Genomic DNA, 288,358 nt, shown 5'->3' on the forward strand with positions numbered 1-288,358 from the left:
AATATCCTGAGTTTGGAGAAAAAAAACACCACACACATTCATTGAAATTATATTATATAGGAAGCATAGAATGCAGGAGAATGCATCAAATTAAGTGACAGGCAGAGCATAACCCACAGTGTGTTTTTGTAGCAATGCGATACAGTAAACACGACTAGAAGGTCAGTCCCATTGAGTCAACATGTGATTTCAATCTTTGTCTTTTTACAGATTAAATGCAGCTGAGGCAAAGTGTAACATGAGGTTCAGATGCAGAAAAGATCTTACAAGAAGAAGGATAATATTTATTGCTGGCTCACCTTTTCAGAAACCCTATATTTGCAGAATAGAAGGTTTGGAAAGTCAGTTCTCTCCTGATAAAATGTGTTATTTCTAACTGTGGCATGCTTCTGAGTAGCCTCAGAAGACTGGACTTCATCTTTAGATGAATCTTACAGCAGTTTTGATGATGTCATTCAGAGAACCTCAGTTTGCAGTGGGAAATGGAGTTCTACAAAACTGGGGAGTCTAGGCTTCTTAAAGTCAGTGCATCAGCTGATTAGCTGATGTGAACAGTACTTTGATGCCCAAATGAGGAAAAAATATTAGTGTCAGAACTGATATAGCACAATACTTCAGGGTGTTTCATGCATCCAGTGAGCTCTGTCAAAGAATTAGGTTTGCAGAAAGTAGTAGGTATACCTTATTTCATGCATCATTTGCAATAACTGTTTTCTATGGTTACAGTTCTGTGTTTCTGCTGCACTAAAAATACCCCATGGGAGATAGGAGAGGTGCTAGAACAACCAGATGGTACTTGCTTATATTTATAACATCCTTATCTGGTGATAAACTATATGAAACATGATAAAAGATTAAGAAATGCTTGCAGTGTAGTAAGAAATAAAGGTTTGAAATTACTTTTTTTAAGGTCATATAGTAACCTTAGCTAATCCTTCAACTAAGACATTAAGCCGGACAATACTAGAAGCTGTTGCCTACAGTTTGCTGAATGCTGACCTCATGTAAATTAGATACGAGCTAGACTAAGACCCAGATTCTAGGTACGTTCACCCACATACATAACTGCTGGCACAAACACAGTTCCTTAATTACAAAAGTATAATGGTTTTCAGAATCAAGGTTTATTCAGGACTGTTTTCTCTACTACTTTGATTTAAGTACATACTTCACACTTCCTGAGATTTTTTCCTTCTATAATCTAGGAGATTTGCACACATACATCTCATTAAAAGACACAGTCTGCTCTTCAGGTTCACTTACGAAGAAAAATTAATACCAATGCCAGACCTGGCTGAAGGGATTCCAGAGTCTCATCTATTGCAGATAGACCTTTTGTTCCCAGTTAGCACCACTTCCCTTTGGGGAGGAAAGAACCAACTCCATGAACAGAGTTTTCTCTCAAAAACATAACAATACTTAGGATTTATCTGACTGAATGGGTAACACCTGTAATGCAAGTATTTACATCTGAGCTGGTTACCCTTTTAGAGTCAAGGGAGCTCTAGTCAACAGTCTAGGGAATGATTCAAGTCATCCAAAAGTAAAATAACCATACCCTAAAAGTGTCTTTTTCTATTTGCTCTAAAAAGAGCTCTGAACGACCAGCACAGTTAAGTGTCTACAATATTTTATTGTAAGGGGAATGACATGTCAAAAATCAAGTTTCCTATTCAGTATGCTAAACTTCTAGCTGCCGAAGTATATTGTACCTTTTTCTGCAAAGACCCATTAAGAAATCTGTCTCCCACAAAAACATTTGTTCTCTGTTACTGCGTTTAGACAAAGCAGACTATGTTATTAGGGTTGCTGCAATTCTCGAAAGCAACCCCGTATTTCCTGTCATAAATCCTCTCCAGTTTGTCAGCAAACTGTCTGCATTATGTGCATCACACCTGGGTAAAATCTTCTATCAGTGGCCAGACCAGGGTCAAACAGGGCAATTATACACCCTCCCAGCTCCTACCTGGAATTCCTCAGGCTATACATCTATTAATCAAATTATCCCTTTTGGTCTTTTCACCACTCTGGGAATGCAGGTTTAGATAACTTAATTAGCATCCCAAGTCTTTTTCAGAGTTACCGCATCTCAGGGTAGAGTCTCCGCTTGTGTAAACACATCCTGCATTTTTGTCCCTGTATATATAACTTTCAGTGAAGCTGTTCTGCTGTGCCTTACAGAAGCACTGTGAGACTGTGATGGGAGTGCTTCAGACCACTATACTGCTCAGCAAATAATGCCCTACCACCCTCCTCATTTCTACGTACTTTGTTTTCCTTTCATCTTCTGTAACTGTCTCCAACCTGGGACACTGCCATCTTACATCTGCTCCTTTTCTTCAACCCTTTCCTTAGACCCTACCAACTCTACCTCATCTCCCACACTCCTACTTTCATTCCAGCCATCATGCTTAACCCATTGCTGTTTTCATATGCAACACAAGAAAGCTAAAACTCCCCAACCTGAAGATACCTACCCCACTTCCCTGTCATGCTGCTGCCCCATTTCTTCTTTCACCTCCCATCTAATCCAGCAGACCATTTCCAAACAGCACCTGCGAGCTCTCTTCCCTCACCTCAAGATCAGAATTCAGCTTAAATTCAGCTCTTTGAGTACTTTACTGGAACAAGTCTCACCAAAATCCCCAGTGACCTGTTTCTGACCCAAGCTGAGCCAATATCCTCCTCAACCTCTTTGACATGACAGCTGTCCGTTATGTCAAAGGGCTTCTTTTTCCTTCACTTCCTTGATTACTACTGTTTTCTTGTGGCACATATGTCCTCTCATTCCCTTGGCACTCCTCATGTGTGCCTGCTTCCTCGCGCCCTCGCTGGCCTGAGGTGGCACCCTCCTTGGGGGCAGGAATCCTCCTTCCAGCCTGGCCGACCAGCACCTGGGAGGAGGATGGGGGATGCCAAGTATCCTTGCGATGCGGGTAGGAAGGAACTTGCTAAATTCGGTGAAGCCCCCTCATTCTTAAGGGCCTGAAGAAAGGTCTGGGAACGCCAGAAGAATAATAGCCCGTTGCTCCTAGACCCCCAGGGGCGGGCGCGAGGGGCCGAGGAGCAGGGAGGTGGGTTTCGGGTGACAGGAGGCCCCGCGGTGGCTGTCACCGCCCCCGCCGGGCGCCGCGGCGACCCTCCCGCCCGAGCGAGGCCCCCCGCGCGGCGCCAAGCCCCGGCGGCCGCGGCCGCAGGCGCGACCCGCCGCGCCCGGCACCGCGAAGGGGCCGCGGCGCCGCGACCCGCACCGCCCCCGGCCGCGGGCGCTGGGCGGCGGCGGCTCCGCCCCGCTGCGGGGCCGCGGCGCCGGCAGAGGCGGCTCCGCTCGCCGCTGTGACGCCGGCGGCGCTGGAACACCTGGCGGGGCGGCGGCAGCGGCGGCGCGGCCCTGCGCGGCGTTGGGGGCGGCGCGGCGCGGCGGCCCCGGCCTCCTCAGCCGCGGGCAAGGTGAGTGCGGGAAGGGGGCGCCGCGCCGGCGCCGGCGCCGCCGCCGCCGGGAGGGGAGGGCGGGTTCCGCCGCGGCCGGTGCCGGGCACCCGCGGGAGGGTGCTGCCCCCCCCCCTTCCCTGCCGGCTCGGGGGGAGGAGGCGGCCGGCGGCCGGGCCCGCGGCGCCGGTGCCCTCCGGGCTGGGGCGGACCTGCGGCGGGGTGAGGCACAAGATGGCACCTGCGCCTCCCTTTCGCCTTCGCTCCCCCCGCGTGCCGCCGTGCGGGCGTCTCGCCATGATGAGTGCACCGAGCCGTTCCTGCCTCCGCGCCGCACATCCTCCCTGGCCGTTTGCCCGCCGGGAGCGGGGACGGCGGGGAGGGAGACGTCCGCTTCTCCTCGGCGGTTTCCTGCCTCGCTGCCGGGCCCGGGGTTACGGTGCGCGTTGCTGGCCGCGGCGTGTGTCACCCTCCGGAGGGGCGGGCGGCCTGCGCTCCCCCGCGGGCGTCGGGGGCCGGCTGTGGGCTTTGGGCCTGGCAAAATGTGAGTCGCGGGCCGAGTGCTGAGGCACTTACAGCTAATGAGACCGGAATAGAAAAAAATTATGTATCTTCTTTTTAAAGCTTATCATTCGTGCAAGGTTAATCTCTCTAATCAGATTTCATCTGCATTCATCTAACTGGCACATTAATGTTTTTTGAACATATTCGTTTAAAAAAGAAGAAAAAAACATTACTTTCAAACATTATTTTTATGGCCAAGTCAGTTTTTAGTAAGCATAAAGAGCACTGTGCTGTTTAGTTAGTTGGTATCATTGCATATATGTTCAGGGCCAAACATATATAAATTGCCTGATCTGCACTCTCTTGGATAGTGCTGATAGTCTTAAGGTCCTGCGTGGACCCTCTTCAAGCAGTAATTCAGTTTTGCCTTAGTGGATCTAGTTCTAATCTACGAATGTGAAAAGGAAGTGATCTTGGGGTTCTGTGGACCCCCACAAACTTGTATTATATCAATATTTTTGATGCTTGATATTAGAGTAGTTCTTACTGTTTGGTTGCTCATCATACTGCCTCTCCGCACAAGCCTTGTTTTAAACCGAGTTGATAGTTTATTACCAAGAAGCACCCGTTATTCCCCCTTGTTTCCCTTGTTAAAACTTCCTCTTTCCTTCAGTTTCTGGATGGGAAAAGGATTTTATTTAATTGAGGTCTCAGAAGGCAACCCTGGTTCTTGTTCAGAGTACATTTCTTGGAAGTAAACTGCTTTCTTGCTTTTGTCTGGCAGGGCTGAGGCTGTCAGGAAAAAGATTTTCCTGTGTTTGTTTGTTCGATTTTCCAAAATGTTGCGCAGAGAAAATGGTAGGTTGGATTTTGCAGCCTGTAGTGCAGGCTGTGTTTTGTTATGACCTTTCATTTGATTTCTCTGTTAATTTACTCTTTCTCAACTTTGTCTATCCAGGGTTCCCAGGGAGTGGAAGTATCGCTCCATAGTGGTATCTGCCTGGCAGTGATCTAGGAGTTGCAGTTCTTAGTAGCATTTAGCATGAAGTCCATGAATATGTCATTTAGACGTTAGTGTTTTTATACTGCTCTTTGAGTAAGGTAGCCTTTAAACTAGTAAAGTTACACTGTTGTGTGGACAGTCCCTTCATGTGATATAAGTAACTTTAAAAGCTTTATCTTAATGCCACTGAATTTAACTTAAGGCGACAGAGATCTCCTGTATAGTAAACCGCTATAACCGGTATAACCAGTCAAGTTTTTCTCGTGGCAAGCTCTACTGGAAGATGATGTGGCAGTTAAAAGCTGCCAGACATTGGTCAAAATGAGTTTCCAAACTTTTTTTTACTGTTTAAGCTTCATGGATGAAATACTGTTATTTCCAGGAATGTTCAAACAATGATATTGTTGTGAGTTAGATGCTGGTAACTGGAACTCACTGCTTCTTAATTGAGAAATAAAGAAAATAAAGAAAAAAGAAAGAAAAAAAAGTGCTTTTCAGGTACAGGTGACTCTCCATTGTCATCATGGGAGATGAGATTATATACGTGAGTTGAAAGTGTGCAGGTTCAAGAAGATCAATTATGACCATATGGAAAGGAAGGTTTCTTGAATATCTTTCAAGATTTACAAGATTACATTGATGGGGCAGGGGAGGTATCACATAGTGCAAAGTAAAACTGCTACTGAACCCTATTACAGGGCTGTGTTTTTTTCCTTAGTAGAGTCTGAAGCTAACCTGTCTTATGCTCTCTTCTCAGTTATGCATACTTTACAGGGCTGAAAATTTGTTCTGATGAATTCCCAAGTAAACTTTTCTGGAAGAGTTAAATAATAGCCTCTTTTCACTCTTAAACTAGTGTTGAAAGCTGCTGGTATGAGTTGACAGGAAAACGTACCAATATCTTAGCTAAAACTAAAAGTTAGGAAATAGCCTCAAAGACTCTTTCTTCAAATATCTTCTGTAAGAGGGTTGCTCTGAAGTAGTTGGTTCTTCAAGATGTTTTGTCAGTGCTCAATCTTAAAATCACTCCAGAGACAAAATTATGCCACACGTTGAAGAAACATTATAAATACAAAAGCCTGGAAAGTGAAGAGTGCTAAACAAAGAACCAAGCAGCCAAGAACAGTAGAAACATTTGACCTTTTGCACGTCGATAGTAATAATAGCCTCACGGTAGTTTTTCCTGTGCTGTTGTTAGCCATGGCAAACCGAGGGGCATTTTGACCTGTTATGTAATCACTTACGTCAGCCTTGGGAACTGTCTGTTCTGAATCGTTCAAACAGTACACAGATCCATCTTGCAAGTAGCTTCCTAGGGGTAACCACTGCTGTGGGACTAGTTGGCTGGTGTGCCAGGATCCAAAAGCGGTAACACAAAGGTTGAGTGGATTATGCATCTATCGAGAACATACAGCCTGTGTTGATCATGCACGTGCACTCAAAGAGCAGTGAAAGAAGATCACCCTGTATTGTTGTTGCTGTGCATGCTAAAACTGTGTTGTTAATCAAATCTCTTATTTATGGGTGTAAAATGATCTCCTGAGGGGTTTTAGAGAAAGTTATTTTCCCTCGTTCCCTCCCCCTGCATTATTCCCCCTCAGGTATAATAATATTGCTTCTTGGCATCTGCGTGGATGAATAAGGGAGGAGGTACTCAGAATACTGGGAGTGTTGACTGTGCCAGGAAATAGGGTATCTAAATAAGGGAGCCATTAGTTTGAACTTACATAACTACATTTGTCCATATTTGTAATGGTATAAATGTGAAAAAGGGGTTTCTGTATTTTTGTACATGCACTTCTTTTCTCATAGGTTCTATAAAAGTGAAGATTTCCTAAGATTAAGACTCTAGAGTTAAGGGTAGAATATGTCACAAAAACTAACTTCTTACTATCTTTTATAATCTATGCACATCAGGTATTCCATATGGCATTTTCTTTAGTAGTATTTTGTTACTAAGTTTAAAAATAGGATTTTAAGTTAGAATAAATGTGTATTACAAAACAATTTGATAGTCAGTTCAGAGAAATTAAGTAGGCCTGCATTTATAATGAGATTAAATACTGGGTTACATATTTCCCTAGCACTGATGCTCATTTGCAGAGTGAAGATCTGCCACTTGCCTTATCTCCAAACTGTTATTCCTTTAAACACCTAAAATACCTCATCCTATCCGAAGGACGTTAGCTCAGTGTTCTTCATAAATATAAATGGAAACTATTAGTCAAGTGAAAGCTTTTACATGAGAACAGACTGATACTGTGTGCTGTTGTTATTTCACAATAAGCAGATAGAAAAATCAATATAATCTGAAAAAGCAATTTAAAATTAATTTTGTGTCTGCTTATGTATATATCTGTCTTTCTGCATATATGGTGAAGTTCTCCATGCAAGGTAACTTATCTAGAAGGGTCTATTGTTTGCTGGTTAATCTGCCAACTACGAGTCCACCAGCATTATTTGACATATTTTGTTCTGAGACTGCATGTACTATATTGTGACTACGTGTACCGTTCTTATCAATGCTTTTGAGATAAACCACTATTTCTAGAAATTTAACATTCTGCTATTTAAAAAGACTAAAACCCAGCTCCACGTTTCATCTCGGTACATGTCATGCTCTGGAAACAAAGAGATCAGCTAAGCCTGTGAGTTGAAGAATTGATGCTCTTTCTCAATTTTGTAATGCAAAGTTTTAAAGACTTTTTTTTTTTTTTTTTGAGGAATAGTACTGGTATGGGTTATATAGGAGAAAAATAGTGTTTAAATGTTGATATGGTACCAAATTTCCACTTCTTCATGTAGGCTGAAGCTTTTATCTCTAACGGTTTGGGTGCTGAAAACCAATGGAGTTCAGATGGATTTAGACTCTTAAGTTTCAAGCATAAGCAAGAAGTAACCTTATGATGTGCAAACTTGCTCTATGTTATCTGCGACTGATTAATTTGTACATATTGGAGCTGGGAATAGAAAAATGGAAGATTCTAAATGATAGCAAAAGAAACGGGGCCCTAGATATCATAAGAAACAAGGCCCTAGATATCATCCTCTGTTTAGACAACTTGAGGGAATTAACCAGGATAATTCTCAGTGTTAATTGTGTATTCTAAAATAATTATTCTACATTAGAGGCATAATAATTGTTTTTGGAATAAAATAACTCTTATAGTACTCTCTGCAGTAGCTACTAGTCATCTTCCCTGAGTAGACAGTATTAACTATGAGTTTAAAACTTAGTGAAACACTGATTGTTGTGTACTTAATGCCAGCAGTACTGCTCATATTGTTGGGTGTATTGTTTGCAGAGAGGTGCCTAGATAATGCTACAAAATGACAGAAAGAAGACCCAAAGCATCCAGGTTTCTTCATACCCTATGCATGATTTCTACTGGTGCAAGTCCTTAATCATACAATCTCAGTTATTTAATGCATCCACTTGTATTCCTGTGGTTTGTTCTCCACGCAATTTACTAGCCTGAAAAAGAAGGCAAAGGGAGTGTTATATTGGCTCAAACTACTTCCCTGTAAACAAATTCCAGTTTCACTCTGATTCTTCTGTTGTTTTGAGTTATTCATGCTTACATTTTTTTGTACATCTAGTTTTGATGTTAATACTTTTCTTTTGATCTTTAAAGGATCAAAACAAATTGTCTAGAATAAATGAAATTTTGCCAGTTGGGTCTCATAAATCTTGATAAAGAAAAGGAGAAAATGGAGAAAATCATATGTAAAAATGTTAATTCCAGAAGCAAATTGTCTAGAATAAATGAAATTTTGCCAGTTGGGTCTCATAAATCTTGATAAAGAAAAGGAGAAAATGGAGAAGATCATATGTAAAATATGTTAGTTCCAGAAGTACTTACAGTGAAAGAGAAAATTGGTTCCAGCGGCCTTCATGGGATACACCATGTGCCAAGTGCAATGTTGCTCAACATACTGTTGAATTTTTTTCCCCAAGTGATTCAACAGATCACCATGATAATTCTGTTCTGAGAGAACTGGTGTAGGGAAGTGTTCATACTACCTGATTTAGCCATGTAATTCAAGTGCTTGATTCAGAAACTTTCATTTCTGTGCACTCAAAGGAAAGTGGTAAGGTTCTAATTTAGGTGCTCTGAGTTGCTCTTTGGAGGCACTTTTGACTGTCTGTGGTAGGTGGCTTAGTATTGCGAGGTTCATATTGTAACTTAGGCACCACAATTAGATGGTTGGAGTCAAACAGCATGAATTTTTTCCATCCTCTGGTGTATGGATATAGCGAAAGGAGTTATTCTTCTGTATAATGGATGTTGTTTCCACTGTGCTTCCTCTGAGAATGTGTGAAACTTCTTTCTAGATGTCAACTTCTGAAGTCAGTTGAAAGAGTGATTCTGTTGATAGAAGTTCTCTCTTACAAGGTTGCGACATTTCTTTTCCTAAAAAGCTGTGGATAACTATAAGTTATGTGCTTCTTAGAAAAAAAGCAAGGTTATGGATCTGCCTGTGATAAAGGAATAGACAAAAAGTTGTAGTGAATGGAACTAACTGTGCTAACGCAACACTTGCACACCAGTTCTGCAGACTTCTTGAGCTGATGAACAAGTGCATCAGTGAGTTGTCTAACAGAATGAAACTACTTGCAGATTTAAAGCTGAGCATGGATGAATCTGCAGGATTAGAACATCAGTGATGTGTGGTAAGAGCTTTAAAGGGAGAATTAAATCTTGTCATTTGTCATAGTGATATAACTTTAGATATATGTTAGCTGAATTACAGAGGTAGCCTTTCATGTAGTTAGACTAGGCACTATACTATACTATATACTATACCCAAGCAGATTTGCTTCCCTTCAGAGTACTTTACATAAATGAAACTATCACTCTTACAGATAAACTCTTTGAAGTTCTCCCTGTATTTTATTACGTAGTACCACTCTATTATTCCTGTTAGAAGTTTCTTGTAAGGCTACTGGTTTTAATAAAACTTTTGTAAAGTGAAGCAACTACAATGCCTGATTCTGCCACATTTGTAGCCATAAGTTGGGGTTTTTTTTAAGGTGCAGAGAACTTGTTGGGATTTGAGGATCCTCAGAACGTATTAGCTGCCTTGAAAGAATGGTTAACTGAGAGGATACTGCTAGCTATCAATGAAAGTACAAACTCATCTCCTGTGTCTGTTTTCATGAACACATTAACTTATGGCATGTTGGATTCTGCTCTGCTTTTCACTCTGTTCTCTTTTGTTGTTTCTGGATGCATCCCAGAAGAATGTATTGTTTGATCTGCGGCCTTCCTATGTAGCTATGGTAGGTCATCTTTGGATGTTAAACTTGGTCTGTAGATCAGCATTTATGATGTGTAGATAAGCTCTGAAGATATTTCAGCTCATCTCTTGGTTCTAAGAAGTTGTAGTTGAGTCAATAGTTTGTTTTGGAAACAGTTAAAAAGATTTCTGTTTGCAGTCTTTGGTTGCTTCTTGTTTTTTTCTACAGGATCTGTTGGCTGAGCAATTAGTCTAAGTGCTGTATAATCCACGCTCAGCCAAGGGCAGATACCTGAATGAGAGGAGAAGTTTCTGGGTTTTTTTTGTTTTGGGGTTTTTTTTGGATCATATCCCTATAACCTAGAAAAGCATTAAGATCTGAATTTGCCTTACCACATCGGTCATATATACCAGAAAATAAAAAAATAATCTGAGTTATGTTAATATGCAGCATTGTTTGTTATCAATTTGGCTATTGGGGACAAGGCAATCATACTGACTTTTTCCTATGAATAATCTCCAGATACTAACTGGATAATGTTGTTCAGCTCTTGGGAAATCAGACAAGTTGTGCTGCAACAAACTATAATATAATAAGGCTAAAAAACAGAAGCAAGCAAGTACAAATGGAAGGTAAGCATAGGGAACAGTAGACTTCATGTCCCTCAAATCACCAAGATAGCAGTTGTGATAATTTTCCTGTTTGCAGAGAACAGCAGTGGTGTACTCATATGATCTTGGAGAGTATAAAGAATCAGAGGGTTTTACAGCCATGTGGAATAGAAATGCCATTCTCTAATAAGGTGTCGTTCATCATGTTTCCTTTCAGCAGCATGGTTACTAAAATATTCAATTGGTGATGCAGTATGCTAGAAGTGTGATGAAGTTGTGTGCATTCCAGCTATTTTGGCTACCCATAGAAATAACTTGTGGATTAATAGTCTACGCACCAGATAAATTGCATCAGATGCAGAGATGCGATAGCTGACCGTTTGCAGAGCCATCTTGGTTCCAGCACGTCGTGTTAGCACATCTTGTTAGCTCTGGCAGAGCACTGCCTGAATTCAGCTGTACTGTTTCTAACGCCAGACTGAGTCTAGAAACAGTTCAGCTGTATTTCACAGTGTCCAGGCCAATACGCTCTGCCAGACCTGATCTGGCTAAATGCAGTCCTCCTGTCTAGTATCTGTATGCAGACAGGAAGGTTTGTGAAATATGGTGCTAAAGTTTCTTGATGGCTCCACAGAGGGTCATCTAGGGATATTCAGAGTGTCAGCAGGGTTTATGAACACAGCCAGGTTCATATGGAATTGGATGTTTTGGCATTGTGATCTCATCTTCTAGTAAGGCTTGTTATGGATAGGGCCAGCTCAGGTTTGACACTGAAACTGAGGAAGCCATCTGTCTCAGAACTTGGGGAAGCACATGAAGAATTACTGGAGCAATGTGTGAACTTCTCTAGAAAGCCTCAGATCCACCACTTGGTATGCAGCAATAAGCATGGATCTGCATACAGTTAACTGTAGTCTAGTACTGTTTTCCCTATCATGCTCTGTAGCACCTATTAACTTCTGTCTCCCTTATCCAGAGTATCCCTACCTTTTGTTAGCCAAGATAAAGGCAGCCTGTCACAGAGATCAGCTGTGATTTTTCGGAGAAGGTGGACTCTAGTTAGTATCATGTGCCTCCATTGTAGTCAGGCTTGGCAAAGGACAACTATAGTTATTTCTGTTCAGGACATTCATCTCTCATTCTTCGAAAGCATAACAGAGTTCAAAAGCTAAAGTAGTCAAAGGTTGCACGCTCACTCTTTGGCCTCTTTCTGCAGCCTCAAGGCCTGCATTTCATGACTGTAGGGATTCTTTATGTCATATGGTTGTGAAGCGTTCCTTATAATTCCTTGTTACTTGCCTGGACTGTTTCCAATCCCTGTTTATTAGCGTCTCTCATTTGTAGCTAGAATTCTGTGACTCTGGCATTTCTTTGAAAAAACTTGCTGCTTTCAGCTATCCCAGCTGTTTTTAATAATTTCCTTTGTCACAGCTGAACCAATATCTTAATGCTCTCTGGTTTCTGGACTTGAACTAGACAGTAATAATACATGAAATTAGGAATCATTAAAAATGTGAATGAATTCCAGCCCCATCACAAGCTTTAAGATGACTGCAAAGACAATTTTTCATAGCTATACATGTAGCAACATCTGAAGAAGGAAAGCTCTCTTAATGTTGAAAGATGTTTTCAGGTATGAATGAAAATCAACAACATGACTAAAAGGTGAAAAAATTTTAGATAACACTTGGAAAGAAAACATTCTGTACTCTTTTGTGTAATCACAGTGGTCATGGTGCAATATCTTATACTGCTGTCCCTTTATTCCTTTGTTGTGGAAAGTTTTCTGCAGTAGAACAATGGTGTCGGCAAACTTTCTTCTTCTAATATCACCACGTGGTACAAATTTTCAGAATCAGGTAGGTTGGAAGGGACCCCTGGAGGTCACTTTTCCAACCTCCTGCTCAAAGCAGGTCCAGTTAGAGCAAACTGCTCAGGGCTGTATCCAGCTGAGTCTTAAGTATCTCCAAGGACAAAGATTCCACAACCTTGCTGGGCAGTTTGTTGCAGTGTTTGACCACCCTCATGGTGAAAATTTTTTTCCTTATTTTAAGTTAGAATTCCATGTGTTCCAGCTTGTGTCCATGGCCTCTTGCCCTTCCAGTGTGCACCTCTGACAGTAGTTTGACTCTGTTTTCTCTACATCCTTGCATTAGGTAGTTGTAGACAGCAATAAGACATGGGTCTATTAGTCTGGTTTTCTTACAAACCCAGTTCACTCAGCCTCTCTTTGTATGTTATGTTCTCCAGACGCTGCCTGTTGAACCCGCTCCAATATGCCAGTGTTTTGCTTGTACAGGGAGTCTAAAACTGGAGAGTACTCCAGATGTGGTCCTGCAAGTGCCTTTAAAGATACCATGGGAAACTCTGACAAAGGCCTTGCTAAAGTCAAGGCGTACAACATCCACTACTCTCCCCTCATCCACCAGAGCCAGTCATCTCATTGTAGAAGTTAATCCGGTTAGTCAGGCATGAATTCATGGTAAATCCCTTGGTAAATTCATGCTGCCTGTTCCCAGTCATCTTCTTGTCTTTCATGGGGATGGAAATGGCTTCTAGGAGGATTTTCTCTTTGATCTGTCCAGGAACTGAGGCAAGGCCGATAGGCCTGTAGTTCCCCAATCCTCTTTCTTGCCCTTTTGAAAATGGATATGATGTTTGCCTTTCTCCAGTCATCAGGCACCTCACCTAATTGCCATAACCTATCAAAGGTATGTCCAGATGACTTAAGTACTTCCTAACTTAATCTTCTTTACTGTGGGTAATGCTACATACCCACAGACTGGGGCTGGCAGAAGGCTCAGAGAGCTGGAAGGCCAGAGGGCTGACCTTCCAGTGAAAACCAAGGCAAAAGTGTACCTCTGCCATTTCCATGTTCTTTGTCATACAGTGAGCCTGTTTTCCTTAGCTTTCCTTTTGTTGCCTTTTGCATTCAGGCTGGTATCAACTCCAGTGCAGCTTTGGCTTTCCTAACTCCATCCCTGCCTGCTCAGACAATGCTTCTATATCCCTCCTGGGTAGCCTCTCCCTACCTCTGTCATCTTTGTACATCCATTTTGCATGAGGGTCGAGTCACAGATTCATCCATCCTGGCCTTCTGCCAGTGGTGCTCAAGCTTCTGCACATTGAAACGGGCTATTCATGTGTTTTGAAGAGGTTGTCCTTAAGATCAGCCAGCTGTCCTGAGCACCTTCTGAAAACCTCATTAGGGATATGACATATCTAGTGAAATAATATGTTCCTTAGAAAGAAAATCCTAACATTAAATCCTAAAAGTTGATATGTTTGCAGTTGAACTCAAATACAGACATTAGAATTCCTGTAACACACATCAGCTACATCCAGTTCAAGTAAATATTCCTACAGTACATTTTCCTCTACCTGTACCTCACTTTAATATCTACATTAATACATTTTTTCCATTTCAGTAGAGTTTAACTGTAATGCTTAAACATGAAATATAAATTAGTGTGTAGTACCGCAAATATTACACAAGTGTATCTACCTTGAAGCAAGTACTGTGTGAATGGAATTGACTTAGGGTGCCATTGAGATCAATGAGACCCAAGTCTGAACACAAATTTGTGGCCTAAGTTAAGACCAAAAAGAATGGAATGATTTTAGTGGAAATTTGGACTTTCCAGAGTGTTCTCAATCACTGAGAAATATGAAACTCAGTCAGGGACTTCTCTGGCATAATTGGTTTCTTTATGAAAGTTCCAGTTCCTTGAACAGCATCTGAAATGAATGGGATCCAGGGAATTGTTTTGATGGAAATTATAGATGAAATACCACAAGACCTGTCAACAGTCGTCTGATTCTTTTCTAGCAACCACTCTTCTGTTTACTCACTCCCAGTCCTTACCAAGCTGTCTTTGTAGACCCTCAATTCTCATTAGGAACCAAAAGCTCGGTCTGTATTGCTAAATAAAACTGGGTGAGGGATTGAGCTTGAGAACTGGACTGCTTTTGTTCATGCACTTTAATTGCTGCAAGCTCACTGGCATGATTTTTGTGTATAACAGCTGGAGCTCTCTGGGACCTGTCTCTCTCCTGACACGTTTTGGGTGATACCAAATGCCAGGAACTGCTTGCAGTAGACGGTATAGGCAAGGATCAACCCTGGTTCCCTTCCACCCTGTTCAGCCATCCCAGCAGGCCTTGCAGCCTCAAACACCCCACAGGCCTTCATGTCCCACAGCAGGGCAAGGAATACACACCCTCATTTTCATACTGTGAAAGCACTGTTCTAATGGCTGTGATACAGTCCTCACAGGCACTTTGAACTGGAAAAAAAAAAAAAAAACCCACAAAGAATATCTTATGGGTATAGGGGTACTATGTAGGACTTAGAGCTGAGTATAGCCAAGAAGATCCCACGGCCAAATATAAGGTTAGATGTTTGGGGAAAAAAGAATGTGAGCTATACTTGCAAAATGAGAATGCTGCTTCGCCGTGACCCTGACTTTTTTTTTTTTATTTATTTTTTTTAAGAGACACTGGTTTGCAGGAGAGTCAGGTGAACATGTACTGTATGTAAGGTCAGTGCCTTAGGTACCTGTTCCCTGGGTTGGTGATTACACTTTGTCCACGTAAATATGCATGTTATTTCATCTAGATAGGCTGTTATTTGCTTCCTGTCAAACCATAGTGTGCTGCTGAATAATCGAGTCATAGATGTGTATACAGGCCAAATCCTGTGTTCTTATCTCTTTCACACACACCCACAATTGAATTAAGGAGGACCAGCATTAAAACAGTGAAGTCGAGCATAGAAGCATTAGAAAATTCTGGAGTTAAGGTTGCCTGTGCCTTATGGCTCTAGAAGCTACAGCAAAGCAATGACTGATGCTATATGTGTTGTAGCAGATGCAGAATGGACAGCAATCGTAAGCATTTCTTTCTTCCTCTTTGTTCAGTATGTGGCTGTTGGCTTTATATTTAAACTCCACTGTGGAGACAGAGTTACCACTTTCCTCATGGTCTCTCCTGCAGTGCTTATCAGAGCAGAAAATTTTCATGAATTAGAATTTTTGTGAAGTGCTCAGCTCATCTTCCAGCATTGAGTTGCATTCTCATGCAGCTTGGCCAGGAAATTTCACAGGTACTGATAGCAAAGAAGTTAGAATCGGAAATATGGGATTTGGCTCCAGCCTCCAAGTGTATGCACTTCATGGTTGGGTATTCTCCATGGAAGTGCTCGGGTTTGATTCCCTTGTCCCACTTTCTCTAATCTGTCACAGTCCCTTTACCACTCTGGGGTTTGCCCTACTCTCTTGAAGCAGCTCCTTGGACATGTTTCCAGAGCCGTGTCTCCCCAGTGCAGCCCCCTTTCTCTCTGCCCCAGACTAGTGCTAAAGTTCACTTCTGGCACCATTAGCTTCCTAGCTGCTCATTCAATCAGTGTTTTCTCAGTCAGCTTTCTGTGTTAGCGCAGCCTGTTCCGTATGTTCCTTCTGTTCCTGGTCTTACCAAAGGCCATTTTCCCGAAGCACTGTCTGACCGGCTTCTCTTTTGTCTCTTCTGTGGTCATGTTGGAGTGCCTCTGTTTGTCTGCTAGCTGTATGCTGGAGAATAGAGTCCTCTCTGAAAGCAGCAAAAGAAAAGCCACGTGCTCATTTTTCATAAGGAGAGTCTGGCTTTGTTTGTAAACCTGGCCTGGGAAGGAGTGTGCTCAGTTGCCTCTGGAAAAGTGGTGTGCCTGCCATCTGGTCAGCACCAAGTATAGTGAGAGTCTTGAGTACCCAAATTGGAGATACAAGCTTAAAGTTTGAAGGCATATAAGTCATAATCCATCCTTGTGGACTCTGATATTCCTCTTAGAAAAATCACCTGGTGGTTAAATTTCCTATCTGGGCCCAAAACATGAGGTAGCTAGTATTTTTCAAAAAGGGATCAATGGGACATTTGACTTTCTTTGTGTTTGAGCTATGTTGTGGCTAAAATTTTGGCAAAAGATCAACTGAGGCAGACACCTAGCACTGAAAATTTTGCCTTGCCTAGTCAAAAGTTACTGAATTTATTCCAGCCAAAAATATGTTTTTTACTTAAAAAAAAAAAAAAAAAAAAAAAAAGCTTTAAGCAAATACAATAATAGGCAACACTTAAATGTGTTTGTCATGGGTTTAAATGAAAATTCTGTGTTATGTGAGGAAAGCATTTGGTCCTCAGGTTGATAAGTTTTGCCATAACGTGGTACGGAAGATGCTACAACATAGTAATTTCTATATGTGACAAGAGAGGGGTATTTTAGTATCTAACTTCAGAATTGCATTTTAAAGATGCTTGTTTTAACTGATAAATTTTTATTTTATTTAAGTGCCTGAAGAAAATACAGAAACATGGATGGTCATAAGTAGTAAGTACCTTGATCATTTTTCTTATTCTAAAGACCTAATAGTGTTAGGCATGTTGATTTATCGCTGCCTGGGTCTATCATGCATTATGTTCTGGCATCTAGTGTTTTTATGAAGTCACTGGTAGACATGCTGTTTAAAAAGAATAAAAATAAAAAATGAAAAACTGCCAAGTTATCATCAAAGAATGGATAAACAAGTGAATTGACTAGTTGGAAAATAGCATATGTTACCAATTTCCTGCTTAATGGAAAGAACTGTGTGAACTCTGTCTTATTTAAAAGGATTTATCCATGGTCTTCAACTTCAGAATAAAGCAGATTCTTCTTTTAGTTATGCTTTATTATATTTTTGATTGTTTAACAACACCTATATATATCCATGACTGCTTGACAAAACACCTATTTTAAAATTGACTAGTGTCTACCAGTAAAAATTGTTCACCGAATATTTTAGCAACATGATGATAAATCGTTCATCATCTTGAGGATAAACAGGAGTCGGGAATTTCCCCAAATGAAATTAGAAGTTGAATTTGTCTACTGTGATAGAGGATTATATTCCTCTTATTCCTCCAATTGGTTTATCAGTCTTTAATTCAAGAATCTGCATTAATCCCAGGATTGTTTTTGTGGCCTCGTATTAATAACTCATTTTTATTCCTTTCACCATGCCCCCAGAATTTCTAGTGACCTCCAGTGAGGTAGATTTTAAGGCTGGGTGACAGCAAATGAATTAAGGTGTTTTCTTCATTTGACCATTGAACTGAGATTTCAGTTATTTGCACAGCTGTAGCACAAGTTAAAAAGCACACAACTAGTTAAAAAGCTAATGTCTTCATACCACCTTGTGATTGTTTTTAGAGTAATGCTGTTTTTATTGGAGTTACACTCTGGTATATTCTGTTTTCTCATAACGCAGGGGGATCTAGCAGGGATGTAAATCTTGTTATTATTAGAAGTTGTAGATTCTGCCTTTTAAAGATGCAACAGATATTGGTTCAATATATGCTTCCCCTGACTTGATACGCTGTCCATTGTCAGAGTATGTGTAATGATTTGTGCAGAATTGTGCATTAAATGTGATGCCTTTTGAGTATTAGGTATTTTGTGTTGTAGCACAAACAAAAAAACCCTTTATTTTAATATTATTGAAGTTTATAAGTAAACTCCTTAGTAATAATTCTTAACATAAATTTGAAGGGGTGCATATATTTGCTTTTAAAGCTTGAGGAGAAGCCAAGTACTTTAAATGATACATGCATTTTAAATTGTTTGTCCTTGCTCATTTCCAGTTTAATTTCATATCATCTCTTTGGTGATTAAACCACTGTCTCCTGACTTACAAATTAAAAGTAACAAACACAAATAGCAGATCACTGTCAAACACACTTCCCGTGAGGTTAAACTTTGTCATTAGTGACTGCATAGAGCAGAGGTGCCACCCTTTCGGGGGAGTGGGTGCGCCAATGGCTGCTTGTTTCAGAATGGCCATAGCATTTCATGACTTAATGTATTTGCCATGCCTAAGGACTTCTCGGGGGAAGCATCTCTGAACTGTGTTGTGTGAACTGATCTAGTCAGCAGGATCTCACTAAGGCACCCCAGTTTGTAACCTCACAGATGGAGGGGGGAGGGTTTTATTATTTCTTAAATAAACTCTACCTCTTTAAATTTTCCTAGAATATTTATTACAGTAAGTTTCAGCAAACTTTTAAACATCTGCAGAATCACTGCAGCTTTTTATGTATGTACATAGAGGAAAGGGCATCTACTTTTACAGAAATCAGTAGTGAAATAACTCTTCCTAAAAGAGATCAATATTACATTGTAAAGCGATATTTCCTATGCTTTGTGTGGTTTAGATATTGTGGAATATGCAGATTCTGTTTAGATTACAATGTTTATTAGCTTTATTAGAGGGATGCCTGTCATCTCTCAATAGAAAGTACTTGTTGAAAAAAAATACCTTTTATGAACACATGATCATCATCTCAAACATCTACATAGTAAAAAAAAGGAGTGAGCTATCAATCTATCTTGCACATAGCAAGCTCAAAAGAGAGGGATTTTCTCCCTTTCCCTTTCCCTTTCCCTTTCCCTTTCCCTTTCCCTTTCCCTTTCCCTTTCCCTTTCCCTTTCCCTTTCCCTTTCCCTTTCCCTTTCCCTTTCCCTTTCCCTTTCCCTTTCCCTTTCCCTTTCCCTTTCCCTTTCCCTTTCCCCTTTTCATCTAATTCCATTCATAAAATGAACTTTGTGAAATCCTGACACTGCTGAAAATCGCATGAAAATTCCACTGTCTGTTTAAGCAAGTTCCTGTTAGTCTGCCATTCTATTAGTTAGATCTACTTATTCTTAATATTTTTTATGTATTTTAATCGCATGGGCTACAAATCATTCCATCATGTATTGGGAAGAATTATGTACAGTTGATTATTTGGCAATACTACATACCTACATGTTCAAGTGAAAAGCAGTTTATTATTATCCAAAGTGAGATGGGTAATACTTGTGGAAATATAGCACTAATTTTAATAGCTTTATTATTAATACGTTATGAGGAAATGCATGTTAGAATACATGTGTCTGCATGCAAATATTATATTCTTGATGGAAGCATATTAACTAGGCTTGTTAGAATTATTTTTTAAGTGTCCTGTTGAAATATTGTTATTTTTTTCTTAATGTTTTAGTGGTTATTCAAGGGAATTTTATGATCAATATGCTCAAAGCCAAGAAAAATCTGTGGTCAATAAAATGCAACAGAAATATTGGAAAACAAAACAAACACTTATAAAAGTCACAGGAAAAAAGGAAGATGAACATGTGGTGGCTTCAGATGCAGACCTGGATGCAAAACTTGAGGTTTGTAATGTCTACATAATGCATATTCTTCAATTGTTAATCTTAAAAATGTTTTCATTTCTGTCAAGTATCTATGATGTGTGTGTGTATATATGTGTGTGTGTATATATATATATATAAAAAATTTAGTAATATATATAGACACTGTCACCATTCTTTTGTCATTTTACTTTTACTATGCTTTCTAATTTGGGACAAAAGTACTTATGGGGAGTATACTGGCATTTTGTAACACACAAACAAACACACAGTCCCTCAGACTGTATGTATTTTGAGCCTAACATCTCTTATATCCCTTTTCAGGTTTTTGGGGCAATTTTTTTTGGGGGGGGGGGCAGTGAGGGGGGTAATTCTGACTTACCATCTTTTGTGCATCTATCAGTTTAAAACATATTATTTTCTTAAAAATAAAATTGTAATCTATGCTATATACAAATAACATTCTTTTATAAAATACCACTATGCAAAGAAAGATCAAGGTACATAGTGCACTCTGCTCTCTGAAGCTTGTGTGCGGATTAGTAGTTTTCAATGCGTTGTCCAAAGGCAGCTTCTGAAAATTTGTAGAAGGGTAACCAAAAAAAGAATCATACTGTGTGATAAATCCAGTCCTACTGTCAATATCCCCAACCCCACTGGAAAAAAGTATAAGGCTCTACAAACTGAAAAGCTTGAAAATCTTTGATCCAAAGCAAAAGATAGAAAATGGGCTTCCAAAGTATAATAACCAAGATAGTGTCTAGCTAAATTTTATCAGTATAATTTTGTTACATAAAGGTAAAAGTTTTACATTACCGTTTTTCTTGCAGTCCTAGAAGATTGTTGACTTACTCTTCTCAGTTTTATACACATTTTAACTGAAATCCAAGTAGTTGTTTGGCAACAAAAAAATCTTGTGGTCTAGCTGATAGTGATAACTTGCAACATGATGATTTCAGCTGTATGGTCTTTATGATTGGGTTTAAGTCATGCGTGTTGATGTAAAACAAGTTGGAGGAACAGAAACAATATTTTATAAACATATCCTTGAGTTCCTACCATGCTGTTTGTATTGCAGATTCATCAGTAAGGAGGCTTTGTTAGCTCAGGTGGGATTGAAAAAAGGGAAATATGTGTTTACCAGCTAGAAAAGGACAAACGTTTTCACTTGGACAACTTCTTCATTGCAAGTCATGCTCTCAGTTTAAAAGACAAGGTCCATGTAAATGTACAGGAAGTCAAGCAGATGCGAAGGATGACAGGTTCTGTGTCAGCAGTCCATTTTGTTTATATTTGTGTAGTGCTTGATATAGTGGAGTTTAGGTTTAAGTTATAGATAGGAGATTTTAGAGGAATTGCTATGAGTCTCTCTGCCTCTCTGTCTGTCTCTAGAAACAATCTCCAAAGATAGTCAAGACTGTTCAATTTTTTCTCTATTTCCTTTGAAAACAACTGCTTTATAAATTTGGTCAGAGAACTCCAGGGTAGAGTTGTGCCAGTAAAGAGTCCGGTTAAAATCAGTAACTTTCCATCTTGACATACCTATTTGCAAGTTTGTGACACTCTACTTTGTGGCATTAAAAATCTAGTATATGTATTGCCATTTAACACATTTCAGTGAAATTCTTGATAGACATTTTGATAGCTTTTTGTTCTGGTGGGGGTTGTTTGGAAACAGTTTTGTAAATGTCTTCATATATATCCAAAGATACCAGTAAAAAAAGGGGAAAAAAAGTAATTTGATTAACTATCAGCTGTTTTGAATAAATGTTTCTGTCTTTATTTACCTTTTGTAGGTTTTGATTGTTCTGTCTGTAGTTTGAGTGAACAATTTGATTGAAAGAAAAGCACAGTTGATAAGGGAAAAAACTTTTTTTCAAGCTGGAAAGGCTACTCATTGTTCAAGGAGGAAATAGTGGTCCCTAATAGTTTTTACAAAAAATTAAGACAAGCTCTTTCTTGTATTTTAATATTCAGTGTTTCTCACATACACTTACAGGGTTTTTTTGTGCCTGTATTCTGTTTCAATTTTAGCTGTTCCATTCGATTCAGAGAACGTGTATGGAGTTGCTGAAAGCAATTGAACTGTATCAAAAGAGGATTTGTTGTAAGTATAATCAACTACAGTAGCTAAGAGTAGGTCTATAATACGGAATCATCTAACTAGCAAAAAAATAAAAGTGAAAATGGGAAACTGCTACTGTTTCATCCTAGTTAAACTTAAAGATAACCTTCATTGCAAACAGTTTTAAAGGCAAACTTGCTTATATGCTTAAAGGTCTCCTACTTTTTCTTAAATTTTGTGTTTGGTATTATGCAGTGATAGGCAGAAAGACTTATGGAAAAAGGCTTGCTTTTTAAGGGTGTTTTTTTTTTTTTTCTCGTTACTTGCTTGGCCTGTCTAAATTAAAAAGTGCTTTGTCTTAGAAATTCTAACTGTTGTTTTTCATCAGGCCTGACTATGAAGAATATAGGGCTCATTATGAGTTTGGCTATTAAGTAATCCACACTGTTACAATGAATTTGATAAATGGCTGTAACAAGTGGACAGTCATTAGTGAGAAACAGAAATCTAATTTAGGAAGTTTCAAACAGGAGGTTGTATTAAATGAACTCCAGAGGTCTTCTCCAATAAGTATCTTTGAATTCTGTGCTGCTGTGATTTCTGGCCTGGAAAAGAGAATCAACTTTGCTGGAGACATCTTTTAATTTTTTGTTGTTGTTGTTGTTGAATGTCATCCATATTTTCTCTGTTTTCCTCCTCCAAAGAAGCAAATCGGAGATAATGTTTCAGAATATTGAAGTAAAATTAGAATACAATATAGTCCTGTGTATCAAGCACAAGAAGTGTTTCACACTAGTAGGTGAAATCTCTGATACAAAGATGTACACGCAGCATGTTCTACCAGAATATGCTATGGATCTGCATTGGATTTGACTGTCAAAATTTAGAAAAATGACAAGAGTACTTCAAAAGATCTTCTTTTATAATAGATACTATTCTCCCCCTTGAGAGAGGGAAGAAATGGATACTGTAAGAGACAGACAATTTGGAAGACTAATATAGGAGGCCATAATGAAATATTTATGTGAGAATGCAAGATCTTGACTAGCCAGGGTTCCAGTTTGGAAGTATCCAACATCTCAGTATATAAACACTTTTATTTTTCATCCTGTTCTTGTTTAAAAAACGCTTGGTTATAAGTAGAAATATTTCAGATATTTCAAGTAGAAATTCAAAAACAGTATTTGAAATGTGTAAATATTAGAATTCCATAATGATCCTGTAAAGTAATTTAAAAATAAATGGTGTTTAACATGAAGAATTAGATCCTTCATATAAAAAAATCACTCCTGTAGTTGAGCATGAAAAAAAGGAGAGCAAGAGAAATAAGCAAGTGAATGAGTTTTAGGTAGCTTAACTCAGAATTAGCTTCAGTGAAAGTATGCTAACTTAGATCAACTGAGGTAGTCCAGGTGCTACACAAAGAATAAAAAAAAAAATTAAAAATACTCTAATCAGGCCACCATTGGGCCCTTTATGTAATCAAACCAAGCTTATTCAACAAAGAAATAGCATGTTTCTCCTGTTGCCTTTCAGCACTGATGTAACTTTGTGTTTCTTGTTACAATACAGCAAACCTATCAACAGATGTCTCAAGTGAATCTGATTCTCTGTTTCATAAATGCAGGAATTCCATGAAATTATTTATTTTTGCTGTGCAGCTTGGATTTGGAGTTACTTATCCTATTTGGTGTTAGGCTAGTGTTAAACTGTTTGAGACCTGTTAAATCACGTTTGACCGCTCATTTATTTTTCATTAGTTCTATCTCAGGAAGAAAATGAATTGGGGAAATTTCTTCGATCACAGGGTTCTCAGGATAAAACAAGAGCAGGAAAAATGATGCAAGCCACAGGAAAGGCTCTCTGCTTTTCTTCTCAGCAAAGGTATATATGTCATCATTACTGTCTGATTTACAAAGTACAGGGGATAATGGTGGTTGATTCTCTGTTGCCATATTTCATGTTGCCATTCTAAGTGTATGAGGAACCAAATGATACAAAAATTATTATTGGCCAAAACTGCTGTAGCATTGGCAATACTATTGGCTTGCTCTGTGCGGTTTTGCCTGATCCTGCTTTTAGGCACATAGCCCTGCTATGCTATGCCCTGCAGTTCCCCCACCCACACTTGTGCAGCTCTCAAATTGCTGAGCTGCACAAGTGTTATTTGCATGGCCGCTCTAGCAGTGGGATTGTAAAGAAACTGATGGCAGCTCCCTATTTTCTGCTTGGTGACCTTCTCACTCTACAGAGAAATGCTAGAGCAGGCCTGCTATGGAGGTGTCTGGGTCCTGGGAGGCCAGGGAAATGGGTAAGAGAAAGCCGTCTTCTGGGCTGTGGAGTGTCATATCCCAAATGGACAGCGGAGAAGGAAGGAGTCTCAGTGCCATTTTTTGCTTTACCTTACACCATGAAGTCCCCCAGGAAAAGAGCCTAGATTCCCACTGAGCTCAGGTGGATTGGGTAGGAGCAACTCAGTAAAAGGTAAGAGGTAAGGAATGGAGAGGGACATGCATGCACATAAACACTTGCTTTTGCCCAGAGCCATTGAGATATCGCCGAACCTGTGTTCGAAGAGTTTAAAAGTAATGATACTTGATGGTATTAAGAGTATTATGATGCTTTTTTTTTCATAGTATTGGTACTGTGAAAGTCTGAAATTATTTGTCATTTGCAAGGGAAAATACTATTCCATCACATGAGAAATTATGAATCAAATTCTGTGCTCTTAATTATTGCTGTGAAATGTTCCAGCTTTAGCTTAGCAGTGCAGCTATTTGGCTCAAAATAAAACATCACATACTGAGCACTGAGCATTTCATATGTTTATCTTGGGCTAGAATTTGGTCATTAGCACACCCATTAAGAGCCGTGAGTGGGATCTTTGAAACACATGTAAGGCACCTTTGAGCAAAAGCCTTAACGATTTGCCTCTTAAAAAGCTTAACTGTTTATAGAAATCCCACTGTAAGACATGTCCACGTAAACTGAATTTTCCTTTGAATGGCTGGCTAGGTGCTTGTAGAATGTAAGAAAAAAATGTGTATTACACCCAAAAAAGCCACAATAAAAAGCTCACATTTAAATATCTTTTAATTGGTGCATTTTTTTTTCCACGCATCTTTTGAAATAAACTCACATAAAAAGAAAACCAGTTATTTGGCTTTCCTCTCTTCTTTTTCCTTCCATCTCTGAGCCATCCTCGTCTTAGACTCAGGACTATTCTTATTTGTCTTATCTGCCAATAGGTAGCTCAGTAGCTGGAAGTCAAGAAGACTTAATTTGCTGGCTATTTGGAGCTGAAATTAGAAATTCTATTATGCCTTGAAAGTCCTGAAGTAACAAATTAAACTAGCTTTACACCAGTGTTGAGCTAACTGAAACCATCCCAGTGAGGTGGCTGCTGGCTGCAAACAGGAAAACAAAAGCAGCAGGAGGAAACAGCAAAAGTTGGAGTAATTCTGTCTCGTTCTGAGAGCCCATTAGAAGCTGAAGTGATGGCGTAGGGAAGACAACAGTGTCCCCTACTGCTTCTCCAAAGTGCAGTGTCAGGAACAAACACTTAAGAAAATGCCTAAAACCTTCCAAAAGATAAATGTCCTTCAAAAGAATTGTTCGGATTCCTTAAAAAAAAAAAAATCAGATAATTATCAACTTGACAGATGACTTCTAAATTTACATGTACATTTGAAGATTAAAAGGCTAATGGAAGTGGTTTTTTTGAGGCTTAACATGACAATCCTGATGCATCTGTGGTATGTATCCAGTAATAAATTCTTAGGTATATTTTTAGAGTTGTTAAGTGCAACTTGAAAAAGGATTTTTAATAGCATACATGTAAGCAGTTTAGCTAACTACAATATATATACACATAAGGTTCCTTTTTCACTCATGTAAATGAAAGGAATAGTGAAAAATCACTACTAAAATGTGAAGGGTTGCATACCCAATATGCATGCAAAATTAACGTGTTCGTATGTGCCCTCAATGAAGTTGTAGAACTGTCTGAAAATATAGTAGCAATTCAGTGAATTCTTTTGACTGTGTGTGCTACTGTTTTTGCTCGCTAGCAGAGTGGCAGTAGCTATGTTATTTGTCTGCCTTTGTGGATTTTTATTTTTATTTTTTTTAACTTCTCCTTCCTTTCATTCTTTCATGCCTTCCCCTAGGTTAGCACTGCGCACTCCTTTGAGTAGATTATATCAGGAAGTGGAGACTTTCAGATATAGGGCCATCTCGGACACATGGCTGACAGTAAACCGAATGGAACAGTATCGGACTGAATACAGAGGAGCACTACTTTGGATGAAAGATGTGTCTCAGGAGCTGGATCCAGATCTTTTTAAGCAGATGGAAAAGTTCAGGAAGGTATGAAGTTTTCCATGGTTTGCTAGAAAGGATGCCTGATGAATGACAATGGAGCGTGATTTTGATTCTTCTGAGGAAGATGTAATTCAGCAGCACTAAGAATGCTATTTATCATAATTAATCTTTTCCATGTGACAGAACTCCAGTTAATCTGATATGGAATACAGTATCCTTCACAGAAGAGGGGGCGGTAAGGAAAGATATGGTAGGAAGAAATAGCATTTTTCAGTAGTTGATTCAACTTCAATTTACATTTTGATAATTTAAATAATAAATATTTTTAAAGAAGTTTATCTAATTTTAAATACTTATCTGTGGTGACTGAATGACTAATGGAAGAAGATATATCTGCTCTCAGCAGGGGACAAGAAAATTGATTTGTAACTAAAAAGTAAGTCCACACAGAATAACAGAAGTCTTCTGCTAAATCTCTGGATGGAGTTAAAGGCCAGCATTTTTTATATTGGCTACTGTAGGCTTTTTGGGGGGAGTTGTGGAGTTGGAATTTGCTTTAACATCCTTGTGCTTTTCACCATGACTCTTGGGCAACTAATAACACTAAAACTGTTAAGAATGCACTCTCCATAAATCATGTTCATTCAGTGTAACTCAGGTTCGCACTCCTCCCCTCCCAAAGGGCTTGCAAAAATCACAAGCCATAGTAGTCTGCAGATTTGCTACCAGGTGTGACTACAGAAGCTGTTTGGACTGATTCTGTCCCAGTTGGTTCAGGAATCCTGAGGAGGCCTTTGCATTTGTTAGTGCAGCTCTATAGCTGATTTTGTCAAAGACTGTAATGTTCACAGTTTGCTGTTTATAAATCCTGACTACTATGAGGAGTTAGGATTGTAGGTATAACATGGTGGCTTGTGCTTTGAGTAAATGCAATAAGAATTTTTACAGAAGCTATGTGATAACCTAAAGCAGAAACCTGATAACCAGAAGTTGTGTTAAAGTGTGTGCATGCATATGCATGCGTGTGTGGCCTTAATACAGGTAATGTACAAAAGAGAACCCCATTTCAATGGTGGCCTAAGCAGTCTTCTTTCTGTGACTGAAAGTATTTGGAGATGAAAAATACTTCAACTGTGATTTTAAAGACTCAAATAAACCATCCTGGTCGGGAAGAACTGGCATGTATCTAGACTATGCCATTATTTGTAAACTGAACCTGTGACAATAGCAATTAAGAAAGGGGTGGAACAGATAAAACTACAGCTAGTCATCTAATCTTTATTTAATGCTTCAGTACAGGATATTCATATACATCTCGTGGCACCAGACTTGTGTTTTATTATGCCTTGTGGGAAATGTTTATAGTGGCAAGTCCTTGCAGGTAAAATAATTGGTATGGTCTTGGCCTCAGCCGATTGCTTATGTGTAATGGTTGATTTATTAGAAAAACACTTTAAAAATGGAATGTTTAAACGAATAAAGCAGTACTGGTAACGGTCTTACAAAACTGATTTATAGCTTTCTTGCAAAACAAATGCTATGAAAGATATAAATTATATAAATGGCAAAGTAATTAAAATAATGTATGTTTTGTATGGTGAGCTGCCGTAGTTAAAAAGTTACTTATGAAATTTCAGCCATCTTAGGCTGCTGTGCTTCAAGGTCAGCAGAAAGAAGACTTTTCAAAAGCTCTCACAAAACTTTTAGCAGTATTTAGGAGAATTTCCCCTTTTTTATCATGTAAGCATTTTGAAATATTTTTAATCTGAAATAAGTTATGTTCTGAGGTAAAGAAGCAATGAATGAGTTAGATGCAAGCGGATTGTAAATTGTGTAACATTGCCTCAAATAGCTTTAAAAAAAGCCGTAGAGGGAGAAGGTCTTTGAACCTCTTCTTTTCTTTGACTAGTTGTCAACCGAAAACCTTTTAGATCCTTTGTAATGCAAAGGACAAAAAAGCTCTATATTTTGTAGCCAACAAAGTAAAGAAACGGTCTTGGTATCGACTTTCCTACATAACCCATCTGTACAACAGGTATGTCAAACTAGTCTGAAGGTATTAACAATTGCAGAAAATGAATTCTTTCTTTTTCATTTTGGAAAAACTTTACAAAAATAAAATCCTAAAGCATAACGTATTTGGATAGATGTTGCCAAACAAGACACAGTAGCTAGTTTTTAGTCCTTTATGAATGTGGTAGACAAACATAACTAGTGGTGGATACTGCATTTCTAAATAATTAAGAGATGAGTTATTTTTGTTGTCTTTTTGTTCTATTCTTGCTTGCAGATCTTAATTGTGCCATAGTGTGGCAGTGTTATGCTAGGTTTTCAAGGCTTATTTTGTATCTGTAACAACAATTTAAGGAGTCATGCTAGTTTTGTTTTGAGAAAGATATCATAATTACAGATGTTGAGTTTTTCCTTCTAAAACATGGCATCACCAAAGAAAAAGTGTTTGATCTGGAGCTGCATATCTAGTCATACACCAGCAAACATTTAATGAAGCTAAAAGAAAGCCTGACATAGCACTTGGGGGAAAATTGTTCTCTTCAGACTTCTAATTGTAAAAATTTTAAGTATTTACTTTACTTTACTAGACAGCTTTCTAATTTTCAAGCAAACAGTTCTGTTTTACTGATCTTTAATGCAACTTGTGCATTAGCAGTATTTATATCACTTGGTTATAGGAATGTTTTTCAGGTGTGTAGCCTTTTATAATCCTAAATATATCATTATGTATACAGATACAGAACTTGCTTTTGGAGACCAAAGTTAAATCAGTCCAGATGGGTTTTTCATACCTTCCCTCAAAGTAGCTCAGGCTAAAAGATCAATAGTTGAGTCAGTATTTTCAAAGCTGATAAAATCTGAGTTAAAACATAGGCATTTTTGTAGTTCTCTTTCAAAACAATGAGGTACTTGAGACAAGTTTCTACTGCTGCTTTCAAGGCATCAGTGTAAATATGTTAGATCTAACAGTATTGCCACTTTGAAAGTGGTACAGTGTTTTTCAGCAATAATCTGCAGAACAACCTTTTTATGTTGTTTCTTGAAGATATTCATAGGATTGTAGTTACTTGAGTCAAACCAAGGAAGCAGGTAAAGCATTTGCTTTTCCTCACGCAGTTCCATAATTGCTGAGTACCTCTATTTTTTTTTCCCTCCTATAAACAGATTATATGGATGCTTCAGTGCAGTTCTAGAGTACTGGTCTTCTGTCCCAAGTTCAGAGTTTAAAGTGCTGCTTGAGAGAATCTAAACAGTACCTTGGCAATGCTATGGTGTTTTAAAGAATTTGAATGAGTGAATACCTTTTTTCTCCCCAAATTTTTCACTACTGATCATGATTTTAAGGCTCTTAAATCCAGGCTGTTTTATCTGCTGGTGACTGTACACTCTAGCAGAAGCTTTGCTGTGGTGTTATAAAAGTACAGACCAAATAGCACAATTGCTGACGGCTCCCACCATGTCCTTCCCACAGTTCTGAAGAACAGGTAAGTTTTTTCCATGTGTTTTCTAGGACATGCCAATGTGCTATGCCACCAGGCAACAGCCTCCTGTGAGCACCAACAGAAACACAGAAGAGGCTCTGCTCTTCAATTTTACTTCATTAAGATGTCTCTGATGCTTATGCAGTGCAGTATAGACATTCTCATTGAACCTGGATGTTACAGTTTCTCCCTTAACTTAATTTTTCCAGCTCATTTTTTGCCTGTTATGCTGACCTTTAGGCTAACTGTAAGAAAAATTACATCTGTTGCATTGCAGGATGTATATCATGCTACACTTATAGAGCAAATTAATCCTTTCTGTATTTGTTTTTTGCTTCCATCTTTCTTCCACTCCTCTGCTTCCCCCTCATTCTGAGGTTTGAACTCTTGCCAGAGCAGCTTGGTGAATACCCAGAGTTGCCATACTGGGATCTCGCACTCAAGCTGAGCTGCAGTGGTATACTGGGAGCTGGGTATGTGGAGGGTTCAGCTCAGTTTCTCCCTCTTGTCCAGTCCTTTCTGTTTTACTAGAACCAGTTTTCAGGTGCTCTGCTTCTGTCCAAACCAAATGAAACTCAGATGGGCAGAAGAACAGATTGAAGCTGTATAAGAGTAAAGAAATAATGCATGGGCTAGGTTTGCAGTAAAGCTTTGTAACTTCCATGAGATTCATCTGCTTGGAATGCAGTGCAAGTCCTGCATCTCTATGGCATTCAGATGGTTCAGAATTTGTGAAACACCATATGTGTTGGATGGGATACAGTCTGGAAGAAGGCTGGTTCTTGACAGAATGCAATTGCAGTGGGGAACAGGTAGCATGGTTTGTTCTGGGCCTCTTTCTTTCGGAAGGTTAGAAAGGCCCAACCCCACAGTGCAGAAGCCTGAACTACTTCAGTATTGTTGAAGAAGTTGGATAGATCTTATTATGGAAGAGAAGCATCAAAATATTCCCAGTTACCCCAAAGATTCTCAACAGTTATAGGATCCTTAATATCTAGCTGTTACTTTGCATGCAGTTTTGAGAAGCTTAGAGGCTTGCCATTGAGTTGTCTGCCATTGAGTTTATCTCATAGTTTTTCCTAGTTGTAGGACTTTTTGTACTTGAAATTAATGCACTTAAAGGACATTTTAAAGATAAGTCTGGCAAGAGGAAGGAAAAGCAGTGGGAAAAAAAAAAAGATCAACAAGAAGCATTCATAATGATATAACAAGAGCTGAAACTTGTTTTTATAAACCTACTAAGTGTAGGGAGTAGCTGATCTATGCAAGTTCTCTGTTAAATGTCTTTTAAGAAAAAGTTAGAGCTTGTGTGGACAGTTGGGGAATAATGAGGTGCTAAATAAATCAGTTGATTAAAGGTCAGAAGGGAAACCTTGAGGTGTAGGTATTTAATATGAAGATCTTAGCAAGCATGGATAAGTTACATCTGCCACAGTCTTACAGAGAAGGCTTAGGAAGCCATGTGCCCCTCCTGCCTCTCTTGCCTATTAGCACTGCCTGGTATGAGTGCACTTTGTCTTATGTGATGATGGAGAGGCAGTACCATGTTATACTATCGCCTGCTACTCTCCTTTCACCCACCTATCCGTTAGCATCACAGCTGCAAACAGCCCTGCAAACCTGAAGGCACTGTTGAAATATGCTGGTGGATTTTTTTAATTGTCTGTTAAATTTGAAAATTCATGGACATCTGAGGAAATGCAAGAAGACTAGAGAGGGAGAAAAAACAAATACTATACTGATCTTTGAAATAAAAATAGGTGTGGCAGTCACCAGCCTTTTAAACCTAATTTCAGTTCCTGGTAAAATAATGAAAAAATCTGTAGGCATTTAGAGGTTAACAAAGTGAACAGTAGTAAACAACATAGGTTTATAAATAACATCACAGAATAGCATTGTTTTTTTAATTTATTTATTAAATTAGTAGAAAAAATGCACTAAATGTAGTAAATCTGGATTGTACAAAAGTGTTTGTTGCAGTTCCTTGTGAAAGATTACTGGAAAAATGAATTTATATTGGCTAGAATAATAAGTACTCTCAAGAATTTAGAAAACTGGCTATGGGACTCTAAACAAAGTTTGAGAGAATCACAGAAAATAAGGATGGAAAATACCTTCAAGATCAACTAAACTGTTTTTGTGCCAACACAAAATTGTGCATTTGTAATATATTTTCCGAGTGTTTTGGTACTTATAATAAATGTAATTCAGTTGAGAATGACTCTCTTAGAAGTTTTGTGGAGATTAGTGTTGTCCTAGTTTTATTAAAAAGCTCAACCAAAAAAAGTACTAATGCTAATTACATCTGCAGATGATATGAGGCAGGAAAGTTTTCTGGTTTTCCAAGCAGCAAAGTATACCAACATCTTAAAGAAAAATGTCTGTGGCCTTTGCAGTCACAGTGGTGTAATCAATACACTTTCAGCTGCCATAGTTACAAATAGCACTGTAAGTGATTCATGTGTACAGCCAGCTATGTTATTCACTGGTTACCAGCTTTGGTTTTAAAAAAATTGTTGTAGACATCAGTCATCTCCATTTCTCCTTAGGTAATACTTTCACATTAACTTTCAAGGTTAAGTTCATCTGGAAAATTTAAAGTGCCTTTGCCTTTAGGTGACAAATATGTAGGCCTTTGCATGTGTGAGAGCAGCCTAAGACTGGAAGATAGTTGTTTTGCTCTGGGGACATCAGGAAGACCTATGAGTAGCATTAGTAGACCACACATTAGATACGAGCTTTTTGTGGCACTATAATGTGAAAAATAATGCTGGCTTTCATAATACCTACCAGGAGTGTGAGATGACAAAAATCTATTACTTTCTATCCAATCTATCACAATCCATCTTTATCACTCTTGGTTCAAAATCTTCCCTTGAAACAAAAACAACAACAACAAAGCAAAAAGAAAACCCAGTCTGTTTGCTGATTTGGTTTACTGCTTCTCATTAAATTAATAGCTAAGGTTCCAGGAGACCCAATAATATTTGCTGCAAGTAGCTGTGTACTCTAGAATTAGTAATACAGTGTCTCTCTGTACTCAGAGACCCACATCCTCATGGAGCAATGTGACAATAGAGATAACTGGATACTGTTACAATATGATGATAAGCAACATTTACATCTGTCACTTGTTGTGACATGCCTGTGCTGCCAAGAGTATGTTGGGTTTCATTCTAATAGGCAATAGTACTAAGAACAACATTTCTTTTTAAAACATCATTGTTTTTTAATCTGGATATATGTGATTCTGGACGTGTTAAATCTGTGAGTCTATCTATAAGAATGATTTACCTGGAAACCATGGTACTGAAAAACAAAAATAAGTGCTCTTTGTAAGAAATCATAGTTTTTTGCTTTGTCATTATTGTCTCTCCTTGTAAAGGCAGATGGAGTTTCAGTGCTGAGAATATTGCCTCTGTGCAGTTTCTGCTGTAATGTTTTTCCCAGGTTCTCCAAAGTCAGATTCAGTAACATTAAGTGGAGAAACCAAACAATTCAAGACAGTTTACATACAAAATGCTCAAGCATTTTAAGACAAAATTATAAAAGATAGGCCTTTTTTGATAACATGACCTCAAGCAGAAATGTTCTCCACAATATAAACATTTTATAGTAGTATAACCTTAAATTACCATTTCGAGTACTATTTGTAAGAATCAGTGTAGACAGTAACATAAAATCAATAGTTTTCTGAAGCCATTTCATGTATATTAAATATCACTGATGATTGTTACTGGGTTAAAAGCAAAGTAACAATGTGCAATAGAGATGCCCTCTTAAAAGCATAATAAAAGGATGCTACTTAAAAGTAGAATCAAGCTTCATGGAACAGATTACATCATCTTAGGATGTACTGCTTGTAGAATATGCTTGCTTCCAGAGATTGTTGCTTGCCCTTGAGAGATTCCTCATCATCTCTTCAATTCTTTTTGAGAAAGAAGACTCTGAGTGATATCCAGCAAAAATGGCTGTAAAATAGAACAAAACTAAGTGCTAGGCTACAGATACAATATAGTTTTGAATGACCTTGTTTCTCATAATCTAGCTGAAATGCGAAAAAGGTAGACTAGGTTGAATTGTTTTGCAATTTCAGACTTAGGTTTATCTCAAGAAGAGGCAAACACATAATTCTAAAAATTGCTCATCATATAATTAATAGAACTTGTCCTGTTTCACCAGGATACAGCAAATAATCCAAAAATATGTAAGTAATTGATTTAAATGAATAGTAGTGCTAATAATTATTACATCAAATTTGGACTTGGTAGCCCTCGTATTAAAAAGGCACTCTCATATATGTTGTGACAAACTTCAGGTTCCAGCAGTTTTTGAGATCTAATTATAGAAATACATAACTATTAAATGTAATCTTCCGATTTAAAAAATGATTCAACCGAACACTGTTTTCACTTAATTATTCTACTGTATTCAGATCTTAAAATCAGAAAGAAATGGTGATTGCCTAATCAGTTTCTAGTGCTCACATGGAGACTGATTCTGCAAACCGGTCTGTGAGGGCAGGGCCCCTAACCCATGTGTATCATTTTGTGAATTCAGAGCCTAAATGAAGTGTGAAAATGTAAACAAAATAAGTTGTGAAAGGACAAATGAGATTTGGAAAATTTCCTCAGCCTTAACAATCTGAAAAGGCTAGGAGGAGAGCTAAAGAAATATTTTCAAAAAATAAATGAAATACAGATGTGACTAAACCAAGAGAATTCTGCAGGAGAGAAGAATAAACAGGAAGGGGAATACAGCTGTTGGGGAAAACATTGTTTACACAAGAGAACCAAGTTTTTCTATGGTCGCCACTGCCCAGGAATTCTTTCTTAGACTTTCCTAAAATGCCTAGGCACATTCATAATGTAGTCCATCTGCTTTTACTTCACAAGGCCTTTGCTGTTCAGTTATATACTACATAGGAGTTGAATAATTATGAAGGTACTATATTTGTTTTTTCTCTTTCACCTAATAAAACCAAATTAAAAATACAATTAAAAAAAAAAGTACCATTCTGACAAGAAAAAATATATGAGCTAACATGCCATTTCATCTCTGTTTTAGGGATATTCTACCTGAACCCTGTTTAGGTTTCAAATGTCTTGTTGTTTTTTCTATGATAGCACAATATGAAGTCTGAAGAGCACTAGAGAAAGATTTTTTTTTTTATGTGATATGTAAAATCTTTCTGAATTTTTATCTGGAAAAAAATATATATGTAATTATCATGAGGGAAATAGAGATGTACTTATTAATTCATTAAACACTAACCAGAAAACCCCGATTAGCCCTTATGTATTTATTTTTCTATTTAACAGCATAGTGAGTTCAAGTAATGTTATAGCTTAGGTGTGTTTATCATTGTCAAACTGGAGTAATAACAGTCCACAGGATTACATACAACAGATGCTGCGTTATCAGTGAATCTCAATTATTAGTGGAAATTATTTCATATTCTGTGCAGAAAGAGGTTTAAAAGAGTATAAAAACCTAAAACTCCAATATGGAAGTTCTGTTCATGCATTAGTACTGTGAACATTGTGGCTTTGTGCTTGGGAGACTCAGAGCACCTAGGGACTAAATATTATTTAAGGCAACTTGCTCATCCTGGTCATCTTCCTTCAGGTAGCTTCCTTGGAGTGTATGTGTTGCACTAATGCTGCTAGGATTTGCGGCATCTCTGGCAGTGGCCTTCCTCAGCACTTCCTACATCTACCCCTGTCAAGCATACAATCATTCTTCCCACTTGCAAAGAGGATCTTGCAGGCCAGCTTACTGTTCCCTGGCACTTTTGCTGGGGAAAATCTTACTGCACCTGAACTGGAGCTGTTCACATCCCTTTACCTAATTCCAGTTTATTCACTTCCTCCATCTCCCTGTCCAAAAGGGCTGCAGAGTCACATAACAAGCTCGCCTCTGCCCTGAAGAATTCAATTTGGATGCAAAGAGATGAAAAACTAAAATGACATTTTCTAACTGTGAGGACATTGTAGCTAAAGGATTCAAGATCTCCAAAAACTCTTCAGTAAATGAGCTAGAAACTGAACTGTGTAATTACTAGATAAGTAAAATCATGGGCATAGCAGAGATTGGTGTTGTGGTATGTTGGACTTTTCTCTACATGGTCCTTTCGGCTGGTCTTTCAGTGTTCGAATAGTACTAATTACCTGCCCCTCTTTGCGCTAACTGCCTAATTGCTTTCCCCTTGCCAGCAACCCCCTAGTGTGCCAACCACCCTTTGCTCTCAAATTGTCTGACATGATTAACGCAATAACAAACTCTGATAAACTCAGAGCAATTCTCAGCTAGCTCGCTTAATACTCGCTTAATTAGTATGAGTTTAGAGCTGAAGAAATTCTTGCATACCTGAAAGCTTATTTCTTTGCTTTTCCATCTATTTTGGTTGGCCTGCTTCTTGCTACAAATTTTTGTGCATACATGAACATTTACAACTATTTTTGGCATCTCCTAGACTTCATCATATTAATAAAATGTGGCTCTCTTAGTTTCAGCCTGTATCAAGTTATATGCATCTGTGCAAAGAACTGTTGGATTTTGTCAGCTCCCTCATAGTCATTTGAGGTGATGTTCTGAGATATCAGAAGCAAACTCTAACCTAAAAAGTGTGTATGTTCATGCACAAAAATGTGCACCTGTTTGCAGTTTAGAATAGTCTGGGTCGAAGCATGCTGTTGTGGTAATTGCTCACAATTGCAGACAGACAGACATGTGCTCATTATTAGAACTACATTCAGGGCTCCTAATGAAAATCTATCCCAAAACTTTGAAACAATGTTATAGATGAATGTTGCCTTGTTATTTGCAATTTAGCAGTCTCCTCCTGGTCAAAAGAGTAGAAGAATTATTGTTAATTATTTTGTTTGTATGTCATTGCTTCAAGGTCTGTATTAGCGTCAATTTTTTTTTCTTTCAAACTAGTATAGCACACATCCTGAGTTTGAGTAATACTGAAACTTGTGACAAACAGAAAGTTGAGGCATGTATCAAGGCTTCTTAAAGTAGAAAGAGCTGACCTTCTGTTAACAAAGTTAGAAGCTAATTGTTGCCTTCCTTTCTTTTAAATTATTTCATAATTGTTCCCTTTTTAAAATAATTTACATATTGATCAGAGCTGTAAATATGAATAAAACTACTATGAGAAATCTTTCCTTTGTAATTGCTCGAGGAAGTTATGTTCTGTATTGGCTGATGATCAAAGAATATTCAGAAGGTATAAGCTTTGAGAGGTAAAGCTGATTTTATACACAATTTATTCCTGTAAAGACCTGTCTTGGTCTGGAAATTATTCCTGTCACAGGTTTGACAAGGACTTGGCCTGGTAAAGTGAGAGATTTGAGTGAGGCTGTTTTTGCCAGATGAATTAAAATAAATGCCCTATGCAACAAACAAAAAGACTTCAAGTAAGGATGTGGGTGTATGAAATTGTAACAGGCCAAGAATTACAATAATGCAAAAGTTAAAGGCCCTCTACCAGTCATGTCAAAATGGGTATGTTCTGCCCAGTTAAGGCTGCGCATGTAGGTTTTGCTGCCTTGTGTAGTTGCCCTGGGTGTGTGCCTGTCTTGTAGCCTGTCCACAGTGCTGCTTTTTTAGTTTTTTTTTCCTATGTTATAATGCCTTTTTGTGTCACAAATACCAGATCACCAGGGCAAGTTGCATTCACCCACTGTGAGTGAGTTACAAGGAGACACTGCTAGTGTTCCAGCTCTCAGCTGAATCAGATATCTGACTGTATGACTTCTCCTTTGATCCAGTTCAAAGCCAGGAGAAAATATAACCCATTTTCCTGGGGAGATGTATGTCTGTATGGATATACTACTCTTCTGAAAGGTGGGGCCTAAATGTAGTTTAATTGGTGCAAAATTCTGTGTAAATATTTGCTATGCTTTGAGAATAGCATATTTGAGTTTAGCTTAAAAATGTATTTTTCCCAGCTTAAATTCAAGTAAACAACCCTTAATTTGAAATAAGTCATGTGTAAACAAGCTTAGCATCTGTTTAATTCACAATCATTTTTAAAACAGTTTAGTTAAGCTGTAGAAAGCTAACATATCTCCTTCTTTTCTGCAACAGAGAGCCTGAAGGCTTTTGAATCTTATAAGGTGGTGTGACTCAGTAACTTTTATTTTGCTTTGCCTGATTTCTAGTGTGTGACTATGTTATGATCTTATTTTTAATTAATTAATATGCTATGATTTTAATTTCAATAATGTCCTGCAGCTTCTTTTTGACAAACTAAAGAATGCTACTCTTGTTGCTTCCAGCTCCTTAAATTTAACAAAATTGCCTTTATTTTATAGTAAAAAATAGTTAGAGTTATAAAAAGCACCAACATCTCAGATTTGAGTTTTGTTTGCATCCTGTATTTGATAGAATTCTTTTTTTTTTCTTTTTAAGGTGGCATGTTGCATTATCTGTGCATTTTGCTGTGTATGTTTCATTGCAATGAACTGATTTGCTAATAGACCAATTGGATTCATATTCTAGAATTGTGCTGTGCTGCTCTGTTTGTGAAAGCTGTTGTGAGGCTTAAAGCTTGCAGATTTTGTTGTCTGTTCTTTGGCTGGTTGAACTTGCTGGATTGTGCTCAGAAATGTAACTTTGATCAGGGCTGCATCCAGCTGCTGCATAAATGGAAAGGGTTCTGCAGAGGCTGTGTTCTCACCAAATGACATGCTGTGTCTGCCTACACTGGGCCATGCTAGAGGGGCAGAAATCAGGGAGAAGGAATGTGTCGTCTTAATTCCTGATAATTCCTGACCAAAAAACTTGAGAGTTTTTCTGTGCTATTGGGCTGTACCTTTTAGTCTTTTTTTTTTCCTTCCTGTGAAGGGACTAGATTATTTTTTGATAATGGAGGAGAAAGTATATTCATATTGCTGCAGGGCAGTTGTTCAGAAGTTGGTATTTAGCACAGAGAACACGGTTACTTGGGACAGACAGTTTAAATGTCTCGGAGAAATTTGATTTGGCTATAATAAAATTTTCCTGCTGCGTTGTTTGCAAGATACACTTGAATCCAGATCTCAGCACTACCACAGTAGTAGGGAGGAAAAGATTTCAAATTCAAGTTGAACTATTAAACAGACAAGGAAAAGAACTCATTCTCTTGAGATGCCTTCAATTAGAGTGCCATGTTGATTGAATAAAAGGAAAACTTTTGGCATCTGAATTTAGAGTACCTATAATTGATGGACCTGGTCTGATTAAAATGTCTAACCCAGTAGTAGAGCTATTCTAGCAATATTTATTTCTAGCAGACTACTATTCCCCCCCTTCTTTATTTTTGAGAAAGTAATTTAGCTGTATGCATTTTTCCAGAGGATTCACATAGACAATAACGTGGTTCAGTGTACCACTCCCCTCTTAAATATCACGAGTAAAAATTTCACTCAGCAGATAACCCTCTAGGACTTGAACAGGAAGAGAGGGAGGCTGCCTGCATGCTTGGGCAATGGACGCTGGAAGCTAAGCTAGGCCTGTCCAGGTGGATTCTGTAGGTTTTGGCAATCTGTTTTCAAACTTCAGACCTCAAGTCTTAGTACATAAACAGACCTCTGCCTGTGAGTGTTCAAAATGTGAAAGTAAAATACCAAGATCTGGGATTCTCTCTGCACTGCAGTTACGATTTGTAGAAGTGTTGTAGCATCTGAAAATTGTGCATGCACCCCTCCCCATGAATGAATTTGTGTGAATGCAAAACTTGCATGCTCTCATACAGTTACAGTATATGGAGGTATTTTTACATGCTTTCTATTACTTAGGCATGTTTGGGCATAGGCAATGCTTGAATACACCCTGGCAATTGAAAATAAACCCTCTTATAAACTTCTGTAATTCAACTTGGTTTTGAATTTTGATAATGGAAAGTCTGCTATTACACAGGTATTACAGCAGTAAAAAAGAAATTGCTAGCTTTTTGAAAAACCTTATTTAATATGTCTGTGCTGCATTACATCACAGAACAGCTTTCAGCAGCACCATGAGAAGACACAGAGCCAGTCTGTGTCCAGCACTGCACCTTGCTCACACACCCTTCTTGACCTGGGAACATACCATGGGATTACCTTATTCTTAAGGGTGAATATGGTAATAGATATAAAATAAAAGAACCTCTAATCTGTCACCTGTCTTCGCTGGTGACCAGTGGTAGATACCCAGGGAGTTGCATAGGGCAAATATATGGTGAGATTTTCTTGCAATATTCTGAGCAGTGAAGGCATCATAACACTTAGGGAGTTCTTTTTTCCATAAAATTGTCCGGTTGCTTTTTGAACCAATGTAAAATCTGGCCCTCGCAACAGATCACTGTGTGATCAGAGAGTGCCCCAGCTAATGCGGGTGTTATGTGAGGATACACTGTCTTTTTGCATTGAGTTCAAACTGTTAGTTCTATAGGATGCCCTCTAGTTCTTGTGTTGGACAAGGCATGGTCTTTTCCGACTTTTACATGCATAGTCTGATGGACTTCTATCATACTCCTTAGTCATCTGTTTTCTAGGCTGAACAATCCTAATCTATCATTCTTTTTACAAAAGCTGTTTTACATCTGTGATCATATAATTTGTGCTTTCCTGCCTTTTTCTTCTTCCAGAGTAATACAGCTTTTCCCCCCCAATGCTAAGCCTGAGCTGATATGCTCTTGCAGATTCAAGCTGGCTATGGCTGGAGGAAAGATATGTATAGAAAAAAAATCTTCATGCCACTGTATAATATTCATGGCATCACCTGCATAATGTGTGCGGAGGTTCTAGTTTTTCTCCATCTCTAAGCAGACACAAGAGTTGGAAAAAGTACAGAGTGAAACAGCAGGAGTCAACACAGGGCCGGGAAGGAAGTTAGGAGGTGGAAAAAGGAACAGAGAAAAAGGAGTAAGATACATGTGTATGTGTTTGCATAAAGGAGAAAGGGAGAGCTACCTGGCAGGATTCAGTTTCTGTGATAGCTGTCATTGATTATATCAAGAAGATGGTACAAGCTCCTTTGCTTTTGAAGAAAAGGAAGAATATTCAAGCCAACTATAAATCTTACATCCTCACAGGGGTCAGAAAATTGCTCACATCTGCTGACTGTCAGTGGTTATGAAGTAAGCAGTAATGACCACGGCTTAGTCATTACTGTCAGGCTGAAGTTACATGGCATGTGAGCCAACAGACTCAAGGCAATAAAATTTTTACAAGCTGAATACTGAAAAACTTAAGAGGGAAGTTTGACATAAATGTAACACAAAGAGCAAATTTCATATCCCACTGAATAAAATCCACAAAGAAATAATGGTACATTTCCATGACCTGGCTGCTTTGTAAATATGATATTTTAAAAAAATCCGCTCTTGGGATTTAAAAATAGCAGTAACTATCTGAGAACGTACTCAGTAACATCTTTTGTTATCTTGAACTTTTATATTACTGTTAAAGGAAAAAAAATAAAGCAATGGTCACTGAGCGCTTTGCTTTTAATGTAACTTTGTCTTTGCCCCAGGTAGCTTACCACAAGAGAAAACACTGACAGCTGACCAGGTGACATGGATTTGAAAATGGGAAGGAAAAGGGTTGCATCTGACAAAGAATACTGAGAGGTTAAGAACACGGATATAAATTGAGACAAAGTTATATAGGCAGGAAAAAAGAAAAGCTCTTCAGTCAAAAAAGAGAACAGAGAATGGAAGTAGTAGCTTGTCTGGGATGTATTTGTATCCCCAGCACGATGGCAGTATGTCCAGTGATTGGAAATTTTAACAACAGGACAGCATGTTTGGAGTTCTGGGTTTTCCTGTGTATTTGGTTCTTTTCTCCTCTCAGGTGGCAGATTGCAAATCGCAGCTCTGCTGGTGTATATGCAAGGTTTCTGCAATAGTTTTTGTCAAGGCTTTCTGTAAAGAAGTATCTTAGCTGTCAGCCAGTGGCAGTAGTCTCTAGGAAACTGATACAGTCTGTGTCAGTATAGATAGCAGTCCACATCTCTAGTTTGAAAACTGGAGAGTATAGAAGAGGGCAAGAGGTAATTTGAGGACAATGGGAAATTACATAAGATGGGATGTTTCTAGGTCAATCTATCTTATTTATCAAAGAGAAGATGGAGAGTTGACTTGACCATGGTATGTGAGTTGCTGCAGAGAGAGAAAATACCAGATACTGAAAGGCGCTCTGCTCTACTCATCAGAGTTTATGAAGTCGTTGCTTGGAAGCTCATGCTAGATGAATTGAAATAGAAAAAAGGTGCACATTTTGAGGTTATCATTAACAGTGAAGGAAGTTGGTTATTTTATGGACTCTACTTAGGATTCATCACCCCTAACTTCAGACATCAGTGGTTGTAGATGTCTGCGCTTAATCTAGTCAGCAAAGACTCCCTTTATAGTCAGTGGAGAGAAACGGGCACTTTTACAGTGAGATGAATCAAACTGTAAAGTCGATTGTTTATGTTCATCAGATCTGCATCAACTAAAAGCGATCTCAGGGTAACAGTGTAGATGTCAACATCTGAGCTAGGCAGATGGAGTCTACCTGTGAGGTCTTTCTGGAAGTCATTATAGGAGTAATATTTTATGATGTAAATTTAATGATATGTTCTGGCCTTAAACTCTCTATCCAAGTGCATGGCCTCTACCTAGGAAGACTTTTCTAGAAAACCTACAGAGATCCCCAAAGCTGGTACAGGTATGAATGACCAAAGGGATAGGAATTCTGTTGAGTATAAGGAAAAAATTCTGGCAAAAATTGAGCCAAAACAGTGACTGCGATTTTAAAGACAGCTTTGGGCTCTGCAGTTTATCAGGACCTGTATTGAAAATCACAGAATCACAGAAAATAATGGCTCCTTTTTGGTGCTTCCTGGATTTTGAAAGTTTATTAATCACAAATATCTGGATGTTTTAAATGAAGTGCTTTTAATGTACCAAAAAAAGGTAAATGAAGTATAAATATGTTTTACTTGAAATAGTATCATAAAATTGCAATATTCTGTAAAAGTGTTGGGTTTAGTAAAAATAATGACAAATCTGAGGTACTTTAAAAACTGTGAAAACTTATTCCAACACAAATATGTTAAGCTTTCCTTATTTTACGATTACTTTGTTTTCCAGTTATAGAGGGTATTTAAAGTTGTGATTACTAATGGATTTAAAGTACTGAACATTATCATCCAACCTTAAGAGCTTTTCAGGTTGTTCTGTTCCATTTTGGAAGATGAAACTCTAATGATTAAAAAAAAAACAACCCACTATGTGTGTATAGTTTAGGTTCTGAGTGATGTAACTTTGCAAAGTTCCTTATATATAGCTTCCTAAAAAGCTCCTGAAAATTCTTCTTTTCAAATTATAATTTATTCAATGCCATGAGGCAGTGTGGTATGTTACAAGCAGAAGTAAGAGCTGCCAGAATATGATCAGTTTCTTGATTTAAAAAGAAATAAAAATAAAAATAAACAATTATTCTATAGCATAGTGTGCAGTGTACAGTAGAGAGACAGATGGACCAGAACACAAAAAGCCTTCTTTTATTTCTATTAATTTCATGGACCTTAGAAACTGCATTGCTTTATCAGGTGCATGCTGCACACTATTTCAGAGTTATTTGTTGTATCAAAGCTATCGTGTTGGTGTAAAGTGTCCATATGGAACTTAGTTCTGTCATATAATCCTTGTATAGTACACAAATATTCTCATGCTTATAGCGTCTTTATTATCCCTTGCTGAGAAGGATAGAAGGAGAATGGAGGGGGGAGTTTAAAGTCTCGTGGCCTTGCCCATGAGACCTGATATACGGTGTGCAAGAGCACCCCTCAAAGTCTGCAATTTTAGGTAGAAGAGTTCAGTCTTATCTTCACACCAGCCTGCACACTAGGTGTGTTTATATTTTTATTATAAATCAGTGTAACAAAAAACCCCCTTCAAACTGTCATAATTCTCACATCAGGAGCACAGCTGTAGGCTGAAGTTCACGTGAATGTGTTATATAGACACCCAGTGGCAGCCCTAATGCTGTTTAGCTGGTAGGGATCTCAATGGAAAAGTCTGTAGTAGACCTGAGTGTGTGTGTGCCCATTTGTATAATGCAGTGGGGCTTTTGGAGAACGATGCTCTAGAAATCAGGAGTCGTGTAGGCTATTCATTACCATAATTATGTTTACAGGATAGGGATATGTAATTGTTTTATATGGAAAAACAGAAGAAATGGCTGCTACCTTGTAAAGGACCTTGAGCTTTTTCCTACTTTCTGCATTTTGTGCTCAGCCTGAGCTGCCAAGTGCCCGTCTCTGCGATTTTGGAGATAGCCAGGAAAATCGCTGCTCGGGACTCCTGTGCAGGTGCGTGATACTCCCTGCCAGCGGGTTGTGGTGCTGGACCTGTGCTAGCATGGGTGTCATCCACGCTTAGCGCTAGAGGAAAAGCCCTTAGGCCTGTACTTACATATTCCATAACTCTGGGATAGGTCTGTAATTTATTCAGTGCTTTTTGGTGTCTAGTGCAATGGGACCCAGTTTCATTAAAACCCTTGATAACTGCCACAATGCAAATGTTAAATAATAATAATGAGCAATACCATTAAAATCAAAGGGAATACTCACATATTCAAATGAAAATGTGAATTATCATCAGAGGCTATTGTTCTTATGCATGAATTAAAATTATTACAGCTGTTATGTTTCACATTCTGATTACAGAGGTGGGTAAAAATCCTGTTTTTGAATAAATAATCTCATTTTGTGAGAAGGAAATCTAAGTGTAAGAATTATTCTAAGCTCATACAGTTCAAATACAGTAAGACTGTGAAAATAGCTGACATATGGCTGGTGTCAATGACAAAGTTTGCCTGAATAGCTGCTGCATTTGGGGGAATAACATTTCAATTATAGTGTCATGTTTTACTAGTTTGTTTTTCTCTAGACAGTTTTGTCATAGTATAAGCAGAGTAAAATACATGTTAAAATCATGGAGATTTCATTGTTCTGACTAGAAACAAAAATTATTGTGAACTAAAGGAAAAATAAAACTTTTACCAGCATGTGATGTAGACTTTATGATCGTTCTGTTTGTAGACAGTTAATGTTTCAGATCTAGTTTGACAGAGAAATGTGATTGTTCCGATGTCTAACCTGATCCCAGTAAATATGGTGAAATGCTGCTACTGTTACACGAATCCATATTAAGCTGCATTTCTTGATAGTCCATTATAGAATGGCATAATATTGCTTTTTTTTTCTTTTTTTTTTTTTTTTGCCATACTGCTGTAGTGACTGGGAATTTGAATCATGGGTAGCAGTTCCACTCTGCTAGTCCTGCATAGGAATAGGAAGATGATGACTGTCTGTACAGCAAACATAGCTGGAGTTTTTCTTCTCAACACAGGGAAATACTTATTTCAAATTTGTCTTCTCTGTTGTTCTTTTGGGGCAAAAAGGCAGATCATACTTTTGTTGCTTTCAAGAGTAAGAAAGGTAGACATGCAGTGGTAATTAAGTCCTTTGTATGAACTGCAACATGATTGCAAATTTGCTTAATCAAATTTAATAGGATGAGGGAGTCATCCTTTCAAGTCAAGGGAATAGTTGAGTCAAAATATAGCTGGCAAAATGCAGAACATACCAAAACATACTGGAATCAGGTTTAATACTCTGCAAGACTCTGGAAGTCCTTATGTTGCGCATGGAGCAGTTTAATTTCAGGCATCATTTTGTATAAAAAACACTATCTTTTCTGTTCTTAAACTAGCAGGCATCAATCTTGAATTAAAAAAAAAATCAGTGAATACTTGTATATGTCGGTGTAAAAGTGTAATGGGTGCTCCTTGTCATAACTCCATAGCTTTCGGGTGGTTATTACAGTTTTGCCCTGAGAATCTGGTTCCTTCTGCTTTCTGCAACATATGATAAACAGTTTGTCCTCCAAGTACAATCTACTCAGTTTGCATTTAAGTTTCATGTAGTCTTTCCGATGATTATCTTTGCCAGAAAGGTATTATACTTATTTAATGCAGAGATTTGTGCTGATTTCATCTGCTGGTAGAGTTTACCCAGAACCCCCAATAGGAAGGTTTGCTATATTCCAGGCATTTTTCCCCTCTTGATTTACTTAATCCCCTCCCACCCTATGCACACACTGTGCATGCTTTTTGGATCGAGTAAGTGAGAAGTTGGGTGACAAACTAAATGGGAAGCATCTGTTTCTGCTTCTGTGTTGAAAATGCTGAGACAAAAATATACTGTATATAAAATGAGTTAGTGCCATTTATCCCACCTAAGTTCATTTTGGAGGTGACACTTCACTAGCTGAATCGTCCCTGAAATTGAGCTACTACTGAAAATGAATTGTGCATTTTATGGTATACTAAAAGGAAGTAATAACACAGAAATATTAGAGAGGACATAAAAGTTCCTTGAAAATACATGATTAATCCATATTTTAGTTACTAAATGCACCAAACAGGTTTTTTGATTGATCCTGAACATTTCTTTGATGTTAGCACCCTTGAAGATTGGGACTTTTCTGTTTGCATATGGATTTAGGAACCTGTGTTTGCAAATGTTGACCCTTATAATCAAGCATACCAGAGTCTAACTTTCAAGCCCCCAGGACTTAGGATCTTAATGTTAATTTTTTGTCTTTTAAAACTATTTCAGTTTTATCTGGCTTCTTATATTTATTTAAGCTATCGATTTGATAACATACTGCTTTCCAAATTTGTGTTTTACTATGTGCTCTCTTTAAAGAATTCCATCCCTTAAATATAGTATTTTGATATTTGCATTTGGGGAATTAAAAGTAGTTTCTCCAGGTTGCTGCTAGGAAAAAGAAAAAGATTGAGAGCAGTAGCCTTTTTTTTTGTCAACTGTACCATGATGAGATTTTCTTGTACAGCATAAAATTCAAAGCTGTAGAGTGAAACTAGCAACTACTTTGCCCAGATGCTTAGGAACTGCCTTTTTCACTGTAAATTGTTTGTCACATTTGGATGGATGCAGTTTTCTAACAGCCAGTAGAATCCTAATGCTCTTTTGAGACCAGGATTTTGATGAAATTTTGTGTGTTCAGCTTTAATGAAGTTAAATATATGCATAAGAATTTGCAGGACTGAGGCCACAATGAGGTCCTTTTGTCTGTCGTGTCTTAAAGAGTAATTGCAGAGAAAGGAGAAGATTAGTATGTATTACATCAGCTTTTCCATGAGTAGAAAACCAAAGGTTCAGTCTGATAACTTGTGTGGTATTAAGTAGATTATGATTTGTAAGCATAAAGGTTTTAAACTTAATTCCTGAAGCTACAAGTAATCTTAAAAGATGTTTAATAATAATTTGAATTGAAAATGCATTTGTAGGCCCACATAAAAGGCAAAAGATCATGCTGATGTATTATGCAGTGTTTTTTTCTTGGCTGTCCTGCACTGCTGCTGTAAAATAGAGAGTACTGCTTAGCAAACGTTCAGTGTATCAAAATGCTGAATAACATCATTAATGTAATAGTTCTCATAGTATTGTCTCTTCCCTGATTGGCAAGAAAAATGTGAGGCATTTGGTAACATGACACTGCATTAAGTATTTTAATCCTCTGTATTGACATATCAAACATATAGGCTTGTATTCCACATTGGGTCAAGTGAATCATCTATTTCTCTTTATAAATATTCTAATTTTTAAAAGAGCCACTAATTGCATATTAAGATAAATGTTACATTGTTGTTTCATGCTAAATCTCTGTGAAGGCTGTATGCTAGAAGATCCTACCTTGCAGAAAATAAAATGATACATGCTACAAAGGGAAAAAAAGATCTTCTGTGGAAGTTTTCTAACTTTTCACTGAACTGGAAACTTTTACAGGTTTTTTGTTTTATGGATTTTTTTTTTCTTCTAATGAATTGGAGACATAAGGTACATTTGATAGAGCCAAATCCAGTCTGACACAGTATTTAGATTGCCCAGAGCTAATACTCTTTGTTCTCTTGGACTATAAGTATGCAAAGTCACAGTTGTTTTTTCTTTGTTTTCACAAAACCAGTGCTATCACATACTGCACAGGAAAGAGATTCTGATCTCAGAGGTACCATTTTAAAGTAAAGTATAGTTTTATACTTGAAGCAGTCCACTGACATCAGGTGAGTTTCTCTGGATATTCATGGCTATAACTGAGATTAGAATTTAGTCCTTCACATAGATATAATTGAGATCAGAATTTAGTCTTAAGTCTCTCTGGGTTTCTCAAAGCCCTGCAATATATCTTATTTAAATGCCTACCTGTTGTAGCAATTCTTGCTGGCAAAAGATGTCCGTAATCTCGTGTTTGGACTTCAATTAGAAGTTCCTTTTTTCACAGGCTTACAATTTGCTTTATAATTCTCCTTTTTAGACTTGAAATTCTAAATCCATGTTCTCAGACACCCAGAGCTAAAGCAAAAAAGGAATTTGAGGACCTGATGCAGGACACAGATGTGTTACCCAGTACTGCAATCCAAGGCTCCCCACTCCTTCTGCTACTGCTCACGTAACTCCTCTGTTGCTGCCTAATCTTGGAGGCACATAAGCTCTTTACCCGCCTGCCGTTTTGACTAGAAAATTCTGCGTGTGATCAGTATTCTCCTAGCACAAATAGCATGGTGCCTTGCTTGTGCTTCAGCCAGGCTGAGATCCATAAACTAAAAGAAGCTGTGTGAAGTCAAGGGATCCCAAAGTCAAGATCCCAAGCTAAGGGGCACTCTCAGAGCATGCCAGTGTAGTTCTGACTGGGTAAGGCTTTTCACAAAATATGGTCACTCTTTAGGGGAATATCTTGGCAGTTGTTGGTCCTTCCTTTTATATCGTAGCTTAGCATTCATAGTACTTGCCTAAGGAGTGGAAGTCACGGTTGCAATTTCCTCTTCCCTAAGGGAGTTCAAATCTGTCTCCACCTCACCAAAACGTATCCTACCTACCAAAGAATTCTTCCAGCTATGGAAACCCCTTTCCATGTGAAGCTCTTCCAATACGCAGCAACAATAGCACAAGTAGTCGCTAAGATACTGAAGTCTACTGGTTAGAGTACTGGATCAGGTTCGAAGAAATGTAGGATTTAGTTGTTATTACTGCCACTCAGGTTTTGTTAATTGATTGTTTGGTGTAAAATGTAGAGGTACCCTGAGAATAGGAACCGAAGTGCAAGACTTCTCCTCCTAGATGAATGCACTAACCACAACCTATTTTATAAAGGTAGAGTATCACTCATGTTTCTTATTTAAAAAAAAAAAAGGGGGGGGGCAAGTTTTTCTAGGCATGCTGTCTTTTTCCATGTTCAAAATCTAACTTGTGAGAATGCTGCATTTGTCAGCGCTTTTGAATTATGGTAATTCGTTCTTTACGGAGAACTCAGACCTATGACATGTGCCACTCTACTATATTACTTATGCACAGCTGATCTGATGAGTCCGGTGAAAAAGAGTCGCCATGCACTCAGCATCCCCAGACGTTCCCACAATTTGTGTGAGTTGGTCATCTGAAGAATTTGTGATGCAGATCTGTTGCTATTTTTCTGCCTGGTTGAAATTCACATACTCTATAAATGAGTTTGGGAAAACTAGGTTAAAAATATGATAACCCTACTGCTTTGGATTGCATTTTGAGGTATGTATCTGTCCTTATGGTACAGGGAGCACAAGTATTTACTGCACAGTTCTGGATTCACTTCTGAGGACCAGGGGCACACAAGTTTGTTGGATCTTGACTTACTTGATTGAGTCCGTGTATTTTGAACAAAATATGTGTATTTTCTCTTGAGTTAGGCCAATAAAGGAAATGTATTTAATTTGTATTCAATGATTTGCATTCAGTGGCTGGGTAGATGAGGGGAGAGCAGTGGATGTTGTCTACCTTGACTTCAGCAAGGCTTTTGACACTCTCTCCCATAACATCCTCATAGACAAGCTCAGGAAGTGTGGGTTAGATGAGTGGACAGTGAGGTGGATTGAGAACTGGCTGAATGGCAGAGCTCAGAGAGTTGTGATCAGTGGCACAGAGTCTAGTTGGAGGCCTGTAGCTAGCGGTGTCCCCCAGGGGTCAGTCCTGGGTCCAGTCTTGTTCAACTTCTTCATCAATGACCTGGATGAAGGGACAGAGTGCACCCTCAGCAAGTTTGCTGATGATACAAAACTGGGAAGAGTGGCGGATACACCAGAGGGCTGTGCTGCCATTCAGAGAGACCTGGACAGGCTGGAGAGGTGGGCGGAGAGGAACCTCCTGAAGTTCAACAAAGGCAAGTGCAGGGTCCTGCACGTAGGGAGGAATAACCCCATGCACCAGTACAGGTTGGGGGTTGACCTGCTGGAAAGCAGCTCTGCTGAGAAGGACCTGGGAGTGCTGGTGGACACCAAGTTAAGCACGAGCCAGCAATGTGCCCTTGTGGCCAAGGAGGCCAATGGTATCCTGGGGTGCATCAGGAAGAGTGTTGCCAGCAGGTCGAGGGAGGTGATTCTCCCCCTCTACTCAGCCCTGGTGAGGCCACATCTGGAGTACTGTGTCCAGTTCTGGGCTCCCCAGTGCAAGAGGGATGTGGCACTACTGGAGCAAGTCCAGCGAAGGGCTACAAAGATGATTAGGGGACTGGAGCATCTCTCTTATGAGGACAGGCTGAGAGAGCTGGGCCTGTTTAGCCTGGAGAAGAGAAGACTGTGAGGGGATCTTATCAATGTGTACAAGTATCTGAAGGGAGGGTGTCAAGAGGATGGAGCCAGACTCTTTTCAGTGGTGCCCAGTGACAGGACGCGAGGCAACGGGCACAAACTGAAACACAGACGCTTCCATCTGAACATGAGGAAAAACTTCTTGACTGTGAGGGTGACAGAGCACTGGCACAGGTTGCCCAGAGAGGTTGTGGAGTCTCCTTCTCTGGAGATATTCAAAACCTGCCTGAACATGATTCTGTGTAACATGCTCTAGGTGACCCTGCTTGAGCAGGGGGGTAGGACTAGATGATCTGCAAAGTCCTTTCCAACCTCAACCATTCTGTGATTCTGTGATTTTTTTTCACTGTGAAACTTTTTGGGGGGTAACTTTTTATTTTAACTGTGGAAGAATATAGGAAAATCATCAGATTTTGTGTTTTGATCATTTCCTATTTTCTTGGAAGAAAACTATGAAGAGCTGTATGCAGATTTTTCTGTTAATATAATATTTAGGATAGTATGTATATAAAGCTGTCATAAAAATGGGACATCCTGGACACAAAATGTCACATAACTTTCTACCCTGATATCTAACAATGAGAATACTAGTATTGTTGTCAAACATGTGGCTTGTTTAATAGACAGTGTCTTGTATATACCTAACAGGTGGTAAAAGAATAGTTTGAAAACTATAAATGTCTTTGAAACTGAAGCTGTTTGCCCATTTGTCCGTAAGAAAGGGAGCCTTCATATTTTTATTAAAATAGTAATAAATAAGAAAAGCACTCCATCTTATAAGAAAAACTTCAATGCGAGAACTTTTTGTAGCAGTTCAAAGTTATTGCAGTGCTGTACTGTGAACAAGAGCTGCAGATCGATGACTTTATAGTTTGTCAATGTAATTTCTTTCTTATGATAAGTACATGTAGATGTCTGTGTGTGCATGTATATTATGTAGTAAGCACAGTTCCAAATCTGTTGATCAGGCTTTAAACTGATATTTCTATAAAAAGACACCAAGATGAGTACATTGTCTAATTATTATCTTCTCAGTATATATTTAATACTTTACCCATCTTATGTAGGGGGGATAGAAAACAAAGTTTCTTCACTGAATATATTATAAGAATAGTAATGTAGAATATAGACGATAGTAAGAATTAGTACATTCTAGCCTGCCACATCTTGATTTCTGTGAGACTGATGCTATAATAAACTTATGTATAATTTTTTAAGTGAGTCTGTTCAGTTGTCTAATTTTCTTAAAGGTTTCTTAGTTTGCTTTTTGATGAAGTTGCGGTAGAAAAATGAGAATTTTTTTGTATTACTACATAAACAATTGTCCCTTTGTTTGAAGGTTCAAGCTCAAGTGCGGCATGCAAAACTCAGTTTTGACAAACTGAAGACTGATGTCTGCCAAAAAGTGGATCTTTTGGGAGCAAGCAGATGCAACCTCCTTTCTCATGTGTTAACAACATATCAGGTATCCAAAGAGAATGCTGACCTTCAAAAGAAAGATTTCCTGTTAATAAACGTTTTCAAAAAAGATTACTATGACAATATGCAGATATGACACAACTATTAATACAGCTAATAATGGAGGAGTGGGGTAAAACTTGCATTAAAAGCAGATTGGTGTTTAAGCTAACATTGTATTGAAATTTTACCTTCCCTTACAGACAACACTTCTTCATTTTTGGGAAAAAACCTCACACACCATGGCAGCTATCCATGAAAGTTTCAAAGGTTATCAGCCATATGAATTCACTATGTTAAAGGTAAGGAATATTCAGATATGTTTGTTTCTTTGGTGATTTAAAAAAAAAAAGGGACCATACAACTATGTAGAAAGCACACATTCGTATTTTGCGTGCTTGTCCAACAGTGGCTATTTTATCCCTGGTATTTTTTTTCATTGAAATATAGGTTGTCTGTCAAATGCACTTCCATCCTGTGGGATTAAAGACTGCATGTAGAGTGCAGTGATTAAGGACCTATTTCAGAAGATGTCATTATTCAAGGCTTCGTTTAAGTATATGTTTAAGTGCTCACTAGGATTGTGCTTGATTGGTCCTAAAGAATAGTAAAATCCAGCAGAATTAGGAATTTCTATTGCTTTCCAAAATCCCACAAAAGAATTAATACTATTTTGTTTTTGCATCTGTTTTTAAAACCTGCCCCTCTTTAAGAAGACCTTATCAGACTGAATATGAATACATAGACTCTCAGAGGTACCACACCCGTTTTGGAGTACTTGGACTTTCTACCCCTTAACTGCTCTGGAAAACATAGTTTTGCTTGACTAGTAGTATTTGGTGAATCTTCTATAAATTTTGAATATGGAATATGTGCAATATCTGACTGAACTCTATGAGTTCAGAGTTTAGCTGAGTATCTGAAAATAAGCACTCAGCACTGCGCCTGCATAAGAGTTTGCTTTGCCCATTGCAATTGGAGATTCGTTAAAGAAATGGGGAAACAGTGGAAAGGTGCATTAACTTTCCAGTTACCCCCAGATGTATTTGTCCTGTAGTTATTTTGTGCAGCCTAGTAACTATGTGATTGGCTGATTCTATTTGCATGGGAGGAAAATAGCATTTTAGTCTGGAGAAGGTCTTATGGCAGGGTTACCACCAGAAGAAAAGTGAAGAGTGAACAGCTTGTGGCAAAGTGCTGTTTGCTCAGAGAGACAACCCAGTTTGAAAATAATTGTAAATCATGGCCTCAGTCCATGAGATGTTTGCGTGTATTAAGTGTAGAAGAGGAAGTTGGGCTACGCTGTGCTATATAGCCTGTGGCTGCCCCAGAGCTCCTGGAAAATAAGCACCTGAAGGTATAGAATTTAATTCACTCCAGACTACCAAACTTGTCTGTACATGACTATGCTATATTTAAAGTTGTTTTCTAGAGTGTGGATTGAAAGGGAACGTTTGCTGAACTTTGAAGTGCACAAAAGCTTGTAGGGACTGTTATTCCTGCAGCTTGAAACATCAAAACAAAACAAATCAAACAAACAAAGAAATGTCAAGCTTCAGTCTCTCCTGACCAGAGTTAAAAATAAAGAGACTCTGTTGTGGGCAGCATTAAAACCTCATAAACTCTTCCAGCTTAACCACCCACTGAAGAATTTTGTCTTGCTGGAGAAGTCCTCATTAGTATGAAGTTAATATAATTCTAAGCTTCCTTCTGTCCTAGTCCGTATCACAGAAGACAGGGGTCCTAGCCAGAGTATATCTCCAGATTTCAGCAGCAGACAGTTTGGGCATATTTGATTACCCTGACATTTACCAGTAATTGCTTACAGGCTCCCCAGTTAAACTCCAAACCAGAAAGGCAAGTTTATTTCTCCACCATCACCTCCCATCGCAACAATGTCTAGTTCACAGTCCGAGTTCAGAATAGCCAGAGTCCTGTCCAGGAGGCTGGTACCAGGCAACTCAGCTGTCCTGCTCATAACTTTGTGATGTTTGAAGTTTTCTGAAGAATTTTTTCTCTATGCTTTAAAACAAACCAATTTCAGTCTAATTTGTGAGGACATCCTATACTTTTGCTGAATATATATTCTTTATTCTCTTGTATATCTAAAAAGTTGTTTATTTGAGCAAGACAAATGCTGTTTCAAAATTTATTGCAACATTTAGACATCTTGGAGGGAAACTTCTGTAGAAAATGCACCTGTTCTGGAGCATAAAGTACCCAATTTTACCCAATAAAGATGAGATGTCTGCTGTTCATTTTATGCATTCAAAATGTGCAATCAGAGTATATAATTGCTTAAAACATGCATGAAATCTTTAAATGTACCCATTTCTACATATTTAATCGGGTGTCATCTCTTTCAGAATATTTTTCCTTGTCTTAAATCTTAAAAGAGATCTTTTCTAAAAGAAAAGAGGCACATGTAATTTTATGTAGTTTTGAATCTGGTGCTTGCAAATCATCCTAGTCTTTGTTATGATTTCAAGTTATGATATTAAAGGCTTACTTTCACTCACAAGTGATCCTTCCAACTTAAACTAATCATGTATGTATGTAACATCAGACTTCTACTTTAAAACAAGAATTTAAGGAAACAGTGTTAATATTTCATTTAGATGTATATTGTCCTACTGAAAAATTAGAAGGTGCTATGCACTGGAAAATTACTATTTGTATTTTGAAGTATGAATATATTCATGTGCTAGGTTTACCTCAGAAAAGAGACTCTTAAATGCCTCTTGGGATTGTTTCTGGAAAGAAAACATTGTCTTTGGAGATGTTTGCCAAACTCCATTAATGAAAAGCAGCCTATTTGTTTTTTTTTCTGCTTCAGGGTATATGCTGAAAGTAGTATAATTGTGCTATTGCAACTGTATTCCTAACTGCTAGTTTTATGCTTGATGAAAGATGATTATTAATGTGCTAACAGCTCTATGTATTGTGATGTAGAAGTATCCTTTTCTGTAATATTAAAGATGATGGGCTGCTGTTCTGATAAAACTTAAAAGATTTCATTTTCTTGAAATTACTATGTACCAAATGAATTCAAATTTTTGTCAAGGGCTGCTTTCCAAGAATGATGCCTCTTTCTAATTTCTGTAACTGTTTATTTGCCAGAGTTACTTCATAAATTTTTTGTTACATTTTCTATATTTCTTTACTATAATGCCAAACTTCCTGAATAGTTCATATGGCCTAGAAATAATAATGGCTCTGGGTAAGGAAGTCAAAAGACCTGGATCTCTGTGCATCCATTTATCTGTATTTAAAATGGGACACTGCTGCTTAAATAGTTCGGAGAACTGTGTTTGGAAAGGTACTACAATATTACTATGTTCTGCTGACCTTTGCTGTAGTCTGGTACCTGTTCTCATTTCTGTTTGTTATTGACTTTACTCACCAGGCAAGATTGCATAGAATTTTATATCTCTGGGTTCTCTTCTACGTGAATCTCCATGAGGAAATTCCGAAGCCACCTGCTTTTCCTCTTCTCTTTCAGAGCCCCCCACATGAAACATACCCACATTTTTGTCTCCTCACTGGTGTTACGCTTCCCCATATGTTGTTATGACTTCCTGAGACATATCCCTGGCTCCTGGAGCTGCTGTCAGCTATCCTACTTTGATTCTTTCTCAGCAAAGAGGATGTACATAACTTATGCAAGGCACTTGTGGGGAAACTGGGCACATTGTCGATGTTCAGGTGATTTAACTGTAGAGGAAAGGCTTTGTGTGCAGTCCAGATGATCTTGGCTTGGCCTGACCCAGGTTTAGGTGAAAGGCTTTTTATAAGGGAGTAGCAGTCAGCATACCAGTAGTGCCTGATTTGGAATTTGAGTTAACTTTGCAGTGGAGGAACCCCTTGCTGGCTTGGATATTTAGTCTGAGTAATGGGTGCAAGCAAAGTACCATTGGGTACCTTTCAGCTGGAGAGACATAGACAAGATAGGCAGAGTGACTGCGAACTTGCTCTACTATTGTGTACATTCTTACCCTGATTTTTATAGCAAAAGAGAAATAACGAACCCAGGAGGAAGGCTTTCTCAACATGAATGGAGCCTACCTTTGGTCACATGTTTGTGTGGCTCTGCGCAAAGTCAGCGTGAGTTCACACAAGCACCCAGACAAATACTATGAAGTTAGGCATTTGTTTCTTCCAAACCAGTGAAGTCAATGAAGCTTCATACACCAAACCGAAGTGTGCTTGCTTCTGTCTGAATTCAAGCTATATATTTACAGCCTTTTTTAATATTTACATTCTCCAGATAATGAGATTTCTTCCCTTCTTCTAATATAGCCTGAAACAATTACAGAATGTCAGTGGGTTGAATTTCTATGCAGGTTGACGATCGTGATCACATTACTGTGGATTCGCATTGAGAAAACAGTTGATGATTATTTTGTAACATTCAGTTTTATTTCATACCCATTCTTTAGCCTTTCTATCTTTTAAAAAAGACCTATCGGTTTGTAGTGCGCATGGGGATGTGGGAGGGAGGGAGGCAGGAGATAGGAAAATAATTTCATTATTTGCTGGCAGAATTTGAGGGAATATTGTTAAAAATTGCAGCAATATTTTAATGCAATAATTGTTTAACTAATTGTTTTGACATTTAGACAATTTTCATCATAATCCCTGAAACTGAGGCTATCTTTCAGCCATATATTTATTTTTCTAATACAGGAAATAGTAACTCCCATTATTATCATGCTGTTTCCTTCCCAAGGTACTTGTGAATTCCATTTCTATATGCTGTTTCCGTGGTTTGATCACAGTCCTTTAAAAATGGATTTCCTGAAACACTCTGAACAGTAAAGGAAGCATCATAATATAGTATATTGAAGGAGGAGGAGGATTTCTTTCCTTTTTTTTTTTTTTGTGAAGATGCTGGAAATTTTACTTTTGATGATTTTCTTAAGCTTTTATAATTAGGCAGTAGTTAAAGTAGCTCTGTTTGTTATTCAGAACCATTACACCCCTTTTTCTTGGGGTGGGCTCTGTGCTGCTATACTTTGAGGCAGAGCACCACACGCTGCCAGAGCGTAACCTCCTGGGTCTTATACTATGTAGCCTGCTGCGAAGGTGTCCAAGATAGCTTGGGTGCCAGAAGTAGTACAGTCCCCTTAGTGCAAATCTCAGTTATCTTTCTCTGCACTGCATTCTTGTGCAAGTATAATATGTATTCTTATGTTTCTGAATGCTAATCCAGATCCTCTTGGACTCAATGGAATTATTCCCATTGATTTTAATAGTACAAAAAGTACAATTTAATCAATATCTTGTACAAATGTAGTAAAGGGGTAATATATTCATTCACAGGTAATCTCAGGTGACAAGTGTCCATTTCCAGAATTCAAGAAGTCCACTATAAGCAGTTCTGATTAGTGCTGTTACAGTGTTTTTTAAAAAAAAGTGGCAATCATAGAACAAGAAAATTTTCCTTGAGTCCTCTGTTTATTATTGCTGCTTATGTGATCCCTCATCCTTTGATGCACAGTGTCTGCAATGCTTCAGGTGCTTATGGCAAATTATTTTGTGGAATGGAAAGAAGAAATAACTTACTGAGAGGAAAAAAATCCAACTGTAGCATATGAAAAATCCATTAGTTTGGTTTCTAAAATACTGAAGTATACATTTCCTCATAGAGACAAATACTAAACTAAGCAGAAATCGGACTGTCCCTTCTAGTAACTATGTTCTGGTCAAAGGAACAGTGCAAATATGCACTACTAGATGAGTGGGAATATTTTTATCATAACAGATGGGCTGAGGGCTCTAACCTTTATTCAACAGATTAGACAGAAATAGTGGTGAAATTTTTTTGTTGTTTTGTTATTCTGATGACATATACTAGCATTTCATTAAAACTCTAGACACAAAAAAATATTTTTTTTCTATTCTTTGTGTTTTGCATAAAAGGTGGCTTACTCATTTTATATATTTTAGAGCTTTTTCTTTTTGGGGGAGGGAGGAGGTGAGGCTGTAAGAGTATCAGTCATAAATAAAATTGATTACAACTGGTTGGAACTCCTCGAGTGAAACATGGTTTTATTTTTCAGAAAGCTGAGTTGGACTTTGGAAAGAGGGAAATATTTTCACCTGCACAGCAAAACCATTGGATAGACCCAAATATTCACACGTAGTTAACATCTGCAATTATTTAAATACTATCTTCAGCTATTTAGTTTTTCATATAGAAATACTAATTAATGCATAACAGGTATAACTAGTAGTACATTTATCACTTATGTATTCTCAAACAGTCAATATATAATGCTTTGTGTGTTCACTTGTTAGTGTGTCAAATTCAGGATATGGGCAGCACCTTCCCATTACACTACAGGTGCGGTGCAAAGGTTCTGTAAATAATTGCGTCAGAAAAAAGAGAATAAAGATGCAGAGAGGAAAGAATAGATTGTAAAAATGAATCTCTCATCTTAAAGACAAGCCCCAAAAAGGGCAAAGAAACACACTTTTAGTGCCTGCCTTGCATATGGTATAGATGTTTTTTCTTAAAAACGTTGGGAGCAGAACATGAGTTTAGAAGTAGCCAAGATTTGCCTTCTTATATAAAGCGTATGAGCTTTGTGTTCCTGTGACTCAGCTGGAATGAGCATCTTCTAACATTTTTTGTTATTTTGCTTGTTTGATTCACAGGTGACTTTGACACAGCTCAGAAATATATTCTTGCTTAATTTACATAGGCTCTGTAGTGTTTGACCTTACATGCCCCACTTTGCTTCCCTGATTCTGTTGTGTTTTTTTCTTCTCATTTATGTATTGACTATGATCTAGAGCTTACAAGATCCTGTGAATAAACTAACATCAAGAGCAGAAAAGGAGGACCTGCAGATTGAGAGCACTAAATCAGTACAAGATCAGCAGAGTCAGTAAGTCACGTGTCCTGTATCTCAAAATAATACGTATTTTCATCTGCAGTCTGCTTTCTGGTTGTTAACCTTATTGAACATTTACAACTGGAAATACAGGCGCAACTAGTTTGAACACAGTAGCAAATAGTAAGCTTAATATGAGAATTCCTAAAAATGCTGTCATGTGTATGTGAGAACTACCAACCTTTATGGTGAAATTGAGTTTGAAGTCTCAATAAACCCTTATTTTAACTCTTTTTCATCTTTCCTAGTCTTCTCTCTATTTTTCAGCTTTTGCTTCATTTTTTTCCTTTAATAAAAGAAATGGTAAACAAATTCACAAGGGAGAAGATATAGGAGCATTGTATTTCTCTCTGCAGCAGCGTCTCCTTACACCTGGGAATTGGATATGGATTCCTGATTGCTTTGAGCAGCGATTAGTTTTTGTAATGTATACGGCATTGGTTAGTAATCCAATGAAGCAGTGGGTACTTAGTAAAAAGTACATCTAAGTGAGCTGATGCTATCAAGGTTTGAGTTACCTGTAGCTCTGAGGTGAGAGAGACTTATGAATGGGCTGCTGTAGGGAGAGGTGAACAGGAGAACGAGATGTGATCCTTCCCCTCTGCAACCATCAGGATTCAGTTGCGAGGAGATGCAACATTGATATAATCCTGCTGCCACCTGTTGTTTTGACTGTCCATGGTTAAGTGAAGCACCCAGCTAAGGATCAGTTGTCAAAAAGCAGAGAACAGCTTGACTGATAATTAGTGGATTTTGCCTGGCTATTTATAACAACGTTTTTAAGAGTTCTGTTTTCCAGTTCTTTTATTTGTTTAAATGCACATCCAGTGACCAAAAGCAGTTTATAAACTGGTCATGTTTTGGTGCTAAGCAGATTAGAAAGGACTCAGCCAGGTACTGTTTGGCAGGTGGTTGTTTTCACAACAGTTGCATGAATCTGCTGCTCCTCATGTGATGACAATAATGAATTTCATGAATAATTGTTTTCTCCAACATTGAAAAATAAAATTCTAGAATAGATGCATGACTTATGCAAGATGTGTGTGTTGGCAACTACCAACAAATGCTGGGGATGCAATGTCACAATTGTACTTGTTTTTATTTACGGTTTAACTTTTTCTTTCGTAAGACTGGGGAAAAAACATTTCCTTGACATATTTCTTCCTAAAACAACTATAAGCATATAAATTTAAAATTCCAGAAGAATTAAAGAAAGTAAAATAAAGCTTTTAAAACCTTCATGTGTTTTCCACCCACACTAAACATTGTACTAGAATGTGGCCTCAGTCTAATGGTGTGGGACAAAATTCACCTGACTTGGTTGATTTTTAGTTAGTTGCTTTTACAGAGTTAAAAAGACGAGTACAACCTCTTCTTGTCTGTAACAGTTATATCTCCTTCATGATATTTATACAAATAAAATCTGGAAAAGCAGAATACACTGGGTATTTTTTATCACAGATATTTAGTTTGATTAAAATGGGAGGTTGGTAGATTTTGACAGTTGGTCTTCAGTCTAATTTGTCTTTAACAGACCTTTGCCAATGAAAGAATAAAAATTATCAACCAACTAGCATATATGACAAGTTCAGGAGTCCATATGAATTACTATTTGTTGCTATTGATACAATTCTGCTATGATGTGATTGAGAAAGAGAAAAATGTATTATACCATAGCCTTAAATTGCATTCTCTTTTTTTTTTTTCCTTACCCTATCAAATTAAGGTTGATTTCATTAGATGAGGAGAGCCATACCAAGGAATCAAACTATTCAGGTATTAATTTATGTTATCATAAATTCTTAAATCCCGTAATATATGTTTTTCATTTTTTGTTTATTTAATATATGTTCAGCTTCAACAAGCAAATCCCTACAAATGTGTAAAACTTAAGGCCAGAAAGGTCTGTTAGAACATCCACTCTGATCTCTTATGTATTACACCCCACTACATTTCATCCTGTTACGCTCAGGTGGATCACATAGTTTGTCTGTCCAAAACGTAATTCTTAAGTTGGGCACACCTTCACGGAAGGGTTCTTGTGATTACAGATAGCAGGACATGGGAAGTTTGCTACTTAGCTTACTAGTTTATTCCAGTCATTAAACATGTATTCTGTTAAAGCCTGATGAATTCAGTGGAACTTCTGGCTAAAAGCTAGGCAAATTCATATTCAGCTGTCTTCAACTGCCTGAATGGGTAGTTATGACACAGTGACCAAGCCAGGCTCTACTTGCAAGTGTACAGTGAAAGGACAAGAAGTGATGGATACAAGTTGCAGGAAGGGAAGTTCTGATTAGGTATTGGGAGAAAAAGAATAGTTATGGTGAGGGTGGCAAAGCACTGGAACAAGTGCCCAGAGAGTCTGTGAAATCTCCATCCTTGGAGATTTTGAAGACCATCTCATGCCTTGACTAGGCATGTCCCTGAGCAACCTAATCTAATTTCATAGCTGGCTCTACTTTGAGAAGGGGCTTGGACCAGGTGACCTCCAGAGGTCCTTCCGACCTAAAGTGTGCCATGATTCTATAAGGTGTATTTCTGTACTAAATAAATGGAGAATCCTTTTAATATGTGGTGTTTTATCCTCCATGAAGGTACTTGCACGTTAAAATTAAGACTCCTCTCAGTCTTCATTACGAGAGACTAACCATATTGATGTCTGCGGGACATCTTCTCTAGTACATTATTTTTGAAAATTTTGTTCCTCTTCTGTTTCCAACATCCCTTTTAAAATATGAAAAATATAACTATATAAAACATTTTTGATGTTGGTCTTACCAGTAGTGTTTCTAGAAGGTAAAATCACATTCCTCTTTCTACTCATCATCTTCCCATTTGTATATCCAAGAATGACATCTCATTTTACTGCAGCATCAGGTTAGAAACTCCTATTTGAATTTGTTGTTTACAAAAACTCAGTTCCTTTTGGTCACAGCTTTCCAGGACTCATTCATCCATTCTGGAGCATGGCCTGTATTCTTTGTTCCTGAAGATATAACTTATGACTTCGTGGTATTAAAATTCTTTCAGCTGTGGCTATAAAAACTGAATGACCAGCCTGAATGACCACCTCTAACAGTCTGTTAGTTGTTTGCACATTTTTTCAACAGTGATTCTGTTTACTTCCAGATGACTGCTAAAGCCATTGAATAGTGATGGATATAACGCTAAATCTTGTAGATCTAAACTAGAAACACTTCCACTTCGCGGTCGTTTCTGCTAACGACTATTTTTTGACATCTGTTAGTTATGTTCCTAATCTATTCAATATGTTCATTATAGATATTATGCATGCTAACTCTTTAGCTGGAAGGCTATGCAATGCAAATTCAGTTATTTCTAAAAAGATATCTTTATCAATAAAGCTCATAGTTTATCAAAGGATGAAATTAGGTTTCTTTAGCTAGGTGTACTTTCCATAAAAACACTTTTTATTATAGCAGCATTTATTATACTCCTAGTTTTTACTGAATACCAATATGGGATTCAGTTAATGTTTAGCCTGGGGTAATGGTGAGCTGCCAGCCCATAGTTACCTGCAATTACTTGTGTCATTCTGTTAATTATTGTTGTTTGGGTCTTTTGTTTATAAGGAAACAACACTAAGACTTTCCCAGTGTTTTGAAGTTTCATTCATTTTGCAAAATTAACATCAGATCAGATGTCTGTTTGACCAGATCTTTTGGTAGATTTGGATACAAAATTAGACTTAAAATATTTTCTTAGCAGATGTTTTCTAGAATCTTTCTCAGATACTTATGGACTGTAAAATATTTCAGCATCGTCCATTAGTAAAAATACCTCATTCTGTCTTTCTCCATCTCCTCTGAAAGGAACTGAAGTATTTTGGAATACTTCTGCCTCCTCTGCTAAATGTTTCCATCTCCATATATTAGTGGGTCTGTGCCATGGCTAAGATTTTTTTTTTTTCTTAAAGTACTCTGTACCTCCTAAAGTAATGTGGCCATAGTGCTGATAGTGATGAAACTGTGTGTTGTCTTAGTTTTCCTCATGAACTACTGTTTCATAACTTCCAGTTGTATCATTTGCTCACTATTTTCCTCTAATATCATATGGATTTTTTTTTTAATTGGCTCCATCGTGTTTACCACTGAACTGAGGAAGGCTTTCAGCAAAAGTTGTACTTTTTTCATTACAGAATTGTGGCCATCCACATACCAGCTGTCATCAACTTTTCTTTCTATTTTTTTTCTTGCCAGTCAGTTTTGTTTTTTTCACTCTGCCTTTCGTGCATTGCCTTTTTGTGAAAGCATCGTTCGTATGTGTCCATCTGTGTATATATGTCTCTCTTATCTATATAGAATGTAATCAGAGTGTGATCATGGGTCCTTAAATAACCAGCTGATTCCAGTGCCGACTGCACATTTCTGTGCCATTGGTCTAGTCAAAAGCCTTGTTAAAACAGTATGATTCAAAGAGCAAACTGTTCTGTTTCACGTAGTTCTGAACACACCTTGAGGTTTTGCTTTAAACAATTTGACTTTCAATTTTTATTTCTCTTCAGAGAATTTTTTTCCCTTTCCAACCTCAAGCTTCAGGCTTTTAGCAAATCTGCGTTCTGGCAATACTGTGAAAGCCCCTTCGTTGGCCCTTAGAGCTACAGACTTGGTTGTGTAGAAGCTATGTCCCTTCAATGTTTAATGGGGAGGGAAAGGCATGTTCAGCAGGCAACTCATCCCTCATGCTTTACTGAATATCTTAAATGGAATTAATCAACTGTAGGAGGTGTCCCTCTCCTTGCCTATAGAGGGAATCTAGAGGATTATTTTGGCTACATGTCTAATTTAAGAAACTTCCTCAGCACTTAAAGAAGTTACAATTGGGAGGATATATTTTCACTTCTCATAAGCTTGTATCTGGAGATACTTTAGCCTGGAGAGGGGCTAGTGTGTCAGGCAGTGATTCAGAGGACAATCCCCCCTGTTTTTCAGAAACTTGACTCACGTAGAAATATTTATATCTTGGGTCTTTCATCCATTGTGACCAGGTGCATTTTAAACATGAATGCCAACAACTGTTGCATGTTGATCTTACAGTGACATTGTTTATGAACGTATTTCTGTGCCGAGTGCAATTTGACATGTGTATGCATCTTGATTACAGCTGGTGATGGCAAGGATGTCTTATCCACATTACAAGGAAATTTTAACCCCAAGCAGACCTCAGGTGAAGAGACTTAAGAAAACTATCTTTAAATGTATACATACTGATTAGCTAAAAAAATAGTGTACTACTAATCTTCCTTTGGTGCTTTTCTTTTTGCCATTAGGTGCCATAGATGACTTATTAGACCTGCAACCTGAAGAAAATGGTATGAGACATTTGTGCATATTTGTTTGATCTGCTTTTCAGTTAGAGGCACCAAATATAATTTTAATCTTAGGTGTTAATTGTTTTCCTAATCTGAAAAGTTGTTGTATTTCTGAATGAGGTTATTTAGTTACTGTACTTAAACAATGTTCAAGGAAACTCAGCTTCATATACATATACAGACACTATACCTGGTCTGGGGATGTAAAGTAAATCCTATTGGAGATGAAACATGTTGCAGCAGGCAATTCAGGACATTTGCCCCACTGAAGTATGCACCTTGCCCATTCTATAGATTTCACAGTCTTTTTTTGTTCTCTTCTTGTTGTATCACAATCCTTCACTTGGCAACTGCCAGTGACCACAAGATTTTATATCAGAAACAAATTATTTAGTCCTCTTAAAAACATACAAGAACTGGTGACTTCTTTCAGCCACATAGTTAATTAAATCTGCTGTTCTGTTTTCATTTACACATGAGAAAGCAATCTTTAATTCCAGGCTCTACTCCTATCCTTTTGCTTTTGTTAGAAAAGTGGCAGATCAAGGGGGTGTGCTGTTCTTTTCCAAAGTACTGTTTTACGATGTAACATCTACCATTCCCTGCATCCACATCTGAAGGGTCCAGCCAAAAGTTTTATAGTGAGTTTTCATATGGGGTAAGAATATTACCTATAGTTTCTTCATTTGCTCTTCACTCATTTAGCTCAGAAGAATGAGAGGTTTTTTTCTGTGGCAACTCAAAAAGCAAGCAAAGAACCAAAGAAAAAAATTCCTTTGTGCAGTTTAGTTAGTCAGACTAAGAGTATTAGTTGGGGTGATTAAGGCACTGCCTTAATGGTAGATAAGGAAGAGAGCGTTTGCAAACATCTTGACTTTCGATATGCCATGGGTAGTCTCTTGTGCTCTGAGCAAATTACATCTTCACTCATGAAGGCAGAAAGAGGGAAAGTTCCTCAGCTACATATGCAGAAGGCAGCCCTAATCTGTGAATAGATAAGGTAATGATGACTTTTTTTTCTGTGGTGTAATAGAAAAGGTCATTTTGAGTCTGATAGAGGCCCTTTTTCCCTGGTTTTCCCCTCATTCAGATGCATTCTTGGACCTTCTTAGTGCAGATAATGCATAACATTTTTGGACTTATTTTAGCCATGTCAATTAGAAGCCTAATTTGGGGGGGTTTTAGTGAAATAGTTAAAGCAGTACAAAAGCAAGTGTGGGGGCAACTACATCACATAAAGATTCTTATGTTAATGTTATATCAACTCTTTACCCTAATTTTACATACTAACTAGCTTTAGGCTAATAAAGATTGTGTAATTTTAGCTGTACTAGTATAGTTAGAGGTACACTTTCATGTGTTTTTCAGAAGGTAGTTCTTCTCCTGTGTTTCTGGTCCTGTATTGTAAATATTTTTAATTTCTCTTTCCACTTGTTTATTTTTTTAATACCAGCAAAACAAAGTGTGGTTGCAAAGGAATATGATAAGCACTGTTACAGGCTTGTTCAAACAGAAGAGAATATGGTGGCATGAATTTTTTTCAGTGCTATTTTGGGGGTTTGGGGTTTTTTGTGGACATTTATATGGCTAGTGGCAGTATGTGCAGGCAAAGAAAGGATTTTTACTGTGCCAACGGGCAGTGAAAAAAGAGAAACAGGAAAAGAAATGATAGAGCCTTTTTGGGGGAGGTAAGAAAGTGCATATCATTCTAGTAATCTAGCATAGATACCATATGAGATGAGTAATATCTTGATGAGCAGGGCTGGTTTCAAGATAACCTTTATTACAAACCAGAACTATATACCAAAATAAGAGTAGAACTTACTGCTGTTTACTTGAGGTAGCCACCATATGTACAACCTCCTCTGCCCTGTGTGCAGTGTCTCCGCAGGAAAACCAGAAAGACTGTTCAGACAAGAAGTGTGTCACTCCCGTGCTTTCTGGTGGTTATATGCAGTAGAGCAAGACCTAACTTATGATATAAAGCTACATGTTTTATTTTCTCCCTCAATAAAATTGAGACCACTGAAATGGGATACCCAGACGAAGCAGAGCTTTGCTCTGAGCTATGCTGCTGCAAAACTGTTGTTCCATTATAGTAAATGTAGTTTATGGCTGGGTGTAGTATTGGTAGTATGTTTTAACTGATCTGTTTTTAATGATGCCCTCCCCCTGCAACCTTCTGATTTCATGGAGGGGCCTACTGAAAGCAGTTTTGAGATGCTGTCACCCCATAGAGATTAGTTATTAAGTGCCTTTGAAATAGCAGATGTCTTTTCCTTACGAAAGGATTTACCCCTCTGCCCTGCCTGGTGAACAGTTAGAGAGTTGGAAGAACTTGTAGATACTTGGAGAATGTTAACAGTCTTTGCTGTTTCTCTGAAGTCAGGAAAGTGGACCAAAAATTCATGAAAACAAATTGTTTTCTATGGTATTTCGGTTATAGTCTAGTGGGAGTATCAGGAGAATAGACTTGTGCGTAATGTTTCTATTTTTTGGCCCTAACAAGGAATGCAGAGGTATATGGAAATGTAAATTAAAAAGAAGCTGAATCTCAGAGCTGACTTCAGTAGTGAATAAAAATCCTTATTTTATGTGTGTTGGTTTGTTCCTTAGTATGTGGGTGTGTATGTTGACTCATCATCCTATTTTAAAATACAGTTTTGCACTTTTTCCCTCTGACTCACTTTCAGCCATTTCATTATAAATTATTACAGCTAATAAAGAGAACTTACCTGAGAAGGCAGTTGCATTTAAATAATATGGCCTATTGCTCTGGTAGCAACCACTTTGCTACTATCAACCCTTTGTCCATTCTAAGGATCTTTGTATGCCCAAAAAGATTAAAAACATCTCTGCAAGTTGTACACAACCTGGAGAGCTCAGCTGATCTAGCAAAGCTTTGGAAAATAAAGTTGCTTCTGTGCCTTGCCACATGTTTGAAATGAGTGAAATTGAAATATACTGCTCTGGGTTTCAGTAAGGTGACATTATCAACCTTGTTAACCACCATTTTTGTCACTGGCATACTCCCACAGTGGAGCTCAAAATGTTTCTAGGTAAAATAACACTTGGGTTTTCATGATATTTCATTCTCAGAATACTTTGTAAGCTAGAGAAAAGGATCATGATCTTGGTTGCAAGTTTCATGTATTTTCTACAAATATTTAATGTTTCTAAAAAAGGCAAAAAAAATTGCTTTGAAGGTACAACTGCTCAAGCGATCTAACTGTCCAGTGCTAGATGGAAAACAGTGTCAGGAGAGTGAAAAGAAAAGTGGCCCCAGTTATTTCTCAGTAGCCTAGCAGCGCTCTGATTAAGTTAATGGCAATTTAACATTGATTTAACTGAGAGAAAAGTTACTCCAGCATCGAACAGTTTAGAAATCTCACTTTGTGTAGCATAAGTTATTCTTATGGGGAAATACCTGAGTAATTCAAGCACTGAGCAGAAAGCCATAAAGGTTATCTTAAATACGTTCTCATGAAATTCTAGAGTCATCCCCAGCTCCCATTTATTTTCAAACTGTACCAATCTGATTTTTTTTTTTTGAGAGGAAGGCAACAAGGCAACAACATAAAAGCAGTCTTCTGCTATGTTTTAAACATTAGACTGTGTAATGTTTCTGTGTGTTATTTAATAGATCTTTAAGTGTCCTTGCAGTATTTTTTAAAGGGAAAAATGAGTCTTAACAGAAGTGAGGTTATCTGAAGATAATTAGGGAATAATTTGTTGCATAAGCTACAAGCCCAGATGTCCAAAGGAGCTGGATCTAAAATAGCAAACAAATATTCAGCCAGATATATTCCAATCAGCGTTAACATACAAAGTCTAGATTGGGTATTTTAAAAATACTAGTTTTGTTCTTGGTTTGTTTGTTTTGAATGTTGATTTATCTTTACTCTCTGTTTTGTTTCTGAGACAGCTTCAAAGGATCAGTTTGTGAGGTCCTTGGAGTCTGAACCCAGTGATAAGGATGACATGGTATTACTGAATGAGATCCTCAATGCTTCCTCCTTGGATGAGGGGGAGTTCAGCAAAGAGTGGACAGCTGTCTTTGGACAGGTTGCGCTTGCTGACCTCCCTGTGAACTCTTCAGCTGGAGATGTGGAGAACACTTCATCATCTGTGGCAGGGACACCATCCGGCTATTTGCCCTCACAGCTCTTAGACCAAAACATGAATGACTTGCAGTCGTCTTTACATGGTGAGATCTCATCTTGTTCTGTTAGCAGAAGGCTAAGCATCGAGTTAGTTAGCATCTTGTTTCTGTTTTATGCTTTAGAGTATGGTTTTCTGCTACCTTGAAGTGTGGTGATAGCTTATATTGTGCCATAGCTGCAGAACCCCAGAAGCATTTTATTATTCAAGCAAGGTGTGGCCTGGAGAAATATATATTAAGCTGCATATTTGTTTTTCCAGCCCTGCTCCTTCAGTGTTTGTGAATGAAGTGCCCTAAAACCTGAAGTCAAAATTATCTTGAATATTTTTTCTTATCTTGCATATTTTCATTGAGTTTGTTGAAATGTTCTGTAGGCACTTGAGACATCTTTCTGTAGCAGGAAATATGTTTGACTGGGTTTTACTGTTTAAATCACAACTGCTGTGTCTGTCTATTAAGGGGGCAAAGAACACTGAACAATTTTCATCACCGCCTCTGTTCCCTCTAGAAACCCAAATATGTTTTCTGTATTTTGTCTGGGAATACTGTTTCTAAGCAGCTGAATGAAAATCAGCTGCATTCATTCACTGTCTTTTTTTGTGTGTCCCATACTGTTGCCTGCAGGCACATGGGATAAGGGAGAATGGGTGGTCTCATCTAGCAGCCATGCAGGTGAGTTTGTCTTGTAAGCTGGTTTCGTACAAATGCAGGTAGCAACCCTTACTCTCCCCTTCCTTCTGTGCAGTTCATTTTCTTGGTCTTTCCAAGCTGCTGTGGGGAAGCAAAAGGAAAGAGGGGGAAGGGGGAACTAGAGCAGAGCTTTCCTGCTGCTTCTTTGGCCTGTGCTGAGCAAGGGTAGGAGGCTGGTGGTAACCAGTCAGCAGCAGCCACCTTCATCCTCTCTGCCGTCTAGCAGCAGTCAGTCTGGATTTTTCCCTAGGACATTGCAAGCTAGAGGAAGAATTCACCTTCTGGGGCTTTGTTGTCCCACGGTCATTTTCCTGTCATTTGAGGAAGGGTGATGTAGGAGAGTCTAGCAAAATGGTTTCAGCCTGAAGACTGCTTCTTGGATCCCATGAAGCTGGTATAAACATATATGATATGGAATGACCTGTGCCATTTTGGCAAAAATTAAAAAAAAAACAATTTTACCTTGTAATTAATTCAGTCACCATCCTCACAAAGGTAAGATATTTGGGTCCACTGACATGAACACTTAGCTGGATGCTGGGGAGGTGACATTTGCAATGCTATGCAGTTTTAGATATATTTTTCTTATGATGAGGTGCATGCATATATGAGCATGACTGATAAAATGAAGAGAGACTGAAAAAGCATAGGGGTTGACACCATAAAATATGAACTAAAAAATCATGGAAGAGATTTAGTGATTGTGTTGTCAAATTAAAACAGTATGTAACCAGAAGCTGAGATAGTATCTATTGAAATTAAGAAAGGTGGTTTTCATTGTTTTTTTTTTTTTTCCATGACACAGAGGCATTAACAGATTTTAAACAAATTACTAAATATGGCAAAATAAATAGTATGGTGTTGACTTTTTTGAGAGTTTTTACTTGTTTTTAAATGTAAACTTATTTTTGAATGAAAAATATTTTTAAGATGTAAATGGTAAACAGGGCTGGATATCCTTTCTGAGAATGTTATCCCTTTCATTTGCAGGAGACACTGGTATTAGTATCTCAAAATTAAAACTCAAATATGTTGCATCAAAGGAACACTAGAAATGGAAAACCAGTTCTAGTCAGCAGGATATCCCAAATTCTTTTTGAATAAAAATATATAAATAGATATTGAAAAAGAAAAATGTGTTGATGTTTTCAAAGAGACTTCCAAGGCTTTGGTGGAAGATCATGATAAATTGATCTACTGACATTTATAAAGTAACAGCTAATCAGCTGAGTGACTGTATCTGATAATCAGCATGTTCCCAACTGACTCCAGTTGCCAAGTAAAATGCCCTATTTAAGCTAACCTTCAAGAATATTTTTTCTTTTCTAATTATTTGTTTCTTATTTTTGAATTGAAGGTAAAATTCTGTCCATCTTGTGTTTTGTGAAATCTCAATTTTAATCTTAAACTGCATTTCATTTCACAGGACTCCTTTTATACTTTGACCTTTGTCAATATATTTGGAAACAGAGGCTGCTTTTTAAACAAAATACCAACTGTAGAATAAATATATCTAGACATAAAAGCTGAAAATATTAAAATATGTGATTTACGGATGTTTTTACTGAGGACCTGTGATGCATATCCTACATTAGGCTGTATTTTTCTCCTAATTGCTAGAGTTGTTTAATAATTATACAGCGTGAGGTGCTATGCTAGAGCCTAGATGTTACATACTTCCTGTGTGAATTCAGCCTTAAGACCATAAAGATTCTTAAAACTCACATGCTTAACTTTAAGCATATTAACTTTTCTATTAACTTCGGTGGGATTACTTACTTATTTTACATTAAGCACACTCATAAATCTTTGGGGCTTTGTTTTCTCTCTGCCTCAGATCTTAATCTGTAAAACAGGCACAATGCTATGCAGGTTATAAACTGTTACAGTCAGGAATTCCCAACTCGGTTTTCTCTGGTTGAATTTATAGACAGGATCTAGCACAATGGGACTTTGAATTGCTATGGGACTGCCAGGTGCTGTTTTAAAATGTATATAAATATATGTGTGTGTCTGTGTGCATGTTTGTGTGTATATATATAAATATATATATATTTATACACACATACATATACATTAGAAGCAAAGCATGGTCTCAACAAATCCTTTATATTCCATTACACATAAAGCTTTGTAGTTTGGTTGTCTTTCTACTTTCTCATGGCGAGCATTAGCTTTCTTTTTCGTGTTTATGGCCCCATTTACTTATCCGTACCACTAAGGACTTCTCTTTACATTATCTACATAGGGGCTTATTTTAGTTGGTAAGAAAATGTGCAGCTTACTGATTGCATTTCTAAATTTAATTGTGGTAAGTGTTGTGAAGATGCTAGCTGAAAAGTAAGCTTCTTGGTTTCCTTGCTGTCTCGCTGATAATCTTTTGTCTAGTTGTGTAATGAAGCCATTCTGTGAATAGGCAAACCAGAACAGGCTAAGCCAACGGGTACTTTCAAACTGAGAGACTGCAATTTGTTTGTCAAAGACAAAGTTCTCTGTACCTTGCTGTGAGTGGGCACTAAAAATATGATACACAAAACTATTTTGTAAAAAAATCTGTGCCAGTCTTTCCTAAAAACTTGACAGAACCCTAAGTTCAAAAGCAGCATGTATTTTGTGGAACACTTTTGGTGGGACTTTTTTTGTTAGGTTCTTCTTTGTTTTTAAGTGGCACTTGAACTGCCTATGTTTTAATGAACAGAGAGCAGAGCACAGCATCTCTCATGGACATGCTGCTTACCAAATCTTAGTCTAGGGACAAAAAAGTTCCAAAAAAGAGTTAACTGCTCTGCAGGGTTTAGCTTTGTGGTCTGCCAGTCACATCAGTGTAAACTAACATCAGTGAATTCCCTAGGAGCCAATTCCTGATCTCACTGAAGTCAGTGGAACTTGCACAGAAAGTTTCCGGGCAACACTCCCATTCATTTCTACGAAATTAGAATTTGGCCTTGTTCACTTAACCCACTCAATTTATTCATTGCCATCCACTGACATATAAAATATTTTCTTTCAATAGACCTCCAGACATACAAAAGCCTTACAGTTTTCCATAGTTGTGTGCAATGTGCTCTGCAATTCTTCTCTTTTATAACACAGAGAAAATACCTAAAAAGATGTGTTGTTCTGAAGTGCCATACTTTTTATCATTTATAGTTCAAATTCTCTTAAACTCTTAAAAATCTCATTTTCAAGAGAAACAGACTGGTTCATAAGCCTTTGTCACCTTTGACTCAAACAAATATATGTGATCCCTCTGCATCCAAATTTTTGTGTGGCTTATGTGGCTGTTACAGTAGGTCTCAGGATGCAAGGTGCCAATAACTGACAGTAGTGTCAAAAGAGGAAATATTAAGGTGAGGAGGAAGAAGAGCAGAAAAAGGAGATGACAGCATGACTTTGTAGAAAAAGAGACTGAATAAGGAAATGCTAACTGTGCGTATGGATTAATATATCATATGTGATATTCCAGAATTAGATATACTAGATCCCTTAGATGGATGGATGATTGTCAAGTTCATACTTACAGAAGACATAATTGAATTACTGGGGGAAAAAAAGCTATCTACCTATAACTATAACGTAACTTTGGTGTTAGAAACATGACCTCTGTCCTCTAAATGTGATGTAACATAAGGATTTAAATATCTTAAACCAGTAATTTTAAGGACAAAAATTCTCCTTTTTGCCTAATATGTTTCCATGGTATGCCACCTCTAGTTCATCTTGCCAGCCTAGTTCATCTACCACTTGGCCTCATTAACTGTATTTATCATTACTCTCTTGTGGCTATGGAATGTGCATGTTAGAACAATAAATTGTGAGTACCCAGTTTCATTTTCTCCTGTGTAGTTACTCTCTCCCTGCTGAGAAGATCCTTACAAATGAAGGAAAAATGAAAAATATCCTATAAAACCTTAGTTTTAAGTTAACTTTAAGTCATACATGCTGAATTTCGTTCTTCAAAGTGCTTTGGACAGAAATGAATTTTTTTCAGAATTAATCATTTCAAAATTAATTAAAAAATCCGGGTTCTCTGCATATTTTTTCTGGATTTGTCAATGAAATGAAAGTCCTTGGAATTGTAAAAGGAAAGAAAGATAGAAGAAAAGTTTAGTATGTGTGAGATTTTTCAACCAAATGTGATATCCTTCTCCCAACTTCTGTGCTTGACTTGATTACTGCTCTGGCATTTGTGTAAGCAAGTGTTCCTGTGATTGGATAAGTGACAAGAAAATTCTTTTTTAGCTAGGTTAAAGTTTTGAGAAGTGTGCAGTTGCCTGAATCTGGGGATGGTGAAACGGATCAGCAGATAATCTCTTTTCAAGGATGTTGTTCGTCTGCAGAATCTACCTGCTAATTTCTTGTGTAAGAGGAAAGATACAATGGCTGTAAGCATAATGTAGGAAGGTTCTGCGCCATCAGCTGCTGGGAGCTTTGTCCTGCTAGATAAAGGGGTGTCAGAGTTCACAAAGTAATTACTACTTAACACTAATGCTCCTATGTTATTGAATTTTAGGATGGGCAGCTAACAGTGTCAGCCCTCCATCTATACCACAGCCAGCACAGAAACCAAACAGCCTGAATGTGAATGCTAACAAGACGCCCATGAAAGGTGATATATTCATATGTTTTTTCAGTTACTTTGCTTTTCCTATTTAGTTGTGAATCTTGTATCTTTCTGGTCTTCTCGGTTAATCCATCATAATAAAATATATTTTTATATTAGTTACACATCAAGAATCTTATGCTTACTAATGAATTACTCTGTTTCAGTGTTGGTTATGCATATGGTAAATGTATGTGTGTATGTGGCAGTGGGCTTTGTAGGCTTTAGTGCTGGTAGTATGTCAGGAGAGTAGTTTACTGTGTGATGAGGGAATTGAAACCACAGTTTCTTCTACTACTTCAATTTTGAGTCATAGCATCTTCATGCCCTTAGTCTTAGCTAAACACTGTTTGTTTTGAAGCTCTGGGAGGACATTGTAGCTAAAAAACATGCTACTGATTTGGTAGAAGAGCCCTAACTGCAAATCTCATTGACAACATACATCATTTCAGTAGTTATCTGTTTGAAACTTACTTCACTTGTTGCAACTGAGCTGAGAGTGCGTAGTCCTGCCATCTACTGAGACAAAGCCCCACTGATTTTGGCTATGGCTTTCTGGATAACTGAGCCCGGAAAATGTAGAATCCTTATCGCCAGCGTGTAGCCTATTCTGTGCATTCACAGTCAAACAGCCTACATTAAAGATCTTCAGTGCACAAGAAATGAATGATTATGTATTCCTTCCCTCACCTTCTGGGCTTAAAAGACTGACCTTTCTCTGCCCAGCAGAAGAGGATAGTTAAGAGGTTTTGGGAACTGTTTTGTAACGGAGTGAGACATCACAGCTATAATAAATGCACCGGAAGAAGGAGCAACATTCAGTTACTTTCAAATCTGTGTTTATGAAAGTGACAGATACTCTAGTTTTCCAGACACAAAGACAATAAAAGTCTTGCCATGCAGAGCCTTTTTTTTTTGTCCATAAATTCCTTGGTTCACAAGGAATGCTTTTGCTCAGCGCTGGAGCATTATCTCTCTCAAGTAGAAGACTGCATCATATTTCACTATCAATACAGTACATGTTAGCAGAGGATCACCAAAAAAAAAGGACAAGTGGTGATGCACGATCTTATAGCAGCCAAAGTCACCTCCTCTGTAACTTGAACATCTGCCCATTTGGAATGATAGGAGAAGGTAGGAACACCTGTGACGTCTATATATCATTATAGACATATAGATGCAATAGTCCAGTGGCAGTAGTCTAGCTAGGCTTAAAGAAACCACTGCTGATATTAGAAACCTTGCAAACTATTGCACAATGCAGGCCCTCACTTCTGTTAATAAAGATAATTGAAGAGTGAGCAAACACCTGGTTGTCAGTGCCACTGCCAGTAATCTGAATCACCTTGCTAGCCTTCAGCCCTTGTAGGATTGAGACTTCGTGCTCAGGTGACTGACTTCCTTCTGTTTTGTCAAAAGAAACATCTGCGCATATTCACTGTCTCTCTCATTTTGAGACCACTGATAACTGAAATACTCTTGTAGCTCCTTCAAGAAGATTCAGAGAGGAGAGAAAACAGTTTTGTTTTGACTTAGGTTTCTCCTTTCTCACCAACTTCTTTTGGACACCAAAGGCAAATACTACCTTGGAAAGGAAAGGTTCTTTTGGATGGTTCAGGACTACAGGGCATTCAAATAGCAATTTCTGGCTACTTGCCCCAGACTACAGACATGAAGTTGACCACAGATTCACATGTTTGTGAACTTCCAGTGTGTTTACTGCTAGTGCTTCTGACAAGGAGTGAAGCTGCTATCCCTGAAAGGCTCCATCTGGTACAACATGCAGCAGCTTGTTGATAGTCAGTACATGCTCTGTGAACTCATCACTATGATCCTTGCAGTAAAAGTAGAAATCAATCAAAAAGCACAACCTAGTACTAGAAGCTGTACCTGGGACTGGATTGGCAATCAAACATACCCTCTTTCTCCAGCCAAGGCCTTCCCGTTAAAACTTCATTCCAGAGGGGTAATGACATTGTATGGCAGTGCAGGAGGGTCATATACAGGGGGACAGAATGGTCACATGAACTGGATTTAGACTAAGGAATTCAGTCCTGTAAGAGACAAGATGTGGTTGAATCTAAAACTTGCTTCCATTACCTTTTACTTTTTGCGGGCATACAGGTGCGCACACAAGTAAAATACCTTTCACAAAACAAAGCAGTTTCTGCAAAAAGCTAGACACAGAGAGATTATTTCTATTTTTAAATAATTAAATTGTTCCTGTACTTATCATTGCAGGAGCCATATAAAATGCACAGGCAAACAGATGTGCAACATTCATTCTTACAAAAATTTCATATTCTGTTGAAGATAGTTTTTTAAAATGTAATTACGCATTCTGATTGTCTTGTCAGAGGTGCCTTAAATAATAAATTAAACAATACCATGGCATTTGTTTGACCTCAGTCAAATGTTCAGTCAGTTTTGTTTTAAAATAGCTGACAAGTAAATACTCCAAGTTTGTACTTTTCTTTTTTTTTTTCTCCAGATCCTGCAAAGAATCCTAAAGATTTGACTGCTTGGTTTAGTCTCTTTGCTGACCTTGACCCATTATCCAATCCTGATGCTGTTGGGAAAACTGATAAAGAACATGAATTGCTTAATGCATGAGTCAGCTGCCTATGGTAACTCACATTCTTCCATTCATCAACACTATTTTGGGGTTTAAAAAACTAAATGAAAATCAGTATGCTGTTGTGAAACTATAAAGTATGTGCCATGATAATAAAACTAAAGGAATGAATCCCCTTTTATATAGGTATAGTTATTGGCTCTTGTTTTGTATAAAGAATTCGCATTTATTTTCTATGTGGATTTACAAAAATGATGTTAAGAATTAGGGCAGATTTCTTGCCAAATTAAATTATTTCATGAAACAGTGTCTTTGCCTGAGGTGATGCGGAGCTAACGCTGGAGTGAAATACAAATTGCAAACCTATTTTTTTATAATGTTTCTTGAGTAAATCAAAAAAATTATGTAACTGAGGAGACTGCATGAGTCAAACATTTACCATGTATATAATATATATATTACTGCTGTGTTAAGATGTCAGCTAAATTTGTTTTGTTAGTACTCAGTGAAAAATCTGTGCTGGGGCTAATTATTGAAGAAATACATTTGGGTCTATGCAGTCATGGAAATTGTGCCCCTTCTGATTTAAATTATTAGACAAGCTGCACTACATAGAAGAAATGGCCAGAAGGCTTCTTTACTGAATTTTTCCATTGTACTGACAGAATTTGCACCTGTTTGCAGAAGTTTCTTGCAACTGATGATTACCATGCCTTTAAAACATACATATTTCTGTTTAGAGTATTTTTCATCAAATTTATTTCTGCAGCATGTGTTATGTTGAGCTTGTTGTGACATTAACTCTTTAATAAAATGATTTTGACAAAAAAGACCTTTTATCCCCACTGGAATGCTGGTGTGAGGTTGAACTGGTATGTACCAAGCATCTGAAGATAAAGTATATGACCAGTTTTTAAGCAGTACCTAATAATACATATCACTGACTCACACTGTTTCTGAATAGTAATACCGTAAGACAGTAATAGAGCTTAAACTCACTCGATGTCCCTTTGCTTCCCCGTTTACAGCAAAAGAAAATAAAAAAACACATCAGCAGCCTGTTAACATAACAAGTTCTGCAGATTTGTTTATGCATTGAATAAATTGCAAAGCAGGTATTATAAAATTTGGCCTTTTTTATTTAGCTGATTTCCTTTTATGTAGGTGCAGTTTTTCCACCACCAGTTCACTGTATCCTCAGTTAATTCTTGCCTCATAGTCAATTAGATAACTAAGTATCTGTATTAGAAACCTCAAAATAACTATATAAAAACAGAAGGTAACTGAACTGATCTGCTTCTCAAGCACATCAGAACATCATTTGAAGGCTGTACTGAGCAGAATTAATCTGCCTTTGATAGCTTTTTGTCCAACAAAGAACATACGTGCTATCTATCAGTGGAATGATGAGTTGGACTGACTGGAGTCCATATGGCTGGACCCTCTGCAAGTCTTAAACACCTCTTGCCAAAACTGTAGTGTTCAAAACCCTGCTTAAGGTGCCACATAGTTTGGAAATCTCAAGGTACTTCAGTTTTTGCCTGAGAAGTTCTTCAGATGCTTAACCGTCTCTTTTTATATATAAGGGGAAAGGACAGCCTGGTCTTCCCTGGGGGACCCAAGCTGGTCTCTAGCACTGAGGCCATTTGAACTTATGGTAATTAAGAAATGTAAGCTCATGTAGACATGGATGCCTAACTATATCTAAAGATAATACTTAATTCCTTCCCCAGTATTCCCTACTGTTTGGTACTGGCAGCTCCTTGCTCAATAAGCTCTTGTCTGTGAAGTCTTTCTGAGATGCACAACTTTGCTTGGGCATTAGGAGGGGACTCTGCACTTCTGAATTTGGGCTGCAATGTCTGGTAGTAAATAAGGCATCTACAAAGTGGATTAAACTGGGAAATAACTAGCATTTACACTTAGCTGCATTTATACTTACAAGTGCTAGTATGCACTCATAACACAGGATGTTTGTGTGAAATCATCTTCATCTCAAACTGTAATTATCTACACTGCCAGAACTGTTGGGAACTCAAGAGACAGACAGTCTGCTGGCATTTTCAGCCCAACTTGATCACCACTGAAATCATTGAACAGATTCTTGCAACTGTAAACAAGTCTGTAGTAGGTAAAGTTGCTCTAGATTATGTTTCTTTATAGTTATTAAAACACTTGTGGACAATTTGCTTTAGCATTTTTAGTAGCTAGAGCAGCTCTGATAAAAGCAAAGATGAGGCCATAGTGGCTTCAAAACAGCTAATCGACTGCTCTTTAAGGCTGAAATTTTTTTATGTTTGTTTCTTAGGTCACAGATTCTAGACTTCAAGATAGTAAAAAAAAAAAAAAAAAAAAGGAAGAAGAAAGAAAAAGGGCCTCCTGACTTGATTTGGCCAATTTAATCACAAGTTCAGCTAAAGATATGCGTTACTCTGAATCCTTATCATGCTTTTAGGTAGAAAAATAGCTGAATGGTCATCCCTATTACACAAGCATAACTGCAACTGCAGTTTTTTTCCTTTTCCCCCCCCAAAATTGCAATATCAATTAGTTCATATTATGCATTAATTTCCTCTAATATATGATTTTTTTAAATAAAGTTAGCTTTGAATTCTTAGCTTTTAGCCTATGCAATTTTTTCACACTTTTAAATTAAAAAAGAGCCAGAGGTATTTTAAATGTAATTATTTATATTAAAGAGAAGCAGTTGAAGTCCCTGTGTACAATGGATTATGATCATGAACGTTTTTTAAATTTAAAACTAGAGCAAGAAAGGTAACACTCTGCAAATAGGCATTTTTCAGGCAAAACCCTTAATTACAAAGTTACAAACAGTAATAGTTCACTACAAATAGTGAAGTCATGGCATGAGCTGAGCTACAAAGTAACTCAAAGCCAGCGTGCGGTTGTTATAGGATTTTCTATGATGTGCATACAGGCCCAGCAGCAACTGGGACAACAGGGTAGTTAATCATTCTGATAAAATTATAGATTGATTGTTTTGCACAGCATAACATTCGTCTTGATTTCATGTGCCTGATCATATGTGTGATTTCCAGTTGCATATTCTTATTTTGTAGTGGACTTTTTTAAAATAAAAATAGCTGCAGAACCCCTATAGCAAGAAAAAACAGTGGTAATTGATGAACTGTCTTTATCATGAAGTTTATTAAAGTTGATGTAATTGATTTTGGTGAGTCTGGGTTTCTACAAATCTAAGAACAGCTGCTTCAGGGGAATTGGAGTGTGCACCTTGGGAATTGAACCACTCATGGGGAAAACGGACCAGAAACTTTTTTTCTGACCTTCTTAAGTGATCAAGATTTACTTCAAATGTAGCAGAATACGACTCACTGTGTTCCCTTTTGCTTTTTCCATATCCAATTTTGCATGGGCTTGAAAGTGATGACTTTAGAAGTAAGACTGCTTTGCCAAAAGCAGCCACCTGCCTTTCTCCCCCAAAAACTTTTTTCTAAATGGGTGTCCTTTAAACAATAGGGGCAGATAATATTATTTTCAGGCCCAAAAAACAGTGTCCACCTAGCATATGGGTATGCAGGCCTCCTACTCACTCTGATATAGCTGCTAATGTAGCAATGGGTGCAGGTAGTCCATGTCTTCTTAGCCATCAAGCCCTTTTGTTGGTGACACAGACTGGTCTGAGATGAGGTAACTGGGCCTGGCTCAGTGCGGAGGGTGATGAATTTCAGCAGCAGCCAACCCGTTGCAAGCTTAAAACTGAGCAAATTATTGGCAGAGGGAGGTGTTTGAGGAGATGATTTCCTCTCTTATGAGGACAGGCTGAGAGAGCTGGGCCTGTTTAGCCTGGAGAAGAGAAGGCTGAGAGGAGATCTTATCAACGTGTACAAGTATCTGAAGGGAGGGTGTCGAGAGGATGGGACCAGACTCTTCAGTGGTGCCGAGTGACAGGACGTGAGGCAACGGGCACAAACTGAAACACAGACAGTTCCATCTGAACATGAGGAAAAACTTTTTCACTGTGAGGGTGACAGAGCACTGGCACAGGTTGCCCAGAGAGGTTGTGGAGTCTCCTTCTCTGAAGATATTCAAAACCCACCTGGATGCAATCCTGTACAACGTGCTCTAGGTGACCCTGCTTGAGCAGGGGTGTTGGACTAGATGATCTCCAGAGGTCCCTTCCAACCTCAGCGATTCTGTGATTCTGTGATGATGAAGAAGCTCTAGCACCCTCACTTGTTCCTCCATTGTCCATCTCACACCTTGCAAAGCCCTGACTCAGCCCAGCTTTGCAAGCAGAACACCAACAGGACTGGGAGGCCCCGTGTGCCAGCCTGGAGAGCAAGCAGCTCCACATGACAGAAAGCTGGCACCACCAAGGCCACAAGGTCACTGTGACCCAACAACCAGCAGCTGCCTGACCAGGTTTGCTCCACGTGGGAGTAGCAGCAGGCCTACAAACTGTGACAGTGCCAGGATCTGGACCTGGAGCGGCGCATGAGAGCGAAGGTGGATGTGAGAACACACAGGCTATGTAGCATGATGGGTTTTCTTGGGGCTGAGCATCAGGTGCTGCAGCAGGTGCTGGGAGATGCTGGATGAGCACTGCTGAGCTGTGGCTGGTGGTTGTACTGTCCGTGCTTGTTGCCAAGAGGAGCCTCTTCCCAAGTACATGGGGTGAGATAGCTCCAGGGCAAAGGAAAAATGAACCGGATATTTCTTTCTTCTCTCAGTGCACTTTCTCAAGTCCATTTCAAAGAGTAACACCAAGACACTGAGAAAGTGAGGGCCCAGCTGCCCTTCTGAGGTTCCTCCTTACTTTTTCAAGGTCCCTTCACCATCTTCCCAGCATGCAGTTGCTGCTTCCTCCAGCACCCATCTGTTTTGTCCTGCCCTGGGACAGGCCTGCAATGACCAGCGAGGCCCTGCTGTACTGCAGGCAAGCAGCGACCTCCTCCATAGGTAAGGACTGTTTGCAGGAGCTGAGCTTCCACCACAGTAAGCCAAAGACCTCCAAGGACCCAGCACCTTTCCAGGGTTTTAACACTACAGGTGTACAAGCTGAGCCCTCACTGCAGCCTAGGCACACTAGCGCATCTAGAGTTTACTGTAACCTCCCAAGTGTTTAGCCTGCTTTTACAGTTTATGCTCTTTGTAAATGCCTTATTTTTAAATAAGCTACCATATGGGAAGGCAGGAAGAAGATCAACCACTAAGCTTGCCAACAGCCAAATAGCAGAGGGTTTGCCTCTATTGAGAAGCAGAAATGCTGAAACAGTCTAGCACTGCATTGACAAACAGGATACAAATGAGCTGCTTCTCACTGTTGGGACTACCATCCTTGCTTTTTGCATTTGTTTAGAGTGCAGAGTCTAATTAAGATGCCCAATAGTGAGTGAGCCTAATAACACAGGCAAGGAACCAATGCTGTGTTTTGATTCCTGCACACACGTATATTCCAGACTCCCAGCAGCTACCGAAGGACACAGGAACAGAGCCTTACCGCTATTTAGTCCCTCTGACAACTAAATACTATTAAGAAATCTATGCCTCAGCCCTTCAGTAAAGGGTTTGCTATCTATCTGGCTTGGTTTCCTTACTGTTCTCTTGCTGGACAGTAACCAAGGGTACCATAGCCAAACAGGCCCTGCAGGTTCAGCAAGTTTTGACTTCAGTCACCATCAGCCCTCAATCTCCAAAGTGGACTGGCTTTGTAGTCAATCAGAACATTAACCAGGTGTTTATTAACAGTGTTCTCCTAAGCAGAAAATTGACTTTTCCACTCATTTACTAATTATAAACACATATAATGTTCCCCTTATGTAACACAAGGTATCTGCCTGCACAGGAAGCCCACCACGAAGCAATGAGATTGCCGTCTGCCAAGGAGCTGTGTACGAGTCCCATCAGGTGCATCATCTCTGACTCTGGTCTATGGTATCGAAAGCATGCTGTGCCTGACCTTGTAACTAACCTGAAGTGGAAAGGTGTGGAGTTTTGGCTGCTTAAAAAAAAAAAAAAAAAAAAAAAAAAAAAAAAAAGGGCCGGGGGGGGGGGGTGGGGAGCAGCATGCTGTGGCTTGGAGGTGAAAGTCTGGCTCATTTTACCAGCCAAATATTTGAGCTAGTTGCTTTTGGAATCATTATGGGGTAATGAATATACAAGAGGAAAAATAGCAGATAGATAAGCAATTTAAGAAGTGACTGCGGACCTACCTAAGCTAAGTAAGCTGAATTCTGCCAGCCTTCTCTTTAAATAAAAGTCTTTCCTCTAGCCCAGAAACCTAGTCTGTAGTGTGTTGCGTTTCTATTTTGGACTCCCATAGCTGTTATGGTAGTAGGAAAGGCTTTGGGACAGGTGCTGGAAGCCATGTTCTTCATGAACAGGCTGGAAAGAAAAAAAAAGAAAGAAAAAAGAAAAAAAAAAGCCCACTATGCAATGAAATCATCAGCAGTGTTTCCACCTAGGCAGGCAGAGAACAGCTGGCTACAGGAAACGAGCCTGCTGAATGTAGCAGCGCAGGATCAGAAATGGAAAAAACAAAACCCGAGACATTATTATTCCAAGTACTATCCTTAGAATAAACCCTTGGCACATGAAAAACAGAAATTAAATGACAGGCCATTAAACCAACTGCTTTGCTATCACAGCTGCTTCTTTTCCTGATCATCCCTACGTAGGTATCAGAGCTTCACCACACAAGAGTTTGACAACACAGGGCGATAGCCTGAGCGTGGCAGGGTTTTAGTTTAGTTTGGCTTGATTTTTCAAAATGCGACAGAGATTCTGAAGAGCAAGACAAGCCCTGGCAGGATTTTTGTGGTCTACAGCATCTTCAGCTTTCTGTGAGCTTGTCACTGGCCTTGGTGACCCCAGCCAGGACTGCAGCTGAGCCCAGGCCCCTTCACAGGGCACAGGTACATAAGCATCCTAACCCCCGCTAAATTTGGGTCACCACCCTCACACTACCAGCCCCATGGTGTCATACCAGGCCCTTTCCAACTGAAAGAAGAGGCCTGTAATGGCTCTGATTGATTTGGCTGAAAACTTGGCCAAAAAAAAAAAAAAAAAGTTTCAGCTGGTTCAGTGCTACAGGAGCACACGAGTGGCCGGGAAGCAGCAGCCACACAGCGCCGGGGTGCTGCAGCTCCTGCAGCTGGTAGCAGAGGCCCCGGGAGGGCCAGGATCAAGCGCTCACCCCTGCTCGTGGCCAAAGCACTGTCTAGGCTAGCACTGAGATTTTCACAGGCTTTAATGCTCTTCATTTAAGAAAACAATAATTACAAAAAGCCCTGATGATCGAGTGAACAAAACTCTCAGTCTGTTCGTCCTTAACCTTCCCTTTCTTCCCATGCTGAGTACTTAACAGCTTTTGCTTTCATTTTTAAAGGAAGTGATTCAATTCTCTTTGGAGGTAAAAGACCTCTTGGCTTCACTGACCTTTGCCTCTTAAGCTAGTTATTACTGCTGCGCTTTAAAGGCTAGAAAGACCTCAAAGAGTGTATGATGTCCAGCTCACGGCTTGCAATTTAAGCAGTGGGAACTTTGCCAAAACAACGAAAATGGGCAACAAGCTTAAAAAGCAAACACAGACCTTTAGGGAGAAAGGTTGCAGTAACTGCTTCAAGACCCCTCTCCCCCACCCCACCCACAAGTTTTAACAGCCCATTCTGTTAGCAAACATTAAGTGAAATTGGAAAAGAGTAAAAATCCATAATGGTTTATTTTCGTACTTACTTGAGATTTTGAGGAGCATTTTGCACTGTCCGGCCTAGGGTTAAAATGAACAGTACAGCTTGTTTGTAAGTTTTTTGGGTCATTCCCCCCCCCCTCCATAAACACATGAAGTATCTAATGGAGGGCTTGATTGATGCTGAAGTACATAATGTTGTTTTCTTTTATGGTTGTTAGAGAAAACAAAAAAAAAGGAAAGTGTTTTAAGGTATAGGAAAGTGCTTTTACGGCCCCAACGTAAGTCCTTGTGTTCTGTAACATTGCCAAAACAAAACAAGTTGCCTTCCGCGGTGAAGACTTAGTCCAATGTACACACCACCAGCATGGGGGGGGGGGGGGAGGGAGGGAGGGATCTTGATTAAGTTGCTTCAGTTGCTGCACCAGGGCCTATGAAAGCCCCATGACTCAGAGCCTGGACGGTTCCTGCACCCCGCTTGCTGCCAGCCTGAAGCAGTGACAGGGTGCTGCCTTCCTTAAGGCTGCAGGAGACCAGGTCAAATCCTCGATTTGCAACAAGCCCCAGGAAACCTATCATCTCCCACCCATAAGGGACGGCAGCCGGCAGGCGCACAGAAGGGGGATGGAAACTCTGGGGATGGTGTACGCCTGCTCAGCAACGGTGGTGACGTGCCACAGGCAGGGCTGCCCTCAGAGGCCTTGTCCTGAGGAGGAGGCCGCGCTGCAGGGCTGGGCTGCAGGGGAGCCCGGGGCCCCTTACGGAAGCTGGGCTGGCAGAGACGGGCAGTGCAGGAGGTACACACAGTGGGATGAGCTGCGTGCTGTGGGACAAGCTGCGTCAGCAAGCAAAGGAGCTTCAGAAGGAGGTCACAGACCAAGCGGCATCAAAAATGACAAAAAGGGGCTTGACCAGATCTTCTCTGAGACCCTGCAGCTATGAGAATGCACCCCCCCAACTGTACTGAAGGAGGGGCGGGTGGTGTCCATGTTATCGGCTTGGGAAATGGAGACTGTCATGGTGGCAGAGACTGGAAGTTGGTGACTTCTGGCACTTCGTGGCTCTTCCTGACTCTGGCACTTCTGTGACTTTATGGCTGTTGCCCCACCTGCAGATTTGCAACTACAGACAAGTCAGTACCCTGGTTGCAGGTGAGGGACTGGGAGCTCTGTCCTGCGAAGCACCCAAGCTAGCTGATCCTCCTCAAGGATCAAGGACTGCTAGGAAGAGATGGGATCCAATTGACCAAGTGGGGTAAAAGTATCTTTGCCAACAGGCTGGCCAACCTGGTGAGGAGCCCATCATTAGCCTAGGAATGACAGGGGAGGGAGATGATGACCCACAATCATCAAGTGAGAAAGTGGTGGAACAGGTTGGCAAGCAAAGGGTGCAGGGTGATGGGGACAAGACAAACCTCAGGATTAACAAAACAGGGCTAAAGGGGGCCCACCCCAGGTGTATGCACACAAATAAGGAAGTGCTGAGACAACAGCATTATGGGGAAGCTCTCAAACCTGTTCTGGGAAAGCAGCACAGCTGAGCACCTCTCTGCAGTGCCTGTATACTCATGCACATAGCCTGGGGAACAAACTAGAGGAATTAGAGGTCTACATGCAGTTGCAGAGTTATGATCTTGGGATCACAGAGATGTGGTGGGACAGCTCACATGGCTGCAGTGCTGTCATGGATGGATACAGGCTCTTTAGGAAGGACAGGCTGGGATGGCAAGAAGGGGCAGTTGTTCTTATGTGGGAGTGCGGCAGGAACACATGGAGCTCTGCCTAGGGATGGGTGATGAGCCAGCTGAGAGCTTACGGGTCAGGCTTAGTGCACATCCCAACATGGGTGACATCATGGTGGGTGTCTGCTACACTGTACTTACAAATAAAGAAGAACTAGTCAGGGATGTGAAGACGGGGGCAGCCTTGGCTGCAGTGACCATGAGATGGAGGAGTTCAAGATCCTGAGAAGAGGGAAAAAAGCAAAAAGCAGATCACAACCCTGCAGTTCAGGGGAGCAGACTTTGGCCTCTTCAGGGACGTGCTTGGAAGAATCCCATGGGATATGGCCCTGGAGAGAAGAGGGGTCTAAGAGCGTTGGTTGATTTTCGAGGATCATCTCATCCAAGCTCAAGTCCACCCCAATGAGCAGAAAATCGAGCAAAGGTGGCAGGAGGCCTGCATGGATGAACAAGGAGCTCCTGACAAAACTCAGAACTAGCACCATCTGGGTACTCTGTACTGGGCTTCTCTCCTCTCTACTGTTTTGCTTTTACAAATACTGCATTACTCCTAAAACTAAGGCCTGAAACCCAAATGTCCAGGGAGGCAGGCTCAGTAACTCTCTATCCCAGCATATATTTATTGTTTTCCATAAGACAGACTTGCAAATGTGCAGCCTAGAAAAATCAGTAGTTTGTAGTGAAATTGGTCACCTTCCTGAAAAATCAGAGAGCTGGACAGAAATTCACAGTGGGAACTGGAGCCCAGAGCTTCCATCCCTCAAGTGACTATCCTCCCTGCCACGTTATCACCAAAACGGTGTTACTTCCCTCAGCCTTTTGGGAGAAGGGACTTTAAAACAGGATCTCATCTGGTGATGTTAATATGGAGTAAAGCACCTAACTCACTCAGGAATTTCTTTATGAAAATTGCCACCTTGAAGCTTCTATGGTTTACTTCCAGTTTTAAATAAGGTGGGAGATTTACTATGATGTACCAAAATCCTAAACAAGATGATCTGGTGGCAGCACATTTTCTTTAGTATATTTTAGGCCATACAGTTTATTCTGTTGAATTAGTCATGTGCAGTCAATAGCAAAAATTTTAATGGAAATGTGCATAACTGGCAACTGACAAACAATCCTTCCTTTATCTACGTTAAAAAAATCACTGTTGTGCAACAGAACCTTTTTATGTTAATAACCAATAAAGGTGAACAGGTTTCCACTGCCATATATTACATGTAATTGCACATAACAATTAACTGCCTCATCACTGCATAATACTGGTTAACTTCAGAATTGCTAGGTCACTCGGCTTTAGTGTATCATCTCAATTTCAGGCACTTCTCCAGTAGCAGGTTAAACTCCAAAATTTTGAGTGACAGTTACTGACACAAAAAGATGTACTATTGATTTAGTCATAAAAGTCAAATTCCTCTTTCCGTTTCTATTGTTTCTTAACATTTACGTAAACCCCATAGAAGATCAGACAAGCTGCAACCACTAAGCTTGCACCCCACCTGAAGATATCCATTATCTCCAGATATTTGTATGACATTTATGACCTATGATTTATGATTCTGACAACTCTATTCAACAGTCCCTAAACCTGAAGGCACATAAATCTTTATGCACTTCAGTTTCCTGCAGTGCATTTCCACAAGCACCTGTGCCGCAGGGCACCCGTGCAGCTACCAAAGACCTCAGACTGCTGGGATGTGCCACACCAAAGCATTCACAGGATTTCCAAACAAGGTTTTTTCCTGCATGTCTAGTCTGTTGTCCAGTCGAGTAGGTACATTTTCTCATTTAGTGGATATGGTCATTTGCCACTTTCAAAAACAAACTATACTACAAAGATATATTCAACAGCCTAGCAGTTAGGATGCCACCAAAGAGACCCAGATTGGAGACTATAAATGGCTTAATTCAGAGAAAGAATGACACTTACCCATGTCTATTCCCCTTTGGAGAGTTAACGCATCCATGTCCTTCCCAGCCCAAAGTGCACCCTGCACAAATGCAACAGTGTACTGCAGAGACTGTTCTATAGCTTAGAGAAAGAAATATTCCTCAAGGGCATACATACAAGTCTGCCCTCCAAATCAGGTACAGACTTGGTCTAGGCCACCTTTGCACTCCTACAGCATAGGAGGTGAAATTCCTACTCCAACCATCTTTTCTTTTCAAGAGTTTACATATTCCCCTCCAGAACAGGGTCCAAACAGAAAGTCCTCCCTGGAAGGAAGCAGGTCTCTCAGGTACTAACCTCTCAGAGCGGCAAACCTTGCTCCTTGGCATTTTCCACTAGAATAGACAACACTCACATTCACCACTGTATCCAATTTCATTTCAAGAACAAGAACCCCTTGAATGAGGCAGCAGTTCTTAACACACACACCCACACACACCATACGCATCCATCCCAAATGAAACCATGCAATGAAAGTCTGTATTATGGACCCTCTCTGCATTCTCAGAAATCAAAATAAGGCTAAACCTGACACTTCCTATTTTTTCAGTGACTGATATTGCAGTGCTAAATGTTTTTCAGAGTTTTGGAAGGAGGAACAATGAATTAGAAGAGTCAATACAAAGGAATCACTAACGCAGAGTCAGATATTTGCTCTTCTGTTAAAAATTTAATAACTTAAGGCAACACCTTACTTTTTTCTTTTCTTTTTCACAAGTTCTTCCTTCCTGATGCAACATGCCCAAAGATATCACCAGTCTTACGGAAAGGAAAGCTGTTCTCCCTGAGAAACCTCTGCATCATAAAGACAGGGCGGGACTAGAAATTCTTATCTAAATAGAAGTCAGAAAGGAATAATTGTACCACTTAGACATTTGGCATGAAACTTTAATAGGGAGTCTAATTTCTTCCAGCTCTCTCCTCACTGATGAAGAACCTCTTTCCGCAAGTAACTCACAGAACCCCCTTTAGATCTCATCTCCTAATTCAGTAACCAAAGATATACACCTAGAATTAGTTAGCACAACTACTATTCCTAGCAGTCTGGATTTAGATACACTGTTTACTTACAGATTATTTGAGGAGCTAAAAGTAAAAATAAGGTTACAAGAAACAGGTTACCATGGGCATTACTAAACATGTTGCCCTGAGCAAACCCTACTTCCCAAAGAACAGCTGTACAAATCAAATGAACTGCAAAGTTTAACCACACATTTCACTATGCACATACACCCCCAAAAGTACAGAACTCATTTTTCTACAGGCACAGTTATAATTGTTCTTCATTAACAAGCTCTGTCTCTAATTCCAGAAAAAAAGTTTACACAACTTCCCATCTCCCAGGTCTTCAGCTCCTCTGCAACTGGGCTTCCAGACTACAGCTCAAGGCAGCCAATTTTAAAAACAGAACTTGTTAAAACCTAAGATAAAACTTCAAATTCTTCTTAAAAAGGGGCCATCTCTCTTCCCAGCTTGATCTGATTGCTATTCTTTCTTGTTGCCAATTGAATTAGCAATGTTATTTGCATATTTGCTCACTACCAGTAAGGTCTTTACTGAGGACATGCCCTACTTTCTTGATCAACATTTTCATACTAGCCCTACTTGAGTGATACATTATTTCTGTGACCCATTGCACTCTAAAAAGGCACCGCCTACTCTTGTTTCTTGTCATCTCTCCAAATTTATGGTGTTACTGAAGAGGTGACAAAAATCAAAACAACTAAAAAGCTATTCAACCACCTCTGCTTTACTGGATGCTTCACTCAAGTGTGATGCAAACCAAACATTTTCAGAAACCAGAAATTATCTTCAAAGAACTATTCCAGACAGCTAAAAAAGTGTTAATTAATTGCCTAGTTAAAAATATTACAGCATGCTAGTTTTTACTGATGCAAGTATGCTTCAAATAGTTAAAAAATACCTCTGTAAAGTCAGCTGAAATCTAGAAAACCCAACATAATCATGAGTTAGCAATGCCTATAAGATCATTGCAAATGTCTTCCCTAATCTACACAATAAAGGCATTTCAACTTTCACAAATTGATTCTTCTTCCTAAATCCTTTGTAAAATAATCTTATTTTAAAAATACCATGGCCTGAAAATCCATCTTTGCAAGTTGGCCCCAGTACCACACTAGCTTTACTGCTAAAATAAATCCAAATTATAAGTCTAATAATAAAATAGATCTGAAACAAAGCAAGTATGAATTTAGTTATCTTCACTTTCTAGCTATTTCAGTTTAGTATTCCACATCTGTTACACTTAAGTAGCTCATTACAAAATATTTCCTGTGTAGGTATTTACTAACTGGAATTAAATCACTCTTCAACTGTTAAGTTAAACACATTGAGCTCCTATAAAATTTTACTATATATTTTTTCCAGTACCTCACTCATTCCTATAGCTCTTCCCTGAACTTTCTCCAACATTTTACAATCTCCGTTGAACTAGATAATTTTCCAGGACTGGTTACACTAATGCCAAATAGAGGCAAGATATACATGTTTTAACTGCATGATGATGTTTGATCAAATGACTTTCTTTAGACAAGCACCACACTATGAACAGCTGTACATGTGCAGCCCATTAATGAATGTACTTTCTCAGTTTTCACTCACTTCTTCCTTGGATTTAGGTCCTGGAAACACATTGCAGGAAATATGGTCATTTTCTCCCAATTGTGTAGCTTCAAATTTCAGCTTGCACGGCTTCATCTTGCAAAGCAAACCAGGCTGTTTTACAACAGTGATTGATTTATACTTCTACTAATCTTTTGTCATCTTCAAGCTGCTTGGATTTTACTTTAGGTAACAGATTACAGTATCAATCCGTTATGATGGAGTAAGGCCAAGAGCTAGTCGGCAAAGTCTCAGTGGTCTTTGCTTGCAGCTGCTGTCTTGTCGGCCAATGTCTCTAATTCATTCAATTCTTTATGTTTATTTTGTATTATTTCAGGCTTAAGTTTAAATACTATGAGATATCAAGGCTCTACCCTTGGGCCAATATCTGGCCCTTGAGCTATTTTGTCAGGAAACCATAAATCATTTCCCTGACAGCACCCTGCTTCCTAAAACAAGCAGGTCACTATCTGTTCCCCACTAGCCTCCAGTGTACGTAGCCAAGAGCTCCCCTTACACTGCCCACTGAGGTCTCCGAGTCCACTTCCACAGCCATGAATTGCTGGATAATGCAACAGTCAAGTCAAGCAAAATTCTTAAGTCACAAAGCAGAGACATAAGGCACTTATTTCATTACAGCTCCACTCCTGGCACTTTTAATACTACTCATCTTGATGGCTTTGAGGAAGACGCGTGCAGTGAATTGCACTAAGGACAGAATTCAAGTGGAAGCTGCATGTTACAGCAACCAGAAACTAACGTGGCAAGTGCCTAGCTTCCCAGCAATGGTGAAAATTTGACCTGTGGTGCAAGTCGTATGACATCTCAGGATCAGCTACAGGCTCCTGTCAAAGTAATTCTTGGGAGAGAATCTATCCTTGTGTGGAAGGGCACTGAAACTGCTGCAGCCACATCCATTTTGAAGGACACCACAGTCACAAATCTTTTCCTAATAAGTCATGTAAGCTTATGATGAAATGACTGAAACCAAGACGTTTCTGACTTAAGTACACCAAGCACTTTCACAGCAGGGTAGGATACTACATCTTTGCAGCTCCAGACTTTCAGTATTTAACTTTCAGTTAATGTTTTCAACACAATCACAGGCAAAACTCTGTAATCTTTGGTGTGCTGAAAACTTAATTTTCCACTTAGTGATAATAAGCATTAAGCCATTCTTACTGATTATTGCAATATTGCTCTTCAGTAAACACTGACTTTGGAGGATTTACATGTATTTAAATATTCTTCTTCTTTCTTCCTCTTCCTCCCCTCTCTATCCGGAAAGAATTATTTTGCAAGTCAAATGACAATCATTTGACTCACACAAAACAACATGAAACCAAGACTGTCAGTAGATTTATACCACATCCTTTAGGGTTTTAGTTTAGTTTCACATAGTGAAACATCTAATGGCTTTCATAATTTTGAACAGATAATGCTGAAATTGGGCATACCACAAACACAGCAGTGGATATGCATTTTCCAATAATATTTAACTGATTTTTTTTCCTATTTTCTGAAGAGAGAAAAAACTCATTATGTGCAGAAATAATATGCTATTTTTAGCATGTTTTAGATTTTAGCTTGTTTAGCAATTTTTCCTCCCTAGAACATAGTGTTATGCAAAAATCGATTCATAAGAGATTATCTTAGCTTAGGAGACACAGCATACTAGTCAAAGATACGTGGTTAACATTATTCTAGATGTAAATTTGGAACAATATTAAACTTTAATCTCATTCTATGGTGTTTTATACACAGTTTCCAAAACAAATATATGAACCATTGCTTTTGTGTGCTCCCCCCCCCCCCACCACCATTTTTTTTTACTAATAATTTTTATTTAAATAAGACACAGGAACTTCTATACTGAAAAAAATACAAAACAAAAGCCACACTTTCCTCGTGTAAAGCAATATTGTGTGATAACTTGAATACTGTTCAGCACAGTGGCTAGAAATAACAGTACAACTATGTACAAAACTTTAAACAATATCTGACAAATTTCTACAGCTTGATGTAGAATACAATTGAGATAAACAACTGCTGGGAAATTTACATGGCAAAGCATTAGCTTTAACACATTTGGTTCAAAACCTTCAAACCTGCTAAGAACAAATGTGCAATATAATTAATATTTAGTTTCTCATGGAAAAATAAAAAGAACATGTCATGGCATTGCAAATATTGTACAGAGTTCATCACTGATCTAAAAACCACTCATTGTATCCCCTGGTAAGCTAACACCAGTAACTGAGACTACAATTTCTTATCTGGACACAACCAGAGCATAAAAAGGTCATCATACTGCAATGTTAATCTAGAAGGTAAAATATTAAAAGGAATTGATACTTACATCACAAGTACTTTCTCCCCTTTATCTTCAGTCTATAAAATATATAGTGTTTTCACCTAGGCCTGAGATTAGTAGGGTTAAAGATGGCTGCTGTGTTTCAAGAAGGTTTTTCACATGAAAATGGTTAGAGACAGACCTCTCCCTCCTTGTACATTTTCTGCAAGGGGAGTCAAAACCCAGTAACTTTTATAGGCTGCAAATTCCACCTTGTGAGACAGTTTCAGTGAAACTTCGTAATAAAGAGGAAACTATGCTTCTTCATCTCCAAAGCAAACACATATTTAGTGAGCAGTTATTGGCGGCTTACTCTAACCCCCCTCCAACCTCATCTTCAAAAGAAAAAAAAAATAATGGAGTGAGTTTAAATGCTCAGTAGCTGCAGGCTACTAATCTCCTCAATTCCTGGAAAAGGTGAACCTTATTCTCTTAGGAACAGACAGCATAAATGTAGTTCCACTGAGCTGAAAGCAATGGAGCAAGAACTTCAAGTTTATTTTGCCTCTGGGGTCCTCTTTGTATCACAGGAAATTATCTCTGAAAGCAATGCTCTTGTTGTTCCAGTACAATAGAAGACCACTACGAAACAGTTCTTGCCATGTACTATTTTGAGAAAGTGTCCAGCCTGCAAAATCAGGATTATTACCAGGATTTTTTTTATTCACATATAAGGAGGGGAGAAAAAAACACTTTTACACAGACAACTTAAGTAACTGAAAGTTATGGGAGAAACTTTGATTAAGTAACATGAACTTAAAACTATTGTTTTCCCCACCCCTCTTTAAAACACCCACTTGCTACTTTTGGACTTAAATCCACACACTATTACTCACTACATAAATAAAACGCTGCTCATCTAACACTGCTTAACAAAATCTGAAAGCCTATTTCCAACCAGCAAATGAATGAACATTTCCAAAAGAGAAACTAAACATTAATTTGACTTTTAGTCGGTAACAGTAGCATTTCACATCCTTAACTGCCAACAAAATCATGAGAGGAAATCCCCATCACCCCCTGTGAAACCTGAAAGAATTTCTGTAGTTGAACAAAAACATTCTTGTCTTTCAAAATCCTTTCACGCACAACATGGAATGTTTCTCATGTACAGCCTAGTACTGAACACTTTATTTGCAACAGTTTAACAGTCATTAACTGAGCAACACCTGAAACCTTTAAATGCCACATTTTACATATATCAAAATGACAGTAAATGCAACAGTTGTTTTACTTGTAAGCACATGACAAAGTGATATACATCACAGATTTGCTGGTTCTCCTCATGTTCACCCATGTCCAGGGTCATCATCCACCTGGATCTGAATGCACTTATTCCAAGAAAGTGGAATGTAATGAGGAAATATTAATGCATAAAATAAGGAAAGGCAAAAGAGTGATGTTCCCTCTTTAGCTTTGTAGCTGTAAAATATTTTATATCCCAATATGATATACATTCCAAGTTACCTGAGTTTACACTTCGAGAGAAGTACCTGAAGCTAGGCCATAGGGTGGGCACTGTGCAACTGTTGTGGCCTTTTTTTTTTTTTTTTTTTTTTTGCATTGTGTGTATTACAGAAGTTAGAAACATAAACACCTGGATCAATTGTAAACATAATCCTGAAGTACAGTATTTTCCATAGGACACAACACAGCAAGACATTTTCTATTCAGACAGGCAACTTTTTTTATATATATATATAGAGCTTATTTATACTGTAGAATTTGAAACAGAACACAGGACACAGTACTAATCTGGTCAAACATACTATGAAATGCATAGTCTCCACTTAAAATGCTTAATGATATAAGGATTCTGCAGGCATCACTGCTTTTTCACAAAAAAAAAAAAAAAGTTGAATATGAATTCTGTCCCTGCCAAGAACAGTGTTGAGATATTTTTTAGAATGCTGATAAGTATTCTGTTTTGTTCTGAAAGGTTGCCACCTCATGCAGATGTATCTGAACTATTATCTCCTCAGTCCTTGTTTCAGGGCAGAGGCCTGCTCCACCTTGGTCTAGATTAACACATAGCTCTGAGGAGAGGAATGCTCTTCAGTCTGAATTTCTTGCAAAAGCGACTGCTGCTGTTGGGATGGTTGTACTGAGACCTCTGTAGAGTCCATTGTGCTGGTGTCATCTGACAGAGATGAGAAAGAGACCCGAGTTGAAAGCTGCTCAACAGTCAGAGTGCTCAAAGCTGTGCTTTGACCAGAGTTTGGAGAGTTCTTCAGTGTCAGGTCTGAAGCAGGAAGTAGGGGGCCCAGAAGTTTTACAGGACAGAAAGCTGATCCGGTTGGGATGAAATTAACCTTGTTTTTGTCAGGACATGAAAAGAGAGGGGCTGAGACAGGCTGACGAGACCTACAACAAGAAGAAAAATTATATATCTGACCTCCCAGAAATGTTTTATACGTAATGAACTTTGTGGTTCTACAAGTTGCTAAAATGGGAATGACAAGGAATGGGATTAATTGGACAGAGGGGCAAACATCTTCCATATTGGTAGTCAGCTAACTGATCCACAGCATCAAAAATAGTACTGTCACAAAAATGACTTGATAATTACTGAATAAACATGCAACTTTCAGCAAAAAAAATCTGCAGTACATATGCACATGAAAAAACGCCACAGTAATTTAGAATGACACAAATTTTTCTTTAATAAAAACATTGCAGCAAAAACACAGGCATATTAAATTCCTTTGAGAAACTCCATGAAATAGACTTCTCCTTTCCCATATTCCGTAATTTGTCTGGAGGCTTCCTCCACAACCCAACTTTGCTCCTTCACCATCCAGCAGGCAATGAATGCTATTAGAGCAAGAAATGTCCCCTCCTTAATCCTTTCATACACAGGAGCTATGCATGCAACCTCGACAGCATGTGCTCAAATATTGCTGGTTCTAGGGAAAAAGACATGACGTCCAAGAGTTTAATTTCCAATCTCTTGCTCAGCAACAAAACTATTAAGCAAAGCCTATGCCATACTACCATCCACAATCACTTTACATAGGTTTCATTCCATTTTACATGTTTTATATGTATCAAAACATAACTTATGCTTGAAACTGATAAAGTTTGACAAGGACAGTTTTTGTTTTAAGCCATGAATATTTACAAAGTAAATAAAAAGGTTTATAAATGCTTAGGAAATTAAATGTACCTTATCTTTTCTGCTCGGATTTTTGTTGCCTTTTATAAATGCACAAAAAGAGTTCAATCATAAAAGACTCCATTTCCTCTTCAAACCAACGTGAACACTTCAACTTCTCTTCTGTACAAACTCTAAGAATAGTTTGCTCCTGAAAAACTCATCAGCTGGAATAGTTTATTCATCTGCAGTTGAATAGGCTCAGTAAAAAGGTTTACTGCTTTGCAGATACCAGCTGATATAAAAGGCATTACTTACGACATTTCCTCAAAGACCTTCACTCGCTCACATCCCTCTGGGGGCTCTCGTTTGAACATGTAGCTGTTGTTTGGTTTGGGAGATGAGGCATACTTGGGCAACGGTGAGCTACTCCCACTGTCTGAAAATTTAAAGCAGTTATATTACTAGAGATTGAGAGTGCTTTTTAATTAAATTTGATTTCCAAACAAAATGCCTTTTTCACAATTTAGCCACTATGCTGGTTTGCTTCTACCACAATGCTTCCTTTATTGTAGGCTATTTCTAACACCCTTGTATAGCACATTTCTTCAGAATAAAAGCTTCAGTGCAGCAGTAATCTATCATATAACAACACATAACAGGAGGATATTTTTATCCAGAGCACTGCAATTGGAATAAAGCAGAGCTGTAATCCTGGAAACAAGTTCTTTATTATGTATTTCAAAAAAACATAAATCAACAGGATAATATGCATAATACATGCAGAAGAATTATGAGTGGTAATGATAACATGCCTTCTCACTGTATAAACACAGTTATTGAAAATGTGCATATACAGCATATTGCTTATTTTAAAACATAATTCTTCACAGTAATATTGACCTCAGTCTCATAAATAGCTCAGAAGTTGAAGAAAAAAAAAAAAGAAGTTTGTAATACAAGTACTGGTATCTCATAATTACAACATCCTACCTTATTTGCTTCACAATTTAGCTGTTTTAGTATCCAAATAAAGACAACTTCCATTATTCAGTTCTCTCATCACTACTAACTATATGGTATATAGCTATTAAAAGTATTTTTGATAACCTCTAGCTGTCTGGATATATATTACAGGTGACTACCAGGCACACATGGAACTAAAGGCGTGAAGATCTAGGAGACAAAACAATAGGCAGATTTCTTTGTACTTTCTGGCAAAACACTAAGAGATACACTCAACTTTGGTAGTGTCAAAAGTGAAACATTTTGAAAACTTAAGACACTTGAAAGGGTTCACTTTAAATAAAAAATGAAACAAACTTCCCCTCATCTTGGCACCATGATAATCAATGCTTCAAGCAAATAAAGTAAGTATGAGATAATTACTCACAGAAATTTAGCTTTTGTAGTGGCTTCCACCTTTTCAAAAAGAAGTGCCTATTTAAGTCCAATATTAATGACTCCCTATTGTCTCTGCTCAGGCTTACAATTAAAATGAAACACCAAGTTTAAAGAGGATGCCAGCTTACAAATGCATCTAATTTGGAGAGGAATAACTGCTGTTGCTTTACTGCTTTTGAATCTTTATGCCAATTTGGAGTATCTTACCATTTTTAACTCAAATACCCTTCTTTATTTTGCTGCTGTTTGTGTGTGTCTTTCCAGCAACAGTGGAAAACCAACCAAAGCTTCAAGCATTATGATCTAGATTTGCTCAAGCAATCAAAGGTTCTTTTAAGAGCTTGCAAACAGTAACTACATAAGCACTTGTACAACCATGACTCAAATACTGAAGCTAATCATTAGAGGTTTTGATACATCAGTATTTCCTCTTAGATGACACTATCAACTCAAATGTCGCACTTCCCTTTGAAGATTTACTATGAAAGATATGAGAAAAATTGTTGAAGTGAACTTCAGTAGTGTATTGATTACTCTTCTCTTTCTTGCTGTATAGTGAACCCAGAACTTTTATGTACAGAATTTTAGGTGTTAACTGCACAAAGATAGAAGAAGCTTAGAGACAATATTAGATATTTATCAAGCTGAGAGCATGATGGTCCTTCTGGAATCTTTCCACTATTGGCCCACACAGCTCATTCCAAATATAAAAATCATTAACAGAGCCCAGACAGTTTGTTTCCTCCTTCTAATTTTTAAAATTGAAGATCCAAGTTTCTATTTAAAACCTCTGAGACACAAAATGTGCTACTGTTTGTTCTACCACATTAATGGAAAACTGTGGAAGTACATCCAAGGAAAGAATCAAACTAAATTCAAAGTTAAGTCAGTTTTTGGACGATTTAGAGTCTTGTCTAGCCAGGTCAGTGTTCAATCAAGTTCTTGGTTTACTTAGATCTGTCTGGTTGAAAATTTCTATAATAGGACAGTAGTTAAACAAGTCAAAAAAATTATGTAATATAATTTAATTGGATCCGTTTCCCCCTTTCTCTCCCCCTGCTTTTTAAAGCTAAGTTGTTAGCTTTTCATTTTGACCAAGCACACACTACACTGATATTTGAAAAATACATATGGTTATTCAGAGGCTTGCATGTATAAGCTTAGTATTACTCCTCCATTTAGAGCAGTGGGGCTAGAATGGAAGGATACTGGGAAAATATGTCACTATTTAAACTGTTAGGAAGCGCTATTTACTGTGTAAGCAGGTCTCCACTTGTGTGAGCACCCTGTAAGCTCTTAAGTGCCAAATTGCAATATTAAGAATCCTTAAAGACATTGCAAACAATCATTCTCAAACACGGCTATTAACACATTTGTTTACTTTCTGAGAGGCTGAAACACATGGTCTTTCATGTATCTTCCACTCTTCCACCAGCAGGGTATGCTCTGCTGGCATATTTCAGCAAGCTAATCAAATTTCATTAAGATGACAATGATTGAAGATTAACAGATGTAACCCTTAAAAGAATTTTGTTACCATAATCACATGGAAGACAATCATGGAATCTTATTGTACTACACAGAATTTCTAAACATAAATATTTAGAATTGATAAATTCTATTGTTTAGAAAGCATTTGAGATTGCAATTAAACACTAAACAACAGTATTTTAGCCAACAGATTTAATATCACAAATTTTAACTTGCATATATTATAACAACAGAAGAGGGGCTGAAAGACAACATGTAAAACAATTTTTTTTTTGAGTGACATAACTTAAAGGAAAAAAGAAACTTCGCCAATGAAACTTGAGATTTGTTTTGATAGATTCAAAAAGATTTTCCAGTTCAAAATGCTTTTGTCTCTGAAGACTGTTCAAAGACTTCATATACAATTTTCATTTTAAAAATTAGCAGTCAGATACTGGGAAGCTAAAAAGTATCTTCAGTCCAACAGATAACATCTCCATCAACAGGTTGCTTGTAACACCCTGCTAGCAACAGCAGGAATGCACAATGCTACAGAAAAGTACCTAAATCAAAATCCCTGAAAAACAGGTTACACTGTTTTTGTATGAGAAAATGAACTTAACCTGCTTATACCTGGGGATGCACTTGAACTTCACCTCTGTCACAATTATACTTATGCTAGGTAGGTAACACTCAAAATTACAGTTTAATGGACCAGAATGATGTAAAACAGATCTAGTGAAACTGGTAGCTTTAATGCAGCAAGGCAGTCACTTACCTTGCAATAGGCTGATATTTGAAAACAAAATCATAATACCAACTGCCATTAAAATATCTTATCTTCTGCCCCTCCCTCTCTGCTCCAGTCAATACTGTTTAGAATCACTACTCTGTTCAGAGCAGTATTATGATCCTTTTCTGAAATTTAGCTTTCACTTTCTTTTAAAAAATTCAATAGATTTAGCAGCTCCTTGCAGAAATGTAAAACAAACAGCTGATACAGTCCAAAGAGCAGCTGTGAGGGCCTCAGGCCAAAGCACAGCTTTGCACAAGAAATAAAAGATGCTTTAGAAATGTAAAGCAGTGATGTGTCTGTGCAGAGTGCTGGCTCCTCTCGCTGCTCATGTGTCTCAATCAAACTACTAACCTCCATTTCCTATTCAGAAACATGCTCAGGAGCATTCCAGTGGAGAGGAAAATAAAACTCAAACTTGAGAAAAAGTTGTAAGATATTTTCTTGCTTTTAAAATGTCTACATTTGGTTATCTGCAAAAATATTTTTTTCAAAAATTAACAGGCTTTACAGCAAACTCCTCACAACAGTTATATTCTAGCATCACAGAACTCTCAAAAAAGAACATGTGAAAAAACCTGAGTTTTGTTTTATAAAGCAATTAACATCAATAGACGTTAATAAGTTTTCTCTTTCAAAGCTTTCTACACCCTTGTAATTTCTTTCTATATCCCTCATTTATCTATAATTCAACTACTCTGACAGAGGGATAAAACATTCTTATTCAGAACAACCAGCTTATGTGATCATAATGATCTGAGAGTAAAAGGTGCCTTTCTGGCTACAGATGCACATTTACAACCTCTGAGCTAATAACTTCAGGTTTTGGAAAACTGCTACATGTTTTTCTAGTTTCTACCTTGTCCTTAAAGAACAGAGTTGTGATGATCAAACTTTTATTTTTCATAAACACAGTATTAAATATCTTAAGAGATACTTAAACTAATTTAAATAGCCAGCTTTGTAAAGTTAACATAAGTATATTTTTAACACTACCATCTATACTGCTACTAGTAAGCAGATTTTTGATACAGTGATAGCATTTAAGCCAGTTTTAAGACCCAAATCCACAAATTAAAATCTATTCCTTGTAAAGTTCAGTAATAAATTTTACTCCAAGTAGTGGTTTAAAAAGCCAAGACAGAAGATACGATCCTTGAAAAGCAATAAAAAGGTTAGCTGCAATATTCCCAATTCTGTCTTCACTTGCTACTGCCAATAAAATACCACTGAAAATTCCAGGTACTGTGACACTGAAATTAAGCACTAACTGCAAAAGGAATTATTTAATTTCTTTGCATTTCCTTACTTTTTAAGCATATATTTGTTATCAGAAGAGACATAAACAAATTTACCAGTCAGTTAAGAACTTCCCCATGTGCTAGCACTTAAGTGGATGTCTACACAGTGATTCAGTCTTGCAACAGGACACAATTCACATGCATTCTGTTAGTAAGAAAAGTAGGAGGGGAAAAGCTAAAATCCCTGTTATTTTTGGAGCATAGTTAACTATCATGTTGGGCTAAGTGTTTTACTTTTAAGTGGTTAATTTAATTTCCCTCTTCCTCCAAAGTTTTAGGATTTGGGTAGGTGACTTTTTTCCTTTTTTTTTTAAATATCTACTCACTTCCAAATCTAAAATAGGAAGGCAATACTTTTCAGAAACAAAAGAGAAGTTATTTCTCTTTCCCTGTTCCCCAATCTTATTCCCTTCAGATTACATGGAATTAAAATTACTTTAAGAATATATGATTAAGCAGAGTATTTTCACAGAAAAAAGTTCATATCTTAATCATGTTCTCAAAAAACTGTTTAGTCTGTTTAGTTTATTAGTAAATTATGCTAAATCAAAACCTTAGAAGTTCTCATTTCCTCTGTGAAATTTACTATTCTTAGCTTGCAATTTTCTCCCAAATTCTGCATCCCTCCAAACTAACATCCCCATTTCTAGTTGATACAAAGATTTAAGTCTAGCCAACCAGAAGCCCAAGAACCAATTAACTAGTAAGAATAGTTTTCCAAAAATCAGTCTTTTTACAGGTGTGGTTATATTTTTGTTCTACAAGCTTTACCTGCCAATTAACTCTTTTAATTGCTGAAACTCCAATTTACCTTCTGCAAAACTAAACTACTTTTTATGGACTTAGCAAAAATGCAGGATATTGATATATAAACACAAATTATTCAAAAATTGTGGTTTGTTATGCAACATTGCACAAAAAACTATTTCTCCATCAGATTGTTCAAACTCATATTTGAATTCCTCACCAAATAGCTTAAAGTGTAGTGTAAGAGTTGATTAGCAGAGTACTTTCAAATCAGTCCAAACAGTCATTTACTAATTCTCCATTTTGTTCAGCAGGTAACTCACCCATGATGAATACACATTCTACCACAAACCTCCTGGAAACCTTTTTTAAACATGAACATGTTACTGTCTCAATTCTTCACATTAGAATCTTCACAAATAGTTTTGCTGTGCTCCTCTGACGTATTTATGGAAGATGTTTGTGAAGTTTCACAAACAAGAGGGAAAAAGATATGTAAACAAACAAAACCAATTTTAAGATAAATCTTCAATCCCTCCACAACAGTCAAACCAAAACAAACAAAAACTGATGTAATGAGTAAAATGAAGGTAGTTGTAAAAGCAGGACATCACATGCCTCCCATAGGTAATGGTGGACCATTCTACTCTCACCTTTATCACGGTCATAGAGTAAATCTTCTGTTGAGCAAGGACTCCCATCCTGAGATTCAGGAGGGCAAAAGGGAGAGACACATGGTGAATGACTGCTGCAGCTGCTGCTGCGCTCTTGGACAGACGGAGTCTGAGTGTCAATGCTTCGTGTACTACTACTACGATAGTGAGCAGGTAATGGGGCCCTTCGACCATCAGGGATATCCAACGGCTGCAAGAGAAACAAGTTATTCAGATTACAGAGAAAAAAATCTAATTCCTATGCAATGTCGGCCCGTAGCACTCAAAACTGAAGAAGCAAGGCAAGGACTTAAGAATAGCAAACAAGCCATTTTTGAAAGAAAAACAGCTTTTATACAAGAAAATAATATGATGTACCATGGACACAATATATATTAATTCCACTGAATTTTGGGACAATGTGCAGATGGTCCAAGCCAACTGTAAATACAACTATATTATCTAATGCAAAGTTAATAACAGAATGTACTTCAACATTTATGTGCACTTGCTAGCATTATGTTGGTACATCATTACTCTGATACTGATAATCTCTAATTATACTTAGCGGTACAATTTTAATAAAGGTCACTGTTGTTATAAAGGAAAAACAACTACCCTGACAGAGATCACATTTGGATAAAAGGAAAAGAAATGTCAACTGCAATAGCATATTATTGCCATAATAACAAACTGAATTAAAATTACAAATGAAACTGTCCAAGTTTTGCTAGTAAGTCGTAAAGCTCTGGCACACCTCTGCATACCATCCTTCATCTCTTTAGGTGACCTTTGACAACACAGGAACTAAGTAGGAGATGCACAGCCTTATACAAGGTTCACAAGCTCTGACTTGAATCAAAGCCACTAAAAACTGCCTGCTTTTATACCAGTCTAGCTGGCAGTGGCCAGAGTGATCTTGCATCCATTCTGCAATATACTGCATAGACATGTTCACAGTAGTAGATTGGCACACTCTACTTACTTGTCCTTTCCCAGTGGAAAACCAGTTTTATCATAAAGACAGTGCTGTTTTAAACATAAAAAAAATCAAATGAGAATTATGGTTTTGCTTAAAAGTAAAGGGATAAAAATGTCTGCAAGATTTAAACATTAATTTTACCCTCACTTCAATAAGGATTGTATTAAAGCCCTGCAGAACTGATCAAATGTTCTACTACAAAACTTCACGTCTTTTTTCTTCTCACTTCAAATGCACACTTTTATTTCATTGTTTTGCTCCTCCCCATGCACTCCAAAATTATAACAGCCTGTTCAGAGCCTAAAATTCAACCCAGTACCCCTTTATGAGCAATAAGGACATGAAACGTATTGGCCAAAAATTGCATTCCCCCATTTTCAGCATTTGTCTATCCAGAAAACCACCAGATGTTATACAAAGAGGCAGATACAGTAGATCTGGAAGGTCCTCTCCTTCTTATGAGCCTTCCAGTTAATACTATTTCACATTTCAATTCAAAGCAAGGAAACACACTTAAAAGAACATTATAGTTGCTGTATCAAATGCTTGATAGTTTGGAAGCAGCTGTGTGGTCTGTTCCAACAGACCACGGTTCAATTCACATTACATGTGTGTTACAACATGACTACATGTTGCTATTCCCATTGCCCCCAACAGGCCATGACTCATTCAATGCACAAATTGACCTGAAGCACTACAGTATTTGTTACACAGACAGAAGAGAGGTGGAAAAAGAGACTGAGGAGGCAGAAAGGAAACAGACGGTTTCATAATTAACATAACCAAAAAACCCTGTCATGCAGAACTGCATTTTAGCCTTGTCTCTGCCACAAAGATTCTATGAGATGCCAAAAAGTTATCTGAACCAATGTTTTTCTTCTATGGTATCTTTTCCGGATGACCAGTCTATCTAGGACTGATTTGCAAAAGCCCTCAACGTTCACAGATGCAGAAGGAGACTATGGGAGCTGCACTTAAGACTCCTAAAATGGCATGCAATATCCTGAGCTACCTGAACATTATATATTATAGAAACCTGATGGATTTGTTTCTCCATCCATTAAGTGCAGATAATATCATTGTTCTTCTCACACAGGTGCGATAAAAGGCGAACAACATTTCAGAGGCACTCATATTGTATAGAAGCAAAAACCCACGAAGAAATTCAGACTTCTGACTTCAAAGCAAGGTTTAATAGTGAGCAGTAAGATGCACATCTAATGAGGAGAAAACAAAAATACTGAACAGCTGCTCATTAAGTGCACACACTATATTCTATGTAACAGGTAAAACAAGGATTCCAGAGAGGAAAAAGAATAGAACATGATCACATAGTTAAAGACTTCAGGATAACACAGATGTTCTTCCACACCTGGAGGAACAATGCAGTGTTATGTACTGAGCAAGCATATCCCAAATCACATACTTCAACTTTCACTGAATTAAAATTTCAGGTACAGAAAGTCATCCGTACTTTCAGACATGCCTCTAAACATACAAGTACAAAAAGCTAAATATTTATCTCTGTTTCCAAGTCAAGTAACATCTGATATGTAGAAAATGACTGCAAATATTTGATTACTGTGCTTCTGTAGTTACATTTCCCTACATATTGAATCCAAGTCTTGACCACAAGTCCAGAAAAACTCATGAAAACATCAACTAAAATTATATTCCACTTCTTAGTTTTTAAAGATTTAGGTATTAAACCCGATTAAAAAAAAACAAAACCTTTAGAAGTCACTTTCCATGAGCCATATCTAAACTCAACTTCAAAAACTGAAGTCCTTAGAATCCTAAAATATAAGAAACAGAATAATCAACTCAGTACAGCTGCTATTAGTTTTCATAACTCTCAATGCATGAAAAATGACTGGAAACTACTCCATTCTGTATACTTTTTTTGCAGAATGATCCAGTTGTGTACAAGCTTCATGGCAAATGCATTCTGACAGGATACCAGCCAACCCCTATAAGACAAAATGTTCCTGGATGTAGTTATATACCGTCCGTCCCCCCCCATCTCCCTGTAAAGGTATGGAAATAATCAATTTGACAGCAGCTTGCACTTCTCAATACAGTGTTGAGATTCACCAGATTCCTTTCAGTACCAATCTTTCTGCTGGGGAATGGGGGGGGGGGGGGGCGTGGAAATATCACCCCACAAATCATTGGGAATGCTACTAAGATATCATATACCCATGGCAGCCTCAAAAAATGATCTGTTTTTCACAAGTCTTAAATCTTTTTGACAGGCAACCTCTTGAGAGCGGAGCATTTGCTATTTTTTATTTTAAAATTATTCCCTAGACTTGAACACAAAGGCAGAGATGGGAAAGTGCTTTTGCCTTCTATGAAGTAATCAATGTGTTAGACAAGGTGCATGTGCAAAAACACATAATGTATCCTGAAGAGACTGTTCCTGGGAAAAAGCACTTGAAAAAATTAATTTTCAGATGAAGGATATGAAGATGTAAGGTAAAGATCTCCTGCGTCTATGCAAATTAGAAAAATAGTAATTTTGTTACAGGATTAAATTTTCTGATAGGGACACAAAAACGTTATCTCTTTCCAGAAGTGTTAGAAGTTAAACAAGAAATACAATCATTTTATTTTTATTGTGTGACAGTAAAAAACTGCTTCATTACTAATTACTCTTCTATATTTGAAGGAAGTATCAGCTATAGGAGACCTATAAATGTGTATGCATCCTAAGGCATGGCACTTCTCAGTAGTTTCATATCATTTTCCATAACTGGGAACATCTTCCCCCCACTCCCCACAAGAAGCTGACCATCCTATGGCACCAAAGTCTCCAGCATTTGTATTGTGGAGTCACTACGGGACTAAGAACAAAAGTCAAAGTCGAAACTTCACAAAAAGCTGATTCCCTTTTACAGTTTATAGTGGGAACGGACTACTACAGTTTCCTTGAAAACTAGTCAGCAAATTATAAAGCAGGAAGAAAAATATATCCGTGATCTTTTAATAAATGCATTAGAGGAGGAAATAAAGTTTATTAATAAACTGGAGGAGGAAGAAGCTATTATAAAGTGACTCAAAAATGCCACCTTTAACTCTGTTTTCATGAAAGAAAATGCAGAAAGCCTTCAGTTAATTAAGCAAGAGGGATGATCTGAAAAAATACATATACACGCATAGCTAACATGAAAAGAACGAAATATCTGGAATGTTTGACAACTTACAATTCAACTACTCTAAATTTATGATCAATTAGATTATTATAGGAATTAGCTAATGACATTACTGTATCATCAACTATCTTTGTGAAGCACACAAAAGTAACAAGACTAATCTCTATAACTATGTTTCTGTCAGTACACTTTCTATTTTTACTAAAAAAATTGTAAAAAACAAAGCCAGCAAAGTAGAAAGTTTCCAAAGAATTAACAGTACTAAGACAGAAAAGATATTCCAATGAATTTATTGGTCTTTTAAGAAATGGGATTGCAAAAATTCAAGTCAACAAAAGGGAAAATAGAAACTATGCAATAATACACCCTGAAAAACACCAACAGTCTAAAAATTAAATCAAATTGATTTGTATGTCTGAAGATTAAGCAAGAAAGTATGAAACTAGGAGGAAGTTTTACAGGTTACCAATTGAAACTGGAAGCTAAATTAAAAAAAAATTTTCTTCAAGTATTGTCCACAAAACTAAATCCACTTTAACCCAAACATTTATTTTCATCCAATATATTAGTCCAATTTAAAGATGATGAACAAAGAAACAGATCAGAGCCCCTTAAAAATATTCACGTTTACATTGAAAAAATATAGTGAGACTGATGGAAAAAAATCCAAGAGAAACAAGACTAAAATTTTAAAAATTAATTAAAATAAAATGCATTTTGTTTTATTCAGGAGAATAGAGGCCAAACGTGGTTAGTCAAAGGAAATGAAGAAGTCTGAAAGCTACTAACACATGCCTAAGTTTGATTAAAACATCAGGGAGTGAACTGCACCTAAAATGGTGAAAAGGATTATTACTTTTATTTTTAACAATTGTTACATTACCATTCCCAAAATCTTTCTATAACTTGCTGACAAATGAATATAGATTCACAGTAGGGCACAAAGTGCTTTACACAGCTGGATAGATGGATTGATATAAAAATTAAGGTTTAAACATGCATTGCTAAACTGGGAACCAAACTTAAAAACAGGTTACGAGAAACCAGCTGAAAACCTACATGCAAGACATACCAGTCTTATAAGCAAACATGTAAAATAATTTATCCTTACACATCACCCAAAGCAACCACTTTCGATTGCTCTTTTAAAACACTTCTTAAAAATACAGAATGTTACAACTAGAAAGAATAATGGCAGAAAAATGAAAGAAAAACAAATTGTTCCACTAGCAGTGAAACTAATGAAGTTTGGTTTCCTATGGTTTATCTTTTGTCCAGTAACTCCTAACCTTTAATGCAGTAAACCCAGCTTCCCCAGGCTAAAAATAAGCTGAACTACTTTATTAGGAAAAAGTTTACTGGCAATAAGATTTAGTAAATTACTCTTACTATGATCTGCCATAAGCAAGCTATGAGTAAGCTCAAAGACAGCAGTAACAGGAGTCTCCGTTCAGGTTGCGCTAGAACAGACTTCACAGAAATGGACAGTTATATAGCAGGAAACAAACCTCTGCCCACAAAGATGGGCTTGACTTCAAGGGCAATATCTAATTTATGACTTCTTTTGTGTCTGAAGACTCTCCCCAGCTAGATGTTTGGAGGAAGGGTTCCCTATTGCCTTGGTTGAGTAAACTGCTGAGCACCTCTGGCCCCAATCCAACAATGCACTTAAGTATGCGCTTAACTGTTTTGTTGGATCAGAGCCAGTACATTCACTAACTTATGAGACTGAGTTCTGCATCCAAAGTAATAAGCTGTTAAAACCCAAGGACAACATTTACAAAGACGATTTATCTGATAAATAAATGAAATGACCTCTAACCGTAAGAGATTACAACCCTAGCTACAGCAACATCAATGGTGGCACTGTAATTACATACCTTTTTATACTGTCTTTGGAGATGGTGCTACAAAGTTTACTGATTATGGGTTTTTTTTTTTTTTTTTTCCCTCCTCTATCAAAACACAGACCCCTTCTAAAGGGATGAGACAGACTTAGGAAAGCATACTTAGCATAAAACATTTACTATTGCAGTATTTCATTTTTAAGACCGCTTTGTCCACACAACTAAGTCTTTGGAGAAGGCAAGAATGTTCCAAAGCTTTTTAAGATAACTGCCATAATGAAGAACTGAAAATATCAGGTTTTGAAATCTTAAACCTCTGATTAAAGTTTTATAGTTTGATTTGTACATTGATTTGCTTCTACATGACCATTCACAAGATTAGGACCTATATTTTAGAGAAGATCGGAGAAAACAGGAGAGTAGCTTATCCCACAGCAAAAAATTTAATTGGTTATTTAGGAGACAGTGTCCATAAAACACATATTTCAAGTCTTAAGCATCATCTAAACACTCCAACATTTTTTGACAAAGTTTCGAATGCTCCAGTTCTCCCATATAAGCTAGATTCCCTAATTTGTCCATATTTCCCATATGGAGATCTCCCATGGCACATCAGAGTCTTCCATTTATGGAAGTAAAGATTAAAACCGGAAAGTATAGTATAACACAGGAAACCAAGTCTTGTCTAAAAAAAGAATATAAAAAATGAAGTAAATGAAGTCATCTCCCAATCTGTGATTACTTACTCCTGTAGCTTGAAGTATCTGAATTTTCAAGCATTTTCTTTTCTCAAGAAAAACATTCAAGTTTTCTACAGAAAGGACATTCTAAACAAAGCATGTTTGGCCAGAAGCCCTTTCTTTTTAAAAAAGGAAATGAAAACATCAGAAAAATTTTTTGAAACAGTCTTTTAAAGAAAATGATTTGTATTTTCAGCCATTAGGAAGTGTTTCACATGTTTATAGGCTACAGACAAAAAGCAACCATAAATACATTAATATTAACTTACCTTGGACACTTCTTCTTTTCCACTGTTCTCCTTAATGAACACTTTTTCCAGTTCAGGGCTTATTCCTTCTACATTACATGGCACACGTGAAACAGCTGATTTTGGCACTGAAATGTTTGACAGTGGCATAGGGACTGATCTAGAAATAGAAGCCTAGAAGGTAAAGAGTTACGTGGTTTAAAGCTGAAAAATGGAATGAGGTAAAAGTCTGAGATCCATACTAAACAACCTAAAAATGGTAAATTAAGAAACTTTGCATTAATTTTGCCAGCCAGAAGACCATCTTTATGTGTCAAGTTCCAATTAAAAAAAATGCTTGCATAAATCAAAAGTCACTAAAACAACCTCTATCTGTTAAACCCAAAAGAAGAGTTCTATACTAAAAGCATTCTACTACCTTAATTACCAAAAAATAGACAAATGTATATACTTTCCAGATGTACTGAATATAAAGCATGCAATGGTGGGGAGGGGGAGCACACACAGGGTACTGATTCTGATGGTTTAGCTGTGATCCAAAAGGCATTTCCAAACATTCCTAAAGCTTAACCACTCAACTCGAATATTCACTTAATGCACTTTTATTCTCCTTTGGTTGGCTTCAGCAAAGAAAAAATAAAGCATTCATTCTCAACCTCTAATTTCATTAGCTTGTAACATTTCAGAACTTTATGTCAAAAGTCCTAAAACAAACCATTTGGAGTATAAGAATCAAGCATGCAAATAAATGCAAGTATGATTCTCAGAAAAAAAACTGTCATAGCAGAGCTCTGCTACTGCCTGGAACCATTCACAATGAATGCATATGCATCTTGTGCTGTCAATCTCAAAAGTTTTATCCTGGCAGCACCTACATAGCATAGATGCATCTATGCTGATGCCATGAGTGGTGCTCACCTCCCAAAAATATTTTCCTCTTGTTCAGAGAATCACAGGATGCATAAGACGACAGAAGGCAAAATATACCTGTGGACATCCCTGAAGTTCCAATCACTACAGTAATCAGTATTTTTTTCCCCCTTTGAGTCCTTCCCAAGTGAACATGGCACCATGTGCATTCCACAGTGTGGAATTCCAAGGTGTGTGCCACTTGTATGCAGGCATTTCTCTGAATTTGAGAAAAACACTGCTTGCAGGATGGCTTCCTACAGCAGTGCCCGACTTGGAAACTTCATTGCCCTTGTTAAAGAACACCTTCTTGGAAAAATCAAAGCTGCACTAGCCATGACAGGGTGAGCCCCAGCCACTAAAGAATGCTACTTCAAAGCATATGTTAAGGGTCTTAGGTGGATTTCAGTCTGTTTCAAAGACTGTTTTTACTATTACTATAAATAGTGGCAAAGATACATGCAACAACTTGCTTTTTTGAGATGGAAAGCAAAACCCTTTTCTATATAGAATGCAGTGAATCTTTTGTTATAGAGGAGTAAGATTTTCAGGAAGAATATCAAAGAATAGGTGTGCTGGCTCAGGTAGAATTCCCCAGATGCCTTCATCACAAGTTTAGGTTTTATCCACAATGAGATTTTATCCAAACAGAAGAAAGAATATGAAGGATCTGCTATCACAGCTCAAGCTTTTCTCTTCTTTCCAAAACACAACCTATCTAAAAAGGCTGTCAAAAAATACAATGACAGAGCATACAGATTTTAGTAGTTCAAATCGTGGCCTATTAGTAACACAGGGAGCAAGTTAAGGATCCACTATAGGATATTTAATCAGGACACAAATGCCTGCATTGTCAGACGAGGAAAGATTAACTGCTTTCCACAAGTGGCTTAAGGTTCAAAGTCATTGACTGAACCTTGCCTGAGCTTTTGAACTAGTAATTGGGTTTCAATTCCACTGGCAGTTTGTAATTGTTGGAATAGACACCTTGTGGGGGATATTCCATCACACATTACTGAGAATCTACTTCATTTGACCAGGTAATTTATCCAAAGCTATTCTTCATACATGTCAGCATCTTCCTAGTGGGAAAGATGCAGGTATTCCTAGTGGGAAAGATGCAGGTATTATCAGAGGACAGGCAAACTCTTATAACTTTGTGATATGTGAAAAGGACCTGAAAACAAGAATTGTCTTAGCCAGGCTAGTGTTAAAAAAAAATCAGCTATATTAAGATCAGCCTAAACTTTTGCATCACTTTGAAAAATAAGTAGGTAATAAGAAAATAGAAAACAGAAGGTGTCACAGTAGGAGCTTGAGAGAAGTTAAGAGATTTTGATGTCCCATTCCTGATTCAGAGAGAGATGTCTCCTGATAGTGTCTGCCCAGGTATTCTGAAGGCTTGAGAACATTCAGTAGAAGATATGTCAAATGCATAGACTGACTGCTAGAAAGAAGTCATGTTACAACATTGCCCATTGACACAGAATATGAGAATGGTCATGAACATAATCTGGACGTACCATTTTGCATCCTAAAATCTCAGTCTTTCATCATGTCTAATTGAGTTTTTACACTGAGTGTTTGGAACAAGAACAGTCTGGTGAGGATGGCAATTTTTCCATTCAATATGATGGAAACGCTCAACAAATACTGTAACACAGCAATGTTGCTTCAGCTCAAGTAAGCCACTGCTACCACAGAGAGCTATGTGAAGGCTCTCAGCCTAGAGGACGGGATCTTCTATTAACAATGATTCTGGACTACCATAACAATCAATAGATACATCCTAGGCAAAACCATGATGAAAAGGATTTGCGTACTGAAGTGTGAGAGATGCTAACAAGCTCTCTAATTCTAGTGATTGGGTTGCTGTGGCAAGTATTGTCTTGATTTCAGCTGAGTTTGAATTTGAGATGAATCAATCACCCTCTTTAGGAAGTAAACAGTTTTCCTTGATGTTATGTGGAAATTGCCTCTAAGGCCAGTAAGTCAAAGTTGGCCAGTAAGGCAGGTATCAGAAAGATTCCAGAAATGGAACAAGAAAATGAGGTCTTCTCCCAAATCACTGGTGATATCAGTGTTGCTCTCTTTATCTGACCAATCGATGGAAAGGTGAATTACAAGTCTGTCTGTAACAAGCCAGTTAGTTCCAGAAAGGCAGAAAACTGATTTCTGTAATCTTAATATTACAAAGATCTTTTAACAGGTCCCATTCAAAGTTCTGCTTGATGTTCAAAGACTGATCATTTGTTGGGCTGCCAATCCAGATTGCTTACCCTCAGTAATTTTTTCTTTTTTAACAGCTCAGGTGAAATTCGGTGGCAAAATAAGCAACTAACTTCCACAGGAGCAGAAACTTTTGAAAGTGCTACCACAAAAATCAGTCTTCAAAGCAAGTACATATTCCAGGAAACAGTCTTATCTGGCCATGCTCAGAGTTTTTACAGCATCTTAATATATTTTTGTTGCTATCCTGCTGCAACCCTTCTTTCTTTCATTATATGATGACCATCAGATAAAATTCAGTGTAGCTGCAACGGTATCAGGTTGTTAAGCATTTCAATATAACACATAAAAACATAAGAAAAAAAAAACAGAAGAAAGGTGGGAAGAAACATCAGGCTATTCGCTTAGCACTGATAAGAAAAGAGGCTGTTAATATAAACAGCTATCTACTTACCTGAGTCTGACTGACTGCTATATGGTTGCCATGGAGAGGTGACTGACGTTCTTTCTCTTTACTGTGACGACTGCTGTGCTTACTGCGCTGAAGCTGCTGCCTCAGTTTGGCAATCTGCTGGAAAAAAGTTCAGGTGAAGTAATAACAAGTTATGAAATCGATAACTGCTCATATCTTTCCTTATAAAGTAAATCACAGACATTTTAAGTCCTCTTTAGAGGATTTTACAAGCACACTGGATTGTTTCCCCTTGAAGCATGAGCATTAAACCTTCTGTCCGCTTATTAGATTCTTTTTCCAAAGTATCTGCCCTATTTGCCAACCTGAATATGACAGCAGGCATAGTTTAATTACTAAACTTCCTCATTTACACACCACCATCGTAATAACAGATGCAAACAAAACTAGTCCTCCTGACAACTTGCAGGAATTTTTGGCCTGGGGACCGTGAACCCTACAGTTTAATTTCTTTGATCTTAAACAGAACTAATGTTGTCCAGTGATAATCCATCAAAAAAGCAAAGGAGCCTTCACAAACAACTGGCAATCAATATGCATTGCTCTATCTTGGAGAACTTGTTTTATACATTTAATAGCATTTCCCTGCAGGCTGAATTATCACAGATTCCTTCAGGCAGACAAAATTATCTTTTCTGCTGTCTGCTGCAAAGATGTCTAATCAAAAGATACATATTTTAAAGGTCAAATGCAACTACAGCCATTATCCCTTTCACCTGATCCTTAACAGAAGCCAAAGAACTTCATTCAGGATACCTCCACTTGTTTATTTCTCCTCAATAATTTCTACATGAAAGAGAGCATTTACCTCTATAAGCCTTTTCTGAGAAGTTTAGGCTGCATGCAAATTTACACTACAAGTATGGACACTTCCTTAAGACTGTATAGATTTTTCTTTTGTGCTCAGGCCTCACTCTCCTTCATGCTCAGCACACTGTAAGGCAGAGCATGCATGGCTCCATTTCATTTTTAACTCAGCTGTAGATGTAATTAAAGACCTGAAGGTCAATGAGGGAGAAGTGAATCACATGGAATTCATATTTCAAAGAACTTCATCAAACGGAAAGTAATCTCTCTTTCTGAGTGATGGCCTAAAAGTACATTCATTCAGTGGTTAACTCCAAGTAGATAAATATATCACTAATGCCCCTGCAAAGTAACTGCGTGGTAGAAAATCACTCCATATCACTCTTCACAGTTCACAGATGACAGTGCTTGGTGAAAAGGTTTGGATGGAGCTTAGCTCCAGGCTGTGGACTTTTCTTGGTGATGTTTCTGTTATTACTCACAGAAAAGGGATCCACCTTAGTGGCTTCATATCAAGTCTTGCCACAGCTTGTTATCCATATTCAAAGAGTTGCTACTCAGAAATGGTTGAATCCTTTGGATCTGTCAACAATGGACAAACAGTTTAGATCTCCAGAAGAGCCTGAGTGTACAATAGATCAAGATAGAGTCCTCTTGTGACTGAGTATCTAAGTATCTAACTCTGAAGAGCCATATTTAAAGAACTGTGAGACTATCTCTTGATTAAAGATGCAACTCGGACACCATGTTGGAAGAAAATCTGAAGGAATCTGAATAGATACCTTATCTGTGGAAAAAAAAAAAAAAAATTGTCCAGAAACTTCCCCATTTACCCTGCAAAAGTAATGGCAATTAGGAAACCCAGTTCCATAGAAGGATGAAGAAGAAAGTAGAACTAGATTAAAAAAGAGAATGTGAAAGTATACATACATCTACCAGGATTTAAATATAAAATATTGGAGAAGGGGAGAATAGGGAAAACACCTTTATCTTCCCCTTTAAAAACAGAGCAAGAGAAAAATAAGGCCCAAACCAGAAGACAGCGGTGGACTGAAATGGATGCTACATGAATCTTTGCTGCTAATTAGAAAGCAAGGACACTAGATAGGGAGAGTGCTGTATGTAAATCTTTCATTTCTGCTGCATTTCCTTGATGCTGTGCACTTCTTCCTATTTAAAAAGTTAACTATCCTATTTTTTATTCAAATGAAATCTAGTTTTCTGAGTATACCTCAGGAGCATGCTATAGAAAAGGTCTATATAAATCCACCCCAAAGCTCTGACTCAGTCCTGTTGCAAACAGCTTGCAAACCTTTAAAAGAACATAGCCTCTCACTGTAAAATTTGAACAGTGAAAGCATTAAATGGTAAAAAAAGAAATGGTAAAAATTTGTTTTGCCCATTCTCTTCCACATATAGACAAACTCTAAGAAAGCAACTATTTCTAAGAGGAAGAAGGTAGCTGTGCTAGCTTCCTAGAAAGTTTATCTTCACCGTCTTCCTAAGCAGCAGAGACATACAACCAGAGCATCAAACATCAACCAAAATAAGCTGTTGACACATAAAAGGTACACTGATTCTGACAAAGCAGATCTAATTTGTGTAGTAAGGAAGGAGACTGAAACGAGTGCCTTTATGGCACCTTTTTACCTGTTTTTTCAAAGAAAAAGCAGATCCTCTCTCTTAGGCACTCAACTGATGCAACTAATACAAGTTAGGGAACTTGCTGTATAAAGCAATCAGTCAGTGCCAAGTGACTGGTACCACAAAGAACAGGTACTTGAAGATTTAATTACTACTGGGGTGTAGATACACTTTGACAGTGAACTCCATTCAGGGCGGAAGACAGTGCCAGAGGGCACTAGAAGTAGGAAAAACACTCAAGTCCGCCCATTCTGAGATTTGCGATGACCAATAAGGTGTCATCAGTGCCAAGCTGTAAACTAGCTTGAAGGGTCAACAGGATTTGAAAGGCTGGTTCTAAAGTCAAAGAAGAGGAAACACTGCTACAGTTTTCATTGTGTTTTTCGTCAAGTGACCTAGTGCCAATCTACACACTTTCTCCAGCACTAATTTGTGATCATAAAGTCTTACCTATGTCAAATGGAAGCAGAAAGAATGTAGATCAGATATTTCTTTGTGGCACTTCTTACAAGAGTGACCCCTTTATAGCTCTACGCTGCAAGTTTTCACCTGTCTAAACAAGAGTGCCAAACAATACACCCAAGATGAGGCCTATTCGTGACGGCCTCAGGTTCCCAGATCTGGCAAGACCTTTGTGATATTCTTGAGCAGATAGTTCTGCAACTTAAGTAACCAGTCACTTTTTGTTCTAGGGTTTAACTGAACATTTAACAATGAACACATCCCTCTCTAAGACAGTAAGGCTGCATTGCATATGGATTGGAAGATGGAATCTAGCCCTCAAGCTGTACAGCAGTACAGAGATTTTAGTGAGGTAGATTAGGCAGAAAGGAAACAATGTGTTGTGCATCTTTAAAAGAGAGGAAAGAGAGAGGAAAGAGAGAGGAAAGAGAGAGGAAAGAGAGAGGAAAGAGAGAGGAAAGAGAGAGGAAAGAGAGAGGAAAGAGAGAGGAAAGAGAGAGGAAAGAGAGAGGAAAGAGAGAGGAAAGAGAGAGGAAAGAGAGAGGAAAGAGAGAGGAAAGAGAGAGGAAAGAGAGAGGAAAGAGAGAGGAAAGAGAGAGGAAAGAGAGAGGAAAGAGAGAGGAAAGAGAGAGGAAAGAGAGAGGAAAGAGAGAGGAAAGAGAGAGGAAAGAGAGAGGAAAGAGAGAGGAAAGAGAGAGGAAAGAGAGAGGAAAGAGAGAGGAAAGAGAGAGGAAAGAGAGAGGAAAGAGAGAGGAAAGAGAGAGGAAAGAGAGAGGAAAGAGAGAGGAAAGAGAGAGGAAAGAGAGAGGAAAGAGAGAGGAAAGAGAGAGGAAAGAGAGAGGAAAGAAAAAAGTAGCAATGAAACACTCCAGCTCAATGGGGCAGCTAAGAAGAAAGGGAAGGGTTCGGGACACCATTTCCCTTACATGTCCATGCACTGAGCATGAAGGTGACTGAAGCATATACAATCATCATAAAAACACACATGGAAATCATCACTTGAAGAAAGACCTAGTGTTTATTCTTCAAAGTATCCAATTGCTAAAGACATTAAACCTTTAGCCTTGCACAAATGTGCACTTAAAACCATTGTCTCGTTTTATGGATCTAATATACTAATTCTAATGTTCTCCCTGTCTACCTAGCTCGAGGAAGAGCAGAAAATTCTCATTATACCATACAGGTTCTCACGTAATGTGCCTTAAGATAAGATTTAGAGGATATACCTGAAAAAATATTTTTCAAAGAAAAATCAAATTGGGGCTTTTATTATGTTGAATTGAAAATGCAGAACACCAACAAAAAGGGACTACATGCCGAAAATAAAGAATTCCTGCAAATGATTTTTGTGATGGTTATAAAATCTGTCCTAGCCAAAAAAAAAAAAAAATCCAAATATCCTTGCCCTTTTATGAGTCATAGTTCCCATCACAGACGTCAGACTACTGACAGGTGAGCAGCCCTTTTTCTGAACTCTTATTTTTAAATACCTGAGTTTCCTACCGTTAAAGGAATTAAAGCAATTTGAACGTTACTTCCACTATTCAGATACATCGATTTAAAATATGTTGCTACTTTAAGAGCTGTAAAGATATAAGTCAATAAATTTCAAATTAGATTTTTTAATTTAAATTGTGCAAGTGCTCTCATGTGATTGTATCTGGGCAAAATTAAAAAAAAAACATTTGTGCTCATCTTATATCAGGGAGGAACCTAAGAATTAAGAAAGTTTTCAACCTTTCCTCTTCCTGTGACTATTCCCTGCAATATTCTTGACGTATCTGAAAGACACTTTCTCGACACACTTGAAAGTTGTTTATATAGAAAACAAGAAAAATGCAAAGATCAATGCATCGTAACACTAATAAACAGATCTACATCAGCTCTTTTCAGGACACAAACTTGTAGTTGGGCCTTGATTACACATTTGATTATAAGATGACAATGCATGCTGAACTAAATCAAAGATTATTAAACAAATAAGAAAAAACTATAAATATATTTTCTGCTAGCTGAATATTTTTATAGCTGGAAGTGCACTTGAAATAAATATTAATTTCATATATACCAGTTGTAATATGCATGTAATCTAATATAACTAATGGCACACAGCTGAGAAATGAACAAATTAGGTTGGTCCTCTATAGCATTGGAATAAACTGAGTATCCTGATAATTCTACATTTGCAGAGATCCAGATATGGGCTGCCAGTATGAAGCAACATGTCACATGTCACTGTTCCTGACCAAATCCTGACCAGCTAATAGACTGCATTTCAACAAATCCAGCATACATAACAAAGTAATTTCCTATTGATGAATAAGCCACAAACTCATCATGAACAGAGAGCTCTCTCTCATTAAACTTATTCATGAACAATTGGTGACTAAACAAGTAAACCAGCCGGTGAAAGAGTCAAACAAGCCTTAGATTCATACCTCTAAACAAAAGTACTGTTACCTATGTTACTCATAACAAACACAGTTGCCTAGTAGGGCTGATGCTTTTATTTCCATTGCTTAAACTCTTGCTTTCAGTTACCTAGAGCTTTGTCAAATTTTCACTAGTCTTCCATGCTACATTCAGCTCTCCTATCCTCTCCCCATCAGAGATTTCAGCGGAAGTATTAGAGCTATTTTAAAAATGAGATTCAAATGAGGGGAAAAAAAAAATAATAATTTCATCCATGCTAAAAAACATTATCATAGCTGTCTCATTGAGAAGCTCTACTGCCCCATGCTTTGGAAGAAAGGCCCTTACATTTCTCTGTGGGTAGGCCCTTCATGCTGGAAATGTGCCTGTCTGTTCCCTTGGAAAAAACATCACATTTGGCAAAGTTTTTGGGGAAAAAAAAAAATCTCAGTTTACACGTGTTCAGGAGAGATGCTTGGGACTGGTAGCTACATTTGCTAGTAATCCTGTCCTTACTGCACTTACAGTTTGAACAGAACTGACCCAGAGAATTTCTCTTTCCAGAAACCGAGAGTACTGTGACACAAAGAAACTGAGTGCACAGATATCGCTGGTATTGAACAGACTCTTAATGCCCACCATGCATGCATTAAGTAGTTTGGTGGAGGAAGTAGATAGACGAATGTTGGAAAACAGAAAGAATGAGCATCATACCCAGATAGGGAACAGCTGGACAGAGAGGCTGGAACCAGGACTTAGAGGTGAGGGAACGGAAACAGAAAGGGATAAAATGGAAGCCATAGGATGCGGAGACAGAACAGACAAGTAGCCGGGAAGTAGCTAAGCAAGAACTCAGGCAGAGGAAGACAGACTAGAACTGACTGGATAATGCACACAGAATGACACTGGGACTATGAGGCTGTGGAACTAAACAAAATTAATACAGGCTGGGCAAGAAAACTGGGATGAGAAGCTGGAGATAGGGAAAGGAAAACAGAAGGAGGAAAAGAACTAGGGGACAAGGGGAAAAGAAAGGGGACAAGGACAAGTTTTAGAGAGAACAACTCTTGCAACATTTGAATAGAAACAATTCCCTTCCACACACCCCAATTTTTACCATTACTCTGTTCTGTCAGAAAGGAACCAGGAAACCAATGGCTACATGATTTCTTATCTTTCTCTTGTGAACAGTTCATGAAGAGGACAACAGCCTAGTACAGTGGATCACTGTAAACTCAAATGGCAGAGACTTGCTTATACACTGAAGGTTTCACTATCACTGACAGTCACTGTCATGGGGTGAAGAAAAGCTGTTTGCTGCAGAATTTGATAGGGAACCGCCAGATGATGAAAGATGGTCTGTTAGTAAAAGCAAGTCAGTGTTATCCTGGAAATACAGAATCTATTCCTGCCTCTGCTAGAGTTCCTTTGTGCTGGTATGTAATGTTTAAGCAAGATTTTTCAGACACAAAGCTTCTCTGGGCACTTAACTTGTAACTCTGACTTTTTGTTTGCGGCTGTAAATGAAGTCAGGTAGGTGTTCTGAAGGCCCTTGCACCAATAAATCAGTTAAGATGGGTTTCATAATGGGCACTCAGTGAGACATGAGTATGCAACACTGATCTCTCTTTGCGCCAGGTCCTTGTGTTTAAAAGCTATTGCCACCACTGGAATGCAAGATTATTCCATATTTCGTCAAATCAAATTTTAAAATTCTCAAGTAATTAAGCTTAGATCACTCCTTTTGACAACTATTCTTCCTATCAACAATTGTCAGGAATAAGACTCTATTTACTGCCAGTAACAAGGTCTCCTTAGAGACCTATAAATTTCTCCTCATTTTTGAATGCCATATAAAACAGGAAGTCAGGAGACAGAACACAAAAGGCTCAAACTATCAGCCCTACCTTATGACAACATGCTGCAAGATTCATTTCCTAAAGAGAAAGGTGTAGTTCTAGAAGAGAAGCTGACACCCTCCTGACAGGGACATGAGACTGACTGCAAGCCAATTATTTGGCACTGTACAGAGAAGGAGTTACATGAACTCTAGACAGAAAGTGGCTTACTGGGGCCTAAAATTGAAATAGTGTAAATTCATTTGAGCTGGAGACCATTTTACTATAATTAATTTCTCATAATACAAATCCACTTGATTTTTGATGGGTTCTTTCTAGCTGCTATTGTGGTAATAACAAAATGCATATTATCAAACAGCATTTCAAGTAATCACATCATTACTGTATCAAAGATACTTACCCTCCTATTTCATGTATGAAACTGATCTCCTCTCAATCTTCAGACCTAAACTTGACTGAAATTTCTAACCAAGAATTTGCTAACATACTGGCACGTGCTTTGCCTCTTTCAGCAGAGCAGTGTTAAAGAACAGAAAGCTAGCTAAGGTAACAGTGAATAAAAAAATCAGTAAGCAGCAACAAGCTGGTTCTTCAGCACTCGCTCCAGCCACTCCTTTACAGCCAATAGCATGTAGTAGGAAGGGAGGAAATCCAACAGGCATAAAATAACAACCAGTCATGAAACAACTCTTACGTTGGAGGTAAAACCCCTTTCAAAAGCAACAGAGGGGAGGGAAAGGGTGCAGTTTCCTGGACTCCAGATAGGGATTAAAAGATGTCTTGGGCATATTAAGACTTGAAGGGCTCCACTGTGTAAAACTTCTCACCTCTTTTAGTTGATCAGCACTTCCCCATGATGCTGAACGTTGATGTGATCTCTTTTCTGCTCCCTCTTCAGCCCAACAGGTAGGCGTCTAGAGAAAAAAGGAAAATACATTACACTGAATTCTATATGTAAGAAAAATTTTGGCACAAATTATTGGATTTTATCTTTCTGCAGTGTCACAGTCCAGACATTACATATAAATAATATATTTCAGAATCTGATACACAGCAGTAATATTCTCTCTTTCTCTATGTATATATATACAGAATATTATAGATAATTCTATAGTTTAAGGCTTTGTAAACTTGCATTTACAAAGGATGAGGACTATAAGCATTATTGAAGAAGAAATTAGATGCCTGACAGTCACTAAAAAAATTCCTTATGTGGCTGCTCCCATTTCCACTTCAGCATCCATTTCTAGTTTTTATCCAATACAGTTCAGAAAACCAGAAGATTAAAAAAGTATAAATAAACAAACTCAAAAGCTAGAATTCACCTCTCCTGTGTTCCTTAATCATTGGGCCATACAATCAATTCCTTCTTGCTTACTCTGCCTCAATACACCTTTCATTGTTTTTGGCACTGATCTAAGTAATCAGAACAGTGAAGAGCAGCCCTTTTTCAGCTTTGTCTGTAAGCCCAGAAGTTATAGAACTGTCCTTGGATGTAGGAGCTATAGAAGTAAATTCCAAAGACTGAGAAGGGTCTAGAAACCACATCTCCCACTTCCTGAGTTAATTACCCACAAGGCTGTTACAAAAATCATGGGTATCCACCAGTGTTTTTAAAGAAGAGTCTTTGACTATCAGGGGACAATGGGGACATCTAACACCCAAAGTTTGGGGTAGGAACCACGTAAAATTCAGGGCTGCAGGCACACTTATAAATCCATGAAAGAAGTCCAATTTTTTCAACAGTTCCTAGTGTTATTATCTGAACCTTTCACAGTAATACTGGTTGCAAGAAATAACTGAAAACTGTTAGAATTTTGCAAAAAAGTTTTTCAGGGTATAGGATCAGTGAAACATCAGGAGTCTATTCATAGTATCTCTCCAAGGCAGATGGGACCCCACCCCAGAAGGTCGGATAGGATCCAGGATCCACTTCTCCGCAGGTTTTCTTTGCCTTTAGTATACACCTTCTCTAGGCATGGAAACCCTATTTCGTCACACTTTTTCCACCCTGCTTCCTTTCTACGATCTAGGAAGTTGTAGAGCACCCACACATATGGCTGATGCTATTCTGCTCAGAAAGGAGTCCTCCATGGCATCAGCTTGGAGAACAAAACAGAAAATTATAACTCCTCAACCCCATTGCTCTGGGAAGGGAGACGGAGGCAGAAGCTCACTGGGACTAGGACATTCAAAGCAAGGATGCGACAGACCAGTCCCAATACCATCAAGCACTGAATTTTAGCTTCAGATCATAGGCTACACCTTCAGAATCGCAGCACTATCGTATTATTATACGGCCTACAGCCTGGCACAACCTTGGAAGTGCTGGTACTTAATGTGCTAAGCCCCTTTGCGTACACAGGCCTAAGTATCCTGTTCCTATTTTCTGCCAGCCCTGTGCTTTCCACACTATTTCTTTTCTTTCCCTTATTTTTACGCCACTCAATAGTTCCACCAAAGGCTCAGTAAATTGTGTGGGCGATTAGAAAACAGAATGAAAACCATTATGAAAATGGAAAAATAAGTTTTTGTTGCACGTTTCCAGGGAAGAAAAAAAGTCTTTATAAAAGTTAGAGTTCTGTGCATTTACTATATGACTCTCTGTGTGGGTCAGGGTGAGAGGTCAGAAGATGATGTGGCTTAAAAAAGAGTGAAAAGTTAACGCAGCTATTTAAAAATTACCATGAAAATATGTGAGTCACTCAGCCAGACAATCCACAACTCTTTTCACTCAAAGCAGAGCCTCAGTGCCATGCACATTCTACATGTGTGTACTTATACTTGCTCTTCATTTTAATGGAGCCACTTTTTAAATAATCACTTGTTCTTGAAGACTGGCTACTTACTGTCTCCCTGAAATTTCTAAATGAAAGAGATATTTTCTTGCCTTTTAATGTTTTTAAAATATCACCATTATTTAAGTGGCTTGCAGGTTTTTAGAGAACTAGATAACAATGGAAAAAATAAGAACATTGCTCCCTTTTTAAAATCATAAGCTTTCATGACTCATTGTAATTTACTTGATAATTTAAATTATTTTCTTAAAATAGTTCATTATATCCCCAAGTACAGCTTTAACCATATCCTCATATTATAAAAACAGGAAAACATCAATGCAAAGGAAATTCTCTGAAAAATTATTTTCCTGAGAGTGTTTTCTGAACACTCTATTGCTCTGTGGTTCGACAAACAACTCCAGGACAAAGTAGAAACAGGTATTTCACGCGTTTAAATATTTTCCTGCAGTCCAGGAGGAAGTACCAGGGATCACTACAGGCTAATAGCCTTTTCAGTTGCAGCTTAATAAACAGAGAAGAAATGACACTTAGTATCTTTTTAGATAGCTAAAACACTGGCTTTAGTCTATGTGAGTTTCTCAGTGAAAAGAAGCAAACTTAAACAAAACCCCCTATGTATAAAGTGAGGGGTTGCCTGCCTTTTTTTAAACACATTCATCCAGATAACAAGGACTAAAACAACAAACTAATAGCAACATTCGGAAGAACTTCATCAAAAACACTGGCGACTTTTAGTAACAAAGAGGTGGGAAAACATATATTGCAGCTGATTGAATCAGAAATCAAAGTAACAAACACAAAACACACCAATTCACTTAATATTAGATTTTGTACCTTCTCAAGTACGCTTTGACACTTTCTTCCACTCAAATTCTATTCCTTGAGACAACAATTGCCTGTAGGTGCTCTCAGTGTCTGGTAAATTGAGCCATGTCGCAATCTTTCCAAAATATACACGAGTATTTTTATACAGGAGGCAGACTATTTGTGCCCCTCAAATTTATTTATAGTATTAATGCATAAATACTGCGTGATTCTCCTAGCACAATACTGAAGTCAAGCAAAGTTGTATTAATGAGCTATTTCCATTGTGCCAGGAAAAAAAAAGAAAAAAAAAATACAACATAGGCAGCTGCTAGAATATTATAGCAAGCCAACCTCTCCTTCAAGACCCACAAATTGCTGCTTCTAATACACTGTAACTGAGGTTATATGAAAATGTCTTGGCTGTACCCCCAAATCCTTGTATTAAAACAAAAGTTAAAAAAAAAAAGTTACATTTAAACAGAAATTCTGCTTGCTGATGTATTAGCACATCACACATCTCACTTCAATGTTGCATTTTACATCACAAATAAAAGGGGAGTACAGCACCTTCAATATGCTACATTTCATGAAAGTTGTTTTCCCATATGTATTTACAGCTTCTACAAAACATGCTTATTCATGGAAGCCTTCATTTGAAGCTGCTGCAAATGTTCTTCTCATGTATTAAGCATATTAAAAAACAGAATAAAAGTAAAGAAATGTAACTCAAAACTGAAGACACTGAAGATAAATTTCTGAATCACAATAAACCAAACCAAGGTTACTGCACTTCAGGTCAGAAACACAGTAACAGAGGTCACAGATACTGTCTGTGATATCTCTGAGCTGAAACAAGTTTAATGTACCACTTAATATGAACTAAAATTTATTTTTCATACAGGTCTGTATCCAGAAAAAGTTTTAAAACATTTTAGGATGGGAACCTTGAAAACATTAAGTATTTATAATGCTAGTATTTGTAATGTATGCTTCAGCTTCAAGAGGTGGAGGATTGCTGACATTTTGAAGGTAAGGGTCCAAGGTTGCAGTCTCAGTTGACACAATGCTTATACAAGCATGCGCATGGGATAGGGCGCACCAAGAACTCCACATCTGGTTGCTCTTCTCAATCTTAATGTAAACTACAATTATCATTGTTCTAACTCACCCAACCTTGCAGAGATTAGCATTTCTTCCAAAGTGTTTGGTAATTCTGCCTTGCTTTTCCACCCGTATCAGGGATATACACCTACATGCTTTCCACTTCATTTAGATTAGAATGACTGCATAAAGTACCAACCTACCTAAACTTAAAATAAGACTGAATTACTCTAAATATCTCACATTTTATTACCAGCCTTCACTCGACTTACTATGTCTAGCTTGCACTCCAGATGAACTACATATGGAGCATGGGTGCAAAGTTAAGAATAGAGGTCTAGTTTCTATAGGGGAGGTGGTAATGTTTTTGAAGAACTTTCATATTCAGAATAAAGCAACAACAGTACTGGAGGAAGACACAGTCTGATGAATATTTCTTCAGATGTTTCTAAAGCAATCAAAGGCCCTCTAGAAGTCTGGCAGAAAGAAATGGCCTAAAGAGATAGAAATCAATTTGATCATAGGTGCTAACTCCTCTTAAACAACAGAGAGGCTAAGACAACAGTTAGAATGATACTTATACAATATGTCTTCTTCCTTGTCCCTCCTAAAGAATGTCATGAAAATGAACATATGAAAACAATGACAACTAAAGTACCAGTAAAAAGAGCTTCACATAATTGAGCCTCCTGGTTTATGATGTCAATTTTTAAGCAACAGAATTTTTACCCAAAAGAAAACAAAGCATTACTCAGGTGACTAATGATAAGTAACTACATTAAAGCCTGGACCCACACGAAAGAAAAGCAAACACACTTTTCCATGTACTTTAGCCAGGCATTCCAGTTTAATAATCTGTATTATCCTTTAGATTACCGTGTTGTTCAATAAAAATTCTGAAATTCATTTTGCAAACTTTCCTCATCTCCATTTGCATAATGCATCACTGCCATATACAATAAAAAAGGCATATCCAAATATACTGGAATCAGGTTAAAAAAAAACACAGTCAGTTTTAAGGGGGAAAAATTCACTGAATCATATTCCACACAGTCATTTGTTATTTTCTTTGCATTATTTAGACTGAGATAAATTAGATCAATTTTAAGTGGCAATATCTTTGCTATGACATTACTAATGTATGTTATCCCTAATATTTCCTTTTTTAAATTTTCTAAAAATATATTTTTAATGATTTAGCTACTGCCAAATAATTACATTAATAAACTATGACAATTATCCAAATGTTTCCTGAAGAGGTTAGGCATAATCATTTCAATATAGTTCATCAGACTAGGAAGGAGGAAATTCTTACATGTATAACATGAAGGAGAAGTGTACAGAATTGCTCCACCAAGTGCTGCCAGCCCAGAGAGAAGCAATACAAAAGGAAGCTTTATTGAGTTTTAAATAGCCTTAATGAAAAGTTGAAACTTTACTGAAAAGGGGAGGGAAGTAGGCCAGTGGAGGAGTTTGGGAAGGGCACGACATATCATATATCAACATGTAGAATAGTTTAAGATAATAGTAAGTTTCTTTGCATTTCTGAAATATTTAAAACAGTGCTAGATAAAACAATACATCTTTGATTATCCAATACATGCTGCTGCTTAAAGACCAGCCAGTTGTATGCATCTATACATACACACACACATATATGCATGAAGAATTCTGCGCTACTTGAAATTATATAAATGTCACAATCCATAGTGCCACGGTATATTTTTTCCAAAAGCAAACAGTTAACAGACTCTTTCCTCTATAATGTTTTCATCTGAAACACTTAAGGTGCGTAACAGACACCGCAGCAATATGAACTACAGTAACTGTTCTCCCAGATGCAATAGATTTTTTTAAATATATTTCCCCTATTCAAATAATAAGATACTATTGAAAACTTTTTTTTTAATACTAGTTTTATTTCAAACTCACTTTATCTTTAGAAATAGTACTGTTTAAAAAAAAAAAAGAAACATTTTATTCATGAGCACCATATAGGTTCAGAGAACTTAAGCAGGAAACAAATGAACACTGAATAAAACTCATTAAGGGTTTATCTGATCACAGTGAAGACCAAAACCTGACCATTTTTTTTATGCAAGAAGAATTCTAAGGAACTTGGACTGGCCATAATCACTGCCTTCATGAAACTGCACAAGCTCTGGATTTTTAGTTAATGTTTGATTGGGGAAAATAAGTAAAGGACCCTTGAAAGAGAAATAATTGTTCAATCTACAATGTAAGTTATACTGAAAAGTATTCATCATGAGTTTAGTTGTAGTAAAAAAAGAATACATTTAGTTATTCTCCAATGAAACATTCTTAAATAAAAGTCTGGTTTTACTGGTTTTTATCTTGTCTTTATTGATTTTGTTATCACTCCACTAAACTACTGTTATTATTCTCAGCTACTGAATATATATCAACTTCCATGAGCTAAACCACTGCTTAGTCAAGAAACATGAAGTAGTGGAAGTATTGCTACTCAGGTGAACAGTAAGGTTTCAAATTAACTTAATTTGCCATACAGGGATCTTATCAAGGATTTAGAACTCATCCTTAGTTCTTGAAACTAGAAATACTTCAAACTATACAGAGCTCAAAAAACCTCATAGCTTTTCTCATTTAATTTACATTTTAATATATTCAATATTCAGAGAGAAATACACAGCAACTAAAACATAACTCAGTCAATATTTTATGATTAACCCCACAAGTGAACATTTTATTCATAAAAACCTGAAAGTTGCTGTGGCAGTCACTGTGCTTGCTACATTTTATAAATATATTCATATGCTCCTGATTAGTTAAGATAAACATTTTTCAGTGCAACTTAGAAACTGCCAATGTTTGAGAGATTTATACATAATTTTAATAAAAAGACAGCCAATATAATTCCTTGTTAGAAGATATCCACACAAATCAAAACTAGGAAACTTCCTCACCCTTATTAATTTGAAATAATCATCCACCTTGTCAGGACGACAGTACTGCCTTTCCTCTCTGTTAAGACTTTTCACTTGATCATACTGAAAAGGTAAAACTTCACTCCCCCGCCACCCTCCCCTCCAGGGAGCTTTGTTTCCAAAAGAGGCAAAGGGTGGCAGCCAACAGGTCAAATAACCTAAACACTTATTTGAGCTCACTAGGAAAGCAATTTTACTGCCAAATGCTTGCAGCTCAAATATTTGTAGAACAAGTTTGTTTCTCTTTTCTGTAACTAGTGAAAAGGTTTGTTTGTGAATGTTTAAATATTCTAAACATTCTATTCATAAGGCTATTTGCCAAGTTTGATATGGATACACATTTTATGACACAGGTTAAGAAATAGAGTAACTACAAAGGATGCTACAGAAAATCTCCTGAATGGAAATTATGGTTTCAAAACAAAGACTTCCATCCTACTTGTAGGCATAGTACTGTCATGTGAAGGCATCTTGGAAGTAAATCTAGGATTAACAGCTTTTAATGTGCATGTTTCTTAATAGACAAGCTGACTGCTTATTCTTCTTTGCTAAAACTGTCTGGATGGTTTCAAAATGAATGAGTAGGATATCAAGACAGCATTTCCTTAAAGGGCTCCACCAGAATTTCCTGTAAAACCTACAAGTTTGTTTGAACAATTTTAACTGATTCCCAAATTCATTAAGCAGGGTTTCTGGATCACACCAAAACTAACACACACATACCAGTAATAGCTCTTTATAATGTACAAATGCAAAAGCCTTTACATAATTCAGACAGACCTTTTTTCATTTCTAAGCTTTCTACCCTTATCCTTCCCCTGACCAGAAGACTTTTTTGCATCACCTTTACAGCACACTTTGAAGTGACTTGCAAAATTATTTATACATTCTAACTCATCCTGAGAAATTCAGTATTGGACAAAGTCTAAAACCTAGTATCAATTTTAAGACCTGTTCCACTTGCTGTAAGCAGTGGTTGCAGAATGGGTGACGAGTAAGTTGCAAATGAGTGGAAACAGAAAATTAATCAAAAACTATTTTATCTATAAGTCAAACTATGATAGAAGAGAATCCTTGCTATTTTAAAGATAACATATTCATTGTGACAACATAAGCTTCCATTAAAAAAAAAAAAAGAATTCTTAATGGCACAATAAAGTTATAAGCATGATGTAGGATGATGAAGGTATCATTTTTCTTTGCAGGACACCCATGATAACAATGGACCAGAATCATGGCGTAAGAGGTAGGAAACTGATGTAACAACTGTCCCCACATGATCCTGAGATTAAAAATATAACCTAAGGTAGATAGTCTCTTCTATTTCTCAGTTATGGTTCAGAATACTGAAACTCAAATGTCTTATTTCATACCCAAATTACACCACCAAAAATGAAGAATTTGACTTCTCTGCTAATAATTTGGGGGTTTTTTGGAAATATGTATTTTTGACTTGTCTGACAGTGATCTTCCTGGACAACAAATTCCAGTGTGGGGAATCAGGCTAGAAAGAATGTTCATCTTTCTAGCTAAAGAGAGCTGGAGCACTACAAATGCCACTGTAGTCTACCTGCCAGAGGTTGCTACTAAGGACAGAACCCCAGGGAGGATCTGGGGGAATCTTGCCATAAATAATTTCAATCGTCTTCCCTTCACAGATGGTGGAAGGCTCTTGTTCTGATGTCTGGCTTCAAGAGGCAACTCCTCCACGGAGCATTTTCTTTTGCCCTTCTGGCTACTAAACAGCAGAAGGAACATGAAGACAACGCCATATAATTAGTCCTAGGTTCCTCTTTTTGAATTCTCTCCAATGACAACCCTGTCAATTCTTCACAACAGCCCCTCTTCTTCTCTTCTCCTGCACATGCACAAACACACTCTTGAGACGCATTGATTTATAAATATGATTTAGTAAAGTCTTTAGTTTGTCAGCCACTACTATCATGGAGTTATTAATATTTTTAATATCACTTAGCACAATTTTGCATATAGCAACTTCGAAATAAACCAGATATGAGGCTGAGGTTTTAACCTGCTTATTTAGCCACAACATAAGAGCTGCTCACACACAGAATGTAATTTTTAACAATTATTTTCTAAAAGCAGAAGATTATTAATTATCAGTTTCATAGCATGTTACTGAATTGATACTATCAGATTAAGAAAATATTATTGTACTCTACTTTTTAGGTCTTTATGTTTATAATAAAATTAAGAGAATTCACATTTCTTTGGAATTAAGAGCTAAGATTCTGGACCAGAAGTTAAAATATTATCAGAAAGACATCAATTATATCGAACACCTCTGTTGTGTTGTTTCACAGCTTTTACCTGAGTAGATTTATCTTTCATACATGAAGGGTAGTGTACATGGGGATCACGTGGCCACTGTCCTGTGAGGTAAGGTCCTGTTATTGTGTCCAAAGAAGAAGTTCGCCTTATGGTACCAGAAGTTCTGATTTGCTGGGATTTTGGCCTGTCCACTGTAGAAAACCAGAACAAAATCAACAAAAAAAAAAGTCAGGCTAGATTCGATGTGAAATGTTAAAAGCCAGTTATGATACAATTGCAAGAACATATCAGACATCTTTGTCTAAATGTTAAGCTGAAAAGTAAGAATGCTCTTACATCAAACAGAAGTCAGACAAAGGAGAAAAATACAGGAAGTAAAACTTAAAAGTTACAAAAAACAATAATGCTTAATTGCTCAAATCTGCAAATAATATATTGCTTAAGTAGCCTGGTTAAGTCATTAACAAAAAACATCAAGCAAATTTAAATGCAGTGCTGGTGCAACTCAGAAAAGCCACATATATTGAAATATAAAATATAACATAGTATTAATAGAAGATTATTTATATAAAAAAAGCTTGTTTAGCTTTATAAATATTAAGAAATAAAACACAACAAAAATTATGGTTCGTAAGCAAATCCATTTCAAACATCTTGCTCTTGTGTATTTCATTCCACATCATTTACAATATCACAATACAGGCTTTAACAAGCTGAAAGTGTGCGATGGTGTATCTCTCTCTGGCATAGCTCAGGTCAAGCCAGCTTTTGTATTTGTCTTCAATCCTCACAGTATCTGCAATCTTTGACTCCTCCTTTTACTTCTCTCCTCATATAACTAGATCATTAAACATATTTTCTACATTTCATTTGGAAAACAGAAAGTAGGGTGATTCATGAGATTGTTCTTTCCCACATAAGAGATTTACCACGTGCTCTCTGAATCATTTTACTTTCTTTGTCCTTTAGGCTAAATTACTTCATATATTCATTTTCTACACTTTACATAAGCTAACCTCAGCCCTACATTACAGCTACTATCCTGCTCACCTTTACTAAAGAGGTTTGCAAGTGAGATTACTTTCAAAATAGTCACATCCTATGCACTGATCCGTTCCACCAAAACCCTATACACTGTTCAAAACTTGAGAACAGACCTGCTAGTACACTTTCGAGGACAAAAAAAGACCAAGGACTTCCAAATGCATTATTTCTTTACATATATGTAATACACAGCAAAGATCTATCAGGAATTTTTTAAACATATAAGCAGTTAAGTATGTTCTAAAAAGACTGAAAAAAGAAAAAAAATTAAACAGGTTAGAGACCACACAATCTGGCCAATGTCCAAAGATGTGAAAATAAGGACTACGCAAAATTTACCTTTGCAAACTTTACATTTATGAGGTCTTACTGCAAAAGCCAAGAAAACACAAGCCCAGGAGACAAATAAAATATATATGTCCAGAGAATGAAATAAGGTCTTTGTCTTGCTCTACACCCAGAAGACAGACATGAGCAAATCTAACATTAAGAACTCACATATTTCCATTACAAAGAGAACGGAAACAAACACCATCAAAAGCTCTTACATATACATTTTTGTATAGTAACCTGGAAGTTGACTGCTGGACAATTTTTCAAACACTAAACCTAGGAGAGGAAAGTTCAAGATGGAGTCTCGTATGTGCCCACTACTTTTCAGTACTTCTTTGAACCACAGGAAATGCAAACTGAGGACACTATTTCTCGACTGCATAAACCAATCTGCGTTAGCACTAACGTAACGCCATCCCTGTTCCACTGGCGTCCGTGTTGCTTCCATCTACTTTGCGCAGGTGCTGGCAAGTGTCTGATCCCCTGGTGAGGTGATTCACCAAGTTAAACAAAGAAAACTAAAACCTACCAAAAAAGTCATAAATATGCAGTTTCCACTATTACAGGCACGGCAGGCACAACATAAGGGGCAGAAACAACCACAGGGCAGTAGGAGGAATGACAGGACTGCAGCAGCGGTGACTTAACTCAGTAATAGTTTAGGCCCTCTCACATTTTTATGATATTTCCTTAGACCATGAAAAATAAAGGAGTAGGAATCTGTGAACATGCAATTTGAAGAAATTTCTGTGAGTTAGCATTTGACAAACTGTCTCATACAGTAATGATCCTAAGCATGAGTGTAGGCAGTGGAGAGCAGAGTAGAACAGGCCACCGCTGGCTCAGATCAGCTTCAAATGTTGTGGAACCATGAAGCAACTTCAGACCCTTTCCAAACATTAAGATTGTTCCCCGAATATATTTCTTAATGTTGCTTTTCTCACCTGCCTTATTATAAGTCTGGGTTTTTGCTACTCTCTGACCTACTACAGAACTTTCACTTCCCTCCAAAATTCTATTACCAATGGGATTTTGATGCTACTATTATGAATTTTTTCCTACTCCCAATCATTTTCTCATGATGGACACCACATGTTCCAGTTTTGTTGCAGAAGCAAAAAAAAAGTGCAACTACTACCTTCCAATATCTTAAGTACTTCTGAATGCTGAAGCCTGTTGGATAGCTTCAGGAATTGTTGAAAGACTTCAGCAATATTCAGAAATTGCTAAAATTACAGATTTATTTTCCCCAAGTTTCAGATTATACCACATCTGACAGAATTCAGAGTGCATGAATGGATTTTACTGCAGTGGAAAGAAGTCGGAACAATTCTGTTTTCAGTGATGTGTGACATCTCACAAGGAGTTCAATTATATCTCCAGAACAAGTAATCTTAGGAACACTGCATTTAAGAAGCATAATGTTACAGGAAAAAGTTAGCTATAAATTACAAAAGCAAGACTTATGCTAGTAGGAAGGCAAAATACCTCATGCATTATTTAAAATATGCCACAAGTTTTCTTAATGATATGTATTTGGGGGCTGTTGATAGACATTTCTAATTACAAAATGATTTTACATGAAATGACACAAGGGCCCACCTGAATGCTACAGCTGGTGAAATTCAGAGTGATCCTACCTCCCAGCAGGAATCAACTAAAATAACTACATGAAATTATGGTTCTGCACATTGTACTGGCAGCCAAAAAAATTCTAGTTACACCATGTAGACTGACTGAAAAAGGTTTCCATTTCTCTTCCAGCAAAAGGTAATTTGGTAACAGACTAACACAACAGTTCTGAAAAAGGGTGTGGGACACCAATAAAACCATCTGCTACAGCTTTAAGATGAAGAGATTGCCTCCCCACCCAACACGGAGGCAGCTAAACTGGACACAGTCTCAAAGCCATGTTCGCAGTCCATTTTGGCTTAAATAATGCTTTCTGCTATCCAGGCAATGAGGAAAGTTACCTGCAGCAGATGCACAAGATTGACAGCTAGCATTGGTACCTTCATAAAACTGCTTCAGCTAAATCCACCAGAGCTCATCTGTCAACACCTTTTCTTCCCATGTCTCTTTCAGTAGTTAGCAGAGGCAGTTCAAATTTGGCCAGTCACGTCCTTGGATTAATATATCCAGCTTTAAAAGACTAAAATTATCCTAAGAACTTCTCAGATGACACAGATTCCTCTAAGGCTGAGATAACTGAAAAACGTGAAATAAAAATAAATTCCTTCTTCCTTAAAACTAGCAGTATTATATTGTCATGTCATTACTGATGTCAGCTAACTGCTACACGCTCTTGCCAAAAGACTAAAAAACATTCTTGCAGTAGTATCTTGATCTTTTCTTGAAAGTTCATCTATAGCTTAAATGACTTTACACAAGACAGCCAAGTTGGGACACCAAGAAATACCAGTACAATACTCCAAAATATAGGTGCAACAGTTTCACAATATGTGTTTTTCTTCAGTTCAATTACTGCTTCTCTACAGAACCTTCTGGTTCACCTTTTCAGAACTACTGCTGAAATGAGTCCTAAGCTTAAGTCTTCTTCGGTCCTAAAGAATTTCAGATTTTACCTAGGAAGTCAAGACTAATTTTGAAAGAATTTTGTCCAAATCTACTCACAATGGGAGGACAACAAGACTCTTGAGATGACTCACTTTGATGGATATTCTTGTTTGCTCAGACTCCTTTCAAAAGCCTGAAATTCAGGGTTCAACTGTTCAGGCTAGAAGGAGACTAGAAATCACAAGCAATATGACGGAATATCTATCAAGTATTTCTGGGACATTCCTACTAGAGACCACAATAAATTTACAACAGTCTACGATACCAATGACTCAGAAGTGGCTGTATGTTAATTCTTTTAAAATAATGAAGGAAGTGGAAATGCAGCATGGGAACAGAAACAGTAACCTAGCACTAATAAGCCGAATATTATGGAATGGTGACCCACAGCAGTTACTGAGAATGATGGCCCAATGCTTAGATCATGGTTACCACAGCAGCAGCTGTTGATGACTGCCAGATACATTTCTAGTCAAAATTCCCTCTTCCTTTATATCTTCCGCAAACATGAAAATGGATACATCTACTATGGCTTACTTAAGACAACAATTCAATGAGTACTACAAAAGTAGACTTTCAGAGAGAGGAGGAAGAACAGTCTCTGTAAAAAGCGTCTGGACTTTTTTTTTGGGGGGGGGGGGTGAGTATTTACTGACACTGTACTGATTCCTGAATGTATGTTTGTTTGGTCTTTTTGATTGGCCTTTCCTTGTCTAATCATTAGATAGATGGGTAAATCAGTGCATGTCCCATCTCAAAATTTGTCTCTATGACATTGAGATGGAAAAGATTGAAAAATAGAGATTTAGAGGCCGCTCAAAAAATATTTCAGTTTTCATTCTCAAAAAGACTATGGCAATTCTCTCTTGTAACCGGAGCCAAAAAATCTCTCAAGAAAAGGATTAATAGGGGATTTAGGGTCCCTTGAAGTTTTACTCCACAGGATAGATCCACTGGCTCAGAAGACACTTCCCAGTTGCCAGCAACTGACAGGCTTGATTCTGACCCAAGCTGCAAACTAGCTAAACTACTACATTAACAGTTCTGAGTGTTGCAGCACAACAAAGAACATACTGTTTGCCACATACTGTTCATACAAAATAACCAAAAATGGGAATTTAAATAGCAACTTTAAAAAAACAATGAAACACCACTGAAAATATAAAAATGATTTTTAGGCTATTGCAGTCTTTCATAATTTAAAATTAAAATAATTTCTTTAATTGCTCAAAACAATGCAGAATATTAGATTTTTCAAACGTAAAATGTCATACTGGGTTTTGCTACTGAAAGGACATTTCTACAAGGATATAAGGGAAAGTCATTTCAAGTTAGCTTTAGATACATCACCAACAATACCGTATGTTCAGCTCTGTAAAATGTCTGTCTTCATTATGTGCACCACATTGTTTTTGATTCAGTTTTATCAATTTCAGAAACTATTCTAAAGTTTCTATTTTTAAAAACTGAGACAGAAGATGACCCAAAATGAAAGAGGATGACATTCTGAAGTATACTACTACTTTAAATAGACTGAAAAAATTCACTCCAACTTCTTCTCATCATTTGTAACATTGAACTGACCAAAAAAACCAGGCACAGAACAGCATCATAATCTGACCAAGGCCAGATGAAAGAATTAACCCCCAACAAACCAATTGGACAACCAGCAAGCAGTCCACAGGCCTCCAGTCCCATACCTGCTGTGTAAAGCAACCCAATAGTTAGAGCAGCTAGTTGATAAAGGAGTGGGTGCATGTAAGAAAGGTGAGTTGGGGCAGATGTACAAGAGGAGAGGGCCTCAGATATCCAGGTCTGTGATCGATATGCTTTCTAAAGCAAGGATTCTTTGGTGGGGGAGTGGGTAGCCTGCTCTTTCAAAGGAAAGCAGTAGACAAAGACTCTCAGTAAGGGTCTGGGGAATCAATTATATTATTTTTTACAGCCATGATTTAGGCACCCAGACTGGGACGAGGTGTTCTGGTAAGTCTTTGAATCCAACAGGTAGGTCAAGGCATTTCGTTCAGTCAGGAGGTTTTGTACATCTTCAAAGATGCACAACTCCTTCCATGTACCTGTACAAGAAGAGACAGTGCTCCGAGCTAGGGTTTAGATTCTACCACACCTGGAGAAAAAGGCAGGTATGAATAAATCTGCAGGCACATAAATTTCATAGGATCTGCAGCCCCTGACTAAAAATTGTGGTTGTCTATGCACCTGTGCTGCAACATGGTCTCTGCCTCATGTCCCAACTACAGTGCAAGTGTTACTGTGCGCCTCTTTCAGAAGTCTAACTCTGACCACAGCAAAACTCCCCTGCTTAAAATCAGCACTATCTTTACAGATCAGGAATAAAAAGAAAGCTCTAATCTCAGTAAGAAAAGTAAACAAACTATAAGGAAAAAAGTTTCAGCCTTCTAAAGGTAAGTTATTCTCTAACAAAGATTATACCCGACATGTATAGGACTTGTATACAAAAGGCTAAGCATTTAAGATCACAAAAGCCTGCCCTGTTCAACAGATGTACCCTACACATTCTCACTCTAACAGCATGCTCCAAGGTAGAGCAAACACTAATTTCAAACCTTTCAGACTTTTATGTATTTCAGATTTTTAAAATATTTTTCTTTGTAAGGTTATCACTTCAGATTTAAATATCCTCTGTGAAGACCCAAACTTAGTGTTATTTAATAAAACCAAGTATCTCAAATATGTTCCTGCTTTAAAAGGTTCTAAGAGAATTGACTGGAGCTCAGTAGACGAGCACTCTGGAAACAGAGCATACCAAAACTCAAAACCAACTCTTAACTACTGTAGACTCCTGCAGGTACACAGAGAGGATTTTCCTCATTTTAGTGCATTAACCCAGTTCAGTTCAACGATAAATCTATCCAATATTGAGAAATAAACTGGGAATCAAAGAGAGTACTACAACTTTTTTTCTTCTACCAGTATATTTATAATTAAAATCTTGAAGCAAATTATAAATACATGCGACTGATTCAGTAACTACAAATAATACCACCTTTGTTTAACAAACTGGATGACTCAAAGGATTCTTTTGTTATAATGATAATACTTACAATTTAGCTTACTAAAAAAAGGTTTTAGAAAGTGAGGTTGGTTGTTGGTTTTTTTTTGTTTGTTTTGTTTTTGTTTTTTTTTTTACATCTTTAACCAAATTCCTGTCTCCATCTAAATGCAGCTGGACATAATTCTGAATAAAAAAGTTAAAAAATTAGAAGGCACGATTCACCATTTTCACTCTTAGAATTCAGAGAGAACTGTAATCAGTGCATGGTAGGCTGTGCCACGTGATCAGAAAGGATCAGAGAGAGACAGCACTCTCCTAGCTCCAGCTAACTACACCAACCAGAAATAATTTTTCTTCTGAAAAACAGAAATGTAAAAGATTAAAACTGACTGCTTAAATCAGGCTGCCCAACTTTGTTGATTAAATAAATTACCTTTTCATTATCAACTAAGTCATAAAACACAGGACTAGAAACAACTTTGTAAATCAGGAGCCCAGTTCTCAACTATCACTGACAAAACACATTTAATCACTTAAAATCATATTACAAATTTAGTCTTAAAGCACCTGGCTCTTTTGTCCCCACAATTTCTACTAGAAGAATGTTCCAGAAAGCTTTTTCCAATGGTTTCAGGCCTTCTTCTAATTTTCCCCTTAAACATTTACACTGCCAAGCCAATCCATCACTCAGCCCAGATTTTTTATCATCATGGTTAAACTTCTACTCCTGCAGTGCTTCTCCAAATCTGCTCGGGTTTGAGGTCACCTTTCCTAAAGCACGGAGCACCAAACCTGCGTGCAGCACCACAGGCGACGTCTCAGCAGGCCCCCGCGCAGCTGGTTTCGCATTTCTACGCGACCTGACCTACGGCCAGCACGTCTTCAGTCACACCGCACCAGCAGTGTCCGGCTCCTGGGATCACCCACTCCACCCTCCATCGCTTTCAAACGGCAGCCTCCCACTCAGAAGGACAGATCTTCTGCTCAGGCACAACCTCCAATATACAAACCTCCATTTTAAACTTTTAAAGCTCACTCTATTTGAATAGGTCCTGCAACTCTTGCAACATGATCTTCCTGTGTACTAATTAAACCTCTTAGAACTCATCACCAGTTTCATCAGCCTAATCTTAAAATTTGCCTAGGCAGATAAGATCTACTTCCTGTCTAGAAAATCAGTTCTCTTAGCAAAACTACCAGGGTAGCATGTCACAATCTGCAAAGCCCATTTTGCACTACAACATCTCTCACTGCCTTCCACCATCCTGCAGAATATCTTCCTCAGGTTTCCCGTATAGCTGAAGTTAGACCCATAGATCTCTATGTTGTAGAACTAGACCCCACATTTTTTATATTTTAAAAACACAAGCACCGTATCTGCTTGTCCCAGATACCTATAACCAAAGGGTATCACCTCCTATTCAAAAAATTGCTTTAGAAAGTTGCCAGTAGACAGGAATTTCTGAGTAGATTCTTCTAGAATTCTGCAATAGAGACTACTTAATCTGACTTCATTAAAACCTGCAAACTGCATCTACCACAGCTGGGGTAATTTCTCATTTCAAATCATCATCTCCCCCAAGCATTCATTTTCTTTATACCTTCCCAGGTTAAAAATTACCGCTCTCATTGCAAACTGATCACCTTCACTCTGTACTGGTAAGGATGCAGCACAGAACAAATATTTGTGCCATCTCCTTTGAGATTTTTACTACTACTCCTTGCAGTCAATTTGGGAATCAAAAATTCCACCAAGTCAGCCCTGAATCATTCCTAATCTCTCTTTTTCTCGCTAGAGAGCGGCTACAACTATTTTTTCCTTATTTTTCTACTTGCATGTTTCTGTTGTTGGTCTTAAAGTTTGCAAAGTCCAAGTGTTGTTGGGTTTTAAAAATTGTATCTTAAACCAAGAATTGTTGATTGACAACATGGCTTTCTTCTCTCAATTCTTCCTGCTGTCTCTTGCAGGCTCTGATTATTCCTAGTAGACTTTTTGAGATGAATGTTCACACAATCTGATCAGATCCTTTAAGTTCTTCCTCATGGTTGAAAGATTCCAACAGTCTTAACATTTTTGATTAAATCAGATTCCATATTCAAATCAAAGCAACTCTGTTTAGCCAAATATATCAAACTATTTTATTCTGAAATCTGAAACTTTATTCCAGGCTTATGTATCATTTAAGACTTACTCACTATATAGGATTTTTTGTTTTGCTGTATACGCATGTAAAATTGCATATATTTAAAGCAGGCCTAGCTGTAGAAAACATTTCTTAAGATTTGTGGTAAATACAGTGCCAACACACCCATTTCCTCTATTTTTCCCACATTTTGAGTTTTCAGATTCAGTAAATCCTGTCTTCAATATGGCCAAACTAGGTTTCTACTATAATTCTTCTTGCCATCACAAGATGTCCCCACATCCTCCAGCTTCATATGAAAAGTAACACACCACTAAATAAAGTCATGAGACTCCAAACACTCATCTTAATAAAACAATTTCTTCTTTGGAAGTAATAAGGGTAGATGTATATAACAATTTTACAATATTAGTATTTTATTATTACTGCATACTTCAATACACAATTTGATTCGAAAGTATGAGTCTTTCTGTTTATACAATAACATCCAAAGATTATTCGGATCTTCTAGTTTGACAGCCTCCTGAGTTGGATATTTATCTCCTGTCATTTCACATCGGAAGATTACTGACACTTCTTTGTGTGGTTGCATGGATATTTCTCAAATACACATTACTTTTGAGCATGCATGAGTTGATTACATTTTTGCCCATGAGAAATTTTTGTCTTCCAGATTAGAAGCTTTTCTTTTTCTCCTTGAGAAGAACATCAAGGATTTCAAATATATTTTGTGGTTTCCTTGTTGGGGAAGAAAGTGACACTGCAAAGATAATTATGCAAGACAGGCTATCAGGTACGATGAAGAAGCCATTAAAGGTGAAGCACTACAGAAAACAGAGAAAGGATGTGCAAAAGTATTTGACTATCAACTGCCACAATTAAGCAGGGACAATTATCATTTAACTATGAAAATTTTAAGACCTTGAACTGAAATTTACTTCTGTGAAGACAGCTTCTACTTTAAACTGGCGGCTTCCCAACTACTGTGTAAACCTAAGTCTTATTCTGCATTCTTCAGCAGTTAGCTGATATTTTTGGAGTCACACTGTTCAAAGTCTGTTCTGGGATACTCGGCATAAATCTGGGTTTAATTTTTAGTGAATAAATCCACTCTCCATTACTTAAAGAAAATTAAGCTATCCTATATAACACAAAGATTTTGAATAATACATGACATACCGGATATAGAAGCGTAACACCTAACTACATAAAATCAACACTGCATAGCCACTTGGGTTTTTGCAATGTACTTCCCAGTACTGCAGACTCCAGAAAGACTGATTAGCTGACATGCAGCACTGAATTTAAGCTGACTCCATGTGTGAGAACTGCATTCACCAGACCCTCGCAGAGCACAGACTGCGCCACACAGATACCTGCAATAGTCATCAGCACCTTCTGGTCCTGCTGGCCTAATGAGCTCTGCTACAATGCATGAAAGGAGGTACTGAGACCAAGTAAAATATCTGCAGGGATCCACAGATATCATAGAGCCACTTGTTGGCACCACTATGCTATATGTGTCAGTGGCCTGAGTTCCAGGAACATGTTGCAGTGTATTTAAGGTTTATACAGCAATAGTTCTGATCTGGCAGGGATTATTAAATCAAGCTCTGTATTGCATGAAAACAACTGTATTGTCATCTCTGGAAGCCGTATATTCAGGAACTTGAGCATTTATACCTGCACTTACACAACCCACTCCCAGGAACCCAATGGTTGATTGTATGTCATACTTTGGAGAAGTGGGGTTTGTATTTATGGGCTAATTTCTGCAAACTAGATTAACAGCATTAGCTAGTGACCAAGTACAGAAAAAACAGAATTTGTTTTCTAATAAGAATATACATTATTTCCAAATCACATTTTGGTTTCCAAATGCTGTTACATGTCTACAGAAATTATTAAAGTTTTGAATTTTGTGGTACTGCAGCCTAAATATCTACATTAAAACACTTTTTTTAAACACTTGATGATTAGAAAATAAGTGTACACATACTGGTAATCCAACTAGCCAAAGTATTTATACAAGAACTCCAGGAGAGGCAGCGTACACCCAAACACCAGAGAGTAAAAAGCAGATGATGCAACAACACCCATTTTGCCATATAAGCACTCTGCTGCCCTATGCAACTGTCTACATTGCATATGCCTACAGTCATCTCTATCCTCAGCTGAATAAGCAAAAGCAAACTGTACTCCAGGCACTCCAAATCCCGTATAACACAGAAAGCCCATATTGGACTTCCTTGCCACTTGGAATATCACCAAGTTCCATAACCACAATAAATACTAATGCTTTTTGTTCACCTGTAGAAGAACTGGATGGCCAAACACAACTTGATAAAGCCAAAAAAATTCTGCATCTTATTATTTTGAAAAGGCCTTGGTACACTGTTCACAGACTAAGGCAAGAATATTTTCAGCAGTTTACAACCTAATGTTTAGTGTTAATAGAAAACATTTCCAGAAGACAGACTTATAGTTACTAATCAAATTATAATTTACATGGCTACAGAAATACATTCAAGTCTGTAGTACGAATGCCAGTGATCTTACAATGATCAGCTAGATGCAAGTGTTAATTCCCAAAATTCAGAAATGTGTCTATGATTATAATCTCCTGGATTAATGACTGGTGGTCAGAGTGTGGGAAAGGAGGATGAAGCTAACCTTGTTCAAACAGGTGCTTACACAGTTCAAGGAATAAGACACTTGAAGAAATACATTCTAAAACGGAATCATAATGGAAGCATAATGGAAGTGGAAAAAGAATATTCTTCAGTGGATTTTAGATAATTAGAAAACCATGACAAAACTGCTATCATACTGTTCTTACTCAGCATTCTTATGAGCAAAATATAAGACACAGTTTTCCTAAAGAGGAAACAAAATATGTAGTATGGGTAAGACTAGTTTCAGGTTGTGCAAAACAAATGGCATATACGAACAAGTGTTGTTAGTCATTCATTTGTGTTTGATTCAGAGAATAAAGGTCCATTTCAAACAGCTACATCTCAGTTTAGCAATAGCAGTGAAAGTTAAATCCTTATGAGCAACAACTGTACCACTGTTTATTGCTAGGGCACATGTAACAGTAAATAAGAAGGTCTAACCAAGACAGTATTTAGATAAAATCTTACATTAAAGTTTCAAAATGTAACTCGTAACATTTTCTGACTTACTAGGAAGTCTATATTGTCTCCAGAGCAGTCATATCTAACATGTAAAGTTAGTTAAAAGATTCACTACTCTGAAAAATGAAAACTTTCTGTTCACAAACATCTTCTATTGATCCAAGATCAACTCGTTAGGCTAATCCCTGTTAACAAATCACTTGTGCAGGAAACTGTTATTGCTTGAGTGAAGCCACCCACACCACCTGTTTTCTTCCAGCTAAAGAAAGCCAATCAGTTTGCAAGAGGGTGATAGCCAATATTTTGGTGGGATACAAGAGCAGAGGATGAAATGCAGATACCCAAGGAGCAGGGAAAGAAGGAAAGAGGAAGGAGCAGAATCAGGCTGAAGATGCTATTAAAAGGCTGGACACAACATGCTGAGGAAATGGTACAGTCCCGCTCAGCCTCGCTAGGTTTTCCTTCCCAGAGACAGACTTGTAGTAGGTACATGCTCTCTTCTGTCTTAGCAGGGGCTGAAGACACAGGCTGAGCAGAGCTGCCACGTGTCTCCAGACAATTTGAGGGGACTGCACGTGGGAACAGTTCTGGTCACGAGTCCACATTCATATAGCTGGGAGATAAAGAAAGGCTTCCAGAGAGGGCATGTATCTTGGTTCCTACCGTGGATGAGTATTTCCATGGATGAGATCCTAGCTTCAGAAAAAGTAAGAGTGGCAGAAACTGGGTCCCTGTTTAAAAGGGTATAATATTACACTCTGTATTGTGATACTTTGTGTGATATCCATACTGCAGAAGATTCAAATTGTGATCCTTTTCAGCACTTATAATTTATTTCCAAGCTTCAGGATGATTTCTGAATTGAAAATAGTCATCACATGAATCAGTGATGGAAAACTTGGGAGTCAAATCAGGAGAAATGAATAAAGCATAATTGAAGAACAATCTAGTTTTTTGGAAGAAGTGAATTCACATTTAGAATTTGAAAGCGATTATTAAGCACAGACATTCATTTTCCTTCACTGCAATCTCCAAGTGTCTTCATTTTGCGGTTGCCTACATCTTCAAGATGGTTGCACAAAGGAAAAGGAGGTAACCTTAGGCTGACAAAACTGCTGTTGATATAGCCCTTCTAAGGGTGAGAGATACAGACTATTTTACTTGCCTGAAAATGCCTTAAGCCATTGTTTATATGGTTAACATAGGAGGCTGGAGAGGAAAAAAAGGGGGAGAGGGGACTCAGTGTATTTAAATATTAAAGTAAGACGATGATCATTAACACACTTAACTATCTCAATTCTGCAGCAGAATTGTCCAGTTCATGTATCTTTACCACAGGGGCCTTTTTTTCCATCAGTAAGAGATACATTTCAAAAAATGCTAGTCAATGTGTTAAACTGTACTATATTAACAACTTTTGTTGAACATATGCTAAATCCATGGAGAATTAAACTATTGTGTCAAGTGTTGGCAACACATTTCTCTACTGAAGATATTGCCAACTGATTTAAATGGAAACTTTCATTTTCCACTGCGAAGGAAAACGATTACCTTCTTCAGATGAACAGTTACTCAGCTGATGAAGTACCATAAAAAGAGTCTCTCAAATATTCACTTAAACTGAAACATTGACGAGCATATACTTTATTCATGTTAGGTTTCTCATTGTTACAGCTGTTCCTTTCAAGTCCAGGTTGAACTGAAATTTGGGAGTTACTGCCACCAGTCATTGATATCTACCATTTTTTCCCATGATGTTATCTAGAATAGTAGCATAAGCCATATTTTAAAAACAGCTAGCTTTTCATTGTTAAGTTTAGCAATACAGCAAAGTCCAACATCTCCTTATGTATCAGTCTGTCTTGGCAAACACTAACTTTTTTGTAAGCTTCCACATGACACATCCCTCTTGATCTATCTTTCCTGTATGTTAAGACACAGCTTCCATTCCCTCCTCAAAACTTGGGAAAGAAAACAACAAAAAAGGAAACCATGAATTTCAGAAACCAAATTTCAGTTTTAGCCACTGTTTTTCTATGCATCGATGTTGACAAGTAACTTCAGTTTTGCCATATGTAAAACAGTAATATTTGCTTACTTCCAAAGAATAGGAATCAAAGATTAGGTAGTCATTTAAAAAGAGACATATATACATACACTTTATTTGATGCTATTTCTTAAGATTGTTTTTTCCATGAGGCAGGGAAAGGAGTACCTTCTTAATAGCTTTATGCCTTGCTACAATATCCTGCAAGTTCAATGGGAAAAGTACCTTTCCGTATTTCTTTCCTGTCGTTCCTTTAACAACTGAAAGCTTAATTAATTCATCTTATGAAAAAATTTAGTAATGATACCTAATAAGCTATTTGTCCTAAAAGTGATCATATCAGAACATATAACTAACAAGTCTTCATCTTCTAGAGACTGCTTTGAATTTAGCCAGTGTCTTTTATTTAACCATATTATATTTAACCATACTATATTCCAACAAAAGCTATTTTGGGAAGAGAGGGACAAAGCTGGAGCAAAACTGTTTTGGCTATACAATTATGGGAATACTGCTATTATTCAGGCATCAGGAAATAGGAAGTGTCATAAAAATTACTTCCTTACCTTACTTTCCTTTATTTCTAACAAAAGATCAAGAAGATCTCTGGTATAAATGCTTATGATGCCAAAATATTGGATGGCTTTAATCCAGGATATTAAAATAGTTCCGGCTTTTGAAGTCTGAATTTTGATTTTTAAATACTGATATTCCTTACAAGTCTAGAGATCAGCTATGTTGTCTGTCCTACTCTACTCCTCACACTACTAGTCTTTTATCTACTAGCCTTACAACAAATAAACATCTTATTACTCAGAACCAGGTTATGCAGTTGTTTTGCATCTTTTGTAATTGCCTTCTCTTATTAATTTTGGCAACACTCCAGTAGTTATTTTGGGAAGGAAAAGATATTGGGAACCCCTAACAGCCAAATTGATTACAATATTTTTCAAGTGTCCTTAAAACTAACCTTTGCCTCCAAAATTTTCTATAGAAAAAAGTTCATTATAAACTATACATATGGAAGTTAGAAAAAATATGAAGCATAGTATTAACTAGTACCACTGTAGTTAACATAAAACAAATAAAAGCATTTGATGAAAGCAATTTTGAGCTTGAATCATATATAAATATTGATAGAAATCATTTACAGTTTTCTTGTACACAAGCATACCATGGGAAAAAAAAATAAACCGGAAACCCATTTTCTTACATTTATACAAGATACTTTACATAGTAACAGAAACTGCTGATTTTATCCCTGTAAAAAGCAACTCTGCTTTTTTTTTTGTAAAACGTAAGTGTTCACAAGTAACATGTTTTGTTTGATCAGTTCAAGGGTTTTTTTGCCCATTTTATTGAAATGTCCTTTGTCACAAACCATGCTGCTTCACATTCTGTCAGTGTTACATTTATGCTATCAGAGGTGTACTCATACTCCCTCTAAGAAAACCATGCATCATTGTATTCAACAAGACACTTATTTCATTGCCAACTCTCTAAAACATAAATATAGGCTATAAAAATCTATCTATTAATGAGGAACAAACATGCTAATAAAGAGGAATGGAATACACTCACACATTCCAAGTTTATTCTGCAGTATCAGAAGTTCCCCCCCTCTTTTTTCCTACTTTTTAGCATCTTGAAATGATTCATGGTTTCTCATCCATTCAGTATCAATACTGACCATATAAATACTGACATCAGTTGTTTCCTATGAAGTACAAATCCTCAAATTTGCTTAAAGCAATGTGTCGACAAATACTTGAAATCTCAGTTTTAAAAACATAGTATTTTGCTGTAGAACAAAAATGTTTATGGCCTTATAGAAAGAAGGGAGGGAAAAAAAAGATGACGACAGGAGGGAAAAAACAGGGCATGCTGCTTTCATTCATGTAGTAGTGATGTCAGTGTCTGCAATGGTAGCTGCTTTGACCTGTAGGGGCTCAAAGCTAAAGTGGTTTCACAGAATCTGGTTTAGAAAAAGAACTGCTGGCAAATCACTGAAATATTCCCAGCAAAATAGTTTAGTAGGATACCCGATTCAAAGAATCTATACTGGAAAAAGGCTGAAAGGAGGTGAGGAAGGGGCAGGTGTCTTAAGAAGAGAAAAACATCTATTCAGAGTCATAAGCAGTTTCCAGCACTGGCATATTCATGAAACAATCTAAGTCAGACTGCAGAGCCAAAGACAAACAGATCCCTTGCACTGGTAAGAAAAACAACAGGATTATACCTAGAGTGTAAGCTTTCATTTTACAGCAGTGCGAAATGTTTTAAAAAACTGACAAAAACTTAATCAAGTAGCTTCCCCAAGACTTGTATACCGATAACAACTATAAATAGCTAGAGTAGCACATTGTTTAAGAAGCTGCAGCAAGATGGTCCACGTTTGAAAATAGAACATTTTTCAAGTCCTCCATTATTACTGCAGCAGTCCTCCAGTTCACCAATCAATTTTCTATATACTATTACTGCCAGATATGCTACAAACATCATTTCTAGTAGCCACACATCACGTATCAAAATGCTGAGAACAATCAAGGAAACAAAGACAAAATCCTGCCCCGTGGCACCCAACTATACTCCAAATTGTGTAAAATAGCTCTAGGTTTTGGGGTGGGCTTTTTTTTTTTTTTAACCTTTTAATTTACAAGACTACAGAAATAGGGTATCTTATTGCCCTAGCCTGCTAGAAAATGGTGCCTGTATTTCTGCAAAATAGAGCTGTTGACGTGTGCGATTGTGGTCATTATTAGGGCGATCACGTTGTTTTCATTCATTCATTCAGGATTTGCTCGAGGATGTCAGTTTCTGCAGCTGGCCTGACCTGGAGGAGGGGGAAACAAATTCCTCACCGTGCATACAGATTACCGGGTGGATTTCTTGATGGACCATTTATGATTTTATACATTGCACTCATTAAACTAAATCAAGCTGTGTCTGTTGCTAACGTGGTTCACCATGAGACAAGCTCAAACAAGTTTAATGATGGAAAAGTTATTTAGTACTAATTTATAGTCTGATTTATTAAGGCTAAAATAGCCCACAGATGAAGAACACTAAAACCACTTTCTAAAATTAAAGTTGCCCCCTCAAACAAAAAATTCATATGCAATAATGAAATACTTCACAGCTTTGCAGTGTTTTTCTTTGCTTGCAGATAACTGCCCACACTCCTTCCTTGTCAATACACCTTAAGCATAGATCTTTATATACTGCACCACCACAATGTTTTGCACCAGATTCCCAGAATTAAATAATTTACAGTATTCGTCATCAGCTTCAATGTTAGCACTATTCATATGCACTGAATTTTTTTGTTTTGCCTAGTTCCCCATTAGCATTTTCAAAAGGTTAAGGAAAGAAAAAATGGAAAATCTACATTAAATATTTAACGCAATGGGAAAATATGATCTTTAAAATTGTAAATATACCTTGAATGAAGCAAAACTACTGCAGACTAATTCCATTTTAAAGGATGCAAAAACTTCTGCATAAATACGAGATCTTTTTTGGAACGAAGTTAAAAAATATCTCTGTTCAGATTATAATAGATCAGATTTGATAATCTGCATAAGGACAAATACTATACAAGGTAAATTAACTCCATGCGTAACTGGCAGTGATATCTTGCTCATTTGCAGCATGCTGTCCATGTCCTAGGACCATTCTGATTACGCAGATTTGCTGAAGCTACAAATACTACAGATTGCAAGGATTTACTACACATTTAACAAAACTGAAGGGTGGGAGGATAGGGAGAAGGTTAACAGATTCCATTGCTACAAAATATGCTGGCAACCAACGCAGACCACAATTTGCCACAGAAATGAAACACACTAAGACTTAAGGAGGGGACAGAACAAGCGAGGATTATTGAACCACATAAAACGTTCCCAGAAAGAGATGTGTGATACCTGATAGCTACAGCAAGATAACATAAAAAGTGCATTTAGTCTGATTCATTCAACTGCTAAAGTGATGGGGGAGGAAGGGGGGGGAAATAAGATGGCCACTGCCACTTTAACACATTCAATAATTTAACAGACAACCTGATGCAGGTTAAGTTAAACTTACTAAGAGTCACTTTTACATTTTAAACTTCACAGGCCTATTTTGGCTACAGGTTTTTGTTTTGATTTTTTGCAGTCCTAAGGATTCAATATTAAATATCTCAAGTAGGCAGACTGTGTCATTTGTTTTTGAGCATCTCAATATGGGGATTTCCTTTTTGTTTTGGTGTTTGTGTTTGAAAACATTACATAATTTTAACCCAAGATGTTAAAAAAAAGAAAAAATGCAAGTCCTTAAGAAACCAAACCCTGCAAAGGAGAAGAGCATTGAAGGTTTGGTTTTAACGTGCATTTAAGAACTCAGTTATGATACCTCAGACACAAGTCTAACTCGTTAATAATATGCACAAGAATAATTACACCTCTAGTCAGGGAAGCGGGTTAATTTTGGCCTCGTGCCTCACTCCCAGCCACCCACCTCCAGCGCGTGTGCGCTGGCAGAAGAAGCGGGACCCCCGCGACCGCGACGGGCCGCGACGGGCCGGCAGGGCGCAGGGGAGGCACTTCCCCCCCCCCAGGCCCCGTCCCGGAGCCGGCGGGGGAAGCGGTGTTCTTCCCAAGCCCGATCCCTCCTCGGAGGGGGGGTGACAGCTAAGGGCCCGGCGCTGCTCCAGAGGGGAGGCGGGGGCCAGGCGCTGCCCTCGCCGGCACGGCACGGCACCTGCCCCGCTCCCTCGGGGCGTCGCGGGCTCGCCGTCGCCCTCAGCCCCCGCGCCGGGGCCCCGGGGGGCGGGGGGGCAGCGGGGCCCGACCCCCGCGGCGGGGCGGGGAGGGGGCCGGTGCGTTACCTCGGTACACCGGGGAGCTGGGGCTCCGTCTCTCAGGTGAGCTGCTCCTCCTGCTGCCGCCGCCGCTGTCGGGCGAGCGCCGCTGCCGGCCCTTCACCCTGCCCGGCTCCGCCGCGCCGCCTCCCGCCGCCAGCGGCGGCGTCGCGCTGGGCGGCGGCGGGCTGCCGCCGCGACCCCCGCCGCCCCCCGGCCCGGTGTTGCTGCCCACCGAGGCGGAGGGGGAGCGGGTCGGGCTGTGCTGGTTGCCGCGCAGGAGCTGGTAGGGGACGGTCGCCCGGATGGGCTGGAGCAGCCGGCTGGTCCCCGCCGCGCCGCCCCCGGCCCCGTTGCCGGGGCCCCCGGCCGCGGCGCTGCCGGCGGTGGGGGATCCGGCGGCGCCGCGCCGCATCCTCTGCGGCGGGGGCTGGTGGTGGGAAGGGGGGGTCTGCGAGGAGCTGGACGAGGAGGACATGGCGGGGACGCGCAGCACCGGCGGGTCACTCGCTCCGGCGGGGGACCCGAGCGCTGCCCCCGGCGCCCCGCATGCACCAGCCGGGGAGGGGGGGGGAAGGGGGCGGGGCAGGACGGGACGAGCGCTGCACGGCCCGAGGGAGTCTCCGCGCCGCCTGCCCAGCTGCCCCCGGCGCTTCCTATCGGCGACGGCGGCTGCTCCCACGCCAGGCTCTGGCCATCGCTGCCCGCCCCAGCGCAGCGTCGCGGGCACCGGGGGCGCTCCCGAGCCCCGCAGCCGCTCACATCGTACAGCGCTGCCGGCTCAGTGCGATCGGCGGCGGGGAGAGACGAGCGCGTACGAAGTCGGAGGGGGTGGGATGGGGAGGGAGGCGTCCGCGGCCAGCTCCTGCCCGCGCCAGCGCCCGGGAGCCGCCGCCAGCACTACCCGCTCCCTGCACCGCCCTGCCTCCGAATGGCAACGCGCAGCCCCGGCGCCCGGCCGCGGCGGGCAGGGGGCGGCAGGCGAGCGCGCCCATTGGCCGCCGTGGCCGCGCCAGGTCAGGCCCCATTGCCCGGCGACGCCGTCGCTCTACTCTTCCAGCCAATGAGAGGGCGGGGCCGCCCGGCGGGGGGCGGGGGCCGCGGCGGGGTAGGCGGGCAGGGGGAAGTGGGATGTGGCAGCCACGAGAGGGAGGGAGGGAGTGGGAGGAGGCGGCTGGGCTCTCTTGCAGTAAGGACGGGCATGGCTGCTGCCGGTGTGCCCGCGTGCTGTCGGCCTCTGGCGGCGGGCGGCGGGAGGGAGGGACGTGTAGAGGAGAGGAGCGGAGCCTTCCGACGGGCGGCGCCCTGCCGGGCCCTGTGGAGAGGCGCCTGGCGCGGCGCAGGGCTCCGAGCTTTCTGTCAGGGTAGCGGCGGTTTCCCCCGACAAAGCTGCTCTGTCGCCGCCGTTCAGCGCGGCGGCGTGTGCAGAGGGCAAAGATGGCCTCCTCTGCCGGTAACCGGCCCGTGGCTGGCCGCGTGCGCGCTGCCGGGGCCCCCCGGCGCGGGGCTGCTGCGGGAAGGGCTGGAGAGGCGGACGGGGCTCCGCGGTGCGCTGCTGCGCTGGGGTCGCCCGCAGCACGGGAACGGCGCTGGCGGTCTGCAGGGATGTAAATACGTGGTGAAAAACAGTCCCAGAGGCCGCCTATTCAGTAGGATACAGAGACACACTCAGTTCAGCGTTGCCCTGTCTGCTTTAAGATGCTGTCTTTAATTTTAACGGCAGATTCTGTGCGCCGAGTCCTGTGCTACCCATAATCCCGGAGGAGTTGCTCTACCCCTCCCCACTTCCTCCACTCCCAGGCAGGGAAGGCTCCGAAGCAAATCCTAAGTTATCTGCAACGAACTTTATTCACATCAACCAGATGTGACTATCAAGCCTTTATGATACTTCTTTTGGTCTTGCTAGAAGATCAAGATATATTCAAATTCTAATTAAATGTATCATAATTTCATGCAAATTTATATAAAGTTTTTTGTAATGTACATCAGAAAACACTTTTCAGAGAGTATCAAGAGGAAAATAAAAAGTTTTACAGTGATATTAAGGAAAGTACTTTTATTCTAGGAGAAAGAGCTCCCACTAGATAAATGGATAATACAAGACAATGGGACAGAAAGAAAAGATTAAGATGAGTAGTTTAATGGCTAGGAAGATAAATGGCTATAAGATCAGAGAGATAAGATGAGTTGAGTCCATCAAGAGAGCAGTGTTTATGTTGGATTTGATGTGAATAAGTTGTTAATGGAGGTGAAAGAAAAATGGAGCGAGACTTGCTTCTTGGAACAAGCCAGCTCAGTCTGATGGCCTCTCAGATTTAAAGTACAGGCTTAAAAAAAAAAAAGGAAAGAAAAAAAAAAAGAATATAGATAGAAATAGAATGGCTGGTGTTTAACAAGCTGTATTCTACTATATCTTTACGTGATACAGTCTTAGATTCCATCAGTAATCAAGTAATAGTGTCACAATAAACCATATCCCTTGTACTCTTTTCAATTATATAATGAACACTCATAGTTCTCTTGTACTACGCTTCAGGTTACTACACTTACTCTACACTTGCAAAGCTGTCCATACCTATCTTTATCCTCTGGTAGCCCAGGGACCAGCTGATAGACCCAATGAGAAGCTGTATTGTAGGAAAATGCATCTATTCATGGGCTGTTAATGAGACTTTGTTTGTACTAGCATCATGTGATGCAGTCACCACGGTTATGTTACAGAAAGGGTAGGAATAATACACCTCACATCCACATGAAAGTATACTCAGGCAACAAAGCCACTTGTATAAATTAATTTTAAGAACAGTCAGCAACCATATGTTTTTCCATTAGTCCAGTCTTCTGCTAACATGAGACAAATTTGCTAGTATAACTGTGGCATAGAGATTTTCCCCCCTACGATTTTGCACTGTGCTTAATCACTGCTTATGAAGTCTATCATCTACTTTATTTTTTCTGCTTCACTGCACTGGAATCAAAATGGCTGGAAAGCCTTCACCTGTAGAAGTCGTCTGCATACACTAAAATCAGTACTATTTTAAATAGTAAGCACATTTTTCTAGATCTGTAACTTCATCAGATTACACTGCTGATACGGTAATGTCTTATTTTAGAGCAAAAATGATTTAGGGTCAGCTGAGCTGAGGTGCATCTTTGTTTGACTAGGACAATAGCTAATATGTTGCAGCTATTGCAGAGTACAGAGTTACACAAGATTAAAGTAACAGTGAACTAGTATAGCTCTTCTGAATTTAGCTGTTTAGACACTATTCTACCTTCCCCACAGATAAAAGTCCATCACACTCATCAAAGCAAGAAAGATTTGAATAGGAAAAATAGATGCATAAAGACAAGGTAATCCATGATACAAAAAACCCCCCCCAACAACACTGAAAACAAAAACAAACCCATCAACAGTAGGTCATAGCATATTAAAATAGCAATAGCAATTTCTCCTTTCTAAAGAAATTGAGGACTATGCTGTAACCTTACAGTCCAAAGCGAATGAGCACATAGCCTGCATAGCCTTAAAGCAAGCTATAAAAATATCACCCACTGCAGGGGGGGGACTTTTCCAGTCAGATGGTTACCAGACATATCAACAGTTATATATCGTAGACTTCACTCCCCCCAAAAGTGTGGGGCTTCACACTCCCCCCCCTCAAAGAAAAGACTTTCAATACTTTCCTAGCTAGGATTAGAGTCCACAGTATAACAGCACTGCACCATGCACCCAGGAGACATAGTCACATCTAGTTCAGAAGAGATGAAGAAAGTATTCTTCCTTAAAGTGGCATGCCCACTGCTGATTTGTTTCATTCAAGTTTTTGGTCTAGGTTTCAGAGTACTTCTGTTAGGGAATACCATTGATCTCTAACTAGGAGAAGATGTAACAGGGAAAGTGAAGCAAAAACTGAGCTCATATCACACACAATCTTCACATCTCTCAAATGCCCATGTTTGCCTTAAATACCTTGAGACGGCTTTTCAAAAGCCACATAAGTGTTTCTTGCTTCTCATTTCCATTTTAAGAAACTACCCTGAAAATCATGTCAGATCACATGTCCTTAAGGAGAGCTCACTGGAGGTAATGGGAGTTTGATTTCTGAAACATAAAGCCTTTGGGGAGACATATGGGCATTCTTAGCATAATTTCTGGCATGGATAGGCACCCTGAAAGCAGTGAAATTATGTATTACAGCAAGAGTGTGGAAGAAAGGGATAAACTCAAGGAGCAAGGCACATATGGAGCAGAGCTACACACATCTATCCCACTATTATTGATTACTAATGGGTTCATTTCTCTGGGGCCGAAACAAGTTTACTGGATTGTCATGAGCTGTGGAAACCAAGTAGGTTTAGGCAGTCACTGGACAGAGTGCAATCCTAATCCATGCTAGTTAATTCCTACTAGAAGGTTTTAGAGAGCAAAAACTCTTCAAGTCTGGACAGATCTTTTGTTTCGAGGCACTTACACTGGGAGCAGAGTCTTGATGCCCAGATATCTACTTGCTGGTTTCATTATTTTAAAGTTTCTTCATCTCCCTCTGCCTCCACTTTCTTTGCTACTCTTTGCCCACTCCACTGAGAACCAAGTTTCTTCTAACCTTCTCAAAGATTTTCACATAGTGCCTAACACAAAGCAGTGATAAAAGGGGGTACATTTTTACCTTTACTTATCTTCTGATCCATTCCTTGTATTTCACTTATTTGTAATGAGTTTAGAATTGAGAAAATTACATTTGAGCTGAGAGAAATAGCAAGATGAAGTATTTAGGTCCAAACAAAATTCTGGAAGAAACAATCAGATAACATTAGCTGCAGCAGAAGACTAGAACGACCCAAGGTGCAGCTCTTAAATGATAAAATTTGGTCAAGATACGCTTGTCAGCCTTTAGTTACAGAATATATAGTCAGGAATGAGAGCGCAATCTATAGTTAGGGCTCCAGTGTAAAATCTGACAAAGGTACAGAAATGTGTGTTTACTGTTTAAAATAGTAGTGATATTAGTGTGTGCAGACTACTTCTACGGGTGATTGCTTTCCAGCCATTTTGATTCAGATGCAGTGAAGTAGAAAAAATAATGTTGTTCTTTGCAGTGAAGCACACTCCATCTCCTTGCAACTCCAAAATGTTAAATCGCACAGATATGATCCCCTCAGATCAGCTGATGACTCTCTCTAGGTTTCTTGGGACTTACTTTGCAATTATGCCTCTGAGTTCTCCAGGGCTGCTGATATGAAGTCATTATCAGTAGTAAAAATAGTAGTACTATTTTTTGTTGACACTCAGCAGAGAAGAGGTTGGAGTTGAGGAGTTTGGGTGAAATGCAGAGGAGTGAGAAATAGGACCGGACAGAAGTAAGAAGAATGAAGTAGAGCAGGAGTGAAAATGGGACAGGTAGATGCTAACAAAACCAAACTTCTGCTTCCACATTCTGTCTACTTAGAAAACTTCCACCTCTTGATGAATTTCAAGTCTCTTGCACATGTTATCTTCCAACAGCAAAAGGAAACCCACTGCTGAAGGCAAGTCTCTCTCTCACACTGCAGGAGTAGAGTCATGCATTCTAGCAGACCAACAGCAGAAACTGCTGGCGATGCCGTTGATGACCCAGTTTAGGGACCAAACGTGGTCAAGTGATAGATTTCTTTTCCTTATGTCTTTGTTTTCCTGCAAATGGGAAAAAGGCATTAAGAAAAAGCACTAAAAGAAGGTTAGATCTATAGAGTCAAACAGCATTTGTAATGAGTCAAATTAGTATTCATGATCACCCACAAATTAGCATATTTCAGAATTAAGTTTACCATGGAATTTCACCAGGCAGGCATTACAGTACTGTCTTTTTAGTCAAATGCTGCTTGTTATCCTATTTCTGTCAATGCACAAGGTGGATTGTAGCTTTGAATAAGGATTGTATAACAAGCAAGCCAGGAAACTACAGAAGAGGAACCCTAAGATTTCCCTTAAGAAATTTGAATATCATTTTGAATAACTGTCTTTTTTCCTGTCTGCCACAAGCTTTTTTTGATATTGGATAACTCAGTTAAACCAAAACTTGCCCATTAACCATTACTTTTGTTATAATAAAATTTTATCTCATCTGGAATCAAACCTGCTGCTACATCCTCTTCTCATCTTCTTCAGGAAAATAGGCCAACCACTTGGGACTTTTGAGTTATGTATTCCCTAAGCATTTTGGTTTAACATAAAGGCAACCATTTAACTCACAGCTAGAATCATCAATCCTTTTCTCCAAGCTCCTAATTCCTCTAAAAGTTTTTGTTTCTATCCATAGGTACTGGTAATTCCATTCAAAACTTTCCCTTAGCTAACAAGTCAAACATGTTGAACCTTACCCCATGAAAAGCTGAGTTTTCTCTAGCCTGCAGTCCTGCTGTAGGTTACTTACTATTCCTTGTGGTCACTTGACTCAAACACCATCTCCATCCCCTTTCTCCAGTTGGTTATCTGGGAAAAAATCTAATTTGGCACAGTGGGGACTAAGAAGGTGTAGGAGGGGAGTAGTTCACAGGAGTAGCTGAGGGGTTTTGCAGGTTTTGGGGGTTTTTTTCCATTTGCTGAGCATTCAGTATGAGGACACTTGAGGCCAAATTTGCAGGAGAGCTGAACACCAAAGTGAAGCTGTTGGCAATGTGCATTAAACTAACAAAACAGTATAAAATGCTAAGTATTCTGATAAACTGAGGTGTTAAAAATTAATGGACACTTCTGGCATTTTTACCTTAATTTCTCTTGCCAGGTTCTTGTCTGTAAAATGACAATAATAATAGCTAAATAATGCAATAATTCATGTTGCAAAACACCCATGTGCTACATCATAGAAACACCTGAGAGGAGGCAAATTACGTTTCCAGTGTAGCTTAGATACTCTGTGTTAAGTGTGTACTGGAATAGTACTTTGAATGGAAAAGATAAAAAGAAACAAGTAAACACCAGTAGCAATTTCAGTGTGTTTATATTGCTGTTTATATTTATGACTAATCATACCAAATATAATAAGTGATAGAAAAGCTACCATTTCATGTGAGCTATAACCTTTCTAAGAATGTTAAGAAAACACAAATGTGCTGTATAGTACTTTGATTTATGTGGCATTTTACTTTTAAATGAGCAGTTTCCCCTTAACAAGGTAGATTTGAAGCCATTATGATCTGTCAAATCAGTTATAAGTGTCTGATAGTATGGCCCTAACACCTGTCCATTAAGATTTCTTGATTTGGTTTATATCTGATTTTTATTGTTCTTTTTGAACTGCATTAAACATGCAAGCCCCTAACACAACCATGCCCTAGATGTTGGGTTTGTATGTTGTTAATAAGCATACATTTTGACAGTGCTGATTTAAAAGGCAAATCTGAGGTTCTGGGGACACTTATCTCCATTTTAGAGAGTCCTTCTCTGGATTCCTTCTACCTCTCTACTTATCCTACTTTACATTTTCTCACAAATGAAGCCTTGTTCACTACCATCTTTTCTCCTAGGCGCGACAAACAGCACAGAACTTTCTTTAGAGCTTGTCATCACCACTCCTTTCCCAGCCAAATGGGATGCTATCGAGTGACATGAGGTACTCCATAACCACTACCAGGAGACAAACATGCTGTTTCTGCATGTTCAAAGCATGAGAGTATTCTCCTGACAAAGGGTTATTGTAGCATGGTAGGAAGAGTAAAAATAAAATGTATTGAAGAGACACATTTTTTAAAGAATTTTAGGTTTTGCTAGTCCATAAGCTATGTACTCTTAGTAAGTATATTCCATTTTGAGAAGTTCTGTGCATACAAGTTATAGGGCTACAACACAGAGTCACAGTACTGAGAAGTGCTGGAAGTAATTACTATTTCCAGTCAGGTAATATATTTGCCCATGGAACAAATATTTGCTTGTAAATGTGGTCTGTTGGTGTGACAGCTATGAAACAGGCTGTAACAATTAGCCTAATGCTAATTTACATACAATAAAAGTGCATTTACATAACACTAAGGAACAAACCTGTAAAAATAAGAAAGTGTGCAGTTAGCTTAAAAGTGTAACATCGAGGTGGCATAGTATTTAAGTGAAATATATGATGCATTTGTGTTTTAACTGCATGTTTCCCTGGGTTTGTGGGTTCATGTCACAGCCTTAAATGCATTTAAAAGCAGGTTTGGGGATGCAAATTTCCTTTGTAGCCTTTACATCTCAAACTGAAATAGACTGAAAAACTTAGACGTCATTAAAAGGGAGACAAAGGGAAGGGAACTGCTAGGAAGTTTCAGCAGCTGGGATAATCTCCCAAGGGGAGAGGTGGAAACCTGATTCCATGAGTCATTTAATACCAAATAAACAAATCACTGGAGAATAAATTGTAAGGCATGATTTTTTTTTTTTTTATTCATTGACTGAGGGAGGGCTAATTGAGTTAATAGAGCTTTTCCTTTTTAAAATACTGTAGTAGTAGAAAACATGCACAATGTTATGGACTATAGTCTTTTCCCAATTATTTCCCATGAAAATTATTCATTGTCATGTTGGTTCTTGCTGTAAAGATAATATAGTAAACATATGAGTAACTTCGTCCTGTGCACTGTGACCTAAAACTTTATTTGCAAGAAAAGATAGGACCCTCAAGAGGTGCTGAAATTCAGGATCCTTTTAGAAAGTGGTTTCCACCGGTGTAGTGTCAGTGTTTTCTGAGCATTTCAATATAATTCGGTAAGAAAGTCCACAGGCCCAGCTATCTCAGGTCCTGCTATTAAATACTATGCATTAGTGACAAGGCTCTGAGGAAGGCAGCTGAGAAGTTGTGTGTGCTGGCACAATGTGCTTTTGGTCTCCAGTGGAATCCAGTAGACAGATAGAAAGAAACAAATAATCCCTTTGCATAAGAACAATAGTAACATGTCTGTAATCAACCATAATTATGAAATCACTACCAGTCAGAGCTGTTATAGTCTTGCCTGTAATCAAGAACAACATTACTGCAATATTTACTACTCTTGAGAGTAATCTGAGAGTTATGGCTCCTTGGAAAGAAAAGTGTTACTTGGCAAATCTATATGCGTTATTTGCCCAGAAAGAAAACTCTGTCTTTCAGAGATCAGGACAGATCCAATGAAGTTCATCTTCTGGATGTTTTCTTCAGATTCTTCATAGTCTTAAATGACAAAACCCCCACACATTACTTTAAGAAATTATTTCCAAGCTTGTCATGTGCAAATTTGAACTGGCCAGCCAGGTAAATATGGGCACACTTAATTTCCCTTATGCTTGAGATATAACTAGAGCATTGTATCTCCACTACTGGTGGAGATATAACTACCACATTCAGACAAACAGCTGAAATCAGTGTCACCGTGCAGAAATTTAATTTCTTGATTTAATTTTTAATTATTATAAGTCCAGGATGAAAAAAAAAAAAGCAGTCTTTTTCTCCACTTGAAGAAATGTCTCAAGTGAAAGTCCTTCTACATTACTGAGTTATGGCTTTGGCTCTTTCAGCAAACAGTGTATCATCTCTGTTGTGTGAGAGGGAACTTTAAACAGAAAATGTATTTAGAAAAAGAATATGTGAGATAACTCATCATAGAAAGTATAGAAATGGGGAGTAAGAAGTGCAGTTGATCATGTAAGGATAGAAGGTAGAATCTGTATCTCTTAATTTTGGAAAGGAGAAAGGACAAAGAGTATTTTTTGTGACTTCTTAGCTCACAAAGGGACAGAAGACAAGTCTGAATCCAAAAGAAAGCAATGGAAGAAGAAAAAGCTTGTTACCTTTAAAAAAAAAAAGTTACCTCAAAAAGCTTGGAAGCCAATTAATAAACCACTACAAAGCTCCCCAGAGAAATTGGATGTTTTGTTCAGAGAGTTATATAGATGATCTGTAAAGCTGATTTGGAGGGCACAAAGGCTGACACAGACAACTCCCCAAACCAAGCCTCTGAGGTTACAGGAGTCAGCTCCTCAGTTTGTGTCTATGGGGGCAGTTCTGCCAAATCCTTCTTGGATACAGAAGCTTTATCAGTAGGAAGGATCTAGACTGCCCTGCAATGCTAAGCCTCCCAGTGCTGTCCTCAGACTTCAGGAAGGGCTCAATTCTCATTCCAAAAGCATATAATGTCACCCTGTGCCTCCAGGTCAGCTGAGTGGTTGCTAGATCCAGCAGTCTTCTGCTTTTTGCTCTTTCTTTCTCTCTCTCTCTTTCTCTCTTTCACAAACAATTTATCTTGGTATTACCTTCTTTTACCATTTACTTATAAGACATGCAAAAGGTGAACCAATGCCCCAAGGCAAGGTGGGCCGTGTAAATGGATCTCCAACTAGAATGTCAGCAGACTAATAGGTAGCTGGGCATTTCCTGGTGCTAGGATGGCTGCTGGCCCTGATTAGCATCTTACACTGACAAGTTTTGTCTGAAAACAGAATCTGATGGAGTCTTCCAGAAACTGAATCAGCTTTGCTAAGTTTGGTGTTTTAAGACTTTGGTACCAGCCACAGCCTGAGACACACAAAGCTTGGGTGCCCAAGTCAGGGCAACCAGGCACTTCCACTCCTTTACTTGAATGGTTCTTAAAGATGGATGTTGTCTGTTCTGTCACTTGAAGGATGCAGGACCCTCATCTAAGGATGAAATTAGGTAGCTGATCCCACAGGTCTACTGAAGCCTGCGAGTCTTATTTTGTGTGGGAAGGACAGGCACATCAGACATCAGACAGGAGAATGGTGATCCCCTAAACACACTGAACTGTGCTTATTTATGGATCATAACCCAGAAACAGGGAAAGATATAAACTATTTTATGTATATTTGGATTTTTTTTTTTGGTCTTAGAGGTCCACAAAGCAATAATGGAGTTGCCAATGAAATTTAATATATAAAACAGTGGAAAAAATTAGGAGGACAAAACTCAAGATTAAACAAATAACTACTGCATGACAATAAACAAGTGAGCTTGATTTTTTAAAACTGGATACATTTCTGTACAGAAGCCCCTTTTCTCACTGCTGGCTGCATAAAGGAAGGAACAGAGGCAGCTGCAATCACCTCAGCTTCAGAGGTGTGCCTCTGAATAGTCAGTCCTGCAAGAAAACACCTGGACAGGCTTAACGAACATTATTTTCTAGAATGTTCCCCAAGCTCTTCCAGTAGAGAAATATACCTTATAAGTGCGAACATAAAGAGATAATTTTCAAAGAGCACATGGTTTGATTTATAAAAGCTTTCTTTAAGGGCAGAATTAATTATATATCATACAAATTTATTACATATTCTGTTTATACAATTATAAAACATTATGGTTAATTAGTTGTGGTACAGACTCCTGAAGCAGAATATGGTTAAAGAATAAACAAAATGTTCAGTCAGCTGCAACAGTGGTTAACAACTTACGCTTTCATATCACCTTTCATACTGAATTCTCCTGAAGTGATTTATAAATTATGCAACTCAGTGGATTTGGGTTGCTGGTTTTGTAAAAGACTAGAACTCACTGAATCTGAAATGACCTGGGATTCTTACACCTTTAAGAAATTAAATTCAAAATATTCCCCAGCCTTTTTTAATTGAACTGTTTTTCCTGTTTACTATCATAGCAGCTCAGTGACTGAGTGATTAATCATGATCCTATTATGTCTGGTATTGTACGTACACAGAACATAAGTACTTCTCCATCCCCCTTTCCTCTAATACATACTGACTGGCAGCAGTGAAAATCTCTATCTGTCTGTATTTGTGTTCCAGCATAAACAATAGCTGTTCTAAAAATATGGGTGAAATCCTCATCGTGAAAAGATTTTAATTGGATTGGACTGTGTGATATTGCATTTGTTTGGTTTTCACACTACATTTTTACACCATTTTAATGCAATGAAATGAGCTGACATGACACACGTTAATGCCTCAAACTATTTGACATGTTTGGATTTTATTCCTCTTTTCCCATTACATTATTAAAAGAGAGGTAGCACTGACTCTTATTGTTATGTATATGCTGCTACAGGTGTCCAGGGAGGTTATATGTTTTTGGAGATCTCACCAATGTCATGAGGCTAGAGCTAAAAAAAAGTACTGCCATTTTTTGTGTCCTGGAGTATTGTACTGTTTGCTACACACACACACACACACACACACACACACACACACACAAAGCAGTTCTTAATATGAAAGCACTTATAATATATATAGGACAAACTGAAGTAACAAACAAGAGGAAAGAGGGAAAAAGAATGAAGTTATATGAGAATATGTATTTAGTATAAACTAGATATATATATTCTGCCAGATATACCACACAATGCATTTATAGGGCTACAAATAAACTGAAAAGAGCATTCCCCATTGAAAATGTCCCAGTATATCAATATCAATTCTCAGCTTCCTGAATACATCATGAGAGAAGTGAGTTTTGAGATAGCTTTGAAAGAAGGCTGAGTAGTGTTTTTACAGTCTATTTTGGGAATGATGTTTTATACAAGAAGGCCTGAAAGAAGTGTATGAAAGCACTTTCGAGAGAAGTAGATACATGGCCAATTGAAAATGGCATAATCAGCTCTGAACAAAGAGCTGCACAGTAAGACAGACGATAAGATTATAAATGAGTGTCCAATGGACACTACTAATTTGTGTTCAAAATGGCAGTAAAGGGGAATGCCAGGAAAGGATACAAAGGAATGCTGATAAATCATAGCAGCAATTCAGGAGGCTGATCTTGACTTCAACATTTTAGGCTCAAGGGGAACCAGATGTGTGTAATGAAAGTGGAGGAATCTCACTGTAGATATGACAGTTGAAACGAGGCAATCACAAGAAATCACCTAAGAAAACACACTAAGAGAATAGAAAGAGGTAAAAATCGAACCTGGTGAGATCTCTGTTGAAAGAGAAAGCTAGGGTGGGGATCTGCTACTGAAAGAAAAGTTAAGGAATTGGCAGTGATTTGAAAAAGAAACTAGGAAAAGACAGAGAGACTAGAGTCAAGACAAGATTTCAGAGTCAGAGTATGATCAGTAATGTCACCAGCAGTGGAGATGGAAGAAGTCCTGAGATTTGGTCACATAGTTAATAGTGACCTCAGAACAACCGAGTGGAATATATACACCAGAAACTAAAGAAGACTTGGGCAGAGATAGAGTAGGCAGAAAGTCATCCGAGGTAATTGTTTCAGGCAGTGCATTATTTTATTTTGGAAATTATGGTCAAGAGGAAGACTAAGCAGCAATGGGAGAGCAAAAAGAGGTTAAATGTAGGATTTTTGAAAATATGGATGAGACAGATATCCTTATATGTATGTTAGGGTAGCCATGAAGAGTTAAGAAAAATAATAAGATGAAAAAAAGCAAACAGAAAATTATATGATTACTGGGAAAAGAGGAGAGAGTAGAAGAAAAACTGATAAGAATTGCCAGGATAAGTGATTAGGAGAGAGAGGAAAAAGTGGGAGAGCAGATGAAAGCAAAAAGAATATGAATTTGTTGATCAGATCTTTTGATAAGAACTGCTAACATCAATGAGAAGAAGGCAGAGGGGTAAAGGTGATTTTAGGAGGGAATTAATGGTAACTTTACCATATATTTTTAGATTATAAAAATGGAGACATCATTACTTAATTCAATGTGACAAATATGTAAAAAGTGAAAAATTTTTACAACCTCATGTTTTAAGTGTAAATAATATTAAGATCCTCAGTCATATAGGATAGTAAAGTAAAGTTTAAACATTATCAAGGATTTGTGTGGGAAAGTCGTAGTAAGCAACTGTGGAAGAGCTGATTTTTGTCTTCAGCTACGCAGGAAAAATGTGTTTGCATGAAAACAAGATGATTTTTCAAAGATATTACTCCCTAGTATATATAAACATTTGAGTTACCACAAGGAGATCAAATACTTATGGAAGTTTTATTCCTATATTTAATGCAAGTTGAGGTCCACTTTTGTTATTGTTTTGCCAGCTCCCAGGCATTTCCCTGCTTCCTCACTGGCAGCATAATGAGCAACACATCACTGGTGATGGACAAAATTCTACCACTGGAAAAGCAGCGTGTTCGTCTGGTGTTTAAAAGTCATTTGTATATCTGGTTCTTCCATACCTATAAAATAAGCTTCTTGCTGCTTAATTTTAGCAGTGATGGTATCAGACACATGGTGGGTAGAAAAGATTTAGTAGCTCAGCTTGTCCATCCTATAGTCCTAAAAGCTGGAATATTTCATCCAGTAGAGGTTTAAGTTAGCAAGTTAAATCAGCTTCTTGCTTTCAAGTGGTAAACTTTCCAAATTAGAGTTTCCATTTATGACTTCCCATCTAACAGTTTACTAAATTTAAATTTCAGTATTTTATCGTCTTTTTCCATATATACAAGTATGGTAACACTAAAATGTGCCACTTTATTATATGCACATGAAGAATTTTAATTGGTATTAGTTTTGTAGAAAAATTCAACAATTTGAATAACTGTACAAGATTCTTGCATATAAGCCACTACTTAAGGAATAAGTATAAAGTTTATGAGAACAAAGATCACATTGATTTACCTTTTGCAACATCATTTTAAGTAATTTATTTAGAAGCTCTAATACATGCTAGCATAATCAGTTTGATCCTTTGATCCAAGCATCAGAATGCACTGAACTGGTGTCGCTGTGACATCTGAGTGCAATGTTAATATATGTATCTCAGTTTTAAAAGTTTGTAATAAGTAGGCCTTCTGTATTTGCATACTGGCTTCATTAAGTTTGTTAGCAGTCCGGCTTTTCTGAGCATTTCTTTCTGCTCAGAGAATCCCTGCTCTGCACAGATCTAGCATAGCACTCAGTAGCACAGCTGCATTTCTCAGCCAGCATAGGCTCTTATAGTCACTGGCAGTTAAAACAGCTCTACTGCCAAGAAAACACAAAATCACTTTGCACCCCTCCTTCTACTCTAGCACAGCACCTAGTCCATCCAGACAAAGAAGAATCTTCTTTCTGCATCCTGGGTTAATTCTCTGTTAAATATACATGGAGGGATAGGAATGCATACCAAAGAGCAGGTAAATTCCAGCAATTAAGAAAAGGTGAATTCTGAAACTTTGTCTTTGTTGCTGAGTCTTCTGTATTTCCCATATACCATTAGTGAAGTCTAAGTTTGGCAATGATGCAGGGAAATGGTCCCCTTACACAAATGGTTTTTAAAGCTTTTTGTAAAAACGTTTGTGAATCAGTATTTCTTATCAAAGAAGAGAAAAGAGGCAGAGGTGAAGAAAGGAGTATTTAGCTCTGAAATCAGAGAGATTTTAGGTAACAATAGCATTTTAGGACTAAACTATGAAGATACCTATATTTCAAGCAGTTTCCACCTGTCCCTAATTATAGTAGTGCTTCATTGTAGTGCTTCATTCCCCCCCAGCAACTTTACACACTAGATACAGAAGTACTGAGCTGAAACCACATATAAACTTTAACATGTTCAGAAAAGAAGCATACATTAAAAATACAGAACAAGTTGTTATAAGACATTTAGATTTGTCTTGAAACCACCATTTCCTTTCAGGAATTGCAGTGCACTCCTGCGCATACAATGGCAACTCTGAAAAACAACATCCTCCAACATTCCAGCTTTTCTAGGCATGCTTTAATTAAAGGGATTCTGCAGTACAAGGAAACCTGAATATTTAGAAGTAAAACATTTATTATAAAAGTACACTGTTATGAATCCATATATATTCAGAGAGAGAAAAGGGAATGCTTATAGTAATGCTAGTAGTTCACATGAATTTACAAGGGCAAATCATGCTTAACCAACCTGACAGCCTTCTACAGTGAGATGACTGTCTCGGTCAATGAGGGGAGAGCAGTGGCTGTTGTTTGACTTGACTTTAGGAAGGCTTTCGACACTGTCTCCCGTAACATCCTCATAGATAAGCTGATGAAGTACAGATAAGATAGATAAGTGGTCAGTGAGGTGGATTGAAAACTGGCTGAACTGCTGGGTTTAGAGGGTGGTGATCAGTGGCACGAAGTCCATCTGGAGGCCAGTCACTAGTGGTGTCCCCCAGCGGTCAACACTGGGGCCAACACTGTTTAACCTCTATTAATGACCTGGATGATGGGACCAAATGCACCCTCAGCAAGAATCTCAAGTGATTCCAGAACTGGGAAGAGTGGCTGATACACCAGAGGCTAGTGCTGCCATTCAGAGGGACCTTGACAGGCTGGAGAGAATCACTAATCTTTTAACAATCTCATGCAGAATAGCAGTTATGAAAAAATCCTTGACACTATCAGCAAGAGATCCATTCTCCTGGCCTCATTCCTGTGCCACATTTCCTGGAATGCAGTCTCAGTCTAGACATACAACACTTTACAACTACTTTTAGCTATGTCAATGTTTATATTTTGAATGGGTATATCGATGCACAAAAAGAATAGCAAAAGGATACCATGATTTTGGGCAGCCTCTTCTCTTTTCACTAAAACATGCCCATAAGTAGATTCCATGCTGAAAATTGTTTTATCAGCCCAGTGAATATGTAATACTACAGAATTTTAGTCTCTTAACTATTCCAATTGACATGGAAGGTAAATGACATTATGCACATATTTATTTGCTTAAAACATACAAGTCATACATGGGTTGACATGTCTGGAGCCACAGCTGCAAGCTGTAAACAACACTCACTCCATAGAAACTGTCGAGGTTGTGTTCAAAGAACTATTTTAAGAGGCAAAAGCTTTCTCTCCTAATTTGAGAAAGTAAAAACAAAACTCACTTTGCCTAGCTTGTTCAGATCAGGATGAAAATTTTCTAACCACTGTCTTATGAAGTCGTATCTCCCTTTTTTTCCCCTTATATAGATTGGATAGATCATAAATATAGAATGTATAAATTGTAGGATATAAAAATAATCTATGAAATAACGTGCTGTGAGTGAAAAGAAGAGAATTCATTCTGGTTTGGATTACATCAGAGCAATCTCATTAGTTTTTGTGGAATAACACAATGGAACTAAAAGACTAGCATGATCCATGTTTTTAGGAAATATGTCAGTGGCGCTAGACATGCTATGTGCTCTTTGCACAGCACATACACACATGCACAGCCATGGTACTGTTCACTACTCAACTGCATAGAGGACTAACAGGGAGAGCAAGTGCTTGGGCCTGAGATCTTCTCAGCAGGGGAAGTGGTTCCTCCCTCACCAGACAAAGAACTGTCTGATATGGCATGTAAAGGAGCATACTGCAACTGAAAGGCAATGTGGCAAAGTCCCCATCTGTAGAAAGAGTAGGGAGCTAGAAAAGATTCATCACAGTCGCATAGTTCATCCAGCACTTCTTTCTGAAGTAATGCCAACATGCCACCTTTTGTAATGGGAGTGAACCACCAAAATTGTTATCTACCCGTCTGATGGGAGCTTGTACATAGATAAGAACAGCTGCATGTCACCTGTTATCAAGAACGTGGTTGCTGGCCAAGGGACCTGTATTACTCCCTTCTGTTTTTAAGTTTTAATTTTCATCCACCATGGAAAGATAAAATTAATTCCAGTTTAGCTTGAAATTCCTGCCTGCACAGGTGTGCTGTGAGAATGCCATTGTGATGTTCAATTTAAAGCTGGCTGAATGTTTTAGTTGACTATGGTAATTATCAGAACTATTGGTTTCAGTCCCCCCCTCCCACTTTAATTTGGATCAGATTTGCCAGATAGTTTCAGCTGACTTTTTTCCTAGATAAATAAAGCTAGAGGATGAAAAGGAAATGATATTGCCTTTTGATGCAATACCTGGTGCTCAAACTATGCAGAACATAAGAGATGTGTATTTAAGACATGTCCTCTTCATGAGATTATTTGAATTCAAGATTTTAATTTCCTACCTATACGAAACCTCTAATTATCATGTTATTAGTTTTTCCTGGGTGGGGTCCTCAGTCCCTCCTCTTGATACTATTCTACTTTGTATATGTAATTAAATACTGCCCAGAGCAGGGAATCCAGCTGTCCCACTCCCTGGATGTGTGCTCTAAGCAGCAGGGTGGAGCAGCACCTCTGGAAGTTGGGCAGGGAAAGGTTCGGAGAACCCCAAGGTCATCCTAAACATGCCCAGCTGCAGACTCTTCTGCCCTCCTCAGCTGGGGAAAGGAGGCAGGAGCCAGTGTCCCTTCTTCTCTGCCTCTGTTCTTTACATCCCTTTGTTCCTTCAACAGAGAAAAAAATTGTGAGGGCCAGAAGTAATAAGTTTGTGATTTATAGGGGTAGGTCTTCTCTCCTACTGACCTAATATTTATTATGCATCTTATGTGAAAGTGGGATGGAACAGTTAAAACAGGAGAGACTGAGGGAGATTCACCTCTGAACATCCTGTCTCCTGAGGTTAGAGGATTCCTCCAAATTCGCTTGATTTCTCCTTGGACTGGGAGGGGACCTTAATCCAGATTCCTGCATCTTACTGAATAAAACAGCCTGACCATGCAGCTGTTTGTTAGAGGGAGAGCTCACTACTCCAAACCTTTGTGAATTCAGCGCTTTGATTCCTCTTCTTTTATTACAAGCATGCCTAAATAAAACATCTAGTTTTCTGTCAAATGGAATGACTTACTCAAACTGAGACTTTTTCAGTTTTCCTTTTCATCAAGGAAAAAAAAATATTTTGGCTCAGTCTAAACAACTTTTATTTGTTGTTAATTTTGTCAGTTTGGCAACCAATCAAAAAAATCACTTGCACAGCACTAGTTCCACTGTTATCACTCAATGATTTCTATAAATATAGCAAATAATGTGCCTGACACAAAAGTACACCTATAACATCTTTGTTATCTACAATTTTTAAATTCCCATCCCAGTTACACCTATGCCACTCCTTTGTTTTCAGTGGCATTGTACAGGATTAACTGAAGAAGGAACCGTGTCTTCAAAGTTAATTAAAATGTTGTTGATGAAGACCGAGAAGGAATACTTAGAAGTTATAGGCGAAGAGATTTAGATACTCAACACGGGGCAGTAGTGCCCAGGCTTTCAGGCTCCTTATCTAAGGAAGAGAAATGCTTCTGGGTTTTCGCAGTTGTGAAACAACAAGCTAAAGTCAACATGAGGTATAGCTACTTAGGCTTCCCTCAGAGGCTTCTATTTTCTCCTTTCTCTGGAGGCCCTGTCTTCTCAGTCTGGTGCTGTCACATCTTTAATAAAATCAATAATCTTCCTCTGGCTTAGCAGCTTCATGAATTCTGATTAAGCTTTATGCCAATGGCTGCATATTAAGAATAATAGGCAAGAAGAAGACTTTAGTGTCTCAATCTATGAGGCATTATATTTTTTTCTTTAGGCAAACTGCTATTGATTTGATTTTTTTTCCCAGTGTGGCCTCTGTAAATAAAGTGTTAGTACACAGTACGCTTACTGTACCACTTCTCATACCTACAGACCAACTGTTTCTGATGAAGACCTACTTTAACTGTTCTATGACTACGAATGTGTTTAATTAAAGGCTCATACGGTAAGCCTTTGGTGAGAAAGTTTCATGTGCTCACAAGAATTAGTATAATAAGAAATCACAATGGTAGCATAAGAAGTGAAAAATCAGAGCGAGCTCTAGCACTGCATTTCAACAAAACATCAACATGGAAGCATCCCCATAACATTAAAATTCAATTAAGTATTTTGGGGGAAAAGACTAGCACTGAAAGAAGAAGTGTCTGACTACAGGAAGTTATGTTGACAAAATTTCATAAAGTGGAAATTGGAAACTCATACTCTAAAGCTCTGTTCTATTAACAGTTTGATGTCCAAATAGGTAATGTGCAATTTATGAGAATTCTCTAATGTGATCCAGACTTGGATCCTGTTCTACTTGCCTAAGAATTTGTTATTCTTATTTAGAAAGCAGTGATTTGAAGACCAAACTACTCTCTCTGATTTCTTAAGCCTTTTTAAAATCATTTTTTATATATATTGCTCATGGTAATTTTCTATGGGCTCCGCTTTGCAGCTCCCTATTTTCAGTCCTCTCGGGCTCATTTCTTTGCTACTGTTTTCTTTTTGGAGACAGGGACGAGTTTAGGGGAATTAGATGTTTGTGTGGGGGGATGATGTTAGCAATGCAATCGTGCAGAAGCATAGATAGACTTTTAATTATTGCTTCACTGTTTTCTATGAATGTGTCATGTACATGCAGTTCTAGGCTGACTTCTATTTTCATCTTTTGAGATTTGATTTATCAAAAACATACATAAGTCCTCTTTTCATATGATGAATGTTTTGTTTTCTACAGTCTTGTATATACTTTTTGTTTTAGTAAGTAAGTAAGTTTCTTTGTTGCTTATTGTCCTCTTGTGACTGCAACAGTAGGTAAGCATCTTTGTTTAACAGCTTTTATTTTTTCTGTATTGAAACCCTTTTATTTCCGGTATTTTTTCTGAAATGGGTTGTGTGGAAAAACATTCCCTAAAACTTCTTTGTATATCTCATTTTTATTTTTTAATGATGTCTCCTATTAGTTAGGAATATCCATTCCATTGGAAACCCTCAAGAGATATGATAGAAGCCAAAAGTAGCATATTTGGAAGTCGGCCTACAGTGAAACAGGAAAAAATTATCAACATGCTTTCTTTTATGAAGGAATCTATGGCCCAGAAGGACTTAAAAAATAGAAAGGGAGGAAAGAAGCAGCCGAGTATGATAATATTGACAAGGCTAATAAGCAGATTATAGTTTGAAAATATGCAGAAATCCAAGGAGGAGGAGCAGTAAGTGAGCTCTTTGGTAGCTGCCATGGTAAAGGTGACCCTGCCCTTCAGAGCAGTTACCTCTGCAGTGAGATTGGTAAGCAGATATCCAGAACCTCAGGGAATATCTTGCAGCAGGATAAATATTCCACAAAGATGAAGCTCGGGGAAATTGAATCCAGAAACAGGGAAACGAAAATTAAATGGTCTGATAGGGGAAAGTGAATGAATAATCACAGACACTAAGACAGAGATCCTTTTTAAAGTTATTTCAGGATGCAGATGTTTTTGAGGGACCTTCCTCCACGATTACCAATTTGCATTTTAAAGCAGTTAGATATCTTGGACTCAAGATATCTAGGCATGGGCTAACCAGCTTCAGGTTAGTTCAAAGGTGACACAGAAGGGTATTCAAAACATGTTTTATAAAAAAGTAAACTTCTCTGCAGTTTACTTTAAATCTTTTCTTTAGCATTGTTGTTTTTTTGTTGTTCCAAGAATCATTTGAGATTAGTATAACTGAAAGAATGAGGGGGGAGGGAACCTCAGTTTTTTGGTGCTTAATATTATATGTGTAGGTATTCTTTTCTTTTGTTTGTTTTTAATAAAAACACTCGAATTGATTGTCTGGATCTTTCATACAGCAACAAGGAAGAAAAAATGTTTAAAAAATTAACTGTACAAGCCTGAGTACCTACCACTACCTTAAAATCACTTTAGAACACAGTGGATTTCAAGCTGACGGTATTATAGAACCCAATATGACAACAGGCAACTAATGCCAAAAACATCTGTAACTATACTATGGACTAAAATCAGGACTTAAATCTGATTACCACACCAGTACCTTCAGTGTCCTGTTACTGGCAAACAGTATCTGGTGTTGCAGCATCACATTGTTTTTTCTTCACCAGTTCCATACATACAGAAAAAAACAGCTTTGCCAGTTATGCAATGGAGTGAAATAAAGGAAATTTCCTTCTTTGTTTGGAACGATTCATATATTTCCAGCCTAATCTAATTTGCACTGCATTATATGTGCCACAAGGTTTAATTACATAGGAGCCAAGATGAAACTGGAGGAGCCCAGTAACCGTGGAGATTAGTGATCAATAATATAATACTACTTGTTTGTAAATTATCCATAGCCCATATATCCTTTTGTAAAAGGCAAATAAGCAAGTGAGATCCAGGCAGCATGTTCAATTTATTATTATTATTGACTATCTTCCCATTAATAATGTTATTTTCAGATTGTTCAATACAATATGGATCAGTCAAGATGATTGTCTTTTGAGTAGCTCTTCAACATAGAAGCAATATAAAGGAGTGACAGTAAAGATACATCTGAGTGAGGTACGGTGAAAAATGCTTCCTTTTTTTGACCAAAACTCATCATGAGTACTGCTATGATGTGTTATGTCCCAGTGTGATTAGGAAAACATGAAAAAGCATGTGCACCATACACAAAACACAATTCACCTTCCTAATTCCTTTTCCAGTAAAAAAAGTCTTTATCGTGAAGCTCACTAAAAGTGGCAACCATAATTTGAATACTATTTCAGATAATGATTATGAAAAATCTGGAGGAGGTTTTAAATCTTATAGTTGCTTTTCCTATTGGGTAGATTTAAGAAAAATTCTGACTAAGCATTGTTTATCTTCCTCCTTACTTTTAAAGAAACTACTAATCAGTTCTGCTGAGAATATTTTCCCTTGAAAACTGATAGTCATCAAAATTTAAACTGCTCACATGCTTTACTATTTTGGCAACTATTTGGAAGGGAAAAAGTCTTTTCATTAATGTTAATTTCAACATTTTTAAGATTTCTAGTTGGTTTTCAGAATTACATTTCTAAAAATGGATATTATAATGTCAAAAATCTTTTCCACATTTTTTACGATTGTAAGTAATGTAAACTCAACAACGACCTGTTTTTTATTTCACTCCATGATGGATTTGTTTCCTCTTATTTGGGGATAATAATGATAATATAATAATTTTAAAAATCTTCCATAGAATATGGAATCTGTTTCCCCACCAATTATACATAACAAAGCATAGGGAATTAAAAGCCCTTTCAGAATAATTCATAGGAGTATTTTAGTATATCCAGAGAGTGAATGGAAGTAGGAAGGGAACTGGATGATATATATATATAAATATAGTTATCTATTTATCTGTTTTGAAAGGATTAGAGTTAACTGATTATGACAAACCCCACTTTTGTAATAACTACATAGTAATTGGGTAATTGCCATAACAAATCCCTCTTTCATGATTTCAAAAGAACATTCAGGATCTCTTAGGTTTGACTCTATGCTTGAAGAGTTCTTGCAGTGAAGTCCTGTGTAAATACAACGGCTGCCTGCCGGTCAGGATAGCCTTCTGGTTTGGATCAGAAGCATGTTTCTGAAGTCAATCTCCTGACCATTCTTCCACTTACTGTGCAAACTGGATTGCTGTTGAATGAAGCTAGACCAGAAGATACGCTCCAGAGTCCAGTGGGCATTCAGCCCATAGGACAAGACTATGGTAGTCTAAATACCCCCTATCTATACATTCACCTAGAAATGCTTCTAAGGGTGAATGTTAGGCCCTCAGCCTCAGATTTTTTGCTCTACAGATCCACTCCCATTGGGCTGCTGTACTTGCTAGTGTAGTGCTGTGGTTATGGACAAAGAGCTGTGTTAATGCTCTGGATAGATCAGTTTAACAGAGTGAATGGGGCTTAGGATTTTCTCAAAACCTCCTGTCTGTGACCACCCTGCGCGAATTTCAAACAGAGCTCCTCCATTATTCACTACTTGTGCAAAATCCTGTAGAAGACCTCCTCAGCTGGTTAAGAAACTGTGTTTCGTCATATCAACCCTAAAATATCTTACCAATTGCCCTGGTAAGTGGCAGATTGATTTTAAGCTGGCTCTGCTGACATCTAAAGTGCCTAATGGAGTTGGTCCTAGCTATTTGTGGAGTTTCCTTCTCGAGCCTCCTGCTGAGGAGCAGTACTTTAACACCATGCAGAGATTTCACTGTTACGCTGGAGGTACTGAGGGAGTTGCAGTGTTGCTATGGTGAACCCAAGCATGTAGAACTTGTTTGCCCATGACATCAGGCTTAGTTCATCCTTCACTCTAAGCAACACCTGGAAACATTTGTTTTTCAATGTTTTTTTTATTTTGACTATGAACAGACTGTACTTGAATGATATCCCTCTGATTGTTTTTCTTAAAACCTTCTGTTCATTATACTCAGCCTCTAAATTTAAAACACATACCCCTCTACCTGAAATGGAAGGAAAAGGCAAGGATTTAAATCTGAGAGTCAAGAACACTGACCCTCATGAAAGCAGTTGGACTGCTGCTGATCATGGATATAAACTGTCTGTGTCCACTTGGGATGCAGGATGCTGAGTCCTGCAGCCCTGGCTTTCTGGTGTTCCAGATGGGTATCTACTGAAATGCACCATAACTTCTCCTCTGCCTACACACATTTTTTCCAGTGAAGGTAACACAGGGAAAAAAATACCAGATGCTGAGGCCTCATCTTGATGTGCACCCAAGACACAGCACGGGTGTGTATCTGAACCAGGAAGTTAGTGTTTCTGACCTCTGAATTAGATATATAATTACTAGCAACTGGGAGGTAGGAGTCACTGTCCATGAGGAGCAGGGTTCATGTCCAGCTGGGAACCAGGAGCAACTACCAGTCACAGAAGCTAAATTTTGCCTTCAGAAGAAACAAAAACTCCTGGCTCCCAATTGATCTTCTTGCTTCTACTGAGATCAGTGATCATCCTCTCTCCAGGAGCAGTAGGGGAACCCAGTGAGGGGCTGGCTCAAGTCTGTGTCAGTTAGACAGGCAATTAGCTGAATGGTGGTATCCTACAAAGCACAACGCCTAAGGAAACCTGTAGTATGAGCTACTTTGCTGAGTTTCTGGAAGTATTCCAGATCCAGACTATTCCCCCCAAAAGCACTGAAATTCTCCTACTTAGCTTTGCGACCTTAATGTTCTTTTAGATTAAAAATTACATGTCTTTAATTGTCTTGATTTAAACACACACACACACAAACACACACACACACACAAAACACACAAGCCCAAGACAAAGTGAACCCATCTTCTGCCCTGAATTCCCTTACATTGGCTCAAACTGCCACCCCACCTGACTTATCAACAGCACTGGAATTCAACTTCCTCATCAGACTGGTAGTTGAAACCATCACTAAAAAGGCACAAAGACCTTTACCAGTGAATTTCTCAGATATTTGCTAAGAGCAGAGAAAAGGTGAGACAGAGTTGCCTAAAAATAGACATGAGATGCTATTGTAGGGTAAGTTCTGTTGACTGGAACACACAAGACGCACACAGAATCCTTGGCAGGCATTAAATACATAAATAGCACATTTTTAAAAAGCATGGAAGTCAGCCACATTTTAATGCTTTCTCCCTGCCCATTTTTAATTCCACTTCAAAAAGAGGTCACTAGAATTGCTTTTCCCCAAGCCTCATTCTTGGAAATATCTAATGTAGAACTGAATTGGAAGTGATCCCCTACCAGGAGGGATCACTGTTCTTGACCAGATTCTGCAACTTATTTCATTTGATTATTTTCTCCTCATTTAGCACTTAAAATCAATCACTAGGGCAGGGAAGGAGATGGGGATTGAAGGGAAGACAATAATCAAAGTAATAAACAACTCAGTTCCTGATAGAGAATGTATGCTTCTATAAATGATAAGTAAAAGATAATCATGTATTTTTTGTGTTTGTGAAGTCAAGTATTTTCATATAAAATCAGTATTAACATTTTAAAAAAGCTTTAGAAGCATACTACCAGGTTTTGTAATTAAACTGAGAAAACATTCTACATTGGATATGTGAATTTAATCTCTTCAGTTAAATATAAAAAATGTAAATACTTAGAATAACCTGATTGATTCCAACTGCAATTTTCTATAATAAGAAATTATGAGGATAGAGTGTAATTCTCAAGGCAAATGTTTCATGTGAAACCAACAAAGATTCAGATGTAGAAACTGCAACTTCATCTATGTACATAACAACTTCACATAAGTTACAACTGGGAAAGTTCTGAAGTACTGTTTTTTTAATGGGCATTAACAAAACAAAATCTTTTATTCCTTCACTCAGAATAGCTAGTAACTATGTTATTAACAGCAGATATGGCAAAACAACACATAATTCCAGCCAGTAGAGTCATGTGAAGCATCTGACATCTGAATTAAAGGAAAATGTAAGAAAATTCTTCTGGGAAAACTTAAGACCAATCTTTCTTACACAACACATCTTTCTGTGAATAATAATTTATATATATATATATATATATATATATCTGAGGTTATGACACACTTATGCTATCCAAATTCTTTTTACACTAATTTTCCTATAAACTTTAGAACAAATCCTGTTCTCGGTTATGACAATGTATATTATAACAACTTTGCTGAAACTTGAGTTTGTGCAAAAATAGCTTTTCCCTTTTGAATTGCTTTTTTATGTGTGCACAAAATATCTTTCTACGCTGCGGACAAGATGTAGGCCCCCACTGGCAACTGAGCTTCATGAAAGTTATGTAAACTCACAAGGCCATTTTCTCACACATTTGAAGAAAGACGCAGGCCAAAAAACACCAGTTGGTTTCTTTTGCTGACCTATTATTAAGCAGTATATTATGAATTCCAAATAAATTCATTTCAGGAAGTGGTCATTATAAATTAACTTCCTCCCCATCTCTCTACTTTGAAATGTTGTTCACTTCATAACTAAAGCTGCGCATACAGAATGAAGTTTTATTTTTAGCTGACTTTTCCTTAGATGCTGCATATTCTGATTTCCCCCTCTTCCCTCTATGGCTGGCAGCAGACCAGATTTTTCATTACATTTGGAGCAAAAAAACAGCCTACTGAACCTTTCCCAGACCACATTTTCAAGGCTTAAACACTCTGAACAAATCAAAATACTTATTTAAAAGTAAATGAATTCCCATTTCTAATACAGCCTTCCACTATTAATGACAGGTCTGATCTCTGCAGAAATAATTCATCTGGGGAGAAGAGGAACAAAAAGGCTGAGATAAATTCAGCCTAGCTTCAAGCACTTAGCTGGAGCCAACTCGGTTAGTAACTGTCATATTTGGCTCCCTTCATAGTCGGACAAAGGAAGAGAGGACAAGCCAGAGGGTAATTTTGATTTTAAAGTTGGCTGAAGAGCTTCTCTTTCCCTCCTCTCCTGAGAGTAGAAGGAAACTAGGACAACTGGGGTTCTAATTAAGCGTAGAAGTATGAAGTAAACAGAGAAGAGATTCTTATCTGAGAATTTCCCCTCTTGGACTTTCTGGCCTGGACTGAGCCAGCATACCATGAGGCACTTAAGCAAGGCACCTAAAAGTTCAGGTTGGATGTATCGGGGACAAAAGGTTCAAGAGAGGAAATTCTCAGATAAGAATCTTCCCCCTTCTCTGTTTACTCCATATTTCATCATCTTAATAATGTAATAAACACTGTAGAAGAGGCTTCTCTAGGTCAGAGGAGTTTAAGATCAATAGATATATACAGGGGAAAAGGTAAACAGAGTAAGTGTTGCCAAGTTACAATGTTCTCAAGAACATTCCTGTTCAGATATTACAAAACAGATTCTCAATATCTTAAAAAGCATGAGCAGTGCCAAGCTACAACCTCATGGGTTTTTTTCTGTCAAAAGCATAGGATATTCTCATTTCTGATGTTGGCAGTGCCCTGTGTTAAATCTCATTGTGTGGGATACCTTCTCTAGTCTTCCAGTGCTCTGGCAATTCCTACTTTGATCCAGTTTGCTAATAGTTTTGCAAGGTTTTCTGTTCTGATAGCAGTTTTGGAATAGTCTTAAGAGGTGGTGGACTACTCGGTTGGATACTGACAAATTACTGGATCATGATTCCCAGAGTATAGTGATATATCAGAAGTGAATTGTATTTCAAACGCGAGCTTTTTCAGCATTACCTTCACAGTTTTTCTTTGGGAAGGCACACTATCAGTTTGTGCACAAGCCATAGTGAGTCTTTGAAGCAAGATGATGCAGTAGATCCCAGAGAGGCCTTGTTCAGTTAATTGTAATTTGTCTAAAAACACAATAAGCTATTTGCATATTTCCAAGTAAGTGTTTATTCTTTACTTGAATTACCTCATCTGTTTACAGAGGGTGTGCTAGCTGGATTTTTTCCCTCCTAAATAACAATTATTTTTCTTTTGGAGAAAATAATCTTTGTATGGTTGTATGGCTCGCTGCTGCAGCAGACACCCTACAACACCTTTTCTACAACATGCTGCGAAGAAGAGGATTTACAACTCCACCTGACACCATAAAATTATTTTTTTAATTGCTATGTGCATATTCTTCTGAATAGGCAGATTATTGCATTGCTACAGGAGATCCTCACAGAGTAAAAGTCTTATCTGACTCCTTTTTGATGTCTAAGGTAAACAGATCAGTCTTGGGATGACCTCCTCTTCTAGGAGGTAGCCTCTAGTACCTTGAACTAAATCTCTTATTTTGGTTGAAACAGGGCGAAATGGCTCAGGCAATCTGCTAAGAGTGGAGGACCACCAAAAGGTGATGTTGCTTAGTTTGATGTTTTTAAAGGTATGCTGTTTTCCAAGAAGACAGAGTAGGACTGCAACACCGCTTTGCTCATTTATAACAATTGTGTCAGGTATCTGTCATTACCTGGCTAGTTCTGTAGGAGACAGGAATGTAAGTCAGTCAAGACATTCTGCTGTGCTTTTACCCCCAGGATGTTGATGTGAAACATCCTTTTCTTTAAGGACTGTCACCCCTGAGATGCCTATCTGCCAGGATGTACCCCATCACAGAAGGAAAGTATCTGTCAGGACCCAACTGGATGGAGGAGCGCATTCCCCAAGAGGCCTTGGACTGACATTTCTCAAACAGGGCACAGCTTTCTTCTGAAGGAGGGACAGTCACTGGAGGTGGTGGGGAAGAGGGTTTGTTTGAGAAGGGTAAAGACTGTAATCGGACTTACAGGTCTTAAATGTGAATGTGAACAGTTTTGGATAAAACCTATCATCTTGGAAAATGATTTTATTCCTAAAGAATCTCTCAGATTTGCACAGACCAGCAGCTAAAACAGTTTGTCATACAAAAAGTAGGGAGATAACCACAATGTGAATAGAGATAATTTCACCAGAAAGTCTTTAAAAAACAAAAACACATCAGCCAGCTTTGTTCATTTACTCTAGTAATTTTTACAGCTGTCCTAAAATTTAAACCTTGTCTTTAATTTAAAATAATAAGATTCAAGATGAGCTTTTAATATTGGTTTCTACTGTAAAACATTTTAAAGTTCTATAGCAAAAAACTTTATTTCCATTTTTCGTATTCAACAGCATCTTATTTGATGCCATTTAAAAATCTGATGGCAACTTTTAGCTTTGAAACAGTTATTTTGTTAACTTCATTGTTGAGTGGATGAATCTACTGCACAGTACATGTAATAAACATGTAAAAAGCAACTATTAAATCCCTCTATTAATACACTATCCTTTGCCAATACGCCTTCTTCCCACCTTTTGCCTGTCCCCAAATGTCATTTAAACTAAATCAAAGTATAGAGAATTTTAACACTATATGTCAAATTTTAGCTATAACTAAACTACTGAAACTGATATATTATATCTGCAAATACTGTAATGCTACCTGAATTAAAATTTGGCAATTCTCTCTGAGGTAAATTTAATGCATATGACCTATTGCATCCTATCAAGTAGAGGGAGAGGTGTAAATGTTATTTATTTGAGAGATAACTGAAGGAGAGTTAACCAAACTACAAAAGACATAAAAGTCAAACAAGTAACGAAAAGATCCTTTGAATCAGTTATTAAGTTAAATATTAAATCTTTGACAGAAGTCCTATCTACACATGTAACAGGCAAAAATCACATTTACAGAAATCTAAAAATGTCTTGAAGAGCAGAATAAGCCAAACAGATGCACCAGTAGTTTCTAAAAACAGCTGAAAAAGGAAATTACAGCACAGTCCCCAAAACATCACACATTTTCTTAAGGAAAACAGACAAATTGCAGATCTCTTCATAAAAAGGGTGACACAGTGGTCAGACTAACGTCACAAAGTCTTTTTCAGTTCTAACAAGTATCAGTTTCTTTAAATAAGAAAACCATCTTCTCACCATGATGGTCCTTTTTACCTGAGTCCTTGTTTTATGAGCCCATCTGCTTCACACCTTGTTTCCAGTGTGATTTAGATGGATGCTCAAAGCTGACCTTTCACAACGGTTACACGAACATTTGGATACAAGTGGCTACTCCAGCCATAATGGTGATATCCACAAACAGTTGCATGAGGGATGTTTATAATTGAGGCTCATCTTTTTTTTGTTTGCATGTGAGCAGTTTCTTTTATGTTCTGTCATTGAAGTGCATGTGTTGACTGACTTAAGAGGACAGCCTTGTAAATGAGATCTTTGATCTCAAGAGTTTATTTTATCTCTGCAGCAAGGAAAACTGAATTGAATTGGCTGGCAGAACTAAGCCCTCTCTCTTCTCTATTCTACAGCTGCTACATCCTTCTGAGGTCATCACAGCTTCACATCCACTGCTAGATACTCTGTTTTGCCACAGAATTAAAAAAGGCTTCTCCAAGGTCTCTGCATAGCCTGCATTACAATGCTGAAAGCTTTACAACTTTAACCATTCAGTGTGCTCAGCTTGTTTTGTTTCTGTAGAAGGACAAACCACTGAGCTGTTATAGAGCAATATCTAGGTCTCCTCAAACTACCCCAATATCTCATCAGAAAGTTAACTTTAATAGAATATTCACTGTGGGGTTTTTGGTAAAACTGTCTAGAAAGGCTACAGTATGGAAGGCTGCAGATTGGAAAGAAATATCTGCTCTGAGATCTTGAAAGAAGTGTGTGACTGATCATTACTCTCCCACTATTTACATTAATGTACAGAGGCATTAGCATTAGGACCTACAGGCGTAATAATGGCCAATTAGGCCTTAACACCTTTGTACTATCTACTCCATGTACACAAAAAAGACACTGTAGGGGACAATACCAATTTACTTCCTAAGCTGGATCACCAAAACAATAGTGTCATCATATGCTAACCAACTGCACTTCATTTAGCTTCTATATTTTCATTACAGCCAATGCTTGCTACTACAGAAATGAAAACAGTCTTGCTTATTAGTATCACGTAGTATGAAGAAAAACCTCACGCATCTGTATGTAGAACCTAAGACCTCTGCTCCAGAACTAGACAGACAGCAAGATACTATGCCTAGAAGATCAAATTTACTTTTTACACTGTTGGCATCTGAAAATGATAAAATTCTGAATTGTAAAAAATCTAAGTCTCATTTTATGGGCAGTAATAACAGACTGGCAACACAAAGGGAACAAGATAGTGACTTTTCTCCCCTTACAATAAATATAAATGCTTACATTTCTTTTGGGTGGTTTTGATTCAGACAGAAGGAAGGCTAACAAGTCTCTATGCAAACAGATCTCTCTTGCAGAGTGAAGCCTAGGTCTCTGCTGAGAACAGACTTGCCACTGTGAAAGATGCTGAAAGGAAAAAGATACTTCTCTAGAAGAGTCAAACAAAGGATGTATGAATCTAATTCTTAACCCCCCCCCCCCAAAAAAAAAAAAAACCCACCTCCATAGTCTCAATGGAGGATATAGGAAGGTTTATAGTTTTCCTTAGTTTAAGGAATTCAACATATTGATGGGAAGAAATCAAGCCTAATGTACCTATTTCTGACTTCGCAAGCTCATTACAGAATGTCAAGCTTAATGCTCATGAACAGATGCAGCACAGCAGCAGGGCGGAACATACCCAGCTTGGCTTATTACTGCACTAAAAGGGAATCTACCTTAGGATTTTAAGGAGTTATTCTCAGAGTTCTGCCTCTTTGTTGCTATAACAGACACTCTCTGGCTTTGAAATTAAATCTGGTTAATCTGGAATTGCCTTGTCATCAGTAGAACAGTTGCAGTTACCTAAGAAGGGAAGGACTTATCCCCTATTAGCTGCAGTTCTGGTTCCTCTCCATACTCACTAGACTGAGAAGAGAAAACCAAAAGCAAGATGAATTATCATATCATAACAAAAGGGTGGTGGTGAGGAAGAAAGCAGTTTCTCATGGAAGTTTTATGCTGTTGTTCCAAATAACTCACTCATCTTGCACTGAAGGCTGGTTTACTTCTGTTGTGAACATAACAGTTTCTCCAGCTAACAGTGGTGTATTATTTTAAGTTACTGTAATTACTGTGGTGAATATGCTCTGTGCCTTTTTCCTTTATTTGCTCTAGGGTCAAAACCTCTCATCTGTGACTACACAAGGGTACGTTTGCCAGCTGCAGTACTGCAGTATCAAGGTTTGGATCATGCTTTACAGAAAACATCAGCAACTGGATCTGTAATAGTCTCCTTGACTGACCTCCAATACAGTATTGTCTGGTTCTATTTTTGAATTTATCTCCAGGGAATCATCTGTAGGGACTAGTTCATGATCAGCCTTCTGCTGGGCTGTTCTGGATGCAATTATTCTTTGATTTACCTTTGAACAAGTGGGCTTAGCTCTCCTTTTTCTACTTTTAAAATTAGACTTTTCCAGAGACCTGCATTTACAACTTTTTCAGAGGAAATAAGAAGTGTCTTGTTATGTTTGATTTATTAGGAAGTTCCATAAGCAAGCTATCACACAAAGCAGCGCACATCTCCTGCAAGTGAAATTTGGAGAATTGCAAATGAAACTCAAAATCTCCTGCAAAACAGTGTAACTCTATCTAAATAAACTTTAAGAGTGAACGCCTAGTATTATGTGCAGTAATGGCAGTAACAAAGCTCCCATTTACAGCACTTCAGTGGCACAGGTTTATACCTTGGTCTTCCATTATTAATTCTGGAGTTGACAACCTCTCTTAATTTTGACGTTACTGATATCAGCCATGAAATATCTTTCAGTTCTATCTAAACAATCCATATACGTATGCATAACAGACATAGCTAACAGTTCTGTTCAAGGTCTCATTCTTATATATGGAATTTGCAGAAAGGACAGCCATGGTGTTTTGATATCAATATTGATTATATTTTAATAGCTTCTAAATGGATTTTTTTGAATTAATTATATTCCTTCATCAGTGGTCAAATGTTTGAGTGACAATATATAGAGCCATTCAATATTTCTTGACAATGACAGATATACATATATTCCAATATTCATACATCTATGCAATAATCACTTAGCATATGATGTTAAACATGCCTTACACAAGTGATATGCATTTTTATATGAATTAAGACTGTTTGAAATCTTTAATTTTCTCAAGATTTTGTGTCATCTTCATGTTAGTAGTGGGCAAATGCTAATATCCATAAATGTTAATAGTTTAGAACAGTTTAGCTGTATTTTTTCTTATCCCAGTGAGAAGAAACTCACCGCTGCTATTTGGATAGCATTAAATTTCAATCCACTTCTTATGGACGATGTTAAGCAAGGGAGGGGTTTGAGCCTCAAGGCTTGCTAAAGAGAGGGCAATGAGGAGACATATTACTAGTACTCTTGCCACATGTAAATTTTACCATTTATGGAATACATTTAAGAATGCTGGCCAAATGTCTAACCTACTGTTGGTATTTCTTATCATGGATGAATACAACCCCCACACCCCTACGTCTCTTCTTTTCTTGTGAAAGGACAGCGTATTGGTTTGTGAATATAACTGCAGGATTCTGACAAGATAGAATTATTTAGATAAAGTATCTAACATTAATCAAAAATGAATGCCAAAAATCTATATACCAAGTCAGTTAGCAAGGAAAAAACAAGTATTGTGAGTGTGCTGGCTCTTCAACAGTGTTTTGAGGTTCTGCTTCTAGACGAGCCGGGCTGGAGAAACACTCCAGATGTGAAATGAAAAACAATTTGAATGGAAGCATGCTACTTTCAAAATGGTTAATGTGTAAAGGTTAAACATAATCATGAAGATTAAATTTAGTGCTTCAGAGAAGTGTTAACTAAAAAACTCAGCACACAGAATCAGGTTTAAACAACTTGGTAAAGTCCTAAGAAGTCTGAGTACTTCCCAGTTCACTACAGTATTATCCTCAGAACAGTGTCATGAATAACAGCTAAACCACTGCAAGACACAGACATAGTACACAGTGCACATCAGATGAAAATGTGATATATTTGATTAACAGGACTCTGATTTTTAAACAACACAGAAAAAATTCCCAAATAAAAATGAGTTCAAGCTCCCACAAAATCTGAACGGTCAAAGCTATAATAAACAATATCGGTGAAGCTGAGTAATAACCCACACATAAAAAATAACTCAATACTGTTTTATCACTTTTTATTTGAGTGCAGCACAGATATTTCCCTGAAACAACTAGTTCCAAACATTTATGAACATAATCGACAAAAATACACTAACAAATTTACTTAAATACATACATTAAAAAAAATCTGAAACAAGAATATTTAACAACCTAAGACATATTCACAATGTAACTTCTCCATCGTTTACAGTATTTATCTTAAGTACCTTAAGAGGACACATGTTTGAAAATATATATATTTTAAGCTATCATAGATCATAGAAAATATATGAAAATATCCACTAACATTTGGCACAATATAAATATTCTACACCAAGAGAAAACAAGTGTAATCTTTTGTGCGACACAGATCATTATTCAAACAAATCATGATGTTACATCAGTGAGCTGTTGCTCATGCAACAACAACTCAGGTTCTAGTTGGAAAAAACATTACATACTCAAAGCCTGTGAGCAGGCACCACAGTGGTCTGTGAGAATGCATGTTTAGGTACTTAGCCATTTAATTTAGCTGGATAAGAAACAATGTAATGTTTTCCTGTTGTTAAACATTGCCATCTGTATCTCTGGCACACAAATTAAAAAAAGAAGGGTGTGACCATTAAAAGTACATGTCCTGAGATTTCCTTCTTTAGGGGGCAAAGAGGTTAAAATGGAAAAGCTGATCTGTGTATAAATCAGGAACACATGTGGTAATGAGAACAAACAGCAACCACCAGGCAGCCAGAAAGGGTTTCCTAAGACAACAGGAGAGGCACAAAATGAGACACGCAAAACACCTACTGGAAAGGAGTGCAACAACTAATTTTCACTTTGAAATTGGTAAGTCTAATCAATTACAATCAATTCATAACTATGTAAGTATGCATAATTAAGTCTGGGTTTTAAAACTCAGTTTGACTGGAAAGACATCTGTCCAGTAGTATGAAGCAGCATTACTTTAGCACTAATACTGGGCTTCTGTCTGTAGAAGCTCAAAGATAATCTTAAACATGCATGACTGGATCTGTATCTTTAGTATCAGAGTAAAATAACTAATAATGCAGAAGTGCATTGGCTTCATCCTGAAGTTATGAAATGTTTGAGTCTACAGCCTACCTACTGGAAGTGGTACCAACAGCAAGTCTTATACTCAGGCTGAAACAAAACTCTGCTTGATTTCTTTGGAGATAAACATAGTACTTAACAGAGTAAGTTACATTTCAGTTAAAACTAAGAAATACAACACAGTACTGAATAACAACCCTTTTGATTTAATGCATCTGATATACCAGTGGCAGGCCCCCAAAATATTAAGATGTTAAAAATACATCTTTATATTCACATTAAGACTTGCCTTGACACAGACAGAAAAATTAAAGAAAACATTACGGATCAGAAAGGACTGAATTTTCAAGTGTAAAGTCATACCAAAATCTTGATAAATTATCATTGATGTCGTGGGTGAGCAATCGGTCAGGAACGTCATTATGGGCACCCTGTACTGCTAACACATGTGGTGCTAGGGCAAAGGGTATGTCACTCAGAAGATCTGACATGAAAGGGCTGCTTTCCAAATTTGGACTCCTTTCATTTCCCACCTCTGCACTTGATATGGTCAACTGCGATCGGTGCCCTGTATTTATCTAAAGAGAACAGAAGAACAATAATTTAGACACTACAAATCAGGCAGCCTAGACTTTCTACTTGAAATCATCAAGATCTATTAATACATAAAAATAAAATTAAAACATCAATTTCAGTCTTTGGTTCAGGTAGATTTAAAATGGAAGTTCTTAACACATCCTGATATAATTCTTCAGGTTAAATTTAGTCAAGACTGAAAACAACAACTGATTTTTTTTTGAATGATGAGTGGAGTTTCTCAACCTGATGTTACCAGGCATGTATGAAACAGAGAGTGGGTGGGACTTTGTGACAATAACTCCATCTTGTTTATGGGAAACTACTCCATATAATTCCTTTCAAAAACTGATGAAGTTCCATCTTAAATGTAGAGTTGTTCCCACTACCCCATTTCTGAAGTTGTTCTACGAGTACATGGCTTTTATAATTAAAAAAAAAAAAATTCCTATCCTAGTTCCTTCAAAGTATTACTAATATTTATTTCCAACTAGAAACAGATTGCTTGACTGGCTGGTGAGATCTGTTGTATGGTGATATATGCATTGCCAAACATGCACTTTTATAGATTATTAGAATAGCTCAGTTACCAAAACCACTGCCTCCCCTAAAAAGCACACATTCCCCCCCCCAAAAAAAAGAAAACAATAAAATAAAAAGAACTGCCATGCAGAGGAAGTCAATATAAATCATGGAAAATGTCAGTAGATAGGATGCTGGACCCAAAAGACTTGAAAGTTTTGATACTGACCTACCAGTAGTATCATCTTAAGATTTTACCTAAAACTTCTACAATTTTAACAAGCAAAGAAAAGACCGACTCTTCGGTCTCTTCCTCTAGAAAGCAGACCTAAATTATTTCACTATGTATAGCTAGGAAAATGCTATGTAAACCAATAATTCTCACATCATGTCTATAAGTAAGGTGATTGTTGTATGAATTTCTATTTTATCTAAGCACAAACACAGAAACATTCAGCCACTTGTTCAAAAGTGCTTAACAAATCATGTGGGAGCCAAGAACATAATAAAGGAATTTCTGATCTGCCATCTGGCCTTATTCCTTTCAACCTGACATACTCAGTTAGCATGCATCCAGAAAAAAACCAAACTTACTCTGTTATCAGGAAAGGGAAAGCACCGAAAGCTTTAAATGCTAATTTGCTGTTCAGCTGATCATAGGAGTTAAATGGCTTTTGTTTCAAGGAGGTCCCTTCTATTCTATGAGTCTGGGGGAATTACGTTGCTCAAGATCTGACCTTCTTGATTTGAATGTTACAGATGATGGTTGTTACAGGGAATCTGAGTTTCTGGCTGTTTGACAAAAGGGCAAGGGGGGGAGAGAGGGATTCATGTTTGTTTTCTAGCCTGGGGGGTATGTAACACCGCTAAGCATTTAGCAAGGTAAAGGGGGCTCCATCTCCTCCTCATAGGAAGGACTGGATTTGACTTGAATGCAACCTGAGAACTACAGTCATTCCTTACACCTAAATCCACCATTTCATCTCGTAAAAAAGGACAGGCAAACATTAAACCTTCTGTTGAAGTGTCAACAATTCAACAGATAATCCTGCCAATTTAAGTCTGTTCAGAGTCGGTGTTTTCCTTAGCCAAACTGAGGAAGCTCACTTCTCCAGAAGCTATTGGGAGAGAGGGGGTTAGTGGTGATGCACCACCTGAAATGGACCCTCTTGGGTCTTGGAAGGTTTTCTTTATAATCACGATGACTAGAAATAGAAAGCTTATGATAAACTTTCCCAAATCCAAGGCCATGCTGTAACAAGATAATAATGGCAAATTTCCTAAGATTAAGAAGTTTTATTAAAAGGAATGGCTGCTAGATGTAATTAGTGAACTTACTAGTTATGATCCAACACAAAAGATGAGCAAATGATCTCCAGAGGAGGCAAGCTATCAAAGCAGCTTCCCGCTCAGCTGCTGGGATTCACTTCCTAGTATAAATATTACTTGTTTTTTTCCCTCTTTCAGATCACCTTCTGGTAAATAGTTGCAAAACACTATTTTTTAAGTACCAAGAAGGAAAGAGCAGTCTCAGCTTTGTCTGTTTCTCTAGGCCACCTCAGAGCCTTCCGGAGACAGAGAGGGTACGTGGCTGGGTTCCTCGTGTTTCAGTGGTGTTCTGCACCCAACCTCTCAGCTACTACAGTACTGACATGTCTGTACTACGTAATTCCTCTAGCTGCAGTTTAGGTGTTTCCTCTCACTCTTCATTGCCTCTAGCTTTCCTTTTTTCAATTCCCTATTCTTAGGAGCAGCTAGAGCACTTCGCTATAGCCAACAGCAAAGGCAAGAGTTGATAAAGAAGATTTCTTTTAGCTTTCCTCACTGATTCTGTAACTTTAGAGGGTGGGGAACCTAGGAAAGCTAGCAGAGAATAGGAAGAGAGCCTGCACAGCTTTCCTACTGCGGCTTTTCAAGCTCTAAGTGAAAAAACCCACAGGCAATAGCACTGTAAGTCTTTAAGTTCAGGAAAAAAAAACAGAACCTCTTGTGTTTGTCAGTACTCCGTTCAAACTGGCACAGTTATCGTCAGGTCAAAGATCAGCAACTCTCACTTTAAAAGCGATCTTAGATTCTGTAGCAGCTAATTGCTAACACTTTACAAGGAAAACTTCCTTCTTGTCATGGGCAAATAGGCTCAAGGTGTGCATTTTAACAAACTTCAGAACCATACTTCTGCTACAGACAAATTCCCTTGCTAAGAACACTGCTAAATGCAAAGAACACCTATTTAACAATATTCATTAAAAAAGAAAAGCAACTGAATACTTCAAACATGTACTGAATTTCGTAGCATCTGTAAATTTAAAAACTTCCCTTTAATTCTACTCTGCACAAATTTGTTACATTCCCTCTCAAAAGAAATACCTGTAGAGCATTTATGGAGGTGCTGCTATTTGCTTATATTACATCAGTCCCATATTCTGAAGAGAACTGAGCCAGAAAGCCCCAAATGAAAAACAGGAAAAGTTTACATCTAGGAATCAGTTAAACAAGATCTTCAAAGAACCTTCTTCCTCCCCCCACTCCTACATTCCAGGGAAAAATGATCCCTCGCTTGCTGTCCTATTCCCATAGCTCAGATGATAATCAGAACCCCTAGAATCTAATGTTTATTTTGTTTGGCAGATTATACTTTTAAGAACACCTGTTTATATCCTAATTGTCCCAGAAGCTGGATGAACTCCATTTACAATGCCAATTAGACTATCATATGGCAAAACTAACTTCAAACAGAAAAAAATCCGAGAGAACACAAGGGGTCTTCTTTTCTCCTCCCAAAGCCTTACATTTGTTAGAAGGGTACCAAATGGGCAGCACTGGAAATTAAACTATTGCTGCACAATGTAGATACTGTCTATTGGCAATGACAGAGCAAGAACAAGCTTCCCTTACTCTAGTCCCACTCCATCTTTCAATGCAAGAGTGCAGTAAGGAAGGGTGAATTAAATTAGAAATCTCTTAAACTCCATGTTACCATCCTCAGTCTTCAGTTTCCACTCACTACATACTCTTTGTGAGGTTCTTCAATATTCTGTAAATGCTGATACCATTTAAATAGTCAAAACAATATTGTAAATAAACTCTGAAATAGCTGGGAGCAATATGGTATGAATAACTCAGGAAAAAAAAAAAGTCAGGTCAGCATTAAAAAATGCCATAATCTAATCTCTGATCCAATCGTCTGTGGGTCTCAGTTTACCCATCTCCTCATGAGAAGATCTTGGTTCCAGTATCACAAGACGAGCTTACAGCAGAAATGAGAAAATGACTCAAGGTTTTCTATTTCAATTTTGCACACAAACCACTACTGTCTCTCCCATGAAAATGGGTATTTTCCACTATCTTAAAATTCTCACATTCACTCGGTTATTTTTAGCAAGTCACACCCTATGTTATTTTATTGGGCTGACTTCTCCCCAAATTATACAATGTGAAAATTCATAACTTGGGGAGGAATATTCTTTAATGCACTATGCCAAACCCAAGCATGGCAGAAGGAAGACTAGCCACAATCAGCCTGGTCAAACCTCCTTGATTCCATGCTGCTCACGCAAGCACTGCTTAATGATGCAAGGGGCAGCAGTAGGGTATGTGGCAGAGAAGAAACAGGCAAAGCTGACTCTTCCGACACATACTCCCCTTTTAAAACCAAGCACAACTCCAGGGTGCAGTAGGTGTGGTGGCAACGGACAGTGTATGCAACAGAGTGAAGACGAGTCACTGGAAAATTCTGTTACAGCTTAACTTCTTGAATACTGTGGAGCTCATCCATGATTTCCAAACACTCTTATAAAGATGTTCAGAAAACAGTCTCATGTGCAAGGCCTTATCAAGATAGATATATTTTTGTGCCTCCATAAAGGCATCCTTTAAGTGGGTTTAGACATATTTCACTCATATGCTAGCAAATTCCACATCAGTGAAAGGAACCTGATGAAGCCACCCCGATTTTTTTATACTGTGTGTAGTAATGTAACTAAGAACTGGACACTCTTGCAGAGAACATCAAAAGCCCGTCAATGCTAAAATCACCCAAACTGGTTACAGTGCAAATACCAGGACAAAGCTATGTTATACAAAGTCAAGGTTATGAAATAGCTTATGTTTTCATGCATGCACTCTTCAAGCATATGTAGAACTGCAAGTTCTAGAGAATTTGATATCCCACATTAGTCACACTGGTTTCTATTTAAATGTCTAACTTATTTATCCAGAATACAATCTATTTGGAGCATATTCTCTGGACATTAGCTAAACAAAGCAGTGCCAAATGCTATGACACACAATCCTGCTATGAGAAGTATTAATCAAATGCATTTAGAATATCATCAAACAATTTACACTTCACCAAACACCAGGGAATCCAAAAATCAAATTTACAAAAGGTAAGGTACTCAGAATTAATTCAAATAAGCAAGGTGTTTTCTTCATTGTTGGTTTGGAATCCAAATGAACAGGGATAAAAGAAACAGTATAAAAATATATATGACAGCTGGCCAACAGATAATAATTGTGCTCTGATAGCAAAAGTGAGTTATATGTTATTTCAAAATTAGCAAAACATAAAAGTTATCCTTTAAAGTAAATTCATTCGTTTTGCTCTTATACCGTTATTTTTTATGTTCCTCAGCTGCCTTTAAAAAAAACATCTAATTTGCTGCATCTGTGTGCTAACCTCAGTGTACCAAGAGTCTTGTAAGAAAGAAAAAATGCATAGTTTACAGTGTACTAAGACAGAAACTGTGTTTACAGTGCTCTGAAGAAGAATCAAAGATCAGTGCTAGCATTATCATCATCATCCAAATTACTGAACAAGGTTTTCTAGCAAAAAGTCATTCATTTTATGAAATTTATACTCTTTGTAAAAGAGGATTTTTTTTTCCCAGAAGCAGACCCATTTTCCTTAAAAAGTTAGCCTTAAGAAACAGACAGATGTACAATATTCCAGAGTATTTAGTAGATACCCAGTGGCATCATAATTATGACAAAGACAGAGACCTACAACACTACTGGTGATATAGAAATATTATCTTTAATTCAGGCAATTTTGTGGTATTACAGCAAATAGTGTATCATAATCTATCTTAGAATTTACATAGCATTATGCAGTTATTTCTGAAGTACCTAGAGATGAAAACTATTTTAGGGGATTATTCTTCCAATTGTGGTTGAATTGATGCTTTTAAGGTATTCATCAGGCTTGTTTTAGAAAACCTGTAGGAATTCCACAGTATGCACCACCATTGGTGATAATGAATCACTTTTCAAATACAAAAAATAATGGCAAAGAGGAGCAGAGGGGAAAAGAAAAATTACTTGCAAGGCTCTCTAAATATTTAGCAATTTATATTCAGAAGTTTAAGCTAGGAGAAAATGATCAGTAAAGCCTTGCTGATATGACATGATAGTTTCTAAATGTCACCAAAAAATATCCCAAGCCAAATCCCCCCCCCCCAAAAAAAACCCCCCACCCCACATCCAACAAGCCAGTACATGACCTATAACTTTACAGAATCGTAAGAGAAGAAACACACTAGGACAAGTAAAATACAGATGTCCTTGAGGTGGTTCAGAAACAAATTCACATGAGTCATGAGAGCTGCTATTCTTTGGAGGCTCACTTAAAAGTTTAGTCAGCATCCCCTCCAGGGATTCAAGAAAATAAAAGTTGTTTCTACTGGAGAACAGAGCTGGGTGGAAGAAAAAGTGCAGGAGACCTTGCAGGAGCTGTCGTACAAGAATGGCTTCCAGTCAGTTATGTCTTGCTTAACAGAAATGCAGTAATGTAATTGCAATACTAGCCTAAGAGCTGACTGGTTTCGCCAGGGGTTGCAAGGGGGAAGGCTTCCCCCCGGAAAGCTGCAGGCTAAGACTGGGTCCTTGGGGCGGCTTTTGCAAGCATCAATGGCTGCCAATGGGAAGCAGCTTTCCCATTTGTCCGGGGCTCTTGTTTCTCAACCTTTTGTGACTCATTCTGTAATACAGCAGTGGTTTGTCCTTCTTAAACAACTACTGGTACCTGTACAAATCTCATATTATTAGTATACAGTATGCTTTTTTTTGCCATTTATCAATATTGTTATTCAGAGTAAAATGGAACCAGTTTTTAAAATAAGCATTTATTATATTTTTACTGATCTGTGACACACATTGTAGGTATTTTTCATTTTCCTATGAAAGCTTTTTAAAATACCCTTTTCAGCTGTTTTTTTAAAGGCTCCACCAGAATCAAGGTGAGGTTAACACTGCTGAAATCCTAAAGAATAAAATTCTAAAGAAACAGTTAAAAGTACATCTGACATGCTACAGTTTTTCTTTATGATAGGAAAGCTCCCCATAGAGTATCGTGGCATGCAAAGAACATTAGGGTAATCTTTGCTAAACCAGACTTTCAGTAAAATGATGTACATTTGTACACCTTTATTGGTATTAAAGTAACCACAAAAATGTAGTTTTTCAGAACATTTTCTCTAATGTAGGGGAAAAAAATTGTATTTTAAATGCAAAATGAACTTTCTGGATTTAATACATGCTCCTCGCCCTCTCAAACTGCTAAAACTGTTAATCTATGTTGGGGGGGAATTGCGAGGTTGCCATTTGAACTCTGGATACTCTAAATGTTCCATGGTTAAAGTGTGTTAGTTTAATTATCCTAGCAAATACTAAAGATGCCTGTGAGTTTTATGTACTAAACACTTCTAAAATGCAATTCTACCTTGAAAAGTATTTTTAAGTAACACAAAAGATTGCATATCTAGTGCCTAAAACTAATCTCATTTGTTCCTCCTAGTTTAAAAATAATAATAATAATAATAAATTTCTTCTAACAACATTGCAAACAACCTGGAATGAAATTCAGATCCTTCTGGTTTTATTCAATCCCCTAGAATAAATATTGGGCACAGACAAAATTTGGAGGAGGTTGGTAATAAATTTAAAGGCATATATTGCACTTAATATAACTGAAATTCTATAATGATATTTTTATTCATGACATTGAATAATGTTCAAAGAGAGAGAACCATAACACCTCAAACTTGAGCATCTATAATAAGAAATTACCTAACTGTGAACAGAGATGAGATGCAACACAAAGGACTGTAGTACTAAGAGCAAGTAGCAATAAGAAAGCCAAAAAAGGATTCTAAATCATTATTAAAGATTCTAAGACTTAAGTTCCCACTATAATAAAAATAACATTTCTGTCATAGGAATTTAGACTACATAAGCTTTTAAGTTGAGTATTTTCAGATTTCAGTACAATGGAAAAAACACCAAATTGTACAAACCAATAATGCAGAAGCTCAAAGATTTAAAAATAGTAATTGAGTAAAAGGCAATTTTACTCTTAGTGCTGCCATAGATTTGGAGCTCTATTGCTCAGCGTAGAAAAATACTAAACAAAAAAAAAAAAGACCAACTGTTGTGTTGATAATGATGAAGAATTTGAAATAGCAGATACAAACAAACATACATAATCCCAATCTCACCATTAAGCCCTAAGCAAGTGAGGTAGGGCCCTAACTTCTTTAACAGAAAAGATCTGCCTGGAGCCAGCGATATTCCAGCGCACAAATGGTTTTGCTGCCAATTTCAAATGTCCTTTCAGGAGAATTGCAACTCAGTTTTGCCTGGGAGCTGCACAATACTGTATCATGGATTCCTTCTGTAGTAGATGTTTTCAGGAGAAAATAATTTTTTGAACGATTGCATGTATATTGGAATCCAAACTTGAATCTCTTATCTGTCCTTCTAACCCAACCAATTCTAGCATTTGTGAATCTGATCATTTCAGATCTGGATCAGCATTCATGCACCCTCAGTAGCAGGGTTCCTGTGTCTGCTCCATCCTTGTGCCTCTCTGGAAGCCCCTGGGCTTAGGGCACTAAGCTAACAGTTGAATTTTGGACAACTCTCTCCTTCTACAGCATGAATACTGTGGTAAGAATTATCTTAGAAGAAAAAGAGAGATGTGGGTTCAGTGAGGAACAGTTTATCTAGTTCCCCTGTTCCTTGAGGGTACTACGCAACTTATTCAGAGCAAAAAATTTTATACAGCATAACAAGCAACATGAACAATATTCAACAAGTTGCGTTTGTGCCAATGCCAGGAAGCGTTACTAAATAGGCCAGATCATTCTCTTATCTTCATTTTGCTGTAGCAGGTATGCTGAAAGATTAAAAAGTTCAGACAATTACTATGCTAAGTAAGGTACAAGCCAGAAGAACACTACATGAAAATATATGCAACTTTAGTCATCCAGCAGTGCATTCAAAAGTCCAAAATTGCAAGTGAAGGACAAGTCAGTATATTACAGAATGAATACAGATGGATTTGTTCTGCAGCTTCAGTGTCATCCAGAAGCACAAAATACTCAATGTTGTTGTGCTGATGCCTTTACACCTGATGTAAATACAAAACTTCAGATATTAACAATTAAAATTCAGTTATCTTTTGAAGCAACTTTGAACTGTGAATGAGTTATCTGTATGCAGTTCAGATAACTGGAATGTAAATGTTATATATTCCCCTAGAAAATACTCTTTTAATAGGGCTAGAAGCAGGGAAGAAAGGTTATACTTCAACTTTTCAAGGTATCCAGAGAACACACTATGAACTGAATTTTCTATAAAACGTTGATTGTACATTTAAATAAACAGTATTTAAATCATACATTGAGCAGCTTCATTTGGTCAATGCAGTCACTGTCCAACATGATTTGAGTTTCTCTAAGTATACTGCTTCAAGCAAAGAAATATTCTGAAGACTTTTTGGGAAGGCTGAAGTCCTCCTCCTGCAGGGGAAGTGTTTAGACGAAATGATTGCCTGCCTCCAAGTCTCTACTTTCTGCTCCTAACCTCTGCAATTGTAGAAGCTTCTACAGCACGAAAAAGATGACAGCTTCTCTGAGATGCATTTTCTCATTATTCTACGAAATGTATGAAAATCCTAGGACCTGAATGAGAAAGGAAGCTGTTTTTCACAAAAAAGTCAATACAATTTTCAGCAATTGTACCAAGAGGGAAAAGCTGCCTAAATCAGAAGTTAAAATGATTTTATTGTTTTGAGAAGAAAAACTAATCTCTCCTTGAGTAATCCAGGTAGTCAGCAACATCCATGAAATCTCTCCCTAGAATATGAGTATCAAACAGCGAGAGAAAAAACAGACACATGGATAACTGTTTCCATCTACAGCAAGAGGAGGGGGGGGGGGAAAAATATTTTGGATTTGGTCCTCTGAAAATGCTAATAAATTAGAGCGATTATAGAAAAGAATTACTAGTCTAACCCAAGAGGAAGCTTCCTCCAGTGCTATCTGTGAGCAGTGCTCTCAGTCTGTAAGCTACCACTAAAATAAGTCTCCGAGGAGAGAGTCACCACGCCGGCTCGCAAAGGAGAAGGAGAGAAGCAGCAGCTCGTCTCTCCACCCTAGGCCAGGTGCCCTCGGCGGGCTGCCGGCTCGGCTCTTTCGGGCCGACCCTTTGCTAGCACAAGTCCATGGAGTGGACACAGTTACCACACCAAAACTACCTCCCTGCAGGCCCATCTCATTTCACTGGTGGGCAGTGCCTTTGCTATTTCAAAGCAAAGCACGCCACCGTCTCGAAAGCAGCATCCACACGAGAGGCTAATGGCAGCCACAGCCCACTCGAAAACGGGATGCCAAGGAGCGCGTTGACAGTTATGGCAGCATTAGCTCATCGCTGCTTTCTGAAGTTTTGTTAGGTGACCAAACCAACCCCCAGATCTTCCTAACAGCATTTCTCATCAGTCTTAAAGAATATAAATGGATTCTCAGGCAGATATGTGAATAAGAGTTGCTGCACTCAGTGCTTTATTCTGAGTTTTTTCCTCTGCTGCCTAAAATCCAAGCATGTGATAAGACTAGCAATATGTCCTATTTACAAGTTTAAAATATTCCAGTGCTGAAAAAGTGAATTAGGCGAGTATCTCCTAAGGCAACTTTCTACCTGCTCTCCCCATAGAGATTCAAGTCAATAATAGAAAAAATTTACAGTAATATGGAAATTTAAGTTCCTCCATAGACTCTGTGTAGCTGGAGTACTTACCAATAGCACCTCAAGCAGCCACCAGAAGCTTCACTCTACACCCGTTAACAATAAAGGCTGTGGTGTTCACAGCCTCTACTACTAAGACTTTTGAGCCAGAGGAATAAAAGTAGGATGACGTTTAAAGCAGTAAAGGACCAATAAATAAATAAAATAAAGAAACAAATATTGGTTGTCTCTTTCAATTATGGTCATTTCTTGCAGCCTATTGGTTCTCTATGGAAGGCACATCAGTGGACCACGGTGAAAAGGAACGCAGGCGATTTTAAGAATTTATGGGGTTTTTTTGTTTTTTTTTAATCAGTCAGGTTAACTAATAACATTACAATACTATAAGAATATTCCTAAAATTTGAAATAATATGGAAATAAAAGAACTTTGAAAACAAAGAACTTCCATTTTATCTTGATGCATTTAAAAAAAGTGCTTTAGAACAAAATTTGACAATGTGCTATCCAATACACAGACGTAAAGTCTGATAGAGTTGAGTGATGGTGAAGTTTGGGCGTTTTAAAGAAGAAATTGCAGCAGCACATTATGGTGAAAGGATCAAACCACACTGAAGGAAAGCATGGAAAAACATATTCCCAGTTTATTAATACTAGAATTTTGGACTGAAAAGAGGCACTTTTCATGTATTTTTTCCTTTTTGTTAAAACAGACTGAGCATTGCTGGGTTGTTCCCCCCCCTCCCCCCCCTTCTCTTTACTGTGGCAGTAAAACTAGATTAAAGACATTGGTGTAATTATTAAGAGTAATTATTAATAAGCTGCACTGTACTACAGTCTTTCAGCCACCATTTGGCACTAATGCATCACATTGTAAATATCAGTGTACCATCAGGCTATATCAGCACACAGTCTGATCAGGTGATGTATGATTTACATTGTATTTTAGATCAATTTTAATATTTTGAAAGCCCAGAAAGGTTACTGCCACAGGCAGGATGACTGACCGGCCAATTGGCTGATGGCAGGAATGTGACCCAGCATTACCGGCTTTCAGTCTGACTGCACGTGTTTGGGCAGGAGACACCGCATAATCAGTATTTTTTCTGGGGATTAAGTCAGTCAGAAGATTCCAAAATTACAGAAAGGCTAAAGAATGTGAGTGGGAAGATCTGGGCACCTAATCTGAATGTATCTTACTACAAATAACCATCCGATGTAACTGAATGAGTACACAATTAAGCTGCGCATATAGTAAGCTTCTGCCTAAACTAAGTAGCAACTTATACATGGTACCTTGGTCAGTATTTGCAGTCTTTGTTCCTTCACTAAGCCTAGTCCTCAAAATGAAGAGGCTACCAATCAGGCCAATTTTACTATTTTATGAACTTTTTACATGCACATATATACATAGTTAATTGTTTAATAATTTTTAATTAAACAATGAAAACATATCATGTTTGTGTGCTATTTTCCCCTAAAAAGTGGTTGTGGTGTCTTCTGTTGCTCAAACCTGGCCATTCGTGCGGGCAGGTCACAGAACCGGCTCACAACTCCACACACATGACTAGTGACTGAAGGGATGCTCCCCTGCCTTCACCGGTGCGTTCCCTCCATTTGCAGGTATTTTCTCACCAGACAGAACATGCAGACCCCTTCCTAAAACAGACTGTTAAGCTTCCTCAGTTCTTGTCACCATGAAATCACATCACAAGGTAAACAAAGGAACTAAGTTATAACTGACAGAAGTTCACATTTGCAAAGGCCTAGAGAAAAATGATTTATAAGAGAGCACTGCATTACTTTTTTGACAGTGAGCTGTTTTCCAAGTTCAGGGAGGAAGCTGGTGATGACCACATTAATTCAGATTTCTCAATTTCCACTCTTTCTATTGATATCTATGCTATTGACATCACATTCTTGACATTACTTAGCATTCTTGCTTGCTAAGTATCTGAAGCAAGCCCAACTGCATGTCATGTTACACAGATAAGGACTCTAACTACTTGTGTTAGAAGGAAAAAACCCTACAAGATGGTATTCCTACAAGTCATCGCCAGGTCTTACTGGTTGACCCTAGGTCAACAGATTGCACAAATCAGAGTTTATAAAATCTTGGTTTTGAGGCCATAGTAACTTATCCTTTGTGACTTGCAGAACCATACTTTCTTATAGATGATCATGTTGCTTAAATTTTACATATATGTATATGTCCATGCATATATACACACACACACACATATACATTATATATAAGATATTTATGTATCATGTGTAGATACACACCAACTTGCGCAGCTGTTGAGAGGAGACAGAAGTCCATTGGTCCAAAAGTTTTGGAGGTCTTTCTAGTATGAAGATACCTCTTAAATAATTTGACCAATTATCAAATAGATAGTAAAATAAACATTGCAATGCAATTAAGCTTTATAAAGTAAATATGCTATTGCAGTGGGACAGTTGATTCTTTAGACGACTGATCTATTTACCTTCTTTCTCAGTAAGGGCACAGTCATATACTGTGATCTCCTTATCATATGGCAGTCCTACGTTGTAGGCACTCTTGATCTGCAGCTGCATAGTAAATGCAGCTCCCCCAATGAACTGCCACCTATTTACTGCACATGCAGACTATGGAGGGAGCTAAGAAAGATATTGCCCATTGCAGCTGCCAACACTGAAAACTGTTCATCTTTCCTTAAGGGTAACATTAAAACTTCACTTCCTATAGCACAATAGTTAAGTAAAACATTAGATCTTTTTTCTGAAGGTACCAGCAGTCAGAGAAAAGCACAGGCTTGATGACCTGCTGCAGACAGTCTTATTCCAGTCCCTTCTAAGAGCGGATAATTTCATTAAGTGATTATTGCTTACATGTCCAATTAAGCAGAAAGAAAGTGTGGACCCATTCTTTATGGGCTTTATAGGCGAAAAAGTACTCAGAGTTAATATGACATATGACGAGCAATTAATCTAACCAGGCCATAACTAGAATTCTAGCTTGTGATAGCTTTTTTAAAAGCCATCTAAGCAGTAACATTTTCTATAAACACTAGAATTTGTCAAAATGGAACAAACTAATCACAATCATTCTCCAATAATCTTGAAATATCAATCACCTTCTCTAAAGCAGGTATATGGAATTTGCAATGATGCTGTACATCTAGCTCAAAACATCCTTCTCAAATTATTAAATACAGAAGCTTCTGAATGATAAACTAAGAGTTGGGTGGCTGAACAAAGACATGATCAGCAATATCTCTTTTTCCAATAACTTGTAAAAATATCTTAGACAGTCAACTACAGTAAGAATTAGGCAATAATAGGTCTGGAAGAACTAGTTAATAATAATAAATTTAAAAAAGGAAAAAAACAGAAAAGAAAGATAACTTTAGCATTGCCCATGCCCTGTAATTATATCAGATGATTACAAAGTGATCTGCTCAAAAGGATATTTTAGAAGTCTATCAGCTTCAGCAATAAATGCTAATTCCTCTGAAAGAGTAAAAAGTACATTATTAAATTCATTTTTTCACTTTAAAGCTTTATAAACACAGCTGCCATTATCTTTTCCTTGATGTTTTATCTCTCATGATATTTCTCTCTTCCCAATTGACTGATAAGGTCCCAAACCTGATGCCTAAGAAACTACTGTTTACATCTATTCAGAATCATGAAATAGAGCTTTGAAAAGGATCAATTTAATGAGGATATTATCTATATACTCTGATATAAAAATGTTTAATTGGATAAATCCTAATTTAATTGGATACTGGCCCAAAATGGTGCAAGCTAGTATCTATGTGCAGAAAACTATAGATAATTTTACGTTTACTTCACGAAGCATGAAACATTTTATTTGCTACATTCTCAGTCTGTAGTATCAAATCAGCCAACGAAAGTTCACAAGAACTACAGCAAAACCATTGCAATTCAAGAAAAAACCTATGTCTTATGATGATAAGTATCACAGTAAGGTATATAACTAAGAATGACTGTAACAACAACACATAAATTAGATAATTATGGATTAAACAATCCCTTGGGGGATTCTATCTTGCCCTAGAAAATGTATAACAAGCTCCTGGAATACAAGGCAGTAGAGATTAAGTATTTGAGGGAGAAAGAGGACTATGAAGGAAAAAAACAGAAGAAACAGTAAGAGAGAAATACTAATTTACAGTCTCAATATGGGTCCCATTTTTTGTAGTTTTTTTTTTTTTTTTTTTTTTAAATACACTTACTGGTATTGCAGTTTCTGCCCAAATCTGCTGACATTTGTTGGCTAAAGGATGCATGTCAGATTATCAAGAAGGGCAATAGCAAAAGAAACACAAACTGCTTCATAAGGCGACAATAGGGGAATACAAAACACCGCAGTTATCGCAAATGTAATTTTTTTGTTTATTGCATCTATTTAATAATCCCAGGTGTCCTGAACACCAGATATACAATAATCTCTATAAATCCTAATTCACAGCCCTACCATCTGTCAAAAATATTTTTTATGTCTCCTAATATATATCCTACACAATTGCTCTCACAGTAGGACAAAAATACATGGGTTGCACTAATTTGCGTTACCAATGGAATAATTCATTGTCAAAAAAAACCTCCAAAACCCCCCCCAAAAAACTCCAAACAACCCAACACTACCAAATTAGTGTTTTTCTAGCACTTTTTATACATCAAAACTAACCTTCCGTTCTGTTAGTTTCTATAATCTTACATTCCCGGTGAAATTAGATAAAGACTGAATTATCTGGAAATTGTACTATAATAATGGAAAACCCAAAAGCATGAAAAAATAAAACCATATATCTCTTTCTACTATAATGGTGTTACAATTAAAATTAGAAGCCTTCTGTTTCATAGTCACAAAGAGACTAATTTAAGTTCTCAGTCCTGCAGAGCACTTAGCATTTTGGCCCCAATCCAGAAAAGCACTTAAACGTATGTATAACTTCTAGTTCATCAGCCTGAAGCAACTTCAGTGGAATCGTACATGCTTGATTAGGTCCACAGCAGTCATTACCCTACCAGCCAACACAGCATCTCCCTCGGACTAACTTCTCACAGGGAGATGACCCTCCCAAAGCTGTGTCTGTACTCACTGGAAATACAGTGACTACTCCATGTGGGATTGTCCAAAGAAGGAGCTGCTTCTTCCACTCTGCAGAAGAAGCCCAAACATTTAGACTAAAGATGGCCTTTCGGAACAGCCTTCTTCGAACTAATTTTCTACATACCTGAGTTTCCTTTAACAGCATCACATACAGTATCAGAACTTCTTAAAATAATGAAGGCTGTAGGCACTGTAATTGTTATGAGAGAAGCTGTTAAAGGTTGCTAGTTACAGCAAGATGCTTTTGTTATAAACTTTTATTTGTCCATTAGCTTACATAAATTAAGCAAGATTACACAGAAGTGTGCACTTGAGAGTTTAATAATTACACTCAAACCAAATCCAATAGTACCTAAGTAAATGGGAAACTCCAAAGAGGACTCAAGTTACTAAAAATCTTTCAGAAGATACCTTCTTTGTCTTCAAAAAAAAACAACCCCAAAACAAACTCAACCTCATTTCCTTTCCGAATACGGAAGAGACCTATGAACAAAGTATTAGCAACTTTATTCTTCTTTAAATCACATTCCAAAAAATCACTTTCCACATCCCACAAAGTCTACATCTGTTAAGTTGTAAAATAGGTCATATTTAAAAATAAAAGCAGGTTTTCGGCAAGTGACAAGATGCAGTTAAATAACTAACCACTTTTCTGTTCAACTATGCATGACAAATAGCTAACACTACTTGTAGTCTAGCAAAAATCTTTTCACATACTCTAGTATGTGTTTGAAGTATTCTCATATTAATGGTAACAAGTCTATTATTTCAAAGTGTTCTCTGTCTCAATGACATATTCAACATATAACATAATGCTTTTCCAGTTTTACTAAATTGATTTTTCTCCCATAAATTTATAAAAACAGATATACTCATCACTGAAATCATTTCATTTCTATGATCCTCAGTCACTCTATTTAATTTGAGAACCCTTTCTGAGTAAATGTCAAGTTCAAACAGCCAAATCCAGACACCGGAATTTATAACTTAGATACTACCAAATGCTGAATCTGCAGTATCGTAATTTAGTTGATATTGTCACAAACAGCTTCATATAAGTACTTTTGTGATATTTAAGTCTTTCAATATAAAGATTAAAATAAAAGATTTACTTTCACTGTCATGTCTACTGTTATATTTGGAAAACTTTGCTTCATTTCTCTTACTTATAAAACACTTAAAATCTATAAGATTACACAAGTTCCTATTTTACTGAAACTTCAAAGAATTGAACGTATCTCTGACACTACAGTAATTGAGAGCTCACAATACCTAGAGAGAACAGTGCATTACGGGGAACTTTATCGCTGTGCAGGAGGTCACCACAATATCAATGCCTTACGTACAGTCTCAAAACTGCAGGACTTCAGTTGCAAAGAACCCTGCTCCTATTTGCGTGGATCCAAAAGTCAGACCAGAATTTTCCTATTAACTGTAACCAATTCATAGTTTCACATTATCATAAAGTAAACCATTCATTAGCTATGATAAATTAAAGATTTCTGTATCAGACACAGTTTTTAATTTAAAATAAAAAAAAGAGACTATATAGCACCTCCCCACATGTTGACCATTCTTAGAAGAGCAACATTTTCATACACACCTCTACTATACCACAGGACTTTGCAGTAATAAATATGAAAATGGCATGAAAGAGAGAGAAAAAGAGAGACAGGGAGTTCCAAGGACAGATATGAAAAGGAGTGGGGAGAAAAAAGATTGAGTTAAGAAAATCCCAAAATACCACCCCCCCCACCCAAGAACACAAAAATTCAAGCAAAATGTTTCACAGTTATCTTGCAAATATCTAAAACTAAATGGCAATGGAAAGCAGGCTCATATGCATTGCAAAAGCATTTTCACAGGAGGCAGAGAAGATAGTATGTGTACACCATATGCAGAAATATTCTGGAAAGCCCCTTTTGGTATGCATGGGTTAAATATTAAATAAACCAGATGAAGAAAAAGGAATCCAGATACTGAAACAGAAACAAAAGCAAACACACAATAAAAGCATTCTATTACACTCACACATTTACAACATGTTATTTATAATGATAGCTGAGGAAATAAATTACTTATGTAAATATTTGACATTTTCCATCACTATTCACCACACTAACGCTTGTATGCAATTCATTAACATTCTGGCTATAGTTTCATGCTTCCATATCTCAAGTATAAAAATAAGATCCTCAGCAATACTACAACAGCCCAGCCCTGTTACAATTTCTTTTTCAAATCTAATACTGGTGGCCTTAGTAGTATTGCCATCTAGTTACTAGTAATGTTTCTTTTATGATGGACGATAGGAAGGCTGAGTAGGCACTTAGTCTGTGGAATTTGCTGAAACCCTCTCCTGCAGAAGATTCATGCTTCTCAAACCAGCTGCTGTGAATTTTCATCTTGCATGCATAAAGAAAAAGTCTCCTACCTGCGGAGGTTTACTGTACATCGGTCTGGTCTCTGGAAACAATGTTTCGTCCTTTGACTCTCTACTTTGATCATCAACTGTGTCACCTAGCAAAGAAGAAAAAAAAAAGCTTTTAAATCTCTGAAATATTTTATAGTTTATAAGGGATAGGAAAAACTTGAGTCTTCCTAAAACCAAATTATACTGTTCTCCATGAAAGGGAGAATTCCACTGCTACATTTATATTTCACAATTTTTAACACAAGGAAACAGACAAGAAAAGTGGTCTGCAAAACCAGAAAATAAATCTGACGAAGGGAAAGGGGGAAAGGGGGAAAGGGGGAAAGGGGGAAAGGGGGAAAGGGGGAAAGGGGGAAAGGGGGAAAGGGGGAAAGGGGGAAAGGGGGAAAGGGGGAAAGGGGGAAAGGAAAGGAAAAGCAGGCCCCTATTTTTGTAGTGTTAGGACTATCAAATTCTAATAATGGCAAGGTATCAGACAAAGAAGAAATAGCAGCATGAGTGTCTGGTGTGAAGGCTATACCAGGTGTACATATCAGTCATGTCCCAACCCCGTGTCAAGTTAGGAGCAAATGCACGCCACTGCTCTGTCTTCACTTGCAACCTAGTTTCCATTCAGGCTATATCTGTGCATGAAGTCTGAAAGAGAGGGGCAGCATACTCAAAGAAATGCCCTGGGTTTGATCACTGAGGGACAATGACTACTATGCAGTAAACTCACCCCATTGCACAGACTTACATATCTCTACCCTGGATCTTACTGATGAGACATGATTCAGTTCATCCCAAAAGTTGCAACTGGCACCAATCTGAGAAGGGCAGACATCTGATTTTAGAGACTGAAAGTACCTTAACAATTCTAACAAAAGGTAAAACAAAATGTAGTATTTATTTCTCAGATATTTTAAAAAACAAATATCCACCTAGCCTGTCTTCTCTAATGTTATCTGTGGGAGGCTGTACAAGAGACTGTAAAGATTTGGTGGATTATCTCATGCTGTTAGTGCTACTCAACAAGTAGTCTATAAGAGAAGACATCTTAGAAAGATGAAAAAGATTTAGTCACATAATTGTGGTTTTATTTCGATTCGAACTGATACTCCTCTCTGAAATGGATTGTTTTATAAGTCTGTATTCTTAAAAAAAAGTCCTACAGCAACAATTCTAAATGAAAAGTTCAAGTTAGTATAGTTTAATTCCTTTGCTAAGCCTGTGTTTTTGACTTGCTGTTCCATTTTCTCCAGAAGGCTTAGTGAGAATCAGTGCACCTGGCAGACTCAGTCAGAAACAGCCCATACCCAGTTAGGTCTGGAAGCCCATGACACCCAAGCAAAGCATCTTTCCAGAAGGACTAGTGTGTCAGGCCTCTTCAATACAATGTAATATTTGGTAAAGTTCCTTATGAAGATAAGCAGTAATATTTAGTCATCAGATATGCTTTTTATGTACTCTAGTATTCCTAACAGTGTATTTGGAACATCATCAGTAAATTAGCTTTGTTATTGATCATTAATGCCTATTAATGCCATTAATGCCTAAGCTTGTCAAGATCTTTTTTGATGTTGAAAAATGCTTCTCAGTAAACTATTAATTCTCTATATAAATTAGTCCAAAGTACTTGTATTCATATCACCCCCCCCCCAAAAAAAAGGTGGAAAGACAACAAAGGAGACGCAGAGTCAGTTCACCTTCAATTCCTCCCCACAATACTGTGAAAAACAAAATTTGTAAGCACCTAGAAGGCAATGATATAGAAGACAAGATCAGTACCAGCCACGAAAATAAATTATATTAAACCATTAGTTCACCTTTGCAATGAAGTAAGGAGATCTGCAAAGAAAAATGATTAGAAGTCTTGAAAACAACCTACAATGAAAGATTGCAAAAATTTTGGAAGGCATGAAAACAGTTAGCAGATATACGAAGAAGTCTCTTTTTGGGATACACATTTGGTGTGGATGAGAAGAAGTGCAAACGAGTTTAAACTGTAGCAAATTTAGGCTAGGTTAGGATCAATTTTTCCAGAAGTAAGGCTGATTCAGATTAAGCATTTAAATAAACTATTTAAGGAAGGAGTGGAATCTCCATCTCTAAATGATTTTAGAGGTGGGTTGAAGAAACATCTCTCATGAATGGTTTAGTTAATCCTGTCAAGACAAGGAGGATGAATGATCTCCCTCCTAGTCTTATATTCTTTGAAAGATGCAGGAGGAAAAAACTCCACAGCACAGCCCTCCCTGAGATCAGGATTTGACAAGAGACCTTATGCTGGCTTCAAGGAGACTTGGGAAGATGGAGGTAGACTGCAGCTAGCTGGACGAAGGCTAAGCAAGTGTCTAAGGGAAGGGGCGGGTAGTCAGCAAAGGGATAGCTAATTGAAATCAGTGAGATGGCTCATATTGGGCAGAATTGGGTGTACGCATAAACACACTGAAAGAGTTACACTGGAGACTTAAGAAATATTAACACATATGAACCAACTTTTTTCCTCATTTTCTTTACAAACCCTCCTGAGCAAACACTTGGAAATTTTTATACGCATCAAACAAAACACCTAATTCATATGTGTTAGTGCTATCCAGAACATACTTTTTTCCTATGATTCGTTTTTCTTAAGATGAAAAGAAGTCTTTGTTTGAAATCAGGACGAAAAAAGAAGGTCAAAAATGTAAAAACATTCAGAGGAAAAGAATAATAAAAACAGCTCATTTGGAGAGAAATGAAACATTTTTTGACTTAGAACTTTGACATCCAACTCCCAAATGTCGTAAGTTCTTAAGGAAGCCAAAACGTAGTAATATCTATAGTGTTTCACAATTCTAATTGATTTTGCAAGCTTAATGTGGATGTCTTCTTTGCTCAAAAAAAAAAAAAAAAAAATCTGAAAACCCCTACATCCCCCTCCCAAAAATTTCAGTTTTATGGTACTACGATGATAAGCCATGAATCTTTTTAGAGACTTACTATTTGAGTTAGTGAAGTTAAAGCAGCTAAAGCCAAGTGCACACTTCTCTGAGACATCCACTAGGATAGAACAGTTTATGAGAAACAGGCATTTTCTGCGTACTTCTTTGGTTCCTATCTCAAATACCCAAACAAATTAATCTTCCTTATTTCTAGAAAGCCAAGTAATCAGTGTTTCACATCATCTCCCCAATCCCAGTCTCTCCCATCTCCACCAGCTGCCAGCCTTACCAAACTTGCCATAACCAGGCTATCTTGTTTCACCGCCCCCGATTTTTTTTGCTTAGCTGGCCTTGGTTTCCCACTGATCTCAGTTTTAATCTCTTCCTTCCACAGGAAGTCATAGTTTCTCTTCCCAATTCAGTCTCAGCCCCTTGGGCTGTTCTTGCCGATCTGGCATTTCCTCTTCTCCACGGGAACCCTGCAGCCTCCTCTTCCAGTCTACCTAGCCGTTAGGAAGGCAGATGAAGCAACACATTGCATAGACAGGCACCCCACCAGAGCACAGGGCTCGGGGAGCACGAACTACATGGGGCCTTTTGAGCACCTTATACGTTCTGATTTGTAGTTCAGTTATTCCAACAGAATTCTTCAATTTAAGTCCCTACTGAAATACCTTTTAAAAAATTGGCAACCTTTTCTTTGAACACAGGCAAAAATATTTCTGCCTTGTTCTCAGAAAAAGTTGATCTCTTTTGACTGAAAAAAAAAAAACCAACCCACAAATCCTATACAATCCTGATGCAGGTAAGTATATAAGGATAATTTTGCTAAACAAGACAACTGAAATCTGGCTCTGAAAAGCCATGAACTCGTGACCTTAGTAGGCAGCACCTTCCTCCCCCCCCCCCCAAAAAAAAAAGCCTTTCATAAGAATTCAACTGCAAATAAGTTCACAGATAAGGCCAGAAGGGACCACTGTAATAATCTACTCTAACTTCCTGTATAAATACAGGCCATATCATTTCCTGAATTAATTTATTCGAACTAGAGCAAGTTTAAAGCTGTATTTTAATTAAGAGATAACAGGCAAAATGATCCATTTTACAAGACAATGAGATTCTGGCTTGGTTTAAGAGCATTATGCAAAGTTTTAGTCATGAATCTCCTATTAAAAATATGGAAGTCATATCTAAAATGTAGTATGCTATTTAGAGAATACAGGAATTAGAAAAAAAGGGATACATGGGACAAATTCTATGCAATGTTGTTTAAATATTAGCAGCATAACCTGCGACATGCAGGATATCACCAAGAGAATTTTCAGGAAAAAAATATATATATTCCCTTACTTATCAATGGAATACATTTTCAAGTTTGAAAAGAGAGCAGTAGACATATTTGTCCAATTTTCTGCTGCACCCACATTTCAAATCCTCAATTTTGGGAGGCTGATTTTAAGTCATATTAAGCCCTTCCCAGGTCCAAATGAGTGATGTTAAATTCAAAGGTCAAACATACATTTTTCCTTTGACTGAGCTGGTGCTGGATTTGTAGCAACATTCTCTGAGTTCCACTGGTACCTTCTTTTTCCAAGAACTCCAAATAGTTGTTGCTCAGGAAAAAAAAAAAAAAAAATCTATTCCAGTCTTCAGCATGTACTTGACTCCTTAGATCTCAGCAAGGAGGTTTTTGTCTTCCTCAAGAATCAGCATGTAGCTGCCTATCTAGATCTCAGTGAACTCTTGTATAGAAAAGCTCAACCACAAGTTTGGCTTCTACTCAACAAGGAAGTGGGGTTCTATTTATACTCTTTCCTCTTCCAGCATTTTGTTATCCTCAAGCTTATAGTCTCTTGTTCAACAGATAGCATTTCAGTACCTACATTACTTGTAAAAGTCTATCCAACCCTCAGCTGAAAAAAAATACTGTAAATATATTTTAGAGCCTTTTATAACTTAAAAACTATCATTTGTCCTAGTCTGTGCAAGCATCCTGTGAGAAAGTAAAGCATATACAACACAGCTAGCAGTAACTAGCTGCCAAACACATAAATTTCTAAATGTCACCTAAAACTTCAAAATAGGGACAGTTATTTTCCATTATGCTTTAGGCAACTGCCTAACTTTGTTGCCATCACTACCTATGACAACCTACTGTTGCTGTAGTACTACCTTTAATACTATGTCCTACACAGAGATGGTTCAAACAAATTTTTTCTGGCTTCTATTTGGAAGCAAAAAGACAAACAGTTTTGAGAGAAGATTAGTAGGATCTGAAAACAAGAGAAGCTGGCTCTATGGAAGCGTAAAGGTTTTATTGCACTTTCTTGCCCCTCTTCTCTCTTACTCATAAATCTTCCCTTCTCTGCCTGTGATGAGGAAGGAAGATAAGCCAGACCCACCAATATTAGGTCATCCTGCTCCAAAAAGAAACTAACAGAACTTCAAACTTCAGTCCATTAACAGTAGCAATGCTTTCAGTCTAGAGATATATTTTAAAAAATTACTATAATTCCCTTTCCCCTCTGAATATCTGATGCATAGGATTCCCTACAATCTCACTTTTCTGAATCCTGCTCTTCTCTCAGCCTCTTTCAGCTTTTCAGCATGGAGGAAATATGTTTCTGCTCAGTCCCCCCAGCCCTGCTGGTTTCACCAACTGCCAGGGTCTCACAGCTGCCATTTCCTTCCAGCCCCATTAGAAACCTTTTGTTAAGAAGTTCTTTCCCTCTCTTCCTTTTCTTCCTTCTTCTTTTCTTCTTTCTTAGCACACCACTCACTGATTCACCTGAATCAATTAAATCACTGGCCAGATGTTGTCCTCTTCGATGGGAGAGATAAGACCTTGACAGATGGTTCTTCTCTCTTCTTAAAGTGGGACTACCATTTTTATAGTATTAGTAGTGCGCTAGCTACACATTAATCCTCATCAGCTTCTGTGTACATGTGGCCAAGACATAATAGACTTATAAGAATATGTACAGTTGGCAAAACAATGAAGTCATCCTAGTTTCAGGTCACCCCATCCTGGTTTCATATTAAAGCTTTTCATATCAACAGCAGTTTCATTTCAACAAGCTAATAATATCTCCTAAAAATCCAATACATCAGCAAAAAGGTTCCACACAGCTGCAACTTTCAGCAAAACAAGAGTTTAAGAGTTTATGCTGCATAAGGGTGAATGACAAGGAAGTCTTTGTCAGTCCATCCTAAGGCATAAGTCTGTGTTAGTCTAAGCAGGCCCATGGCAAGGCTTTGGCAGCATTATATTAAGTTTCAATAGTGTTTTTATAGCTGGGTATAAAGAGGTCCTACAAATATACCCTTGATCAAGAGTAAAATTTAAGAAGCATCTTCTCTCATTATCCTGATGAACCATGAGAAAATTTGTATGAACCTCGTAGCTGCAAGTGAAAACTCTGAATGACTGACTTTCAACTTGTTGAAAGGGAGGGGGGAAACTGCAACAAGGTAAACATTATCCTGAATGTTTTTGCATTTACAGACATGAAGCAATATGTACACTGCCCAATCCTTTCATTTTTTTGTCAAGCGTGACTATTTAAGAGGAATAGCAAGTCCAAGCACTGCACACACCACTGAAGATTATGGGAGCGGTACTTCAAAATGCCAACCAGCAACATACTGGTAACACATCCTTCCCTAGCTGACCTGAATGTAGTCTCCAGTTTCCTAAACAACTCTATTAGATGACATGTATGCTTGTCAGAACAGGCTATCAAGATCATAGCAAAACTACAGATTCATTAAACTCCCCTACACTTTTTTTTTCCAGGCTAAAACTCTTGGGAAGATAGCAATAGTAAAATATTATGAGAGGATTAAGACTCCTGTAGAGTTTCAGCACCTCAGATATAGTCACTATTAAGTTTGCAAAAAACTTTTTATTTTTGTCAGTCTGCAAGCTGCGTTTTTTATTTCTATGCTTTTTGTATTTCAAGGACTTGAGTTCTTTTAAAGCTTTCCTAGATCTTAAAATACAAGATGCTTAGAATTCAAATTCAGCCTCATCCCCAACCACTTTACTGAGGCTAAATCATCCTTGCTCCCTCCATTTACATGGCTTTCTCTTAGGAGGTGGCTGACTCCTTCAGAAAACTGTGAAGGGATAAAAGCCAAAAGATTCATAACAAAATCTTGGTTGGAAGGAATCCCTGGAGGCCACCTACTCCAACCTCTGGTTCAGTGCTGGGCTAACTCCAAAGCTAAATTATGTTGCTCAGGTCCTTGTCCAGCTGAATTTTAAGTTTCCAAAGACTGAGATTCCACGTGCTCTCTCAGCTCTCAGTTAAATCTATCCCTCTTCAAATGCAATACAGTTTCTTCTAGGTCCACAGTCTCATCCAAAGAAAGCTTGAGAATTCATTCATCAATGAGCCAATACGTCAGTTTCCCCTAAGACAAAGTTTTGTTTTGCTTTGTTTTTACATCATGATGCTTCCATGTAAAGCAAAACGAAATGCTGAGGATCAGTTCCATTCTGTTTTACTGGTGCAGTACTTCCATGCAAGCACATTCCACTCCATGATATATTAACCTTTCTAGGTAGCTCACCAAAATGTTGCATATCCTCCTCATTGCATATCTTTCAGCAAATCTCAGTTTTCCATTTGATGTTTGGAATCCCATTCTAGAGTTCATTACCCTAGATGCCAACACACCTTTGTTATCTTGTTTTAGTACTAGAATAAGCAGGTGGTGTGATTTATTGAGCTACTCAATACATCTTCAGTGCTAAAGCAACTAACATACTATAGATCCCAGTAAGGGCTTAGGACATGTTCAACCATTTCTTAAGACAGAAGCCAAAAAGATCAGCCACGCAACAGAAGCCTATGTCCTCTGACCGAACAATCATGTGCTTTCCTGGGCATGTGTGCCCATGCCTCAGGGAGAACCTCAAAATTATTCATTACTCTTCCTTTGTTAAACTTGCATTGTTCTACGGATAAGCTCCCAGCATATCTATTATTTGTTAACCTTTTTCACTTAGGTTGTCCCTAAAAAAATCTGCAAAACTGCCTGGAAGGCACACATTAGATGCCATAGGCCAGCCTCCACATGCATTAAGTTGCAGTTCTTGACATTCCTAGAGAACCTTTAATTCTTCCTGCCATTTACCTCATCTGTCAATAAGCCTCTCCTCTTCACATCAAAACAAATGCAAGCCTTCCAAGCTCAGCTAGCCTAACTGAATCATACTTTACTGAGGAAGTAAGCCACCTAATCTTATAAAAAAATTTCACTTTAAAAGGAAATTACTTCTTTCTTTAGATTTATTGTTTAGATAGCCACCGAGTGCTAGCTTATTGTCATGGTCATCTAAACCAGCTCAATCATCCCACAGAATAACTACATTGGTTTGACGTTAAGGTAGAAACAAGAAGTTCTTTACATTCTTAGACGTTTGGAGAAGTTTAGTATTAAATTACATCATCTCCTTCCTTTCCACGTCACCCTCAGATCTGCTTCCTGGGTAGTGAAAGATGTCTACACTTAGCATAATCCAACTGTGTTATAAGATTGGTCTGGTATGCAGCAAGTACAAAAGAAGCAGCTGTTTGAAAGCAAGGTTTTCTTCCATGGTTGCAGCCTGTACAGGGTCCTTACTGCTTTTCCAAGGGAGGAGAAGAAGGCAACAACAATATTATTTGCCTTCATTGGTTCTATTACTATTGCTTGACTCCATGTTCTTTACCTTTGATGAGGATATGACCTTCTTGAACTTCACAATCCCTCCTGCATTTTCTTACTTTTCTTGGAAGGATGATATGAAGTTCAATCTCAAAATAATAAAAGTCCTTAGCTCTTTAGGTCCTGAGGAGTGACAAAAGGCTATGAGGCAATATCGGTAAAACCAACAAATTTAAAAAAGTTAGTTGAAAATAATAGTATACACCTTATACAGTACTGCTGGTGAACAACCTGCTGTTAAACATCTACATTTTAACAATTTCTTCTCAATAGTTCAACTAACATAAAATCCACCTAAGATTACAAGCTGAAGTGTTGTTCAAAAGGTAAATATTTATTGTTACACTCAACTTGGCACTATGAGGTTAAGATTCCTGACGGATAGGGAGGAGAAGTCTTGCATCCCTGTCCCTCCTGTTGTTTCTGTGGTGTGGTTTCCAAAGGCAATCCTAGCCAGAATGAAAACAGCACATCACATGGTTTGATGAGGACAGAAGAGCATTTTTCTAGCACTTAAAAATCTGCAATTTGTTCAGATTGCTAATAGTCTCTTGGTTACACCAAGTAACCTGCATATTGCTAGGTCCAGCATGCATTAGAATGATTTGCCTGTCCAAAATGGGGGTGTTGATAGCCTGAGGTTTGCATATGAAAGTTGCTACATAAATGCAAATTATGTTAGACAACCAATATAGCAAATTTAAGCTGGTTTCCCAAGGAATTAGATTTGCATGACCAGTCTTCTACCCCTGATAACACAGGAAAACACTGTCAAATATGGTTGAAACTGGCACAAAGACAGAAAACTAGGTGATTTTTATAGAATCTGTAACTAGATAGTGAGAAGAGACCAAAAGTCATGCCCTTACTGATAGAAAAACCCATTGCTCTCCATTCTTTTTGGTCTTCAGGCAAGACATTCAGCAAATATTGCTGTGGTTGACCACCAGGAATGATGGGGAGGGAGGGATGAGAAGCAAAAGTCACTAGAAAAATGCAGGGAAATAGCTAGGTTTATCATAGAGAGGTAGAATGAATAGAATATACCTCCTTAAGGAACTGAGCTTCATCATTTCTTTCATTCCAGAGAAGGCTGTGTTTTACTCTGTCTTGATAGCACCTTAGATACATTTAAACAAAAAGCAATTTTCACATAATGAAGGAGAGGGAAAAAAACCACAGAAAAATCAGTAAATCAGTCAGTCTACCTGTATTAGGACCACTCACATTTTTGTCCCACTAACTGCTGTGGGAGTTTTGCACTATGATAAGCAGGTGATCATAAACAGCCTCAATCCATTAATTAGCCTTCATGTATGAACAGTTACATACAACATTCATGTAAATTATTAGGATTTTTTTTTGTTGTTACATCTTCTAGAAACTTTGAAAGCACCAGAAAACTAAATTAATACTTTATGGGAGAAGAAAAAATACATAGGACAGAACACTCATTTAAAGTAACTTTTTATGCTACATAATTGTAACAAATCTTCTCCAAAGTAATCACCACCTCCTACTTAAAGAGCTAGCATCCTCTCAGAGGCACAGTAGTCCCTACACAACTCTACAACAGACTTTGGTGGAATTAATTTAAAACACAAATACGCAACACACTAAGTTATATAGACATACTGATATACAGTTTCTGTGTGTCTGTGTGACATACAGGGATCGATATACCCGGTGCAGAAACTTAAGTCAGAATATCTAAGCTTCCATTGACACACTTTGGCAAGGTTTACAATGTTCTGGCTCCAAAAGTTCACCTCCCCTCATTTTTCTAAAGGATTCTCTAGAAGGCAGCCTGAGTGCTGCAATCCTATGTCACTGTGACAATTTATATAATGTCAAACCTGAGTGAAAACCTTATGTTACATCCGCTGCTGCTTTTGCATTTCAGACATATGCTTGTAGAATATTTATAAACCCTGTATTTCCTAAAAAAAAAAAAAAAAAAAAAAACCTGTTTGGTTTGTGTGTACAAACAAGTACAAGTTTGTAAACAGACCTAAAATTGTTACACAGAAGCTCTGAATATAAAAAAAAGAAGAAAACTGAAAATACCTACATCCAAAATGAATTTTAACAAATCATTCAACAAAACAAACAACAAATCTCTGCCCCCAAGACCCCTTTAAATATTGGTTTTTCTTCATGCTGTTAATTTCATTCTATTACTATCATGTTTTGATGGGCCTCAAACTTGGGAAGGGGAAGTGAAAAGAAACAAACACCACCATTCCCCCCCCCCCCCAAAAAAAAAGGGTTAAGAAATAGCCAGTCTCCCCACAGAAGAAAACATAAATCCATTTAACATGTCCTCAGAAATGGCAAAAAACAGCACAGTGGCTAATCTTCGGATCAGACTTCTCTCATGAATAACCAGCTCCACACAGATGATTAAAGGACTACATAATTACATTTATTTATTTATTTTTTAAGGCACACAGGTCAACAGCGTGGATTAACTAGGATTAAAGCGTTACTTTCCGATTACTTTTGTGCTTTAAGCTGGTTTAGTATATCTAGGAACTTTATTTTAAAGCCAGCTTTGTAAAAGAAACTACACCATGGAACTTCTTGTTTACTTTTGACTTGTATGTAAACAATATGGAAATGTTCGTTTTAAAGTATGATCAGTAGATTGCTTGATTTTAGAGACAATGAGATACTAGAATAAAATGTTAACAGATTTTTAGTATTTCTGAATTCAATACTTCAAAACCTTTCTAAGCCTTGTTTGGACTTTCAATTGCATTTTCACATTACACAAATACAGTAGTATGGTTTTGTTAGGAAAAATTTTAAAGTATCAGGACTAAAAGTATCAACAGACCTCTTTAAAATCATACAAAGAGGAGGGCAGAAATTATTTGGGGGAGGGGGGGAGGGAAGGGACAAATAAGGGCAAATACAAATTCCTGACAGAGAGAGAAGTTTAGTGTATAAAGGCTAAAAAAAAATAAAAATAAAAAATATCCATTTACAAGGATACAAGCATAGAATCAAAAATTCTACTTTTTAATAACGAACATAGTATGTTTTCAGTTGCCTCTTTCAATAAAATGTCAAAACATTTGCATGTACACAAAAAGGTCATATTGACACTGCCTACAAAACAAAGAGAAACAATCAAACCAAAACAGAGCCTATGCCGTATTTGAATAACTCATTAAAAAAAAATTTCTGCCAGAAATTTGTACCATATTCTTATCATATACAGAAGAAATGAAGAACGGCTTCAGCTGTCTATAATTTTTGTTACCAACTGCTAAAACTGTGGTACTGATTGTATTTATGCTAAATTATGCCTACACTGTAGAAATATACATCAATCCCTTCCCTAACCTCTGCACAGAAATGGTAGGTTTTTTAAATGGCATTTTCTAACTGAAAGCAAAACATTCAAATTTGTTCCAAAAAAAACAAAAGAAGGGGAGAAAAGGGAAAACCAAAAACCTGCGTAGGCTCATGTCAGCTTCAGGAGCACAAAGGAGGCCGGGCAGTTTGCAGAAAGAGCACTGCTGGTTTCCTGACCAGGCAACCCCAGAGGCCTTTGGGAACTGCCTGGGTGAGCTGCAGTGGGCTTTTTAAACACTGCAGCCAGGGTTTCCAGGGAACTTCGGGCTTATGGGCACCCACAGTACAGGGCAACATGTCAGGTAGGTTAACAGAGGCTATCAGAAAAGAGAGAAACTTCTAAGAGAAACTTCCTAAAGTTCAAGGATGAAGGACCACTGGAGAGCCTCTGTCTCAGGCTTTGGAGCATCCAAGATTGAAAGCCTTTGTAATTCTGGCGTGCTCAAATTCCCCAAAATCCAGCGGGCAGACTGTCACAGAGCGCAGGGTACGCAATTTTCCAGGTCCTGTGGCTTCTTACCTACTTGCTCAATGTCAAGCTCCCAGGCAACTACACCCTGCATGTGTAATTCTTTTGCAGAATAATTTCATGCAATAACGTGATTAGAGTAGAATAAGTATCTATTTCAAAACACAACATACCGAAAACAGTCAAAGCCGCCCTATAAAAACAAGCTACATACATCTGATAATTTCCTTCTGGCTATTAGTTGAAGAACTGCCATTCTGTCTGTAGTGTGAACACTATTACCTAAGGGCAAGTTTTCACAACACAGCTGAGTCAATCTAACAGTTTGGTGCTGCCAAAAGGAGCCGTCCTGCTTCTCCCCACAATGCCCTGCAGCACCAGTGGTCCTGTTATTAAAAAAAAGAAAAAGAAAAAACACACAAACAAACAAAAAACAGCACTCACTTTTTGCCATGTTAGTTTTCTGCTGGTTTAGTGAGCTAAGTCAGGGATGTCAAGTAAGTACCAGAGCTGGCCCAAGGGGGAAAGTAATCACGCTTTCAGGAGGAAGGAGAAGCAGAATCACCCTTTTGATGGCAGAGAGGCTCAGTGGTCTTATGAAAGCATATCTTGTCACAGCAGTCTTACTTTTCATTGTGAAAAACCAGAAAACAGTATTTCAGAACTAAAAATAGGCTCCACTCTCCCGTGGACGTTATACAAACCAACATGGAAAATTTCAAAGATATGTTAACATTCATTTCAAAATAACACGATAAAATTCTTAAACATAACATTATAATAAAGTGTTTGGGTTTTTTGATAAGAAATGCTCCTTTTTACAGAACAAGTTGCTGCTACCAGTAGGCTGTAGAAAACTTGAGATTAATATATATTTTTAGTTTTCCTCCTTTTCATCAGGAATTGGTGAACAGAACAGCTAGTTTTCTGTCCTTTTCTTTCTGCTGATGAGAAACTTAGCTTTTACTTTGGCAGCCCCAGGGAATCAGACAAGTGAACACCCACCACACAAAGCTGAATTGCTGTGCTCAAAGAGCCATCTCTGAGAGCAAACAACATTAGTCTGGATGACAGCTCTCTCAGGACTTCCATAAATTGCCTTCACAAATCACTATGGGCAAAGTGTTTTTACAAAAAAATCTAAAGTTTTTCTTGAACAATGCAAAGAATCCATCCAAGTATTTAATTTCTTGCAGGTGTGAATATCAGTGAATACCAGTAAAAATGTAGGTAAGATTATGCAATTCCATAAATTCTGTTTAGGATACACCCAAATGGACCCTGAAGATCATGCATTTTGCTAGGATGAGACCCAAACCAGTCATATTCACATTCTTTCCCATTTCTTGCCATATTCCTCACCATCTTCATTTTGAACTCATTACCCAGTTAGACAAAGAAAAGCCAAAACACAGACCAACAATACCACTCCACTGTCTTCCTACAAAACAAACCAACCCATGCACAAAGGTCTGTGTTACCAGATACCTATTTGACTGGTTGAAAATTGGCAGCTGAAATTCTAGGTCACAAAGACCTGAACTCTCGGGTCTGATAGGGAGCCATTACAGCAGATTAATGATCTTCACAAAGCAAGACAGATTTCAGTTTCCATGATGCAGTTTCTACTTTTCATGTGCTCAACTCAGGAACATGTCCTGTATTTGCAACGTGAAATTTTCATGTTGTAACCTGCCCCCAATCCTGTGTGTAACCTGATGTGCAGTGAACACTAGCAGGAAGAAAATCCAGGGTCATGAGCACAAAACGACACTCCCTTTTTCTCCAAAGGACACAGCCTCTATCCAGAAGGCTACTGATTTCATATTCTCTTCTAAGAGGTGAGGAACGCAGACTTAGTGCCTGGATGTCTACAAATGCAAGCACAGCAGAAAGACATATACTATACATGACCGCGGTTGGACCAGCTCAATGCTGCCAAAATGGGTGGTCCCTTCCTCCCTCCTGCTCTGAGATGTTTGCTTGTGCCACTTACCTTGTCCAGTTCCTTGTCTGAGGCTAGTCCAATTCCTCAGGGCGTCAGTTCTGCTTTCTAACCCAGAAGGTTTTTGCTGGCTAAATTTTCTGCCAGCTTAGTAAGTAGACCGGGTTCACTAACAGATACCTTAATATTACTCTTTGATGAGACATTAAAAGGCTACATAGCATCTCACTGATACCTTAAGGATGTGTTTCCATTCCCTCTTCTCATTTCCTCCACACTCTGTCTTCACTCTTACCTTTCCTGGCTCCATCACTCAACCCCTTTGTGCCAGTTCACCTTACTAGAACAGCACAACACTAATCCGTAAGAAAAAGATAGTTCACAAAATTACAGAAAATTAAACTGCAAGACTAGAGTCTGCAGCTGGGTGAGAAAACTGGACCTCCCACAGGGGGCCAAAAGATCAGCTCAGCTATGTATGGAACTAGCCTAAGAAGGGGTGATTTTCTAAACAGAGCATCTATTTCTACGTGCAATATGATCAGTCGTCTTTAATTTTTGCCTGGAGTAAAGGTGACATTCCGTGAGACCAAGTGAGCTTATCTAATCGCTCACTGCCAGTAAGAAGGGAAATTCTTGTTCTCTTATGACCCTGCCATTGCAGTGACTCTGATGAACATCAGACTTTCCGCTTATTAACCCAGCAGAAAACTACCCACTTTTTTTTCTAGGAGTTGAACTGGTTCACAAAGAAGTCCAACAAATACCAGAGCTGAAGCAAAGGAAGATCACTGAAGTGGAGGGCAGTAGCACCTTTGCCTCTGGGTGGCAGCAAGCTGATAAAATCAGATTATCCGCTCTCAAAACCACCACTGGCCGAACAAATCTTAGCTGAATGAGTTCAGACATAGGAGAAGACAACACACAGGATTTTATCTTTCAGATATCCCACACCAGTTAACTTTAAATCTTCTGTGGTTAAAAAAATTCCTTTGCTAAGACTATGTGCTTTACTGTCTTGCCCCAAAGGGATTAATTAGGAACCAAGGCCTCAAAACCAGCTGATCTCAAACTGTCTAAGCAATTGGGAAGTTAGAAGATTGTGCCTGTTTTGAGTTTGTTAAAATGCAGTAAATTAGCCCCCAAGTAATATGGGGGAATATGACAGCACAGAAAACTTGGGGGATAGCTTACTGGGAAAGGGAAACAAGGCTCCCCATGTAGTTGGTGTTAACAGGCTTCTCCAGAAGGTGATCAGAAAGCACCTAAGTTAAACACTGGCTTTGCATGCAGAGAAGTGTCTTTCCCTCCAGTGATGAAATTGAAAACATTGCTCCCAGATGAAGGCATCTGCAGTCAAACCCTCCTACAAGCGATCTAGTTCATGATCTCCGTACCATTCTACAACATAAAGTGTAGACCTCGCCTAACCAGCCATTCTGAAAGGCTGCAACCAGGAGAAAGGCTCTGCCATAATGAGAACAGTGTCAGATGAGGGAACTGAACACGCGAACTTGCTTCTAGAGAGCCATGGCTAGAAACAGGTCCCAGGCACCAAGGAGATCTGGGAGGAAGGAAATGCTTCAGAGTCCAAGAGACTCCCACCTCCTCCCAGTTACCTGAGGTTCCTTCCAAATTGCAGTGACCCTGCATGTGTTTTCCATCTTTTAGGCATCAGTGCAGGCAAAACAACCCCTACAGTGAAGGAATGAGCTAGGAGCAGGGATTGTTGCCTTAATGGGAAGATCCAAGACAGAAGCACCAGAGGACAGGAGTATAAGCTTCAGCTGGACTTAAGTGTATATCTTGAAAAAAGGTGTAAGAGAGGGATTGTGAGCTTGCCTTGCTTGAGTTTGCTTTAAAAAAAAATAAAAAGGCTGGTAAAAAGTAACTAACCTGCTAAAGTGTCCTGAACCATGATTGCCTTCTCCCCATCTGCTGATTTAATCAGCTTATAGTTGTAGTTGCAGACAAAAGTAACGAAAATACAATAAGTCTTAAAATTAGTGTCTCTTTATTACTGTCCCAGAATCATAAATTAAAAGGTCAGGACAGACCAAAGAAACATTACCATCATATTAATACCTGATCCAATTTTTTCAAAACTTTGTCACAGGAGACCTGGGATTTAAGAAAGGTGCTCTCAGTTGCACAGACCCTGCAAGTATTTGCACAGACACGCAAATAATGACTTTCATCGTCTCACTTCTAATGCATGGGTGTCAACTGAGTATATCCAACGCAAGAATCCCCAGCAGCACATTAGAGAATGGAGTTCAGAAAACAACCTGCCCACCTTTCAATCCACCACATGTGAGCTTAAAATATCCCAGCACTACCAACACTCAGTGTTCCCAGGGGTCCAGTAGGAAAACAAGATTATTTTCTTATCTGAACCCACATGGCATGGATATATTTACCTGCATAAACCTGAGACCAGGCTGTTCTCATCTGAAGTCTGTATTACCTTCCAACCTCCCAGCTTGCTCCCCACAAAACAGTGTCATTTGTGATAACTCACAATCAGTGCTAAGTGAACCAGAAACGAGAGAATGGCAGGGATCCAGCTGACTCATTAATACCAGTGTAACGGATTAACCCTTCTACATTGTCTCCCCCCCAATTAGTCAGCATCAAAGAGGTTTGGGACTCCACATATCAGAAACATAAAATGGGACAAAGTGTTTGAAAACAAAGGAAAACATCTAGGAGCAACATAATATTCTGCCACAAGGCCTGCTATCTTCAGGGGCCCCTTTATGTAGTTGGGAACAGTGTTTTAAGATGTTAAGCAAAATGTTGTGTAAAAGAGAGCAAGAGAAAAGAATGGCTGGTCTGGAAAGAGTGAAACGTTCTGATCTGTATAATTAACCGTGGGTACAGAACAAACTTGTCAGAGGTATGAAGAATGTATAGTTCAGCATGAAACACACAACTAGCAACTCCAAGTTCAAAATAGTTATTAACTGTGACTACAAAATCACTATAAAATGTTAAAATTCAACTTTTTGTTTTTTTAAACATATGGGCAGCACTTTCTGATTTGTGATGCGAAACAAGATATTTTTGGTTTAGTCAAACACTGCTATTTAGAAAAATCCCTTCTAAAACAAACTGTCAGTCTGAGGTTTTACATTATACTAGATGGAACACTTATTTCCCCATATTTACTAACTTTTAAAAGTTATTATAAATGTGTAACTGCCATAACTGCCACTAAAGATTAATGATTGCTCTCAAAGCCTCTGGGAGCCTTCTATTCTATTTGATAAAACATGATGATCTTTATTTGTTAAAACAAGCATATGTATAAAAGTATGACGTATACCTTGCCACTCAGATAAACAACATATCCCAGACAATTTAAGAAATGAAAGAGACCTCAACTGTATTTGTAATAATATTTTTGGAAGACTGGAGCATTTCTCATTACAATGTTATGCACACACACATTTTCACCTAAACCTGGATTACTGCATGGCATATAACTTGCATGCTAATATTAAAGACTTAAATCCTGTTTTATGCAATACATATAAAACACCTCTACAAACAAAATGTTTCATCATGTACATGGCAGTAGTAAATTCTTGTTCATATATTTTTATAAAAACTTCTCATCTTTTTAAAAATTCAGCCACAGTTTAGAGAATATTCTGCTTTTAAAGACATCCATTCGGCATTTATATTTGCTTCACATAGTCTGTCTCAATTATACTACAGCTGTCTCACAGGGCATAGCTGGCCATCTCCATCATGAACAACCACCACAGACTCTGAAGTTCTTGATTAAAACGCAAATGGTTTTGTGAGCCAAGCTAAAACTACCGCAGCTGCTCCATTTCACAAACCAAGCACCATTCAGCTGGGAAGAATGGCACCGACTCTGAATTGTTCTTCTGAAAGTTTTCACAATAAAAGCAAACCACACTACTTCCAAATTTTCAAAGACATGACATTAAAAAAAAAAAAAGGCTCCACTATTCTGGAAACAAGTGTTTTCTTTTTACTCCGAGCTTTTGATTTTTACGTCAGTGTTCCTCTATGAATAAAAAAACAAAACCAAAAACAACCCCTCCCCCAAGTATACACACATGCAGGTTCCTCTAGATACTTTTAAAGAGTATTTACAACAAGTCTGCAGATGAATTAAATGGGAACTACAATCCCTAACTTTAAAAATCAAGTTCCTGGTCATCAGCTGATCGCTACTGAAGCTGTTAAGTATCATATTCAGTCACGGGATAACTCATGGAAGACGTCACAATTAATATTATTGGCATGCAGTCACAGAGTAACGCAAAAACCTGTAAACTCCTTCATCAAGACAAAATACCAATCAACTCCTGATCACCTGCTCTCCAAGCCAATACTTGCCTACTCCAAAATATATGAAATAAAACAATCTCACTATAGTCAAAGTGCAGCAAATCAAGTCATAACATGTAATTCGGAAGAAAACCATGTTTAGTACAACTTGCAATGCAAAACTTTTGTATGTATTGCCTCATTTTTTAGGTAATGGCAACAAAATAGCAAGTGTTTGTAATAATAGAAAACACAAGACACCCAAAAAGAACTCGCAAAATGCTGAAATAGATTTTTTTCTACTCCGTTGAAATTATATTCACTAAAATATCAGAACTAATATTGTTATGTAGGTTTCCTACAAAATCCTAATATCACTTTCTTGATGGTCTGGCTAGCATGTGTCCAGGAAAGACTTTACAGCTAAGTTTACTTTTATACTTCAAAAATAGTGAATGGTTAGTCAGATTTTTCTTTTTTAGTTATTTGGCTGCAAGAAATTTATTTGTGGTCTTAGCCAGAAATAAGTGGTACATACCTGAAAACACTCTCCATTTCATTCAAATGAAAAAATTCAGGAATCCTCCTTAAGCTAATGTCAACTGATGCAAAAATGAGAACCAATTCCTTCCAGGCATTAAATTTGCTCAGTTCCCAGTCATGAGAAAGAGAGCTGAGTTCTGTTAAGGCATTTTCTTTAAATTCCTTCTCTAGCACTTTTTTTTTTTTTTTTAAACATTCATCCCTACTGTATTCGAGCTAGATTAGAAACAACAGGTTAAGTACAGAATAGAGATTATACAATGCTTCAGAATATTACCTTTTCAGCATAGAAAATCAGATTAAAACCCACCAAACTTAGTGTATCTTGCTTTTCATTTTATCTTTAGAAGTTGGAAAAGGTTTGATTTTGTGTTCTCAATTAATGAGGATTGTTTTTAGGTTATATACACCACTGCTGTGTTTTAAAATGATTAGAAGCAAATTTTACATTCTTGTTGCTAACTGAGGATAACACACTTAACAACCATTTGATATCTTTGGTGTAGTTTTAAAAATCTCAGTATTTTAAGAACACAGTGGTAGATGGATTTGGCTTTACATGTCAGTGCAGTCCATATGAAAAGGTTAACTCACTTTTTAAATTGTTTTTAAATATTTTTAAATCTCTGTTGTATACAGAAAAGACACTGTGAAAGATGTAGAGAAAGTGAAGTTTATCTGCAAACAACTTGTAATTTTAGATTTCAATGGAAAGACAGCTTTCATTCTGAAAACCTTATATCCCATTGTACAGAATTTTTGTTGTTGGTAATGGTGGGTTTTTTTGACAAGTTCTGAGCCTAGGAGAAGTAAGGCTTTGCAATGGTCTTACCACAGCTCCTGTCACAAAGTTCTATTGTTAAAAAGGAAAAGAAAAAGAAAAAAAGAAAAAAAAGAAAAGTCTTTCAGGCAGTTAAATTCAGGACAAATTTTGAATTTCCTGAAGCAAAACTACTAGTTTCATTTTAGAAAGTTATGCTTTAGTAACTGTCAAACAGTATTTTTCACTTTAATAAAATTATATACAAAATAGCAATAAGTATTCAAAATTCAAAAATGCCCTATGGAGGCCATGAGAACGGGCAAAGAAAGGACTTCGAATTTGGAATTCACCCCCAGAATCCATGAATCCTACAGATTCAGTGTTGTGGTGTTTCCCAGCCTTCACTGATCCAAAGGTAACTGGATTAGCAAAAACCACATTGCTGCCACATCATACTTTCCTTTTTCTTGCCACTCTGGAAATAAGGCCAAAGGCCTTATTTCTACCTTTTTGATATCTTGGGACAATTAACTGAAGCCTGGGTATTGCTGCAATACTTTTAATTTTCAATGTAATTCGTTCCGTGCAATAGAATACAAATCCATTTCCAGCAAAAGCTGTCCCCTCCAGAATTTTTGTTTTGTTTTAAGTTGAATAATCCTACTGGAAAACTAAAATATGAATAATCAGATGGGATGGATATTTATCCCTAATATTTTCTCAATACAGAAGCTCCCACCTGATTTCAGAGTTTCCCTCATATGTAGCAAATAGGCAGGATTATACATCTGTACTCCGTACTACCAGCATTCAAGCTGAATGCAGTGTGACAGCAAGTGCTGACAAAGACAAGCACTGTGCCTGGTATTACACTGACATGGATTATTCCCATCCATTAGTATCATGAGGATAGATGGAAAGACACGACTTACAAAGAAAGGAAAAGAAAAAAGACTATAAATTTAATCACAAGCTAGTTTGCTACTGGACAACATAAAGGCATGACGTCATGTCAATAATATTTGGGACTTTTCATAAAAGTGCAATTTAGCCTTACACTTGTTGCTAGACATTTACATAAATAATAGCCCCTTGCTGTATTTACACCGTATATAATATTATCACTCCCTAACTGGCTTCGTCTGGTTAACAAGACAGGAACATTTGAAAAAAATGACAGTACTAGATGATAAATGATAATAAATTATTTCCCTGTAGAAAAATGGTAATCAGACATGATGAAAAGTGTAATTCCTTAGAAACTACTCTATAAAGACATTCTATTTAGGCAGAAAAGCTGGAAGGTTATTTCAAGTATTTACATTTTTTTAGTCACAATTTGTTAAAATTCCACACTACAATTTCTAAAGACCTTTGTGTAAATGACAGACCTCTTCCAGCAAAGCCTTTGAATTTAATGTTGTATGAATGTATTATATGAAATGGAAGGCCTGGGTTTTTTGTTTATATAACAAAAAGAGTGTTTATTTTAAATTGAAAGTGCTGTATCACTTGTTATTTTTACTACTTTTTCTTTACAAGGAGAAGTATATATCCATTGATTTTCCTTTAAATTTTCTATCACAGATTTGGTTTTGCACTCGGATCAAACCACTCTCACTTGAAGTCATAGTAGCCACTTTCCTTCAGACAACCTGCCTCGCCATAGCCCTTCCTCGGTGCCTTTCTCTTCAATTTACACACGGCTGCAGCTCTACACATGCTAGTCTTGTTCCACTGTTCTGATGCTTCCTGTAATGACCATTCTTGTTCATTAGAGAGCACTGCAAGAAGATAGGAAGAAAAAAAGAGAAATTTATCATTTTCCTAGTGTGCTGTTCTATGAGCCCCTTGCAGAATCCTGGCAATGGCAAGTTCTCCTGTGCTTTCTCCACATCTCCTCATTCTTAGGATAAGAAGATTCAGAATTCCCTGGTGTAAGTTTCTACTTCCTCTAATATGAAAGTGGTTTTGAAATTCTGGTACTTGAAGAATTATATGCATTTATCTATAAATCATCATCATATGTCAAGAGATACAGTGTTTAAAATTTTCCCCAAGATTAAAATTAAGAAAACCAACTCAACCCACATTCAACGCAATGCAGACAACCCCCCACCTTTCAGCCTGGTCTTCTCAGATGACCAAGCAACTCATTTCAAGCAAATTAGACAAGAACAGAAGTCTCAAAAATAATTCCATTTTCACGGGTTTCATGAAGAAGGCAGCTGGGCAGATTGAGAATTTAACCCTCTGACTATAGAAAAACCTTCAGCCAGATCTTGCAATAAATCATGAGGCAAATCCATAGGAGTCAAGACTTTATTAACTCCAAGCCTCCCCAAAACGCCAGCATACTACTCCTTTTCCATTTTTTTATTTTTGGCTTTTTAGGATAAGTGACATATAAGGGGGAGAGAGGGGAGGAGGGAATGACAGGACCTACCTATTGAACCTGTATTTTTAGTTTCTTCGGAAAATCATTACTCATTGTACTAGATCTCCTAATGGCTACTTGAAAAACTTTTCCACATTTTTCAAAGGACCCCTGCCTCCTCCTGTCCCTTGCAGTGTTTCTACAGAGACCAAGTTCCTTCTTTGCTAGCCGTTCCCCTGTTTCAGAGCTTGCCTTTCAATCACTGATGGGCCTAGGCCTTGGATAAGCAGGAAAATATCTCACCTGAACTCAAAGATAGGGGGGGAAAACACTATTACAAGTTTTTAATTAAGAAACCATTTGACATCTATCATATGTCATCATTTTTACTCACTAGGAATTATTCTTATGGCAACTGAATATTTCTCAATGGGGAGAATGAAAAACATAAGAGAAGAGTCTAATCTTTAATAACCTAATAAATGTTTTATCAAGAACATTATCCATTCTGGAGGTTCTGAATTAAAATAAATGCAGAATCATCATTAGGATGCAAATTAAAGAAACTTGTTTTAACCATAACAGAGTATTATGAAACCACTTCTGTAGTTTTTACTTTTGATAATACTTTCCAATTCACTCAGATGTAAGACCTGCTACTACAGCAATATGAGTCACAGAAATCAGGTGACATTCCTTAAAGGCTCAAAAGAAAGCTAGTAAGGAGCATTTAAATTAAGGTCAAAAATCAAAGTAAGCTTCAAAAAAAGTCTTGAGGTCAGCATTCACGAACATATATTCTTCACAAAAAGCTGCTTCAAATGGAAGCTAAACTCGCTTAGACATTTAGAAAAGTAAAATAAAAACTAAGCAGGAACAATACACTTTCAAGAACACCAAAATGCACGATGCAAATAGAGCAGTCATTGTGTTAGTCATTTGGCAGATCTGAAAGTTTGTACTGGGTATCACAAGGCTACAAAGTACCTTTTCTGAAATCCCAGCTATTTAAGTTTGACAGGGATTTGGTGACAAAGTACAAGGCACAACCTGCAAACACCAGATGTTAAATCGGAAATAAGCAGACCTAACAGTATTACAAGTGGCAGGAGGGAGTGTTTGGATTCAATTCCCACTTTGATAAAATACCCTGGCAGTAATGAAGTAAACTGGATACTATCATGACCTTTGTTAGAAAGTTAATCTTAATAAATGTTTTAAAGAAGCTAGATACATCTTCACTTACCATGAAAAGCAGAAATTTTTCAAGCACCTTCCTCCCATGTACTATTATTATATTTTAAAGTTGAGTTTTGACTGAAATAATCCAGGATTAAGACCATTCAAATCACATGAACCCTTTGTTCTCAGCCATCTGCACTTCCGTTAATTTAAAAATGACAGTACTGATATTTGAAAGACTATAATAACATCAGATTCAAAAGCCAAAAAATTTTCCATTATTAAAAAACCTTATGAACGTCTTTTAGGTGTGGATAACTGAAAGAAAGGAGTAATTTCAAGGCATAATAGATTAGTTTCAATACTACTAAAGTTTAGTACAGACTAAAGTTAGCAATAAATGGGTATGTATGGCAAAACAACAGCAGTTGCTTTTTACTGCAGTGAAACATTTTCCATCTTGCACAATTTGTATCCTCTCACTCCCTTAATATTTTTTATCTACTACCAGTGATAGCAACATTCAAGACATGGGGGAGCAACCTAGAACAGCTTGGTAGAGAGTCAGAGAAGGACGTGTTTTATAGCTTGCTTTTTAAATTATTAATGATAAAGTGATACAGTTTTTATTTTTTTCCACACATCATGTGCTGACTTACTGGCAAAAGTTTGTTCTGAGAAGGTAAATAAGTTTAGAAAGACACAGTGTGAGCAGCAAGCTAAGGAGCTGGAAGACAAGACCAAGAGGCAGAACTCTGACATAGAGAGGCAGAAGAAAAACGCACAGTCACTGCACAGCACAGCTTGCCAGTGAAGGCATCAGCCTGTGTTGTGAGAGGCAATGCCCTGCACAAGTTTCTACTTTCAAATTTTACCAAGATACTTATCATCTAGTTTGTACAGTGATCTGCTTTCTCCAGTGTTGGACTGGAGGCCAAGTGGCTTCTTGCACACACTCATTCATACTTCTCACTAAACCTGCACTTTTTCAAAGAATTAGCAAGGGCTGATTTTACCATTCAAACATTTCAGAGATAACAGAAGTGAAATAACTAGTGTACAGAAGCAGCAAATTACTGGCTGCAAGCTTCTATTTAACTATTAAAACATTTGTTCAGTGATCAGTTTATGTTTTAAATATCTTAAGTCTAATGAAGCATTGGAAACATGAAATTACTGGTTATGAGAAGGTTAAGTGTTTAAAAATTATTTATTTACGGTACAGCAGAAAAATTTACCATATATGTTGCTGCTGGGGCCCATTTAGAAGTTAAAGGAAAATGGGAATCAACATTTGGGAAGGCCATATTCCTTGGGACTATGAGACACTCCTCACAACATCAATTGGCTTCTCTTGATGGCGATATTTGTCTTTAAGGGATATTGTTAGCAGAAAAAAAACATTATCCCTTTTTCAGTATTTTCTGTCTCATTTTGCTCTCTAATGAAGCGAACATCTCTGCATTTTTATCTCCCTGTTATGCCACTTCCTTTTTACAGTCTCATTACCACTCTCCATATTTGCTTAAGTACTTGTTCAACAGCAGCAGAGTATCTTTGCATTTTTACTGCAACTCTAAGTGCATGACCTCCGAGCTGTATCTCAAGTTTATTTTACAAAGTATTTATCTGAAATAACATGATTTTGCTTCTTATAAATTATGTAGCATGCAGTCATTCCCAATTTGTAATTTTAAGAGAGAGAAGCAACCTAAGTGCTCACTGCCACTTAAAAGAGTTGGTCCTTCACACTGTCTCTGCTGTTCATCTGAAGCCTTGGGGAGATGATTCAGTTTATTAAGCAGGCAGGAAACCCCAAAGAGTGTGTGTGTGTGGGGGGGGGAACTTGTTTTTCACCAGCTTAGTGAACTGAATCAAATCACTAAGAAATCAGGCAAGTGCCTGGGCTGACTCAAGGAGCAGGGGAGAACAGGCCAGCCCCTTTTGGGGACAGCAATCTGTTAAATTAACTCATCAGTCCTGTCTGTCTGCACCTTAAGTGGAAGTCTCTTGGACAAAACCCCACAAGATTGCTCTCCGTTATTCATAAATTACCCTTCCTCTTTTTCTCATACAGCAGGACGGTTTAAGGATGGTGCTTGAAGCTAGTAGGCTCTGCCTCAGAAATGGGGTGTATGTGAATACTCGTGGACAGTTTATTGCACATCAACTGAAAACCAGCAATTCATTAAGCTCTAAAATTTTATCACTAATCACACACATAATGCAATATTGTTTACGACACAAGGTTTTAATATGCAAATATACCAATCAAAAAGCACCCTGTCTTTGGTACTGGAAGTCAGCCATTTTATATTCAATATTTGTGATAAGATTTTCAGAGGCATATATGAAGGGTTCTTTTGAAAGTCTTTCTCTTGGTTTGAAATTATCCAAAAGTAGAATGTTTCTTGAAACTTCTGTACAACAGAAGCAGCTGGCATTTTAAAGTGGCAAAGGCACAGTAGTACCCTCATAGAGAAATAATTACTAGAGCTCTGCTGAAAATAAGCTAGGGGGGGAAAAAAAAAAAAAATCACTTTATGCATGTCCATACAATCTAAATAACTATTTTTAATTGCAATCTGGGATTTAATACAAAATGTCATATTGTGCATACCCTAAGTTTCATTTGCATTAGAGTCCATAGTTCCTCAAGATATCAGAACATGCTCAACCTCTTATTGCCAAGTGTTTGGGGACAATCAGTTTCCACAATGTTCCCACTGCTCACAAGCACTCAAAGCACTTCTAGAGTGGACAAATGTCTTTAACACTGCAGAAGAAAAAATCCTACGCAAGACAATAAAGTTACATTAACTGTTGGACAAGATCTGTAGCACATATCTGACTGTAGTACCTCTAGATCAACAATATCACACTCTATGTATGAGTAATTCATTAATCACAACAACCTAGCCCAACAATCATTTGTGTGGCTGCGTTGGCCCACAAGCAGATATAAAAAGCGTTAAAAAAACTGCAACTCAAAAACATACCTATTTTACTTTTTTGTGCCCAGAGAAGGATCATTTCACTTCATTTCCAACAAGAACATATTCTTGTTGGTGACATTGCTCTGTGGGTAAAAGACTCAAGTCCTTCCCCCCAATCCCTGCCCCATTCCCTTCCTATCCACTGTTTCTGGAAACAATTTAGATTAGCCTTCATCTCTTTATTTTAAATGTGGCTTGGTATTTTATTTTTTTTTGCTGGATAGGGGCAGAGAAGAGGGAAGGATTTGTTTTTGTTATTTTGAAATAACCAGAGGAATAATACCAAGTTACATATGCTGTATAACAGGACTTTTAAAATGGTAATTGAATAGGGTAAAAAGCATCACCATCAATACCTGCAGTATCGTTAACAAACTTAGCGCATCTATTAAAACTCTACTGAACTTCTATATAGCATCAGTGTTCCTCAAAATAACCTCATTACAAAGAATTGCCAAGCAGATCCCCACATGCTGCAGGGAACTAAATCCAAAGTGATACCTTTCCCAACAGACCTTACATGCGATCTTTGGAAAAGCTGCAGAGAAGCCAGAAAGTCTAGATAACAGAATGTCTCCAGATAACGTTATTTCTTCCCTTAATTGTGTTACCCTTAAAATGTATCTTGTATCCTCTCATGGGGTTTGATCCTGGACCCATGAAAAGTAATTAATTGTGATGACGCAAGATCAAACCAGCTATAGGAGTAGCAAGGTCTTACTGCCAAAAGAAGCTTGACACAAATATCCACATGAGCCAATACAACGAATTCAATGAAGTTACCTATAATGGAAGCCTACACTGTCTACATAGTCACTGGAGCTTTTGGAGGGCAAGTCAATGTATTTCAGTAAAAATGCTAAATGCATTATACTAAGATTAGACATTATTACAAGCATCAGGGCTCTTGATTTGTTTACTCCTGCCTTTTCTCTGCATCTAACACAATGCTGCTTTGCCTCCCTGTTTATACAGCTTAGATCACTGCCATTATTCTGGTACTGAGGAAAAGGAAGGGAAGAAACATTAATCATATCCTTACTAGTTAACTTTGAACTCTGAATTTTTTGCAGTTAGTTTGAATAATGACAGCTATACCTAGATGAGCAAGTCTGTAATTGTATCATCCATGTTATCTATCACAAGATAAACACGTAGTTGTGTTTTATAAGTGAAAGATTGCTTTATACAAAAATTCATATGCTTTTTAAACAAAAATGAAGATCTGTGAATTATTAGAACATATGAAGACAGGTTCCTTTGCAAAGAAATATGAACTCCGTCATTTCTGTTTGTTCTTTTTAATACTTCATGACTTGTACCTATTAATTGTCTCAGTTCTGTGATCTTTTCTATAGTCTTTCTGCTGTGGAGACAGATGATGTTTCTTTGTTAAATGCTTTGCTGTTTCCCGTTGTGAGAAGTTAATTGACTGTTACTATTCAAGTCCTAACAAATAGCATTTCTACTGTCCTTTGCTAATTATGCTGTGCCTGCGTTTTATATAACATTTCACACTACATTTGTTTTTCTACTTTATATTTTAGGGCAGCTTATTTGTAAGAATGTGCATTTATGTTCATACTATCTTAACCTAACAGACCAGATCTGATTGCTTTTTAAACGTATGCGAATAATTGGCTTGGAAACAACACACACACACAAGTACTGCATATTAGCATGAAGCAAGAAAAGTTAAACTGGGCTGGCACTTTAAATAAGCACAACTTGCCATGTTAAGTGCCTGTTTTGCTTTGGGCCCAGTAATAATACAATTGATCCATTTGCAGATAAGAACTGAAAAGTCTGCTTATCTCATTGAAAAACAAGCCTAACCTGCCAAAGAGCGCAAATACTAGATTGTCAAATGTAAAATGGCCGGTGTCGAGAAAAAGTAAAGGGGGAAATATCAGCAGTGACATCTCAGGATTACCAAATGCACTCTCAAACAACTAACTTCACTTTGCTGAAAAAGTAAAGGATCTTTCTACTTCTTTTATTACAGTTAAAGCAAATGAATTTAAAAGAAAGTATATACTAGTATATACTGCTAAAGGATTAAGAAATAAAACTAAATTTTTTATTTTTTATTTTTTTTTAGACAAAAAGTGTTATTTAAGATTAGCTTCTTAACAAAATGCTAGAACAAAAAGAGAAAGGCTAAAAAGTATAGATGGGCCAGATAGGGGAGGAAAGATAACACATACATCATTCCCTTTTCTTAAGGATAGACTAAGAACCAGCAACAATTTTGACTAGATGAAAAAATTGCTTGAAAAATGTATCAAAGCTCTAGAATTGTATATAGCCTAATTGGAGGTAAGACATATTTTCGATTATTACTGCGTATCTTTTATTCTGGGATTTTTGATTATGTTTTCCCTGATTTGGCATGGAGAAAAAAAGCTGGACATGAAAGCCTAGAATCTCAGCATCTCAAGTACAGCTTACAAAAGAATTTGGTAGCTACCAGAATAAAATACACCTGCCATCTAGAAGTTCAGATAAATAAGGACTTTCAAAAATAATTATAGAGGTGGTTTGTTGTAGTTAGGAAGGTCTAAGAACTCAGGCAGGACAAAGTTTCTGGGCAAAGGCATTATCTTTTCTTAGACCAACTAGACTGGACAGAAAATTAGGCTTTGGGTTACAGAACACTTCAAGCCTAAAACCAGAAGCAATAGCTTTGAAAATGAGATATGAGTGCAAAGTGACTGTTCAGAGTTGACTACAGCTTTTAATGTAGATGTCCTATGTTTTATTTTAACTGATAGATACCAAAACTATGGCCTCAGAGAAGATCTTGGTTTTATAGCAATTCGAAATCCCTATCCTCTAACTAACCTCTCTTTCCCCTAAAAAAGTGAGGTCATATCACCTCTCCTCCCACCCCGACTAACACTTCCTTTGCTTTCCAAAGCACCACCTATCTTTTCTTCTGAGGACGGTTAAATTTACCTAAATTTTGAGCAGTTGCCTTGAATTCTATCTAGCTGAGATATAGCAGCAACTTTCATTTTCATACCTAAAGAAGAGTTTGTATTTCCAAAAGCAAGTCTAGTTTTTCTAGCTATATACATGGTTAATAAGAGCTACTACTTCTGCTTATGAAACTTATCCTTCCTAAAGGCATTTTACCAATCAAACATATAAAATATGTAAAATAAAACCCAAAGTGAATTAAAAACTAATTTTAAAGGACAAACTCTATGCTAGTTAGAGAGATCAGGTTACCTCAGTTTTGACTGTTCAACATTTCCTTTGAAAAGTAGAGGAGAAATACAGAAGCTTTCAATATAACATGCAAGTATGTTTTCATATACTGTGGTTTAGTGAGAGAAAATCTGAACTAAAAATTCAAAGACTAATCTGCTTTTGAAACACATGGCAAATTCAATTAAATTTCTGCAATTTTAAGTTCAAAGACATTAGAGCGAATAATCCATAACATAAGGGCAAGACCATTTTTAAGCACAGAAAGTGAAGTATAGTCACATTTTAAATATTTAGATTTTAAAATAACCTGTTGGCATTAATTAGAGCTGTTAATATGATGTATATGGACAAACAGTTAACACAGTGTAATCATGCCTTAACTTCTGCATTTCCTGAGTTTGGCTCTCAGTTCCATAAGTGACACCATCTGGCCAAACCTCAAGTACAGTCTCATACGTTATCACACTAAGGATATCTGACAACAGTTGGAGTAGTTCAAGCAGTTCCTCTCCCCAGCTGTTGGTCCCCAACCCTACAAAAAAGCCAGCAGAAGAGACTATACTGATGCTCTTTCTCTCTTTTCAAAGCAAAATCTTAGGCATATTTGCCCTAGAACATCCTGTGATGTACTTAAATTTTGACTTTGAGAAAAATTAGTTAAAATTAATGCTATTAGTAGAGTTTTCTGTACTCTAAAAGGTAGTAATAGACTTAATATAATGGCTGATTAGAAAAAACCTTAACAGGTAACAATTCGATCCTAAAAGCCAGTGTTCCAATTTCAAGCACGTGCTAGTCTGGAGCATGATACTCCAAAGCCAGCGCAGTGGACAAGTCTCTCAAACTGCACAACTTCTGCTGAGAAGAGTTTGGCTGACAAAACTGGTTTTAATTCTGATGACTGTCAGCTCATTGCATCAGCTAATACAGTAACTCTATAATAAAAAAGTCTCTATGTAAAGCACAAAAAAAGAAAAAAAAAAGAAAGAAAAATGTAGTCACCACTAGACTCTAACAGTTGTCTATATTCATGGTTTGGGCATCATTTTAGTTATGACCATGAAGATTTGCTCCAGAAAACTCAATTACCATATTATTTGGCCTGCATGTGGGTGTGTTACGTTACCTCAAAATGCTGACGTCAAAACCATTCTGAGCTCCTGTTCTGACTACATCACGCTAACGTCCTTTAAACATTAACTCCTTAGTGTGATATAAGCCTTCAAGTTTTAGCCTTATACTGCTGCTAATTTTCATTTCCAATTTACTCATGAAGATAACATCAGTTGGTTTCTCTGGTGAACTCCCTGATGCCAGAAACCACGTGTGGGAAAAATTACAAGAAAAAATTCATGAGTTTTCATAAGAGTTTTCTGATCTCTGGAACACGTACAGCAGATTGCCACTTAGTAACAACAACCCCAGTTTTACTTCTAAAAAAGAAAAAAAGCCGCAACCTGTTATATTTTTCCTGATTTGTGCAACTGCTTTATCTGTCTTTCAGACAAACTCTTGGTACAGGGACTTTTTGTGAAATGCATTCACACCTTCCGTAACACTTAATCATAAAGTTGGCTACTAGACACAACTTAGAAAATTATTACCAAACAGAAATTACCACTACGCAACAATTTTGTTTGAATCAGAGGCGAAATATATTTTTTATTACAAAGAGTTGAGGAAAGGGATGGAAAAGAGAGTAAGTAACTGTAGCCAAAATTTTCTGAAACCCATGTACAACCTTTCTTATTCCACCCCTAAAGTGAAAAATGTCCATCTTTGGGCTTTAACATATCCATTTCTAGTGAAGAAATCAAGACAGTTTATTAGCTTGTATTTCCCTCAAATGGACTGTTTCTTTTTTTCAAACTGTAGTCCCCATATTAATACAGGGAAATCAAAAAAAAACCCCAAACTTTTGCAATCCAATGTAGATTCCTCTAATGACTAGCCAGCAGGAGTGTTCAGGCTCAGCGTAATCACTCCTCCACTATACCCATCGCTATTGCATTAAACTGTAACTTAGTTGATCTACTTCTAGGAGTCATTTATTACATTCTGAGTTCTATGGATAGTGATAGTGCCATAAATGAAGCTCTAAACAACTGGACATATATTTTTATTACATAAAAGTTTGGTAAATATGAAGATTTATTACTTGAGCAATGCTCTACAAGGACATTGTTTATACAGTAAAGTGGAGGTGATTTTTCTTTTTCAGTCTGTAGTTTCTTTCACTTGCTTCTTGCATACCGTTTAGAAGCGCTTACAGATTTTTAATGTAGATGCATTTCTCTGAGTAAGATTTAATTCTTGATAAACTAAGATACTTAGTCTTTTAAAAAAATGTCTGATCAAGATTGAAACATATTATGGTGTTAGCATATGCACGGTTTCTTTATATTAGTGAGCAGTGATAACACACGAGGAAGCTGTATGTTTTGAACTGCCCTGCACCTAATTCCCTTGCAGAAATTTGTGACTGGAACTTTGTGAATGCTGGGACTTGAATATAAGACTGGATTAAAGCCCAAAGCTTTATATTGGTCAATTAGAGCTGTACATTCTGTAGGTGTGAAATAGATGTCATAAAAATCTGCTTTTTCAGTTTTAAGGAATAAATTATTTTTGCTCTGTATTTAACAGAACTTTCTGGTAAAAACAGATTTCTAAATGATCTGTCACTTCATAGGAAGTTGCAATCAACTAACTGGACTACTGAGATAAACTTTTTCTTTTTAAGTACTCCCTGATGCAAAATACTCATTTTATATTCTTCAAAACATCCCTAATAGCACTGTAAATAGAGGTATAAGAAGAAAATTAAATACCTAAGGAAAGTGTATGCATCAAACTGTTAAGTGTAACTGCCTGAAACCCCTACAATATATTACACACTATAGGGTAAAGCAGACTAGAAAAAAAGGTTTTGAAGAATAAGGATGTGCTAATCTTTACCCAGTTTGGTGGTACCCTACTGCACCTTAAAAAAAAGCCCGTGTGAAAAACACTGTTACTTAGTCATATACAAATTGACAAATTGTTACTGTAAATGAATGACTCAAGACTTTTCAGTCTAGATGATTTCTATAGCAGAAAAAAATCTAGTTTCATGCCAAGAATCTACCATTTGCTTAAAATATATTCCTTACTCAGAAACCAAGATTCATATTTGCCTTAAACTGTGCCAGGAGAGAATTTTGCAGCTACAGAAAACCCTGTGTCCTTAAAACCCTCAGATGAACACACAATCCCCTCTGAGATCTGCGCACAGATGTATCATGCTCTCTACCTTCTCTCTTAACCTGCTCAGTCTACCTGGGTAAGACAAAAACAGTGAAATTCAGTGAGTCCAGCGAGCTAGATCATTAAGAGAGCTAACTCGACTGAATTACTACATCAGTGAAATCAATTCAGTCATCATGCAATAAATCAAACCAATTTTCCACTTACGTTAAATGCATTCTCCACTTAATTGTAAGATATTTATATTTCTAATTACTTCTGTTTTAAGTCTTAGTAGTTTTGAAAGTGCCTGGTTTCAGAAAAAGAACTACTTTTGAAAACAAGAAGCCTCCCTCACCCTGCCTACCCATTTCTTCAATCACACCATCTTAGAATTCACACTGCTGGAAAACACTAACATTTACTATGAAAATTCGGCCAAATGTAACAATCTTCTTACAAGCAGCACTAGATTTTCCTCATTACTTTTTTTCTTTACAAAAATTTAATAAGTATGCACGTGGTCTATAGGTCTACCTCAAAGGCTGACTTCATAATCAATTTAAAACAACTGAAGGGCAAGCTGCAGCTGACCTAGGCTATGCTGTCATCCCGTCTGCCCCACACTGCACCCCCTTCACCGCCCAGCCAGCCTTCAGCACCATCCTCAGGCCAGGCTAGCCACACGTAGCTGATTGAGCAGCGCTCCGGCTCCAGGTGTGCGCAGCCACACCACCGAGGTTGGCACCAGGAAGGTACGCAGCTGCCACTTTTCAGCGGCCACAGGTTCACGTAAAGCAATCGGGAAGCCACGGTCCAACAAAAATGATCTGCCAGCCTATCCCAGAATGGCATGCAAGACAGCATATGTCATGGATAACAGCAAATGCTTATATAAACCTAAGCAAATTGTCATACATGCTATTTAGCAAATTATACTTTAATTTTCTCTGTATATGTTCTAGATCAGCCTTTTACAGAAAATTTAACACTGCACATACAAAAATCTACTTAAAAGTAATAATTAAAAAAAGCTGCCATAAACCTGTGTTTTTATTTCCTGTGGTAATCGTGAATCATGGAATTCTCTCAATTGTGATTAATGGAGCAAGTTACTCCCTGCTCCTACAGTGTTGTTTGCTTCATTTGAAATGAGTTATCTTAAGCCTGGAGTCTAGACATCCTCTTCTCGTAAAGCACCTACTGTGTGCTTAATTGACACACTTCAGGAAGATTCCTGCATAGTAGAGCACAGCGATGTTCTCATTTTGTATCGGATCAACAAAACTATCCCCATTACTGCACATATAAGTCTTGAGCCTTTAGTGCACAAAAGGTGCACTAAAGAATAGCTGGGTTCTGATATATTCAGACAACAGACAGCTACGACGTTTAATATTATACAGAGACTAGACTTCAATAAATTGCTAAAACAGAAATCAGGATTTTCAACGTTCAATTATTTGTTTTCAAGAGTACACCACATGGCTGTACGATTAAAAGCCAAATTAGATCTTGATCATATAGCAATACACTGCAATGACTCATTGAATACAAATGTCAGTAGGAGATCTCAGTGAAGTTCGTTTATTTTTAATACAGTATTCAGGAGCAGCTGAATGCAAAAGTGAAAGAAAAAGATCAAGAACGAGGTTCTTCGCTAACTAAACACGCTTATCACAGGATGTAGTGGCAAACTGACGTGGTTCACCATACAAATTTACAATAAAAAAAAAAACAAAACATGAAACCCCCCACACTAATCAGCAAAACAGTCTAAGAAGGAAACAATTAGTGGTAAAAGTCTGGATTCCCCTTCACCTTCCAGGTTGGTAAATGTGATCCTTAATAACAAACAAGCAGTAAAGAATCAGACAACTTCTTTAGCAAACACGGTTGGATTGAGCTATTACAGATAAACTGTACAACCTTTCACTACAGCAGATTTATGCCATTTGTCAAAGAACATATTTCTTGAGTAAACAAAAAAAACCCCCATCAAAACCAAAACAGGCTCTTTCAAAATATTCCACATCCGCAGTTTTAGTGGCTCTCCTAAATTCAGCAGCTGGCCAGAAATAACATGGCAAAAATCAAATGTAAATATATTTGACAACTACTTACAACATGTTGTATACAACTTTTAACTATTTTACCTTTTAAGTTGACATCTACAGATTCTCCAGCTAAATGCAAAACTTCTTATAAGACTTCCACATCAAGCCCTGCCAACCTAGCTAATTTTGCTATCTTAAACACCATGGGGGGGGGGGGAATACCCCCCAAAAATATCCAAAACCCACCTTATCAAATTTTTTGTCAACCATCAATATGAAACATTTTTATACCATGATAAAATGGAAATGACTAAAGTGTTAATGCTAACAGTGTTAACAGCAAATCTTTACGGAACATGACATGACACAGCTAAATAAATATTCCTAGGCATCCACATTCAGTCTGTTTGCCCACATTTTGAACAAACTTTTGAATAATTTTGACCACAGATCTGTTGAAACTGAACGCTGTTGTAGCCTGGTGTCAGAATCGGACAGCAGGAGAAGCCTAGTCTTTTAAACTTCTTTCAGTCAGGAAAATTTTTATATCTAGTATATTCAGATATAAAACCTGCACTTTTTTTTAAGGAAGTATTAAGCATACCCTTCAGGAGAAGGCAACAATTTATTTCACTGTCTAACCCCCAAATCCTAAGCTGTGCATTTCCATTCTGTTCTGGACAACCTATTTATCTGAAGAGGTGGCCAGAACTGTAGATATGTTTACTATAAAAACAGAAGATTTCAGGTAAGCACAATACAAAGAATAGGAAAATATATTCAGATACACTACTGTGAAAGATATTACAATGTGTCCGGATAATGTGCAGGATCTTCCTTTAAAAATGGACATCTAAAATGAGAAAGGATCTACATATAAATACTTTTTTCCATTTATTTTGTTTACTAATGCCTAAGAAAGGAAATTTTAGGTGCCAAAAATCAATTGATCTTGTTCTGATCACTTGATCAATGATAAATTGGAATATAATGCCCCCAAAAAGCCCTTAAAAAGCACAACGCTGCTTTCAGTTTCTAAAGATGGGACACGTACGCATAACTGAAGCAAGAATGTTTGTCATGGCACATACTTTTTAAGAATGACAAACTGTTAAAAATATTTGAATTAAATACCAAGCTGTAATGAAAGCTCCCCATTCTGAGTAAAATTGCTAGATTGAAAATAATCACTACTGAGAGAATGATACCAGTTGACAAGAGATTTAAGTGAGCTTATTAGTAAACTTATGGGTTTGAAACAAGACTGATGCCCAAAAAAGGCATTTAACATGACTTCCTTTTCTTGATCACACTCAGAAGATTATATTACAAGACATGTGACCTTTTAGTTCAAATACAGCTTCCCTATGCCACATTTTACTGAACTGACATCGTAAGATAAATCATAGTATAACTTTTGTAGCAGCCACTAGCCATATATTACTTTTTTTTAAAGCTCTATTGCTTTCATGAACCTAAAGAACCACCTCATCCTGATACTCTCGTAAGCCTCCCTCATACCATTCCTGGATGGGGACTGAGTAACAGCCTTGCCCTTGAGCCGGAGGATGTGCCTATATAAGCATACGCTGACAAGCGAGCTCCCTTGCTGACCTTTGCACATGGGCAGAAGTCGAGGCAGCTCCAACCCAGACAACATAGCTCCAAGGTAATCAAAACTTTGCTCTCAACAGGTCATTAGCTCAGGCACAGTTCAACACTGCCACATTTTAAGAAGTATGGAAGTCCCATATCCAGTCAACCTGCCCAGTTCAGTCAAAATGAACCAGTCTGTTTGTACTCATCCATACAAACCCAGAGGCACTGAAGATACAACCTTTGGTTAAATCAGTCCCCCAAACCACAGGCCATCCAGCCAAAATGGCTTAAAAAAAATCCATAACAGTGTCACTACTACTCTCTTTCTTACAAGGTTTTAGAAGGGCAAAAGTACAGCAGCAAGAAATTAAAAATACAGTAAGGGCCTTGCTGATTTTTCAAGGGTATAAACCAAGCCACCACTTTACATCTTGATTCTGACCCACAGGAGTGGCAACAAGGCAATGTATTTGCAGTTACCAGACGCAAAGAGGCTGATTGCTCGCTCAAACTGACAATCCTAAACAAAACCTCTGCTACAAATTTTGGTGTTCATCTCCCCCTGGTGGACTATGTACAGACAGGGGAAACTTTGCTCCACCTAGAACAGGAAAGTACCCCTCTAGAATCAAGCAAGCTTTTTTCTTCTTCCAGTTATTAGGAAATCCTCATCCTAGATGCACCAAAACCAGCAAGAGTATCTAGAATAATGGGGTTTCTGAGACATCAGGATGGCCAGCATGTGGCCAAGCGGGCAGACGTTGCACTCTTGCTCTGGAGCCCACTGTTCTGAACACTTAAAAAAACAATTATTAGTAATACAAACACAGAGATTTCTCTGGATTTACCCGGTGTGGCAGCAGAAGACAGAACTAAAGTTCTGCTTGTACACAAGGATGGAATGGAATAAGTTATAAAAGAATAGCCATACTGCTACAGGCACATCATGAGAGATCTGCATCAAATGATGAATTGTTCCTTCACTTTTATACTGAAAATTTCTTTGAATCAGTTTGCCTCCATATTCTGACAATATCCCCAGGGCTTCAGGTGAAGAAGCAGAAAGACAATGTTTCAGTCATCCCTATGGAAAGCCAACATAATTCAGAGATGAAGCACAGCATATCTGACCCACACACGACATATGAACCTCTCCATCTTAACTACAGCTTTATCAAGCTAGTCAAATTTATCCATTCACAGCAGTATTTGGTCCTTACTGGACAAGGAATGCAACAAGAGAACATGTACATAAATACCAGAATTAAAATCTGTGGAAAATACCAAAATGAGAACACCTTAGTCTTTTTTCAGATGTTAAAATTCCCTTTTTTCTATAAAAAAAAAAAAAATGAGATTAATCTTGTGTCTTCCTGCATAATAGAACCAATTAGAACTTTGTCCAAGTTCCTCTTGCACTGAACGTACCAAACATCTGCAGATTTACTTCCTCAGACATTTCCAAAACTATTTTTTCAAATTGTGACTGGTATAGAAAGTCTCAGCTACAGGTACATTTTAATTTATAGCAACAGTGTCTATATGCTTCCATTTTGTATTTTCTAGGCCCTCCAAATTTAGCAATGTCTACATTCTAGGATGTATAGCACAATCTGAACAGCCTTACAGGGTTATACAGTTGTTTTGTTTTTTTCTTCAGACATTTCTCAATGCATACTAAAGTAGAACAGAGGTTAAAATAAACGTACATGGAAGAACTGCTTCAACATCAAATCAGATCTACCAACTATAGTGTTTTATTCTTGCGAGTCACTGTGGTGAACAGATAAACTAAAAGATACGTCTCCTCCTCAGTCTGAGTTAGTACAAGCTGAAAACTGCCACTATAAGCTTCAGGATGACAGCTACCCTATTCAACACTTGAGGATTCTTAAGTACTTTTATTTCATACTAAAAATAAGCTTGAAGGTACTTTCTACAGCCAATATTAAATATCTCATCTCTATACACAACACATACAAAAATGTTTAAACTTTCTGAAAACCTAACTGTATTAAGACTTCGCCAATCTTAATGAAAGCTAATTTGGTCAACATGGAGGAAGCAGAAAGAAGAAAAATCTGTATATAGAGTGGAAATGCAGATAATGACCATATTTTTCTTGGAGATTTACAGATTTTCTTGCAGCCTTACAAAATTTCCGACTTCATCTGGGTCTCCTGATAAACACCCATCTTTCACACTAGCACTGGAATAAGTTTTTCTGCCTTCTTCAACCTGAATTCACTGCAGGATACAGCACATGTACTTAATTCACTGTGAAAAGACCTGCCTTAACTTCTCTTGTGAAAAAAATCTGATTTAAAGAACACATTTTCTTAAATGTATCCATATAAGTCCCTTAAACATACCAGTAAAACCACTCACATTTCAGTCAGAAACAGCCTGGAATCTGTCAGGTTAAACCACAAATTTCCAATGGTTAGGCATCTGTACACATACAGGCGTTACGACAGTATTTCTTCCAACAACGTCAGTCCATTCAGGGAGCTACTTTCTTTAGATGATGCTTGGCTTTAACAGTTAGGTGTCTCTGAAACTATCAGCCAGTACCACTATGGACTCGTATGCTTTCTTCCACTATATATCATGCTTCATCCATCTATTCTCAATAACCTTCACTGCAATTCCATGTGGCAACTTGTGTTCTCAGAAATGTAGCAGTGGTATCCTGTTCCCATTTTGTGGCACTTCTAAAAACCCATACATTTTTTGACATGTTTCTCTTGCATACTTACCCTTCCTCCCTTTGAAAGGACTGAATCTGAAATATCAAACCATCCAGGTATCTAGCCAGCATACAGATTTGCAAAAGCAAGTAACTTTCTTCTAGAGAAAGAAGTGTCTGTGAAACATCACTGGCTTATCATACTCTTAAGTCAGCATCTGGCATATGGTTGCTCTCAGACGGGTTGCCTTGTTGTTTCTACTCAAACCAGTGAGTTCACCAGTGACAGGCTTTGAACTCACCTAATAAGATGTTTTTAGTGACAGCAAAGTTCATAGCTTTATTTCTGCAGAGTCACCCCTGATTTACATTCCAGCATATTTATTTCATTGCAGGTTCCCTTAGCACATTCTTCTTGATGCCCTGCATACATTCTCATCTACTTTGAACCTGGGGGTTGCAGCAAGTTTCCTTGCAGGAAGGCTCACTCCCTAACATCCAGCTTATATCTGGCTAGATAGCTTGCCATCTTCCCCTGGCATGAGCAGAAATGATGGAAAACTTTCTTGCCAGATGGAGCAGGGAGAATCAAGTCCCTGGGAGCCATAAATACCAGCATTTTTCTAGATTTAAACATATTACCTTTTGATAACTTTCCTAAGTTACTTTCTTAGTAAGGTAAGTCAGGTATAGACTTTATTACTTTTTTTTTTTTTAATCTAAATTTGAGGTAAAACCCACCAGGTATAAGGCAATTATCTGCACAGAATTTTATTCTCCCTTACAAAGATATTGGGAATGGGCAGGCCAGTGTTCTCATACTGACAGACCTTGCTAAGAGGTGTGCACTCCAACACATTTCCCTTCAAGGAATCTGTCAACTGTTTCCTATTCTGGCATGTGGAAGTAATAATCAAATTAGTCCATCTATAGCAAATGCAGACCAGAACAAAAGAAGGAGTATCAATCCAGTGTTACAATACTGGACAGAGACTGAGCTACAGTTACTTGAGTTTTTGGTCAATGTAAAACTAACCTAGCAAATCTTGTATACATAAACAATACTGTTATACCAATAAAAGAACACATTCCTGAACCACCTAATTTTAATATTGAAAAGAGAAAGCAACAGTGACGTGACATGAAAATCCAATTTTTTCCCACTATTATTAAGTTTTATGTAATGTTTACAAACAATGAAAAATAAAAAAAATAGTTTGAAACTATTTCTAAAATAAAAAGTTTAGCATAACAATACAGGCACTGGGAATGAAAAAATCCTAGTGTTTTTAAATGTTCAAGCCATAGGCAGCTAACATTTCTAAAAAAAAGGAGGCTTTTGCAGTTTCAAGGCCTGCATGTTTTCCTTTGTTATTCATTAATAACTTTTGTGATCATCGGCCTACGTCAATTAAGTTTCACGAGAGTCTCTAAAATAGAGCTGCTAAACCAGATCACCCCAACAACAGGTTATATGACTGCAAGCAGCCTCTCAGGTCACTTGCTACCCACCAGCAGCTCAAAGCCAAGCATTTTGCTAGGCTTATCTGCGAAGGGCTACTGCTCTATGTGCTAGGTGCGGGATGTTGGACTCGCAGGCTTGCTGGTCGCAAAACGTGCCGCTTCTTGCCAAGCCGGCAGGCCAGAGTTAAAGGAGAAATCTGAAGGTGGGGGGAGGGGAAGGGATCAAAGGAGAAAAAGGAAGGGAGCTAAGGTTAGGGAGTAATAAAGCCATAGGAGACCAGGCTGTAGTGGTTTCGCCCCTCATGGAACTGCCAGTTCTTTTGAAATGTGCTTTCCTTTCAGATGCATTAGGTATCGCATGTTATTGCATCCTGCACTTACCTGACTCACAAGATAAACAGCTTTCCTACCTAGTAAGAAGCATGCAAGTCACACTAGCTTAGTAGATGGTGAGAAACATGATGGATATGCTAAGTGTAAAATTTCAACTTTTTCACCTAGAAGTGCATATTAAGTGAGCTAGAAACTCTGTAAAACCTTTTTTTTAAATCTAATTACCATCCACTAGAAGAAGAAAAAAGAGGGAGTTGAAATTTATAATTTTGCATATTAATGCAGGAATGTAGTATTTAGTTCCCAAAATATTTTTCATGGTTTTAGTGCAAGAATACACTGCATTCTTTTTTTCATCATTATTATCCAAGATACTTACATTCTCTACCTCTCTAAAAGTCAAGGAGCAAAACAAGTCCAAATTCTTTTGGACAAGATGGACTTTATTTTATTATTATTATTATTTTCCTCAAGCATGGGCACCACTCTGTGCCATAACTTTGAATTTTTAAATAAAAACATAACATTCAACTTTCATTACATCATACAAACTGTTTTAAGAGTCAATAAGGCATACTACAAAAATAAATATTGAGAGGAAATGAAGGTATTTTCTAGAACTATTTATAGTAATCCAATCATGCTGAACTGATTGTATTTCCTCCTATATTGAAAATGCACAGACAGCTGCAGACAAAATAGATGGCCTCCACTTCCAACTTACATTGAATGCAAAAAATAACAGGTAACCATACTAGTAACTATACTAACATCGCTTTCAGTTTACCCAAGGAAAGAAAACTTTACTGAGACAAAATCTTGAAACTAAAAATTTGTAAAGACAATCGTATGTATCTGCGGAATACATTCACATATAAAAGCCCCCAAAGATTAAACTGATTTCTTAAAAAAACTTTCACATTGTTACAGTATTTATTTTAATCAGTTAGACACAAAGTAAATTGTTGTCAGCATGAAGTTGTTTTGGATTTTTTAATTAAAAGAAGCCGTAATGTGTAGTTATAACCTAAAGTTTCCCCCAGGTGTCTGGAAACTGGCCAAGATCTATTGGTTTCTTTTAGATTTAAGACACAGTCTTATGAACAGCAGAAGCTGAATTCTGAACAGGGATACCTAATACCAAAGACACGATGCAAAGTAAGTCATGCTTTTTCTACCTGACTACCTATTCATTTTAAAATTTGCTAGCTTTGGGGTCAAAAGGGCACTCTAATTTATGTGGACAGACTAACCCAGTGGACAGGCCACCTGAAATCAGTTAGTTCAAAAGTAAATTAAAGACATATTTGGCTGCTCTCCCATTTCTTCCCATGGTCTAAGGCAGTAACAGAGAATTTAGTTGCAGTGGTTTCATCATACACCATGTTTAAAGCTCTGAAATTCCCCTGTGTCAAGAGAAGAGGTCACGATCATGGAAAATACTAATACACCTGACTATATCGTGGTATTCTTCTCTGTGCAATATTTCCTCCAGTGAACACAATAATGAAATGGTATTATGAGACTGGACCAGATATTTAACCTTATCCTATCCTTTGCAACTCTGACCATTATCTGACTGAGTAGCTCCACTGGAAGTGAAAGGGATTACTGTTCTGAACAGCAAACAACAAGCTTTCACAGCAACAAGTCAAGAATTGTGGAACTCTGCTTCATTTGATTAATTCTGCATTTAGCTTTGATTCTTTTGATTTGGAACTTTAATTTTGTATCTAATCTATCTCCAATGCACATATTTATTTTAATTCAGGCTATTACTTCATTTGACTGTTAGGAAAAGAATTCATTACACTCAGATTGGCAATAGAAAAGCATATACATACAGCTTGCTAGAAATATTTTTTTCAGAAGCAGGTGGTGCACATGCAGCAAGATTTAGTAGCGTTCTGTAAGGATCCCTTCAGTATTTTTCTCTGTATTGTGTAAGCAAGGGGGGGAAAAAGCAATAATTAACACTCCCATGTTAAAATAGGTGTAGAATTTATGGGGAAAGTGGGTGACAAGACGCTCAGTTTACAATGAACTAAATACAACAAAGCCTCCCCCCATCCATAGTGTTGTTTATTCCAGCTATATTTATTCTGTTCATTTACATCAAAGTTACTAATTTACAGAGAACCTGTGGATTTCCCCACCATCAAACATTTTAAGCTTCTATTGCCTTAGATCATTAATTGCTAGCACTCTCTTCCTCAGCATATATTGAGATTTAAACATCCAAACACTTCCACCATGACCATAGTACAGATTATTCCCACTGGCAAGAGAACCTCAAGAGTTCTACTGACAAAAATAATAGTATAAAATCCACGATGGGAGAGTAGGACGGCCACAGATATAACCCCAAACAAACATATCCTTGAGGTTTCAAGGGAATCTACAAACTGTTCCTGAGCTTCTCCACCAGTTTGTGGTCTCCCAAGTCCATGAACAAGAGTTCCTCCACCATGATTAGCTTCAGGGTGCATAGCAAGTACAAATAAGATGTCAAGACATCTTATTCCCTTCCCTTTAAGACGGAAAATTCTCATTTGTGAGTATACCATTAGAATGTGAGGAGCATAAAAATACAGAAAGCTCTTCCTTTGGATTTTGTATGATTTTGTCTGTCAGGTGTATGAACCAAGTCTCTTCTGGCTATCTTTCATTTATAAACACAATAAGCTAGCAATATCTAAAAGTAGACAGGATATTAATAACTGGCAGTATAAAATGCACTTCAGGATACTTCTACCTCTGCTTGGCTTGAATTTTGGCACGTTTCTATAGCAGTGCAGGTCCTGTTGGTTATCCTGATTAAATGCACACTGAACTTTCTAACTGGGTTTCATACAGATCATTCAATTTATAATTCAGAATATGACTTCTCAGTTAGCAGGGTTGGTTTTTTTGGAGGAAAGGAAGAAAGACAAGGACCACATTACATTCTTACTGGCTTCCACATGATTTCTGGAGGCACTATATATGGGATTTATCCATCTTAAATAACACACTCAAAATCCTGAACTCTCAAAAACTATTTGGTTTTACTGTTTTAACACTAGTCCTGTTCTTTTGGGTGGTTTGACAGTAATAAAAATCTTCCCAGACATATTCACAGAGTAAAATTAAAAACAAAAGCCACACAATGTACTACACTGTACAGCTAGCTATCACCTTCTGCCTGCAGCACCTCAGGGTAGCACATGGTTCAAACCTTTCAAAGGGGCAGAACACACTGGACTCCTGAAACATTATATCAAGAGACTCGACCTTAACGCTCCAGATACCACATTAGACCACTCATGCTACTTTAAGTCACACAGACAGACAACAAAATTAATTGTTGATTGCTCTCTGGATGGCAAAGGTAAGGGTATACTTGACGAAAGTCACCACGAGAAATAGAAGGCACAGACAAGTTTTGAAGTAAGAGCCTCTGAAAACATGTCCTTGCATCCCATGTTAAGCCTTATCTTCAGAGTCAAGATCAAAAGTGCCTAGGCATGTTCTCACCAGAAAGACCTTGACTTCATAATTCATTCCCTGTACAAAAAGCTCATTGATTTTAGGTGCAGAATGCAAGCAAGCAGATGTCTTATGCTGTCAAGAATGTGCTGAAGACAGAGAAATATAAATGTGGGGAGTGCAGAGTATTTAGAAGCGTCAGTAGTCCCAAGTTGGGGTGGGGAGGGCTGGTGGGGGAGTGAGAAAGGAGAGAAGGGAAATACATAGACAAAAACACTTATACATATCATACCTTCTGAAATGAGAATGCAAAAGAAAAAAAAAGAAAAAGTAACAGACATCCTTAGCTTTTCATCCGGTTCATCAGACAGCAGTTAGAAAAGAAAGGATTTCTTACTCAAGAGTAGGTGTTAAGAAGGTAAGTGCCTAAGATGTGCAGCTGAAAGATACCTGCTCACATTAAGCAGGTATGAGTCTGTATTGCTTTACCTTTTAAAGGTATCATGAGAATAATTTAGGAGGGGGTATTTAAAAAAAAAAAAAGGGAGGAGCTTTGCTTTTTTGTTTTAAAACAGAACACTGCAAAAAAAAAAAAATACTGCAAGATAAATTACCTCAGGAATATAAGGATAGTGAGGGGACCAACAATGTTGCATAATTCTATTGCCCTATGCTATTTTAAACCAACTACCATGGCAGTATTGTGCTTCACATTTTAAATAGCCTTATACAAGTGAATAATATTTATAAAATATGATTTTATACTCTGAAGTTCTCAATAATTTATAATAACTAAACATCCTCCAGAATGTACCAAACAGTTTTTATTATTTTTACACAGAATATGATCCTATTTCTTTTACAAGTAAGCATTGTCAACTATAATCCTTCCGGGGGCTGGTGAAAGGGGGGAGAGTCAGTCCATGCTAGTTAGTTAGATCACTAAGCCAGTAGAGGGAGCAAATACAAACCAAATACATTATCTTCTACAAAACAACTGGGCCTGCCAACACACATCTCAACAACAAAGCAGGGCTTATTTTTAATTAAATTTCCATGGATAATAGATGTCTAAGCAACTGTGACTTGTTGAGGATCATATTTTCAGATGATATTTAACTATTTTTCCTGAAGTCTCCCCCCCCTTTTTTCTTTTAATATTTTCTTAGTACTCCTTAAAAGGTAATGGCAAAGATTCACAAGTACTGAACTTGACTGCGAATACTATTTAAAATGAAAAGCATATTATAATAAAGGACAACTCATTATCTTCACACAGTACATGTAGTTTGCTATCAATAAGATGATTAGAATGGATATAATGTCTGGAAAGGCTTATCAAAACAACAATCTAAAAAAGCAGCTGTCTCCAAAGCCACAAAACGCATTAGGGATCTAAATTCATTAGCTGTAGCTTCTGCACATAAACAGAAACATCCTGGATCTCACCAGGAAGCTGCTTGACTCCCACCTCACCTCCCACAGGGCATGATCCAAGCATCACCAGCACCTTTTCCCTGGAAAGGAAAACAGGGGAAACGGGAGCAGATCCGGCTTTTCCCCTAACCTTCTGCCTGGAATGCTCAAAAGCACAAACCTCAGAGCTGAGCCCCATGGTCTGAAGGGATTCAAGCTCCTGCCTACCCTGGAGAGCTCTCACAGTCAGGCTATAGCCTCATTTGCTTGGGGCACCTTTCTCCCATTTCAAAACTGGACCCGAGCCATCCAAAAAGGAAAGGTTGCAGAGACAGAGGTAAAGCAAATCAGAAGAAGTCTGAGCCTGATGTCTAAGAGCTGGGAATGAGCTCACATCCTTTCACACCAGTTTGTATTTTTTTTAACCTTTAGTCACTTCTGTTAAAAACAAGGAAAGAAAATGAACAAATAAAAAAAGACCACCCCCCTCCAAACCCCACAACCTACACAGGCTGGGGAGTACAGACCGGTATCCAAGTTTCCTTCCTCCCAGGTCACTGAAGTTTAATGATTAATGCAATATCAGGGAAGCTCCTAAATCTTGAAGCTGAACCACTGTGCAGCCAATATAAACAGTGGAGGTCCTCCCAGCTAGACTATTTCAGTCTTTGATGCTAGATGTGCATCTGACTGCGCTAAGGCTGTGCAGACCTAGGTTTGAGGTCTCCCACTTCTCGGATGAATGCCTGAATGAGCAAGAATACATGCCAAACATATTTCAAGAAGAACATTCTGTCACTTCAACTTTTGGTTTTGAATCAAGTGGACAGACGTGCTTGATGTACAGAGCCTTGTTTCCGACACTTCGGTTCCAGAGCACGCAAGAATTCAGGCATACTCATGGTCTCTGCTTTTGCTATTGGCTCATTTTAGGCAAATCTACTCAAAACACATTTTGTAAACTGATTTTCAGAGATGTTTAATTCTATTTCTTGGATCACTCCTTCCTATTTGTGCATAGCACAATGCACAAGTTGGAAAGTGCATCTAGTTCTTTCTTGGGTCTCACCTCAGCTTCACAGAACAGTAAAGTAGGAGTAAATTTTTATAAGCTAAGAGTCAGTATTTTCAACTGAAGGCCTATTTTGTTTAAATTTAAGCAAAGCCCTTTGTGCCTCTCCCTATAACAGTGTTGATATAACTTATGGGTTAGTAAAAGAAAACAGTTCTAGCAAAAAGAAAAAAAACCAACTCCCTTCTAATTCTTTTTCCTAATGGGGAGTGCATTGGTATGTGCATTTAATGTCCATCTTTTAAAGATAATACTGGCTGCTTTCTGCTACACTATCTATGCTAATGCTTTTGTAAATCAAATCTTCCTTAGTGATAGCCTTCCCCCTCAGCAAGATCTTAAGGTAGAAGCAGTCAGAAGCCATTATTTAGGCAGGTCTCATTAAAAAGAATTAAATGGCAAAGAAAGAGCCATAAAGTCCCATTCTCTCTCTCTCAAATGCAAGTCAAGTTTCAAAAAAACTGAAAAAAGGATAAAAACTAATCCTGTGGGTTTGAAGTTGTTCCTCTCCCTTACTCACCCCAAAACAGGAAAACTATGAGCTTGAACTCCTGAACAACTGCAGCAGACTGCTGGTCTAGACAGGACCCAGAAGAAAGGATATTTAGAATGATATGCTGTAACAATAAATATATATATTTATTGTTACAACATATCATTATATCTATTTTTCTTCTTTTTTTGCAAGAAAGGTCTGGGACTTTGGATCATTTTAAGGTTGTTTGTCTGTTTTAAATCAAAAAGATAGTATATTGTTTAATGCTTTACACATGCTTAAAGACCTAAGCAGTAATAAGAGAGTAATGGGCAGGGAGAGAAAACCCCACCAAAATAAACAAACAAAAACACCCCTCACCATTAACAACTTACCGCTACTGATTGCGAGAGCTTTCTCCACTTGTATTCTTGAAGACAAAATACAAAATACACACACACCTAAGTCGAGGAGGCTCAGATCTGGCCAAAAGATTTCAAGTTTGTATGTAAACAGAGAGTTCAGTTAATTAGCACCTAACAGTTCTACCCTGCAAATCACCTGTAATAAATCTCTGTTTCAACACACCTCTGACACCAAACAAAAAACCTCAAGGAAATTAAGAGACTACATACATCTGCTAAGCATATCCCAACTCCTACATTTATCCCAACTGCTGGGAGGGGGTTCAAAGGGAGAAATACTCACATTGCAACAATATTCCTGACTTAAAACTCACCTAAACTTTTGAATGATTTTCTGTCTGTTACCATTTTTGCCCCATAGGTAATTTGTATACCAAATAACGAAGCATAAACTGAGGAAAAAATAGGCAGCAGTAAGGCTGTGATGTACATCCAGTGACACAGGTCAACCGTAGTCACAGCAAGATGTGAGCTAATGGTTAAAGCAACATGAAAATTGCACTGCTCAGTGACAACCTTTTCAAATTGCTTGGGTTGTTATGAGGAAGCCCACTCTTTTTAAGAGGGTTTTGCATTCCCCTTGCTTCTTACTACCATCTATAAGGACACATCCTTGACAATGGAAAAAGCAGTAGAATGATTCACTCAAAGATACAAAAACCATAAACTGAAGTGATCATGGTCACAATGACTACTGTGGAATTTCCTCAGCAAGCCACGGTCAATGCTGCGAGCAAACAATCATTTTTTTTTTTTTGCTTTTGACTGAAGAGAAAATACTTTCAGAACTGACTCTACACAGCCCTCATTTGTGTGCGTGGGGGGTAGCAGCATGAAAATCCTGAGCATTATTCCCCTGTGTGTGCAGAAATCAGAAAGTACATTATATTTTCGGCAATCACCAAAAACATGTTATGGCAGAAGTAGATGAGATAGCACCGAAATGCAAAACAATTGACTGGACACATCATCTATATCCTTTCCATTCTTAGGCCCTTACTGAAAGGTTTTAACTAGTATAACAAGAAAGAAGAGCTAAAGAACAAACACCTTCATGCTCATGGCAACAAGCCATCTTCGATTTCATAAAGAAAAGCCTTACAATTATATTACTATTACATGCTGAGGCCTATGACACAACTGACTCAAAACACACATGAAATGCAGAACATAACTTTGAGTTTCATTATACCACCTCACTAAAAACAAACAAGACAACATCTTTTACAGTGTAAGTCATGAAAAAGTGGCAAAGTGGTCTCCAATTTGGCAAAGTAATTTTTATTCTTCCAGAGAAAAAAGTACCAAAACATTTATTTGCCAGGGATGGGGAAGGGTGTGTGTAATAGCTCAACATTACATTTCATTCAGAGAAAATTAATGTTGATTAACATCTGCATCAGGTTGAATAACTTCAACCAGTCAGACAGTGATTGCATGGGCTTCCTTTGGAAAGCGTGATGTTCAAACTATACTGCAAATTGGCAAAAGAGGGACTTCAACCTGAATTTATCACCTGCCAGGAGAGCAACTCAGACTCCTGGAGCACATTTTCCATCTCTTGTTTTTCAGTTATTCCTGGCTGTAAGTTCACCTTACATTGGAAAACTAGACTTGGGCTAAAAACACACTTTGAAAAATTTTCTCTGCATCATAAAACAAAGAAGTTTTTCACTCCTAAAGATTTAATGATCAGCATATTTGGGGAAACAGTTTACAAGCAACATTTCAAAATCCCTACTTTTCCACTATGTTTTGCTATTCTTACTCTGTTTTACAATAAGCAACCAGTATTTTCCTTTTTTTTTTAATATATATAACCCAATTGCAAACTGCTTTAAGAATGTTATGCAGACTAAGGCATTAGTAGAGTAAGGTAGTACGATACATGGGAGTAAAGCTGTGAGAACCCACATGTCAAAAGTGATCAGAATATTATAAGCAAAGGTTAAAGAATAAGGTAACAGCTACATAAATACTGTTGCAGAACTGTGGTCATGTCAAAGGAATGCCTTGATTTTTCCTGAGGATAAGTTTTTGGCAAAAAAAAAAAAAAAGAAAAAAAAAGATTTTCTTACTTCAACAGATTCTACTTCCATCACTCTATTTACAAGAGTTTTAAAACCAGTAGGACCAAACCTCTCAAGAGCGTTTTGGAGACTTGAACATTTAGACAATGACTACGATGACTTAAGTCAGAAGGGAGTTAACATGAAAAACAGGAATACAGCTCCAACCAATATTTTCTTAGAGGGCTGGCAGCAAACTGTCAGATGCATGTGTGACCTCAAAACAACCTTTTGCCAGATGCCTGTTTAACCTCTTAAAATTACATTAATTTCTAAAAGGACTGGTATGTTTTACCATTTTCCTCCTTTGGTTATGTAACTTAAGAAAATGTGCTTAAAAGACAGGTTGAAAAGGGTTGATTTTGCACACAGAAAGTGTATTTTCCCCCCATCTTAAAACCTCAAAATAATAACCTCTAATATACCAGCATATACTTGAACTTTTTTTTGTCTTCCCAGAAATGTAACTGCTGTAGGATTTAAACAAGAAATCTTCAGCCTCTTTCCTTTCTCCCCCTTAAAGTCAATGTTCAAAACCTGGTAGCTTTCTGAAATAGCTGTGAAGTAAGGGCCAAGACGGTATTTAGCCTAACCAGCAATGCAAATACCATTTTTATCATAAAAAATACATTATACATTGTATGTTGCAATCAATAGAAGCCAACACAATGATTCACATTATTCAGATTCAGAAATTGCCTGTATGCTAGCATTTCAAGAAGGATATTTTTGAAAATTTAAAAAGAACCAAATACATAGCATGGAAGCATCATGAATGTGTTTCAGGGGCTAAAACCTTAGAAAGTAAAAAAGAGAAAGAAATGAAAAGTAAGTAGGTCATGTATACTAAAGTGCTAAAAATATTGAAATTTGATTTGTGACCGAGAGAACTATAAAAAAGTCAAGAGATATACAAGTAAATGACCGATGGAGCCTTTGTCAACAAAAAATATGCTTTCATAAGGCATTAAAAAGAAAGATAGATTTCCTGTGCTGTGCAGAATCTAGGGAAAAAAAATCATATCCTTTCAGAAATATACCTACTTATGCAGCAAAACAATGAAGTTCAGTTGTTCTGTAACCCAGTTCCTTTAATCTGCATAAGGGATGCTGACTGAGTTCACTCAACCAAATCACTACTGGCTTTCAGAATACAATCAACACATGCTTTTCAACAGTATTAATATAGCATGAAGCTTGTGCTCCTAATTATTCATGTTTTTGCATTCTGTTTTTTCCCCCTGCTGTAAAATATGCAAATTTACTTCTTTGTGTTATTTAGGTCCCACACAGGCCTCAACAGATCTGTTTGGAAGGAATTACAAGCCAACATCTGGATAACATGCTGTCAACATTTCAAGCTTCATTATTTTTATTAGTTTGGAATGCCATTATAGATTTGATATTAGGCTTTAAAATGCTTTTTATAAATCTGATGAAAACCTACAGTCTAATAAAATGGTGTACTGATAATTACTACTACCCAACTGTGTGCGCGCATGGGGGTGGGTATGTGTTTGCATGTGTGAGTGTGAGAGAAAAAGACTGAGAAAAAGCATGACAACTATAGAATACAAGAGAAATCACCATCTAGTGGTACTATTGAAAAATGCAGTTTGTTTTTGTGTAAAAACTAGCACCCAAGAGGATTACTTCAACTTCATTACTGAATGAAGGGTAGCCATTATCTCCTAACAACTTTAAAAAAAAAAAAAAAAAAAAAAAAACAGTGTCAGAGAGGACTGTTTCTTCTGATTTCTTCCTCCTTCCTGTGCAGTCAACTCTGACTGTAATATTCAGTGCCCAAAAGAGCTATTAACTCTATTTAAAGCATAAAAAAATCAGAAAGCAGCACTTCAAGAAATAGTTCATTTAATACAGTAACTTTTTGGTGTGCATCAAAAGTGTTCACCTACATTGGTGTAAGCTGACGTTTAAAGCATTCTTTAGATAAACAATATAAAAATATTTCCCCCAAAATCTCAGATTATTGTAAAGTTAGCATTAAATATTTTTAAACATAAACAAAATGAAACAGCAGTCTGGTTTTTGGAAAACTGGAACATTGGAAATAAGCACACAAACACTTACTGCTACATTAAAAACATATGTAAAATAAGCCCATTGAGGCAGAAAGTGAAAGGACATTTTGAGACACTATTTTTTTTTCCAACTGGCACAAAGCCCTGTGCATTTCTTTAATGTAACAGTGTATTTAAAAACACTGCAGCATCCTAGCCTTCCAGACTAGCACCACTAAAGCTCCTTAAATATTAACGAAAAACTGTGTAGAGATTCACAGGATTCTACCACACGTTACTAACAACTCCTAGAAAACAAACAGCAGCAGCAACACTAAGAGCTTACAAATCTCCTGATGTATTTAATGTTTGAGGTGTGTGTTTACATGGGAGAAACCAAAAAGCTATTAGAATTGCACTAATAAACTAGTAAAGGAATCACCCTTTAATTTGGAAGGATCAGTGTATTAAATTTACCTTTCATAACATACTCAGTCTTGGAGATTTTAACACTGCAGATTTCTCTCAAAAACAAGCATTTAAGAAGTTCCTTAAAACATCTGTAGAAACTTTAATAAGATCAGTATTTCATGTACACTAAAGATCTTACTGTAAGACCAATTTAGATAAAGGGTGACAATGTGGGTGTCCCTTAATTCAGATATTCAAGTTATCCAATTCCTCTTTCCACAGCTAAAAAAAAAAAAGAAAAAAAGAAAAAAGACTGCATATGTAGAAAAAATTAATGGGAAAACAGAAATGGGGAGAAGGAGGGGAACAATATACATAACATTGCTCTTCAGAAAAACAGAGACAAGATTTCCAGGACTGAAGACTGACTTTTGTTGATCATTTTGCTTCTTTACCTCTTCAGTACAGATGACTTCCTAATTTGTTAAGGATGTTATTTTGCAATATAACTGCAGTAACTGAAGTTAACAAAGGGAAACATTCAGTTGGCTGCAAATCCTACTTTTCTCAGCCTCACAGCTGGGTGAGGATGCTCCTGCCTACAAATGATGATCCTGTATGAAGGAATTATAATACTGAATTAACTCAGTAATACATATACTGAATATATCAGAGTAAGGTTCAAATACCTCGCTGTAGATAAAACCAAAGTTTGTATGCCTTGCAGAGATTAGCTTAAAATAGGAAGTCACACTGGTCCACCAAAACTTGGACGTAACAAGAATACTTGCTATCATCATAATTTATCAAACTAGTTGTGCAATCTTTTTGCATCCTCTTAGGTTCCTGACTTTGTCAACATGCAGTAGCAATGAATTCTACAATACCGCTCATCTCAAAAAAAAAAAAAAAAAAAAAAAAAATCCACCTTTCATCGAATACCAGTTCTCTTATGCTTTCTTAATAACAAAGAAATATTTGCTTTATACTGTATTTCATCTCACTGGATGAAAAATGGCTGTTTCCCCCTTCCTTTTCTGAGAAGTTTCATATATTAGGCCAAATCTGACCACATTTGTTTTGTAAAACTCCTTCTCTTCAGACAGCAGCATTAAATATAAGGTATACTTTGGTTAATTCCACAGATCCCACACTTAACTACCACGAGTTCTTCTCCTTATTGGGAGAAGATTTCCAGATATTTCATTTCTTATGTCTATGACTGTTTATGTTCTCTTGAGAGGAAACATAATGGGCAAAAATAATGTTTGCTCCAATAGAGAAAAGCATAACAAATAGTTGCTAATATAAATTTTGTTTACTAGTTCTGTATGGCCTTCAAGGATTTATGAAAGCATAGTAGGGAAAAGGGAGGCTTAGGGAGCAGAAGTATTACTTTATTATAAAATTTAGATTATTGAATTCCTAACAACCCTTCTCACCATGGTCACAGCCTCTCTGCTTCACTGACAATCATTTCACTCTGAGGAGAATCCTGTGCCCGCTTTTCTTTTCTTTTTTTTTTCCCCCTTGGATACTACTTTTGAATCTCCTAAAAATTCTCCATCAAGATTGTCCAAACTTAGAAAAAATCCTTTAGGTAACAATCAAGTGCTTCCTGCAAGTCAACAATAATATTCCTTATCATGTGTTGACATGGTTTGTCATCACGGTTTAAAGACAGCTTGGCCTTTAAACACAATTAAAAAATAAACAAAACATACTTGAACTCAGGTATGGTCAAAGGTGCAGATGAAGAATTACTCAAAGATCAGCACTGTCTGTAGATACTAGTGACGGAGAACACGACCATCCTGGCACCCGGGGTCCAGAGCGCACGAGGTTCTGCAACCTCCTCTCCCCACTCCAAGGGTTTGGCTGCCTGTGCCCAAAGCCAGCGTGCTGTGATGCAGTCTTCAGCACTTGGACCAGGGTCTGGTGGGCAAAGAGCTGTGGGAAGCCTTGTTGGGGACCTCTGCCCCTTGGCTCAGGAGTTACATTTAAGCTCAGGCCCTTGCTCGTGATCCCTGCATGGGCTACGCCGAAGAGATGCCTATGTCTGCTCTCGTACCTCAGTGACTCTGACCTGCTGACTTGACTGCCTGGCCAGATCTTGGACCTGCCCTGTCACTATGGACTTGTCTGGCGATCACCAGACTCTTGAGACCTGATGGGATAGTTGTATGTCAAATGGAAGTGCTTAGCACTAACCTGTCTTCTATGTGGCTAGCAACAGTAAGAATGGATGGCAGACTGGCATTTATTTTACATGGTAAAAGCCTCAAAATACAATAAATTCCTCCAAAATAACTATTCTTCAAGGTCCCCAACCTAACTGGAAACAAACAATAGCATTCAGAATGTTAACTTTAAAAGCCTTTTGTAATGATCAGGCAAACTCCTGAAATAAATTTTCATAACACTGCAACTGATTCACCCTGTAAAACCTACTGTGTGTGTTGAGCATATCCCATAAGCCTCTCTTCCCTTTCCAGAATAATAATTTTGCCAGTTACAGAACAAGTATTACTTTTACAACTTCACAAAGAGATGAGACGACCAGCACCTGGGAAATAGGTGAACTGGTAGTTAGGCATAAAACTCTTTTAAACATTTTTTTATATTTATTTTACATAGAGTGAATTACTAATTCTTTTTTCTTGCCTCCCACACATGCAGTATTTCCCCCAAATGGGAGGAAATGGTGCAAAATTGTTTTTGGTGCTTCACAGGTTGTCTTTCCAGTTGAAGAACTTCATTCAGAGATTGAAATTACAAACGTGTTGATATTCTGCAAACAAAAGTAGATTCTGAATATCACAATATATAACATAGCTTGCAGGAGTTAAAAAAAAAAAAGGGAATACCAAACGTAAAAAACTAATCCTCAAGATTTGACATGGTGATAGTTCCAATGGATCTTTCTCAAGAAAGTGTTGAACCTTCTTTCCCCTTTTTTAAAAATTAGATGATACAGAAGGAGATAAAGTAATTAAATGTGGTTAGGAAAATCACAATTATCTACATATAATTGTGACACTAAGTACTCACGCTACATTACTGCGTAGACTTCTTTGATATGGTAATGGCCATGGGCATTTGATTCTTTCTTCATAAGTCTCTTCAAGACTTCCAGTAAGAGGTATGGCTTATATTATCAGTGGTGCATGGTGTGAACAAAGCCTTCCAAGGGATTTGTGACAGACAAGCTCTCCTGATCACTACAGTGGAAAACAGGAGCAAGTATCCCCTGAGGATGCTTTTCTTCTCTTTTCTTCAGAAAAGGGAAAGAAAGCATTTCCTCCCTTGTCTACGGAACATTAGCAAACCAGGCTTTCCATTCTTCTATGCTTTGGATGAAAGACTGGGTTTAGGAACCAACTTAAAACATAAGAAATTAAATTCTCATCCTATTGAAGACTTTTCACTGCCTAAAGCTGTATTCACACTAATAACCTGGAGATGCAGTTGTAAGGATGGCTCTCCTATAACTTAGTAAGATTTGTTGAAGACATTTAGTGTTGGTATTCTTGACAATTTTACTCCCAAGTTTAAAAGTTTCAATAGCTCCCATTTGAGTAATAAAAAACAAACCAGCAGAATAGTTATGTTTTTTGGACTGCCCCTATTCCTAGATAAACAGAGACAAAACTTCTAGATAAGTAGCTACTTGAGTGCTGACCTAGAACTGCCTCTATCTAGCAAGATAGTGATATGCTCCACTAGCAGAGCTGATGGCAATTCTTTTGCCAAGTAAAAGTAAGGCAAGATGAAATTACAGTCCGTTTTGTAGTAGTCTGCAAAATTAACTGTTGTACTAGCAAAAAAAAGAGAAAGCTTAAGCATAGTTGATATTTCTAAAGTTTATATTTAACAGATTGCTTTAATACACAATATGAACAAAGTTTAAATAATCAGTGATAGCACTTCAGGAAAAAAGAATGAAGCAAAACTGAATTTAGAATTGGGACCACTAAGATTATTTTTGCAGCACCTAAGAGACATTTGGTGCAGAACTCTCTGCCCATTGCAGAATTTGAAACTCAGGGAATATTTCTAAAATGGTCACCAAATCTTTCTGAGATCAAAGTGTGTGTCCTTTAACTTCTCTACAATGCAAGCGCTGGAGTGATTTGATGTAGCCGTCAAAATAAGGGTGAGAAGACAAAGTGCAGAGGAAAAAAATCTCATGGAGGACAACTGTTAAACATGACATCACAAAGAGTCACAGATGTGACACCAGTTCTATTTTAACAACTGGTAGGTGGTCTGGGATATTTGCTTTAATGGAGAAAAATTACAATGAATTTAAGTGCTCCTAATAAAGCTTTCGTATTATTAGATTTTGATAATCATGACTTAAACATCGAGAAGTCTCAAGAAGAAGCAATGCTTAAATAGAACAACACAATAAGAATCCTGACAAGAAAAAGTCAGTAAATCAGAGCAGCAGAAGCTGAATATTGATGATGACAGGTTTGCAAGGAGGAAAACATGAATTTTCAAGTGGCGAAAAAGAAAAGGATCAGTTACAACACAATGGCAATAAATTCTTTTGTCTTCTGCATGCTTGAGACTTCTTACAAGACTGTGGAAGAGCTTACTTAAATCTGAAAATTTACCCAGTTCACAGGTTAAGGACACTACAGTTTCATTTTTGAATAACAAAAAGACCTCAAAAAACCTAAACTGCTTAATTTTCATCAAATTAATCAAGAGTCAAATTCTGAGACAGAACATCTACATTCACTATATGACTAGCTATACAGAGATGCTTTGAGGCTTTTAATATAAAAAGACTTTGGGGGACATACTAAAAGGAGGGAACCTGAAAAAATAGTCCTCTAACAGCTGCAATAAGATATTCTCTTCCCTCAAATCTAATCATAAAGCTAGAATCCTCAACATTGAGCTTACTTGTTCTGTAAGGAGGTAACTTTTCCTTGCTCACAATATGACAGGAAAACAAGAAACATCTTCAACCATCTCGAATAAGAGTTTGTGCCTATTCAGAAAATGGAATATGAGGAGAAAAAAATACTTTAGGTATTTAGTCCAAATGATTATATTAGGAGTATGCACTCCTTTGGAAATAAAAGTGAGAATTCTGAATAATTTTTATCATAGCTTCTGTTACCTCTTTTCATTTTGTCTAAGCACCTCAAAGAAATCTTTACATTTCAAAGACGACAAGAACCATTTTATACAGCTGCATCACTTACCCACAATAACAAATCCATCTGCTTCTCTCTCTGGCACTGTAACCTTCTTTGAATCTTGGCTTTTTCGGAAGAAGCTGAACATAGCCTCTTTTTTAAAGTTGTTATCTAAAATGAAGATAAAAAACATTAGATAATTATAAAACAACAGAATTCAGCATAAGAAGTTGGCACCATTCCAAAAGCTAAATACATTGATGTTACAGTTAAGTGTAGCAATTGACTTTCAATACACACACAAAAAAGAGTAAACTACAAAAGGTTTTTCTATGAAGTTATGAATGGAGGCAGAACCATAAAAAACCTTCAATCTTTCTAAAGAAAAGTGAAAGGAAACTTGCTTCAGTGTTTGTCAAGCACATTTCCGTATTCTCATATAGCTTCCGCTACTTCAAATTGTCATTACACAAACTTTCTTAGTTTCTTTCAAACTTTCTTAGTCAGTTCTAAAGCATCTAAACTTTGAAGCCCAAAGCACGATCCTATAGGAAATGTATCTTCATAGTGAAGTTGTACTTGAATGGAGCAAATTACTCTAGAGATTTTCAGCCTTAATTGTTGTGCATTGGTTTAAAAACAAACAAAAACAAAAACAAAACCTTATACAATATTAGCATAGTCCCTAATTTAATTTTTCCACTTCGCAGAGACAGCTTAACACTTGGGTGTACTTGATTATGAGTTACTACTGATTCCATTAAAAGAAACTGTAACATAATCAAGCAAATTTTGCGTAACAGTAATTCACTAAAAGAATCTTCCAAAGTGGCTAAGAACTCTCAATTCGCATCAAATAAAACAAAACAATACAGCATAATTTTAACGGGATAAAAATGTTAACTGCAAAATATTATGCTCAGGATCTGTTCTCTCTCAAGACTGGAAGATAATATTGAAGCAGTTTTGAACAGCTTAAAAAAGGACAAATTAATATTAACAAAAACCCTATGACTATTAGCCAAAGATAGCCAGCTCTGCCAGCTTTTACAAAAGTGCAACAGCTATGAACCACACCATAAATTTGCATACAAGCAATACATTCTTCTAAGCAAATTCTCTAACTATTCTAAGCTTTAAGATACAGACTCTAAGATAAGACATACAGAGGTTTCACCTCTCCAAAAACTTACGAAAAACTTCATAAGCTTCATTCCTGTGATGAACAAACAGGACCTCAATAAGCTGAACCTGTAAATGGGTGCTTATTTAGAGCATACATAAAACACCTACTTTCTATTTGCTACCTACATTGCACTGGTTTCTGTTGAATGCAGCAACATGTCACTCTCCGCTGCCTCCTCCAGCAACAGCAACACGAGCCCACAGATCTGAGATAATCAAAAAAGGAAAGAGGCTCTCGGTCGCAGTAGCTGCTTGAACATTTGCTTTCCTCTAGCTCACAAGTAGAGGTGCAGACAAGCACCCCGAGTGCTGAAATCGGACAGCTGGGCAACAACCTATGTAGCAGTTTGTGAAGTGCTTTGAATGAAAGGTGCTGTGCAAGTGTCAAATGCAAAGATAAAGTTTTAAAGGAAGGTACATAAAGCTCTTCTCTACTAAAACACCAATATAAAATATGGAAAGTTGAAAAATGTCATTTCAAGTGTGAAATGGTTAGAGGAAGAGAATCCTGATTTACTTTGCAGATACCAGCACTTAAAGGAATAGGGAAGGACAAAGCAACAATGTTTTAAACAGACCTCAAGTTTTGATAACATTATTTCAGACTAAATTTAAAGAAGAATCTTTAGAAGCAGTGAAACAGAGAAGAGTCCTACCACTTAGTGTTTGTAAAAAAAAAAAAAGAAAAAATCCTGGATTATTTTCCAGAATTCCTCACTTCCTACCCAAATTTTAATGGTACTATAAGCAAGATTTTTTTGTCCTAGCCAGTTGCCTGTAGCAATTTACTTCACAGTCCACACCGATTATTCACCATATATAAACTGCCGCACACTCTGCTGTTAAAAGTGATATCAAATACTTCCACAAACCAAATCATAGAAAGTCCTATATGAAGTACAAGCTTTGGCTTTCAGGAACAATACATAAATAGTACACAGCAAAATCAACTACAATTCAAAGAGTGGAATGATATCTGAGAATTAAATGCAAAATACTTAGAGGCTGGCCAGCTACTGTTTGCTTGTGCGGATGCACTGGAATTTTTAGCAACCCAATAAACTACACTGACGCACACAAGAACAGGCTAAACTATCCTGTCTCAGGTAGGCATTAAAAAAAAAAAAAAAATACACAAAAAAACCCCAAACCAATAAATGTTACTCATCCTCACCTTACTCCTTTTTGCTGGTTTTCTTACCTTAACACTTGAAATACTAATATGCCCAGTTCCATGGAGATTACACAGTAGAAACTCCTAATTACCTCATTTATTCCTTGCCTTCCCCCCACAGCAACCCCCACGTCCTGGCTCAACACATGGCGCCAGCAACATATTCCTTTTTCAGCCCTTAGGGAATAAGTCTTCTCCTGCTACCAATTAGGGTTGTCAGTCCCATAGTTCAAGTGGTAAAAACCTGTGCTGTAACGCTCAAGAGTCAGGTTTCGGCTCCAATAATGTATGAAGGACAGGCAGTTGTGGAACACTTTAAAATGCAGTTTTACCTTCTTCCTGGGCATACAACAACAAGAAGCAAAATCAACTTGATGTGTAAAATCTTATGGGTACCCTTAGTAAAGATTTTCAGATTCCAGACAGCGACTTAAAGTGCCAGAGCTGTGGTTGCCCCATGCAATCACATTTTTTCCTCTTTGAGATACACGTACAGTTTTCAGTACTATCAAACAGTGTTCCTTTTCCTTTCTTTCTTGCATATACCAAGGAAAGCATCTTATTCAGTATACATGTAATGAAGGTACAAAGGAGTTGTACAGGAAGCCATACCTTTGTCATCTTTTAAATCCTGCATGTAATGTACATGAACTTCAGAACTTAAAAAAAAAAACATAAAAACAAAAAAACCCAGATGTTTCAATTCTAAGCCAAATTAATGTTACGAGAACTTTAACATACTAGATGTTTTCCTTTTGCTGACAGAGGGCAGGCCTTTCCAAATATCCCAAATGTTTTAAAAACACAAAATTCACTTGATCTGTATAGGGCTTCATCTTTATTTTGTAGTTTATGGTTTCTGAAGTAGGTTTCTTTAACTGAATTGCACTACCTGCGGTATTTCTCAAAAACAAAACAACATCCCTGTTTGCTTGAAAAAGAAAAATAAACACAAAGCAAAGCATCCCATAAACTCAGGCCTCAAGTTCTTATTGAATGAAACCACTGGTCCAGAAGGAAGAAAATAGCATATGTTGTATTTTGTGGTTGTGAATGTTGGGGAGGTGGTAAGGAATCTGCATATTAAAAGACGAATATGCTTTATGAGGCTCTCTCTTTCTCTGGTGTTCACCACTTAGACACAAAGCTAAATCCTAAATCACACAGATCCACGTAACTCATATGAAGTAAGGAGCATGCCAAGTATTACTTGCAGTATTTCAATATCTTTGCTGAACGCAGTCATTAAGTTTAAGCTTAACAAATATCCACTAAAATAATGGGGGGGGGGGGACACACAGACAAAAAAAAAGTAGAACAGTATAAAGTACGTACATATGTAAAGGAGAAGTTCTAGATGGGCAACACTGATGTTGGCTCTCTTAAGAATTTTATCAACTGTAGTACTTCAAAAGTAAACATAAACCTCTCAAGCAATGTGAAACATAACTGCTAAATTTCTTGAATTACATGTTAAAACCAGAACAAAGCCCCTGCCCAACAAAGAAACACTGAGCTGCATGGAAACAGTCATGCTCTTGAAGATAAGAACACAGTTTAAGCACTTGCAGAATCAGGCTGAAGTTTTACTACTTGTAGATATGATGAGGTTTCAGTTAACGAAAGCTGAGAACAACTGGTTTTCTGCACAAGTTTAACTTCAGATTAAAAACTAAATTTGAAGTTTATGGACCTGGATATGCATGGTCATATAGAATAGAAATAAAAGAATTTAAGTTGTTGGGTTTTTTGTTTGTTTGTTTGTTTTTTTGAAGCTGACAACACAAAATGACAGAAAATACATCCACCATTCTGGGATAGCACCACAGTCCTGCAGTAATGTCTCCCATATAACACAGCACTTTCCCTCTCCAGATGGGATTAATTTTATTTCTATAGGAGACCTGAAATTGAATTCACTGCCTAAAGATAAAAATCTCTCTTGATAGAAACAAGCAATTCCCTTCTCCTTATGTTTCACCCTCACCAAAAAGTGAACATAATTTTTTCTTCCTCCAATCTCAACCGCTGATAGTTAAGAATAATGCTTTTGGCACCACTTCAGTCATTAGCCAGCAATAAACTGTGAACTATAGCAATTCTGTGGAACTACACAAAATATTTCGCCTTTATGTGAGGCTCTGAGAACATACATACGATTGGACAAAGATGAGTTACAGAGCTGTACAAAGGGGTCAATTCGTTCCTTGTGCTTTTTGTCAGTCTCATTTGACAAGAAGCATGGGTGACCTTAGAGTCAAACCAGTATGTTGCATCCAATAAACTTTTTGTATACAGTGATGATCCTGGCATATTCAGCAATACTTTTCAGCTGTTTTTCCAGGATGCTCATAGTGACAGGAAGAGAAAAGTAATTTAGTATTAAAAAAATGCCAACAATGCAGCCTAAGATACAGAGAGGAGGCCAAGGACTACAGCCAAGCAGAACTGCAGTGGCATTCTCAGTAATTATCTGAACAATGAAATGAGGTCAGAACAATGTACAAAACGATCTTAAAGAATCCAAACAACTTGACATCTAGCAGCTTAAGCTATATAATCTATGGAAGGAGAAAACAGAGGGCACTACAGAGATTCTCAAACCTCTTCCATATTAGTATCCACAACGATTCACCAATAAAGTAGCAGTATGAAAAAGAGCAAGATGTTTACAGCCCTGTACAACCCTGCTTGTGACATGAAAACAACCAATTTAAGAGTCAAGAATATGCATGTTAAAAAGGTCTCTCTGTAACACTGAGAGAACAGTTTAAAAGGTTCTTGCCTAGTATAAGTTACTGTCTGAAGAAGAAAAAGCACAACAGATCATTTCTTTTATTCTTATTAGTCATATATCTTAAGCTTATGCTTCTTGAAAGCATGAGAAAGGAAAATAAGTATCAACAAATACAAAAAAGGGAAATACGTATAAAAAACACTAATAAAGACATTTTTTACATACATAAAATATAAAAGTTTTCATAAAATTTTATGGAAGAAGAAACACCAAGAACAATGCAATCCAAATTAACATTGTATAAAAACACTCAATGATGCAGCAAAAATGCATGATAAAAAGGTAATTACAATGAAGTCAGGCAATAAAAGCATAGGTGACAAAGTAAAGTCAGGAGGTTTGAAACAGCAGTACTCAAACAAATGTCAATATTTTATAATTAAGAAAACTCTCAAGAAGATAGAAGATGCTAAAATGGAAAGCCAGGCATTTATTAGATACAATACCCTTGTTATGTTGCAAATCTATTCCTTTCCCAACAAACACTTCTCTTTTTGACTGCAAAGCTTCAACAGTGACTATGCATGCTACAGGCATGCATGTGTAAAAAATTTTACGATCTATTTTTTCTAATAGCTGACTCTTCCAGTTTGGCAGGCACCAATGGCCCTTAAAGGGCCACTTAGCAGCAGCTGCATCTTGCTTCGTCATGTTTATGATATGTTATTCAGATCATCATCTGAATGATGATGATGATCATCATATTCTCTGGCAAATGAAAAGGTGAACGGCATAGTGACAAGAGATGAGATGACATCCCAGTGCAGCCCCCCAAAACCACGACCCCACTGCCTGCTCATTCCTGGCTGCGTGCTGAGCCCTGGCAGTAGTCTGATTCCTTGGTGAGCTGGTTCAGCTTGCTGAGCCGTCACAAAACTAACCTAGCAAAGTAACAAAGTTGCCTTCGGCTAGTTAGCAAGCTGAACTAACCCACTTTGGGTCAGAAGAGGCAGCCAGTGCATAAGGTGGTGTTGGGATTGCCCTTTTAAGACACAGCAGTGTTAGATAGCCTCAAATGTTTCCTGAAACGCGACTCCTGGCAAGCAAAAGGAAAGCTGAAGGAACTTCTGTACACAATGGAAGATTTGTGAGAAAACACTGAAAAAGGCAAGATTTTATGGTGAAGGCAACCATGTCCAGATTTTAGCTCTGTCTTATGTCAGTTAGTTGTTGCATTTCAAAAAATGGAGATAATTCACTCTAACTCATAGGACCAATATGACAGCAAATATATGTTCTTTAATGTGAAATGCTCAGATATTACTTCAGTAACAGCCACACAGTGTTTTCAAATAAACAGTATACACCCCTGTAAAACAAATAAAAATTAGGAAAGTAAAGCTTTAGCAGTCATATTCTGAAGCGAGTGCAGAATGAGTTTCTAAAGGGCTAGACAAAACAGTGAAAAATAGTCAATACAGAGCAAGATGCTCGGTTAAGAGGAAAAGGCAGCATAATTTAAAAGGAAGAGATATGGGGAAAAAGGGCAAAATATGTATCAGACAGAGGCCTGGACTGGGAGATGGAAACATTCATAAATATTTGAATTCTGATTAATGGGGAAGATGCAGGAACGAGTAACAGCAACATTGGAAGACGCCTCCCTGCCTCGGCAGCCTACGCGAGCGCACGGCCAGCTGAACGGCAGAAGCGGCTCTTTTAGGTTTTCCTTTTGACCAAAAGGGAGCAAAGCATCGGATCGCGATCTTCGAAGAAACAGAGGGGTAAAACCCGGCCGGGAGCGCGAGCCCGGCGGCGGGGCCCGCCGCGGCCAAGGAGAGGCGAGGGAGCCAGGCCGGCCCGGGCCGGGCCGGCCCAGAGCCGCACGGAGCGCGAGCCCAGTCCCCGGCGGCCGGGAAGCACCGCCCCGCCGCGGCCCCCTCCCGCCCCGCGACCAACGGACGGCGCCGCCCGCGCGGCCACGCAGCGCCGCCGCCCCGCCCCGCCCGCGGGGGGCGCTCGCGCACGGCCCCGCCCCCCACGCTCACTCACCGGCGCGCCCCCACCAGCCCGCCTGCCCGACGCCGCCGCCGCGCAGCCACCTCCGCTTCCGGGTTCCGTCACGGGGCAGCGCTCCGCGCGTGCAGTTAGCGTCACACACCTAGCCCACTTCCGCGCACCGCCCCGGACGCAGAGCGCTTTTGATGACGTCATGGCGCTGGAGGGTGGGGTGGGCCTTCCCGCTGCAGTAGGCGATTGGCAGGTGAAGGGGAAGTCCCGCCCGGACGCTCTGCCGTTGCCGCGGTAACGGCGGCGGCCCCGGTCGGCGCGGGAAAGCGGGCCGCGATGGGGGACGTGCACGATGTGCCGCGCCCGCGCATCGCCACCAGCCACCTGGCACAGTACATCGGGCAGCCCGTCTGCTTCGTGGGCCGCGTGGAGAAGGTACGGCGGCCACCCCCCCTCGCCGCGGCCGCCCTGCCCGCCGTGGCCGGGGCGGAGGGGCCGCCGCCGCTGGGCCTGGGGGCGGGCGGGAGCCGTCTGCAGCGGCGCTGCCGGGTCCGGTAGACAAGCGCCTGAACTGCTTCACAGCTCCGGCGTAAAAGAGCTACGGCTGTACCGTTTACAGCTGTATTTTGAGCACGCGGACTTGGTTTCTTTTGTAGATTCATTCTTCTGGGAAACTCTTTGTCCTTTCGGATGGAGAAGGAAAGCATACAACCGTGGAACTGAGCGAACCGGTAAGTTAAAGATCGCTTTGGAAGTAACTGGCATTGCTTCTTTCAGATAGTGGGGCTTTGTCTTTTCTGGAATCTGTGCATGCCGTGCATGTATTGCGTTTTTAGCCAGGAAAAAGCAAAATATCTCTCGTTTTCCCCCTTTCCACCTGTTTCTTTGTGCTGCTTGCTTCTTCAACTGAACTTGCAGTCTTGATGTTAATCAGTTCAACAATTTTCAGATGGTGTAAGAGACTCAATTCATTTCCCCTTTTCAGTGACATTGTTGGTTGGCTACTTTGTCTTACTCTATTCATTGCTTACAATGTGACATATTCTACTACATTTATTTGCTTTATTTTTGTTAGGCTTTTTTTTCCTCTCTCCTTTCTTTACTGACCATCTTTATATCCCTAACAGATTATTTTGGAAAGACAGTCAAAAAAAAAAAAAAACCCAAGAAGATGGTTTTCCCAGTAGTCTACTCTTGAGCTGTCATTTCACTGTCCTCTTAGAACATTTCCCGTAGTATTCCAGTAAACTTCATAATTAGCTTATGCATTCTTTCTATTAAAAAAAAATCATTAAGCAATTAAGCATTCATATGTTCCTTGCATATAAAGGAATAAGACTCTGATATTCTCTTCTGTCTTGCAAATATTTTCAGCTATCAGATAGTCTATATATGATGGCAAATGCTATGGCTTAACTGAATATATCCATAGTGTTTCTATCCATTTATGTGAATGAGTTGTTAAACACTGATAAATCTGCCATTTCATGTGAATTAATTCTGTGTGATACTCGCTGGCTTTCAAGATAGGAATGTCACCTTACTGAAGAAAAATGCAGTTGGATCTGGCAAAGACTTCTGTTTTATAAATGTGAAACTTGCTGTTTTCATCTTCATCTTGTAGGAAAGGCATTTTCTTGCAAGTTCTGCCTGTTTCTTAACTTTTCATGAGCTCATGAAAAGTCTTCTTGTTTTGGGTTGTTAAACTTCAGGTGTCAGCATCTGAGCTATGATTCTACAACTTTTTGTAAGAGTAAATGGGTGAAGCTTATAAATGCATAGTTGCATTAGGCATTTCACAGTCTGTGTTCCAGTGCTGTATGAACAGGTAAGGAAGGAGAAACTAGTGTGTGCAGAAATACCATGCCAGGCCCATTTCTCTGGTTTGCCTAACATAAAGGGAGAGATTTCTAGATTTGCTTATCAAATACTTTCTAACTTTCTTCCTTTGAGAGTTTCCTTTGTTTCTGTGTGTGCAGTCCCTGCTTTCAACAGAAAAACACAAAATTACATGGGGAGAGGGGAGATCTATTTCTGTGTTCCAGGAAGCTTACTAGATGGTTAAAAATAAGTATTAGGCTAGTATTAGAAGGACGTTATAGAAATAGTGTCACATTCTTAAAATGAGTAACTTAAAAAAACAGGTTAAATCTACATGAGTTGAATCTACATGTGGTAAGATGTAATTTTTAGCTTTTTTTTCTTCTCTTTTCTTACTCAACCAAAGGCTTAATGTCAATGTCCTTGTGTTCTGAATGCTTCTTGACAGATCACTTGAGAGAGTAATGCATTAAAATCTCCTAGATTCTTCTGCTGACTGTGTCCTAGATTACTATCTCTGTTCAGTGATTAAATGGCACAGTTGTATGTATCCTTACGGTGTTATCTTCCTTCTGATGTTTCTTCATTCTTTTTTTTTCTCTGTTAGAACTGAAAAGCCTGTTACAAAAACTGTACATCTGTAAATGACTCAAGGCTTTTGCTTTTTTTTCAGTCATATTTTATTGCATGACGCAGATCAGAATCTATTGTAATGAACAAACCTTCAGTTTGCTGAGAATTTCTAGCTCAAGTTCTGTGCAGAAGACACTGCACCTAACATGGTGATGCTAATGTCATTTTTGGTATGTTCTCTAGCTAGATGAAGAGATCTCAGGAGTTCTTGAAGTAGTGGGAAGAGTAACAAATCAGGCAACCATCATGTGTATGTCATATGTCCAGTTCAGAGAAGATAAAAGTCCTTTTGGTAAGTAAGAATATACCTTTATAATAAATTAATTTTGCATTCTGAACTTGCTGCTTTCAAGAAGGAAGAAGGGAGAGCCTGATAATCCTTTCTTTTGGACAGTGTCATTCTTCAAGCTGCCAGATCTGGAGAAGAATGTAGGAATGGACACTACCATGGGAAAAATTGGGAATATATGGGAATATACTGCCCTACTGCTAAACTGTAGGGACGAACTCAGAGCCTGAGCTGACCTAGATTACGGCCCTGGTCTAATCATTCCTCTGCTCCCAGCCACATGGTTCTTCATCTTCCCTTACCTTGCACTGGAGCTTGTTGATTGTGCAGTTGGCTGGCCTAGAAATAATCCTCCAGGAAATGAAAATTTGGTGGGCTTGGGCAGAACTAAGAAGGATAAGGGCAGAGGTGGAGAAGGCTCAGCTCTACTGCTCTAAAATAAGCAATGTTTTAATGCTGTCATTTGCTAGTGGGGAATTTAACCTATGCATCACAACCTTTTTCTTTGCCATCTTTCAGATCTGGAACTCTACAATGAAGCACTAAAAATTATTCATGAATTTCCTGAATACTTCCCATTTGGTCCTACAAGGAACAATTGATTCTTCTTAGTGTTTGGAACTTCAGAGGGACAACAATACCATAGCTCTCTTGTCTGACAGCATAAGTTGCATAGACTTCCAACTAATATACTGAAAAGATGCTGTTTAATATGCCATGTGTGGCCAGTGAAAAATGTTTTCATTGAAAATGAGTTTATTCAGCTAGAAGCAGAACACTTTTGCAGCAGTCTCACTGTTTGTATATATTTAACCCCTTTGCATCCATGAGGAATTCTCTTGCAAGATTTGAGTTGCTAGAAACTGAAGTTTTTGTAGGCATTTTTTGTTGTTGTTATTATTAGTGACTCTAGGATGCTTAGCAAGAAACTCCCATTGAAGACACTGGGGATTTAATGGAAAGATATATTTTTAAAAAGTCTCTATTTACTTTGATATAACTTTTATCTCTACACCCAATAAACTTCTGACTGCATTTAACTATTAGTGTCAGTATTATATCTTAGAGTGCAATTCTAAAACAGGATCACCACATATCATTGATTTTACTTCACACAAGTTATTTAATTCTAACATAATGCGGCATACAGGCTACTTGCCTTTTGCACTGATGTCAATGATGTTGAAAATGTCTAATTAGGCTTGGTGATTTCAAGCACTGAGTTCCCATCACAGCCCTCGTTCTTGGTGGGAGCTTAAGCAGAAGTACCAAGGGTTCAACAGGCATGTCACGACTACTTTAATCATACAAACCTCCACAGAACTCCCAACCTTGTTATTCTCTAAGCTACTTATAGTACATGACAGAACTCTTAGATCTCTTAAGGTAGCACAATCAAAGTAAAAATCTAACTTCTGAAATGTTCTCTGTGAATTAATGAATAGCATATTTCAAAGCATTTTAAATAAACCTCGTTAGTATCCATGTCAATTAACCTTTCATATGAACAGTTTTGAGTTTGAATATCTAGATATAGTGCCTTATTAAGAATGCTAGTTTTATGGTTATTTATGGAGAGACAGTTTGTAAGTGTTTGATATCCTAAGGAGCATTTTACTTTTTTTAAGACTCTTTACTCATGTATCAAAGTTACTGCCAACTCCAATACTACCAGAATATGTACAAGACATTAGTGGATTAGTTCATCCATCCATAGCAGGATGGATAATCAAGTTAACAGGTTATCCATTTTTTCTCTTCTGCAATTAGAAGACAGACAGTGCCAAAGTTATTGTCTTTGAGAAGGAGGAGGGCTTTTGAGGTATGAGTAAGTCTTGTACTGCAAACTAGAGCAAGAAGGTCCATGTTGGATGCTACCATGCATGTGCTGTATTGCTATCACTGCTATAATTTAGGGCTCAACAATGCTCAGTAAAACAAAATATGTCACTTAACTGTATATTTATTTTCTTAGGTATTTCCTAGGAGTCTTTGTGTTGTATTATTCTAATTTAGAAAATTGGTATGTTGTGCAGGTATATATTCTTCTGTAGAATGTTACATACAAATTGTTTTCAGTTACCTAAAGACTATCCAGAACTATTAAAATAAATTCTGCCACTAGATGGCTATAGCACTTTACCCCCACTATGGAGACCATTCTTGGATATGTGATCTTGTATATGAAGACTGGAATGCACCAGCATTGTAAATGATACAGTATCCCTGGGTCATAAGCAGTCAAGACTTCTTCCTGATCTGCAGTGATGAGGTATAATATTAGTAATTTCCCTCTGTGCTTTTCTTTCATCTGCTTCCCTACGCTGTGCCAAGGAATGTGATTAAATGGCCTACCCTTACTGTATGGCTATACTAACAGGGTACCAGTGTGTGGAAACTGGTATCATAGGGAAAGTAATGTCTAGGCCCTATAGTTACACCAAGAGGATCACAATGCAGGAAATTGCCAGGCATTCCAAGTATCAGAGAAAGGAATGTCCATGGAAATGGTTAACCCTCACTTATGGGGTTACTACACTGACGCATTAAAGGTGGGAGAAACTGCCACAAAGATTTAGCTTACCGAAGGGGAAGCGTCAGGGCAACCAGATCATAAATACCAAAAAAGGATATCATGTCAGCAAAACTTGGGCAAATAGCAAAAGTGTAAATAGGGGCTGCTTGTTTATTTGGGAAGAGATGACAGTGGCAAAGAGGAAGAACAGCAGAGAGGAAAGAAGTGATACAATCAGGGCTGATAGGGGGAGATACCTGTTGGTCAGCTCTGCACTCAGTAACTGTAGCTTGGAGCAGGACAATAAACCTCCTGTTTCCACTGCACTTGTGTGTGACTTCTGGGGCCTGGCCTGATCTTCCATGGCATTAGTGAGGAAACGTCCAGAGAACACCTCCTAGCACTGACAAGGGGACACCATCACATCACCTCCTCCTCCTTTACCATCTGGCATAGATGGCAGTATCCTGAGCTGAAGGGATCAGACTTGAGTAACTGGACTACTAGTCACATGGGTTTAGTTAAAACACTAAAATGCCATGATAAGTTATGTCATAATGATGCTGTTAAGAAAAACAAACAAACAAAAAAACCCCTGATACTAGTGCCTGCCTTGATATCAGAACCAGTGGAGAGTAAAATTTTCTGACCTGAAGTACATGAAATGCAGAAGCCTCAGTGGGCCTTGCAGGTGTCTGTTGGTGACAGGCTGTTATTTTACATGGTCAGTTTGCTGCACGCTGAACTGCAGGAAGAGGGAGGTATACAAACATCAATAAAAGGGATATTCTAGACATTAGCTGACACGTGGGGTTACAGCTAAAACATTGTGATAAACTATACTGTAAAGTGGTTTTAAACTACATCCACATTAAAAAAAAAAACAACAATCAAATCTTGCATTACAAATTGTCCTTTTTAGCACATTTCATAGCTGCCGTTCAGTCAGTGCATCTGAAAAATAATTTCATCTTGCTCCATACTCCTACAGTCACAATTTCATTTTTATCTTGCTAGAATATCCTCTTTTTTATCAACTGATCCTAATTTGGTTCAGAAATCTAGATTAACTCAATTTTTAATCCAAACACTTAGTTTTCCAGTACACAGAATCCAGCAGATACTAGGAAACGGTAAAATGTAAACATAACTTCAGTTAATGAAATGGCTGTAGCTATGTTTTTGGTTAAACGACAACAAATCACACGCACAGAGCAAATTTTTTAAATTAAAAGCAAAGCAAGGAAAAAAATAGATGATTAAAAGCACACACCTCTCATTTTATACTAATCTTTTACAAATAGTGAAATTACTGGCCTGAAAGCTTGAATACAAACTACAACAGCCAAAGCTGGTACTTATACCGGGTCAGAATATACACACATTCATAATCCAAAATGTTTCAAAGACATGCTGAGAATCAAAGTATGCTTCTAACTTAATGAAATGATAGAATTTGACACAAACAGGTATAGTCAGCTCTACAATGTTGTAAATGAGTTTTCTTCATGTAAGAAAATGAGACATTGTAAATCAGTTGCATTCAACTAGACATGTAATTTCTCAGGAAAATTTGCTAACCATTGTTACAGCACAGGAATAAAAGCATATGCTTGACACTTACAAAACCTCGTTGCCATTAGATGAAAGTTTTATTGCCCATATTTACACAGACGGAGTATTAAACCCCAGTTTACATTTATTAACGGAGGATATTTTAGATGGAGAAAGCTCTCTTAACAGCTGCAAAAATATTGGGAAGAGGAATAAATAGTCTAACAAGTAAAAAACATTTACTGGTCTTCTATGACAGTCTGACTTGATATTTTAAGTACCTCTTAAATTTGAACTTTAAAAGATCTTTGTCATTTGGCAAGAATTTTAGATCAGAGTAAATACAGCAGATAAATTTACAACATCAACATTAAATCAGAAAACAAAGTCCCAAATGATGCATCATCATGTACATCTATAGAAAATATGTTTTCGCATTCTATCTTGTTGTAACCACACTACACGCTTAGAACTAATGGTATATAACAGTATATTCCCTTTTAAAACACCAATTTTCACAGTCCTGGCAATATGGTACCAGTTTATTGCTAGCATTCCATTTAGTATTTCATAGCACACAAGTTTTAAGTAACTCATTTACTGTTTCTACCAGTAAATAAACACACCAAATAAACCAATGTTATCACATACCTTAAAACAGATTTTTTCCCTAATTTGTGTGAATTTTGTTGCCTACAAAAATCAAGGACAACAATACTGATTAGCTCCTGGCACAGTACTAGCAAGTATCATTGACTTTCTCAAGAGTTAATAAATAATCTCACTTTCAGCTGGTAATATGTCTACAACTACTTTTAGTCAATGACCTAAAGTTGTGCAACTTTTGGGGAGCAAACCAGTGTTCACCAGTGACCCGAAGCAGGTGTGCAAAAATACTGGAAAGAGAAATAAATATTCTAACAAGGAAAAAATATTTACTGGTTCATTTCATGCTTCCCAGCATATTTCAGAAGCACAGGTAAATCCCAATTATCCAGAAGTCTTTAGTATTCAAATATCTTTGCTATTCATTTGTAGTCAAAACTCAGCATGTAGTTTAAAACTGAATATTTACAAGTCTCCAGTCTTTCAGATTTCAGATCTTCACAGCACTATATTAAAAATAAATTAATCCAATCAACCCCCCTATAGTTTACCTGCACTTTGCCCTCAAACTGGCACATGATTTTCAGGGAACAGATGCAGATGTCTTGTTAGGGTCAACCCCCCCCATCCCCCCCAACTGTTTAACATTAAAATTCACATCAGCTAGGTACATAAGTGTATTTTATAAGTTCTTGAATTGCAAAAATGCTGCTTTACTATTAACAAAACTTGACAACAGAAAGAAATGGACTTTTAAAATAAAAATCTTTAGAATACAATTAGTAGTGGCACTTTGAATGAACTTAGAAGAAAATGACTGCATACAGGAGTGATCAATCAATGAAAGGAGGAATCCACAGCATGACTGTGGGATCTTTGACAGAGTACTCTTCAGGTGTTTACTTTGAAGGCCCACTTTCACTAAACACAGCATATAAACAGTTTTTTTGGAAAACAGATATAAGGGCACTACCCTGAAAACTTTGTTAAAAGTGCTTTGAATTTTAGCAAAGCTTCTAGGAGTGCTTTGGAGCTGAACTGCTTTAGCCTACTGAAGAAAGCCCACATAATATACCCAGAGGCTCCCTGGCTCATTTCAGGAGTATCTGTTTCTACCAAGCAGAGTCATACACGCATCAGTTTATTAATCTGACAGCAATTTATTTTTTCATAGTCAGTGAGTCACAAGCAACCTTCTAAAATATATGCTTGGACTGTTATGGAAATCCCTCAGAGCACCCCACATTTTCAAACTTAATATTTATACTTGGACAGTCTCTGCTGGAATGAGATTCCCTGTTGTATCCAACTGCATACACTTACATGAACAGGCAGAAACTGGGCACTCAGTATGGTCCCTAGACAGGGTAAAAAAGAAAAAAAACCAGTAAAATAAAACTAACAAGAATTTCCTAATCTGTAAATTTAAGCCTGTACAGCAACACGATATTCTCAAAAAACTCAATAGCATAGTAAGTTGCGCATACACTTTAAAAAAACAAAACATAACAGTAGATACTATAAAGGGGGCATATCTTATTCAGTGTAGCATACAAAATTTAAGTGAAATACTAAAGGTTTTTAAATCAACTTACCTGAACCAGCTGAGCATATGCCCAGCATGTCCACCATGTCTGCAGTTGTGGCACCAGGTAAACCAGTTGTTGAACTGGGCTAACTTCTTGTCTTTGCTAAGATCCACTTTTTCATCAGACTTGGATCCTCCTGTTCAAAGGCACACCCCCAACCCCCACAAATATGCTTGTAAATCATTACATTTCATTACATTTCAGTCTCAGTAACATTATTCAAATAAATTTGAAATTAGGAGCTTTATGTGAAGAAAGTGGCCTGATTTTAAAAGGAAAGTCAGTAAAATTACTAAACAGCTGAGAACTTGTGAAAAAACAAAACCAGAATTATACTGCTCAGCTATTGTTTCATATCTTACAGACATGCTAAACTTGCTTATTAAAAAGCTTTTACAGACATACTCTCTTTCAAGACTGATTTATAATTCAGTGATTGATTTTGGTTCCAGTGATTTATTGACCTGTTTTACTGCACATGAAGTATTCTGCTTTAGAAATATACCAAAACAACCAACAAAATCTAAGTTATGAATTGGAACAATTACAATATAAAGGTCATAACACAGATTAATGAAAGAAGGAGAAGATATGGAAGATATATGAATAGATGACAACTGCAAAGTTGTTCATGGCTGTAACAACACTGACATATAAATGCAGATAAAATGAAGATTTACATGTTGTATAACACTGAGCCCAAGACATTTACAACCAAGAGATTTTAGTCATAGTATTTCTTAGCTGTGATAGAATGACATGTATATTCTTTCATACTTAGGGACTGAAGGTATACCATATTAAATTTATTCTCTCTTCCTCTCCCAGTTAAAAATAATAATTTACATTCCAAGATTTCTGTACTCTCCCTACAATTCATCTTAAGAAGACACATTTCTTACAACTTTAAGACTCTGAATACTGAACATCGCAACACTTGAATATTTTTGTCTGCCTAAATCATGGAACTTCACTGATAATCTCATTGAAAAAATGGTCAAAACCAACTAATTGTGCATGCTGCCTTACACCAAAAACCAGAGACATAGGTTTCATCATAGAACTGGATGGGAGGTAAACAAGTTTTCAGTTATGGTCTCCCTCCTTCAAAATTAAGAGCATGAATATTTACAAGATGAGTAGAAATACAAAGAAAAAGGTACAATGGAAGATCTTCCAACAGGAACTGCTAATTTGACATCTAAATTAGTGCTCTAGCTGAATAACTTAAAACTATTATATCATACCCGGACAGCTAGAAACTGGTGTTCCCATATTTATCAAGCAAAGCGCACAGCGAGGAAGGGGTTTACGACAACCAGGACAGCTTGTAACCTTTGACTTGGTTGGTGAACCGCTAACTCCGTACTGGCTAAAACCTCGTCCCTGATGAGGAATAGCTGAACAGCTGTAAGAAATTGACTTTCCACAGAAATTGCAGCTCACAAACACCTGAAGGGAACAAACACCAATTAATGTTTTGGTTTCATTTTTGTTACAACTGTGAGTAAAGTTGTTCCAGACAAGCTAACAAAAACATATTCACCACTCTGTTAATCACAAACTAATTTATGTGAGAATTTTGTAAAATTGAAGCTCTACGCTACTGACTCTTTCAGATATAGAGGGGCATTAACTAACAACTTCTGCCTCCCTGCCCTTAGCTCCTTGCTGTTTGTGTTCTTAACATAATAGTTTGTCTCCTACATCTGAGAATGGTCAGTAGAATTGGCAAGCTGGAAAAATGCAAGTATTGAAAAGGCAAACACACTGTTACTGCTCTCCTCCTTTATAGCCAGTAAATCGATGCCAGGCCAAACAGCATATACACACAGCTTCTATGTCTTTCCATGCAGCTTATAGGAGGGGCATAGTCCCAGCTACTCTAGAGAGTGTGCTGGAAAGCTAAGGTTACTTGTGAAGGTGTTCCTAACATCTCAGCTTATAGATTCGACATGCAGCTCAGGGAAGTAGGCTTTTATGATACCCATTTACCTCAAAAGCACATATAAGTATGTATAACTGCTAAGATTTGGAAAGGTATTATTTAAGATTATAAAAAGTTGTATGTGAAAAAAATGAAAGAAATGAAGTTTACTCTACTTACTGTACAATTAAAATCACGTCTCTCCCTCTCTATAGTCAGCTGACCTGCTCTAGAGTCCCCAGCATGAAGATTTTCCTAACAATTTTTATCTGCATACCTTATGCTGCAAGTTGCAGCTAGATATTGAGGAGCACATACTTCAAACTCTTTAGGGGCCATTTATGTTAATCACAGAAAGAACAAGTGGTAAATTCAGCTCCCTCACACTTGGAGCAGTATAGCTGGAGCTCTCCTTCAAGAGCTGTGAAGAATGCATAAATTAAAAACAGCCTTCCTTACAGACCCTTGGGTCACTAGGGCTTGCTATGTACATACTTGACAGACATGAGAGAATGATAGAGGGAGGTCAAGCCATTGGATCTAAAAATGCTACCAGATGTTAAGCAGGTAATATTTGGACAGCGATTCAGTTTCTGGTTTAGGTAATGTTCTGAACTGATAATGAGAGTAGCTGTTGTTCGGTTTTAGTTTAGATTCAAGGGCTTCAAAATAACTGTGGAAAATCAGTTCAGTAAAAGCAAAGCCACTTGAACTGGTTCATGGTTTAACTCCCTGATTTCAGCATCATCCTCTGCTCAGCTGGATGAAGCATCTCTGATTTTGCTTTTCAACATGGCAGAAAAAGAAAACAGTTCCCACAGAAAAAGTACTGAAAAGTTTCTGAAAGACAAGTTATTATTGGTAAGAAAAAGGCTTACGGGGAAAAAAAAAGAAAAGAGAACACTTGAATAAAAACTGTAGGGAACTGATTTCCAAGATTAGATACGAAGAAAAGTAAATCTTTTTGCCATATTTTCCTATTCTTGAACTATCAAAACATTTACTTATTCCTTTCCTCTAAATTAACCTGAAGAAACATGGCTACATTTTTAGGGTAGTCTTAGTCCAAAGCTTCTTTTGCAACATGAATCCTCATGAAAACCAAGGTGCAGCTAAAAGCTTTTTCTACAGAAGTGCCAAGCCTCCCTCCTTTCTGGATTGGCCACACTTCTTCATAAAAGAATCACATTTACCTGGGCTAAAGGTTTTGAACTGGGATCCAGCTTACTCCTATGTATATCAAATTCTGCACGTTTATGCCAAAATCTCCAAGCATCTAAGAGATTCCTGTAGTTCTCAATCCAGTACTGAACCCTCTCATCCTTAAGCACATCTGATGGAGAACCCTAAAGCAGGCAGAAAAAAAATGCCAGACACAGTAAACATTCACAATACAAGTTACTCACTTTTGAAAAAGGTTTTACATGGCATACCGCAAGATAAGTGTAATGCATCTGGAAAAAGATGAATTTTCTGCTAAACAGTAGCTTAAGTTTGCTAAAACTTAATTTTCTTAAGTCTGCCTCTCAGGTTGAAAATACTTGTGCTGCCATATCTTCCTAAAAACTCATATTTGTCAGATCAAGGATGATAAAAAATTCTATCACATATCAGAATATATATATCATTGTTATCATTAAAGCATGTTTTGAACCTACCAGAAAACATACCAATAACAAACAAGAGAATTGGTATTCCCAGCTTAGCTAGTGAAAAGAACTATTTTCCTCTTTTTGCTTTTTTTTCCCCTACTATCTCAAGATGTTCTAACCAGAGAGAGCAAAGGTGTGTATTTGCAGCTTCAGATGGTTCCACAAACCAGACATGATACTGCCACAATATATTTCCTAAAAATACTTTTTAGTTCACAACACACTGTACTATAGTGCTAAAGAAAGTTTGTTTAGTTCTCTTACGTAAAGATTTATTTTTGAGAGAAACACTAACCTGCAACATACAATAGCTTGCTGTCTGGACATCTCCAGTTCTGTCAACATAACTTTCCATCAAGTCCACTCCATCTTTTGTCAGTCCTGTTAACAGTATTCCCTCCAAATTCCCAGCTTCTTTCATTTCATTTGTCAGCTTTTCAATAAACCTATTCAGCTATAAAAAAAAAATTACTTAACTTTTGCCTTCTGTTCATCCCTTTCTAACTCATTTCTTTTGGCGTATGACAAAACTTTCAATGATTTGAGTAGCTTTCTCTTTTGCTAACAAAATATTCTATTTACATATTTACATTCGCATAAAAGAAAATATTCCTACTGTAAATTCAAACCTTAATTCAAGAGAAGGTAAACATCTAGAAATAAAAGTAAGTTTCACTGAACATGTTTCAAAATCAAAAGACTAAACCATGTTCAGCAATTAAATGTAAGCCACACGAGAAAGTATGGCTGAGAAACAAGCTGTGACACACTGTGACTTAATTTCAGTGGCCTTATTTCCTGGGGGCTGGACTCTTCATCATCATAGGACCTGACTAAATATACAAGATATGACCTCAGCATGGTCTGTTGCAGAATCAAAAGTAAATCACTACAAAATTTATAGCACTTCCCCATCAAATATTTTATACTATGAACAATATTGAGTGTTTATCAAATGTATATTACTAACAATTATATAAGTACAAATAATCTCCAGTGAGATAGACATAGAGTTAATACAATATAATTTAATAAACTAGCATGTCATTAATAGTTTTTTGGGTTTTTTTTCAATTATGACACAAATCAAACTGAAGGTACAAACTGAAGATCAAGTTATACCGCAGTTTATTTCTTATTGTGAGGAGAAATACAAATCATTAATGATTCATTGCTTCCACTGTTTACCCCCTCCTCTCCAGAGTTTCTTCAGTCTGAATAAAGCCAGAGTTTAACAGTTTGCTCAAATGTGCAGCCGCAGACTTACCTGAGCATCACTGAGGAACTTACAAGCAAATGCCACTCTGTCTCGCACAGCTACATTATTTTCATACTTGGGAGAGAAAAATGGGAATACTACCATCACATGCAAATTTCCAATTTTTCAATACGTTGTAAAAATCAAAACATTTGTCTTATTGTATAGCTAATACTATGAATTTTATGATTTACAAAGAAAGTATCACATCTGAGGAAAGGTAATGCTAATAAGTATCAGCTGACTTATTTATACTCAGATATATATTTATTTTAAAAAGTGTGGTTTACTTTTCCATGGCAATTTTATACGAACTTCAGAAGATGTGAAACTATCCTGTTTACATATTATTTCAGCAAAATAAAATTATTTTAACAAATAAATATGAAAGAATAAGATAAAATTCAATGAAAAGATAGCTTAGTAAGAGTTCTGTGAACTTCCCTGTATATTCTGTTTCCTTTTTTTCCATTATCAACTTCTCTCCCTTTGCCAAATAATTAAACAGAGGAAAGAAATGCATTTCTAAGGGTTTAAGAGTTCCATGTTGAATTTTAACAGATTAACTGTCTTTTATAGTTCCTCTAAAAATTGTATGAATTATACCTATATTTTGGCTGCTTACACATCTATTTATTTATTTAATTCACTAATGCAACATTCACTAATTAATTTTTTCACTAATATTTTTTCTTCTGTTTAGAAGAAAAAAACATATTGGCCAGCATCAGGAGAAAATAATACACTCTAATCTGATTATTTCATGGAGTTCATATATAGCACTTCCAGTATGCATGTACGTATGTGTGTGTGTATACACATATTATTTAAAGGAATTTTAACATAACAGAAATTTACTTAAAGGAATTTTAACATAACAGAAATTTACTCACCAAAACACCATCATATGAACCTGATTCACTTGTCAGAAAAGCAAACATGGCACACAAGTAGGCATTGTTCAGTTGCAGTCTTAAAGTGCTGCACATTTCTCTCCAAAGTGAGCTCTTCTCATCTGTGTAGCCTGATAGAGCCATTGCTACGACATTAAGGTTCAGATCACCTGATTTATTAAAAACAATCAATGAAATAATATGCAAGTTTAGGACTTAAAAATCCAGTTAAAAACATAATTGAAAGCATCATTTTGAAATAGAATGTTTAGTCAAAATGCAAGACCAAAGGATGTACAATTATCACTAAACAAATAAATTTGCATACGCCAGCATTTTTTAAGTTTCTGCTTTAAATGCCTTTGTTCAGCTAAGCTACCAAATCTCAAAAACACAAGCCCACAAGCATGACTACCCGAGTTATGCTTTCAGCAACATCACACTGGTTCTGGTATTTCGGAATAGTTTTCAACTGCTATATGCATCACTACTACTATCAGAAAACATTGTCATTACCATAATTCACATCCACAAGAAAAGGTAGGATTGTATGTATAGCCATTACTTAACAGAGCTAGCTGGAGGATGACAACTGAATTTCGTTACAGCTTTAAGTTAATAAATTTCCTAAAAACATTAAAGTCTATTTCATCTATATATTCATTGTCATAAATTTTTTTTTTTTTTAATTCAGAGATGACCAGTCTCCAGCCTGGACCTCTGAACCTTTCCTATGTAAAACACACACAGACACACATATATAGATCCTCCCCCCCAATATTAATTAATATTTCTCAAATATTAAAAGAACCTTAACAACTCCCTTTGTGTTCAGAATCATACCTATCCACCTATAGTTATTTTTGTTGCAGTGCCAAGACAGGCTTTTATAAGAGAACACAGATGCAAATCAGAATCGTAGAAATAACACTGGCAAGAAAACAGAACAAAAACACTTCCAGCTGCTGGCTATAAAAACATTAACTTTTCCCTCATACATTGTAATTCTGCCCAAATATTACTCCAAAACAAATGTTTTCTGCAAATCCTGAATATTATGTTTCAGTTATTCCACAGCCATAGCACTGGCAGAAAGCAGCACACAGCCAAATAGAAACAGTTATACATGACATCTAACTAACGTGCATGTCATTAAAAGATTAAAAAAAAAAAAAACAAACTCACTAGTCTTGAGTATAACACTTTTTTGGGTATGTATCAATAGGAAGTTCTAAAACATACAATCTATCTTAACTAGAAAGTATGGCATACAATAGTCTAAGTTTAAAAATGCATTAAAGAAGGGAGTCAAAGATCAGCATTTGTCAAATTCTCAGGCTCCAACCCAACCACTGCCAAACTCAAGCAGGTATTTAATAAGACTGGAGGTACCTTTTTCATCCTGCCTTACAGAATTTTGTTTACAGAAAAATCTACTAAGATGATAGATAACTCCAAAATAAAAGATACTAAGCACACTACACACCTTTTCCCGAGGAAGCACCTTTATTTAGGATTTGCATTGCTCGCCGTATGTCCAAGTTGAAAAGTGCTACAGCAGCAGCGCGCTCCCAATCTCCTTCCTGTTCCAACGAACTTAAAAAAGGTTCCACATCTAAGTCTGTTCCCTTCTTTATCCACCCACAGAGCTGCAAAGCCAAGGATCTCTCCTCACTGAGATACTGAATAATATCTGCCTGTCTATCAGATCCACTCCTGCTCTGTCTGAGGTTCTCTGTTGTTCCTAAAAAGGGAAAATAACTTAAATCACGATTTGAATAAGAATTTAAATTGCAATTGTAACGCTTTGCTTTCAATAGTAAAGCAGAGTACAAAAGCTGAGTATCGTATTTTACTGCTTCATCACCACTAGTAACTCAATAGTAAGGAGCAGCATACACAAGAGTTTATTTTGATCTGCTAGAAATCATGCATCTAAAGTTGACACATATTTCCCACTAAGTCTTTTTCTCTAAACCCTAAGATTTTGGATGTTCCTGTTAAAAAAAAAAAAAAAAAAAAAAAAACGATATGACTGATCAGCGTGCTGAATTTGAAAATACATAATACTCAGTCAAGCACATGCTCTACTGGTTTGCTTATTCTCAGCAGAAGTGAACACGCTAGAAGCTTCTCCAGCATTGAAAAGTTATGTTTTGCTCCAAGTAAGTATTTATAAAGCATACAATGAATAGAGAAGAAAAGACTGAAATAACAAATTAAACTAATAAATACTTCACTGAGCATGAGAGGCACAATGTGATGCACAAGGGGCAATTACGACTTCGAAATAAGATAACCTATTTGAATAGATACATAAATGCATTTATTACATTAGCAATAACTACAGTAAAGACAGTTTTCTAGAACTACACCCTTATGTAGAACTTAGAAAAATATAACAAATTATTACAGGAGGAACAAGCATTTTTGGTATCACAGTCAACACACAAATGTCTGAAATAGTTCAGTTAAAGATTTACCTCAAACACTTAGGTATTTTGTTTTTATGACTGACTTTCAAAGAACACCAAAAATTCTGGAAATTACTGTAATACAAACTGTTCAGTTATATATATATATTAAATCACACACAAAAATACTTTCTGTTTCTATATTTTTACATAGCCTCTTTTAATAATTTTTGCAAATGAACCCACAAGTGCATCACTGCGTAAATATGCTATAATGTATTAAAGCTGGAACATTCTTACCCAAAGACGACTTCACAATTGACTTAATGCCAGCATAAACTAAGGGACCTTTGTTTCCTGTAAGTTTTTGATCCATATCTTCAGTATACTGCTTCATAAGTATTTTCATGTATAGGAAGCTTAATTTTTCCCAAGTATTTAGAAAACATTTTTTAAACTAAAAGATCATATGCTACTAACATACACAAAGTATTTACAGGATGTTGCATTATTTAAGACTTGAATGCATTTCGTATAATTGGTTTACATGTAAAGGTATATTATTTCTTTAGAAGTAATACCATAAAATAATACAGTAATATAAAGGATATAATGCAGAGTGTACCAAAGTGATTTCAGCTGAGGATCCTCATTTCCAGCTAGGAGGTGATTTCTCCAAACTTGTTCAGTATCAAGACCATATCTTGATAGAGCTCTGAGCCGCATTTTGGTAGCTATGTCTTTTTCCAAGTAACTAGCCTTTCCTTCTTCTGTACATTCATATAAGTGTCGTCCACAAGCCCACATTAAAGATGTTACTGGACTCCATGCAAGAGAAATCCTTTCAAAAACTGTGAAGTCAGACATAGTCCTATTGGGAGTCACTACCACCATTCGATTTTGACTTGTGGGATGCCAGGCAAATGAAGCAATGTAGTTTTCACATGGTTGGACACTTCTTTCAATTATTGTAGGCTCAGTTTCATCACCAATAGGTGTAGGAGTATGCTGCATGTCATACAATCTAATGATATTACTATCCCTTGTTAAAGTAGCTAACAGTCCAGTTCTTGTTGGACACCATGCTACTTTTGTCAGAGGTTTTGGTTGCTCTGTCAAGGTCAAAACAGGCTTTTCAAACTTTCTTAAATCCCATATGGCAACCTGACCTTCATAAAAAGAAGCTACACGATCATGGAAATATGGATCAACAGTCACTCCCTGAACAGCCTTGGTGTTTACAAATATTTTTTGGCTTGTATTCCTTAGATCAAAGATAGCAAGATTTCGGTGCATTCCAGCTAGAAGAAGCTTCTGATCCCGTGGAAGCCAACAAAGAGAGAGACAAGCATCATTCTGTCCTAATTCATAAAGTGGCTTTGTTACTACCAGTCCTGCTTCCGGATCTCCTGCTGAAAGTCTTACCTTCTCTGTAGCAACTGCAGTCTCCAGGGCATATTTGCTACTAATATCCCAGATCAATACAGAAAAGTCAGCTCGGTGTTTATCTAATCCAGCAGCAAGCCAATTACTGTCTAGTGGATTCCATGCTAGGGTGTTACATTGTCGTGCATGCTTGGGAACAAACTCTTTGCCTATCAAATCTTTAGATTTTGAGTTGTGATCTTGACCAAGGCTAGTAAGCACCACTCGACCATTGGCTTGTCCAACAGCAAGAAGACATTCAGGATCATACTTTGGATACCAAGCCACACATTTCATATACGGTGTATCTGAATTTATTGACAGTAACGTAGCTGTAGTTTCTTCTGATAACCGCAGGGACCCTGCCTTCAGTTCTGAACTTACAGCAGATTCAATGTGGTAAAGACTTAATTCTGAATCACATACAACAAAACGGTCAACATGGTGTGGGGCCCAAAGAATATCAGGTTTGGAGCCACTCATATTTAGAGTATGTTTACAAACAATTTAAACTCTTGTAGGAGGATTCAGGTGATATCCATTCATATGGAAACTGTTGAGAAAATAATTTGTAGCAATGTTATCAAAAAAACAAATTCCTTTGTAATCTGAGATCATACTTAACAAAGAACAGCATGGTTCTGAATTCCTTTTAACCCAAGGGTTTAACAAACCTTAAGCACTCTCCACATTACATCACTTTCCCTGTAGCATGCTTTGTTTTTGCTGGACTATACCTCCTGAGACAGAAACCAGCATAGCCATCTACAAATTAAAAACAGGATTTACCATATTTACAAAATCCATACCAGTATTATTTTGTTATTATACTAGTAAGAAAGGAACAACTGAAATGTGATGTGGCATGATACATGGGTGCACTGCTGGTAAAGAGCCACACCCTAGCACATGTACAAAAAGATTCCTCTGCCTAATTTAAGTGCACCAACTGACAGAAAATAGAGTCTGCCTGTTTTCTTTGGAGGCTTTTCTATAGCTTAAAAAGGCTGACTCTCTTTCAAGATTTGTATAGAAACATAACTTTCCACACCTCATCTTATTCTATTGCTCCTAATTCTACTTCCTGCCCCAATGCTACCTTGACTTTGTTGATATGTCACAGAGTGGTGTTCATAAACTTAGGCTTATGCTAATTTTCATTTACATTTTCAGCAGCTGGATGTCCAGACTCATTACGTGTGCCTACATACAAAGAAGGGAATCCCCAAACCCCATAACCTTCTTCTAAATTTGCGAAGAAATATTTAGTAGATGGGGAAAATATTAAAACGAAGCACTGTTTCCCTCCTCCAGGCCTCCTTTCTGTGTCTGCGGGTTACTCTCCCCCACCCCCGCGGCTCCTCAGCCCGACTCCTGGGCGCAGCGGGACAGCGCAGGGACCCCTCGCCCAGAGCCCAGCCCGGCCTTGCCTCGCCTCGCCTCCCTGCCGCTCCGGCGCAGCGCGGCTCCCGGCGCGGAGGCCCGCCGTGACACAGCGGCGGCGGCGGCAACGAAGCGGAGCACCACCCCCCGCCCCGGGTGCGGCGGCTGCTCACCCACCCCGCGGGGCCTCCGACATCGCCATCGCCGTCGCCGCGCCACCGGCGAGGCTGGGACCGCGGCCCAGTCCGGCCCCACCGGCCCAGGGGGACCGAGTGAGAGCGCACAACGACTTCCGGTTGCGGGGCAGCGGGGAAGAAAAGCTCCTGACACTTCCGGTGCGGGAGGGCGGAGGGGACGGCGCTCCGCAAACTACTTCCGGCCTGCGGAGGCGCGCCGTCACTTCCAGTTTCGGGCCGGGGCGCTGCTCTCTGCTTCCATTGGCCCAGCGGAAGCCCCACCCCCTCATGCCGCAGAGCGGGTCGCTGCGAGGGGGCGGGGCCTGCCGGCAGGCGGTGCGAGGGGCGGGGCCGAGGCTGTCGCCTTCGCGCGTGGGTGTGAGGTGGTGGCGGGTCACGTGGGAGGGCCTTGCCGCCTCCAGCCCTTAAATTCAGCAGGAGCGGCAGGTCTGGGGCAGCTCCTGGTACCTTGGTACATGGATATGGGTGTTTCTGAATGAAACTGAGACTCTCAGTTACCTGTGTTTAAACAGACACCTTCAAAATACACATAGATTAGCCCACGTAGAATCCCAGATTGGGTTTATGTGGCTTGGTTAAAGTTGAAAAGCTTGGCTTTTTTTGCTTGTTTGTTTAGGGTTGTTTGTTTGTTTGTTTTAATGAAGATACAAAAATTCTTAGGGCTG

General features: G+C 37.9%; 5 protein-coding genes across 13 annotated transcripts; 2 read left to right on the forward strand and 3 right to left on the reverse strand.

The window, feature by feature from the left end:
- Positions 1 to 3,366: 3,366 nt before the first annotated feature.
- ICA1 (islet cell autoantigen 1) lies at positions 3,367 to 77,090 on the forward strand. 3 transcript variants are annotated; one of them, XM_067291651.1, is made up of 15 exons: positions 3,367 to 3,450; positions 17,109 to 17,147; positions 19,838 to 20,009; positions 22,023 to 22,095; positions 23,814 to 23,937; positions 26,223 to 26,421; positions 51,876 to 52,001; positions 52,198 to 52,296; positions 58,793 to 58,887; positions 60,620 to 60,669; positions 64,021 to 64,083; positions 64,187 to 64,228; positions 68,154 to 68,435; positions 73,594 to 73,689; positions 76,175 to 77,090. In XM_067291651.1, exons 2-15 carry the CDS (start codon positions 17,131 to 17,133, stop codon positions 76,294 to 76,296), a joined length of 1,560 nt encoding a protein of 519 aa, XP_067147752.1. In that variant the 5' UTR covers positions 3,367 to 3,450; positions 17,109 to 17,130; the 3' UTR covers positions 76,297 to 77,090. The 3 variants fall into 3 exon arrangements, with proteins under 3 accessions (XP_067147752.1, XP_067147754.1, XP_067147753.1); XM_067291652.1 differs by lacking the exon at positions 3,367 to 3,450 and adding an exon at positions 3,607 to 3,651; XM_067291653.1 differs by lacking the exon at positions 64,021 to 64,083.
- Positions 77,091 to 91,942: 14,852 nt separating this feature from the next.
- On the reverse strand, positions 91,943 to 149,897 carry GLCCI1 (glucocorticoid induced 1). Of its 6 annotated transcripts, none has more exons than XM_067291655.1 (8): positions 148,976 to 149,894; positions 129,832 to 129,983; positions 120,653 to 120,739; positions 112,624 to 112,737; positions 109,053 to 109,205; positions 102,060 to 102,270; positions 96,010 to 96,130; positions 91,943 to 94,961 (listed from the first exon to the last, which is right to left on the reverse strand). In XM_067291655.1, exons 1-8 carry the CDS (start codon positions 149,424 to 149,426, stop codon positions 94,616 to 94,618), a joined length of 1,635 nt encoding a protein of 544 aa, XP_067147756.1. In that variant the 5' UTR covers positions 149,427 to 149,894; the 3' UTR covers positions 91,943 to 94,615. The 6 variants fall into 6 exon arrangements, 4 of the variants coding, with proteins under 4 accessions (XP_067147756.1, XP_067147755.1, XP_067147758.1 ...); XM_067291654.1 differs by having other exon boundaries at positions 112,624 to 112,740; XR_010883493.1 differs by having other exon boundaries at positions 94,885 to 94,961; positions 95,764 to 96,130; positions 112,624 to 112,740; positions 148,976 to 149,897.
- A 33,148-nt stretch (positions 149,898 to 183,045) lies between these two features.
- Positions 183,046 to 264,139, reverse strand: UMAD1 (UBAP1-MVB12-associated (UMA) domain containing 1). Its single transcript, XM_067291658.1, has 5 exons — positions 264,126 to 264,139; positions 260,498 to 260,602; positions 202,772 to 202,857; positions 184,456 to 184,670; positions 183,046 to 183,782 (listed from the first exon to the last, which is right to left on the reverse strand). Exons 2-5 carry the CDS (start codon positions 260,577 to 260,579, stop codon positions 183,677 to 183,679), a joined length of 489 nt encoding a protein of 162 aa, XP_067147759.1. The 5' UTR covers positions 260,580 to 260,602; positions 264,126 to 264,139; the 3' UTR covers positions 183,046 to 183,676.
- A 3,660-nt stretch (positions 264,140 to 267,799) lies between these two features.
- Positions 267,800 to 271,320, forward strand: RPA3 (replication protein A3). Its single transcript, XM_067291659.1, has 4 exons — positions 267,800 to 267,972; positions 268,194 to 268,268; positions 270,175 to 270,283; positions 270,800 to 271,320. The coding sequence occupies exons 1-4, from the start codon at positions 267,874 to 267,876 to the stop codon at positions 270,880 to 270,882; spliced, it is 366 nt and encodes a 121-aa protein (XP_067147760.1). The 5' UTR covers positions 267,800 to 267,873; the 3' UTR covers positions 270,883 to 271,320.
- Positions 271,321 to 274,425: 3,105 nt separating this feature from the next.
- On the reverse strand, positions 274,426 to 287,792 carry MIOS (meiosis regulator for oocyte development). 2 transcript variants are annotated; one of them, XM_067291660.1, is made up of 11 exons: positions 287,674 to 287,792; positions 285,300 to 286,666; positions 284,989 to 285,087; positions 283,761 to 284,018; positions 282,275 to 282,444; positions 281,391 to 281,456; positions 280,419 to 280,577; positions 279,665 to 279,817; positions 277,792 to 277,996; positions 276,551 to 276,680; positions 274,426 to 276,313 (listed from the first exon to the last, which is right to left on the reverse strand). In XM_067291660.1, the coding sequence occupies exons 2-11, from the start codon at positions 286,594 to 286,596 to the stop codon at positions 276,217 to 276,219; spliced, it is 2,634 nt and encodes an 877-aa protein (XP_067147761.1). In that variant the 5' UTR covers positions 286,597 to 286,666; positions 287,674 to 287,792; the 3' UTR covers positions 274,426 to 276,216. The 2 variants fall into 2 exon arrangements, with proteins under 2 accessions (XP_067147761.1, XP_067147763.1); XM_067291662.1 differs by lacking the exons at positions 274,426 to 276,313; positions 277,792 to 277,996 and having other exon boundaries at positions 276,556 to 276,680.
- Positions 287,793 to 288,358: the final 566 nt, after the last annotated feature.

This window comes from Apteryx mantelli, chromosome 2 (genome assembly GCF_036417845.1).
Source record: "Apteryx mantelli isolate bAptMan1 chromosome 2, bAptMan1.hap1, whole genome shotgun sequence".
Taxonomy (NCBI): Eukaryota; Metazoa; Chordata; class Aves; order Apterygiformes; family Apterygidae; genus Apteryx; species Apteryx mantelli.

Excerpts from the sequence above, each read along its gene's own strand:
- GLCCI1 (XM_067291654.1), bottom strand. The coding sequence starts at position 149,426 with ATGTCCTCCTCGTCCAGCTCCTCGCAGACCCCCCCTTCCCACCACCAG. Across the intron at positions 109,206-112,623 it reads TAGCAGTCAGTCAGACTCAG|GCTTCTATTTCTAGATCAGT; the intron begins GTAAGTAGATAG and ends TTTACCTTCTAG. Across the intron at positions 102,271-109,052 it reads GAAAAGAAGAAGTGTCCAAG|CCGTTGGATATCCCTGATGG; the intron begins GTAAGTTAATAT and ends TTTCTCTTGCAG.
- RPA3 (XM_067291659.1), top strand. The coding sequence starts at position 267,874 with ATGGGGGACGTGCACGATGTGCCGCGCCCGCGCATCGCCACCAGCCAC. Across the intron at positions 268,269-270,174 it reads CCGTGGAACTGAGCGAACCG|CTAGATGAAGAGATCTCAGG; the intron begins GTAAGTTAAAGA and ends TATGTTCTCTAG. Across the intron at positions 270,284-270,799 it reads AGAAGATAAAAGTCCTTTTG|ATCTGGAACTCTACAATGAA; the intron begins GTAAGTAAGAAT and ends GCCATCTTTCAG.
- UMAD1 (XM_067291658.1), bottom strand. The coding sequence starts at position 260,579 with ATGTTCAGCTTCTTCCGAAAAAGCCAAGATTCAAAGAAGGTTACAGTG. Across the intron at positions 202,858-260,497 it reads AGATGGATTTGTTATTGTGG|GTGACACAGTTGATGATCAA; the intron begins GTAAGTGATGCA and ends CTTCTTTGCTAG. Across the intron at positions 184,671-202,771 it reads TGTACAGTAAACCTCCGCAG|ATAAATACAGGGCACCGATC; the intron begins GTAGGAGACTTT and ends TGTTCTCTTTAG.
- ICA1 (XM_067291651.1), top strand. Across the intron at positions 52,297-58,792 it reads ATGAATTCACTATGTTAAAG|AGCTTACAAGATCCTGTGAA; the intron begins GTAAGGAATATT and ends ACTATGATCTAG. Across the intron at positions 60,670-64,020 it reads CAAGGAATCAAACTATTCAG|CTGGTGATGGCAAGGATGTC; the intron begins GTATTAATTTAT and ends TCTTGATTACAG.
- MIOS (XM_067291660.1), bottom strand. The coding sequence starts at position 286,596 with ATGAGTGGCTCCAAACCTGATATTCTTTGGGCCCCACACCATGTTGAC. Across the intron at positions 285,088-285,299 it reads ACTTTGGTACACTCTGCATT|TTATGAAGCAGTATACTGAA; the intron begins ATATCCTTTATA and ends ACATGAAAATAC. Across the intron at positions 276,681-277,791 it reads ACCAGTTTCTAGCTGTCCGG|GAGGATCCAAGTCTGATGAA; the intron begins GTATGATATAAT and ends GCCTTTGAACAG.